At 34.9% G+C, this 288,358-nt stretch overlaps 1 protein-coding gene across 9 annotated transcripts; it reads right to left on the reverse strand.

Moving 5' to 3' along the window:
* Positions 1 to 26,411: 26,411 nt before the first annotated feature.
* On the reverse strand, positions 26,412 to 196,827 carry RBM33 (RNA binding motif protein 33). 9 transcript variants are annotated; one of them, XM_051961072.1, is made up of 20 exons: positions 196,533 to 196,827; positions 179,233 to 179,311; positions 162,695 to 162,743; positions 160,689 to 160,765; positions 158,696 to 159,008; positions 155,026 to 155,142; positions 145,594 to 145,765; positions 142,721 to 142,929; positions 138,950 to 139,259; positions 121,950 to 122,008; positions 103,728 to 103,860; positions 102,859 to 103,202; positions 101,420 to 101,854; positions 98,274 to 98,561; positions 93,826 to 94,467; positions 64,808 to 65,020; positions 59,439 to 59,627; positions 50,081 to 50,118; positions 33,844 to 33,932; positions 26,412 to 26,962 (listed from the first exon to the last, which is right to left on the reverse strand). In XM_051961072.1, exons 1-19 carry the CDS (start codon positions 196,579 to 196,581, stop codon positions 33,866 to 33,868), a joined length of 3,783 nt encoding a protein of 1,260 aa, XP_051817032.1. In that variant the 5' UTR covers positions 196,582 to 196,827; the 3' UTR covers positions 26,412 to 26,962; positions 33,844 to 33,865. The 9 variants fall into 9 exon arrangements, with proteins under 9 accessions (XP_051817032.1, XP_051817029.1, XP_051817031.1 ...); XM_051961071.1 differs by lacking the exon at positions 26,412 to 26,962 and adding an exon at positions 30,347 to 33,311 and having other exon boundaries at positions 196,533 to 196,826; XM_051961069.1 differs by lacking the exon at positions 50,081 to 50,118 and having other exon boundaries at positions 196,533 to 196,826.
* Positions 196,828 to 288,358: the final 91,531 nt, after the last annotated feature.

Raw genomic sequence — 288,358 nt, forward strand, 5'->3', positions numbered from 1 at the left:
AGTCATCCCATAGAACTATGGTGCCCCCTCCTCACTTCTTGCAGGGGCCACAAGGCTACTTCTAGTAGAAAAAGTCCCTCTTCCACCTCAGGAGACCATCTCTGTCCTGGCTGGGATTTGGTGGGAAAAGGGGCACGGTTTTCTAGCCCCACTCCCCTCCATCCCAAATAGCCAAATGGTATCAAACTGCCAAGTAGGACCTCACCCAGGAAAGGGGAACTAAGGAGGCAGCTCTAAAGATATCAATTACTAACTAGGACATTGCCAAGGAAAATGGGGAGAATTCATCACACTTCCTTCATGGGGGATGGGGGGGGAGGGAATGATATCCATTCTCATGCTTAGCGCCTGACCAAATATGAGAGAACCCAAAGACACTTTTTAATAGTAACAACAGCTAACTTCTAAGACATGTGCCCTATTCCCAAAAGGTCATCTCTAATAAATAGGTAAGAAAAATGCACAATTGCATAAATTTATGGTTAATAGTAAGGATGCATGAATAATAACTCATATTTATATGGCACATTAATCAAAGCAGATGCCTTACAGCAACAACTCAGGGAGGTAGAGGAAGTTGTTGTTGTTAATCTCATTTTATAGATGAAGAAACAACATTCTCCAGAGCACACCATTAGGAATTGGTGGAAACCTTAGAAATATTCATCCTGACTTGAAGAATTTTCTTTGCCTATGAATAATTAATGTCTCTAAGAATAGTTGACCAGCACTTATTAAGCACCTAATGTGTGCCAGGTCCTAGGGATGTAGAGGCAGGCAAGAAACAAGGATATTACAATCTAATGGGAAAGACAATGTGTAAATGTATTGGATCAAAGATTGCATATTGGGAAATAAGGTTTAAGACCATTAAAGTAGGAAGGGGCCAGGTTATAAAAGGCTTTGAATGTCAAAGAAAGGATCTTATATTTAATCCTGGAAGCATTAGGGAACCACTAGAGTTAATTGAAGGGGGAGGTGAACAGGAACATGACTTTGACAAGCTAATGGGGAAGAGACTTGAAGTAGATAAACCCACCAACAAGTGATTGCCATAATCCAGGTGAGAGGGGATGAGGGCTTGCACCAATATGGTATCTGTATCAGAGTAGGAAAGGGGGTTTATATAAGAGACTGAGAAGGTAGAAATGATAGAATTTGATAACTAATGGGATATGGAGAGTGAGAAAGAATGAGGAGTTGAGGATGACACTGGTGACAAGCCCAGACGACTGGGAGTATTATGGTGCTATCAACAATAATGCTGTAGTTAGGAAGGAGGGAGGTTTTAGGGGAAAAGATAATGAGTTCAGTTTTAGAAATGGTGAGATTAAGATGACTACAAGACATCCAGTTTGAGATATGTGAAAGGCAGTTGAAAGGTCAGGAGAGAGGTTAGGTCTGGTTACACAGAATCATCTGTATAGAGATCCTAACTGAATCCATGGGAGCCGATGAGATCGACAAGAGAAACAGTACGGAGGGAAAAGAGAAGAGGGCCCAGGACAGAGCTTTGGAGGATTATCTCCCAGGTTATAACTTGGAAGAAGATCCAATAAGAGAAGCCAAGAAGGAGGAACAGAAAAGAGAGAGATAGAGACAGAATCAGAGAGACAGACAGAAACAGAGATAGAGAAAGGGAGAGACAGATAGAGATGGAGGGAGAGGGAAAGGGAGGAGGAGGGAGAAGAAGAGGGAGAAGGACAAGCAGAGGGAAAGAAAAGAAGAGGAGAAGAAAAAGGAGAGGAGGAACAAGGAAAGGGAGAGGGAGAAAGAGATGAAGAGAAAGAGAAAGGAGATAAAGAGGGAAAAGATAGGAAAAAGGACAAGAGAGGGTGAGAAAAGAAGAGAAAAGAGAAACAGAGACAGAGAAAGGGAAGGAGAGACAGAGAGAGAGAGAGAGAGAGAGAGAGAGAGAGAGAGAGAGAGAGAGAGAGAGAACAGTGTCACAAAAACCTAAAAAGAAATATCAAAAAGAAGAGCATGTTTCAGGTCAAAGGCTTCAGAGAGTTAAGAATTTTGAAAGACCATTGGATAGATGCATAAAATACTATAGATGTATATATTTGTATAGAATTATAGATGAGAAAATCAAAATGTGGAGCTGTTAATCAGACAGACCCAGAAATAGTAAATGGAGGACCAAGATCTCTGTCTCCATTCTTGTCAACTGTCTAATCTTTTTTTCCTTAACACTATGCCACCTTTAAACGTAAACTTAAAAATAAATAAAGATAGGAACATTTAGATGGTCCAGTAGATAGAGCACCAGTCATGGAGTTCAAATACAACTTCAGACACTTAACACTTATTAGCTGTATAATCCTGGGCAAGTCGCTTAACCCCAGCTGCCTCTTAAAAAAATAAATAAATAAAAATAAACTTAAGCTTAAAAAACAAACAAAATTCTTTTAAGTAGTTAAACAATACCCTTCATGAACTAAACCCTGTGTTGGTTTTCAAAACACTTTCTTCAAAAACACAGACTTCAGCCTTTCCCAGCTGCAGATCCAAAATGAAAAATTCCAATACAATGAATTTGAAGCATGTTCTTGTGCGAAGGTACAAACTTCGGTTAAAACTAGGTCCTTGCCTTCTCTTGGACATTTTTCTTCCGAGGAGATAAGACTAAAAGTAGGTACTATATGTATATATTGTTGTTCTTCGTGGCTGTATTTAGAGTGTTCTTGGCAAAGATACTGGAGGAGTCTGCCATTTTCTTCTCTAACTCATTTTCAGATGAGAAAACTGAAGGAAACAGCATTAAAGTGACTACCCCAGGGTCACACAATTAGTAAGTGTCTGAGGACAGATTTGAACTCAGGAAAATGAGTCTTCTTGACTTCATTCCCAGGATTCTATCTACGGCTCTATCTGCCTTCAATATATGTATATATATATATATATATATATGTATGTGTATATATGGCCAAACACACATGAGTGCATCAGAAAGCAACCCAACAAAATACTATGTGAGATCAAAAGTCATTACCAAAGTGGGAGTGGGGGGTTAAGGAGGGAGAGCAAGGAAGGCTAATGATAATATTGATGGTGAAAAGTGCTCATGTAGATGGAATTAATTTATCACTGACAGGTTATAAGACCATCTTCAGGTCACACAGCAATTTGGAAGAAGGAGTTCCAAATCCCAGCCTCCCCTGCCCCCCTACTTTCCTCCTCCCAGTTCTAATTTAAGAGTAATCAGTGCAACCTCTCAGACAGTAAAATCTGAGGGACTGATTCCCTAACTGCTTCAATAAACTCTGCCAATCAACCCAAGACTTCCCCCCAGACACTAGCAGAAGCAGCTTGGGCCCCAGTGGCCCTCATCCTGCTGCCCCCTCCTCCTTTCTTTGAAGTACCAGAAGCCTATTTATAGGCAGACTTTCTGGTGTAAGTCCTTAAAGACCTAGAGCACTCACCCTCCCTCCCCCTGTCCCCCCCACCACCAAAAAAAAAAAAAAAAGTCTTTTTAGGTCAGAGGAGTGAGTTTAAAAATACTTTCATTCTGTGAGCGTGCTGGGACCCAGGGCCACAAGTTTTATCTTCTTCCATGATGTGAATGCAACTGACAAATAGATCTCCCAAATTGTGCGTGACAGTGGGCATCTTTTATGAGACAGGAGAGCTTTGAATTCTAGTTTCTTGACCCAAGATCCCAGACATGTCTCATTGACCCATTCTGACCCTGTGGCTATTCTTACATTTAGAAGAAGAAAGAGAACTTAGGGATTGCTTAGACCGACTCTCTCATTTTACAAAAAGAAAGGTCAAAAAGGACCCGTCCAAGGTCACTAAGAAGCACACCTGTGCCTTAGAAATGGATGGTAGAGGTCTCTACCTTTGTGTGTGTGTGTGTGTGTGTCCTGCACCCCTTTCCAGACAAACATAAAAATCTATGAACCTCTTCTCAGCAATTTGTTTTTAAATAATTTAAGGGAAAACTAAATTTCTGCTAGAAGTTAGTGAAAATAAAGATGTCATTCTCCCCATTAAACTTATAAACCCCATCTACCTGTCTTTCTATATGTCTACCTCTCTGTTTGTCTATCTGTCTTATCTATCTTTTTATCTACTCTCTGTCTGTCTGATTATTTTTCTAACTACCTATGTGTCTATCTTTGTTGTATCTTTCTGTCTGCCTATTTATCTACCTGTTTGTCTATCTTTTTAACTATCTGTTTATCTACCTGCTGTCTGTCTCTCTTTCTAGCTATCCAAAGACTCCTTCCCCAGCTCCCCATCCCATGGACCTCAGGTTAAGAACCTCTGATCTGACACAATCCTCTTATTAAGAGGGGACACAAGAAAAAGAGTGAGACCATTGCCTTATCTCCTTTTCCTCATTCATTTTCCCCCTGTCCTCTCCAATTCTCACTCATAGCTTATTAAGTGCCATATCTACTTGCCAAGTCTCAGTTTATAGTTCTCATAATGTCTGTTTTGCAGGGGGATTTCACAATTGGTCGTGCCTCCCTTTCCTCCAGGCCTCCCCTCTTGGGTCATGGCCAGCTGTATTCTGGCTCTCTAGAACAGGACAACTTCCACAGAGCAGGCTGGGCAAATTCTTAGGATGCCAGGGGCCAGGGCAGATTTTCCAGGAGAGGCAAACCACTGGTGCTCCCTCCTCCCCACTGCCTAAAAAATATTAAAAAGCTTGAATTATCCTCTCTAAGGGTTAGAGAGTAGGTAACTGGTAGTAGGGAAAGAACTATCTGGATTTAAAGATAGGTTTAAGAACATAAGTTGCTACAATACTCTCTTCAAACATTTAATAAATAGGTGAGCTTTACCTTCCAGCATCAGTTTCTTCATTTGTAAAATAATAATATATAATGTAAATAATAATATGTAATATAAAATAAAATAATAATAAGATCTATCTTACTGGGTTGTTGTGATTATCAAGCAAAATAAAAGAGGTAAGGTGCTTTGCAAATCTTAAAACAATCAATATTTATTAAGCACCTATTATGTGCCAGGCACTGTGCTAAGTTCTGGGAATACAAAAAAGAGGCAGAAGACAGTCCCTGCCTTCAAGAAGTTTACAATCTAAATATGCTAGCTATTATTTAGTTAGAATATGTCTTCCAAAGAAAATAAGTACCTCACACCCAATCTTCTTTAACCATATCCAAACATTGAAGAGCCTTCTCATTGTGGGCAGAACCTTCAATCCCCATGAGAGGAAATACAAGGATTTACCTTCTTGCTAAGAAATAAATGCCCCAATATCACAGCATCCCAGCATTTCTGTGCTGGAAAATACCTTCAAAATCAGGCTATTCAACCCTTTCATTTTACATATGAAGAAATTGAGACCCTGAGTATTTTATGAAAACAATTTTGGTAGAAGAAGATAGAAAAAGAAGGGAAGGGGCTATCCAAGCCTGAAAATAAGAGAGAGGATAGCACAATCAATCAAGAAGCCTTTATTAAACAATTTCCATGTATTCAGAGAGGGATCGTCCCTGATCCTTAAGAGCTTGCTGGGGGAGAAAGGAGTTAAACTTATTCAGAAATTAGTAAATGGAAGATAAATGCAGTTAGATGGATAGATAGATAGACAGATGAAAGAAAGAAAGAAAGAAAGAAAGAAAGAAAGAAAGAAAGAAAGAAAGAAAGAAAGAAAGAAAGACGGAAGGAAGGAAGGAAGGAGGAAGGAGGAAGGGAGGAAAGAGAGAGAGAGAGAGAATTATTACAAGGGTCAGAAATACAAATCGAGGGAATTTCAGGAAAGTATTCTTGAAGAGAAAGGCATATGAGTTGAGGCTTGAGAGGAGGAATTCTGAAAGATGGAAATAAAGAGGGAGAACATTTTAGGAATGGGGAACGGTGTTTGAAAAGGCAAGGTGTCAGGAGATAGAATGGGTGAGGAATGACAAGTAGACTAGGTTGCAGGGATGTAAAGTACATGATAGGGAATGGGAGTAATAATAGTGTACATTTCGCCAGTAAATATAGGCTGGGCAAAAGATATCAATAAATACAAATTTTAAGTCAATAAAAATCAATATTTTTTAAATGAAAGAAAGCTAGGCTGGAAGAGTTTTCAGTACCAAACAGAGCCAAAGGGGAGTCATGGAAGCTTCATAGCAGGAGAGCAGTGTCCAAACTGAACTTTAGGAGCCTCAGTTCTAGAGCTCTGAAAGACTAAATCCTGAGACACCAATCAGGACTGGAACATCCAGGTGAGAAGAGATGAGGGAGAGGGGAGAGAAGTCATTGAGTGATTGAGAAAATATCTCAATTTGAGGGGAAGCAGAAGGCTCAGGAGCCACCAGAAGACAACTTTCACCACTTCAGCATCTCCCCAAGCTGACCATTGTTGCTGGGTAACTTGCATATTCTGCCTTTCTCTGTATCCCACAATGCCCAGCACACAGTAGGTGCTTAATAAATGCTTATTGACTGACTAAAAGGCAGCTATGGAGTGTGGAAAACCGTCTCAGGGGCTGGAGATTCAAGTGCTACCTCTACCTCCCTCCTCAGCAGTCTTTTAACCCTGTAGGCAAGTCTGATGATCTTTCTAAATCATAATTTCTTTATCAGTAAATTAGAACTGACAACGCTTTTACTAGCTGGCCCGGGGCTTGTTGTGAGGAAGTCGCCAAAGGACTGTCAGGTAAGATTATGATTCTTTGGTCAGGGACACAGCAGCATCTAAACAAGACAGTGAATGCATTGTTCCTACCAATCTTGCCTTGGGAAAAGGGAGAGGAGGTGACCTAGAATGATGCAAACTGTGGAATAGTCTCAAATTCAGTCCATAAGCATTTATTAAACACTTACTATGTGCCAGGAAAGGCAAAAGACAGGACCTGAAGGGCCAGAAACACCAAATTGATTCTCTGAAGCCTGAGTCCCATGGCTAAAGAAATTAATACTAAATTGAAAGGCTTCAGACATCAAGATAAATTCCTACTAGGATTCCACAGAGCTGAAGCAAGTGAAAAGATGTGGTCTGGGTGCTGGGCTAAAAGACTAGATAACCAAATGACAGGGAGAAGCTACGACCCACAGAAACCATACAATTTGTGGGTAGTTCGTGGGTATGTGCCTACCTTCAGAAGCAGCTGGCAATTCCCTGGGTCTGGAGTCAGGAAATCCCAAGTTCAGATTTACTTTAAAAGTATGTGACTTGTGTATATCACTTAACTTGTTTGCCTCAGTTTCCCCATCTGCAAAATGGGAGCAATAATAGCACCTACCTCACAAGTAAGATAAGATTTGCAAAACATCTCTTAGTGGAGTGCCCGGCACATAGTGGGGCTATAAGAATACTTAGTCCTTTCCATTTATGAGTAGGTTTGCAAATTCATATCTGGAAAGGAATTTCCTCCAGTCCCTGAGTGAATTGTCCACAGTCACCCAAGCAAGGTAAAGACAGGAGTTGGAGGCCATGTCTCCTGTTGCCCAACCAGAGAACTCTAGTTTCTCTTAAATTAGCTCCAAGAAGAGTGTATCCACTTCACTCAGTCCATATTCTGGGAGGAGTGGTGGAAGGAATTAGTCTGGAAAAGGGAACACTGGTGGGAACCTGTAAGGTTTAATTATAAAAGGATTCTGGGAAGAGAAGGATTAAATTTGATCTATCTGGCCCCAGGAGGCAAAACTAGCTTTCCCCATCTGCAGAATAGGACTGATAATGCACTTATTCTCTGCCTTACATGACTTCGGTGAGAATGAATGGAGATAATATATGTAAAGTACTGTGAGGTTTCATTTAGTATCCCTTTTCAGGTGTTCTTTGTATATATTTAATTTTTATTAAATTCATAACAGAAAAGATGATTGAATCTTTTTCAGCTTATTTACCAAGTATCATTATCATTACCAATTATTTATCTACAGTTGTTGTTTAGTCATTTTTCAGTTGTGTTCAACTCTTCATGACAGATTTTGGGGATTTCTTGGCAAAAATACTGGAGTAGTTTAGCATTTTCTTCTCCAGCTCATCTTAGTTGAGGAAACTGAGATAAGCAGAGTTAAGTGACCTGCCCAGGATCACACAGCTAGTAAGAGTTTGAGTCCAGATTTGAAATTGAGAAGCAAAGGCTTCCTGACTTCAAGTGCAGCACTCTATCTACCACACCACCTGGCTGCCCACTTTACAATTACATGGCATTAATATCCCTCAGATAACCAGAAAATTGGATTAGCTAAAACACATCTATTCTCCAACTATGGTGGCTAATAGAGTGTCCTATACTTGGTGAGAAGGTACTCAGCAAGCAGCTGGTAAACACTTTGATCAAAGCCAGGGAGACAACAGGGCAAGTCTTTATCAGGATCTCAAGGAGGCTTCCAACAACTCCCCTCTGCACTGAGGAAATTCTGCGCAGACAAATGGCCAAGGAGGAAGTGAGCTTCAGGTGGCAGCAGGCCCCAAATCAAGGCATTTCTTGTACCAAGGATCTTGGAAGGTGCCCAGCATGGTGTGCCTTGCCCTTTTCGACTATGCCACAAGAAATGCTTCCATGATATTGAGTTCACTCTCTGTGTCTCTCTGTCCCTGTCTGTCTCTGTCTCTCTCTCTATCCTTCCCTCTCCCTTTCCCTCTTCCTCTCCCTCTCCATCTCCTACCTGGAAACTGAATGTAAATCCTGTCTTTTCCCCGCTCAGCCCTCAGTTTCCTTATCTGTAGCATAATAGCTGATTTACAAGTCCCTTCTAGCTGTAATATTCCATTCTTATTTCTCATATATAAAAATTTTCTCATATTAAAAAACAAATCAATGGCACAAAATTACTTGTTTCTCATATCTCAAAGAACTATGAAAATTAATTTTTAAAAATCACTCTCCCAATGTAAACTACTCATTTTTATCAGTTTTGTTTAGCTCAGATGGGAGATAGTCACATGAAGAGTAAAACAACCCAACAAGGCTCTGATAGGACACATTTCCAAATATCAGTCAAATTGGGAAGTCAGAGGAAAACTACACTCCTCCTTTCTTTCCCATCATCAAGAGAAAGACAGCTCATGCAGGTTGCTGTCAGATTGCTGCTTCTAGGTTTTCCTTCTCAACATCATTTTTAGTGGAATGACAGGCAATAGAGGAAACACTAAGATTCACATATCTCAGAGAACAAGACACAGAAGTCTGTTTGAGCCTTGGCTAGCCATTTAGAAATTATTTGATGAAAAATTTAAAAGAAAATCCAGGGTTGCTTGGACCAAATCACGGGAGAATATAGTTAGAACAATGTAGTTAGAAACAACTGCCCACTCTGTGATCTGAATGTGTCCCTCACTTCTCCCCAATCCCTTTCTTTCTTTTTTTTAATAAAGAGAAAGGATTTAATCATTACCTTCCAAAAAGTATAAACATCTAAGCAAGCATGTCACACCTAATATCTGCTGGCTACTGTTCAATAATGGTTATTAAGTTCAGTCAATTGTTGTTAACTTATGATTGCTATACTATTCATTAGTTGCTGTTAGCACATCAAATTTATGTTAGGAAAAACCTGAAATAGAGATATATTTATTATTTTGTTCCTAAGGCTATTTAGTAATTTTTAAAAACAACTTTTGATATGATAAAGGTCCATACTTGGGAAAGTTAAACAAAGAAACTATTAGATTGAGAATATATGTGTCAAAATTAACAGAATCCACCCATTTTTCTCTGAGATCTCACATAAGATTTTGTTTTATATCTCTGTATACATTCATGTAATATTAGTTTTAAAATGATTGGTAATGGTATCTTTTTTATTTATGATTTTTTAATAATAGAAAAGAATTGGACATAAGATAAATGTTCATCCCTAGGGCAATGGCAAAACAAGTTTTGAAATACCAATGTAATAAAATATTACCTATGCTATAATAAATTATGAAGTCTTTTAATATAAAGGAACATGAAAAGAACTACATGAACTTGGGCAAAATGGCATAATAAGAAACATAAAAATGTATATATATATGTGTGTGTGTGTGTGTGCGTGCATGTGTGTGTGTTTTATATAAGGGCCCTTCCTAATATAAACAGCTCATTTCAAAGGAAACTGAACTTTTCTTAAGAGATTATTATGTGCCAGGAACTTTGGGAAGTGTTTTATAGATATCAATAAGAGCTAACATTTATATAATGCCTACTGTGTGCTAATACTTTATGATATTATTAGTAAGAACTTATTTATCTAGGCCTTTACTTTACTTCATACTTTACTTTACTATATTTTAGGTACTACACTAAGTGGTTCCCAGCTATGATCTCACTGATTCTCACAATAACCTTAGAAGGTAGGTACTCTTATTGTCTATATTTTACAAATAAGGAAGGGAAGCTAGAAGGCATCATAGTACACAGAATGCTGGACCTTCCTGAGTTCAAATCCAGCCTTGGACACTTACCAGCTATACAGCCCTGGGTCAGTCACCTAACCCTGTTTGCCTCCATTTCCTTGTTTGTAAAAATGAGAGCTGGAGAGGAAATGGCAACTGCTCCTGAATCTCTTCCAAGAAAACCCCAAATGGGATCACAAAAGAGCTGGACGTGACTGAAAAATGAATGACCAACTGACCAATAACAATAAACAAGGAACTTGAGGCAGAGAGAGATGGGATGATTTGCCCAGAGTCAAACAACCAGGAAATATGGGATGGAGGAAATGATCCTCATAACAACCCAGGGAGGTCAAAAAGATAAGGAAATGGTGTTGAGGTGATTTGATCAAGATCATACTGGCAGGAAGTGGCGGATGCAGAATTCATCCTAGTGAATGATGAATTTAGAATTCACTGAGTTTAGAATCTTCATATTTCTAGACTCAACTAGGTACTGTAGGCATTTTTCCAGTTGGCTGGAACCTAGTGGTCATTATACCATTCTATCCTTTCAGGTCCCCCATCTTCAATCTCTCCTACTTCTTTTTTCCTTCTCAAGCTGGTCTGACCTCGGGCTTGTCTGCCAAGGTGGGTTTCATAATTAATATTCCCTCCTCCATCCCCATCCCCTCCCAGCCTTCCCATATGCTCTCCCTTTACTTCAGACTGGCAACCCCTTTGCATTGTTTTCTAAGAAAAGGCCACATTTGTTGCCAGCCCTGGATGGGAGAGGAGATTAAGATCCTTAGCTAAACACCAGGGTCTTTCGAATCAATTTTGCTTCTTCTCAGTGTCATCTTTCTTCCAATGGAGAGGGAAGCTAAGATGGTTTGGGTAGCTCCCTCCCTTCTTCCTTATCCAATTTGGAAGTATGAGCCCAAAGTGCTTCCTCCCTGTTAGCCCGGTAGCAAACTTGGCTCCAGAGAAGGGCTGAACTGTGGCTGTGAATTGCAAATTTTCTCCTCATTCCCACTGGGCTTGAAATCAAGAGTGAAAAAGCTCTGGGTCAGCCTTAAGGCCATCCTTACAAACTGGAGTTCAAGGCAGGACTAAATTTTCACCCCAAATCCAGAAATCACCTGTTTCCAGCTTTCAGAGGTCCTTCCTCCACTTGGTCACTGGTCACTGCATGAATTTCCTTCTTTATTCCAGAGCACCATCTGCTGGAAACTTGTAAAATCATAATTTCACTGAGTCCTCCTGAAGACAGGAAATTATCATCTCTACAGTGACAAAACCCTAGGTTTTTAGAGCTGCAAGGCCCTTCTGAATCACTTTTACAACTTATTTTTTCCCCACAGATAAAGAATCCAGTGGATCCAAAAGGGTGATTGATCCAAACAATAAGCAGGAGGGTAAGGATTCAAATCTAGATCGTCTGATCCATCTTCCAAAGCTCTAGTCCTACTCCACTGTTCCAGCGGCCTCCCGGGGAAGACAACCAAAACCCCCAGTCTTTGGTGGCTCAGTGTATGGCCAGGCCAGAAGCATGGCTCACATCATCATGGTAACTTAGGGAGTTAATCTGAAACCCAAAACTGCTAGCATAGACTTTTGAGCCCATTTCAAGGAAACTAATGTTGAGGACTGCACAGAGGAAAAAATGATGACTGGATGGACCAGGGATTGGGATAAGGTGGAGGCAGAAAGGACCCAGCAATCCCGGGAATAGAAGCCGTATGCATGCAAATATGGCAACAATTGGCAAAAGCTTGAATTAATTATTTCTAAGTTTCTAGATTTAAATATAGCCCATGGAAGGGAGGCCCAATAACCTAGGGAAAAAAAAGGAGAATAATATCATATATTAGATACTGCAAATATTTGTAGAAAATGAAACAATAAGGTAAAGTCAAAAATAAATTCTTAAGGTTTCCATGACATTATTATTAAATATTATTAATAATAATAAAATTTATATAGTATTTCAAGGTCTCCATGGTACTTGCCACCCATTATTCTTCTTTGTGGATCCAGGGGGAAATTCTGAATCCCTATTCTACCCCTTTGAATACTTGGAGAGCAAGCATGCTTCCCCTTCTCTCCACAAGAAACATCTCCATTTCTTTCAAGCGATTGGCAGGGTCCTTTACACCTCACAGGGAAAGTGCAAGTTACTCAGTCTGATATTTAGGGTTTTCTACAATCTGGCTGCACTTGTAAAGCTTTATTTCATGTTATTCTTCTTCATGCATTGCACCAACTAAACATTTCCTTCAGCTGAAATGGACAGGGCTTACTCATCGCCAGCTCTTGGAATTTGTTTTGAGGCCGGGCTCAGGCCACCTCCTCCACAAAGCCTTCCCTCATCCTCTCACTTGTAATGCTCGTGCTTTCCCCAAACTACCTGCTTGGGTATATACTGTGTCACCCAAGTAGAAAGTAAGATCTCTGCCAGATAAGCCCCAGACCTGAAGTCAAGAGGACCTGAGTTCAAATCTACCCTCAGACACTTAACACCTCCTGGCTGTGTGACCCTGGGCAAGTCATTTAACCCCAATCACCTTAGCAAAAAACAAAAACAAAAATTTCTGCAGTCAGAAATTGTTTCATTACTAGCACAATCCCTTGAACCAAATAAATACTTAATCAATGTTAAATTGAATGGTCTCAAGTCCCTTCTCTATTCTCATCACTCTCTTAGGGACAATATATCGATGATGTTGTGGTCTACCCCAGGGGTAGAGATAATGGCTAGAGGGGGAAGAGGGGGAGGAGCAATTTAACTGCCAACTATATGTCAACAACTATATTAATCATTTTATAAACATTAATTTAATTTAATCATTTAATCCTCATCACTCTTCCATGAGGGAGATGCTGCTTTCCTTCCCACTTCCCATTTAAGGAAACTGCAGCCGACAGAAGTTAAAATTGCTCAGGCTCATGTGACTAGGATGTGACTGCAAGTTGATTGGAATTCAGCTTATCTCCAGATCCAGTGTTCTATCTGCTGCTCACCCAGTTACCTGTCTCAATGACCTAACCGGCCTGACCTCCATCGGCCCAGGTGCAGGCCGGCCACTACAGCGAGCCTTGGACTCAACCACGTGGGAGCCAAGATGGATTTGGTTAGCAATGATGCTGCTCCCCTAACACCCAAGGACTTATCTCTCATTAGAAAAGAGCCTAGAGATGTTTATTTGAGCCCCCCTCTAATATGATTGGTTTCCCCTCCTTAAGTCAAGAAGAGTCAAATCCAGCCTCAGACACTACATAGCTGTGTGACTGGGCAAATCAAACCTCTGTCTAAATTTCCTCATCTGTGAAATGGGATAATAAAAGCACTTACCTTCCCGAGTTGTTGTGAAGATCAAATAAGAGAATAATTGTTAAGTGATTAGCACACTGACTGGTCCATAGTAAGTACTATATATCTGTTAACCACAGTGATGATGATGATGAGGAGGAGGAGGAGGATGATGATGATGTCTGGATAGTGTCACCTGAGTCACATCCTGCCCTTCACCCTTAACCCCAGTGGAAATATTCTCCTGCTCTATAAGTAAAATTTGTACAGGATTCAAGAGACCTTACTTTTCATGCTGGTTTTGCCACAGAGTTGAGGTACAGATGTGTCTGGGTAAATGACAGCTTTGTCAAACAACTAAGGATTGAGTCAAATGTTTATTCAAAAAGCCTGATGAAGGAGCCAGCACAGGCTAGACATGTGCCAGTGCCACCTTGGCCATCATTTCCCCTTGAGTATAGATGGAGACAGCCCTAAAGCATCAACCCAAGACTCTTGGGAATGGAATCGGCTTCCCAGACCATCGGAGCTGCTTCCTTCCAGCCCAAGAACACCACAGGCAACAGCCACTGAGCAAATGACACCCACAGCAGATGGACACAACACTCCAGCTGTCCCACCTCCAGGCCAGCCTCTGAAGCCAGCTCCTGTGGAGAAGGGCCCACCCAACGCCAACCAACTGCGATTCCTATGACAGGCAAGCCAGCCCAGCTGAAGAAGCAAGGTACCCCAGAAAAGAGACAAGAGGCAGCTTGTACCAGACAATTCACACCACCTGGTCCACATCCCTCACGTCTCATTAGAGACAGCCCAGCATCCTGGGTCCAAAAGACTTGGGAACAGCCCCGCCATCATCCTGGGAAGCAGCTCCTGTAGAGATTCCATTGGTCCTGCAAGTGTGGCCACAGGCAGTGAAGACCCCAGAAAAGAAGTTCTGGTCACCATGGTCCTTGGAGACGACTCAACACAGACATCAACAGTGGAAGAATGACAGGAAAGAAGAGGCGGGACCTTCTGCTTTTGCCCCACGGATCATGGAATCTTAGCATTTATCTCACAGCTTCCCCCTTCCATTAAAATGGGAGCTCCTGGAGAGCAGGAACTGTCTTAATTTTCTATTTGTATCCTCAGTACTCTGTACATAGTAAGTACTGAATAAATGCTTTATTCATTCCTTCATAGTACATTTTCTTCCTTAATAGGCAAAGCCATCTCCAGATTTCAAGCAGGGGACTGAAGGATTTTAGAGGAGTAAATGGGGAAATTAAGACTCTAGGAAGTTAAGTTGCTTGCCCATAGTTACATGGATAATGAATTGACAACTGGGACTAGAACTTCTGACTCCTTGAATGCATTACTTTCTCCATGTTCCCATGATTTCTCTCTAGATTGGTTTCTAAGGGAAAAGAGTCAAATTTACAATATTTGCATGGAGGAGAAGTAAATGGGGGGATAACAGAATATTCACCATGTGAATGACTAAGCTGGGGTGTATGTGGAAGCTGCAGCTGATAACTCTTAAAGGAGGTTGATACAGATTTTGGTGGTGTGTTTTGTAAACTGGAAAGATGCCTACTGTACCTAGTTGAGAGTCTAGAAAGATCAAGATTCTAAAGTCTGCACAAGATTCCCTAGGCTTTATCCAAAAGCTTGAGCTGACACCCTTGTGGCCTTGGCCATGATTCTGCCCAGGATGTGGCAGCCCACTAGTGTGCTCCCCCAACACGGATCCCATCCCCAACCCGAAGGATGCTTCTGTCCCCAGGATTTTGTACTCAAGCCCATGTTCACAGCTCCCAGTTCTCTGGGACCCACCCACCCTTGGGTCTATAATAAAAACCATTCCTGTCCTCCTTCATCCTATCTATTGGTAATGGCTGGCCTGACACTCTACCTGTATCTACCATGAGTCAATGTATTGTACAGGACTTGGAGGATGTAAATTATAACAGCCTCTATTTACAGAGAATTTATGGTGGAGTTGGCCAGTCAATAAGACTCACATTCTCCCACACATTCTGGCTCAATGATCCCTTAACTACCCCCAAGTGACTTTCTAAGATTACAAACTGCAAAACAGATACTTAACCTGCACTGATAGAATTTTCTTCCTCTGAGTTTCTTATATTCTAATTTATCCAATTTGGCTTAATTGTGCCTAATTATTTGAATGTACTCACCTCCATCAGGCTGGGAGCTCAAGGACAGGGATTGTCTTGCCAGACTTATAGTGATAAATGTTTATTGACTAGCTGTACAATTAGATCCACATCTGGCTTCACCCCCAACTCCCATGTTTGTAGTGGCAAATATTTTTAGTTAAAAAGAAAGGCAGATTCTGGAGAGCACTTTGGAACTATGCTCAAAAAGTTATCCAACTGTGCATACCCTTCGATCCAGCAGTGTTATCACTGGGCTTATATCCCAAAGAGATACTAAAGAAGGGAAAGGGATCCGTATGTGCCAAAATGTTTGTAGCAGCCCTGTTTGTAGTGGCTAGAAACTGGAAAATGAATGGATGCCCATCAATTGGAGAATGGCTGGGTAAATTGTGGTATATGAATGTTATGGAATATTATTGTTCTGTAAGAAATGACCAGCAGGATGAATACAGAGAGGACTGGCGAGACTTACATGAACTGATGCAGAGTGAAATGAGCCGAACCAGGAGATCATTATATACCTCAACAATGATACTGTTTGAGGATGTATTCTGATGGAAGTGGCCATCTTCAGCAATGAGATGAACCAAATCAGCTCCAATGGAGCAGAAATGAACTGAACCCGCTACACCAGCGAAAGAACTCTGGGAGATGACTAAGAACCATCACATTTAAGTCCCAATTCCTCTATTTTTGCCCACCTGCATTTTTTATTTCCTTCACAGGCTAATTGTACACTATTTCAGAGTCCGATTCTTTTTGTATAGCAAAATAATTGTTAGGACAGGTATTCTTATATTGTATTTAACTTATACTTTAACATATTTAACATGTATTGGCCACCCTGACATCTGGGGGAGGGGTTGGGGGGAAGGAGGAGGAAAAATTGGAGCAAAAGGTCTTGCAATTGTCAATGATGTAAATTTACCCATGCATATATCTTGTAAATAAAAAACTATTAAAAAAAAAAAAAGAAAGAAAGAAAGAAAGGCAGTGGGGCAGCTAGGTGGTGCAGTGGATAGAGCACCAGCCCTGAAGTCAGGAGGACCTGAGTTCAAATTTGGCTCAGACATTTAACACTTCCTGGCTATGTGACCCTGGGCAAGTCACTTAACTCCAATTGCCTCAGCAAAAAAAGAGAGGGAGAGAGGAAAAGAAGGAGAAGGAGAAAGAGGGAGAGAAGGAGAGGGGGAAAGAAGGAAGGGAAGGAGAAGGAAAGACAGCATCTATACTTACATAGACAAGTCAATTCCTAAAACCCATAACCAATAACACTTCCACAATTTACAAACAAATCCCATTTACTTATCTCTGCTAAGGCACTGGGAGGATCAAATGTGAAGTCTTTAAAGGAGGCTGTGAGATATAGTAGAAAGTGCACTGAATTTAAATGCAGTGGACTCAGAACAGATTGATGCATTTAAAAAAAATTTTCATTTCTTGCTTTATATTGTTTTGTTTTTGCAACATAGTATGGAAATAGATATAGATATTGGTTGCTTTCTCTATGGGTGGGGGATGGGTGGGAGAGAAAGACAGAATTTGAAACTCAAAAATCTTTAAATGAATGCTAAAAATTAATAAAGAATTTAGGAATTTTAGACCCGGGAATTGAATTCAAACTCCCAGCCTTGTTATTTAATACCTGGATGGCCTTGCATAAAAATGGAATGAATTACTATCATCCAATATCTAATAAATGCTTTTTGGACCTTATATAAACAAGGAGGGCCCAGGTCAGGAAGGGGGACTATCCTCTATGGAATTTAGAAAATAAACATTTATTAAGTGCCATCTGTATGCCAAGCACTGAAGATAAGTTCCCAAAAGTCTGTTGGGAGGAAAGGTTGCTACTTCCTTTCTCAGCAATTAATGATTTCTCAGTCATGGTCTCCCTGTCCCTACCTCCCCAAAATGGGAAACACACTTCCACCTTCCTAAAGAGGAGGATGGGAATGAGGAAGGGGATAGAACCTAACTGGGCAGAGTGGGTATGGATCGCCTTCTACCCTCATCGCCCTGGCAAGGCCCCAGGGCAGGTGCCAGGCGGGGATTCTAGATCCTCGGAGCTCCCTGCAGCCCCACCCCTCCTCCAGGACAAAGGGCCAGACAGCCCCCGGGCCTCCAGAAGCAGCCATTTCCGTCTCCGAAGCTGGGCAGGGAGGAGGAGGCCGGAGGGACGCAAGGGGAGAGCGGGGCTGGTCAGCTCTGGGAGGCAGGGAGGCCGGAGGCTCAGGAGCCCGGCCTTTGCCAAGAAGCCGGAGGCAGATGGGCTCGGCTCCAACAGCCAGGACTTTCCTCGGAGGCCCTTCATCAGCTGCATTCACCCTGTGAGGAGGTACTTCACCTCCGTGGAGTGGAGGCAATTACTTCTCACCAATTAGGCTCAATCAGGGCACTATAAACAGCTGGTGGTACGTAGCCGTGATCCTCATTTACAAGGCTGACGGCCTTTTCCCCTTTACGAGTCTGCAAGCGACTCCGAGTCCTTCCCCTCCCCCCTGCCAATCGGGAGAATCATAAAAATGTATGAGGACCTGCAGACAGGCAGGGTGGGAGCCTCTGGTGGGGACAGGAGAGGGGGCCAGGGAGGGGACCGGCTTCTCGAAGCGAGGACAAGAGAGATCTACCACCAGCTGTTCGCAGCGCCGTGATTGAGGGGCTAATTGATTGCGGGTGATTATGTCCCCACTGGGGGAAGGTGAAGTGGGCCCTCTGTCTGGGTGCCCCTGATTATGGCCTGTGGAGCCAAAGACCAAGACGGGTGACAGGTTCAATTGGATCTTAATTTTTTAATGGCTGATAGATGTGTTTTTTCAGGCTTTGAGAGCCCAGAAACATCTGGGGTGAGTGGGAACGGGAGGGGGGAGAGGGAGAGAAGGAAAAGGGAGAAAGGAGGTAAAGCGTCTGCAGGAAGAATGGGCCTGGAAGTCGGTCCGCTGGAAGGGAGATGCCCTGCTGCCCCCCTTGGGCAGAATGGTGACCCCAACGCCAAACTCCCCCTCTCCCCGGAAGCCTTTTCTGGCCTTCCCAACCCCGAATCACCATTTTCTTTCTGAACTTGCTCGACACTTCAATGCCTGACCCTCACGAGGTACTGGCTGCTTTGTGGAGTAACGGTCCCCTCTGTATATATTCCCATATATACGTGTGTGATGCTCCCAGGTACACACATCCACCTACCTACACGTATGCGCACAGACAGAGCTAGCTCTGCATCCACAAGCTGGCTCCCTGAGAACAAATCCCACTCAGGGGAACAAAGGAAAAGATGGGCAGATTTGGAAAGTTTTTCAGCCCCAGCCTCCCTTATTTTATATCATCTTCCCAGGCCGAGGCACCCCTGAGTTCATGATAAATTTATTCTATGTTTAAAAGGAACAGGATGTACATGATAGATTTGTAGTTTCATGTGCCATGATCTTTTTATTATATTGTTATGGAAATGCTTATTTTATTCCATAAAATAAAATGTTTTACAATAACAATAGCCCCTATTTACGCAGATTTTACATTTGCCAAAGCTCTTTTTTTCCCAATGGCTCTCTGTGGTAGGTAGCACAAGGGTTATTATCTCCATTTTATACAGAAGAGGAAATCAAGATTTTTGTTCTTGCCCATGGTCACACAACTCCTAAGGGTGGGAGAGAGATCCCAGTCTTGGGCTATTAACTTCACTTCCCAGGGCTCAATATTTCTCTCAATAATCCCTGCCCCCAAAGGCGCTAAATTTTTTCCACAAGAATGTTAGGAGTAATGGCCCACTCTTCTTCCAAAGGTAGAGAAAAGTCTGTAGAAAAAACAAAGTGAGGCAAGTGTATATGGTCACAGTTGTTCAGTGGAAACTGAGAGATCTCTTATTGGGCAGTTCCAAGATGTCTCCATTAAAGGTCAGCTTCCAAGTGAAACAGGTGACTTCTTAAACTGGGATTGTAGATTTTGGGGATCAGCTTCATGAAAAAGGAAGGGAGGGAGGGAGGAAGAAAGGGAGGGAAAGAGGAAAGAAAGGAGGGAGGGGGAAAGAAGAGAGAGAGGAGAGAAAAAGAGGGGGGAGAGAGAAAAAAAACACAGAAAGACAAGACAGAGAAAGGAAGGAAAGAAGAAACAATCTCCATTCTTGAAAGAAAAGCTTACATTCTAATGAGAGAAAAAACACATCATCTATAAATTTATACATATATTTAACATAAATATAATCTGAAGGGTGGGATGGAGAAGGGGGGAGATATGAACAACTAGGGTTCTCCAAGGCCCTGTCCCATGAAACAAATTTTATTATAACTCCACAGTTTCCTGCTTGGACCTCTAAGTGCCTTCCTTCTGAGTTGACCTCCAAGACTTCTGAGCCTTCTTGTATGAGGTTCTTTGCATGTTTTCTTCTCTATTGGAACATAAGCTTCTTGAGGGCCAAGACTATTGCTCCCTTTCTTTGTATTCCCAGTACACAGTTACCACTACATAATAGGCTCTTAATAAATGCTTGTTAACTTGCTGTTGACCTGCTTCTGAAATTTAAATGAACATGATAGGAGGATGGGAGTCCGGAACAAGGGACTAGAACCATTCTGTCTGGTCCCACCTGATACTGGCTCCAGAATCCGACCTTAGGATTCTCTATCCTCTCATTAAATGCCACCACTACCTGTTTCCTGAGTTTATCCTGTTTTATCCCTTTTCAAATCCTCCTCTTCCTCCAAGATCTAACTAGCTCAGGGGCCCCTTCTCTATAAATCCTTTCCTTTCCTCACAGGGCTTAGCATAATCTCTACCTTATCAGATTTGCAGAGAATTCTTTGTGGCCTTTTTCTGTTCTGGGCCTTTTTGTGTTTCTCCTTCTGCTCCCCTTCTCACCATCCCTCCCCCCACTCTTTTTTATCTTTATATTCTAATACTTTATAGAAAGTAAAATAGATTTAGAAGACTCTAATTAGTTCAAACCCCTCTTTGAGTGATAGAAAACTGGAACCCGAGGTGACTAAAAGATTTGGCCAGGTAATTGTACAGCCCGGGTATTAATCAGGAATATCCGAGTTCAAAAACCAGTAAAAAATGTAACAATAATAATTAAGGGCTTATCTATCCCAGACTGAATTTGTGTTTTGACACAATCTTTTCTGGACACACAATACCTTCTTAGTGTCCATCATAATGTCTTGCAAATAGTAGAAACTCAATAAATATTGATGAACAATTGTGATGGACTTGGCTCTTTTCAACAACATGGAAAGAGCCATCCCCATCCAAAAAGAGAACTAAGGACACCGAATGTGGATCAAAGCATAGTATTTTCACTTTTTTGTTGTTGTTTGCTTGTTTTTTTCTTGTGTTTTTTTTTTCTTTCACCTTTTGATCTGATTATTCTTGTGCAGCATGATGAATATGGGAATGTTTAGAAGAACTGCACATATTTACCTTACATTGGATTGTCTATGGGAGAGGGTAGGAGGGAAGATGGTAGAAAGATTTGGAATACGAGGTTTTGCAAAGGTGAATGTTGAAAACTATCTTTGCATGTATTTAGAAAAATAAAAAGCTATTTTAAAATATTAAATAAATATTGATTAAACCAGACACTCTGGTAAGGTGTTAGCAATGAGTGTGAAGGCAGAAAGGGAAGAATCTGCCCCCTCCCCGCAGCCAATTGGAATGTGAGCTCTTTGAGGACAAAGAACTAAGTTTCTGATTTCTTTCATTCCCAATCCTTAGCACAGGAGGCTGCCGGCACTCAATAAATGCTTTTTTGACTTGTATCACTTTGACCCCTATCTATGGAAAGTCTTTTTTATGTCAGCTACCTTTGCACTGCCTTCCATGTATATATGTAATGGTCAGACCAAACCATCCATTTTTTTGTGAGAAAGTCACAGCATATATGGGAGAGTAGAGAAAAGCACAGCAAGCTTAGAGAAGTCCATGCTTCTTACGGCCTTAAGTTGTTGAATCTCTTGGGAGGGCAGCTCCATGGCTTCATCAGGTTGCATCCCATGTTTCCCAGGTGATACATGCATCTGGCTTTCCATCACTTCTATAACTGGGGAACAGCTTTATGACTTAAGAGAATATTGCAAGGGAGCTGATAGGTGATGCAGTGGATAGAGCATCACCCTGAAGTCAGGAGGACTTGAGTTCAAATTTCACCTCAGACACTTAACACTTCCCCTAGTTGTGTGACCCTGGGCAAGTCACTTAGCCCCAATTGCCTCAGGAGGAAAAAAAAAGAAAAAAGGATTAAAAAAAAAAGAGAGAGAGAATATTGTAGGGACCTTCATTGACTGATGTGGAAGATTTTTCTAGACAAACACTATGTGGGTAGCTGCCAGTGCTATTTAAATCTAGGGTCAATCTTAATCCCTTAATCAATAAGAGGTAGGAGAGTCTTTTCTGAAAACAGTGAATCCTGCCCATCATGTTGTTCCACAGAACTGACACTGGGCCTGGCACTTGATTAATATTCAAGGCCTTTAATATACACACATTCACCCAGCATTTTTCACACACTGCTATGAATCATCCTTATTTGTGATATGCTGTTAAATTGTAAACTCCCTTCAGACAGGGACTATTAGGCCATTAAGAGAAAATCTCAAAAGTTTAGCATTTATATAACACATTACACATATCTCACTTTACTCTCAACAGCTCTGGGAGGTAGGTTTTATGATCCCCCCATTTTACAGGAGAGGAAACTGAGGCAGGTTTTTAAGTTAAATGATTTGCTTAGATTTTTTTTTTGGGGGGGGAGTAAGCATCTAAGACTGAATTTGAACTCACTTAGCATGTTGTCCTTCCCTTCAATGCTGGATGAATTTAATTAGCTGAAACTTCTCCCACTTTCCCTGCTTCCCTGCTATTCTAAGGGCAGGCCATTCATGGAATCAGCCAAAAACACAGAGGAACCATGCTTGAATCCCTTATACTCCTTTGGCTTTTTGAAAGGATTTTAAGACAGGTGATGATATATCATGGAAAAAGCAGTAGATTTGGAGTCAAAAGTAGTTGTTCAATGGTTTCAAGTCCAACTCTTTTAAGATCCCATGTGGAGTTTTCTTAGCAAAGATACTGGAATGGTTTGCCGTTTCCCTTACTGAGGAAACTTGAGGCAAATGAAATTTAAGTGACTCACCCAGGCTCACAGAACTAGTTATGTCTGAGGCTGAATCTGAACTGTTCCTGAACTCCAGGTCCAGCACTTTATTCATTAAGCCAAGTACTTGCCCTACCTGGTACTTAATAAATATTTGTTCTCTTCCTTCTGAGTTCCCTTCTAGCTTTAAATCCCATGTTTTATGAAGCCAAACTAACCATAATCTTTTTATGAACAGAGTTGAACTGTGCTGCAATATACAAATCTTGCTACAAGCCACTTTAATATTATCTTAATATTTTTTGCATCTTAACTCTAGAGTCTGAGCACGATATAGTTCTCAAATATTTGGGCCTCAGGACTCCTTTTTACTTTGAGGACCCCAAAGAATTTCCGTTTATGTGAGTGATATCTATGAATATTTAATGTATTAGAAAAGAAAACTGATAGATTTTTTAAAATATTCATTTGAAAACAATAATTATATTACATCTTAATATCAATAACACTTTAATGAAAAATACAACTATTTTCAAAACAATTGTGCTCTTATCTCTCAGGCATTGTGCTAAGCATTTTAAAAAGACTCTCTCATTTGCTTCTCATAATAACCCTGGAAGATAGGGGCTATTATGATCCCTATTTTGCAGAGGAGGAAACTGAGGAAAACAGATTAAGTCACAGTATCTGAGGTCAGCTTTGAACACAATGCAATTTTTGTGTTGAATACAGGATGACCTGTCCTATCAGAGTGAAATGGTATTTCCAAGGGCAGAGGAGTCAAACTCTCATCTCTATACTCCTGTGCATTGAGTCAGATTAAAATGTAATTGGGAAATGTTTAACAAATCAAAATACAACATAGGCAATGTTCGTTTATGGTAGTCTTAGTCAATATGCAGCCATAGAGATCTTTTCTACTTGAATTTGACATAAGTATCAAACCTTGTCTGTAATCAGTCCTGTCTTTCATTGCTGCTCTATGAAACAATCCCTAGTTACATTCTTAGGGGAAAATAAGTTTAATTAGAAGGAAGTAGTTTGCAAGAAGGCAGGATGAAGGCTAGTTGATGTCTAATAGAGTGAGAGTAAAAATCATGGAAGGCTTGGAAAATGAAGACGCATTTCTAATGAATAAATGATCAATCTGATTAATTTCCGAGTAAGATTCAATGAGATTTTTCAGTAACCCAAATTACAGTATGATCAAAGAGAAAGTACATTTCTCACACCTCACAATAAGCTAGTAGCCGGTTGTTTGAAATCTATCCTATAATTGCTACAAGGCCATTAAATCTGAGGCTCATTTCTATGACACATAGGTGAGTTGTTTCCAAAGGTTCCAGGAAGTTTCTGAAGGAATCTTTTCTTTCCTGTTTCTGTGACTCCCACTTTCTAGACCTACTGTATACTCATATGTGTACCTTATTTATTTAATATGTGAGATTGGCTAACTCACCGCGAAGTTTGGAGAAATTTCCAAAACATTCTATTTTCTCAAATCATTTTTGTCAAAATGCAACAACAAAGTCACGAACCTGACCAGAAAATTGCTGGATTTTTATCTGTTTCCAACTGTGATGAGATGGTACATACAGTCTATTTTCTTACATTTAAATGGATACATCTGAGGATTTCTTCAGAAAGGAAATATTTCTAAAATAAATAACAGATAAGTTATACCCACAAACTACAGTGCTGAAGGATAAAAATTTACAAATAAAATCCCAATCCAGATTAATTGCAATAATATTAGTCTCAGCAAAGAGAAGTTTGGTATGTGGATCCCTTTATCTTGGTAAAAGTGAAGGACTTCTGCAGGTGTGAAATAATGTCTACTGTCTGATGTAGTCACTGTTGGTTTTTTCCCTTAAAATTTTCTTTATTGCAATGAAATACAATGGAGAAGGCTATATTGGAAAATATTATGCAAAAAAAAAAATTTGTGATTGTGGGGAAAATTCAGGGCATTCACACTCTAATTAAAGTTTGAAAAAACCTTAGCAGCCAATTAGACCAACTAATAAAGGAATCTCTGATGCAGCATGCCTGATAAGATGGTTGATTCAGCTCCAGCTTGAAAACTCTAATGAAGTGGAACCCACCACTCTTCAAAGCAGCTCATTTTACTTATTAATAGCTCTAACTGTTAAAAAAAATTTCTCTTGACAACCCTAAATCTGTCTCTTTGCAATTTCTACTTATTGTTCCTGGTTCTGACCCCTAGGAATAAAGAGAAAAAAATCTAATTCTTTCCCAGCCTGACAATCCTGTAAATACTTTGAGATAGTTGGATGCTTCATCTTCCCTGCTCTTCCATCTCTGGGCCAAACATTTCCAGTGCCTTTAACCAGTTTTCATCGAGTACAGACTCAAAAGGACTTCTTCAGATTCTTCCCAGCTTATTAGCATTCTTCCTAAACTTGAAGTTGCTCAAGAAATACTCCTGATTTGGTGTGTTCTCATCAGCAGGGCATGCTGATCATTTCCCTTTGCCTGAAAAGTTTAGCTTCATTTAATGTAGATTTGTCTACCTGCTTTATCCTGCTGTTCATAATGAGTTTCTATTGTTGTTCAGTCATTTTTTGGCTGCATCCAATTCTTTATGACCCTATTTGGGGTTTTCTGAAAATATCCTTTTCCAGCTCATTTTACAGATGAAGAAACTGAGGCAAACAACAAAGAAGTGACTTGCCCAGAGTCACCCAACTGGAAGTATCAGAAACAGATTCCAATTCATCAAGTTTAGTCTTCCTTACTCTGGGCCCGGTACTCTAGTCAATGTACCCACCTGACTGCCCTGGTCTTAGTCTTTCTGCCTGCTATATCCCAATGTTTATAATAAATTTTTAAGTTCATTATAAAACCCCTATATCTTTTTCAGGAAGAAAAATCTATCTAGCCATTCTTCTTGTGAAATTAATTTCTTTTCTTTTTTGCTGAGGCAACTGGGGCTAAGTGACTTGCCCAGGGTCACACAACCAGGAAGTATTAAGTGTCTGAGGCCACATTTGAACTCAGGTCCTCCTGACTTCAGGGCTGGTACTCTATCCACTGCACCAAATAGCTGCCCCAAAGTTATTTTTTTAAATACAAGTGTATATTAAATATTCACCGTGTTAGATTTTTGCCCAATGTTCTCATCTAAGGACTAGAAAACTTTGGCCTGGGGGCCAGATTGAACCTGCTGCCCCCATTTTGTATAAGCTCATGACTAAGTAGGATTATTCTCCATTCTTAGCTATAGCCAAAGTGTGCCTCCCCCATACTCTCAACCTATCAAGACCTTTTAGTTAGCTATCCCCTTCAGCTTTTTACCATCTGCAAATATGATAATAGAGTAAGAAAATAAATCTTTAGATTTTAAAAAGAAAAAAAAAAACTGGTTTGCATACCAGTTAAGAAGATTCATTTGAATAACTTCAAGAGTCCAGAATGAATTCAGAAGTTGCCTATTAGGAAAAAATGACATGTAACCCCCATTATATACAACTGAACAAATATATAAGCAAATTATTGCATGTTGAGTGCATTCTTGGTGACAATGTAAAATGAAACAACAAAAAACCAAAATTTTCAAAGTGGAAAATGAACATTTTATTTAGATGCCCATCAAGTTACAATATATTTCATTATACATAAACATTTTTCATCATGAAATCACAAATGATACAGTTGTACATTATCGATTCTCCCACTATTACTTTTTACACGTATTCCTTGACAGAGTTGGTACAATGGCTAATGCAAAGTGGAGAATATAGTTTAACATTATTTTTCTCAAAGGAAGACATAATTTATTTCTGTAGGCTTTGGTTGGAAGAAAATATGAAATGGAGGAACCCAAAAGCAAGTCAGGGTTGTGACAAACTTGTCTCTTTATTTGTGAATTTTCAATGCACGCCCCCCAAAAAACATAAGCTTCATAGTCCATATCAGAATGATACCTCTGACGTAAATGCTCCCATCTACCCAAATACAGCATTGTACACTGTACAGACATTACAGGTTAGGAAGGATCACAGTCAGTGAAAGTAATAGAGTAAGGTCAAATAAGCCATCACATCCAGTGGCAACAATATGGCGCACTAATCCTATCCTGAACTCAACAAGAACCAGAGCTCCTACAAAAGGAGAGGAAATAAAAACAAAGAAAATGGGTGAGTAATTACATCTTCATTGTTATACCTCAGACAAGAAGGTCCTTGCTAAAGGACCAACGCACAACCCTATAGAAAAAAGGCAAAACTGCAAAATAAGAGAATTAAAATGTTACTCCCTCTACTCGGCAACCTAGAGAAATCAATTAAGAGCAGAAACCTGTCAAAGCAATAGGTTTAGATGAAAACACTTAAATACCGCACATCAAAATTAAAAGCATATTTTTTGTTCAAATAAAGGGGAGGAATACAGTGGTAGTGAAAAATTATTTTTAACTGAAAAGAAGCAAAAATTGAGGTGAATGTGAAGCAGGCAGATGAGATAGATTCAGGGTAAGAAGACAGAAAGAAGGTCCAATGAGAATGAAAAGAGCCAAAATCAAAAAGGGAATTTCAGAATGGAATGTGGGGCTAGCAGAATGAAATGATTGGCCAATTTCTGCAAAGATGCCAAGTGGGTAAAAAAAAGAAGTGTGAGGAGAGAGGCATCTTGCCAAGCTAACCCAATGAATGTTAGTGATGTAGCAAGAATGATAACAGAAAAGTCCAGAATGAAAAAAGTAAAAAACAAGTGGGAATAAATCAGAATTCTTGCATTTTCTTTGTTGTACCTGCAAATGAAGTAGGGGAGTTATAACTCTAGAAGTAAAAATCTTCAGAGGGGGAAAATTTTTTTAAAATTCTGGATCCCCACCTGTGAAAAGCAAAGCTGAATTATTAATGTAAAGTTGCTATTTTATTCCATTTAAAAAGTCAAAACAAAATTCCTAAATATCAATTACCACTATCTCCAAATTGAATTTTATATATATGTGTGTGTGTTTGTGTGTGTGTATGTGTGTGTATTCTTAAGAAATTATTAAAGTGAACTATCTGACTGAACAAATTATGTAAAGAAAGCAAAATCAGATCATAGGAATATTTCCTAAAATTAAAAATTAGATTTTTTTTAAAAAAAGTCATACTAAATGACTATATAAATAGGTTTGCTTATAGAACATATTCAATATGAAATCTACATGATGAAAACAACATCCCCTAAGGGGTGCTGAGCTGAATGAAGCCCATCACATTTTCTAAATGTTACTTTACTTTTACACAACTTGGTAAAATTTGTATCATCAAATCAAACCAAAATGACTCAATGAGCCCTTTCCATTTCATTTGGTTAAGATGTAAAAGGAAAATGTAAGCCCTCAACAGAAAGCCCTGGAGAGCAGCTGGTGTCCCTCCTCCTATGCTCAAAAGCATAAACTATATCCCATCCAAAACAAGAACATAGAAATGGAGAGTGGATACCTTAACACATCTTCTACAAAAAGCAGGATGAAACAAATGATCCTTCCCAACCATATTATACCCTAAGAAAGTGGTATACATGAGGATCCAATATGAATCAGTGTTTCTGTTTTGTTTTACACAATACCATGGGGTTTATGTGGCTAAAACGTGGTAATTATTTTTAAGATTAAAACTTAAATAGGTCACAAAATACCTTACAAAAAATCCTTAGGATTTAATACTGAATTAAGGTTAAATACCTTTGATGAATCCATATTAAAGAATGATCAAGATAACATTTCATTCATATTAAAGGGGGTGGGGGTGAGGGGAAGAGAAGAATCGAGAGATCACATTGGACACTTTATTTGTATTAGATGCAATATGGTTAGTGTCCTGTCCCTACAGAGTATCTCTGGTTCCATTTCCCCTTCCTCATGTCAACCTTCTATCCCCAGAAGATTTTTTGAACTATCTCACTTAGAGGGTTCTTTTTTTATTAAGTTTTTTGTTTTTAAGAACAAAAACACCCTCAAATATTTTATTGGAAGGGGAAAAAAATTGCTTCAATGAATAAAAGCAAGAGTTTAGGCTAATAAACTGAAACTTCTAAGAAAAAGCATAGAAAAGAAAAACTAGACTACAGGAGAAAATAATACAACTACTGTGGAGGAAATATCAGGGATAAAAAATTAAGTCACTTACTTGTTACTTTTAATACACAAAGCTCTCTTGACTCATATATTATTAACATGTAGTGGGTAGACATGGGGACAGGGATGGGGATGGGTAAAGGGTGAAGTATGGGGTCAGAAAATAGTCATAAATAAAGCTAATGCAGTTTGTAATATACTCAAAAGCATAGAAAAGAAAGCACTCAGATAAAATAAAAGCCTTTGTTTCTCCCAGTGCCACAAAGATGACGAATGTCCCATCTATGCCAACGCAGCAGTGAACATGGTGAGCTTACCTTCCAATTCAACAAAACAAAACAAACAAACAACAACAACAAAAAAAAAAAAAAAAACAAAACAAAAGTGATATGGAAAACAAACTCAGAAACCCAATCTTTGTGAAACAACCTTTTTGGGAAACAGAATAGCCCTGTGATTGAACACTCATTTATAATCCAACCTGGGCCCAAAGTATAAGTACTTTATTAAATGATTCAGTTAGAAAAACTGAAGAAGGTAAGGAGAATCCAGTTAGTCAGCTGGAGCCCTTTGGCATTCTACATAGTAAGGTGCTAATTGGGACAGAACCGAGTCACTCATTCAATTTCTGTTTGTTACCTTAAAATACCAATCCATATAGAGTTATCATTTCCTTTTGTGTTCTTAGGTATTTGTTTTCTAGAACTTATTTTATTCTAAATTTCTGATTTAGGATTTCATATTTCTGCAAATTTCTTTCTCCTGATCCCTATCCCCTCACTATAGGCATTGGAAAAGCCTTACATACTAACACTTTCTGTTCTTTTGATCAAAACTGAATGTCTTAAAAAAATTTTTTAGCACCATGACCTTTTCATAGGATGAAAGCCTATTGTGTCTCAACTCAGAACTGTGGGAAGTAGACTGAAATGACTTTCCATCTGAACTTCACAAAAAAAAATAATAATAATGAAAACCAACATAACAAGAACAACCTCCCCATTTTTGTGTCCATAAATATTTAGGTCAATCCAATAAAAGCCAGTTACCTATGAATTTCATAAATGGTTTGTGCCCCAAAGGGAAAACTTTTTAAAGTTTTTTTTCAGAAAAAAAAAAAAGAATATTCCCCCCTCCCCAACCAAAAAAACCTCAAAGGAAGACAAACCTAAGAAATTCCCAAAGCACCATGGCCAAACCAATGCTACTGGACAGGTTTGCTTATTAAAGGAACAGCACAAGACCAAAAACAAGGTAAAGCCAAAAGAAAAGGATGGGGTGGGGTGGAGGTGTGTGGACTGGCTCCACATAATCATCTCATGTATTGACTGAATGAGATATATTGGTATTAATTCCTAATTAAGTTCAAGTTTCTGGATTTTGTGAACAAATAATACACAGGTCAGGATAAAAGTATTGACTTACTACCGTCTTTATAAAAATCGAAGATACACACAAAAAACACATCCACATTTATAGAACGGTATCCATTCAACTTTGATATGACAACACAAAAACTAACAAATAGCTAAGAGGTTGCTGAATAATATCCATCTTGAATAACATTTTAATTTTAAAAGGTCCATATTTACAGAGTACAGTTAGATGCAACGACTTGCAATCTGCATCTCCCTTTAAATGCATGATAAAGAAAGAACAAAGATAATGGTTGCCACAGATCTTCCAAGAGGGGTAAGTTTAGGGGAGCTGATTTCAACTGCTAGATGGGCTCCAAGAATGGAAACTGACATCCTTTGCTAATTCGGCATCCCTTCAACTTTTCCTTTATGAGAGAAATTACAACCAGGAATTAGACCTTGATTCTGTTGCTCAAGTTGCTTTATGCCAGGAGAACTCATCTGCTTTGGCTGGGTAGCAATCCTAACAAATATCTCAATAAAAATCCATATTTATTCTATCAATTATCTTATTTGGGGGGCAGGGAGGAGGAACATCTTGTTTATGGCTATGTGCATATCACCGGCACATACAAGATAGCTCTCATCTAAAATACCCAGATAATACAAAAAATGGACTTGAAAACAACTACAAAATCTGTGGTGCATTTCCTATTAAGTTATTTTCAATGGTGACTTATAATCCACTTATAAGCTACTTACTAGACAGTGTCCAGATTATTTGCTAAATTGGAGAGAAAAATTTTTTTTTCAACTTTCAAGAGACATTAAAACTAATCAAACTATCCCTGGGGGATCACCAGGGTCCTTCAAAGTTCTGCTTCAAGTTCCCATTAAAATAAAGCTCACTAAGTTATAAGCCAATCTACTACTTAAGGTCAGTGAATTGAAAACTTTCAGGTGGCTCCTACCTAAAATGCGCCTGCTATGCCTGCTATCATCACGCTCCTTTTAATGCAGCTCTCTGAGTACAAGAATAATGTGGTAGGGCTCTCTTTAATGTCAGTGTGAGCATCCATTCTCAGGAAAAGTACACCTGAGACAGGAAGTGATAATCTCTCTCAGGTAGAGCAAAGCCATGTGCATGGTCTTTAATATGGAAAGGTATGGTGAAAGCAGCAAGCTTCCTGTCCTGTAATGAACCTTGCCACTGCTAGGATTTGGGAGTAGAGGCGTCCGATTAAACCAAATGGACCCATAATGGTTGTGGAAACAGAGAGTTATCTATTAATTTCTCTTTTGATGGAGATATTATCCATCTTGGTTAGTAAGTCCTTATGCTGAGATGCAAATTTTTGGACAAGAAGTCATCAAAAAAAGAATATACTTAAGACTACTTTCTAGTCTCAAACATCATAACATCTTGAAAGACTTAACAAGGTCTGAAATGTCATAATTCCAGGATATATAACCTTAAAAAAACTTTTTTAAAATAACTTAATTTGAAAGGTAATACAAAATCTACGCTGTGAGAAAACAGATGACAAAGGCTACGTGAATTCTGTCTCCTCTAAGAAAGAATATGAGGCATAAAGGACCACTCATGTGTGGGGAATTCCACAGTTTGACCCTTTTGCCAGATATCTAGTGAATGTATCAAAGTACATTGAGTTATTTTCCACTTCTCTCATGTGATAGGTTTATCAACATGATGAGGGAACTTTCAGTACAAAAACTAAATCAAAAGTCCAAGGATGCTGCTCTAAGTTTAGATCCCCATTGCACTATCTATCCCAAATGATAAAGATCCTTCACAAAATATGGGAGCAAAGATGGAACTAAGGCACTAAGGTTTGCCCAGAATCTACTTTAATATAGCTTGCTCCTCTGGAAAGAATAAGTTTCTTATCAAAAGAAAACAGGCCAAAATACTTACTAAAAGCAATCCGAGTGGGGGACTCACAGTTTGGGTTGTGTTTGTTATGCTTCCACAACAATTAGAGATTCATCTCTTTGTGTGGAATTACACTTCACATTAAAGTTTTCTTTGCTGCTAAATCTATCAAATGGCGGTGCATACCAAGGCCTTCCCAAAAAGACTTGATGATAATCAGAACAGTGATGACCAGTGTTATTACCCCAATGTGTTCCATCTTAGAAAAGAAGTGGCTCATACTAGTAGGGAACCAGTTTATGGACTTGCAAGTGAAGTTTTAAAATAAGCCAATGAGAAAAATCACAGTTATACCTATTTAATTCTGGGATTGAGAATTGAGGGGAGGGAAAATTTCAGCTAGGAACCAAGAAAATGTGAGGCTGGATTTCCGCTTATTTACAAGAACAAGAACCTGCCTCTTCAACTGGTACAACTCCCAACCCAATACCTTTTATCTCCAAGCCCTTTAGACTAAACAAATATCAGACTTATTCCCCAAATTTTTGATCTGTGTTTAACATACAACTTCTGAGGTCTTTCTAAGAAGATATGAATGTGTGTAAAAGGAAATAATTTTCTAGCCTATACTGAAGATAAGAGCAACCATTATCAAATATTCTTTACTAGTAAAAAAAAAAAATCTTGAGGATGGGGGACGTGTTAATGTTCTTTCCTCAATCCAAGTCACTGTGATCACACAGTCAGATTTTGAAGAACAAAGTCTACATGCATCGTAAGCACTTGAAAAAAAAAAGAAAAACAAAACAGAAACAAAACAAAAAACCAAAACTATAGTTCCTTGTGGCTACAACAGGACAGGGAGCAAGTGGACACCAAACTCCTATTTGCTTCTGGGTCCTCTAAGTTCAGCTTTTCTTGGCATCCATTGCGCTTTTGGCAGCTCCAGACCACAGTTAAGCAAGATTGTAGACTGCCAAGTTCTTGGCTCCTGATGTGACTCTGCTCCCATCGCCTCTCCTTGGGAAAATTCCACAGTAGTTTCTATAGCATAAGGGTCGGTTATTCTTAGTGGAAATCATTCAACAATCAGTGCCACATTTATGTGGGACAAATCTATCATATGCCTGTGGAAGGTTAAAGAAATGGTCAATAATCAGTCAACTCTGAGTATCACCAGTAAAGTCACGGAGGCCAAAGAAAGCAATATTTTAATGGTGGGCCCTGTGTTAAGAAAACTTGAGATACAAAACCAAAACAAAACAAAAATCCAAATGTACAAAAAAAAAACCAAAAAAACAAAAACAGATCAAGAAGTGCATTTCCATTTTTACAAAACAGATTCCAAAAGTTCATACAAAAGTTTCACTGACTGGTTTTGGTTTTTGTTTGTTTTTGTTTTAAAATAATGGGCACTCTGCCCCTGATCCCCTGCATTTAAGAAAGGATGATTCGGTGAACAACTCACTGGCCCCTGCCTCCCCAAAAAACAAATGAAAAAACAAAAACTCAAAATTGATACACAGCTTTACAAGAACACATCTATTGTGCAAAGCAAGGCAATGGATACAGAGCAGATCACATAAGGGTACGAGGTGTTCCCTCCCACCCTTAAGCCATAGTAACTTCAGAGGCTCCACTTAAGAATACGATGGCTACCTGTGGAACTTCTGTTGAAATGCTAAAGCGTGTGCTGGCTCCTTAAACTTCGCGATGGCTTTCCGTTGCTGGGGAAGCATCTGTAAACTCTACATGGGGAAGAAGAGAGAGAAAGGGAGAAAGACTGTGAGGACAACACCATTCTCATTGACAGCGTGCTGCTTTTAAGAACAACAATATCTGATGGTTTAATTTTTAAGGTTGGCAAATGCATTCTCATATATGATTTGAGCTCTGCAACAATAGGACAGGTGCTATTTGTTATTTTCATTTTACACTTGAGGAAACAGAGGCTGTCATTTACTCAGAATCCTATATGCAGTTAGTAAATGTCTAGGATAAGATCTAATTCTGTCTTCCAAGTCCAAAATGTAGCTTTCTCTCCACTGTGCCATGTTGTCTCTCTTCAATGTATTAGTAACATCTAACCAGAGAAAGTATGTGTGTATGCCTTCAGAAGATACACGATAAACCTGATGTGGGGATAACATAGCCTACCTTCTTAGGTCTACTGGGTGGGATATTTTATTTTGGGTTTTCTCCATATTTTTTGTTATTTATTTATTTTTTTGCGGAGGCAATTGGGGTTAAATGACTTGCCTAGGGTCACACACCTAAGAGGTGTTAAGTATCTGAGGCTGGATTTGAACTCAGGTACTCCTGACTTCAGGACTGGTGCTCTATCCACTGCACCGCCTAGCTGAGAGCTAGTCATGGATAAGGCTAGAAAGTTCTGACTCCTACACTTAAATGACTCTGTGACTCTGGTCAAATTCCAATTATTAACCAATTAACCAATTTTCTTCTAGAGAAGGTGTCAACCTGTATTGAGAATGAGATATTTCCTCATTCAGGAGTTCCTTCTATCCAAGATATAATATTCTTAATGATAAACCATCTTATAATAATAGTTTGTCATTATAACAGTGTTGTAGATTTCCAAATAGATTTATGTGGGAGAAGTGGAGAGAGATATACTGGGAAACAAACAAATTCTATTTCAATTCTTGTTCTATTATTGTTTAAAACCCTGAGATATAATTCTATATTATTTGCAGTAACAGTAAAGTGGAAAAACAACAAAAACTTCAACAAGTTATCTCCCTCATAACAAAAAGAGGTGAGTATGGTTAAGACCTACTTACCACCAGAAATTCTTAACAGTCACCTTTTCAACAGAGTCAACTTAATAAAAGTGAGGTAGATTTTAAAACCCCTTAAACTTGAAAAGTCCAAGCTGTAGTTCCAGTACTCTGTTACTCTGAAATATCCTTGGATTAAAAAATTTGCTGGACAATCATTTATACTGAAAATATGACTGTCTCCACTAAAGAAAAACATATTCTTGCTTTAAAAAAAAATATTAAATTATTTGTCAAGATTCCTAACTCACAAACACATAAACATATTTTTGTAAAAACTGATTTCTTACTCTGGAGCACATGGGAAACACATTGATAAATCAAAATATTGATGTGGTTTTCAGCATACAACTTGATTTTTATGAAGTATTTCAGGGAATGTCTGAATTGTTATGTTTTTCAAGTAATACTTTGATAATATTTGAATAGTTAATAGAATGATAACTGATATTTATATTGTCTTTTAAAGTTTGTAGAAAACTTTATAGACATTATTTCATTTCTTTACAACTCCATGAGCCAGGTACTTGCATATTATTATTCATTCCCATTTTACAAAAGAAACTGAGGTTAGAAGAAGTCATGGTCATAGGTAGTCCCTGTCTGAGATTTTGAAATCAGGTCCTGAAATCCTGAAATCAGATCCTGATTTCAATTTAATCCTATCAATTATGTAATGCTTTCAACAAGTAACTAGAATAATTAAGCAGAATCAGGTGTGATTTAAAGGCTTCCAATAAGCTTAAGAGTTCACATCAGGGAAATAAGCTGGAAGATGTGAAGACTAATCTTCTTAACTTTCCCCCTTTTGGAAAAATGTTCTGCTTAAGAGACCCAAATTCTTATCTACATATGGGCCAAATATGTAAGGCTAAAAAAAAGCATATGGAGCTCATGGAAAAGCATAAAGAGAAAGGATTTTGACTTCAGAAAAGCTGGGTTCTCCTTCCTCTTTCTTACTTACCAAACTGATAAAAATCACCATGAAACTCTGAGTGCAGGGCAAAAATTAAGGGAGAAAAATAAAATTCTTTGAGATGCCTGAGGATGGGCAAGAGTAGCAAGATGTGGGCATCAGAAAGTGTTATTGCCATTCAGGAACTGTGTCAAGTTCATAAGCTGTTTTATTTCAAATATTCACATTCTAACACCATTGTCCTTAAAAGAAGGCTTCTGAAGGCAGTTCTGAGGTGATCTTAGAGCCAAAAAATATAGGTTCAAGTCCTACTGCTGATACATATGGGGGTAACGAGTCCCTCAATCTCTTAAAGCTCTGGGCAATTCTTAACACTACCAGTTGCAGGGTTGATACTGAAAGACTTAGGGAGATTGTTTCTCAACAAGAACTATATCTCAAGATATAGTTACCCATATCAATGGAACCCTAAACTCAGTCCCTTTCCTAGAATCATTTTATTGTAAAAGGATGCTTTTTGATTCATTATGTCTCTCCAAGATCTGTTGTGAGCTTAGGATAATAGACTGAAAGGTGGATGGAGCCTCCAAAATCATCCTGGATTTACAAATGAGGAAGCAGAAGACTTGTGGAAAGAGGCAGCAAGAAGTGCAGGTGAGATTCACACAAAGGTCCTTTAACTACAAATCCAGCATTCTTTCCCAACTTTCAAAAATAAAACTCCTCTCACATGCCTGTGGTCAAAGTGTTCTTAGAAAAAAATCTGTATTGTATCATAGTATTCAGGTGGAAAAAAGGATGCGATTCTTTGCCCGTTTTTTTAATCTTCCTTTGGTTCCTTCTCTTGCTTGCTGGGACTGACTACTCATTCTGCACAGAGAATTGCCAACCTAGACATCTACTTCCAACCCCTCCTGAGAGCTGAAAGCACAGTTCAAAGGCCCTGAGAAATGAAATGACTCAAGTCACAAGGGCATAAAGTATTTGTTAAACATTTCCCAGTTATATTTGGAGAGGGGGTAGAGGGAGGGAGGGAGGGAGGGAGAAAGCAATTGGGGTTAAGTGACTTGCTCAGGGTCACAGAGCTACTAAGTGTCTGAAGCCATTTGAACTTGGGTTCTGGACTTCACGATTGTGCTTTATCTACTGAGCCACCTAATTACACTTTAATCTGGATGATCTCACTTAGAATGCAGCCTTTGAGTGTGATTAGCCCCAGTTTGACATCTCTGAACTAGGTGATTCTCCAACTCTATATAAATTGCAGAAAACGTACAAACCTGCATTGTTAAAGGAGGGATTTCCTTTCAGGAATTTGTCATCATAATGAAATCACAAGCCTTGTTCCAATCCCTCTTTTTAAGGTTTGCAAAATACTTAATAACCCTATGAAGCAGGTATTATTATCCCCATTTTATAAATGGAGAAACTGAGACTGAGAGTGACCTAAGGTCACAATGCTTCTAATGGTCTTCCTGACTGCAAACACTTTATTCTCCCTCGCTGCCCATCCCACCACAACAGACTTATGTCCAAGAACTTTGACTCATGAGTCTTCCATTCTGCACTGCCACCTGTTACAGCTGGTTGACTATTTCTAAATCAACCTTCCTATCAATCACCCCACTTCAAAGATCAGCATCCTCACTCAGGTCCTTATAAGCTCTTGCACAATTAGGAAAGCTCCCAAAACAACGTCCTTGCTTCAGTCTTTTACCACCCCTCATGTTGCCCCCCCTTACCTTCAGTGCCCCTACGTGCTCTCCTCTCATTTTCTTCTACATCTCACCTTTCAACTGGAACTATCCTCTCCATTTACCAGTGATCTCTTGCCAAGGTTCACGGCCTTCTCTGTAGTCTCAGACTCCAGAGTTCACCTCCACCAAGATGTTCTCTCCTCTCAAGGTTTTCATGACGCTGCTCTCCCCTGATTCTCCTCCATCTCTTTTGCTAGTCCTTCTTCATTGTCACACCCACTAATCACAGCTGTTTGATTTCTCTCTTCTTTATACACTCTCTTATTGAAGGACAACCTCAGGGAGGGGATGCCATGAAACACAAGTGAGTTGGATTTAAAGGAGGGAAAACTGGGCAAGGTGACCTGCCTCACTTTCCCCTGCACAGCTCTTTGGGTCCAGTGAGCAGATACAGATCAGGATGACTGGAGATGGCCCTTGAGGATCCCATTAACTACTAATTCATCTCTTTGTACATGATTCACCAATCCAAAGAACCAGTCTCTCCTGAGTTAGTCCCAAAGCACAGATTTGGCCCATATACATCTCAAATTCACTTTGTCCAAAATAGAGCTCATGTCCCCTACCTTCCCTACTTCCAAAGTTCTCTTATTGCTGTCAGAGTCACTACCATTTTCTCAGTTTTAACCTCATCTCCCATCAGTCCACAGATCCAATCCATTGCCACATCTCATTCTTTCTACCTTCACTATATCTCTCATCTGTCTCCTCTCCACTCACATGGTCACACCACCAATTTAGGCCCTCACATGGATGGGCAGCTTTTGAGAACCAATTACTAAATTTTCAGTATGAGATGGAAATCATCAAATGCTATACATTTGTCGATTGTCTACATGTAAGAAAATGGTAAAAGACTAATAATGTACATTAAACTTAAAGACTGTGTACTTATTTTCCCCATCAGAGAATGTTGTTAAACATTTGCAGTGAATCGCTGGCCCTTCAATACTTCTTGTCTGTATTATAATGGCCATTTAACTGGTTCCCCTGCCTTAAATCTCTCCCCACTCCAATCTATCATTTAAAAGTGATTTTTAAAAAATATTTAAGGCTAACCATGTCTCATTGCACACCCTGCTCCCAAAAGTTGTGTTGCCTCCAGGATCAAATATAAATCTTCTATTTGAGATTTAAAGCTTGTTGTCATCTGGCCCCTTCTAATTTTCTAGTCTAGTTCTTAAACCGATTCCCCTCCATTCCTGGCATTGCTACAATCCACCCATCCCAGCCTGTTAGTTACTACTCCTCCCATGTGATGTTCCATCTTGTCTCTTTGCTTTTGCAAAATCTCTGTAGCTGAAATGACTTCTCTCCTCATTTCCGCCTCTTAGCTTTCAGGGTTTCAGGATTCTACTCAAATCTCCCCCACAAATACCTTCTACTCTGAGTTTAGTGTTTATTCTGCCCAGACACTGTATGATCCTTGATGTGTGCATGCTGACTCTTCCCATAAGAATGAGTTCCCTGAGGCAAAGGGTGTTTTTGCCTTTCTTTGTTAATAATGTAGGAGTGGAGGAGGTGAGTAGATGCTGATTTTATTCAGACCCTCCTCATCTCACAAAGCCCTCTAATCATGGCAGAAAGTGTTCTCTCCTCCTAAGTTTTCACAGACTTCGTTGAACTTCTGCTTTTACCTCACTCATTGTTCTCTACCTGGTACTGCATTTATCTGTCGCTAGCTTCCCCCCATTCTTCAAGGTCAAGGACAGTTTACTTTTCCATCACAGTTTACTTTTTCCATTCTCCTTGTCCAATCCACCTTGGGAAATTAGAGATACATTTTTGCTGAATGTCAAGGAGGCTGCTAGGTGCTGCTGCTGTGCACGGTGTTGGGCCTGGAGTGAGCTGGAAAGATCTGGCATCAGGTACTTACTGGCTGTGTGACTTGACAGGTCACTCAGTCACTGTCTGCCTCAGTTCCTTCACTTGTAAACAGTATCACTTACTTCACAAGGTTGTGAGGTTTAAACGAGATATATGTAAAATGCTTAGCACAGCACCTCATATATAACAGGCACTTAATAAATACTTGTTCCCATCCCTCCCCTCAACTTCCCCTCAAGTTTTCCAAGGAGTTATTCCATTCAGCAGAGATCCTGGGATACTTGTGTTATTATTGAATAATAATGGAATTCAAATCAGTTTTTATTCTTTTATGCTTCATTCATCTAAACCACAAATTTATTTTAAGGATGTAATAACTCAATTGCTGTCAAAAGAGTAACATTTAAAAGGATGAAAACAATGTGGTAGAAAGTGTTTTGTAGTGTGAGGTCAAAGAAAAAGTGCTGATGAGGACTAAGAGGACCTGGATTGTAGTCCAGCTCCCCACGACCTATGTGATCTTGGGCAAATCACTTTATCTCAGTAAGCCCCAGGAAATGAAAGGGCTTGGCCTTTAGGACTCCAGAGCATCCTTCCATTTCCAAATTATGATTCTATCATAACATGCTTTATGTCTGATTTTGGACTCGAGCACATCATGGAATGAAAGAAATATTTTCCATAGAGAAAGAATACTTTCCATAGCTCAAAATTCTACTCTAAGTTCTAGAAGTGGGCAGGCAGCTTGCCAGAATGTTGAGGATCCAGTTGAGGATCAGCCACTTTTCAAACCTACATCGTGATCAAATCCTTTAGCCTAACCAAGCAACATAGGCAATGATGATATGATTCTTTGGAGATTTACAAACTACTTCACAAACTCAACTTGTTTTTAACAGAGCTGCCCTGATCTTCAAAAGAGAACCAAATTATTCTTATACAACAACCAGAAGCTAATTTGTGTGTAGTGTTTTTTCCCCCCCTAATGCTTCATAATTCTTTTCTGCCAGACAAAATTCTGTTTACATTTCTACTTATAGTAATAGTTATAAAGATCAGAGATTTAGTCATAAAAGTTCCACGAGGCCATCTACTCCCACTCTCCTTAATTTCTCACCTTAGGAGGGTGGCGCCACACATATAGTAAATGGTGAAGCTCAGATTCAAACTGAAGTTCTAAGGCTCTTTGGAACCTGGGAATCTCCACACTTTTTAGCCACTGAATAATGACATGGATTCTAATTGATGAATGAATGGTCTGTGCAAGCTAAAGAAAACACTTCAGAAGTTGTTCAAAAGTAGTAGTTCTGAAGGAAACATTAATTGATAGGAAACTGGGCCTTTCTGATATGACCTACAAACAAAATACTCAACTCTACAATGGAAAAATCATAGAATCTCTAATTCCTGATAAAGGAAATCTATCAAAACCACAAGTTGAGTTTTATTGTTGACAACAATAGTACTGTTCTTAAGGAATCAATGCAAGAGATCAAACTTCTCCAGAGTAAAATTCTTAAGTGCTTTTGAGATTCTGCATGATCTAAAAGCAGGATGTTTGAAGTGAAGTAGGCACTTAATGCTCATTGATGATTGGCTTCTCCACGTTGCAGCTTTCAATGAACTTTTTACAAATCAATTTTGGGTTCTAATGGGTTGCCCACCACTTTTGTTTTAAGACTTGGGGCACCATTTGGCATGACTGAAATGTATCCCTTACCAGAAGAATGTAAGTTCCCTTGTAGGCAAGGACTTTCATTTTTTTCATTGTTACCATATTACCTCCTTGTAGATAGTAGATGCTTAAATCAAATGTCTGCTGAATTGAATACAGATATGCAACCATAGATGGTATTCAAAAGATGATGAAGAATATAAGCCAATTCTAAAAGTACAAGTGTCAAAAATTGTCTCAATCAACAATACTGATAAAAAGTTTACAGCTTCTCAATGCAGAGAATGAATGATAATCATTTAAAGTATAAATTTTGGTATGTTACCAAAAAAAATTATTTTAATCACAGAATATGTGTATATGTGTGCATGTGTTCACATTCCAGTGATCCAGTGTCATATAATTTACATTTTTAATATTAAATTTCACTGCTGTTCACAAATGCTATTAATGCAAATTTCAATGACTGGCTTCATCAGCCCAGGAAGCTCTGTTCAGTTTCATAGACATCTGTATTCTCTGTCTTGTAAACAGAAACAATAAGTCCAAGTAAAAATGTGGAAGGGTTTGTACAAACAAATCCATACCCAAGACAGGAAAAATTCAAATGGCATGCCTGAGAGATAGAAGGCCAGCCACATTTATGTATAAAACCCTTTTCCCCCAAATAGCTACTCTGGACTAAGTAATTTATGGAAAGAGGGAAGCTCGACTTCAATGAAGTACAGAGTCATAGGCACTCCCCCCTCCCCCCCTCAGGTACTATGTGTCAAATGACAAGAGACTCTTTCTTGGCTTATGTTAAAAGGTGGGTTCCTAAAAAGTTGGTCATGGAACTTTTTTTTTTTTTTTTTTTTTTTTTTGGTAAATAGACTTTATTTTGAACAAATGTGAACAGCCTACTAATAAAATTTTGTGTATAGTCTTTTAAAGCAATTAATTACTAATTATTTTGTAATATCTGAAAAATTAGGATTTTCACATATCCAGTGTCCTTAGATTGATGTATATAACCGAATCATAAAGAAGATGAGGAAGGATAAATAATGTCTAAAGAATCTATCAAAATATTAATATTATATGTATGTGTACATAAACACACACACACACACACACATATTTATATAATCAATAAAGAATTTGGAGAAAAAAAAAGTTATAACACAAGTTTCCCATCTTTTTGGTGGATATGTTTTTTGGCAAAGGGTTGAATAAAGCCATGATATATGGACACAACAATGGAAATGAGACAGTCAAATGCCTTCTGACTATACTCCCCAGGTTCATCTTTACAAGCCTCAAGGAGAGGGGTAAAGAAATAAGGAACCAGTCAGTAAATGTATGTGTGAGGCTGTTTGATTCTAATCAACAGAATGAGGAATTTCAACTATAACTGCATTTGCACATATGACACCACATTCACCTAACTGGGAGGAACAAAATGAGGTGCAAAACCTATATTTTTAAAAAGATTCATTGAATTGAAGCTGTTACCAAAAAGAAAAATAAAACCAAAAAAAAAAAAAAAAAACCAACCAACGACCAAAAGAAAAAACACCCAAAGCTATTTAATAATCTCCCAGTACTGGATACAGTATTTTCTTTACTTTTTTTTTTTTTTTTTGGGGGGGGAGCGCAAATCATAACTTTGTTGCTCTTGATTTTGTAATGGAAGAAAAAAAATGACGGATAGAAATATTAACTTCATAACAAACTTTATTACCACATACTCTTGTTTAAATTTTACTGATGTAACATTAAATTTTAAAGCCTCAGCAAATGGCTTGCTGAAACAAGAAAACACAAGGTTAAAAAATGTTTGGTTCTTTGGTAACTATTATTAAAGTTCATAGTACAAAAATAAGTACATCAGGCTTTAATAACCATAGAAATCCTATCAATTACTATGACTAGAAGAGATCTAAAAGTACTAAGACATTTCCCCCAATAATGGCCATGTATAAAATTAACTTTTTCTGCTTTTATAAATCATAACATAGAAATAAAAAGTTTTAAGATTTCTAAATTAAATAGCATGGATAACAATTTGCAAATTGGTCATCATTCAAAAGTTAAATGCTTTCTAATTTTTCCAGAGTATGTTACCAATATAAAAAAAGAAGCAATACAAGTAATGAAGGCGGGGGGAAAAAAGGGCTTTTTTATTTAAAGTTCCTTCATTCATTTACTTTAAAATTAAAGTCAGTAGAACTCCACCAAGCTTTCCTTTTCTTCCTAAGTAAAGAAAAGGTTTGGGGAGGAGGAGAAGTATATATCAGAAGTCATCAGGATAGTTTACCAGTAAATTAACAGGTAAAGTAAAATCAATTGTGGTGCCTTAAATAAAAGTGTGTGCTCTCTCTGAATATCTCAGAGAAAAACTGTGCTATGGCCCTCAGGATTCTTCCATTTCCAACATAAACAGAGACAGTAGTCAAATTCTCTTTTGAGGCAACTGTCAAACTTCAAGATTACTCCTTCTTACAAATGACTTTAACTTATTTTAACCTAAGGATGCTATTCTCTCCAGCAACCACATGAGGGCAGTGGAGAATGTGAAATTGTCATTTCTCAGACAGTTTTAATGAATAATGATCAAATTCAAATCAATTTTGCCTAGTAAAACCTGCTCCTCTCCACCTGCTACTCTCATTTTCAAGTCTTTTTCTCTCATAGTTCATCTCTCTTTTTCACTTGTGTTTTAATTTTCTTTTTTTTCTTCTGGCAGAATTTTTCCAATGCCTCTGTTACTTCAGGGGCTTAGGCACATTATTGTTGCTAATGCTTATTAATTTTGGTTAAAAACTAAGTTCAAAAGAAGCAGTAGTGTTTGATAATTTATCTTAGGCAACAATATGCAAAATTCCCAATTAAGAGGCCAACGAGAAAAAAAGTATTATCTTATGATTTCCATCGAATGCTGCAGACTCACAGACTCACAAAGGGTCCTTGGAGATGCTGGTCTGCCTCCTTGGTCCATTCTCTAATAAATTAAGCTCTGTGATAGCAGGCATTAGAGAATTTTTTACTTTTTGTCTCCTCATGGTCTTGCAAATAATAGACACTAAAGGTATCTAATGGCAGCCAATTATGTGAGGAAATTGAATCCCAGAGAGAAGTGACTTGTTCAAGGTCAAGGCGCCAGACAATGGAAGAACTGGGTTCAGAACCCAGTCTTATACCCTTTACAATTATACATCACTTTTTAAATACATGGGTAATATAAAACCTGAGTTTAAACTACTGTGCTTCTCTTTCCAAGGGGGAGGGGGGGAAGAAAACAATTAGAATTCTAATCATGAATTCATTTCTCCCAGTTTAAGCTTCATGGATTATTTTACTTTCTTGGGCTGACCAAACACATACTATGAAAATGAAGGCTTGTAACATTCAATAATGACTGCTAGATGAAAAGAAGATAATTTAATTATTCATTATTTTTTAAAAGATTTAACCAATTAATTGGGGAGGGCTAAGTCAAGAGAAAAATATCATTAACCTTTTTTTAAATGGGAGGGGGAAGAGAGAGATATTCAAGTTTCATATAACTAATGAAACTGATGCCAGTAGCTTTTCTTCAGATGCTTTTTAACTGTTCTTGAGTTTCCTCCAGGATCTCTCTCTCTTCTGAATTTTTCCCCCTCCAATAAAAATTACTCTCAATTGTAAAGTATTAATGATTTTTGGTGACAAGGTCAATGTGAAAAAAAAAAAAAAACTGATTAAAACCATTTGCTTCTAATTAAAGTCATGTGACAACTGCATGATTTTTGAGGCAAATTTTAAAGTTTGTCTATTTAAACCATAACAAATATTTTAAATGGCCCACTTCAAATAATTGGGTAGATGTGGCCAACAATATCTTATAGTAAAACTAAAGTTAGGAATTAAAATACTAATAAATTCAGTTTAAAAAAAAAAGGCAACCAGGCCAGCTTAGAGGAAAAAGGATACAAAATGGCTTTGAATTTTGTCCTGATTTACATTTCATTTTTCAGACACCACCTCTCCAGATGATTTCTGAGAGTTTATTATACTAACATAAGCAGTAAAATGCTTAAAACTGAATGCCACTTTAGTTAGTAATCTTTTGAATTTATATTCAATGATCCCAATTATAATCTGCACAATCATTCACTTATATGCTAAACTTCACCACTATTAGCCATGAAAATCCTCACAATCTATAATTCTGTGTAATTTTAGGATAATTTACATGCTATTAAGAGTCTATGCTTATTCCTAATTTAGTCCCCTTTGCTGTGGAAATCCAATCTATGTTTTTAGCTTGTTTTTGAATGGCCCCAATAAAATTTAACAAAAAGCCTAAAGCAATTTTGATGTCTTGAACACCATTTCTTTTGCTAACACATCACCTCACTACCTTAAGAAAACATTACTCTTACAGGAACAAAGCTGTCTATACTGCTTAAAATTCTGTTTTAAAAATAAGTAAGCTGCATTCTAAGGCATCTAGTTTTTAGAAAACTGAAGTAAGCCTCCTTCAAAATACAGATTCTACATAGTGTCCATTTATCAGAATCTGAACAGAAGCTGCTTGGCTAGGGTTTCCTGGGACCAATGAGACAGATTTATATCATATATCTGAGAATAAAGAACATCTCTCTTCCCTACCACATTTTAGTTACCTCTGGCAACATTTAAAAGTGGTATAACCTAGAGGAAAGAAAATGAGAATCTTCGAGGAAGTAGAAAGAACAAAGTTAAAACAGATCCCACGTGCTTATTATTATTATCCCCATCATTTTGGTGTCACTTACAGAGGAAAAAGATTTTACATATCTGGGATCAGAAACTACACTAAAAGGTTTCAACTTTTTTCTCCTCAATTAATACAGAAAATTACAATTGCAATTATATACAATCAATACCTGCTTATCTAAAGTAGTTGGGAAGTAGAGTATTCTGGCTGAAAGAATTAGTATTGCTCCCGTTAAGGGATTTTAATATTTTTTTTAAATCAACATACAGTAAAAATAAACTTTGAAACTACATGAAACATAATTCAACCTTTCATTTTTTTTTTTTTAGGCTCAAAGGGCACTGTGGAATCTTACCATTATAATTGACATCAGTTATTACTGTACAATTGCATGTGTGTGTGTGTGTTTGTGTGAGAAAGAGAAAGTATGTGTGTGTGTGTGTGTGTGTGTGTGTGTGTGTGTGTGTGTGTGTGTGTATGTGGGGGTAAAAGAGGAAATGAGTCTGCTTAAATGACTTTTTGATTTTTAAATTTTGGATAAGTTGTATTCTATTTTCTGACTTGGCACTCTCACCTTATCCATGTATCGGCACTAATTTGAAGGTAGCACTGTGGAACACTTAAAAACATATTTTATTGTAACAATCACTAATTTAGAGCATTTCTCAAACTTTCCCCACCTGTATCTATTACTAAGGAAACTTTCCACACCCCACTAAACCCATCAAAATGAAAATAAATTAAAAGCCTAGGAACACCATACTCTATGCTACTCACCACCCTGGACAGAGAAGAAACCGCCATAAGCAGTTGCAGTTGCCTGAGGAAGATGCACCATTTGGGGAAAGATAGCATTTTGGCAGAAGTAGTTAGTACCAAGAGAGTAGTAGGCTCTAAGACTGAGAGTAGATGGGCCCTAATAGGCAGGAAGTCAGGCACAGCAGGCCGCAAGGAGCTGGTGTTCACAATCTCCTAGCAACTTCTTTTTGAAGGAATGATCCCCATTTGAGAGACAATGATCAAGAGGAAATAAAGGATTTCTATCAATTACATGGCATTTACCATGGCAAAATTACAAAAGTAGGCTGACTTTGCAAATTAGTCACTATTTGGCCCTCTGTGAGAAATTATTTCTAGTAGGAAAAAACAATATAAATAAAACATGTCACTGTTAAACAGCCACAAAGTCTTTGCTTGTAATCACAGGTGCAGACTTTACAGATATTCTTAAAAAAAAATTTAAACTAGAGTAAAAGGGAAAGGAGAAGAAGCTAATAATTACAAATAGGCATCTAAACAAATACATATTATTTCACTAGTTAAAAAAAAAAAAGCCTGCCCATTTTAATACTTTTTTTTTAAGTTTTTTTGGGGAAAAAATCAGAACCCTAGACCGTACCTTTGCTTTAAAAATATTGACATAGGACAGTGTGGAACTAGCTCATTTAACATTTGTTTAACATAGTCATAAATTTTGTTCTTAGAAACTGAACTTTTTTGGTATCTTAATAGTCACAAATGAAATATCATCTTGACTATTTAAAACTTAAAGAGTATCCCTCACTAAAAAAAAATACATTAAAAAATGCTAACAAGTAGTTTTATGCTTTCTTACCCTCTGTGCTTTGTTGTAATCATATAAGAGAAGCAGGTCATTTTATCATGCTTTTATTTGTAACAACCCTTTACAACAAAGAGTGCTACAAAAACCTTAGCCATTCAGAATTTTCCAACTGTTTTGGACAGAAAACTTATTTTTAAGTCAAGGGCACAAACAAATCAAATCACTGTCCAATCAGGATTTCTGAATTTCCAATTTCACTCCTAGATAGGCACCACATTTAGCCAATAAATTCAGAGTGATGTTTTGTTATGTTATCAAAATCTTTCTTGGTACTAATAAAGAAATCCCAAAGACAATGTTATGGTGTACTAAGAAAACTTTGAGCAAATTATTTTAAAAGTATCCACAAAGGACTTTGTAAGTAAGATAAATTAGACAAAGCAAATAATTTGTCCTCATGTTATAACAACATTCCTCATATTTGGCATATTTACATGAAAAAAAAAATATATATATATATATATATATTTATATACTGGTTTAGCTCACTGAGAGGATAAAACACAAAGGTTCTTTTTCTTCCAGGAAAAAAAAAAGGAAAATCTGAATTTTTGAGAGTAAATGTGGACATCAGTTATCCAATCAGCTGCACTCTGTCAGTCCTGTGCCTTTGGCTGCTCTGCTCTCCCCTTCCTGAGCCATCTTCAGCTCTTTAGCTAATAACTGATCCTCACAACAACGTTAGGGTTCTTTGTCTCAACTACCGCAGGGCACTCTCCCAATGTTTTAGGCTCCAGCCTCCTGTCACAACCAATTAGGGAAAAAAGAAGAAGAAGCTATATTTAGCCACTGAAAATCTTAATACAATGTTGATGAATGTGATTATATAGACAAATATCTCTATATTGCTTAGTCAATATAATACAAAGCAATGAACTCTGAACTAAAGTACATCCATTTGTGACTCCATCTTAATTTTTACACAAATGACTTGTCTTTATTAACAGAATAGATCATTTAAAACAATGGATAATATACTTTTTTTTTTTTTTGGGGGGGGGAAGTTTCCTGAAGCTCAACCAGAAAGGTTAAGTAGGCCAGAACTACATTGAATGTGGGGGTAAAGATTAAATTCTTGAGAATGAATGGAAAGTTAAAGCATTTCACAAGGCAGAGATGGGGAGAAAACAAAACAAGTAAGGCACATCTCTGATTCCACCATCTTAATTTTTAGGAACAGTAATTATTTGCTATTAGGGATCAAACTAAGGACAATTAATACCTCCTCAGAACAAGCCATTAAATACTGTTTGTTAATGTGGGGGAGTTTAAGAGATGATCCTAAAGACTGATAGTTCCTCTTCAGGTCACCTTCAGTCAGGAAATAATTTGGTAGAAGCCTTTAGACTTGTTCCATTCATAACTCAGAAGCACTGAGGGAGGGGAAAGGGAAGAGTTTAAGATTAGTAGACCTTAAGGGTCAAAGGTATCAGAGAAATCTGTTCAGAGCTAATTGGGGCGGTAGTGACTGAGAATTATAAAAAGCAACCATGGAAAACAAATAAACACTTAAACTTGACTATGCTTATATATTAAAAATTATAAACTATGATGGAAATCCATTTTTAGCTAACAGCATTTTATAATTAAATGGGTTTAATAAAGAATAATTCTACTGCAATATAACTTCAGCATGCCTATCACCAAATATCTCCTACTATAATGTGAACAAATGCAAATATTGGTTTGTTTGGTTTTTTTTAAGCATAATAGATTTATAAGCCCTTTTTGGTTTTAAGATCAACTATACAGAACCAATAAAAAATTGCTAAATGTATTCTGAAAACGTTTTAAACAGAAACATTTTATACATTAAATGAATATATTAACATAAAATTTAATGAAAGCCACTTGCTTTTGCTAGTAAATATTTTACAGAAATCCAAATGATAAGTCTAAATCTAACATTGCAGAAACCATTAATAATAGAGAAGAAAAATGTGTGAGCACAAAAGTTTACTTTAAAAAAGAGAACTGATATAGCCAAGGTAAATTATGTTATTTTGTATTTCTTTAAACCTGGACCAAGTTCTGCAGGCTTTCAATTCATGAAAAACTTCTAGTTAAGAATAAAAAGGGAGGGACAGGGAAGAATTAAATTACACAATATCTTTTAAAAAATGAAATACCCCAAAACATATATATGTATAAATTTATATCTTTTACATATAAACTTTTTCAACTTTTGGAAATATTTCTAACTTAGGAATTATCTAAATAGTCTGTTGCACAGTCAACTTTTGATTATGTAAGAATAATCCAGTTACAGATTATTCAGGACCTTCTTTACCCTTTTGGATGTTTGCTTTCAGATGGCTTCACTGTTCATCAGCACATGGGCAGAAGAAATAAAAAAGTGCCGAAATTCAAGTCAGAAATTTGTATCACTTGTTCAAAACTTTGATATAAACTTTTTTAATGGGAGAGAAGACTAAAAATATTGCCTGTGGCTGAAGTTTGGGGATTTTTGTCAATTTCACTTATTTATGTTCTCACCTATTCCCCATTAATTCAGATAATCAAGAGTTGGCTGTACTTTGCTCCACAGCAGTAAAAATAGCCTAAAAACTTACTTCACTAGGTTCTGTCTTTTGGATTCCAAATACAGGTGCTAGGAAAATACATATAAAATTGATTAATTCCAAGGTTACTAATAATTTGGAATTTAGAGTTTAACTTCCTATTTTCTTCCAGAAGATTTTCTTTCTATATTAATTCCACAGTAGTTACTCATTATTAGAACACATATTGACTTTCAATATTAATCTTATGTTTACAGTAAGGCACATAGTTACAAAAATTTTACTGGTTACATATTTTTCTCCAAATAATGTTAAAAACCTCACATAAAAATCAGGTAAAAGTTTTAAGGTTATTGGAATCAATTTTACTTGCTACATAAAACTTAAATATTTTTAAACATCAGTTTTCATAAAATGCACATTTTTCATTAAAACAGTTCTATTTCTAAGGCCTACCCAACATTTTAATTTTCTAATTAAACTTTTAAAAAGTAGAGTTTTATTTAATTCAGTTTCTTTTACAGAATTCAAATGACATGTGTTCAAGCCATAATAGGCACAGTTAGAAAGTGGCAATCTATGCTAGACTTCCAAGAACCCTTGGAAAGCATTGCCCTGAGCTGACTGTCAGACCTAATCTGAAGGAAAGTTTAGTTTTGGTTTGATTTGAGAAACTATTTAATGCTCTAGTTATGTTCCAATTCAAGTAGTTGGAGGGTGAGGGAAGAAAGCAAAGATAACAGCTTTGCTTACTGAATCACTGTGATTTTGGTGAGAGGGTAAGAAAAACAAATCTTTGATTTGGTTAATGCCTCTATTCAGATCAAACAGTTAACAGTGCCATAAGTTGGGATAACTTTTTCTGAGTTTGGTTTTAGTACCATTCATTCTCTGATTCCTCAAAGTGAAGAATAAACAGAAAAAGAGGCAAGATGAAACTTCTGTCACTCTGCTGTTAGTCTCTACTTTCTCCAATATGGAGTCATTTATCTCTTACTAGACTGAAGAAAATCATGTATCATCAAAATAGATTTTTGGTTTTGTTTTTTTTTAAACTATGTAGCTAAAATCAGGAGGGAAAAAGAGTTAAAGGTATATCCTTCAAAAGCTTGCCTTTCAACAATAAGGAATCTGTAGCTGTCAAAGAATAAAAGTGAATGGTCATCTGATAAGTATGATTTAGTGAACCTTAAACTTATCAATTCTTTTTCATATAAGTCTTCAAAACCAGACATTTTCCCCTCATAAAAAGGAAGAAAGTAAACTATGATGGTAGCAATCATCAAATTTAATGCTTTATAATTACAAAAGCATATTTCATTTGATAAACAATTGTAGTGTTTTAATTAACCAGTTTATAATCTAGGGGGAAAAGTATGCTTGCCTCTCAATTTCCTATTTATTGTTTTGTATGAGTAAAAACTCTTTCTCTCTTTTGGAGGAATTAAAAATATAAAACCTTCAAGTTGTATAATTTATGACCTACCTCGGGCATGGTCAAATAGAATTTGTTTGTTTTATATTATCTTTGAAAAATAGCTCATAAGCGCTTCAAAAATATTGTGGCAAAAAACCCCAAGAAAAGTATAGATATGGAAAGTTCCTAGTTCTTTTAACGCTTCTTCTGGACTATATAAAATGAGACTGGAAAATACTATTTATATAACTTAAATTTTTGGTTGGTTGATGAGAGGTAAGTGGAAAAATTTAATATTTATTTTGGAAAGGAGAGATACTAACATTTAAATGACTGACTTTTTTTTTTTTTAAAGTAATGTGGAATGATGAGTTCAATTACACAGAAGTTAGAATCTATTTTTATAAAGTCAAAGTCAAACTATAAAGTTCAGCTAATATTTTAGTATTTTCTCTGTAAGAAAATCTTTAAATACTCATCTAGTACATGGTATTAATTTTTGTACTTATTTAAGATATAATGGAACAGAATTTCAATTGCATGCTTATCAACAGATTTCCACAAGAGACAATGTGATAGAGGGAAAAGAATCTTGGAAGTAAACGACTGGGTCTTATTCTAACTCTACCACTAACTACTATAAATGCAACCTTGGGTAAATAAAAATTATTCTATCCTTTAATTTCCTCATCTGTCAAGTGATAATTAATTAGCTAAATTTTATTACTTGAAAAAGTAAACTAAGAAAACAAAGGAATCAGATAATAATTCCCCCAAAATAACTCCCAAGATTCAGTAGAACTTGGTACAAAAAATCAGTCAATGAAAACTCACCACTCTGGAACCCCCGTGAATAAAAGAACATAATATCATTCAAACTATCCCTCTGAATACAAACATACTTTCCCATAAATACAAGGAATATAAACTAACCCAGGTTCCTAAAGCAGATTTTTGTTCATTTCTCAGGTTTGGGGATTTTGTCAATTTCACTTATTTATGCTCTAAACAAACAAAGAAACTGAATCAAATTCAATCCAATATGCTACTGGAAGATTTTTTTTTTTTTTGGGGGGGGGGGGTCACATTGTTATCGGGATGAGACATGTAAAAATATTAGTTTGCATTTTAAGATCTTTTAAGGCTTCTCCGGATTGATTACACAACTGTAACTTCAGTTTTACATAAGGTAGTGGTTTTTGTCACTTGATATGTCACAGATCTCGAGATCTTAATCTATCTTCAGGATCTCGATCTTAATCTATCTTCAGGATCTCCAAATGTATTAAAACTCTGATCTACTTCAAGATCTGGTAACATGAGAGGGAATCTGGAGGGTCATATGCTATTACAGCACCAGGCTTAAAAAAACAGATAGAATTAATTGAATTCTGTCTATGATTAGGGAATATAGCTTGTTCAATTTGGGAATCACTCTCCAACACATGAAAATTTTATTTTTTTAAAGCACAGATCCTGAAAAAGCGATCTAGAGCTTGAAAGAAAAATCAGATATAAAGAAGATAGAACTACATGAGAATGGCAAGTGCTCTAGAGGATATTTAAACTAACCCAATGACATTTTACCAAATGAACCTGTCATCAGGCAGCTCAACTTTTATATGTATTGAAATCCCAAAGGTGAATGAAACTTACCAATGATTTACCAATAGAAGCAATTTTCTGATCCCTTCCTCCTCCCCACCCCCGCACAGCTTTTGTATGATTTCCCTTTTTTTTCCTGGTTAAACATCTACATTAAATTTTTTAAAAATACACATTTCTTTATTAATCATGTTGGGAGAGAAAAATCAGATCAAAAGGGAAAAACCACGATATCTCTGATCCTTTAAAATATCTATAGGACTCACAGACTATTGCTTCAAAGGCACAATTTGTATGAGAACCATGCTAATCAGCATTCAGTCATTCACTTCTTACCCAACTGGGCAGAACATAAACTGTTAAGCAAAAAAACACTAAAATATGGGGACGATAATTACATGGACAGTCTTCTCCACTAAATAGGAGAGGCAAATGAAGGGGAACAAAGAAAGATATGAGGAAAGGGGAAGGAAGGATGTTTTTTATGTTTAACAAAAGTTAAAAAAAAAAAAAAAAAAAGGTGCCAACGACTATCATGAACATTAATAGGCTGTTGTAAAGCAGACCAGTAGCTCTGAACAAAAATGAAAACTAGACAGCATATATGCATGCTGAAAGTCTACCAAAAAAAGAAAAAGGATTGTGAAAGCACAGTGATGCCTCTACTAACAAAATCCCTCGAATTAAGCTCTTTCATACAAAGTCAGCTGTTGAAAAATCAAAACAAGTCAAGCACAACAGCTGATTGCCATTTGCAGCAATATAACAAAAATATCAAAGCAGAGGGCAGAGCTTCTGTCTATTCAGCCTAGCTGACAGTTAACCAGGCTGGTCCTGGGCAAAGCAGTTTGCTTTGTTTTTTTAAGTATTAGCTTTCCCTATCTTGATCAGAGTAGAGGTATATCATCACTCACAGGCTTGATTCTATAACCAATCAATGGAAGTTTTACCAGCTCCATTCCTGACCTTAGCTGGGTTGCCTGTCTTAGGTACTCGTTTTCAGATGTTACTCTCTATCATCGCCAGGCTAATCCAGCTTAGCTAACTGTACCTCACAAATTCTGAACTCAAGTAATAAACTAGCCCCAACTTAATTAAAGCAGTGTGCTACAATGCACAGCCCAGAAGTGTTATGAGTAGAAGAGTATCTCCTATACCCAGTACCTAATCTCTTGTAAATTCTCAATGCCCCATGCCCTTATGCTCGCTTCACCTTCTATTCCCTTTTGAAATAATACTCTACCCTTCAAGGAGTTTACTAATACCTGGACAATTATTTGATGATTGACTAGATGATTGTACGGCAGCTCCTTGAGGGAAGGGATTGTCTTGCTTTTGTCCTTGTAGTTCCAGAATCTAGCACAGGTTCAGGCACATAATAAATGCTTGATGAATTAAATTTATCAAGCATCTGAATTCTAAACATTGTGAAAATGCTTTAATCTCATTTACTTTCTATTTCGATCATTTCAATTTTAGATGTAAGCAAGCAATAAGAAGGTGGTTTAGGCAGAAATCCATGTTCTCCTCTCCTCCCTTCACCTCATTAGGCCATTTAGCCAGCCCTAAAGAAAAAGTTAAATCTTTTAAAATGTAATCTGAGGGTGGTATATCAAAAATGCATTCAATAGCCACTCCTCACTTCCCAGACTCTTCCAGGACTCTGAAAATATATCTCTACATCTACTGATAGCATGCTTGCCTCTAGATACCCTTCACTCTTTTGCCCTGCTTCAATTACCTTCCTGCTGATGCTGTCCTCGATGCTGCCCCCCTGAATTCTCTATCCTCTGCCTTGATGACTATATGTATTTTCAATTTCATAGCACATTTGACATTTTTATTTAATATTTTATCATCTTAACTATCTAATGACACATATTATGAAATTTCTTTATAATACAGATATATATCTATATTATAAATATCTTTATATTAGTGGTGGTATTACTGTCTATTTCAACCACAAATGGCAATATGGTATTATAGAGAAAGCCTTTGTCTTGGTAAAGTTCATAAGATCTGGGTTTAACTTATACCTCAGATAGTAACTATGTGATCTTCAGCAAATCATGACATTTCTGTGAGTCTGTTTCTTAATCTGTTGCTGTCATTCAGTCATTTCAATGGTGTCCAACTTTATATGACTCCATTTTGGATTTTCTGGCAAAGAACTTTCTCCAGATCATTTGACAGATGAGGAAACTGAGACAGAGTTAAAGACTTGCCCAAGGTCACACTGCTAGTAAAGGTCTGAGGCTACATCTGACATCAGATCTTCCTGACTCTAGGCCCAGCACTAATCTGTCAATGAGGAACAAACTACTTCAAAACAAAACTGGGTATTAATGCTTATTATATACCAAGCATTGTTCTAAAGTATTGAAGAGACAAAGAAAGGGAAAGACAAATTCTGTCCTAAGGGAGTTTATATTCTAATAAAGGTGACTGTGTAAATAGGTAGGCATAGAAAGAGACTGTGGACAGATTATACAGAAGATCTTCTCAGGGAGGAAGGCACTGAGTGAGGGTCAGACAATGGGGTCAGAAAAAGCCTGAAGAGAGGAAGATTTGAGCTCAATCTTGAAGGGCGTGAGAGAAACTAAGAGGTGGAGGTAAGAAGGGAGATCATTCCAGATATGAAAGAAAGTTATTGAAAAGGCAAGGTGACCAGAAATGCACTGTGATAGAAGAGGAGTTACAAGTTGGTGAGTGTAACTGGATTATAAAGGGTGACAGGAGCAGCAAATGTGTAAAATGTATGATGTCTGGAAAGATAGGAAGAGACTAGGTTATGAAGAGCTTTAAATGTCAAATGGAGGACTATTCTATTCTGATGGATCAAAATAGGGAGTCACTAAAATTCATTAAACAGCTTGGGAGAAGATACCACAATCTGTGCTTTAGAAAATGTTATTCCAGATGAAGTGGAGGAAGGACTATTGCTGTGGGATGAGATTTGAGGAAGAGAGACCCATTAGCCTGGGTGAGTGTGAGTGATGACTGTGTGAGCAGAGAAAGGGCTCTGGATGACAAAACAACAGATTAGAATATGGAGTGAATGAGAGTTAGGAGTCAAAGATAACCTGGTATTGTATATCTAGGTAGTGCCTAAGTAATAACACAGAAAATAGAAAAGGCAATTTGTAAAGCCTTAAAGTGTTATATAAATATAAGGTATTGTTAATATTAAAATTAAACTGTTATTTCCAATATTATTCAGAGAAGTAAAATGTTTTATTCTCAACAATATTGGTTGTTTCTATCTACTTTAATGGAATAGTTTTTAGTTTTTCCATACAAAACAATGTAATCTACAAATTATTTAATTATTTGAGTTACTCTATTATTAAGATTTTATATTACAGTAGTATTATCTAATTATGATTAATTATTAACATGCAATTGCCCTAAGTGAACACTAGGCAGTGCCATAAGCTTAAGGAAACAAAATATTTAATAGGCACACATTTTCCTTCTTAAACAACTTAAGTCAGGAGACACTTACTGAAAAATCTGATGTTCTATGGCCTCAAGATAATCTATATTTAAATTATAATGAGTTCATATTACATGAAAAACTCAGTGCAGTATCATGATGAAGCCAAATTCTTTATCTGCTATAATAATAATGCTAAAAATTTAAATAAGCTTGTTTTTGGGGGGGAGGGAAGGAGAGAAATCAACATCCTAGTGCAATAGAGGTTATGTGTTTTGTTTTTTTTAAATCTATAAAATCCTACTTAAGTTATTTTGCTGGGTTGATTGACAAAAATATCACTCTGCTTTATTCTTAATAACTGACTTCAGAATAAGAACTAAATTCATCATTCCTCAGGGATTTTTTTGGTTTTATTTAGAACCAGTTAGGTAAACTGGAAAAGAAAACTTTTTTTGAAAATAATGTAGCAAATTTAGGTTGGTAACTGCATCAATACTTTTCTTCTTTCAGGAAGAAAGAGAAAAGGGGAGGAGGAGGGAGAGGAGAAAGAAGAGAAGAGGGAGAAAGGACAAAAAAAGAAAAAAGGGGAAAGGGAAAAGGAAAAGGAGAAAGGGGAAGAGGAAGGAAAAAAGAAAGGAAAGGAAAGAAGGGGGAAGAGGAGGAAGAGAAGGAGAAAGGGAAGAGGGAGAAGGGGGAAGCAAGGTAGAAGGGAGAAAGGCAGGGGAGTGGGGGAAAGGGCAAGGGAAGATGGAGGTATTAAATGACTAAACACTAGCAATCTTGTTATGTACTCTCAATAGCCTGGTCACATATTTTTAGAATATAGTGTTTTCTTATGCTTTTAATTCAGAGAATCGGTAGATTATGAGAGGGAAAGGGAGTTAAAAAGGAAGTGGTGATCTCAAAGGTAATTAGATTACAAATATATATTGTTCTATTTACACAAAGGTTTGGTCTTAGCACAAGCCAAGAGAAACACTAGAAAAATATTATTTTTCCTTTAAGAGTTTTCAGTATCCTAAATTTCCCAGACTGTCACCCTGGGGGTTATCTATTTATCATAGTCTAGAAGAGAGAGAAGTACCTCCTCGGAACTTACTCATTACAATATGCGTATTATTATAACTACTTCCTTCAATTATACTGAATCCTTGCCTTTGCTCAGGTTAGAAAGTAATCCATCCTTGCTTCTGTCTCTGAAAGGCTCCATATTTTCTTTCAAAACTCAGTTCAAGGCCCACCTCATTTTGACAGTAGCTTATTTTGTAAATATTTATATGTATATAGTACCCAAATTCTTGAAACAGTGTCAGGAATAGTAAATACAAGCTTGTTGGCTAATTGACAGAAATTAGCCCAGTTGAAGTCGAGGTTCAAGGACACAACATATAAAAGGCCAAACAGGGAACATTGGTACTTTATCACAATTCAAAACTTTTAAACTGTATTCCAGACCTGGCTCTGTTGTTTGTGTGTGTGTGTGTGTGTGTGTGTGTGTGTGTGTGTGTGTGTGCGCGCGCGCACATGTGTGTGCACATGCATGCACACACACATACATGCATTGGTGCATGTGTATTGCATGGACGTGTATGTAAACTTGCATGTTTGTGTGTATGTACAATACAAAAACAAGTTCTCAGTGCTCAGTTTTCTTGTTGAAAACTGCTATTATCTGACTTTGCTAGAGACAAAATTACTCTTAAGCGCACTTTCTTTGGACCATGATATTTAAGCATTGTTTTTAAAGCTACTACTAACAATCTATTCTACTAAATGAAGCTTCCAAAGGCATTCTAGTTAACCCAGTAATGTAAGAACAAGTTACTATATATGATAGAAAAATGTAACATATGAAAGTAAGAGAACATTAAGTCACACTTAATATTCCATAGGCACAATTTGGAGAAGGGCTTTCACCTATGTTTGTATCTTTGAGAAATGTTAATAGGTAGATTTTTTAAAATTGTTATAAATTAATTGCATTTTCTACTCTGAGTAAGTTTTAAATTTCATCTAAATTACCTTCCTCAGATACTTGACTTCTTAATACAACATTCATATTCCACATCCTAAATTTTATACTTACATAGCTATGTTTGTTTATATTTTATATGTATTTACATAGATATATGAATTTATTATATTTATATATAAATATGTTTATATTATAGATGCTCCTTATTAAACTGATTCCACTCTCCCAGATAAACATGAAAGTGGAATGGGGTATGTGTTGGTGGACATGAAGAAAAGGGCAGATCCAAATCTATAAAGGGTTTCTTTCAAGGAAAAATTCAATGGTTTATATGTTTGCACTCTCATTGGCATAATGGTTCCTGTAGCTGTGCCGTGGAAGAGAATTTTGATGGCTAACTTTAAGTTTTCTGTATAACAGTGCTGGAGAAATTTTTATAGTTAGCTTAAAACAATATAGAACAACAACAACAAAAAAAAAAGAGGTCTAAACTTGTTGGGAAAATTGTCATAAAAGATCAAAGTGGATTTCTATAAAGCTACAAATCTAAAAGGAATTCTCTTATGAATGCACAGGTTAGACAGTGAAATATTACTTAAGAAAAAATGTTAACAGTAAAAAAAAAATTTTTTTTATTCTTCCACTATCATTAAATATATAATAACAAACATGCTGAAGACCTTAATATAAAATTTTAGAATGGTCTTCTGTACAAAACAACTGATTTGAATTGATTTTTTAAAAAAATCTTATGTCTAAAATGTGTGCCTGAATTTATAAGTAATAAATGTTTCAACTGATTATCTAATGTCTCACAGTAAACTAAACATTTCTCTTTCCTTTCTCATAGATTATTTTAAACTAAAGTAACCAACCCTTAAAGAACATAGCATTTGATATCACAGAATTAATTTGGCTTAGGGGTATGGAAGACTTTTGGCATATAGATGATAAATTAAGGGTGACCTACCTGAATGGGTCCTACTGACATCAGCAGGTTTTTCAGTTGGACATCAGTAGTTGATGAAGAAAGCCCTTCAACTGACACAATACAAGGCTGAGGTTTGCACTCCACCACGCGCAGGTTCTGTTTATTTGGCATCAAGCGTCCCCGGCCCATCTGGCCTGCAACTCCTCTGCCTCTCCCATGCATAATGACCTGCCAACAACAAAGAGTAAGAGTGTTGTGATTTACTAAATTTGAGCTTTGGTTATTTTCAAAGATAGCAAGATATGAAAAGTAAGCAAATAGCTCAGAATTAACTGAAATACACAGCAGCTGACAAAGGCAAGTGAGTTAATTTTCTCTTTGGCAGATTCCTGTCCATGTCTGGATTCATCTTTCCAGACTATTTTACTATCTAATCATTAATGTGCAGCAATTTGGAAGTGGAAGGAGTGTAAGACATCACCTCTAGTTCAACTTACTTGTTTTGTAGAAAAAAAAAAAAATCAAGGTCCAGTGTCAGAGTTAAAATTCTTGGATCACCCAACGTGTTCTCTATTCTAACATATTGTTGCCCAAGACACATCAATACTGAAGACTAAATTTAAATTTGAGAGGTACCCTAGTTGATATAAAATGCAGGTATTTTAATAGCAGAAGTCTTACTTAAAATTCCTAAGGAACTCATGAAATCCCTGTAAATTTCAGTGCTCTCATCTGAAAATTGGGAAGAATGATAACGGCACTTTTACTGTCACACAGGGCTATTACCAAACAAGCAAAATCTCTCTCAAGCATTACATAAATATGAACTAATACAAGCTAATGAAAAGAGCTGAATACAATCTGTTCACATGGGTTATCAGGTCATTTGCTTGATAGTTAAAGCCTATAAAAGTGACTATGAACCATAAAAGTATCTCAGATGGAGTCAATATCTGTTCAACTTCTTTTTGTAAATATTTTAACTGCCATGTTGGAAACTGGACTGGGAAGGAGTCCTCAAAAACTGATAGGAAAGCAGATAGCATTCTTAAGCTTTTGGACCATAGTTCACTAAACAGAGCTCTCCTAAACTCCTATGATTAGGCTTTCCTAAGTATAATTTTTTAGATATAATTCAGTTGCTCTATTCCACTACAAAAACTATCATGAAATTTCAGTAAAGAAGACTAAAATTTATTTAGTAGATACCTGCTAAGAAAATCAGAGATGAGAGTAAAAGAAATATAGTGGGGAAAATTTTAACCTGAACTCTTGAAACCTATGTGAGTTTCAATGAGAAGTAATAATTAATTATATAAAAACACAATATTCCTTAAACTTTTAATGAAATTATTTCATTTGAATTATGCATGGGAAAATAAGGAGGTTTCAAAAGAAGTCAGAACTGTAGTTAAATAAAGGTGGTAAACAAGATTTAATGAAAATCAAATAATAATATTTTCATATGTAGGAAATTGGTTTCATTCAACAGTTATTAGCTACATGAAATCAACTATAAGATTACTTGTGAAAAACATGTGAAATTTAAAATCCTCATTGTAATATTACTAACAGAACTGTAATTTTCAAAAATTTGGAAAAAATTAGTACAAGTGTGCAAGAAATAGCTGATTGCTAAAACAAAGCTCCAAGGTCAATTTAAGGTGTATGATATTTATCACTAACATCAGAGATCCTCAAACAATAGATCAAGATCTATCATCAGAGAATGTGAGAGTTAAATGGGATGTCATTAAGTCTAAATCATTTTAAAAAAGAAGAAACTTCTACTATTGCCCCGTCAACTGTTAACAGCAGATTTCAAGTGCTCAACTGATAGATGATAAAACCTGGTACAGATGTCATATGCCTTCATTTGTCCCTCCTCACTTAACTCTGCTAAAATGTTTTTCCTTGTGGTTGAACCATCTCTTTTTCTGAATATGATAAGGTATTTTCCTACTTCCAACAATCTCAATGTTTAAGGAAATATAATTAACTTTTCAGAGAAAGATTGGAATCTGAAGCAAACACCACATAATGTGAAAAATGAGTACTTTGTTATTTAGAGAAGGCATCAAGTTGCCAACAATGTAACTTCTTCACTTGGGAGACAATACATTAGATAAATAATCCTTGTTTAATCAATTATTAGGAGAAAAGCAAGAAAAATACCACTATAAGCACAGGGAAAGTATGATCCCATTATTAGGGATTATCACTCTCCTTGAATTCATTTAAAAATTATATAACTATATCAAGGGTACCATAAAGGTATCCATGCAGCAAGAATATTACCTTAATTCTAAGGAAATGCCAATGGTTCTGCACAAAGGATCAATGTTTTCAGGATTTAGCCAAAGAAAGAAAATTTCAGCCTAAATTTGGCAAACTAGTAATAGGAACTTGAGAATTACAGAACCACAGAATTTTGAGAGTTTTGAAAGGGCTCTAAAACTATGATGATTTATAATTATTTCCAAGCTAAAGTCCAGAAAGGGAATGACTCACCATGATACAAGGGTCAGATTTAGCAAAACCAGAACTAATACATTGTTGGTGGATTTGTGAAATGATCCAACCACTCTGGAAATCAATTTGGAACTATGTCTACTACTGGGTCTGCATCCCAATAAAATCATAAAAGAGGGGAAAAAATTAACATGTACAAAAATATTTGTGCCAGCTGTTTTTGTAGTGGAAAGGAACTGGAAATTAAGTGGATGCCCATCAGATGGGAAATGGCTGAAAAAGTTATGGTATATGAATGTAATGGAATATTACTACTCTATAAGAAATGATGAGCAGGCTGATTTCAGAAAAGGCCTTATATGAACTTATATGAACTGATGCCAAGTGAAGTGAATAGAAACAGGAAAACATTGTACACAATAACAACAAGATTATGTGAGCATCAACTGTGATGGACTTGGCTTTTCTTAACAATACAGTGATTCAAGACAATTCCAACAGGCTTAGGATGGAAAATGCCAACCATATCCAGAGTGAGAGAGAGAGAGAGAGAGAGAGAGAGAGAGAGAGAGAGAGAGAGATGTGGAGACTGAATGTGGATCAAAGCATAAAACATAGTATTTTCAAACCTTTTGGCCTTTTTTTTTTTCCTTTCTCATTTTTCACCCCTTTCGTTCTGATTTTTCTTGCACAACATGACAAATATGTTAATGTGTAAAGGGACTGTACACATTTAACCTATATCAGATTGCTTGTTGTCTTGGGGATAGGGAGGCAAGGGAAGGAAAAAAGTTTGGAACACAAAGTCTTACAAAAATGAATGTTAAAAACTTATCTTTACAAGTATTTTGGAAAAATAAAACACTATTGAGAAAAAAAAAAAAAAGAAGAAGCAGCCAGAACTACAGTGAGAATCTATTGATGCCTATTGTACTTGTGCATCATTCTGACCATTACTAAACAGTGACACATTTAACTTAAGCAAAAATTCAAATAGATGAATGGTTTTTACTCTGCCAAAGGAGGAAAACATATTTTAATACCAAAGATTGTTTAGAAACAGTTCATAAGCCTTAATGGAAGAAATCATTAATTGTAGTTAGATCAATCTACAAAAGTATAAATTTCAGGTAGAGAGACTCTCAGGTGAAGAAGAGGAGGCTAAGTATAAAAAGTTCCAAATGGGGTGTTGAAGGCCAAAGTCAATGCTTCAAACTGAACATATTTTAAACTTAAAATCCATGTGAATACTAAGTTGGGTTGTCCCATCAGGAAAATGTTGAAGAAAACTTATGTATCGTCATTTTTAGGATCAAAGACTCATAGCTTTATATCTGGAAGAAATGTAAAAGACCACCAAGACCAGCCAGCCCTTGAGGAAACTGATAATGAGAGGCATTATATAACCTTCCCAGAGTCAAAGATCAAACTTATGAAGAAGGATATGAACTTGCTCTGATTTCACTGTATACCCCAGCTAGTGAGATGCACCATGGCATAGATAGTGGAAATAACACTGATCTCGTAGAAGTATAAGAAACCTAAATTTACAACATCTTTCTAACACTTAAGAGTTGTATGATCATGGCAAAGTCTGAAGCCTCAGGTTGTACACTGACTATAAAATAAGGATAATAAAACACCTACAGTAACTATCAATCAATTAACAAGCATTTATTAAACATCCACAACATAGTAGGCACAGTGCTAGAATACAAATAAAGTAAGAGGTTCATGTTCACCTGGGGGGAAGGGACAAACGTGCATGAATTGATGCTTTTAGTCTGTTGTATTAACAACTAGAGGAATGAAGAAATGCTTTTATATGGGTAGCAGTTCTTGAGCTAGGGCTTTGAAGAAGTAGAGGTAAGAAGGAAGGACCTTTCCAGAATAAGCAGCATCCTTTCCAAAAACATGGAAGAAGGAAATAAAAGGCAGTGTGTGTTGTGGGGAAGAAAATGGAGGCCTGGTGGAATGCAATGTCACGTATGTGAAAAACTACTTTATAATCAATCAGTTTAGAATGGAGCCTGACAGTGAAAAGCTTCAAACTCCAACGAGAAGTTTATTATTTTATCTTAAGTACAATGGATAATCAACAACTTATTAAATAAAAAAAAATTATAGTTAGAGGCATACATTAAAAATATCAAATTGGCAGCTATGTGAAGGATAAGCTAGAGACAGGAAACCCAGTATTGTGGTTAGACTTGGACAAGTCGGGTCCTGGCCCAGACTAAATTTGTGGCTCAGTTTCCTGCCTGCTCTGGAGGACAACAGCAGCTTTTCAGAGTCCCAGTGATTCTGACCTGTGATTGTTCAGAGACCTAACTAATAACATCCAATCAGACCCTCCTTCACACCCACTGAATAGCTTAAAGTTTCATCTATCCCACCCCACCTAGATACTACCAGGAATCTGTCTTTCACTAATTGACTGGACATTAAACACATACTTTACTTAGCATCATATTATTCTTTCTCATTATTTTTTTAAAATAACTTTTTATTGATAGAACCCATGCCAGGGTAATTTTTTTACAGCATTATCCCTTACATTCACTTCTGTTCCGTCTTACTCATTATTTTAAATCTTGGAAAAAATCAGTGTGACTCACATAGGCCTATGAATTTTACAATATATTTTTAACCAAGCTGTATTCAAATAATTCTCCAACACTATTCCTCTATCATCCACCCTTTCCACATACCCTAGGAGCAACTGTGAGGAGAACCATCTACTTTATAAGATGGTGGGGATCAAATGAGATAATGTATGCAAAAATAATTTGCAAGCCTTACCACACTGTATCAAGATCAGGTAATAGATATTTCTAAATTCCTGAATGACTAGTTTAAAAAAAAAGTCTAATGTTTATTAAATACATTCTTCACTTTGCTGAAAGGGCCAACTGATTCTAAAGAAAAAATGTTACCTTCTTTGCTGGGTGAATTCCTTGGATGTTTTTAACTCCTGGAGGAACAGTTGAGTGTATGTGAGCTGCAACTGGAGATTGCTGTTGTTGATGAAGTGTTGTTCCCTTTGTCAGTGTGACTTTGCGAACAGGATGCTGTCTTAGTTCTGGAGATTGAGGAAGTCGTTGGGGCTGACCCTCTGGGTGAAAAAAGCCAACATTCTCTCCCCCCTGCTGAAATTAACAAGGTATCATGCTGTTCAGTATCTATTCAATCAAATATCAGCTTCTGAGAAACCTACTAGGAAGTATAATTTTATTAATACATAACTGAGAACTAAAACAATTATCAAACAAATCTGACACTTCAATGTGTGGGGGAGGAACAGAAAATCCTCTGCCTAATTTTAAATAATAACAAGTAATTCAACATCTGATATAAAAACATTCGTGATACCTTTATCTTTATATGAATTTATCTATTAAACTTTGGGGAAGTCTATGATTTAAAAAATCCCCTACTTTATATTGCTGAAGTTTAAAAGAAATATGTTCAACATAGGGACACTTATGCTGCCTAACGGTTCAGTCATTGTTTGTTAAAACCTAGCAATTTACATAAATAACTGCATTCTTACCTTGTGCTCAAGCCAAATTATTATCCCATAAATATTTCAACTCATTTCACTGTCTTAAGAAAAATGGGATTCTAACTATCTAAACATAGATGGCACAGTGAATAGATTAAGGAAGACCTGAGTTCAAATCAGGCTTCAAACACTTGCTGATATGTGGCCTTAGGCAATTAAGTCATTTGATTTTTGTCTGTCTCAGCTTTCTCATCTGGAAAATGAAACTAATAGTAGCACTTATTCTTAGGATTGTCATGAAGATAAAATGAAATAGTTTTAAAGCACCTTTAAATCCTAAAAAATTAAATAAATGCTAGCTATTAATATACCTAGTAAACAGAAACACATGCTCAAATCTTAGAAATTGGTCATGTTCTTTTTTATCAGGTAGCTATGATGAAAATGAGCAGCAGCTAGATGGCTCAGTGAAAAGAAGGCTAGGCTTAGAGTCAGAAGACCTAAGTTTAAATCCTGTCTCAAACACTGATTAGCTAGGTGACCCAGGAAGTCACTTAACCTCTGCTTGCCTTAATCCACCAGAGAAGAAAATGAAAAATCATTTTAATATTTGCCAAGAAAATATTATGGAAAGCACTCGTGTCCACAGGGTCATCAAAAGTCAGATATGAATGAACAACAAAATAATGTAAATAAATGTTCTTGCAATTTATTTTTACTGAACAATTTTCCTAAGAGTAGAAGACTGACTTAGTAGTGGTGATGGCCAGCAATTATGTTGTAACATTATAACAACTGATTACCACCATCATCTCCATTCCTAAGTAGCTGCATTTCTGGGATGTGCTTATTAATTAATAAACTTAACTGACTTCATTCTTCACAATCTTTCCCTTATTCCTTGCTGAATTAGACAGACAATTGAGAAGTACATAATACCTTTCATGCACTGATACTATACAATAACTGCCTGACAAGCAACATGAAGAACACAAAATAACTTTTAGACCCTTATCCATCGACAGGTGACAAGAATTCCAAATCTGCAGAGCAATGAAAACTACACAAAACTAAGAAGAAAATCTGGGACAATGGTACCAAGGTAAACACTGTGAAAGCCAGACTGAAGAGTTTGATATGTTATCTGCAGTAAGTGCTTAATAAATGCTTTGAATTATAGAATGAAAATATCTGAAGAGCAGGGATTATCTTTTATGTGTTAAGTTCTTAGTGCCTAGATCCTGAGGTTTTGATCAATAAGTAAATAAAATTTCCCAAATGAGTACATTTAAAATCTTTCAGATAAAATACCATGTAATCACTTTGTCTCAGTTGTGACCAATAATGTAGGATTAAAAACAAACAAACCAAAACACCAATAACTAAGCAAAAGATAATTGAAAACAGAGATTCTTCAAGAAGACTACTGAACTTCAGAAAACAAGCCTTCAAAGAGTGTAAAAACTATAGCTTACACTGAAATTAAAATCAATTTATCCCTGCTAGCACCCTATGAACACTTCAAAGTTTAAACATACAAGATTCTAGGTACCAAGGTATAATCTAATGACTGTTATCTGGAACCCCCATCCCTAATGTCTTGGAAAATATAAACTCAGAAGTGAAAACTCTTGATAACTAACAAGCCCAAGTTTAATTTTCATCTACTTTGTGATCTCACCAATCATTTAAGGTTATTCTACAGAAAGTGGCAATTAAGTAGCCAGGCTATATTAACAAAAAGAGAATATGAAGAGAAAATTTAAAAAGTGGGTAACTTAAAATGATACTGAACATTTCCCAGTAGTAATTCTTAAAATTAAATATAGAAGTGATACATTTTGTGTATTATCCCTGGCTGGGTTTTCAATTATAAGTCAGTTTCCCATATCATATATGCCGAGTTAGTCCTAGTTTGTTTACCCAAGGTTATGAACCTATACCATTATTGTTCTGGTAACATTAGATGTATTTAATTGAAAGGAAGGGTACAAAAGAAGCTTAGAGGGGATTATCATCTCCCCTTCTAAAATGCAGACCTCTCAATTTTAGAGACAAAAGCAGCAGGATCTACCACCTGTAGGTGATATGGAGGGGAAGGGGTGGGATGAGAACTTAGACCACATTCATACAGAAGCAGTCAACAGTGCTTTCTTTTATCGAAAAGTCGATCAGGTAAAATTATTATTCTTTCTTTCTTTAACAGTGGCATAAGAAAACATTTTGGGAAAGTCAACATCAATACTAAAGTAATTTTATATTGTTTTTTGTTGCTCAGTTGTATCCAACTCTTCCTAACCCCATTTGGAGTTTTCTTGGCAAAGATATTGAAATGAATGGCCATTTCTTTCTTTAGTTCATTTTATAGATAAGGAAGTAAGGTTTCCTCCTAAACCTCCTAAAAAGTCAGAATCCTAATAATAATTAAAGTATTGAAATTCAACTTAAAATTGGACCAGCTCAGTAGTAGTAGTAATAGTAGAGGTAGTAGTAGTAGTAGTAGTAGTAGTAGTAGTAGTAGTAGTGGTGGTGGTGGTGGTGGTGGTGGTGGTGGTGGAGGTGGTGGTGGTAGTAGTAGTAGCAGCAGCAGCAGCAGCAGCAACAAAGAAATAAATAGCATGAGAATATAGCACTCACTTTGTGCCATATATTGTGCTAAAGCACTCTACAAATGTTACCCTATTTAATCCTCATAATAACCGTGGTAGGCAAGTGCTATTATTATCCCCATTTTACAGATGAGGAAATGGAGGTAAATACTAGTTAAATGACTTGCCCAGGGTCACAAAAAGTAGAAAGTTATTTGAGGCCTGATTAGTTCTGATGACTAAGTGACTGGCCTTTTGGTGGGAGGAGGGATGTGCTATGTAAAGATGACAAAAGGATTTATATCAGAGGTGAGGAACCTTTTTTTTTTGAAGGGCCCTTTAGATATTTATAATATTACATAACACGACATAATATATATTACATAATGTAATATAATCATCTGGAGTCCATACAAAATTATTAATGTAAAAACTCAAGCAGTGGGAGTTTGTTGTACCTAGTTTTCAGCTCATTATTGTCTGCACTTGCCTTGGTAAGGCCAGACCAAATGATTTTGCAGGCCTTATATGGCCCATGGACCAAACATTCCCCCATTCCTGGTTTACAGAAAATATTCCGCACAGATTATTCAGATATAAAAAGTTTCTATCTTTAACATGGACATCCAATTTTTACTTGTTATCAAAAGTCTTCCATTTTGCACATCTGATCCTGAATAGCCATTACTCAATTCAATCCTAATAATAAATTTCCTGATATTCAATGAATTATGTAAAATTCTACTAATAACCAGAGTATTACTGTCTTACAAATCAGCCATCCAATTCATGATGAATTCTTTAGTAAGGATAGGAGGTCTAATATATTCATAGAGGACTAGGTGAAATGGATAAAACAAAAGCTGAAGATACTCTGGAGCTACCCCAAAAAAGTATTTTCTAAACAATTGTTATATGAGTAGCACCTAAAATGTAAACCTAAAATGCCACACTCTAATCCAAAAGTATTATACTTAGTTATCACTATTAAAGTGATAAAGGGAATTAATGGAACATATTCAATTCTATGTATGTGTATTGGAAACGATGTTATGTAGAAATAACTATGAGAATGATATATAGCAAATTTGATAAGTGCATTTTTAAAAAATGATTTATGTCAATGCCTTTTTTTCTTCAGCTACTTCACATGGGTCTACATGATACACATTAGGAGAGAAGGGGAAACCTCAGGTAAATACTGTCTAACTAAAGTTACTATGAACTAATTATGTTATCACAAAATATTAGAGCAATTAATTCTAGCAGGTGGCTTTTAAATAAAAAGAGAACTGGCATGCTCAACTTCATATCTAGGCTAGACATGAAATTTGGCATAGTTGTTTATTTAGGTCACAGGTTAGCAATTCTGACAACCTCAAAGTACTCATTTTTAATTTGCCTCTGTTTTTGCATCATAAGATATACTTCTAGTTTGGGTATCAATGCATCAACTTTCTTTCTTTCACCAGGATGACGTATAATATAAAAAGAATCATTTTTTTAAATTTAGACTAGAGGTTATAAAGAGGCCCTGCAGGAAAAATTCTAATTTGTTAACTGCTATTTTTTTAGATAAAATAACACAATTATTAGCAGTTAAGAGTCTTTTTAAAAATTATGCATTCTAGAATTTATTAAAAGTGTATGGCACAATTCCCACAAAGGAAGACGGTTTGGAATTAAATTTTAATTGTGATTTAATTCCAACATGGATGGTAATTGAAAGTTACACTCATAGTCATTTTCTCAGAGAAAATTGTGGTCTTTAAAAATATATCAGCCAAGAAGCTGGAAAATGAATGGATGCCCATCAATTGGAGAATGGTTGAGAATGAATGTGGTATATGAACATTATGGAATATTATTGTTCTGTAAGACATGACCAGCAGGATGAATACAGAGAGGACTGGCGAGACTTACATGAACTGATGCTAAGTGAAATGAGCAGAACCAGGAGATCATTATATACCTCAACAACGATACTGTATGAGGATGTATTCTGATGGAAGTGGATGTCTTCGATAAAGAGAGCTAATTCAGTTTCAATCGATCAAGGATGGACAGAAGCAGCTACACCCAAAGAAAGAATACTGGGAAATGAATATAAACTGCTTGCATTTTTGTTTTTCTTCCCAGGTTATTTATACCTTCTGAATCCATTCTCCCTATGCAACAAGAGAACTGTTCGGTTCTGCACACATATATTGTATCTAGGATATACTGTAACTTATTTAACATGTAAAGGACTGCTTGCCATCTGGGGGAGGGGGTGGAGGGAGGGAGGGGAAAAATCAGAACAGAAGTGAGTGCAAGGGATAATGTTGTAAAAAATTACCCTGGCATGGGTTCTGTCAATAAAAAGTTTATATATATATATATATATATGTGTGTGTGTGTGTGTGTGTGTGTGTGTGTGTGTGTATGTGTGTGTGTGTATAGCATGGGTTCTGTCAATAAAAAGTTTGTTTATATATATATATATATATATATATATATATATATAATATATATATATATATGTAACATGGGTTCTGTCAATAAAAAGTATATGTATGTATGTATGTATGTATGTATGTGTGTGTGTATATGTATATATATATACATATATAATCAGCATGGGTTCTGTCAATAAAAAGCCAAAAACATTAATCTATCCACAGATAGCTAAAACAAAAATAAAAACCAGAATCAAACCAATATTTGAACGTCTGAATTAAGCATTTTCTGCAATTCATATTTAAAAGCAAAACATAAAGATAAACAACCTAATGTCAAACATTTCTTTAAAACAAATCACTTCAAATGCATGTTTATAGACCACTCAATGAGTAAAAGAACTAAAAGCCAGGTCTTGAGGAATTTATATTCCAAAGAAACTAATTCAATAAGCATTTATGACAAGTCTATTACATACACATAAAGAAAGGAGGGACACAGAGGGGGAAAGAGGCAAGAGAGGGAAGAAAGAAGGAAGGAAATCACATTGTGAACACAGCCACACAATTAAAACAGATAAAATATAAACAAAGATAAGTAAATATGAAGTAATTTGAGGAGAAACAGAACACTCAAAAATTGGGAGACTAGGAAAGAAGGAGGCAGACACATGAGCTGAGTCCTGAAGAAGCTTAGTAGAAGAGGAAGAGATTACATCCTGACTCACAGGGGAAAACCTGAACAAAGCAAGGAAGTCAGAGATGGGATACTGAGAATGAGCTACAGGAAAAGGTAGTCCTGTCTGGTTGAAACATAAAGAGTGCCCAAAGGTTTATTAACATGAAATAAGTCTAGAAAGAATAGGACCAAAGTGAGAAGAATATTGAGCAATGGAGTGATGTAGTTTTAAGCTTTAAGAAGATTATTTTTATAGCTATGAGAAGATGAACTGTAGAGGAAAATGCCTTTAGGATGGGAGACCAATTAGAAGGCTATTTCAAAATTGTTGATTGTCATTTCTTAAGAAGACCAATGTCATAACTTGCTTGAGAACTGATTTTAAATAAGGTAGATATGTATAAAGTCGTCAGCCTCACTCTCTCTTCCTCTCAAAATCCAATGGCAGGACATAAGTCAGGATGACTGATGATGCAATGGATGACCTTGGTTGTCTTGGATAGATGAACAAGCTCTAAGCACTCCATAGCATTTGTTTCAGCTGCTTTCAAACTGTTCTCTTCTGCCCACTCTGCTTGGAAATGCTTGAAGTAAATACCACTCTACATCATTGACAGATTTGAGGTCTATCAGTTACCCTCAACCTGGTTTAGCCCATCAACAAAGAGAGTTTACTAGGGCGTGGCCAATGTAGATGCTATAGCTTCTTGGAGAGGTTTTTGCAATAGTTCAAGTGAGAAATAAAGGCCTAAACAAGAGTGGTAAATAAAGAATAGGGCATAAGGCATGTCAACCATATAGATAGATATAGATAGATAGATAGATAGATAGATAGATAGAGAGAGATAGATAGATATATAGAAAAGAAAGATTAAGAATAATGCTAAGATTTTGAATACAGATGCCTGGAAAGATGATGATCAAATCAACACAAACAGGAATATTTTTCTGACTGGCAAATTTAGGGAGAAATATAGGAAATATAATTTCTATTTGGATATGTTTCAGAGGCTAAAATGCCAGTGAAGGATTTTCTAAAAGGCAATGGTAACATGGAACTGCTTTTAGGTGAGATATAAAAGCCAGATATCTAGATCTGGAAGGCATCTATGTAAATAACTAAACCCCATTAGAGCTGATGAGATCACTATGTTAGAGAAGAAAAAAAGGAGAACAAACCCCAGAAATCAAATCATGGTTAGAAGAGTAGGGGATACGTGATGACTGAACAAGAAAGAATGAGAACAACCTAGATGGGCAAAGAGAAGAAATAGGTAAGGACCATATCAAAAAACCAATGGAAAAAAGGGTATCCAGGAAAGGGGACTGGTCAACCTTGTCAAATCCTACAAAGAGACCAAAAATGGATTTATCAATTAAGAGAACTTTAATTTAAGAGGCCTTGAAAAGAGGACAGTTTTAGTCAAGAATCAAATAAAAAACCATATTAAAAGTGAAGAATTCTATATGTTTAACCTATAGTGGAGTGCTTGATGTCTAGGAAAGAGGGGGGAAGAGAATGAGGAACAAAAATTTGGATCGCAAGGTTTTGCAAAAATGAATGGTGAAAACCATCTTTGCATGTATTTGGAAAAATAGAAAGCTATTATAAAAAATGAATTAAGAAATTATGGGATAGTTAGATAATAAAGAGGAAGCAAGAAATATACAAATATCTTTTTTTAAAAGTTTGACCATGAAAAGGAAGAACATTTTAGAATCTACTTGAAGAGATAGCAAAAGAGTAGACAGAGGCAAGTATAGTCACAGAAAAATTCACACTAGAATTAAATCAACCAGACCATCCCTTTTAAACAAATGAGATTTTGCAGCTATATGATGCTTTTAAATTTATAATGAATGATTATGTAGATTAGTAACAAAATATCAGTTGTATTTTGCATACAACATTAAGTTGTCTAAAAGTAGAACTTCCTATCCACTTTCAAATGAAAGACCTGATTTTGGGTATCAGACTGCATTTCATTTACCACCAGGATATATATCAAGAGCATAGAGTATAATTTTCTACTTGAATTGTTCAAAACTTAAAAATGTGAATGATTAAGTATACTTTAATAGACATGCCTCAAATATGTTTGTAAATTTTCTTAAAGGTCAACAGAGAATAACCAACAAATATTGAAAGAGACCTCGAAATAGTAATCTTTTGTGATATACAATCTACATTCAAAATAAACAGCATTGTTTTGCATTCTTAATGCAGGGAAAGAAAAAAATCTCCATAAATGTGAAAAATATTTCAAGTTCACAATCCTCACAAGAGGTTGAACAAGAAAAACTGCATTTTATACAAAATGCTCTATGACTGTACCTAATTAGAGAAGCAGTTTTCCTCTTTCTCTGGGAAGAGGAATAGAGAAGTTTTTCTTTCCTTCTATTAAACAACATTTTTCTTTCAGAAACGAAGACCCTTTAATGAACTATGAAAACAACAATATATCTTGGGGGGAGGGGAAAGATAGGAGGGATGCTATTGTTTTTAAAAGGGAAACTGACTTCAGTAAACTGATAGTATTCTTTTAAGAGTTATATCATGGACAAATCTTACAAAAAGATGGTTTGTTTGCCATCAACATTAGCAGGACAAATTTATTTATAACAAATGCTTTAAATGTACAGATAAAAATGCCTATTGATAGTGTCAGCACTTCTTACAATTTGACAGATCAAATCTTATTTTCATTCTTAAACCCCATGAAGGAGTGATATCACTGACTTGCATTCAGTAGTGAGCAAATTGATTAATCCTTCTCTATAGAAATCTCAACTCTTGATTACACCTATCAGACGTTAAGCAGCATTATTCTAGAGTGACAACACTTGACAAATTCCCCAACCATTTTTCTCAGCCTTTGTGGCCCTGCTAGCTTGTATTAACCCTGATGAAAAATTAATTTTCCTTATCTTCTGCTAAACCCCAAAATCCAAATCCGCCAAACTGGCAACTCTTTCTGTAAAGGTATTATGAAAACCTCTAAAAGATTAATTGCATGTCTTCAGGTGACATTAAATTAATTTCTGTACTCATGACAGACATTTGATACTCCGTACTGAGAGGACAGATAACATTGTCAGGATACACAGAAGGACAGTGGTGTAGTGTCCCAGGGCAGCCTCTTATGAATTCTCCTTTCGATAAGGCCATATTTCACTGTCATTGGCACTGTTACTGATCTTGAAGCCCACAGACCTCACTGAACAGGTTTCTATTAACTATGACAATGCTGGTCTATCTGTATAATCTTTATAAAGCTAATTCAAAAGTTTGACAGAAATAAATTAAATGTGTGCTGTATGAAGCACAAATTATAAAAACAAATTTATACTATTTTTCTCTCCTTTTTAAAATACTATTTTAAGGAGAAAACAAAAGAAAGAAAGCCTTTTCCTGTCTATCATTTAGGTTGATTAATCCTTTAAATGTGCTGTTTCAACAAAGGATAAGGTTAGACCATCAAAGGGCTAAAAAACTGTAACTTAAAGCTTGAATAATAATCTCTGGAACACACAAATTTTCAAATATCAAATATTGAATAAAATACCTGTAACACTTTCCAAAAAAATTATAATGGCTCTATTCAAAATGAATTTAGAAAAGATATGTAAAAAGTTAAGAGCGAATGCTTCAAAATTAACTATCTGAATACAGAGTTACTCTTTTCTTCTATTCTCATAGTAAGGCTAATGGGTTATTTTTTAAGCATTACTGATCAACAGGCCATGGAATTTTTACTTATTTTATACTCAAAAATCAACAGAAAGACATCACTACCCTCTAGAAGCCTAAAATCTAAGAATGAGTACAACATGCACATATATAATTACATATACAACACAAAGAGACAAAGCACCCTTGGAAGAAAAAGCCTCTTGTAAAATGTGATATTCGAGCAATGTTTTGAAGACCAGGGATTCTCCGTCACTGATGAAAGTATTAAAGGAGTGAATTAAAGACACTGAGCAGTCAGTACCAAGGTGGAAAGTTTAAAGATGGAGAAATGTGTGTGAGGAAAAGCCAGGAAAACCAATGATTACAAAGTAGAAACACGGATGGATGAATGGGTAATTAACCTGGAAAAAGATGAAGCAAGGTTGTGAAGAGTCATAAAGAGTGATTTTTTAAAAATTTCCTTCATATCTCCAGAGATTAGCAAAATATCTGGCTATTGTTGGAGCTTAATTAATTAATGAAAGCATTAATGAATGCCTGACTGACTGCTGAATGACTACTAAACAGAGGAATTTATACTTGTTCTTCAAAGTATAAGAGATCTACTAGAGTCTGAATAGAGGAGTGAGATGGTCAGATCCGTGCTTTAGGAAAATCACTTTGGCAGTACAGTGGGGTTTAGAATGAATGAGACATACTGAAGCAGGGAAACCAATTAGATGGTTACGGCAATATTCCAGATAAAACATAATGATGTCTTGAACAAGGGTGACGGCTGGGTTGTAAAAAGAAGGAAATATAGTCAAGAAATTAGTCACATGAAGTGAGAGAAAATGAGAAACTGAATATAACTCCAAATTTGTGAACCTGGGTAAATAGAAAGATGATAGTACCTTCTGATGAAGAGAGGGCTGCTAGGAGAAAATATAATGAACTTTGTTAGGTACAGTGATAAACATACATATGCACAAGAGCATTTTCCAAAGGTCTAACTAGTTCTGAAATTCAGCAAAATCCAGATAATCTTTGGTAAAATACAAATCAATGTATTTTATGAAATTACCTATATGAAATCAAAATTACAGAATTTTTTCTTCTCTACAACACAGCTTGTGATTACAGGAAAGAGAATGACTACAAGGAAGAGTCCTATGGCTCTCTGGCTTGGGAGACTCCTAGATAGTACCTAAGGGCTGAAGCTACATACATTATAGAGCATCTCTGACACACTGAAAATACAGAGAAGCTAATTCTCAGCTAGATTTAAGATGAGAAGTATATAATCCACAGAAGCTGTTCTTATAGCAGTTAGGCTGTTCAACATGGAATGGGGTAAAAATGTAGTTCCAAGATTAGGATGCTAAGTGATGCCCACTTCATATCACCAAACAATTGATGCATCAGAGGGAATGGACAACTGTAGGCTCCACAGCTTCTATTCTTGGCAGATTATTTGAGAAAGTTGATACAAAAGACAGAATTCTTTTTTATGAGACACTCAAAAACAAATATGAATATTCTCATGCTTTTATAACCTATCTTCACCTTTATCCTTAAATAGGGAAGCTATATGCCTAATTTTAAAATCTAGAATCTTTTAAGTGCACATTAAATGTTAGTGAAATTTGATTACACTTAAATATAAAAATAATTCCTTCTTACTGATTCTGAAATCTGTATCTAATCCAAAAACCCATTATTTAGGGCCTATCTACTATTACCAATATGCCATGAGTTTCCCTTTCTGCTGCTGCCTGAATTTTGACCATTTTAACACTAGCTAGCACCTAGATGCAGCTAAATGGCACAATAGAGAACCTGGAGTTAGAAGATTCTTCTTCCTGAGTTTAAATCTGGCCCCAGACACTAACTGTGCAATTCTAGGAAAATCACTTCATCCTGTTTGCCTCAATTTCCTTATCTGTAAAATGATTTGAAGAAGGAAATGGAAGACCACTTCAGTATCTTTGTCCAGAAAACTCCAAGTGAGATCACAAAGAGTCAGACAGGGACGAGAAAAAGAAAAGGACAGGTCATTTTATTTTCTTTTTTTTCTTTTTGACTTTCAGCTCTAGGAAAGTTTGGCAGGATAAAAAGCGGAAATATCAGTTAACATGAAATCTAATACTTTTTTTTTTTTTTTAACAAAACAAAAACAAAAAAAACTTTTTCTGCCTAATTTCTCCTCTTTCATGCACTTGTCACTATCATGCCATTTCTCTATCCTGTGCTCTAGGTCTTAGCTCTGATTTGATGATTTGTCTTTCTTGGATCACAATCATTGCCATGACAAACTATATGCCCTTTAACAATTTTCTCACTTCAGAGTTGGTTGTTAAGAATCTTAAAAGTCATATACTTTCTTGCCCTGCTCCGAAAGTCCTACTGCCATCTGTTGGCTAAGCTTGTGCACTAAGATCTCATCTGTTTTGGCATCTTTCTAATGTTCTTATTAAATATTTTTCTAATTATAGTCATCTTTGTTATCTCAAACTATAGATGGCAAACTTCATGGAGGCATGGTATATTTCTCAAATTCTATGTGTCTTCCAGCACAAGGTTTTGCATGCAAAAAAAATTTTTTTTTCTTATTTGAATTTGCACTACTTTATCTGTTCTTCATAAAGTTTGTATAAGAATCTTTGTTTAGGCAAATTCAAATTGAGAAGAGTCCCAGGAATGGATTCATTTCAAGTTTTCTCCAAGATTGGCCCAAGAAAGCTAATCAATCATAAGTTTCAACTTGGAGAAAAGACAAATCCTGGTTTTAATTTTTAAAAATACTTTTAACTCCTAGGTTTACTTTTGACTGACAAAAACATTGCCATTTATGCCCAGCCTTTTCCACAGACCTTACTCATTTTGACATAGATCCCCAAAGATACCCTTGGAATTGTGGAAAAAAGGAACAGAGGCATCCTCCAGTTATTTATCAATTAAATAGCTTTCTCCAGATAATTACACAGTCATACATCTTTGCTTGAACTTCATTAAACCACAATACCATATAATTTGCTAGCAAAGATTTCTTATCCTGCGATTCTCATCATTTAAAAAAAAAAAAAATCAATTTACAATGAAATCTCCTATCATGCTGACTCCTCCCTCTGGTTCCTAACAAGAAATTCAGCTGGTTTTTTTGTTTTTTTTAAAACCTATTTAACTTCACTCTACTGCTTTTGTAACTTTTTTTTTCACATTATCCTTTCCTTATTTGTAGTATTTAGAATCTATAGAATTAGAATGGTTATTTGAATAATCATCCCCAAGTTATTTTATTTTGAAGCACTTAAAATATTAAGAAAAATCTATAAAGTAACCCAACATAGGTACCAAAAAAAAATTGTACAACAAAAATATTTTCATATGATCTATGGCAACTACTTGAACAGATTTTTCATAAACAAACTTCAATTTCAATTTTGAATCATTCATGGCCAGTAGCAGATATAAATGAACTTTATGAAAAACAAACAAAATAGTGCAAATTCAAGTAAGAAATATTTACTAATCAAATATTTACTAAACATTTATGTGCAAAACCACATATTGGAAAAAGACAAAAAATTTGGAAAATACACTATGCCTCTATGAAGTTTACCACCTTTTACAGAGTAAGATAAAAAAAAAGATAACTATGTTGTATTTTTATTTAGCTTGTTAAATATTTCCCATTTACATTTTGATCTGGTTTGGGCAGCACTGGGAAGTTGTGGAGGCTGACAGCTGCCTAGGCCCTCAAGTCTACACTTGCGATAGTAGAAAGAAAATTAGTCTCTGAGCTGATGATCCAGATTCAAATCACTACCTCTAACATAGACTGGCTATGTAACCCTGGGTAAGTCAATTCTCTTTTCAGTACTCCAAGACTAAATTCCACTATTGGCATTAGGAAGAAATTGCTGACTGGGAGTTCCCTTCGCTGACAAATCTGGTTTAAAACAAAATAAAAGTGTAAGGAGCAAAAGAAGGCATTCCATGCTGAAGGAACAACACAAACAATGAAAAATTATACCAGAGCTCTGTCCTGGGTCTTCCTTCTACGCTCCCTCAGTTGGTGACTTGATCAGTGTTCCCACTACTATAATCATCCCTACACAGATAACTCCCAAATCTAAAACATACAGCCCTGCTTTCGCTCCTGAACTCCAATCTTGCATCATAAACCAACTGCCTTTTTAATATTTCCAAATGAAAGCTTCAAAGGCATTTCAAACCCAATGTATCCAAATGACATTGTTTTCCCCTAAACTTATGCTTCTTCCAATCTTGCCTATCACTGTTAGAGAATCACCACTGTTTCTACCATCCAAATTTCCAATGTCAAAGTCATCTCCAACTCCTCTTCCTCCACACACTTTAAAGTTCCTACTTCCATTAAATGTATTTTCTATTTCTTTCTTCCCAATCACATAGCCTCAACCCTACTTCTGGGCTTCATCACCTTGCATTTGGATTATTGCAAAAGCCACCTTTCTCTTCACTGCAATCCATCTTCTTTTAACACACCTATCGAAGCAATTATCTGAAGGCACAATCTTGACTACATCATTGCATACTTAATAAACTTCAATGCTTTCCTATTCCTCCAGGATCAAAATTCTCTTATTGTCATTTAAAGCTCTTCACAATTTGGACCTACATTAATCTTTTTGGTCTCATTATACATTATTTCCTTTCATGTACTCTGGATAAATACGACTTTCCTACTATTTCTCTTTATACATGGCATTCCATTATTCCCATCTCCGTGTTTTTGAACTGGTTATTCCCCATACTTCCTCCTTCAAGAAACCTAATTTCCTTAAGGATCCACTCAAGCATTATCACCTACCCGAAGCCTTTTTTGATCCCTTCAGCAGTCTGTGGTATTCTTCCCCAATAAATCACATTGCATCCTCTTTACCTACATATATGTATGTAATCTCCCACGCTACAATATAAGGTCCTTGGAGGATCTGTTTTGTCTCTCCCGAGCACCTAAAACAGCATCTAGTAAGTGTTTAACAAATGCTTATCATCAAACACAGATGAAGACAATATATTCTACCATGTATTCCAGAACCAAGAACGGCTACAATAAAGCCCTATTCTGAGCAGTACTATGAAGCAATGCCAAGAAGGTAGAGTGGCATCAGATTATGAAAGGAACCATGAAAGCCAAACAAAAGTGTCTGAATTTTGATTAATAAGCAACAGGAAATCAATGGAGATTTTTGAGGTGACATGATGAGATCTATGCATAAAGAAGAATAAGTCTTGTCTGAAGGACACAAGAATATGAGGAGGTTGTTACAAGAGTTGGCAAGCATGGTAATGAGATCCTGTACTAATATGGTAGTAGCTAAGATTGAAAGAACAGGGCAGATGCTAGAAATATTGTGAAGGCTAAATAAGACCAATAACTAATTGGCCCTACTAAGTAGGGGATAGGAAAGAGTGAACACTGGGGGAAACTGGAAGAAAAGTTAGGTGAAGCAGGTTTGGTGAAGAGATATTTAATAACCATGGTTTGGGACACGTTGATTTTGAAATGTAGTAGAACAAACAAGAAGAGATATCCTGTAGGGAGTTGGATGGGGAGACTCTGAAGAGAAACAAAAAGTGAAGATAAAGATTTGGGCATCATCTGTTAAATGTGACAACTGAAAATATAAGAATGTAGCAGACTTCCAAGAAAAAGAGAAAAGTAACAAGGAAAGACTCTTTTGGGGTACCTCCACCTCAAGGGGAAAGCACTTAACAAGGATTATGAGGAATCTGAGGAGTTTTTGAAGAGGCTGGAGAATCAGGAGACTTACAAGAAAGATGACAAAGGGAGGGAGTAAAGAAGGAGAAAATAGAGTTAAAGAAGAGAGCAGACAGAGAGGCAGACATTAATAAATGTTGTAGAGAGTTTTTTATTGTAAGAACTGATTAATTTTATTGTCGCATGACTGTTAAAGCCAGGATTCAAAGATTGTGTAGAACAAGAGAGGTATGCAAAGGTCTGGTTAAAATATCCTGTTTTCCAACAATCAGCAAACGATAAGTGAATACATTTGTCTTCAATTGCTGGGAAAGTGCTAAAATATATTATTAAAGAGATATTATATACAAATTTGAAAAGGAAGTAGTAACTTCTAAAAGCCTGCATAGCTTAATCAAGAACAAGCTTAATCATGCCAGACAAACCTCATTTATTTTTTTGGCAGTTTTACTAGGATGATGGATCAGGAGAATGCAGTCTTCCAAGATTTCAGCAAATTATCTGTAAATTCTTCATATATATCCTTGTGTATATATGGGAGATGAACTAGACAAAAATAAAGTTAGTTGGATCTGAAATCAGTTGAATGATCCATTCTTATCTCATAGAATGCTAAAGGAATGTTCATATTCCTATGCTGTTCAACAGTTTTATTAACGACTTGGACAAAGGTGATTATGTTTATTATATTAACAAAAAACAAAGTTGAAAAGATGGCTAAGATGGTAAATAACAAAACAAAGACAGATGAGAAAAATAAACAAGATCTATTCAGATAAAATTTAAAAGACATAAACGATAAGTCCCACAATGAATCAAAAATTCAACTTTAATAATTCAAAACTGAGATGTACCTATATAAACAATACTGAGATTTTTAGCAGGACTGAAAGGTCAACGTGAGTGGAGCATGAATTGGAAATTGAAACAAAACAAAACAAACAAACAAACAAATAAAAACTAGCATATTATACTGCCTTCAAGGGCACTGTATCTAGAACATGATAAGTGATAGTCCCACTTCATTCTTCCCTGGTTCAACTGTTATGTTATGTTCAGTTTTAAACATAACATTTTAGCAGGGGACCATAGAAGGAAACACTAACAGCTACTTTCAAATTTTGAAAGGAATGGGGGATTGTGTTTTTCTTAGCCCCAAAAGGTAGTATGTCACTGGTGAACTCTGAGACTTAGTCATTTCAGTAGCATGATAGGAATTATAGCCAAATTGGAAACAGTTAAGGAATTAACAAGGAGTAAATTTGAGAAAGTGGTGGCACTGGGTACAGAAACTTTTTTCCAAAGTATGATAGTGAAGGGAAAAAGTAGATGGATAGAAAAAAGAATTAAAGAAAACTTCTTTTGGATCGTGAATATCTATTCATATTTGTAAGTTGCTGAGAAGGAGATAGTGACAAAAAAGAGAATAAAAATAAATGGGAGAGGAAAAAATAAATGAGAAAGGAAGATTGTTGTTAGGAAAAGCTCCTAAAAGAAATAGGAAAGAATGGGATCAAATAATAAAATTTAAATTTTATTATATTGTATATAACATGTTATATTATATATTATATAATTATATAATATGTATTATATAATAATATATTATAATAAACATAATAAAATTTAAAAATCAAAAAGGGATCAGCTTCAAAAATATCTCCTGTTATGACCAGAAGGAACCAGAAAAGACTGGTTTATGCTGAGTTTGGAAGAGATAAACTGTTCATTCTACTTGGTCACATATCATCACAACATATATCATTACAGATTTTCATTACAACCAACAACCCACTGAACTAATACTTTGTTAAAATCACAGAAAGATAAAATTTTAGAGCTGTTTTTCTTTTTTACTAAGGCAATTGGGGTTAAGTGACTTGCCCAGGGTCATACAGCTAAGAAGTGTTAAATGTCTTAGACCAGATTTGAACTCAGGGCTGGTGCTCTATCCACTGTGTCACCTACCTGCCCCAGAGCTGTTTTTAAAAATGAGAAAATTGACATTACTTAACATGTTCAACAGGCATACAACTCTAGTAACTGGAATAGCTTCTGATGTAGTATTCTTTCCATTGAATTACTTTTGCAATGAGTACTGATTCACAAAGGTAAAAAGCATTCCTCGCCTAGTCACATTCAAAGAATTTTCCCAAGTTTTTCTATAATTTGGTAACCGTTATTGAAAAAGGGAAGAAGCATGCCTTTGAAGAAAGCAAAGCCAATGGTGGAATAAAGACAAGAAATGTGTCATCACCACTAAGCCACTAAAAAAACCCATCTGTAAGTATATGTGAGAAGAACCCTAAGTAAATGGTCAAAAAGAGTTTAGCGGCTTGAATAGTTCAGTATTTTGGGAATGGAACTGTGAGTAAACCTTAAAGACTTGGTCAATTGTCCAAATTTTCATAAAAAATAGTGAAAGGAAAATGTAGCTAGATAGAAAGAAGGAATAAAGCAAACTTCTTTTGGATGGTGAATACCTATTCATGTTTGTAAATTGTTACATCAAGGTTGGCTTTGACAAATATAAGAAAGCTTTCTAGATTCACCCTGAAGATAACTAAAGAGCTTGAGAGAAGTTTTAAAATATCAGGGAATGGTAGTCAGAAGCCTCTGGCATCTGCTGTTGGAAGACTAATTAATAATGAGACTTCAATTCTCAAATTAGAGTTTCTGCCTATGAAGTTGAATTTTCTATGGCATGGGTGTGAAGCTGGGTTATAAGATTCTATAGGCAATTATCTGTTATTTATTTATTTTTTTGATATGGATGCTCTAAAACCACTAAGAGATTGGTATAACATAGTTCACTATAAAAGATATTCTTCTCTATGATTTATCCATATGTAATAATTAATTTTCCTCTAGTTAAATTGAGGATGTAGCAGTTATCCCCATCTCCATTCACAATAATGCTGCTTTTCAAACCACAGTTCCTTCTGGACTCACTGCCACCAGGAACAGGCATAATGTTCCCTGACTACTTATCTATCTTTTGAATAGCATCAAAAAACAAGCATAGAGGTAAAAAAGATCTTTGACCAACAGTAGTTGCTTAAGCATGAGAATAAAATTTAGTTGGAAAGAATCAGCTGCTGGTATAAACACAAGCATATAGACTACAATTTGGAGTTTGAACTCTGTAGCTGCCAAAACTGAGATTCTTAAGGCCACAAACATCAGTTTCAGTCAAGCTAATTCTTATTTTTATTACTATATAATTCCACATAAAGTGATGTCTTTATTTATGTAGAAAAAGAATTTACCAGAATCATCAAATTAATATGGATATCATAGATTCAGAAAAGTCTGTAACACCTACCAAACTCTTACTATTCATATTCAATTCAAATCCACATTTATTTATTAAGTATCTACTATGTGAAAAGTGTGGGAAACATGAAGACAAAAACAAAAATAATCCTTGACCTTAATGGAAATGAGAAAGAAACTGAATGCATAGTTCTGCAACCTTAAGAAAGTTGTCTGATTTTTTGAGAACCAACGTTTACCAACAACATAGTAAGACATTTGGCCCAGATATTCTTTAAAGCTCCTTCAAGCTCTAAAAAAACTAATAGGGTTAGCATTTTCTTGTGTTGACAATAACAAATCTTAGATACAAAAAATAATAAATCCAACTCTTCAAAAATTCTACTTCCTACACAGAATAAGAGAAATCTAAATAATTAAAATTCTATTAAAAATAAAAATACTAAAAAAAAAAATCAAACATAGAAAACTTTTGATACAACAGAAAAGGCCAATGGTCCACTAATTTTAGGCAATTTTTAATAGAACAAATCTGCAGTTCAATAAAGAATCCAAACAGTCTCACTGGAGTTGAAAGCAATAGAATTGAACATATATCAAGTAAATCTGAGGCTCACTTTTAAGTAGAAAAGGAAGGGGGAAATGAAGGAAGAGATGTCAGTAGAGGTTGTAACTTGATAACTTTCATTTAACCATCTACAAATGAACTAGTTCTCAACACTATAGTCACATAAATGTATTGGGACCTTGCACTTGCAGAGTTTTGACAGCTTTCAACATAAAACACAGCATCAAAATAGGACAGCTTGCTCTCCTGCTGGGACATTCTGTACTATTTTTTTCTCTGTAAAACTAATAGAATAAAGTAACATTTTATTTAGTTTCCTGCCAAATCATTAAAAAATTCATTACTCTGATCAAAGGAAAACAACAAAATTCAATAACAGCTTTAACTTTTAGTAAAAAAAATATAGAGAGGCATTTCAGAGGGGCAAGAAAAGGAAAAAAATTTACTGTAGCTAATTCTATCTTCAATCAAGATATAAGATATGTTTAAAAAACTCTTTAGGGCCCCTGGTTTAACACTGCAAATGATTAAAACAAATCAAGCTAAAAGCTACTAGATGCTTTACTCATGTTATATAGGTATTTAAAAGAAATCACAGAAATAAGGTCATATTTATAAAAACCAATCAATTTTATTTACGAATTATGCCTGTTATAATTTATAAAAGAACATAAAAAGTGGATAAGTTATCAAGATAGTATAAAGATTCAAGGACCTGCACCTAGTCCAACAACCTTTTTCAGTAAATCAACCTGCTTAAATATGTGGAGCGATTTGCCCATTACAATCATGATTTTATCCTGTGATAAATTCTTTCAACAATACATATGAACACTATTATATATATATATATATATATATATATATATATATATAGAGAGAGAGAGAGAGAGAGAGAGAGAGAGAGAGAGAGAGAGAGAGAGAGAGAGAGAGAGAGAGAGAGAGAGAGAGAGAGAGAGAGAGAGGGAGAGGATTAAAACTTACAGCATTGAATAGGTACTTGGCTAAATCAGCTAGATACAGATTCAGGTCTTCCTAAATCCAGCTTCAGAACTATGATTCACTATACTATGCAGTCACAACTAGGTTAAATATATAGCAGAAGTAGTTTTTGAACCCAGATCTGAAGTCTAGATTCAGTACTATTGCTTTAAACTTCTATATAATGTCCTAAATTTAATGGGAAACATTATTATTTATTTTTTAAAGCACCATGTATTAAGTTATCATGTAAGTTTATCAGGTATAAGAAAAACTAATTTAAATAAGAGATTAGGAATTGACAAAAATATTTATGAGACCTCCTCCCCTTTAAATAAAGGGCTCCATTAAATTCTTTTATTTAAAATTTATGAATTAAGTCCACACTGCCCTATCACTTGTTATCCTTCTCTTTCTTCTGTGGAGGAGTGGAAGTAGGGTGGCAAAAGATGAGGAGGTGGAACAAAGAGGGAAAGAGAAGTGGCAGGGGTGATATGAGCTCTAGGATCCAAAAGGCTACATTGCCAGTACCTAGAATTAATAAAAACTATGGAATATTTCAAAGTTTCCAAAGAACTTTATATCTGTTATCTCATTCAACTATCAACAGTGGTATGAAATAGGTACCATTATTATCACCATTTTGCAGATGAAGAAGCTAAGGCTAAAAAGAGTGAAACCATCTGCTAAACTCACATATGTAGTAAGCATCTAAGGCAGGAGTCAAGTCTTTCTAACTCAAAGACCAGTTCTAGTGATGATACCAGGGTTCCTAACCTGGAGTATGTATTACCCCAGGCAGATCTGAGAACTATTTGTAAACAACTTTGGCAAACAACTAATAGTAGTGTTAGAGACAAAAATCTGTAGACTGGAGAAGGAAGGTGAATTATAGAGCATCTGAAAAGAAAAAAATTCAGTTTAAGAAATAATTCTTAATGGCCCAAAATTCAATAAAATGAGATCAGAACATGAAAAGCTAGAAAAAGTGGCAACAATCCAGGGAATATTAGCCAAATGATCTTCAAAAATAACCAGAAATTTCTAATTCAATTCCAATCTACAAGAGGTGCAAAATCTTTGGATGTACTTCTGAAGAAAACATATCTCATTCTTATTAAAAATGTTTATACAATAATTTAAGTTTAGAAAACTTCTCTCTCTGAATCAGGATTATCAGACCTACTCTCAATCAAATCCAAAACAAAAAAAAAACCTGAAGGCTAAGCAGAATATATTGTTATTTCTTTCAAAAACCATAGAAAAAAACAAAACTGTTAGTAAACAAAAAAAAAAAAATTAAGAGACACTAATTTGTGTTCTATAATTCACTTAACTATGATATTAAAACACATTATGTATTAAAGTTTATTTTGTGAAAAATAAGTAAATTCTATTTACATGCATATGTATAGTAAGATAAACTCTAAAATTTGTTTCCTTTCATAATGAATAGGTAATAAGGAAAGGTTTACAAAAAGCCCAGAGATACAGGCATTGAAAAAGGTTGAGAACCTCTGTACTAAAATGTCACTTGACTTGTTCTTTCCTGAATATCAAAGTTATAAATTTAAAGCTTGAAGGGAACTAAAGGTACTTATTTTTATAGATAAGAGGCTAAATAACCATAATGGACAACAAACAGTAATAAAGAGATAGAAGCACCATCATCAATACACAATGCTTCATCTTCACTTAATTATCCTTTAGAGAAAACTAGTATAAAAATATAAGTCAATATTTCTATTGATATCAAATAGTAAAGAAAATTAGAATAAGGAATATAAAAATGTAAATTGATATTTCTACTGATATCTAAGTAGTAAAGAAAATTAGAAGGAATATAAAAATGTAAATCAATATTTCTATTGATATCTAAGTATTAGAGAAAATTAAAATAAGAGGAATTTTTTTCAATTTGTTTTCTATTACAGTAGTAACAGAGTCAACTCAACAGTTATTGAACATACAATGCACTGTGCTAAGCACTAGGCATTAAAAAAAGGCAGAAAAAGATCCCTGCCCTAAAGTTTACAATCTAATGAAGAAATTAACATGCACATACTATGTTCTCTCTCAAATACACACACACACACACACACACACACACACACACACACACACACAATTGTATAGAAACAAAAAAAAACAAAACAAAACAAACAAACAAAAAGTTAAGTCATTATGGAAAACCAGTGAAGAATTCCTATAGATGGGGGAATTTTTAACTAAGATTTGAAGAAGTCAAGATGCAGAGATAAGGAGGAAGAACATTTTAGGGATGAGGAAAATGCAATGTCTTTTGCAAGGAACAATAAAGATACATCGTGGGGCTGAGGAGGAATAAGGTAGAAGAATACTGGAAAAGTGGAAGAGGGGGAAAGAGAAAACAGGGAAGAAACAGATTATTAAAGGCTTTAAAAGCCAGAAAAATTTCTTTCTGATCCTAGAGATAAGAAGAAGCCATTGGAACTTCATTGAATGGGGGTGGGAGGTGGAGGGTGAGGAAAGGGCAGGGTGATGAACCACTAAAAACCTGTGCTTTAGGAAAAGTACTTTGAGGGAAGGATGACCTGGAATTAGAACAAATTTGAGGTAAGGAGAACAGCCCAAAGATTATCACAAGGCAATGAGAACCTCCACCAGAGTAATAGCAATGTCGGAGCAAGGGGGAATGAGATGTATATGACAGACAACAGATGTTGGTTTGTTTAACCAACAGGATGTGGAAACTGATCTGACTGGGAATGGAGGTGGCACAGCGGAAAAAATAAAATTTGATGCCCAGGTGATTATGGAAATAGGGAATGTTCACAAAATATAGGAAAGTTAGTGAGTGGGCAGGGTTTTGGGAGAAAAGATAATGAGCTTGTCTGGGTTGAGGGTAAAATGTCCAATAGAGATATAAGACCAAAGGTCAGGGATGGATAAGTAGAACTGAATGGAAAAAATAATTGAATCCAAAGGAGCTGATGAGGTCACCAAGACAAGTAATAGAGGGGAAAAAAAGAAGAGGACCCCAAGCCCACCTAGAGCCTTGGGAAATGTTCAAGGTTAGCAGATATAAACTGGATGAAGATACAGCAAGAGACAGAAAAGTAGGCCAAGGAGGATAGAGAAACAAGAGAAAGCAATGTCATAAAAATCTAGAGAGAAGACAATTATTAAGAAGGTGATGAAAACTAAGAGATTATTAACTTTAAAATGTCAGTTTCGCCGAATGGTGATGTTAGAAGCAATACTGAAGAGAATTAAAACAGTAAACAACGTGGAGGCTAATTCAGCTAATAGTTGCAAAAAGAAGATCTAGCAAAAGAGCTAGGAGGGACACATGTATTAAGGGGCTTAGTGAGGGGAGAATAACAAATGGGCAGGTTTGCCAATAGCAGGGAGACTGGCAAACAGGGAGTAAAAAATTTGTGAGAGAATAAGAAAGATGAAGGCAATTTGCAGAAGAAGATTAAATGGAATGCAATCATTTGTGCATGTGGAAGGGCTTGCGTTGGTACATTCTTACATGAACTCTTCATGTAAGAAAGGAATGAAGGAGGAAATGGTGGAAGAAGACGTCTTCCAAGAGATGAGCAGAAGCTGAAAAGGACCTCTCAAGAAATGGCTTAAATACCAACAAGGATATTTAATTTTAAGAGTACCATTTTAAGTGGAAATTGATATGGTTCACAACATAGTATGTTCACTCTTTTTTTGTTGTTTGCTTGTATTTCGTTTTGCTTCTCTTTTTTTCTTGTGTGGCACAATCGTATAAGTATGTATGCATATATTGAATTTAACATATATTTCTACCATGTTTAACATATATTGGACTACTTGCCATCTAGGGAAGGATGTGGAGAAAGGGGAGGAAAATTGGAATACAGGGCTTTGCAAGGGCTAATGTTGAAAAACTGTCCATCTAAATTTGAAAAATAAAAAGCTTTAATAAAAAAAAAAAAATTCCTATATTTTTTGCTTCCTAAACTCATCTCGTAAGGCCAAAATATCTGAGTATCTTCTAAGAAATAGTGTCATGGCATTTTCTTATTCAAGATTTTGTTAAAGAATAATTTGCATGTTAATAGAATAGGCACTAATTATTTTTTTATTTGTTTGTTTTTAGGGTAGATATGATTTACAGAAGAAAAAACTAAGATAAGGCAAATGTTCCTGTTTTGAGAAGAAAAAACATCATAAAAGAGTTAGGGAAGAGGAGGTAGGAAAGAAGAGAGAGAGAGGAAACGAGAAAAGAAGTGAGAGAAGAGGGAGACAGAACAAGACAGAGAAAAAGCTTCTTCACTAAGTCTTCCCTACACCAATGAAAAGATAGATAAAATAAGAGATTCAAAAACAATGTGCCTCAAGAATTATTATCTGCACTACCCCCTCAAAAGCTAAATAAAATTCAACGCTATAAATATCAACAATGAGCAGTTAAGGACAGAAAATATGGATTGTTTTGATTCATAATTGACTCATTAAATATAACTACATTCCCAGCAATTTAATTAAGTGATAAGATTTTCCCCATGTGGATGTCAGGACAAGAATTCAAAAAAATTCTGGCTCACTAAATAAGTGAAGAGTACACTTGAAATTTTTAAAAATAGTGATCATTCACCAGAGTATAATTTCTGGGCAGGTATTCTTTACTGAGAAAGTTCCAAGTTTTTCCTAGACAATGAACATTGGAATAAACAGATTTTTACATGCAAAGAACAACTCAATTATACTTATTAAGGGCAAGTTCAGGCTTTATATAAAGTGAGGAAAATAAAATTGCTTCTTCTCCTCATAATTAAGGCTCATAAATATAAAATGACTAACTCTGTTTCATGGGACTTAAAAGAGTCACAGGAAGCTAGAAGATAAATAAAAAATATAAAAGAATACTCTTATGAAACATTACTTGAAATGCCCAAATATTGTGGATCAGCAACATGATGTAATCCTTCCAAAAGTTTAGTACAGCCAGGTGTTTACTAGAGACCCATTCTAAACTTTCCAATTTGAAAGCTTCCCTAAGCTTTATAACATAAAAGATAAACTTCGGATAAGATATGCAACACATGGTTGTGGAGGTGGAAGGATGTTCAGAAATTAGCACATTTTCATTAATTACAATTAATAGTGATTCCTTAAAATAAATTCCAAAATATATGATAAGTTATGGTCATGAAGGCAATGTCAAAAGGATATAAAAGTATTCTTAATAGAAAAAATTTTTTCTTCCAACTTTGGCTCAGTCAATATTTTATCTGTTAGAAGGTATATTACAAATTGTTGCCAAGGAAAAATAAGAAAATTATATAGGTAATTTGTTATTCATAATATCTTACTGAAAATCTATTTCCATAAAGATGATTCTTTTGGATTCCATTTTGTAAATAAAATTATACAAGTTACTTTTACTATCATTCATTGTGAAAATGAACTCCAATTCTACAGTAAACAATACAGCAAATTTCGAAGACACTCAGTTTTCAATAAAGGAAAAATGAAGATCCCTTTTTAATTCCTCCAAAGCATCTGGGATAGTGCTCTGTTTAAATAACATTATGTTTAATGAGAGCTTTTGTGGGAAAAGTTGGACAAACATAGCTTTGTACTACTTCTTAAAATTATCATCTAAATAAAATAAACCAGTAATAACAATTATGGGCAATTACATGAGCAAAAAATTGTGAAGAAAAAAGACATCTTTTCTCTGGAAAACCAGAAACAATATTCTTTGGGTTTCATATTATAAAGAAATCAACCTGAAGTTACAAATTATCATCTGGTTTCATCTAGTGTTCAACTGCCAAAATGCAACAACTTTTCTTTTCCTTGATCAGAGAACTAATTCTAGTAAGGCTAATGCTATTCTTCCTGAAAATTTCTTTTCTCTTGATTTACTATGACCTTACATCATACTTGTTCTTTTATTATCTGTTCCTTCTCGTTTTAACGTCAGTAGTCCGTTTTCTTCCTTGGACATACTAAATATTGTCATCACCTAAAATTCTGTTCTTCATTCTCTCTTCTATTTCCACATTTTCTTGATGATCTGAGTGATGTCCAGACTGCCAATAAAAATAATTATCGAATCTTTTTCAAGTTCTGACCAATTTGCTCTGCTAGTTCCATACTGACAGTTGTCTGAGGAACATCTCCATCTAGATGTCCTACTAGCACTTCAAACTCAACAAATCAATTCAAATTAACTTATCATTTGTCCTTTCCCCAAACCAAGTCTTCCTCCTAACTTCCTTGATTCTGTAAAAAATATCACTCATGCTCAAATATTTGAGTCATCTATAAATGACTGTCTTTTGCCTCTTTTTGAATCCATAATGCTTAAAACAGTGCCTGGTATGCAACAGGTAATTAATAGATGTTTTATTGATTGACTGATTGCTCTTCTCAACTTATTCCTCTGTTTAGATGTCTTCCCTTTTCATTTCTCTTAAGAAATTCCACTCATCCTTCCAAGACAGCTGAAATGATGCCTCCCCTTTTTTTTTTTTTTTTTGGGGGGGGAGGAAATCACCTGAACCCATCCCTCCCAAATTTAATCTCTCTCATGCTCTGAAACACAAAACTGTCCAAGCAATTGCTGTATCTACTTTGCTTTATAATTATTTGTGGAGTGGTTGCCTCCCTACTAAATTCTTAAGTTCTTTGAGGCCTGAGACTATCTGTTTTTTTGATATAGTATCTTACACAGCGCTTTGCAATCAGCAGGTTCTCAATATTTATTCAATTTTAACTATCATATTCCTATTAGATCTCTATTCCAAAGAGATCAAAGAAAAGGGCTTATATATACAATATTGAAAGCAGATTTTTTTTTTTGGAGGAAGCAAAGAACTGGAAAATGAGGGGACGCTCATCATTTGGGGAACGGCTGAACAAGCTGTGCATGATTGTGATAGAATACTTTCTAGCTATAAGAAATGAACAGAAGGATGTTTACAGACATGGCAAAATCTATATGAACAGATGCAAACTGAAATGAGAAGAACCAGGAGATCAATGTGGACAGAAACTGCAATGCTATAATGATGATCAACTAAGAAAGATGTGGGTACTCTGATAAATACAATGATCCAAGATGAACTCTAAATGCAAACTGAGGTATAATTTTCTCCCATTATTAGAGTAAAGGAGGAGTGGAAATGTTATGCATAATTTCACACATAATTAATATGCTGCTTGCCTTCTTGTGGATGACACAAGGGTGGGAGGAAGAGAATTTGGAACTCAAAATTACAAAGAAAATAATTTTTTAAAAATATTTTAATTACAAATGCTCTAGATATTAACCGTATTTTGTCTCTAGGACCCAAAGACTGAAAATGTGATTTTTTTTTTTAAACGAACATGTATATTGTGACAAATTGTTATAATGGAATGCTACCAAAATTTTTGCAGCCAAATTCAGTGTTCTGTTTACATTTATTTAATTATGGCTCAAAACACTAGGGATTTAATTAACATTTTAAATGTTTGAATCCAGGAAGAGGAAAGAGGAAGAGATCAATCTAATTTTATTTTTACTAACTATAATGTTTTATGGCCATTTAATTTCTTCTGTCTGGAGAATTCAATTTTTACAATCAGAAAGGTAAGAAAAGCTAACAGTAATGATTATTTAATAGCTTGAGTAGTCTGGCTTACTCTCTATTTTTTTTTTTTTTTTGCATAAATAGCATGTAATCAAGTATTGTTATTTATAGAACTTGACTTATAGAGAAACGTCCCAGAGAAAGAAGTTATTTTAGAAAATATACTTAAAACTAGGTTGAAAAATGCTATTATTTCGGATCTTGGCAAAGACAATTTTTATACACAAAAGTATTTTTATAATGGGATTCTTCATATCTAAAAGGTCTTTATTTTGTGGTACCATAAATAAAGTCTCTCTAAGCTACTTTACAAGAAAATAGTGAAACTAATCACTAAATACTATTCAAAAGTCACAATGACAGATAAACAGTAATTCTGGAAAAGAGTACAATCCTCTCACTTAGACCCATGATGAAATCACCTATAAATTAAAATCAATTTAATCCACACATTCTACAGCCTAATGATTCACTTTCTGTCTGTTTTTAGGGATGTATGGGAGAAGAAAATTCAAGACAATAAGATAAACCCAAGTATACTAAAGCTTTTGCAGTTTAGAAGACGACTTGAGAAAATTTTGGGCTCACTGGATCTGAGTATATGACAAATCAATTTTTCTCTCTGGTACATCCTAAGCATATTGATATTCATTAAAACACAAAAGCAAAACAAAAGCAACCCAATGTGAACTGGGATTAATAGCAATTTTTTTTAACCAATTAAAAGTAAGCTGATTCACATGACTATAACAGAGGCAAATTGTTTCACTCAATTTTTTTATTTTCTTCAATAAAGTTCTCTGTGTGTTTTAGGATTGTGCTAAATGAAACCCCAAATCAAAGAGAAACACTCACAAAATTTGTAAACTTACCCCTCCTGACAACTTAATCACCCTGACTTTGGAGCTGACATGTGGCCCATCTCCACTACCACTGTTTGCTCGCTGCATGACAGTCCTTTTCATTCCAGGTTTCATTTCCTGGGGCTGGCCTTGTATCGATGCCACTCTAGTAGTCTGTACTGGGGCTGGCAATTCATCCATGTCAGGAGGCTTTGTTTGAAGTACTTTGTGAGATGGCTGGGCCGGAGTTTGAGGTACTGTTCTATTCTGTCTCAACTGTTTCATTGGTTTCATTGGTTGTCCTTGGTATTGCAAATTAGCACCAGCTTGTACAAAATTTGAAGTTTTGGGCTGAACATTTGTAATAGTGATGTCTTGCTTTTTTACAAGAAGTCTGTTTTTTACATTTTGCCTAACTTGTGCACCAGGATAAGGGAGCAAGGGACTCCCATTAGTGGGTGAGAGTGACGTCTGCTCCTCCTGCTGTACTGGAGGCTGTGGGGTATAAGGCTGCTGTTGCTGTTGTGCAAGTCTTTCAAGCAATTCCCTCTTTCTAGCACCAGCCTGCTGCTGCCGTCTTAGTTCCTTTTGTTTCAAGATTTCTTCTCTTAAACGTTTCTGTTCTTCTATCTTTAAACGATACAACCTGGTTTCTTCATCTTCATCAGGGAACTAAATAAGGAACATAAATTTTTGTTAATATAGTGTAATACATATGGCCAATCCAAATAACCAATCAAAACTACTAAAAATCATATCTACTCAAAACCTTCATTAATTATTATGTGTAAAACCATTCAAAATCTGTTTTAAGATTCACTTCCCCTCTTCCCCCCCCAAAGGATGTATTTCCCATTCAAATATAACTTCCTTGCCTCTGGAAGGGAAAGGAACCCTAGCTAAAGCTAATTTGGGAATCTTATCAGAATATTAAAAATGAAATCATGTAAATTTCTACTCATTTAGAAGTTTCTGAAACCAATTAAAGTATTCATTTAAGTTATCAAAATATATTTCAAATGGAAATGGCAACAATACCAAAGCAACCCGCTGTCACACACAGGTTTTATCTTGCTCTTTTCTGACAAACTAACAAAAGGTAGGGTAGTAAATGACCTGAAAGGCCCTGATTAGAACTATTGATTTTTCTTACTGAATTTTCAGGCTGATCTCAAACTCATTTGTCACACAATAATTGGTTATAATGAACAGCACAAGTCAATCTCTCTGACCTTGAACTCATGCACTCTCTTCAGAATCAAAATGTTGCCAAATGCAGTGTTGGAATATTAATGGTATATATGGAATCCTTTAATATTCTAGTCGAAGGCCTTTCTGAAATCACTTTACTGTGTGCCAAATAACCTTTGTAGAGGGCTTTACAATTTTCCAAAAAGTACTTATGAGAAAACAAAACACAAAATATTTAAAAACATTCTGGTTATATATATTCTAAAAAATTTATGTTTTCCCTTTCCCCCAGAATATTCATAACAAAATACTACCTTATCCATCCATTACTTATTTGGCAAACAATCTGAAACATGGTCAAAAACCAGGAAGTAAAATAAAAAGGTCTTTGCACAAACAAAATTAATACCCAAACCAAAAAACTCAAGCATTTTATTCATTCTCACTAAAGGTCTTTTTACTCTTACTTAAAACACAATACTGACAAGATTGGTTATTCAGCTTCTAAGTTTATAACAGACGAAAAACAGTAAATCAGGAGGAGGGAGTAAGGTAAACCTACAAAAATGAGAGAAGGACAACAGAAAAACCATTAAAAGCAGAAAAGAAAGTAGCCTGGGGCTAGGGTAAATGGTGACCAGATCTACATACCTCCAACGGCTCCTAAAAGAGCTTATTGTATTACCAGAGTATATAGTAAGTTACATTAATAAGATGATACTAAGTCATCAAGAAAAAAAGATTAAAACATGGACAATCAATGTGCTCTCTTAGGAAAGCACAGAAATCTATGATAACATTTAAAAAGGCTTCCATCAGATATGCTTATGCTCAAGGAGTAAATTCTTCAGGTATCCAGAAGAACTCAGTCCTTGTGGATTTGAAATAGTTCTGCTTACACTGCAATGAGAATTGTCAACTATCTGTTTTGTCATCAATTAGTCACAACAATATATTAGCTTCATTCTGTTTGCCATCACTATTAACCATTTGTGCAAGTTTTGGGAAGTTAAGTCAATGGCAATATTAACCTGAATAAAAAAAAAAAAAAGAGGAATATTAATTTTTTAAAATGTCAAATACAAACAATGCTGTCTGGGAGCTATTACTTTCCTTCAATAATGCATTAAAACATTTTATTAAGTTATTAAGACTGACCAAATTAGCATCTATGATCATAGTTAAATAAATAACTTCTCATTATTCATTAGGCAAATTCTAATTGGCCCTGAAAAATCTGTCTTCGATACTTTCATAAAAACTGCCTTAAAAAGCAAACTACTATTATGAAATTGGTAGAACATACATAAATATTTATTATCAAAATAAATAAACCATACCAAGAGATGAGCTGGGGAAAAAAGTCTAAAGTGATAATCATTTTTATTTATCTTAATATAATTCTTTCTTTGTAATTATACCTCAAAGTAGAAGTTTCCCAAACTAGTCTAGTTTTTTTTTAATCTTACAGGGAAATTTATCACTATATAATGAAAAGTAGTACTATGATGAAACCTTTTATAAAAGAATTATTTCTACAAAGCAAATAATCATCAATATATTTTGTTAATCCTATTACATACTTGTTTAGCTTTACAATAAGCAAAATAATGGTCACTTTCTTCCATGAAGATGTTATGAATATAAATTTGACAGCTAAAGATAAAGAGACTAACATTAAGCATAAATAAAATGTGTGTAGAACAATTTGATTCAAAGTATATTTTTGAATCTGTGATAAATGCCATAAAATTGCTAGAAGTAGTCGTCAGAGATGTTTTTAATGAAAAAAGATGATTTTCATTCACATGAACCAAATTAAAAGTCACTAGCAAAATATAAAAATCTTAGTATTTTAAGATCAACAAAGCTCTAAGTTAAGGAGAAAAAAAATAGAATTTTAGTAGTTTCCTGGAGTCTTGAATTTCAAAGATACTGAACACTGTTCACATACACACAGACAGACAGACAGACACACACACACACACACACACACACACACACACACACACACACACAACACAGCGTTCTCTAAAAGGCACTTAATGCTAGCCTTGACATATCATCACCAAAAATTTCTTTGATATAAATAAAAATTTAATTGTATCAAAGGACAGATTTCAAAAGACTTTTAGGATCTATTGGTATCATTCAGATTGCCTCGATGCTTAACTCTGGCAATACATATGAATTTTATTAAATGAAAAGTTAAAGATACATCAATTACCTTCTTCACCTAAGACATCTATGTCAGCCCTTCCAAATTAAGCAAATTCAAAAAAATTCCCCAAATCACCCTATCTTCTCCTAATGCATCTCTGTAAATAAATTGGCAAGAAAAAATAAATTCATAGGATATATCAGATTACAAAGCTTATTCATTTTATACTACATTTATTCCTTTTGTATATAAGTCATGCATTACATAGCTACATAAATATCACCAATAAATTTTTTTATCCAGTAACTAATTAGTGGCCAAAACCATATCAGGTGTGACAATACACAAAAATAAGAAATAAAGACCAACTATACAAATATATGAATCCAATGGAATATTTAGCCATAGATGAAAGGTGTGCTATCTGATTTGATCTAAAGTGATTCAAAAGAATTACAAGCTTGGAGAAGATGAAGCTAGAGAATATTTCATCAATTCACTTCCAATTATAAGAGTCAGAAAAGAAATGTAAATGAGATAAGGTTGAACTAGATTAGGTTTCTGAAGCTCCTTCCAGTCTTTCCATTTATGACTCTCTAACTTAAAAAAAAAAAAATCATGGAGCAGTTGAATAAAGGAGGGAACTGACAAAGTACATGATAGCTTTCCAAACGAGGGGTACATACTGAAAAGAGATCTATTTGTAGAAGTAAGACTTCACAGAGGAGCAGAAGAGAGAGCCTAGAGGTTTAGACCTCAGCCCAAAATGACAGGAAGCCATGGATGTCTTAGAGTGGCACAGTCAAAGCTACACAGATATTCACTTTGCTTTCACAGAACCACTCCTAGGGATATCAATGTGAAAAATGAATATGCAGTATACAGGAAAATAGTAAAGACAATAAATTAGTCCTCATGGTGATTAGTAGTAACTTCTACACCTTAATGGATAAATGGTCAAAAGATAAATAACAGGAGAGGAAAGGACTACCTCATTTTGAGAAAAGGAAAATCCAGGAAAAAGTGGCAGGATCTTTTTGTGGAAAGCAAGACAGTGAAGAACTAACATATATGAATATAAGATTTTGGTTTGACAGGTAGAAATGTATTAAAACAACAGTCTTACCTCTGGTTCTGTTTTTACTTCTACTTTAGCTTGAACCACAGGACTGACTGGTTTAACTTTCATTTCCGTCTTTCCCTGTGGGGTTCTGACACCTACAACAGATCTTGCAGGGGTTGGGGTGCTTGTAATTGGTTTCACTTGTGCTGCAGGTGTAGTAGAGCAACGGTTGTTACTCATTTCTATAACATGGGATGGTGCTATTGGTAATTCACGCAAATTGCTATTTCTTGGAGCAGTTGGTTGCATTTGCTGAATTGGCCGCTTGACAACATTCTGTGAAGCTGCACTCTGTCATAAGAAAAAAAGATAACTACTAATCAGAAGTAGATACTAAGGAAAAAATGTACATAAATAAGAAAACAGTACTACAATCAGAGTAATTCTCCTAACCCCAAGTCCCTCTGTTTATATGCAAAACTTTGAAATCTCTGACCTAATGAAGCACAGAAATATTTTGTAATTCTATGCAAGAAATTTCCAGCTATGTTTTTTAAAACTTATGCAATACCACCTGATAGCTGAAACAAAAGAGACAGTGGTAACCAGTGTCAGACCAGCCAGTAGAGACATTATCAATAATATAGGCTCATACTTCTACCCAAATTGGAAAGGCCAATTTGTCAGCATCAAACATGTGATTTAATGTTCACTTAATATGAAAAAGTGTAATGACTGCGTATTTAAAATCAGCCGGAGTCAGGAATTCAGGTTAAGGGAAAAATCTTCAATATTTATTGAAGTGAAGAGGTGAATAAAGATTGCGATAGCAAATATAGGCAAGAAAGATTGCGATAGCAAATATAGGCAGTTGCGACAGGAAGCCAGCTAAGAGAGAGCGACACGAGCCGAGCCAACCGTGGCAATGGCAATCCCAAAAGCCTCTCCTCCTCTTCCTTTTCCACTCCCCTGCCTCCACCCACCAAAATCGTCATTTCCTATACAACACATCAGGACTTGCACAAAGAGTGGGTGGGGGCCATTCTTTCTCCAAGCTTATATATTAATAGAGTATGGTCCAATTACTATTTAGCCTCATGTGCTTGGGACCTCAGTGCATCAACTCAAGCCTCAGCCCATTACAAAAAAGAAAGTAGACTATCACAAGAGATGAACCTCATTGAAGGTATCTTAATAAAAATGGCCACTGAAGGGCAAAAAACAAAAACACAAACACAAACATCCAGTAGACAAGGTAATTTTCCAAGAAGGTATGTCTCTTAGAAGAGGAAAAACATTCCAAAAGATGGGTACAGAACCCACAACACTCATAAGCATGGCCTGAAGCACATTAAAATATAATTGAGAGGGGCAGCTAGGTGGCGCAGTGGATAGAACACCAGCTCTGAAGTCTAGAGGACCTGAGTTCAAATCTCATCTTTGACACTTAACACTTTCTAGCTGTGTGACCCTGGGCAAGTCACTTAATCCCAATTGCCTTAGCAAAAAAAAAAATTAAAATATAACTGAAAAATATTTAACAATAAATTATACAGCCTGCAGGGATGCTTTTGGACAATATAGTGCCTTCCTCCCCAATTGCTATTTGAGTTTGACAGCAATACTCAAAGCAACATTTCTTTAAACTAAGAGTCTAGACTCTAAAGTTTGGCAACAGTAAAGGCATCAAATATTCCGCCAAGATTTAATTATTTATGCAAAAATAAACAAGCAATCCATCTCATTAGTATGCAAATATGCTTTTGTGTTTAATAAATGACAAAAGTATATGCATACCAAAGAATTGTTTTAAAATAAATTTCTTTAGATTTTCTTGTCAATAAATGTTTGGCTTGAATATTTATTTTATATACCTATATATACAGGGTCAAATAAAAATTTTTCAGACAAAAAAAGGTCACGAGCAGAAAAAGTTTAAGAATTCCCACACTTTTAATGACATATCTTAGAATGGAAATACACACAGACAGGATGCACACACACAAAGCCTTCCCCCATTAGAGTACAGGATATCTGAAGACAGAAAGTGGGAAAAGTCATATCTTAATGTAAGGATTATATTTTAGAGGGAGGTATTGTGTGTGCAGTGTGAGAGTCCCAGAGTCAGAATTTGAATCCCATTTTTTGTTTGATACTTGTGAGAACCTCTCAAAAATCACCACCTCCCTCAGTCTTAAGTTTCCCTCTCTGCAAAATGAAGTCCATTTACTCTCTCTATCTTTGATCTTAATAATGACAAAGGTCATAAAAATAAGAGATGTTTCCAGAAGATTCCTGAGGGAGATGGGAAACCGAAATAGCATTTTTTAACCAATAGGAACAAGAATAAAAAACTTCATTTTTTTTTTTATACTGGTATTTTCAATGCCTACTTCAGTGCAAATGCTTAAGAGCTATTGAGCTCTGAGATGATTCAGTTTGCATGTTTTACACATAGACCTTATGAAATCTCCTATCACTGTTTAAAAAAAGTTATGGAGCATAACAATCCATCTTCCCATTAGAGCCCCATAACATTCACCGAGGGGATAAAAGAATAGCTTTTCAATAGTAGTCACAGAAGCTAATTTCTTTCTGAGATAAGGATTATTAATAGTCATCTTTTTACTTATAAGAAGAGACCAAAGTGGTAGATGTTCAAAACTGTAAGCCTTAAACAAAAGTGGAGATCATCTAAAAAATATATAATATGTATTTTAACATATTTAACATGTATTGGACTACCTCCCAGCTAGAAGAAAGGGTAGAGGGAAGGAGGGGAAAATTTGGAACAAAAGGATTTGCAAGGGTCAATGATAGAAAAATTACCCATGCATATGTTTTGTAAATAAAAAGCTTTAATTAAAAAAAAAAGTAACAGTTTTCTAATACTCTACTTTTTGTACCCCTCCCTATATGTATAGCCATTCTTTTAAAAAATCTGAAGCTGAAACAAGAAAACAACTATAAAAATATTGGTTTTTCTTCAGAAAGAGTGTATGTTACATTTCAATATACATATGTAATAAGTATAAACATACATACATGCATGTGCATGCATATACACAACTGAAGTCATAAGTTTCCTAACCATTATCAATGAGAATATAGGGGAGTGTTGGGGCGAAGGAGGAGGAACTTAGGAGAAATATAATAAAAGTCTGTATAACAATGATTTAAAAACATTCAAAATATTGATTTATACTTACATGTCTTGGACCCTGTCGCTGAGGGCACTGCATTCTATTGTTATTTTGCTGGGGCTGAGAAGTCTGCATGTGAGGCCTAAATGGTGGCTGAGACATGGGCATCAGAGGTGGTGGTGGGACAGAAAGGTGGTGGTGATGCTGATGCTGAGGCTGATGCTGCTGAGGTTGATGCTGAGGCTGGTGTGGTGGTTGATGCTGAGGTTGGTGCTGGGGTTGATGTTGGGGCTGGTGTGGAGGCTGATGCTGGGGTGGAGGCTGATGTGGAGGTTGGTGAGGAGGTTGGTGTTGGGGTTGAAGCGGGGGCTGGTGTTGGGGCTGATGCTGATGATGTTGTGGTTGATGCTGGGGCTGTTGTTGTTGATGTTGGGGCTGCTGCTGCTGTTGAGGCTGAGGCTGGGGTTGATGTGGTGGTGGTAATGGCGGATGCAAGGGTCCCTTCATAATTCAATGAGAAAAGGGAAAAAAAATTAAGATACATATTTGCATTTATTTAACTCTAACATCAATTTCTTAGAAAACCCAATCTTTGGGGAACAAATTTTAGATGTTCCTAATGAAGTTTCATTTTAAAATCTTTACTGATGATTCAGTTTGCATGTTTTACACATAGAACTCATGAAATCTCTTATCACTGTTTAAAAAAAGTTATGGAACATAACAATCCATCTTCCCATTAGAGCCCCATAACATTCACCGAGGGGTTAAAAGAATAGCTTTTCAATAGTATTCTCATTTATACTAGAGTATAACCTTAAAATTTAATAATAATTATTCCTACTTTAATATTACTAAAACTTGGTTCTCTTCTAAGATAAATTCCATTCTTCAATATAAATATGCTTGTTGAATCTATAAAATGTGTTGAATTTGAACTTATAAGAAACCAAAGATATCATATCTTTGATATTTTTATGGTGAACTTGAAGGAAAAAGAGATTCTTCTGTCAAAAAAGCCCTATAAAGACAGGGCATTACATCACATTCAAGATTCATTTTTATCAGCAGAGGGCACTCAAGACTTTCAAATAGTAATATTAAGTGACCAGCATTATCAACATTTCTTATCCAGAATACATACAAATCTTTCCAGTATATCCTTTAGAAGAATAATTTTAAATAACTTCACAATCCTCCCAGAACTAACTTAAAAAATCATTTCAATGGTGAAAATACAAAAATTTCTAATTTAAGTAGCAGTAATATAAAATCTTAACATTAATTTGTTCATTTCTCAAAGAAGGTCATTGCTTTTGATTTTCAAATGCTATTGCCACAAGTTAAATTATAGGGACATAGACTATATTTATAAAGTCCAGCAAATAAGTTATTAATAAGATTATTAAGCTAATCATCATTTTCTCAATGGCTATATACAGCTCTAAATGTCAAATTTGCCTATATTTGATTTAAATGAAATCAGTTTTATTCACCTTCCATACCTGCATGTTAGGCTGTGTGTGTGTTGGAAGAAATGGCTGTCCTGGGCCAGGTAAAAATGGTTGTCTAGGAGGAATGAAAGGCCGTGTATTTGCGGAGCCCGGTTGGTTGAAGTGAAGAATCCCCACTGGACCTGGAGGTTGAATATTTGGTCTTACAGGCCTTTCTCTGGGAAATACTGGTTGCTGTCCCTGTTGATTAAATGCTGGTCCAGGTTGAGTAAAAGGCAAGGGATTCTGGGTAGGAACAGGATGACTGCTATTCAGAATCGTGGGAGGTGGTGGTGGTGGAGGGGGACTTCGTTGCTCAAACAAAGGATGGCTCGGGAACCTTGGTTCTCCTGAAACTGAATGATATTAAAAACATTATCTTCTTGATAGAGACTATGAACTTCTTAGTGTCATTTTAAGATAAAACAGAATTAGGTTAACTATTACTGACTCTATAGGGTTGAAAGTTCAACTCAGACTCAAAGAACATAAATTTTCCCCTTTCCGACCAAATCATGTCACTAGATATGTTCTTTTAAAATAATATGTATAAACCAATTAAATTCAAATATATAGCTTGACATGTTACTCTAATTACTTTTCTGTTACTTTTCTATGGTTCTATTTCTAAGGTTCTATGTTGCCTTGGGTAGTACTTCATTTTTTTCCTGATGATACATTTGAATGCTTATGATGAAAATTCATTTTTAAATAACTCATCCCTTTCTTGTTCAACATCTTTAAAAAAAGAAAGCTCACATGCCTGGTGGAACTGAATTAAAACAACATATATCTATAATTAACAAATTTAATACTATGAACATAACTAGTAGACATATTAACAAAGTTATTTGAAATCACGTAATTCCTTCTTAATATACCTCCTAAGAAGAAATGGTCTCTGTCCTGAGGAGGTGGTGGGGCTCTCCACTGGTCCTGGAGAGGAAGCCGTGGGGGCTGGCTGAAACTCGTAGGAACAGGCCCAGGAGTATGTTGTGGAAATTCTGGAGGAACCTAGTAAACAAAATATCAAAAAAACAAAACAAAATGAAATATAACCAAATTATGAAAAGGCTTGAAAATTTCTGAAATATTCACACAGAATATAAAGTTTTTCCCTGAAAATATTAATTGATTTATTAGTTATTTTTGATATTCTACATAAGTGGGCAATCAAAATGGGAAATGATACCTCTATATTAAATAGTATATCTAGAAGTGAATTCAATATTTTAATAACATACTTGTACGACACAATAACATAGTTGTATATGCCACTATATGTACCACGTGCTATTTTTCCCAAGCTTTATTGAAATCCATGCAATTATTGACCTTCTTTCCCATAAAAAAGCTAGATGTCTACTTTAGAAAATGCACCTGATATTTATCTGCTTAACTTTGCCACCTATTTGGTCAACCCTAAGCTACAGAAATGAAGCAGCTTTAGTTCAAAGGGGGGAAAAAAATCAATTTGTAGAATAATAAAATTAAAAATATTCAATAAAATCATATGGCTATTTTTGAAATTGTGTATAATTTTTAAAAACCAAATTACTCTAAATACTTAATAACCAATACAAAATGGTTTGACTGACTAACAATAACAGCTAATACAGCATACAAAGCCTTTTACATGTGTATATTATCTCAGTTGGTCCTCATAACAAATTTTTATGGCAGTTATTATTCTTATCCTCTCATTTTAAGGATAAGAAAACAGAGGTTCAGGGTGGTTAAATGACCTGCCCCATTGGTTACATATTTAGTAAGTTAAGAAAAAAAGCTCTTTTAAATAATTAAGCTATTAAGAATATTGTTTATATTCAGACTTATTAAGCAGTTAAAATTGGAAGACTTTAGAGATCTTCTAGTCACAACTGCCTCGTGTTAGTCAGCAGAGCCTGCAGGATATACCTTGTGAACAAATAAGCAAAAATATGATCATTTCAGAAGGAAGTGAATACTAAGTGGAGTAATAAGGAAGGTGCATTTTGAATAAAGCTTGGAAAACTAAGAGATAAGAGGAAAGTACATTTCAGGTAGTAGGGCCATCCCACTCATGCCAAAAAATGGAGTTAGGAGATGGAATGACAAATTTGAGGGAAAGGACATTGGACAATTTGGCTGGGAGGCAGAGTATGTAAATAATAATAATAATGAGCTAGAGACCATAATAAGGAATACATCAGAATAAGTAGGCTGAAGAAAGCTGAGGAGTCTGCATTTAATCTAGAAGAAACAGTAAATTACTGAAGATTACTGAATAGGCAAGTTATATGGTCAATCTTGTGCTTTTAAGATAGACTCCAACTCCCTTCTGAAATACCATATTTTTTAAAATAGAGAGCTCCTATGTAATTTCAGGATGGCAAATAAATCAGTAGAAATGAATATTAGCTAAAGATGAAAAGAACTTTACAAAGGAGAATATACCTTCACCTATAAACTTTTTCACCTCTAACAAACATGTTATTTAATAAAATTACTTAATACAAATTGAAGACTACAAAAACACCTTGCTTTTTTATGTAATACTTAATAAATCATAATTTTATTTTGATTAGAATACACTAGGAAAAAAAACAAGACTGCTTTATTATCTCTTGCTAAATATCTACTGGGAATTTCAAAACAAGTCCAATTTGTACTCACTTTTCTTCTGCCACTAATGAAGTCTTTATTCTACAATTGAAACTCTTCTGGTTCTTGTAATTCATCAAATGCATTTACACACACACACACACACACACACACGCATATATACAAACGTATATGTTCATATATACATATCAATAAACAATGAATAAATTCTTATTTACATAAAGAATAAATTTTGTAATTCATTTGCATGTTTATGTATAGAAAATAAACCATCATAATTTAATCATTTAAATTTATATAGTGACAATAAAGATATTACATATCAAAACTGGTATGCCAACTAAGACTCTGATTCTAAAGAAATAGGATTCTTTCCTTCATGTCATGCTGTATCTCTAAATTTCTCCCTCAGCCCATTTCCTTCCTTCAATATTAACCCTTCTCTTATTATCAAGTGACTCCCTTTTACTTTATAACACACCTTGGTCTCTTGCTCCTTAAAAAACTTTCATTTAACTCTACTCTTTTCTCAAAGCTTTAGTCACATCTCTCTCTTCCCACTTACAGTCAAAAGTCTTTAAAAAAAAAAAAAAACCAACACCAGCAACAATCTACACTTATTACCTCAAGGGCAAAAACTGCTTCTTTTTTGTGTGTCAGAAACATTTAATACAGTGTGTGTATCTCTCTTTCCCCCTGATCGCTCCATTCCCCTCTTCTCCCTCTCTTCTCTCTACAAAGCACAGTAGCTTGAGATGAGTCTTACTGAATTATACTACTTCCAAACCATGCAATTCAATTGCCATACTATCAAATGCCTATATTTGACTAAAATAAACTGGGAAGAAAACTAAGATAAAGCTCAGTAACTTCAGTGTCTTTCAAATTAACTGTATCTGTAAAATTTCAATTTGTAGATCTGAAAGGTCTAGATACAGGCATGCTAATTTATTTATTTGCTTACTTTATTTAGAGTAGAAGTTACATGTTATTGATAAATTACAACTAATGGACCTAGTTTAAAAATGTTTACTAATATTCTGATCTAAAAAAGAATGAGAAGTCTACTAATATGCCAGAGATCTGTCTTATTATCTCTTATTTTGTTTAAGTTACTTCAAAAGCCTTCAACATCATTCTCCATTAGCTACTTATTTGCTCTTTCTAGTTTGTGATGAGGTAGTCCTTCTCTTGGTTTAGTCCAACACCCCTATATGTTTCTGTTTTTGATCCCTTTTCCTCTACTATCTCTTCTAAGAGCTTGCTGTTTTGATCACTGCTTCACACCCCCCTTCAACTTTTCACTTTTTTGTCTATTTATGTCTTCCCAGATTCCTATAAATCCAAATGTCCCAATATCCTGACCATCTTTGTACAGTCCCTACCACCTTCTCAAAGTTAACACCTTAATTTTTTCTCCTCTGTTTAATATCCAATCTCCTAGAAAAGCCATTTATATTCATTGTTTTTATTTTCCCTGCTCCTCTTGACTTTGATTTCTAGTTTAACTACTAACCTGAAACTACTTTCTGTGCTTATGAATAGAGAGCAGCCTTTTTTCTTGATCTCTTTGGCATTATTTGACATTGTTGATCGTTTCCTCCCTCTTTTACTCTCTCTTCTCTGGATTTTCATTAGACTGCTCATTCCAGTTCTTCTCCTTGTCTGATTACTCCTTACTCTCCTTTGCTAGATTATCATCGATGTCTCATGTTATAATAGCAGGTGCATTCCATGCCCACTTGGGAAGGCTCAGATATGAGTATATCTGTCTCTTTAACATCTCATCTCATGAATTCAATCCAGACAAAATGGCCATCAATTTGATTCTCACATTGGGCATTCTTAACTCCATCCTTTTACCTCATGTTTTTTTTTCCTTTTTCAAAGTATCAGAAAATAATCACTGCCTCACTCAAGTCATCTGCTATTAAAATTTTAATTCCCTCAATATCCTTTGAGGACATTAAGCTTTTATGGGAATACTTTTTTCTTTTTCCCTTGTTAGAATGTTATCAAAACATGTTCATATAGTTCTGTGTAGTTGCTCAAATAAGCCTACTTTTATAAGTTTCTCTGGAGTCTTTCTCTGGTCTTTTTATCTGGAATACTCAATTATCTTCTACTACAATAACAATCTTTCTATTGCCCCTCTGGGATCATGCATAGTTTTGCATTAAATTATTCTTATTTTTAAGCTGAGATTTTTTTTTTTTTGGGGGGGGAGGCGGGAAAATGTTCTAATGTTGGTTTTTCAATGCAACTTCTAAACTATGCTGCTAATAAAGAGAATCCAACATCTCCTTTTCAAAAACAGGTTCTAGGTCTATAGATCCTGATTTATTTCCTTGTTATTTTGTTTCTTTCTGGATGCTTACAATATTTTTTTGATGGTGATGTGTTCCAGATTTTGGTTATGTTATTCCTAGTACTCTTCAACTTGTGATTCTTTCCAGAAAACTAATGAATTTTTACTATTTTATTATCTTCTAGTTTTATTATTATTATTGTTACTATCTTATTATCCTCTGATTTTAAGAGACTTGAGCAGTTTTCACTGATGATTTCTTAACATAGTATGCATTCTTTAAAAAAATAAAATCATGGATTTTAGAATCCAAAAATTATCATCACCTTTGTTTTCTATGTCCTTTTTAAAATAACAAATATCTTACATTTTCTGTTCTTACAATCTTCTGATTTTGTTCTGATAGTCTAACTGTCTTTTAAATCACTGATTTGTTTAGTCTAGTCTGATTTTCAGGGAGTGCATTTCTTGTGTGAGTTTCATTAATTTATCTTCTACACTAATAATTCTCCTTTCAATTCTTTCTTTAAAAGCTTTATTTCATTTTCCCCCCTCTTGCTTTATTTCTCCTAGATATTTATATAGTCTGATTGGAAAATCCACTTTTTCCTTAGGACTCTTTATAGTTACTGAGTCAATTTTTAAGGGATCTTTAGACTCATGATATTTTTAAAATAATGATCAGTATTTCCTCTTGATTTGTTAATGTCTCCAGTTTTATTTCTTAAATTGGGATTGAATAACTACTTTTCTGCTGATCTTTTACTCAAGTCCTTTTTCATCCTGCATATACAACCACAAGCCAAGTCTTCCCCTAATCAAAAAACTCCAACAGCTCTCTACTACCTCTAAAAGAGCCTTATTTGGGCCCTTAAAAGCCTTTCATGATCTGGCTCCAACTCATCTTTCCAAGTTTGTGTCACATTACTCCCCTTCATGCACTCTACAATGCAACCAACTTAGCTCCCTTCCTTTTCTCCCAAGGGCATGCCCTTTCACATTTGTGTCTTTGTACTATCCCTATGTCCAGAATGTATTCCCTCTACCCCTCTACTTTTAGAAATTCAGATGAATCTTATTCTCATGGGTTACCTGCTTCAGGAAACCTTTTCTAATCTCCTAAATGTTAGTAAGTTTGTGATTTTTGACTTTTAAATGTCTTCTCCTTTCCCTCCCTTCCTCTGTGAAAATGGAAGCTACCTTAGAACAGGAATTGTTTTTCATTTTGTCTTTATATATCCAGCATTTTGAACAAACTATAGATGATCCATAAATGTATGTTACATTAGCTTGTTCCTTGAATGAATGAGAGAAGTGGGAGGGATATCTAATATGATAAATCAAGATCAAGTTTCAGGACACTTGTGTCAGGTTGGAATGCTGGGGTAAAATCAATAATCGTAAATTTCACAGGAGGAAATGTAAAGTTTTATATTTAAGTATTAAAATTCAACTGTCAAAGAATAAGGCAAGCAATTCATATGTACAAAACCATGACATAAGCCACAGAATTTTTAATGTCTTGCAAAAAGCTGAAATTTTAAAGGTAATTCTTAAAGTTGCCTAGCATAAAACTCAATTTCTATAAATTCAAAGGATATAGATTTGAGTCAAATCTACTGGAATTTGAATTTGAGAATCTGGACTATTTGGATTTTTCAACCACAGTCTTTCCGCCGAATAAAGATTTACTTAGCACTGTTTAAGAAATATTAAAATGGATAATTAGGCTAAGATTTTTATGAGATAATTAAGCCTAAAGAAAAACATGAGTATTAGAGGTCTCTAAAGGTTCCATTAAGTGAGGAAAAACCTAATATATATTAAAATATGAAAAGAAGGATTTTGATGGCTTTTAAGATATAGTCAACATTCATATATATGCATACCCACACACACACATGTATATGCATATAAAAGTGCTGAATAACTCATGGATCATCAGAACATGAAAAGATGATATGGGAAGAGATCAACAAAACCAAAATTCCAAAAGATGAAATATTTATGGTCCAAAATGCATTTCAGTTCATTCATAAGAGTACTTTAAAATGTCTATAGAATTAGTAAGCATTCAAATAATCTCTCAGCAAATCCCAGCAGTCCTTAGAAACCCAAGCAGTAACATACTTTTGTACCAGTCTGAGATTTTTATTAAAAACTAATGGTGTCCCTCTCGCTCTCTCTAAAATGTCATTTGGCTACTTTAGGAACAACTAGTTTTGAGAAAAGGATGAGAAAGAAGAGATTTTCCTCAGATTTAACCTTGAAGGTAAGTTTTTTTAAAATTAGTAGGACTTTTATGTACAAAGGAGAAGAAGCCACTCAAGTTTTTCTTGTTAAATTTTACCTTATCTATAATGAGAAAGTTTATCTTTGAGGGGGAACTTGAAATAAACTCTCTAATGGAAGGAACTGAAAGCAACTATAAGAGGGGATCCTATAAAAGGTTAAGTATGAGATCTCATGTGTCCAATATAGTGAAAGCTTTTGCATTAGGGTACCTAATCACTAAAATGAAGTCAGAGAATTCATAAATAATTACAATTTTCATTAAATAACTAAAGTTAAGCCCCATTCTTTAGATAACCCGAGTTATGTGACCTCTTAGGGAATTTAGATATCAAATAAAAGATAAATGTTATACATGCACATGCACATTGAAGGGGAGACAGAAAGAGAGAAAAAGAAAGACGAAAGGAGAAAGGGAGGGCTATCCTTCAGAATGCATTTAGAAGAGAGAAAACCTGGTTCAAACTATTCCAGCAGCCATGGATGAAAACAGAAAAGCAGATGAAAGAAAACTCAACTGCCTAACTGCAGAAGAAGAGGAAAAAATTTCTATGATTTGGAATGCTAGAGAATTCAACTCTGAATTAGTTTGTCCTCTGCACCTATAAAAGGAAAAAAATGTCATAAGCTAGAAAGTTTTTAATTGGCAGTTAATCTGGAACTAAGCTGGGTATATCATACAAGAGAATTACAGAATAAAACCTAACTTCTGCAAATTTATAATATGAAATGTGAACAGAGTACAGTCAATAATATACATTTTTAAACAGAATAAAAAACTTTAAATTACATAAATTTAAACAGTATTTATAGTACAAATATTAGTAACAATAATATTAGTGTTTGCTGTCTTGTTACTTTAGCATTACATTGAATGACTACATACACAAAGAACTGCACTTTATTAAGAGTGCAGTTAGGTAACTATAAAATCAGATGGAAATCAAAACCAATAACCACTGGGATTTCAGGTCCAGGCTAGAAGGGTTAAATTAAACAGTTATATGATTAATATGGAAAGGTTTCCCAAAAGGACACAGGATTTCAACAGCTCATGACTTTATAAAGAAATGGCTTTGCAAGATAGATGGCAAAATATACAAATATATCACTCTGAAGAAAACTTAAGATAATCGTATATTATCCAGAAGGGTTTTAAGTACTCAAATGAGGAATTTGTGTTTTGGCACCCCTTTGAGAATATTATTTTGGTAGTTGTGGGGAAGACAAATTAGGAAGGGGACTATATGCAAAGAAACTAATTAAGGGACTGATTAGGTGAAAAGAGGTGAAGAGGGCCTGAATTAGGGTAGTAGTCGCATGAATAGAGAAAAAGAACTGAATTCTAGAGATCTTGTGGAGGAAGAATTAACAAGATATAGTAGGGCAAGAAAAGTAAAGAAGCATAGATGGTTCCCAAGACTGGTTTCCTGGAAGACTGGAGGTATTTTCAACAGAATCAGAGAAGTTTTGGAGAGGCATAGATTGAGGAGGGAATATAAAGTTCCTTTTAAGGGATACTATATTTGAAAAGTCCAATAGAAATCCCAGTTAAGATTTCCAATGTTGAAATTAAAATTCAGGAATATGAGATATGCATCTATAAAATCTATGATATTAACTCTTGGAAGCTGATAAAATCTTCAAGAAAAGCAAAGGAGAATGAAGAATGCCCTGGTTATATACCTAGTAAGTGACAGATACAGAATTAGGAACCATTTTTTTCCCCAACTCTGTTCAGAGCTTTTTATCCTAACATATTATTTACAAGTTTACTATGGCAAACTTGTCTTTATGTTAAAAAGTATAAGATTAGCAATCTAAAGACTAGTCAAAATGCAATCTTCATAAACTCTTCTTTTTTAATGTGTGAGGCATAACTACATAAAATTTGATATTTAATATTTGATAATTATTTCTACCAAAACTATAATGCGGTTATTTTCCACAATTCATCACAAATCCTTCCTTCAACATGACTTTTATACACTTAAGCAATCCTGTCTCCTAAGAGAACATAAGATATGGCTACTTTAATCCTTTCAAAAAATTGTATTATTTTGCATTTTATTTTTATCCCTTTAAATATCCTTCCTAGTTAAGAAATTAACATTCTCTCATATAATTCTCATACAAATTGTACTTTTACTTTTCTACATCTCTTGTTAATTACATGATTTTATCTGTAATAATCTATTCATAGGGTGCTGATAACTTTGGTTGCCAACCCCACCACCACCACCAAAAAAGACGAAAACTCTGCATAAATTGCTTGGCACAAAGTTAATCTTATAATACAAGGCATAAAGAGGATCTAAAGGCTATTATATGACTTATCAGCTTGCCTGAAAGGGTCACTCTGTACACTTTCATAAGACTAATTAAATACCTTAACAATGTCATTGAAACTTCATGAATCTTTCAATAAATTAGCCTTCCTCTACAACATGTTTTCATTTATTAATCTAACTTAAAATGCAAAGTGCTATATAAGAAACCCTTTCACAGTTAAGTAGGGCCACTCAGTTAATTCTGATTATATGGTTTAAATGCAAAGAATAATGATCCCTGTAACCTATGACACAATTAAAACTATCACAATCTTTCACAAGATGTTAATCCTCTTATTTCAACACTGACCACAGTTTTGCTTTTTTTAAAATCTTTCCCTAAAAATCTATTTTGGAAGATATTTTGCAACTCATAAGGCAAGAAGGACAGCTATACATGGGATAGTTCTAGAAACTTAAAAATAGGTATCAGCCAATCTTAGTCTTCACACTATAACTAAAATTGTTAAGTGAATTGACAGTTCATAAATGGGCACAATACTGATACCACAGGCTCCCAACTCTTATAAGGACTCCACTAAGGATTGAAATGTTTCTTGATGACAGGAAAGTACTAGCTAGCAAATACACAAAGTCATTTTTGTTTTCATTTAAGTGTTATACATATATGATTTTCAACGACAGCTTATTTCACACATGCTAAAACTGATATTCAATGCTTAAGCAATGTTATTCTAGTCACAAATTTCTAATACAATTAAGATTCAAAATATCAGATATAATCTTACTTCTAGCCATTTCACTAAAGTACAGTTTATAATTAATCCAGTCTTCAGATAGTCTTCATTAAAAATACACATTTCCATAACACCCACTACAATAAATATAAATATAAAAACTATTTGAGATTTTAGAAAATTCTACTTATTTTCAGGATTATAGAAACTAAAGGTTTTGTCATTACTAAGTAGCTTGTACATACACTGCCTATTTCAAAAAGAGAATTTGATTTGACATAGGAGGTAATGTTAAGTTCAAAATTAACTTCAATTCTAAATTACATTTTTACTAGAAGAGAGGGAAAAAAAAGTAGAGGTAGCTAGCAAAGCGGTTTGTAAAGTCAGAAAAGACTACAAGGTCCTCTTTAAATCTTCTATAAGAAAAGAAAGATCAGTCTTTAATAATCAGTCCACTTTAATTAGTGGACAGCCACTTTGTCCACTAATATAAGATCACAACTTACTACCATCTCCAACTTAGGCCCTTCTTTCCTCCGACACTGCCACCATTCAGGTACAGGCCTCATCACATCATCCCTGGATTACTGCAATAGCCTGGTTGGTGGGTCAGCCAGCCTCAAGTCTCTTCTCATTCTAATTCATCTTGAGCTACCAAAACAATGTTCTTAAAATGAAGTGCCACCCCTCTTCATCTCTGCCTTCTGGCTTCATTGGCTTCGTCTCAGCTAAAATCTACTCTTCTACAGGATGCTTTTACCAATCTTTTAAATTCTAGTTCCTCCCTTCTACTAGTTATTTCCAATTTATCTTGAATATAATTTTTTGGTACATAGTTGTTGGTATGTTGTTACTTGAAAGCAGGCACTGTCATCTGCCTTTCTCTGTATCCTTAAGCCCTTCATTCACACAGTACTGAGGCATAATACCATTAGTTATTGGGTAACCCAAAACCTACGATGTGACATCCAGTAATCTGGCAATGAACCTCTCCCAACTTCACTGGGCTAATTCTCAGGAAAGATACAAGTACATAAATCTACAGATATATTCACGCTTACTCTGACCTGCAGAACTCAGTGCTGCTTTTGAGAATTCTAGGCCATTTCCACACTACATATAGATATGAAAATTGAATTTTCATCAACATCTTCTCCTAAAAAAAATCCAAAATAATTACATATTTTGGTGCTTCACCAATTTGAGTTTTGAAGCTTATTACTTCCTTCCATAATACAAAATTAAACATCCGCTCACATAAATAGCTTTACAATAACGGTATTATGCACGTCAATTAAAGAAAGATACATATCTTTATATATCATATACAAAATATATGTATGCATGTATGTATCATATACAAAACTTCTAAATCCAATCCAGAAACTGTACCAAAAATCAACTCCCATGCATGCTCCTTCCTTACTAATTCCACTCAAGATAAGAAATCATTAATACTTCCCTATATAACCTTGAATAAAATATTGACCATAATTTTTATACAGAATGTGGCAATATTTCTAACATGAACCATCAAATTATCATATGGAGAGAAAGACAGTATGATTATTTATGGTTAAAAAATAAGAAACCACATTTATCATCAGAATTCTTGCTAATTTTTAGTTTGTGTAGTTTTTGCTTTAGCGTTATGTATGTATATTTTTGTGATAATCTGCAAATTAGCACCAACAATTTCAATGTATTTGGAAGTATATATGCAACTATTGTAACAGGTAAGCCAAATGGACAACAAGGCAAGAAAATAGGAAGTTACTGATAACTAAAAGTGTTTAATCTACTACCTGAATAACTAAACCAATACTTGAAGTAAATAAAGTCAGTTTCCCATTAAAGAAGGTATGACTTTCTAGGCCAGGATTTTTCAAAGATGACCAGGAATAAAAAACCCTACCCCAAAACAATATCCAACAACAATTACCTCAAAAACCAAACAAAGCAACCAACCACCAGAGACACTAAATGCAGCAGGACTGAGAAAAGATAAAAACACTATTACATTATTAGTTACTACGAATTTGTCTCTTATGGATACCAATTTTGAATTATGCCGGAAGAGTGACAAACTATTCGTATACATTTTATTCAACATTCCCATTATAGGGACAATACACCCCAAAGAAATCAAAAGAAAAGTGAAGTTCTATTATGTACAATATTATTAAAAAGGAGAATTCTTTGATATATTAAGCAACTGAAATAAAGTTGATGCTTATCATCTGAGGAATGGTTGAAAAGACTACTATATTAATATAATGGATTAGTATTGAGTAATAAGACATGATGATTAAGATTTCAGAAAAATGTGGGGAAAAATATATAAACTGATGTAAAAAGAAACAAGCAGAAACAAGAGATGGGGTACTGCCTGGACTTCAGGTACAACTGGTATACAGAATTTTTAAATCAGGAAACAACCTCTACTGATGAAGATGTTATTGGTAGGATACTGAATGGTTAAATGATGTACCCAAGTTGACATGGCCAGCAAGTATCAGAGATTGAACTTAAACTCAGGGCCTTCTAACTAAGACCAGATCTCTATCCATTACCCAACTTCAGGAGAAATTAAGAGAATAAATAACATGACAACGCAAATTAAAAGATCACAGTTAGAAGAAAGATACACAATAATAGTAGAAAAACCACTGGGGGTGCGAGAAAACATATAGTGAAATGTACATTCCTTCTCATAACAGAAAAATGAGAAAATTGTGTGTGTGTGTGTGTGTGATAACTTGAAGGGGTTTGCTTAATTGTTTTTCTTTGTTTCCAGAAATAGTTCAATCTGGGAGGTAGGAAGGGAGATGACTGTGATATGAAGACCAAAGACATAACTAAAAGGTATTCAATAAGCATAGTCCATTTCATGACTAGAAAATGTTTGGAAACCTCTGAACTATGTTTAGATGATTTTTTTTTTTTTGACTTTTTTTTTCTTTACTAAAGATTTGATAAGGAAAGAAGTCACATTTGGACTAAAATTAATAAACTGTCATATAATGGATGCTTTTAAGATATTCTAAATATTGCCCATTGGGTGGAAAAAGAAGAAAACCTGCTTTTGTTTAAATAAAATGAAAAGCCTTCAGCATATTTAATCAGTTGCATTTCTCTAATTATCTTTTAAATAATTATAAATAAATTGGTAACATGATTGACTGATATAAGTTGTGCATTTAATAACAATAATTACCTGGGTTAAAAATATTATGTAATTTTCTCTGTACAGTGCTGCCAGAAATTTGCTTTAAAAATCTATGAGATTTCTGATCAATACCCATATTTATACATAATTAATATGTATAATTTGATGATACTTGGATAATATTCCAGGTACTTTGGGCAGAGAGTATTTGCAATGTATTACTTGTTTTATGTAAACCTTAAATATTTTCACAGGCTATTATAAATATTTATTTAAACATAGCATTCCTACTACTTGTGGGGCATGTTATAGCGAGAATTCTTTTTGTGTGTGGATTAGAGTAAACTGACAATCAATCTTTCTAATTTCAAATTTTACAATTATGTAGTGTTAAGCTAAAGATTAAAGCTATTAATACAAAACCTTATTCTAAGAATATAATTTTAAAATCAGAACTTAGAGTTCTAATATTACTTTACAAGGAATTGGGCTAATACATTATAAAAGCATATTTATTTATTTGGGTTACTATGGAAATGAGTTGTTTTTTTTCTTGATATGAATCATGGGGCAAGGTATTCTGGTAAAACAGCAAGTAAAGTTAAAGGGTTAGTGAATTTTAGAAACCATCTTATTTAATAGCTGTTACCACAGTGTTTAGCTGCTGTGTTCTTGCTGCAGATGGGAATTCATTGATATGATTAAATTTGATGGTATGATAATATATGGTAATCGTGATTAATCAGAAACCCACTAGCAAATGGAGGATGTTGGGCATTATGTCACCTGCATTTTAAACTGCATTCCTTCCATGCCAGCCTGACAATATCTGACAGCTGGAGGGATCTCATATTACATCTGCTTACTACTACTTATACTTCAGATAGGAAAAAAACACCCATCATTCCTTCGCTGTCTTTAATACTATAATTATTGGGCTTTGCAGACAAGTAGTGAAAACACCAAATGTTCCAAAAGAAAGCATTTTTTCTCACTATAATACATCCTCAATTCACATCTGCAAAGACCATAATCTGAAAGAAATGTAATTTGATGCAGCAGTCTCATTCAAACATGATTTGCATGAAATGCTGTATAAAGCACAATCCAAAGAATGTCAATCAACACCACCTGATACCATGTACCCTACTAAATGAAAACAAAATACATTAAAAACTACCTGTGATTTGTTACTGCTACATAGTAAATAGAAAATTTCATTTAATGGTACTATTATAAATAGTAAGGCCAAAGCCAAAGAGAATAACTTAAAAATCAAATGCACAATAGTATCATTCCTATATCTAATATTTCAGTGTTTTAAACAAGCACACCATTCTGACACTTTTCAGTGGCCAAATTTTTTTTATCTTTAACTGGGCCATTGGCCAATTTTTTTATTTTCTACTGGACCACTGGCTTTCAAAGGATAATCAATGAACTGAAGAGATGTTACAAGCTGATAGCCAAGATGCTTTAAAACATCATCATTTACAATCATGAGAGATTTTACTATTTGTAAGCAATATAAAGGGAACAAGAGTTAATATAAGAACTCAAAACTTAAAATGCTACTTTGTAAACCTTTAATAAGATGAAGCTATTTCTATGATAGTTTCAAGTAGCAAGTTTTAATATAACCTTTGGTCAAAGATGTAACAATAATAGGAAAAAAGGGAACTAAGTTTAAATAAGAAAAAAAAAAGATAGTTAATAAAAGATGGAAAAATGTGAATTTATAAATTTATTATTTTGTTTAAAACAAAAAAAGCTCCTTAGAAATGAAAACAAAACTTACATAGAAATGAAAATAGATGCTTACTAATGTTAAGGCAATTCAAAATAATTAGCAAAATATAAAACAGGTCTGGGAAATGAGATTTCAAAGCCTAAGTGGTTGATATAGTACATTTTAACCCCCAGGGGTATATTCTAGCTGCCTAAGCCAATCAGCCATGTTAAGAATCTGGTTATTTAAATAACTGAAGTACATCTATGCTGTCCCAAAAAGATTCAATTCCCTGATAGTATGTTTGAAAACATTAAATGATGGACAAAAAGATAAGAGCACAAGAGGGATGCTTCTATTCTCTTAGTCCATTTTATTTTGTGGCAAAATGTTAGGTTGTCCTAAGTCCTTCTGGTCATGGTTATTTAAATATGCATCTACTCAGAATAGAAGTATGTGTATAAATAAGAAAATATTTGAGTCTCTAAATCCTTTAAATGTTACAGTCCCAGAACAGAATATGGGGAAGTCATAATAAAATTCCAGCAGAAGCACAAAGATCTGATAAAGAAAATTCCCATGATTTCTAAGCATTCATTTCTCAAATATAATTTTGTCCTTTCAGACCACTTAGAAAGCATTTCTAAAGCATATTTATTCAATCTTCTAAGTTCCTATTTCAAATTTTCATACAATTCAGTTTTATGGTCAACAGAACTAAAACAGAATCTGGTTTTAATATTCCAAATTATTTTAAATAAACTTACAATTTTAACTTCAATGGTAGCTATTCCTAAGTAAACAGCATAAACACAAGCACAAATGATAATATTGATGAAATAATAAACTCCTCCTCTAAATTTATAATAGTGATTTAGTACAAAGGTCCTTGTATAAGGGTCTGTGAACTTTCTTTGTATTTTGATAACTTATTTCAACACAATTAGTTCCCTATACAATCCAATGTATATTATTTTATCTATACATTCAAGAGCATTATTCTGATAAATCCAGAAGATTCATGAGACTATCAAATAGTTCCATGAGACAAAAAAGGCTAAGAAAGGCTTATAAAGCATTTTCCTTTTCAACCATCCTGATGAAAAATTGTGAAAATATTATCTTCATTTATAGATTTTAAAAAGTTAAGTGATTTACTCATGATCTTACAATAAGCAAATTTGTCTGTCATTCTTTGAATCCAAGTATCCTAAGTGCCAAGACCAAAAGTACATACATTATATCATAATGACTCCTCAATCTCAATTCCTTTTCTCCTTCAAATGAATATAATAATTGAATAATAAAAACTCATTCTTATTACTAGAAGTTACTGCTTATGATGTGTCCTTATAATTTCATAGTAATTATCAAAATAATGTTCCACATTATAATCTTAGGATATATCCTTTTGAAAAAAGAAAGCTACTATAATTAGATACAATGTTATTTTGTGATATTCACTTATTTTAAAATAACTGTTATTAAAACAACAAATGTTAAACATATACCTTTGTTTAAAATATAATGTATGTTAATTTTACATTTATTTGCTGCTCCTGAAAATAATAAACATATGTTTGAACACTTAAAGGATAATAATAAAAACAAAATGTTTCCTTTCAATTCAATCTGTTTACTGTTTGTTAACTATAGGCAAGATAATAGCTTTTGCATGTAAGTGTGCTATGCTTTGAATAGCTAAGTTAAAAGTAACTCCAAAATCATGTTTTTATAAGGAAAACTAGTTTTAATTGATTATAAAGACTAAATATAGGCTAACCACCTAACAATACAAAAGAACTATCCTCTGATTTCTCAGTGTATCTAATTTTTATCTTTGCATAAAAGGGCCTTTTTTTGTTTTGTGAAGTGAAACATACCCAATACTAACAACTGTGCAATATCAATTCTCTATAATTTCATTCCCAAGTGAGTTAATTTTATGTAACTAATTTCACTTTATTTGAAACTATACTTTGATTTTAAAATCTTTAAAATGTTGTGAACTAGGATTCATAATATCAATCAAATGAAGTTTAGTAGTAGTAGAAAGAAAATGAATGTAACCCAAAAAAGACAAATTGAAAAGTCCATTACAAAAAAGAGGAGTTTCATAACCATAATAAAAGTATTTTTCCTTTCACACAATATACTGAATGTCACTTTGAAAATATTTCATCTACAATATAATGAAACAGGTATCAGATATAATTACTTTTGTTTAAAAAAATGAGCAACTGAGATAAGGAGAGCCTGACTTAACCTGAAGGCTGTTTTCCATGTTTAAGAGATCAAAGTTAGAATAGGCAATACCTCCTAAATATTACTAAATATCTCCAAATAAAAGCTATAATGTATTATCACTCAATTTTCTAAATCACTGGGGAAGCACATCCTAATCCAGAAAATATTAAAAATCGTTTCTGAGAGTGCTTTTTTAGAAGAAAACAATTTTCATATTCAGAATACAATAAATTAAAGAAAAGCCAAAATGTCTCACAAAATGTAGACTATTAACTTTATTGTACTATAAAGCTGTATCTGAATTTTTTCCTCCAATTTATCATGTAAATTTATTCAAGTGCAGTTGGAAAAACTACAAATTTTCAAAACTGAAAGTGACTATTCTAATTTTATAGTTGCTATAAACACATTTTTACAAGGATATCAATTACAAAACTGACATGTTTATTCCACTTAGAATTTCTTGTTCATTTTTTATTTTAGCTTATATCATTGTTATTGCTGTCATGAGAATGAAATAAACACGAAAACTAATTCAATAATAGTTTTGATACAAACCTTAAGCTTTTTCATACAGAAATACTTGTAAAGTACTTAGAAATGCTCAAAATATTTCTGCTTTTCAATAAACAGCTTTCAAACCTATTCTTCAGAAGAAGTATAATCTGCCATTTAAATCATAGAAATATTTACTCCAGTCATATAGCCCACTAGTTGATAAAAAAAAAAAGTTAATAAATTATTTGAAGGACAAATACTTTTTTCTTTGCTTCTTTTCATTACTTGAAGCTTCATAAATTTTTTACTGTTTGGTTGATCGGTTTTAAGAATTGTCAGTATTTCACAAATATTATTATAGTAATAAAATTCTCTAAATCACCAAGAGTGATTATTTGAGTAATATTAATAAGTAAATAAAAAGAATAAATAATATAAACAATCACAAGTATTCTTAAATAGTAGCTCATATTTACACAGCATTTTATGGGTTTAAAAGTACTAGATAGTTGCATTCTTTTTTGCTATATTATACTTACAGACAATAGTAAAGTTATTTTCTTTTTCTGTGGACATTTACAATTTAAGTATTTATTTAAAAGACCAATATTTGTATTTTAGGATTTTTTTGTGTTCAACATAACCATATATCTATATATTTTTACTTGTTATAAACTCATAATTACAATTATAATAAAAGCTTTATAAAACCCTACACAACAAACTCAAGGAAATATTTTTTCCAACAAACCATTTCAGTCAACAAAGTGAAAGAATCTATGGAATAGTTCTGAAATGTATTTTTTAAGATTATTTTTTTAAATGTCATTAAATCAAGTGACTGGGCATCTTATTTTGTTGTTGTTCTGGAAAAACAATTTGTTAAGTTCCATATACATGACAACCTTTAATAATGGAAGGATCTTTGCACTTAATACAAGGAGGCAATAATAAAATAAAAATCCATATTCTTTAAACTAAAATGCGTTTGAACTTCCCACTGGTGACTCTGATCCAACAATTTTACAGTTAAACAAAATTAATTCTGCTCTCAAAAATCCATTGACCTTAAGCTTTTAACAAACATTTTCAACTGCACAGATTATTGTCAATATTTACAAATCCTTAAAATTATATTTAGCTGGAGCCACTTTTATTTGCAGTATTAATATTTCTTTGCAAATGTATGCTTATCCATATCACAGCAGAAGTACCAGCTGCTACTCACTGGGAATCTCTGGGGTCCTACAGCAGGTCTGGGCTGGCTGGGTACTGGTAACAACGGCACTAAAAGAAGAAAAACACCTTTTATTGAGAATTTGTTTTGGTTAACAATGGTAACTATCTGAATAAGGAATAATACAATTTGCTAAACAGCTAAAAAGTTGAGGCTTAAGGCCAAATTTTTGAGCTGCCCATCTCCCTCCCCCCTGTTCCCCCATATTCCTGTATTTTTTTTTTAAAGCCTACCACTATTTCAAAATACTAAGAAATTTAGATTTCACTAGTCAAATACTTATAGATTACAGAGATGAGTCATTTCATGTCTATTTTTTCAAGTAAGTAAAGATAAAAGAACCTAAAAGAATCTTCAATTCTGGTGCTCCCAGTCACCCAAAATCTAAGCACAAGTTACTTTATTAATCAGAGAGGAAAAAGGAAACCAAATTACAATAGAAATGATTTTTATATGGAAGTCTACTGATTAGAAAGTATCATATATTTTACTCCATTTAAAAATAGACTAATATAAATTGATACCAAGTGGGTTACATACTACTATATTTAAAAAAAAAATCTCTAGAGCTTAAATTTGTTAAATCTTTTTTATGAAAACAAAGCAAAATCCAATAACAAAAGAAATTTTGCAAACAAGTTCTAGTCTAAATTTCAACCAGAAAATAGTAATATTATTTGGAGACACCAGAAACTTAAGAAAAAATAAATCTAAAGAATACAATGATTAAAGGTATTAAAGGAACAAATTTAATTTTTAAATAAATGACCTCCCCACATAAATTACTTAGGGAATTCAGCACATTATACTTCTTACCTATCAAAAAAGTTCCATAGTTCAAACTTAAAAGAGCTACTAGACTACTTAAGCCTGTCTTTGAGAGTCTGACTCAAAAAATGTTTTAAAACAAGATTTGCTGCCAGAAAATAATTTTAAGTGGATAAGAGTGGCAGGAGAGTGAGAAAAGGAGGAGAGGGCAGGAGGGTCATTTCTCACAAGAAAGTAATATGCAGTACTCTGAATTTTAATGTCAGTAGGTTAACCTGGAGTATCTTTTTCTTTTCTCTTTTACCTAACTAAATAACTTTAATATGTGTGTACTCTATTTGAGGGCAGCTAAGTGGCATAGTAGACAGAGCACCCAAACCTGGAGTCAGGAAGACTCATCTTCCTAACTCAAACCTGACTTGAGAAACTTGCTAGCTGTATGATTCTGGACAAGTCACTTAAGTCTGTTTATCTTAGTATCTTTACCTGGAAAATGAGTTAGAAAAGGAAATGGCTAACCAACCACCAGTATCCTTGCCAAAAAAACTTCAATGGATCATTAAGTAGGACCTGACCTAAAAATTACTTAATAACAACACTCTATCTGAGGCATTGGATTAAGGATCAGTATAGAAAATAATGTCTATAACGAACATGAGATTTAGTTGAAGAAAGAAAACAAAGAAAGTGAAAAAAAAATGATAAAGATATCAGGAAATAAAATGACACACAAATTCATCAACATTGCTTAGATTTAGACTAAGAATCCAAAAGGTCAATTCATAAAATCAGAAATCTCAACTAAAAAGAACCTCAGAGGTCATCTGGATCATTAAGAATTCCCTCTCCAACATGCCCATGTGGTCATCTAACTTCTGCTTTAAAAATTTGTGTGGGGTATAATGAAGAGAGCCATCTGCCCCCAGAAAGAGGACTGTGGGAACTGAGTGTGAATCACAATCTAGTCTCAAACACTTACCACTTCCTAGCCCAGTGACCCTGGGCAAATCACTTAACCCCAATTGCCTCAGCAAAAACAAAAACAAAAGCAAAAATTTTTTTTGTACAAAACAATATGCTAAACACTAGGTAAGATCTAAACATCCTACTTTCAATCACAGTGGTTAAAAAAAATACAGAAATAAAGTTGATCATCTAAGTGCATGAAGAGCCACAAACAAAATGTCAATTAAGTAGAAATGAAATCATTATTGGAGGACAGAAAAATGAGAGGAGGTTTCATTAAGGAAATGGGCTTTACAGGGTAGGAATTTGGGATGAGAATGGGATACTAAACATTCCTGAAAGGAAAAGGAAAGTATGAATTATTTATGTGAAAAATCACTGTACCAAGTTAACTGTAGTGTAGTATGCATAGATAAGGTAATTTTAAAAGACTCTAAAGGTAAAGTGAAGAGGAAGAAGCAAGTTGTCTCCATAAAAATTCTTAAATTTAAGGAAAATCAGTAGATATATAGATCCATATAATCCATAAGGGTTCAACAGAGAAGAGAGCAGACCAATGAATAAAGAAAAAATGAGGTAAAACCCAGAATCAAATTCCAGGTACTAACTCTCCAAATTCAGTATTATTTCCACGTTATCATCCTTTAGGTGGCTCACCTAATCTACTGTAGTTTAGGTCCTCTCAACACAATGATTTTCTTTCTTTTTGTGCCAACCTACCTTCCTTCTGCCCCTCCCCCTCAACAATAGCTGCATTCCCTTCTAACAGATCCATACTTAAATGCATTACCATTTTGAAGGGAAAATAACAAAACTTGTTATCACAAATTATTAGAATTCAATAAAGTGATTATGAATAAAACCGCTGCTATCCAAAATACAGGAGAGCAGGTGTTGTAAACAGCTGAGAGCTAATCCTTTACATGCTAAAAATTAAACTTTTTAAAAAATGGAAATGATTCTGCAACATACAAAATATGTTCCCATAAATATCCTCTACACTTTTGCATAAATTGGCTCCATTTCCCTCTGTCTCCCTTAGTATATCCAGTGTATGAAAACTAGCTCTCTAAGTCTGAAAATCTCAAGACATCAATGTATCATTTCTGGATCTCACTCCGGTCACAAAACTAGCTCCATTTCCTTCATCAGACATAAAAATCTTCACTTTGTTTTCTACCATTTCTAGCATGTAAACTGTCATTGTTAACAAGTGGCAAATATCAGAGAAAAAGGCAGCAAAGCTCAAAGACCCAATCAATGAACAGGCAATTTATAAATGCTTACAATGAGCCAAGAACTATGCCAGACACAGGGCATCCACGAAAAAACTGAAATAATTCTTGTCATAAAAAAGTACATTTTTTGAGAGGAGACAAAATAAACATATACAATAAGTATATCTAGAATTTTAAAAATAAATAAATATAAGGTAGTTAAAGGAAGTACTAGTAATTATAGGAAATGGGGGATTAGGAAAATATAAGGTCAAGCTTCCACTGAGTCTTGAAGAAAGTAAAGGATTCTACAAGGTGAGAGAGAAGCACATTGCACACATGAAGTAAATTCAGTGGAAAGGGTGGAAAAAGGATGGCAAGATTAAGAACAGTAAGAATTCCAGCCTAACTGGATCAAAGAATGCTGGAAGGGGAATCATGTGCAATGAAGATGAAAAGGAAGGAGGGGATCAGATTATGAAGAAAACTCAGGACTTTATAGGCAATAGGGAGACATTGGAGGTTATTGAATCGGAAAGTGGCATGATCATTATTGTGTTTAAGGTAAATAACTTTAACAAATAACCAAGGCAGGAATCCCAGACCAAAAGAGAATCTATAATTCTGCTATGAATACAAAAGTATTTCCAGTTAGTTGGTAAGAGGTGGAGTCCAGCAGCACTTTACTCCTTCAACAGAGTTGGGGGAAGTTTAGAAGCAGGGGGCCAGGATCAACTACAAGATTTTGCCCTGAATCAGACCACTTTGGGGAGCACTGAAATCTTGCAGATCCCCAGTTTTTCCCTGAGATCCACAAATAACACAATATTCAAAACAAAAAAAAAAAAAAAAGTAGTAGAAAAAAGACCAACCCAAGTAGGGGTTATCTCCATCAAGATTATCTCCAAACAACAAGTTCAAACCCAGGAAGTAAGCTAGAACAAAAAAAAAAAAAAAAAAAAAAAAAAAAAAAAAAAAATAAAAAAAAAAAACTCCATCATACTGAGTGAAAAAAGTTTAAAATGTTTTTATAAACAGAATGAGAGCACTTGCCAAAAAAGAATTATAAAAGAAATAACAAACATGGAAAAATAGAAAGACTGACACAAGATGTATACAATGTTACCTAAGCAACAAACTCCTGAAAATTCAAAATGACCAAACAGAAAACAGTAATTTCATAAGGTATCAATAAATATTAACAAAATCAAAAGGCTAGAAAAAACAGAAGAATATATAAAGTATCTCATAGTAAAAACAACTGACCTGGTAAACAGTTCAAGGAAAATAATTTAAAATCATAGACTATCTGAATATCACAATCAAAAAAAAACAACCTGAACAGCATATTTCAATAAATCTTGAAAAAAAATTCCCAAATCTCTTAGAAACAGAAGGCAAAATGGAAATAGAAAGCATACACTGACCACCCCCAAATGAAAACTCCCAAGAATATCATACCTCCAAACCAGCACTTCCCAGTCAAAGAAAAAAATACTTCAAGCATCCAGAAAAAAGGAGCCATAGTCAGGATCACACATGAACGAACCATGGCAAAACAAGGAAAAACTGCTTTATACTCAAATATGGGAAGATAATGTCCCCTCTGAATCTCATTATCATCATCTCAATTCAAAGAGGTAGCCCAATTAAACCAGGCCTAGAAATGTTTCTGTTATGGTTTGATGAGCTTAAAGAAAAGACTGGAAAAAGAGGGGAAGAGAAATATGCTGTGTGTGTTTGGGGAGGAAGTGAAGAGAGTTAAAATGCTATCATGTAATCATTATACACATGGAAAAGAGGGTAGAAGGAGTTCAAGTTGACACTTGAACTTCTTTCTCACCTGAAATGGTCAAAGAAAAATATATACACACACACACACAAACTTACAGAAATACACTTAATTCAAGAAGGTAGAAGGAATTAGTGGAAGAGTGGGTTAAGGGAAACAAAACAAAGGTTAATAATACACAAAAAATATTTACATCTCTTTTTGAGGTGATAGAGAATGGGAATTCGAGAGGATATTCCCTAAGACAGGGAATAGGTGAAAAAGTTGCAACATAAATATGATAGAATATTATCACCATAATGATCAACCTGGATTCCAGGGTACTAATGAAGAAATAGGCTCCTCTCCTTATGATAGAGAAGTAAAGGATTCAGAATACAGAATGAGTCAAAAAAAATTTAGATAGAAAATTATTTTGATTAATACTTCACATTTTCGCAATTGGTTTTGTTTTTTCTGTTTTCTAAATTGGGGTTTGGGAAGAAGAAATGTGGATTAAAACAAATAAAATATTTTTTAAAAATGTCCAACAGTACTTGATAACATGAAAATGGAGCTCAGAGGAGAGACTGGGAAACACAGACCAATCGTCTATGGTATAGAGATGATAATCAAATTAAACTTACTCACCAAATGAAAAAAATGGAGAGTATCCAGGACAGAATTAGAAAACACCTCCACTATGAAAATATCATTTGGATGATAAACCACCAAAGAAAATTAACAAGTGATCACAAAGGTAATAGCCCAACAAAAAAGGAACAGTGTCACAAAACCCCAGAAAAATGTTTCCAATGAGAGAAAGATCAACAATAGCAAATGCTAGATAAAGGAATCAAGGAGGATGAAGATTGAGAAGAAACTATCAGATCTTTAAAAAGCATTCCAAAGTTCAAAGAGCAATGAATTTGGAAGCCAGATCTTGAAGGGTTGAAAAATAAGCAAGAAGAGAGAAAGTAGATACATCTATTTCAGAATTTTTTTCTCTTTCCTTTTCAGAAGAGAAAAAGCATAAAATCAGGTCATAGATATTCAAAAATGAAAGCATCTTGAGGATTGAATCAACATTACTAACCTGAGCTTAAATTAATTAACATGCTTAGGAATCATTCAAAGAAAATGGAGCTGTTATATGTAATAAAACTTACCTATATATGGTAATGAGTAGAAAGGGAACAAGGACAGTATAGAGAGTTGGACAACCAGGCAAATCTCAGCGGAAAAGGTATAATTAAATATACAATGTTGAGGATTCTGGGATTTTTTTTTTCTTATGTCCCAACAATGTTAAATATGGACATTCACAGTGCTTATACTAATATGAAATAACCTGAACACTGTTACTGAGACACAAAAAAGGAGCAACATAAAAATGAAACTGTATTTCCCTACTCATATTAGAGATTCCTTACTGACTACCAATTCTGCCTTTTCTTCCCAATTCCAAGTAGACAAGAAAAGGGAGAGGACAAATTATTAAAATCAACTATATGTGCCAAATTTTATGCTAAGTACTTTATAAATATTATCTCATTTAATCCTAACAATCTTGAGAGGAAGGTGCAAGAATCAATGGTTATATAACAATGATCTGTTTATACCCAATGTGCATCGTTCCATCATCATTTATGAGCATAATTCTTCTAAAATTAAAATATTCTAGAACTGGCAATCACTTAGTGTCACCGATGATGATCAAAGCAAACATTTATAGCAGCAAAAAGTTTGCAATTACTAAAAAATAGCATAATTTTCCAAGTGACCATGTAGCTTAATCTTTATTTCTTCCCTAATTTTAGGCTAAGCTCAATGATTCTCTGTAACATTTGTTCAAAATAAGCCCAAGGATATAAATTCAAGTGAACAGGGCACTTTTAGGTTCACATAGCTACCTTCACAAAAGTACATAAAACAAATTTTATTTTTATTTTACAGATGAAAAAATGTATGCTCCTCAATGAATTGTTCATGGTCATATAGCTAATTGAGTGTTAGAATTAGGGTTAATATAAGAAACCACTTTTTTTTTCAATCCACTTTGTTCTCACTAATGCTATAAAAACAAACTATTTTGTAACACTGGATTTTATCTTCAGTTCAGAATTAAAGTCTGTAAAAATACAGCGCAGATACCATTTTCTGCATGAAGTCTTTCCTGAGCCTCCAAATGTTAAGGCCCTTGTTCTTCAACTACTTTGTAATCAAGTCAGTAAACATTTACTAAGTACTTTACTGCGTGATCTGTACTGTGCTAAGTTCTTAAAATACAAAGAAAAGTAAAACAAACAAAAAAAAGGTCAAAAACAAAACTAGACCTTGCTCTCAAGGAATTCATAGATTAATGGAGGAGACCACATGCAAACAACTATGTAGAAACAAGATAGATATACAGTTTGAATCAAACATAATGATGGAGGGAATGAACTTATATTAAGGTGAATCAGGAAAGCCTTGTTTTAAAAAAAAAAATGGAATTTTGAGGGCAGCTAAGTGGTGCAGTGGATAGCACCAGCCCTGAAGTCAGGAAAACCTGAGTTCAAATCTGGTCTCAGACACTTAAGACTTCCTAGCTGTGTGACCCTGGGCAAGTCACTTAACCCCAATTGCCTTGGGGGAAGGGAGAGAGGGAGATGGAATTTTTATATGGAATTTGAAGGAAGCAAGAAGATATATTAGAAATTTCAAGTACAGAGAAAGGCCAATTAACATGCATCAAGTAGGGTGTTAAGAATATTGTGTTCAAGAAGTAACAAGGAGGCCTGTATCACTGGACCACAAAATATATGGGAAATAATAAAGTATATGAAGACTGAAAAGGTAGAAGATGTTAGGTTACAATAGCTTTAAAAGTGAAATAGACAATTTTATATCTGATCCTAGAGTGAATAAAGAGTTTATTATTAGAGTTCATTTATATTTAACTATCTTGTAAAAATTTCTTTTTAATACATACTCCCATTTGAATGGGAGTTGGGATTGCCGATTCTTTGTATGTGCCTGGTACTGAGTAAGCAATCTTTTATTTGGACCTCATGTATCACATATTCCACAACATTGGGCAATGTCTTTGGAGAAAAAATTAAAAAACACAAAAATGTTTCCCTGTTTGATACCATGGATTACAAGAAAATTCCCCAAAGCACTTGAATTTTCTCTAAAGTAAAGGCTGTAATAGAATTTTGCATAATTCTAATATGCATAAGAGAAGCAACTTGTATAAGGAGAGCTCTTAAAAGTTACATTTTGCTTAGTAAAATACTTGCTTAAATCAACAAATAAGAGGGATTTTTTGCATAATCAACTGTGCAGATGACCATAAAAATGTGGTCTACATATAAAGTTGGATGTGAAATCTTCACGATTGAATACAGATACTCCTCATAATGTTTTTATAGACAAGAATGAAGTATATGAGATAGTACTTGTCAATGACTCGTCAGCAGCTTTTATTTCTCTGTCCATTTTGATATATTCTGAAAACAGAAGATTTTAATCAAATAAACACAACAATCATTTATCAAGCACTTACTACGCGCAAAGGACTGTGTTAGTACTAGAGATACCACCAAAAAAAAAAAAAACAAAGGCAAAAAACAACCGCAACTCTCAAGGAAACTTACAATCTAATGGGAGAAACAACTTGCCAACATGTACAAACAAGACGTACAGTCTAAATTGGGAATAATAGAAGGGATACATTAACATTAAAGGGGACTAAGAATGGCTCCTTGCAAAAGCTGCATAATTTTAGACTTATGTCTTCTCTAGCATTTATTTCTTCCACATATATTTGGACAGGTTCAGTCTTTTCCTCTGCCTTGCTGTTGCCTTTTGAAATATATCATGTAAAAGGAAAGATAACATTTTTGTGAATGACTCAAGTTTATTTTTATGTGATATAGTATAGTTGATTATAGTTTGGAATACAGATATAGAGGCTGACCTCAGTAAGATTACACTGGATAATTAAATGGCTATTTCCAAACAATACCCCTTCTTCAAGGCGAACAAACTCCAAACTTGTGGAATGATACAATTAATTACCTGGCAATAAAATATATATCTTAAGGCTGATATGACCCTATATGTAGCATTTTAAGGGTTAATAAAGGGGTTACCAGGAACTTCACCTGTCCATAATATAGAAATGCCTATAGCATGGCACGAAGTATATAGTATGACTGAGATCTCAAATATCATCCCAACACTACAGAACTACTCTATAGTTGATATAACTTTAGAAGAAGAGAATTAAAGCAACTGATACTACTAAACAAACTCTCTACCTAAATATTTTCTTCTGACTTGTTTTTACCCTGCTTCAATCTGACTAGTTTTTCTCAATCTTCTATCCAGTAGCATCATCCACGTCTTAACCCTAATTAGATTTCAAAATGCTTTTTTCTAGGAAGGCCCTCTTGTACTCTACTCTCTCTGTGATTTCACAAGCTCCAATAGATTCAGTAACCATCTTTATGCAAATGATGTCCAGATTTAGATATCCAATTTTAGTATAATTCTTGATATTCAGTACATCACCAATTATTAGACATTTTCAAATGGATTCCTCATAGACATCTCAAAACCTTTTTTGTTCTACCTTTCTGTCATCTCTGACCCTTCATGACCCCATGGACTTCAGGTTCTTCTACCCTCCACTATGTCTGGAAGTTTGTCCAAGCTAATCTTCATTGCTTCCATGACACTATCCATCTCATCCTCTGACATCTCCTTCTCCTTTAGCCTTCAATCTTTCCTAACATCAGTCTTTTCCAATAAATTCTGTCTTTTTATTTTGCACTCAATATACTGAAGATATATCTTCTGTATTTGTACTTCCAATGAAGAGTCTGAATTAATTCCTCTAAGTATTGCCCAATTTGATTTTATTGCTGTCCAAAGGCTCTCAAGACTTCTCCAGTATCACAATTCAAAAGCGTTGATTCTGCAGTGCTCAGTTTCCTTAAAGTCCAACTCTCACAGTCATACATTACTGGAAAAACCACAACTTTTGACTATAAAAAATTTTGTTGGAAATGTTGTTTAAACCAAAACTTATTATCTTTTCCTAACATTCTTATTTCTGTTGAGGGATGCCCCTTCTTTCCAGAAATATAAGTTCTTGAGGGTTGGATCTGTTTTATTTTTATTTATTTCATTTCACCAACTTTGAGTACAATACTTGATACAGAGTATTATTTAATTAATTACTAAACTGGTTTTGGCTACTGAGGTGCAAAAAGCATTTTGCCTCCAGTTTTCAGAGAAACTCTATCTTCTGTCTCATCACCATCAACTCTTTTCTCTCCTACTATGTAGTATATGTTGCTAGCCACCCCCACCCCTGGTTATTTCTAATTTCTGTGGCACTTATTTCATTTTCTCCCTTCCCATCTCTTTTGATTTCTGGTGCTTTTACCATTCTCAGCATTATTAATTTAAAAAAAAAAAAAAGAAAGAAAAGAAAATTGGTCTTTTAGACACACTGCTCATTCACAAAGAGAACTCCTTTCCTTCCATAATGTGAATCAAAATTTTGGCTTTTTTCAGCTATGTTTTTTTTTTTTTTTAAAACAACTCAGGAGCCTCCAAAAAAGTGTGAGATTTTGTTAGCTACAGAGGGAATTGAGGAAAACAAAGATTCCTTTGTCTGGACCAGAGGTATTCTAGATACATAATATAGTACTGTGTACAGACTCAGGACAAAATAGCCTGAATGTTACAATTCAATATTAAGATGTAGAAATATTGATATATTTATTAATGCCTACTATAGATAAATCACTATGCTAGTTAAGCAATGGGACAATGCTACACTGCCCTTGAAGAGCACTGGGTCTCTCTAATAAATGCAAAGAAAAAACACAAAGTCCATATACTAATATTCTACTGCCAACAATCCCTTCATGGAACTTTTTTTATACAAAAAGATTTTGACTGATAAAATGCAAACTCCATTATTTATAAGCAAATGAGGTTATAGCCAAAATCTTACAGGTATCACTGACTTAATGTGCATCAACCATTCCTTGAAGTAACTTTAACATAAACAGTTTGTATGTTTTTCAGATAAAAACTGCCAATTATGATTGGAAAAAATCTTTTAAGAAGTCTTTAAAGTATAAGCAGAAAAATAACCTACTTTTCTTTTCAAGTGAGCATGCTCAAAGAAAGTCTGCTTATTCAAAACACACAATTGTTTTAAGGCACAACGACATATAATGCATCCAAGGTACTAAGTACCTAATCATATGCATAGCCCTGTGCTAAGTAGATAAGAATAGAAGTGAGAAAAGGCAGAGAGAAAAGTTATACAATCAAAAATCTAATTTGTTTTGATCTAGATCTATAACTTTACTGGTGTAAGGCACATTTTTAGGAGATGAAACCTTAAACTTACATATTTATTTATGTACCAATCTTGAGTTCTTTTTGCCCATGGCTCCTTAATTGCTCTTTTTTTATTTTTTTAATAATAGGTTTTTATTTTTCCAACCACATAGTTTTCAACATTCACTCTTGCAAAACCCTACATTACAAATTTTTTTCCTTACCTATATCCCTTCATCCCTCCCCTAGATAGCAAGCAATCCACTATAGGCTAAACATATGTAATTTTTCTAAATGTATTTCCACATTCATTATGCTGCTCAACAAAAATCAGATCAAATGAAGAAAAAAAAACACGAGAAAGAAAAAACCAAGCAAACAATATATCATCATTAAAAAAAAAAAAAGTGAATACACAATGCTTTGATCTACATTCAGTCTACAATTCTCTCTCTAGATGCAGATGGCTCCTACCATCCCAAATCCATTGGAAATGCCTTGAATCACCTCACTGTTGAAAAGAGTCAAGACCATCACAACTGATCATCAAATGATCTTGCTGCTATGAACAATGTTCTCTTGGTTCTACTCACTTCACTTAGTACAGTTCATATAAGTCTTTCCAGGTCTTTCTGAAATCAGCCTGCTGATCATTTCTTATGTAGAAATAATATTCCATTACATTAAGATACCATTATCAGATACTATATAAGATACCAACTTACTCAGCCATTCTTCAACTGATGGGCATCAACTCAGTTTCCAGTTCCTTGCCACTACAAACATTTTAGCACATGTGGGTACTTTTCCCTTTTTTATAATCTCATTGGGAGACAGACCCAGTAGAGACATTGCTGTATCACAAGGTAAGCACAGTTTGAATGCCCTTTGGGCATAGTTGCAAATTACTCTCCAGAATGGTTAGATCACTTCAAAACTCTACCAACAATGTATTAGTGTTCCAGTTTTTCCACTTTCCCTCCAATATTTATCATTATCTTTTCCTATCATCTTAGCAACCTGACAGGTGTGAAGTGGTATTTCAGAGTTGCCTTAATTTGCATTTCTCTAATGAATAGTGATTTAAAGTATTTTTTCATATGAGTAGAAATGGCTTTAATTTCTCTAGCTGAAAATTGCCTGTTCATATTCTTTGACCATTTATCAACTGGGTAATGGCTTATATTCTTATAAATTTGAGTCAATTTTCTATATATTTTAGAAATAACCCTTTATCAGAAACACTGGTTTTTTTCCAAGTTTTCTGATTCCAGTCTAATCTTGGCTGTACTGGTTTAATCATAAACCCATTTCGAATCTTATCTTGACATAGGGTGTTAGATGCTGATCAGTGCCTAGTTTCTATCATGAGGAATAAAAGAAAACGAAGAAACAGTGACAAAAAACATCTGACAGAAGATGAATAAAAGGGGAGGAAAGGTTAACTCATAGTAAATGACTTTAATTTTTTTCTGTAAAATATGAATCAAGGTTCTCAGTTGAGAAAGTGGGGGGAAAGGAAGAGGTCATAAGAGGTTTGAAGATGGATTATACATTTGAAAAGCAACTGTGGAGAGTGAAATAGTAAGTTAATTAGGGAGGTATAGTAGAACTGTTCCAGCAGCAGTGACAACCCAATTGAAGTTATGAACTTTAAGTAGTGGATTCAAACAGTTGCATGATTTTCTCCATCATGGTTTAGCAGCACATGTGTATGTACAGATATAATGAGTATCAAAAGTAATCCAAGACTGGGCTTGACTACATATTAATCAGTGTTATGATTAAGGGGATGGAGATACCTAGGAGTAAAAATGGTAAAAAAGAAGAATGGCTAGTGCAAAGGAGATGATCTGGAGGAAAACTGAAGAGTCAAAGGATTGAGGTCATACTGTGAATGAAGAGTAGGATTACATAGGGGAAGAGAAAGGGAGAGGTGAAAAGACAAAAATTGTGATTGGGTGATAGGATTTCAAAATTTTTGAGCATGGAATGATACATTCCTGAACAAAGAACATCATCTTTGTGTGTGGTTGAGGTGGGATGGAGGAGTAGACTATGTTGCGGAACTTAGTATTTAGAATATTTAAGGGAGAATTAAGACATATGCTGAAGTTCCCTCATATCAGAGCAGGAGCTGTACAGGAGTGAAAAACTGGAAGCCAGGTATAAAATTTAATGAGAAAGGAAAGGGAACCATTCTCCAATTGATAAATGGTCAAAGGATATGAACAGACAATTCTCAAAGAAATTGAAACTATTTATAGACATATGAAAATATGTCCCAAATCATTATTAATCAGAGAAATGCAAATTAAGACAACTCTGAGATACCACTACACACCTGTCAGATTGGCTAGAATGACAGGGAAAGATAATGTGGAATGTTGGAGGGGATGTGGGAAAACAGGGACACTGATACATTGTTGGTGGAATTGTGAACACATCCAGCCATTCTGGAGAGCAATTTGGAATTATGCTCAAAAAGTTATCAAATTGTGCATATCCTTTGATTCAGCAGTGTTTCTACTGGGCTTAAACCCCAAAGAGATACTAGAGAAAGGAAAGGGACCTGTATGTGCCAAAATGTTTGTGGCAGCCCTGTTTGTAGTGGCTAGAAGCTGGAAAATTAAAGTATGCCCATCAATTGGAGAATGGTTGAGTAAATTGTGGTATATGAATGTTATGGAATATTATTGTTCTGTAAGGAATGACCAGCAGGATGAATACAGAGAGGACTGGCGAGACTTACATGAACTGACGCTAAGTGAAACGAGCAGAACCAGGAGATCATTATATACCTCAACAATGATACTGTTTCAAGATATATTCTGATGGAAGTGGATCTCTTCAATAAAGAGAGTTAATTCAGATCAAAGATGGACAGAAGCAGCTACACCCAAAGAAAGAATACTGGGAAATGAATATAAACTGCTTGCATTTTTGTTTTTCTTCCCGGGTTATTTCTACCTTCTGAATTCAATTCTCCCTGTGCAACAAGAAAACTGTTCAGTTCTGCACACATATGTTGTATCTAGGATATACTGTAACCTATTCAACATGTAAAGGACTGCTTACCATTTAGGAGAGGGGGTGGAGGGAGGGAGGGGAAAAATCAGAACAGAAGTGAATGCAAGGGATAATGCTGTAAAAAAAAAAAATTTACCCTGGCATGGGTTCTATCAATAAAAAGTTATAAAAAAATAATAAAAAAAATTAAAAAAATAAAAATAAATAAAAAGAGAAAGGAAAGGGGCAGACCTGTACATCTGTAAGTAATAGCTACCAAAATTTTGATTGGGTGTTAGATATGAATAGCAATGACTTAAAAGGAAGAAAGATTACTGACTAATGTGAGGAAAGGAAAAAAACCTAGAAGTACCAATGGGAAGTAAAGGGTATTTCTCCCACTCAAACAGCAAGCTAAGGAGAGTGAGTGAATGAAGATGAAGCCAGTACTGAAAAGAGTGGCCAAGGAAGATGTATCTTCAAATTAGTAGACAAAAGGAGTGGGAAAGGAAAAAAATTTAAATGAAGTTAAGTTTTTGGCTATGGAATAGGCATTCTAGAGAGCATAGTGAAAGGATGATGCAGACTTAGGATCAAACTCGGTGGGGGTTGAGAACAAGGAATCAAATAATAAGGGATATTGACTGGATATGATAATCTACAGTTGGAAAGTCTCTAGGATGTCAAGGATACGAACAAAAGGTGTGAGAATGTTTATCATTGAGTAGAGGGCACCACTCCTCTTCCCTCAAAGGACAGGCACAGCAAAAAATAGGAGGAATGAAATTGAAGAAGAGGTTGTTCTTTGTACCAGAGGTTCTCTATAACCCAGCTGGGAGATTAGGCTGACAGCAAGAAGCACAAGATGCCCTGTGCTGGAATAGAGACAACTGTTTGATTTAGAACACATGGAAGAGACCTGCCCTGTCCCCTAGCACCCTTTCTTCAGGGGATATGCCACACCCAGCAGGAGATGGAGGGCTCAAAGCACTAGCATTATCTATGGTCATCTTCTCTCTACAAAAGTATCACATGTAATGAAGATATACTGGTCTTTTCCAATAATAGGAATGAAGCTATTCTCCCCTTTATTATCTGATATAGTCTTAGAAATTCTAGCAACAGGAATAAAATAAGAGAAAGAAATTAAATGCATGAAGCTAGGTAGAAGCATATCTATTTCCTAATAATATGATTTATTCAGAACATGCTAGACAACCAGCAAATATACTAACTGAAACTATTAACAAAGTTACAAGCTAAAAAATAAATCTTTAAAAATCAACAGCAAGAAGCAATAATAGAATAGAAACTCCCACTTCAAATAATTCCAAAATGTAAAGTATCAGGCAACCTCCAAAAGCACACAAAAGACTTGTATAGATTCAATTTCTTTAAAAAAAATTAAAAACACAATAAGGATATTTCATTAGTAACTCATATTCATGATTGACTGCTTTAACCTGTATTATAAAAAGATGAGAAGAGCTAGAAAATGTTTTACAAGCTGATAAAACAATTAGCTAATTTGTAAAAAAATTCTGAAATACTTATCAGAAACAAGCACTAGTTCTTGAATCATAGTGAGCTTTAAAAATCTTTTTCTCTGGTAGACTAATGTAAAAACTTGTGTCTAACCAACTGTCAGTTTACTTGCCATGCCCTCAACCACTTAGCTACTTGCTTTAAAAAAAAAAAGAAAAAGAAAAAGAAAATATATAACATTAACAGATGCAGACATAAATAAAATTAATATGACAAATTAGATTTAATGCAGTTCCACTATTATTAAAGCAAGTGAAAGCAGCATCACTTTCAACAGTCTTTTTGAGCCATCCATTTTATCTGAAACAAATATTCTTAATTTTTTTCCAAGAAGTTAAAGCAAAAATCTGCTATTTAAAAATGGTTTTATTTTTGGTCACTATCTTCCTTTTCACATTCTATTACTGGCCAGAAACTTGTCAGAATCACTTAACTTGTTTTCCCTGTGTGTCGATGCCAGTGCCACTGTGAACGATTTGCATGCCCTAAGAGCCATCACAGCTACGATATCAAATTCCTCGAATTTGATAAAAATCAAAAGGGATCAAAAATTCCTATGAAAAATAGGAAAACTTTTTTCTTATTGGAATCACATTCCACATGGCAAGAAACTAGTAATTCCTTAATGCAGAGTAAAGTGTTAACTAGCTAGTTCAATCTCACAAAAGGATCTTCTACCACAGGTTGTAGCTAAGCCTCCAAAAGAAAAGGATGTCAATTCTGACAAAGAAAACATAAAAGTCATGAATGTTTTTCATTCTTGTCAGTGAATCTTCAGTGCCTTAAACATAGTACATATTTAATAAATGCTTACTGAATTTCAGATAAAAGGCAAAAATACAAATTTTTCCTCTTTAGTTACATATAGCAACAAAATTTATTTCCCTAAGCTTTGATATCAGAATCACTTACATACAATTATTGAAAAATGAGCTTCTTTTCTAGAGAGCAGAATCAATGTGGTCTACATGGAAAACTATGTGCAAATAAAAGCATAAAATTCCTTATTAAAAGCAGAATGCTAATACTTCAAATGTGAAATTAATCAAACAAAATAAGTATGCACTTTTTTTTTAGCAATTCTCTGAAAACATAATTTAAAAATGATAGTAAAGCTACAGATAGCCATTAAAAAAGCTACCTTTTTTAAAAAATTAATCATTTTAATTTAAAAAAAAATTAAGACTTTTGCTAAAATGTCTCTATGAAGCTTAAAGAACAGAAAATCAATGGTAACCTCAGAAGGGATTTTTGTCAATTATAACTTAATGAAGTGAAAAACAATGAAAAGTCTATCAGATATAGAGTTATGTATTTACTTTATTGCTCCCTCCTCAACAAAAGATGATTACAAAAGGACTTACCTTGCACTGGGGTTACTACTGTTCCTTTGAAATGTGGATTTATATGTATGTTCTTCGGTTGTTGAGGGGTCACTGGTGGTGGGGTCATCATTATCCTAGGTGTTTCCATTTGGGGTGGCATATGCATTCCTTGAGGAGGAGAAGGATGATGTGGATGCTGTAAGGGAAGCAGAGGCTGTAGCTGTTGCTGCTGGAATAGACTTCTAATAGGTTGCTGTTGAGGAGGTGGTGGCGGAGGTGGTGGAGGTGGAGGTTGTGGTTGTGGTTGTGGTTGTGGCTGAGGTGGTGGAATTAACCTCGGTGAGTGAGTCTGAAAACCAAAGTAAGAAATAAATCCAAACAAGTCAAAAATCATTTTAGGGAAAAACTAAGGAATTCTAATTAAATGTAAAGTGTTATCACTTAGAAAATGTGCCTAATATAGCTTGGACAATTTCTAAAATCTAAATCAATTAAACCCATTCATGGTAAAGGGGTGGGATTTTTTGGTTTAACATGAAATAAACACTTAGCATGGGGATTTAAGAGAAACGTAAGGTGATTCTTATTCTGCTGAAGAAAGATTAGTCCAAAACTAATTATCAACTGACTAAATATTCCAGGCCATCCAGGACCATTCCCATCAGAATTTCCCAAAATAATAATATGTCAGCATCTAGATTCCAAGGAACCATATTCCCTCCTAATACCCCCTCAGGATTTAAATCATTATAGTCTAAGCAGTCCCAAAGGTCTTAAGTTTGCAAAGTCCTGCTCAAACCCAGGATGGGTGGTACAATAGGTTTTATCAAATACCTATCCAATTTGCTACATTTCCCCTATATCTCCTTAATATTACAGAAATTTTATTATAGACATTGCATTTTGCTTTTTAAATGTGTTCACATTCCCTTACCCTATCAAAATGATATAAGCTGAACAAGTGATATAGACAAGGAAATTGAGATAAAAAGAAATTAAAGTGTCTTTCCCAAGGTCGCATTGGCCAGTAAACCATATAATCAGCATGGTCCAAATTCCCTGTTCTCAGCTAGAGTTTTCCCCACACAATTACATGACACTTTAAAAAATATATATTAAAGAAAAATGGTGAAACTTTGTGGAGGAAAAACTGTTTCTCTGGGAATTAGGAATAGTAACAGATCGAAAAGAGATGGTCTAGCAATTTTCACATTAGAGGAGAGCAACAACAATGCAATCTTATAAACATTATTAGAAATTCTGGATATAAACATTAATCTTCCATTATCCTCAAAATAAATTCCTCATGATAATATTAATTTTTTTAATTTTTAGATTTTCAAATTATATGACTGCTAAGAATTTAGAAAAGGGGACTATATCTAAACAAACTAGAGGTCAAACTTTTATTTAACTTCAGTTCAACTTAAGCTCTTGAAGTGTCAATGACTAAAAAAATCAAAAAGCAGCACTATAATCTAAATATATTAAAAATACTTAGCTTCCATGTTTGTTTCAAAACACAGAGATAAAATTGACATTAAAATACATTTATAAATGCTAGATCTATAGGAAAAATTAAAACTATCCTCCCATACTGAATAAACAATAATAGCGCTCCATTACATTAGGGAAAAACTAAGGAATTCTGATTAAAGGTAAAGTGTTATCACCTAGAAAATGTGCCTAATGTATCTTGGACAATTTCTGAGATCTAAATCAACTAAACCAATTCATGGTAAAGGGGTGGGATTATTGGTTTAACATGAAATAAACACTCAGCATGGGAATTTAAGAGAAAGGTATGGTTCTTCTTATTCTGCTGAAGAAAGATTAGTCCAAAACTAACGTAGGATCAAATGTAAAATTCTCTGGTATTCAAAAGTCTTTTGCAACAATTCCCTTCTTATCTTTCAAGGCTTCTTATATTTTTCTTCATTTCATACATTTTATAATATAACTACAATAGCCTACTTGTTGCTCTTTATCCATGACACTCCATTTCCTAGCACTATGACTGTACTATTACACATGCATGGAATGGTTTCCATCTAGACTTCCACCTTATAGCCTGACTAGCTTCCTTCAAGACTCAGCTCAAATCTCACCTTCTGCAGACTTTTCCCAGCTACTACATCTGTCAATCCCATAGCTAGAGCTTTTCCTCTGAGATTACCTTCTATTTCTGAATTTACAATGAACAAACAAAATTATTTGCATGTTGTATTTTCTACTAGTATGTGAGTTCCTAAAGGACAGGATTAGTGTTTTTGTCTTTGTATCTTGTCCCAACACCCAAAACTTAAAGCAGTTCGGTCATCTAGTAAGTACTTAATAATTTACTGAGTGACTGATTAATAATAACAGTCTGGCCCCAGTTTACAGAAAATGAAATTAAGGCCCAAAGAAGTTAAAAGATTAACTCAAAATGAAACAGCTGCAGCATGAAAGTCAAACTAAACTCAATTTCCTGATTGAACTATTACATAAAATAGAAATGGGGGAATAAATAAATAAGTCGATGTGTACGTGTGTACAAGTGTACATGTGTATGTGTGTATGAGAGAGACATTAACAGGCTAGAGAATTATTGTTGAAAATTTGAACTAAGACTTTTAAAATATATAATACCTGACACTGTCTTCACATTCGTCTCAATTGTCCGTGCAATAGACAAAACCCTACTTTATAGCTGAAGAACTATAAAGGTTTGCTTTAGATCATGAGGTCACTTAAGAGTAGAGTCAGAACTAGAAGCCAAACTTTCTTTGGTTTTTCACTCATACCATATGGCCTTATTATCCCACACCTTTATTAACTCTGTATTATCTAAACTTCCAATTTCCTGGAATACCCAGAACAGTAGTTTGCAATAAAGTGAATACTTAATATTTTCAGTGATTGTACTTAAAATTAAATCATTATTTATGTTATGGTTTTTAATCTCAATTACTTCTATATAGTCTCCTGGTAATACATTTATAGAAACTTGGCTTACAAACTGATGAGTTAGGGAGCCTAAATTGTTCCCCAAAACAAAAAATGAAAACCCATCAAGATGACATTAAGGCATAATTAGCATAAATATATGTAAATATATAGATAATTCTTGAAAAATTAAAAACAAATCTCATTTAATGATACTTTTTATGAAAGACATAAAGAAGGCCAAATATCATCAGGAATAATTCCAATGGCTTAATAAAAGTCTTTTTCTCCAAATGTAGCTATCTGTTGTTTTTAACAGAAAAGTTTGCTTTTCATTTAAATTCTAACTTTTCTTTAAAAATAATTATTAAAATATTGCCTCCAATTTTCCTACATATAAGTGTTTTAAAACCATAAGATTATTTTGAAGTAAATCCAATATTTTGTGAAGTCATATTGCTGGGAATTATTGGTAAAAGTGTTTCAAAAACAAAAATATGCAATGATGATTAACCATTTTACATAATAAAAAATGGCTATCACAATAAAGAAATCAAGAATATTGCAAAGGCATTTACAAATACATTATTAAAAACTTAATCTTGGGGCAGCTAGATGGCGCAGTGGATAGAGCACCAGCCCTGAAATCAGGAGGACCCGAATTCAAATTTGACCTCAGACACTTAACACTTCCTAGCTTTGTGATCCTGGGCAAATCACTGAACCCCAATTGCCTCAGTAAAAAAAATAAAATAAAATAATGTCTTCTTGAATTTATGAATCTCACAAATGATAAAAAGATAACTAAATCAGATGTACAAAAATTAAATATTTTTCTTCAAGGTGTCACTCTATTAAAGACAAAAGAACCTCAAAAGTTACCACTACAGGAGGCTGTGTAGGTAGAAGACCAGGTCTGTGATCTTTTATTCTTCCTCTTTCACTGTTATCTCTTCTCTGCTCTCCCATTCCACGACACATTAAAGAACCTCCTCTTCTTCCTCCTCGCCTGGAACCATATCGTCCCTGTTTATGTTGCCGTTCCCTTTCTTCAAATTCAAGCAATGCAGCTTTGGCTTCGGCTGAAAGTTCTATATTAAAAGATGCATATATGTGAGATATGTTCTAAAAGATTTAACTGGAACTAAGAAGAGGAGAAAGGAATGAGATAAGTAATCATCAAAAGATGAAAGTTGGCTATCTCCCCAACAAATATTTTTCTGGCATTGAAAACTACCATAGGAAAAAAGATAAAATTTATTTACTTTTTAGTTATCTTCCACATGTTTATTTTCTTGTGAAAACAAACTAGGCCATCTTTCGCCTCAATTATTACCTGGCTTTAAACTAGCAAAGGGGCATTGTCTCAGACAATTGAGACTGGAAAAGACCTTAGATTTAAAAAGGCCACGCCCTCTCACTGCATTAAGGGCCAGTGACAGGCATCCTGATCTAAAATTTGCCATTGGCCTTTTATGATTCTGAAGGAGAAAGTAAAGCTCATAATTCTATACAGCTGTGCCTCACTTAAATCCAATTTACTTGCAAGTCAAGATTATCACTCTGCTAAAGTCATTGATCCTCTTCAAGAATGAAAAATGAACGACTTTTCAATGACAATGCAATTTGGTGAAAATGTTAATTAACATAACTCTTGGAATTTGTGGTGTTGTGAAAAGGGTCCTGGATTTAGGAACCAAAAAGTCCTGAGTTTAAGCCACAGATTATATAGATCTCATTTTCATCTTCTGTAAAATAAAGATAAAACTTCCACTACAACAAGATAATAGATTATGAGAAATTGCTTTATAAATGACAAACTGTGATATAAATGGGAGTTTACCCTCAATATCATCAACTTATGGGAAATTCAATTATTTCAACTTAATACTTAACAACTCAATACTTAAGCAATCTGAGCAATGTAATGACCAACTGACTACAGAATGAAGCATATCTCTCACCTCTTAAAAGGAGGAGTGAGACTGCAGGTAAAGAATAAGATACAGATTTTCAAATATGATCACCATAACAAAAATCAGGTTTATCTGATCACACTTTGGTCCCAAGAAAAAAGTACAAAGTAGAGGCAGTGAGAGCAGAGGATTAAAAAGTTGTTGTGAAAGATATCAATATAAAAAGCATCAATTACATATTTTGGAACTATAAAGAAGAATGTAAAATGAAATTCAGAAAAGGTCAGAAAGGAAAAGCATTGTTAAAAATACCATGTATAATCTGAATTTTAAAAAATAAGATAATGAGATTCACAACTTCATACACAATTCTGGTTCTCTAACCTTTTGAAATGTTGGAAGTATGGTTAATAGTTTTCTAGTTGATAATCTTACTATGTTTTTAAAAGAAATTTAACTGTTAAATCATCTCTTTTCTCAAGAGTCCAAAAAAGAAGTGAGGTTCAATTTGCTCTGTTGGAATCTTTTCTAGTCATAAAATAAATAAATTACTCTCTCATTTTAAAAAAATAAAGAATATGGGATTGACAAAATTAGGCAAATAACAAAATTCTTTTGGATAAGGCAGAAAGAGGCCTAGAATCTCAAGGGAAATTATGAAGAAAAAAATGCAAATAAAGGAGAAAACGATTATTTTTAGAATTCATACTATATTATAAAGGAGTAACCATCAAAATTATTTGGAATGGATTAAAAAACAGAAAAATAGACCAGGGGAAGAAACAGCATAATCAAGATCCAGAAAGAAACACACACATTAAAAAAACCAAGACAACAAACTTCTGCAGGAAAAATTTCAATTTCCCATTTCTGCTATTCAAAACACTTTAGGTGTAGAAAGCTTCTAACACTATATGCTACAATAAACAAAAGCAAGTAACCAAAATTTAAAGGGTTCGCTTATTAAATTAAAAAAATTTAAGGTAATAGAAAAAGGTACCTTTCAGGGCCAAAATTAGAGGGAGAATTCATAACCGAACAACACATATAGGAGATCACAGAAGAAAAACAATTGTAAATTTCAATTACATAAAATTAAACTTTCATACAAACAAAACACAATGGAACTAAAAGAAAGTAAACTGTCAAGATGGGGGAGAGGGGAGAATTCTTTAAAAGTGTTTTGGTAGAACCTCTTTATTCAAACTGCAGAAAATATATCTAGAAGGTAATTTTAATTTTTCACTTATTTTTAAAAAAACATAGATTATTATTAAAATCTTAACTACAGGATTGGTTCATATACACAGTTTATGCAGTGAATCAGCAATTATTTTTCTAGTAGCTCTAAGTGTCAAGATTAATTTTGCTATCCCTAGTAATAAAATGGTTTCAAATGACATCTTTAATCAGCAAGTAAGAATACTTTCCTCCAATTGAGACAAGCTGTCACAAAGGTCACCTAAATGTGACAGGATAGAAATTACATTTGTAACTTCAACTGAAATGTTAATTTCACTTTAAAATGTTTTCTGAACTGTGTGTCCAGATTGTAAAGTAAAGGGATATGCAAGGTTACAGTGCTATTCATTTTTTTATATGCTCCAATGTATATAAATTATATTTGCATGCAAATAATTTTCACTGAAAATTGTTTACTAAATATATAAACATGTATATATGAAATCTGTTTAGAAAAAGAAAAAAAATTGCAAATTTTGCATAACATTGCTAGGTGGTTTTCTGAAAGCTAGCAAAAGCTAGCACTAGCACTTGACACATGTTAACTTATTTAATCCCCACAACTATCTTGTAAAGAAAGTAGGCAATAAATGTTACCCAAAGTTTCTGGAATGTTTCTTCTCTCTCTAGGTACATCTGAAAGTCTAATAACTGTTCCTTCTTTCCGTTCAGTTTTGAAACGCTGTCGTCCAGATTCTTCATCATCTTCCTCCTCTTCATCAGATTCCTCTTTAATTTCCTTTTGGAGTTCCAGAGTTTCAATAGCTCCCTATATTACAAATGGAACATTAAAAAAACAATATAACTTTACATTAATAAAAGTTCATGTTAAATTATGAAGGATTCAAGCTAGAAAATACCCCATTTTTAGCCCCATGAGTTAAACATGGAATTCAGTGTAGGAAAGCAGTTTCTAAAACTTTTTTTTTTTTTTGAGAGAAACAGAGTCACCAAATAATTTGCTGTCATTAATTTTTGGTTACCAAAGGTTACACTTGGTTATACTTCTGAAAAACTGTTTCATGGTTCTCTGAAAAGTAGATACCAGAATCCAAAATATGGTCTTAATATTATCTTATGTCACCCCTACTGAAGTCCTAAACCCCATTTTAAAAAACACAAAGAATAAAATTTAATCTCAACATTATTTTTAATGACATACTATGGCAAGCTGGTAACCTGTGTCTCTCCCTTGACTAGAAGCATTCCCATAATTTTCCTGTTAAATGTTCACTCTAAAGTTCCATGATCTCTGTCACCACCCTACCTCTACCTTAATTACCAGATTGTATTGACTGAGTGAAGATTTCATGTGTGTGTATGTGCATACACAAATCCCAACAATGACAAAGGTAAAGGATGAAACTGAACCAAGGTTGTCAAAAGCTATGCCTGTGAAATTCAAGCACTGGAGGGGTTCTGCCAAGCTACAAAGGCTTCAAACATGGATATGAATTCAAATGGCACTTTGCATGCTTTCTACCTATGTGTCCATGGGCAAGACATTAAACTTCCCCAAACCTCAAGTTCCTCATCTATAAAATGAGGAATTTGAATCATAAAGTTTTTGAGGTATCTTCCAGCTCTAGTTCCCTGATCTTATGGAGTTGGTAATCAATCAAGAAGCATTTATTAAATAGTTGCCATATGCTAGATACTGTGCTAGAAATTGGGGACACAAAGCAACAGTCATGGCTCCCAAAGAACTCCTCTACAGCAGGATACAATATGCACACATAACCATATGAAAAGCATATACAAAATAAATAAACAATAACTGGGGAGAAGAACTAGCAGCTGGTAAAGAGAAAGAAAGTCAGCAATGTTCTCATGGAGAAGGCAATCTTTGAGATGTATCTTTTTTTTTTTTTTCCCCTGAGGCAATTGGGGTTAAGTGACTTGTCCAGGGTCACACAGCTAGACAGTGTCTGAGACCAGATTTGAACTCAGGTCCTCCTGACTTCAGGGCTGGTGCTCTATCCACTGCGCCACCTAGCTGCCCCCGAGATGTATCTTAAAGGATGTCTGTGCTTCTAAAAGGTTGGCGTGAGGAAGGAATAGATTCTAGGTGGGGATAAAAAATGTAAAGGCACAGAAACTAGAAATGGAATATTATAGGAAGAAGACCTTGGGAGTAAGCTTGGCTGGAATACAAAAGATATACTCTAGGTGATTTAATGGCTAGAGAACAGAGCCAGAATCAAGAACAACTGAGTTCAAATCCCATCTCAAACCCTGACAAATTGAGTGACTCTGGATAAGTGACTTAATCTTGTCTGTCTCAGTTTCCTCATAAGTAAAATAAGCTGAAGAAGGAAATGACAAACCACTCCAGTACCTTTGCCAAAAAAAAAAAAAAAAAAAAAAAAAAAAAAAAAAAAAATGGGGTAGGACTCAACTGAAATGAATGGATAACAACAGCAACAAAACCTCATTTGAGCTCACCAACAACCATGTGAGGTAGGAATTCTAAGTATTATTTTCCCCATTTTACTGATGAGAAAACTGAATGTCAGAGAGATTTAGCAACTTACCCAGGATCACACTGTTAGACAGACTTAGTTTGATAGGACCTGAACAGAGGTAATCTGTAGGTTAATGCTAGCTAGTATATGCCAGGCACTGTACTAGGTATAAGTTTACAAAGTGGGGACAGGGAAAGAGAGTAAGTTGTGTGTAAGTGTGTGTTTGTTGTACACACACAGACACATAAATATATTAATGTGTATATATAAAATAGATACATGGTAATTTTGTGGGGCAGGGTACTCAAGGAAAGATCTCTGGTAGAAAGCAATGCCTAAGCTAAGTCTCAAAGGAAACAAAGAAGTCTGAGAAGCAGCAGTGAGAAGGGAGAACATTATAGGAATTAGGCCCAGACAAAGTGCAAAGGCTTGGAGATAGCAATGCAATATACAAAGGAATATAAGAAGCCAATCTGAGTAGGTCATGAAGTCCATGAAATAGAATAAGGCTGAAAAAGTAGGAAGATTGTGAAAGCCCCCCCCCCCAAAAAAATGGCAGTTTAGGGACAGGGAGCCACTTCATTTTATCAAGCAAGGGAGGAACACATTTTGGCAATGTGTGGTTAATTTAGAGAACAGACTAGAATAGGGAGGGACCTGAAGCAGAGAAAACAATGAGAAGGCCACTGCAATAACGCAGCTGATAGGAGTCTGTTGTATCAACCATGTAAATGGAAAGATGTTTCAAAGATGAAAATAGTAAATCACTGATAAAAAGAAGAAACAGGACATGGTTGAGGAGCGATCAGGATAATCTACCAGAAAATAATTTGTTAATTACCACTACCTGAGCCCATTCACCCATTCAGTTCCAAATCTACTAATTATACGCATATCTTTAGGTATAATGGGAAGAGCTCACTGGATTTGGACTCAAGAGGACCTTGCTTTGCTTTACTACAAATTGGTATGACTATGGACAAGTCACTTAACTTTTCAGCACTTCAGTAAAAAGGAACTAAATTAGATGATTACTAAATTTATTATCTGAAGTCTCCAACCTGTTGGCTAGAAATTCTCAGGAGGCTTCTGTTTTTATTTTTCTATCCCTACTGCCTAAAACATAATAGGTGCTTAATAAAGACTTATAAAATGAATAATTTTGATGGATGCATGCTGTCTCTTAATGATTACTGCTTCCAATTCAAAATACTCTTAAACCAACTATTTAATAATGTACTTTACATTGTATTTTATAATAAAAAGGCCAGCCTAGAAAAATTCAGGAAAGTTCACTAAAAAACACCAAGTCCCTAGAAAATCATATTTTTCCAGGTACAAGAACTCATGAAGATTATTACTTTTAGTACAAAATTTGTGACCAGATCTGGGACAAAGATGCAGGGCAAACTTAGGAGGGGATCCATATACCTATGGGTTCAAGGGTGATGAGCAGTCTCCAGAGTCATAAAAGGAGTCTAACTAGAGAGGACCTAGGAGTACTTCTTTTGCTTTGATGACTTTAAACAGAGAAGAGAAACAGACCTGTAGGGGTAGGGGGAAAAAAGGATAGAGACAATTATTTCATAACTGAGATAGGCAAGCAGAAGTTTACAATAAACTGGGTGGAAGGGTGGGAAGGAGTAATAGTTGACATTTGAACCTTTCTCTCATATGAAATGACCAAAGGAAGGAAGGAAACACCCACACACAAACACACAGACACACACACACACACACACACACACACATATACCCCTAGGTACAGAAATATATGTCATTAAGAAGGACAACAGGGGAAAAAAGAAGAAAAGGAGAGAAGAGGAAGGGGGGTAAATAACAAGGATAGATTAAAGTAAAGATTAGTCCCAAGCAAAGTAATCTCTAAGGATGTGCAAAAAAATTATAATAAAATTAGCAGCTCTTTTTGTGATGGCAATCCCTGGAAAGTGGGAGGGCTACATAGAAAGTGAAGATTGGCTGAATGGATTATAGGATTAAATGTGATGTAATACTATTGTGGGGGTAAGGAATTATGGAGGGGATAGTTTTAGAGAAACATAAAAAGATTTGAACTGATACAGACTGAAGTAAGCAGAACCAAAAGAACAATTTATACAATTTATTATTAAGACAAACTTTAAAAGACTTAAAAATCTTAATCACTATAATGACTAATCACAATTCCAGACAACTTTTGATAGAATATCTTAACCTACCTTCTAATAGAAATGAAGGACTCAAGACTGCAAATTGAGGGTTTTTTTTTAATGGATATGACCAAAATGAGAATTTCTGTTGCTTGACTATACATACATACCTACACACACACACACACACACACACACACCCTTATATGTACAACATGGACTTTTTTTTCCTTTCACAATGAGAGTATATGGGGAGAGGGGAGGAAAAAGAAGAAACAAGAAGGAAGATTTTTGCTGATTGGAAAAAATTTAAGACAATAAAAACAACCATTTCTTGAATCACTGATTTCATAAAGATTTTCTCCAAAGTCCAATCTCAAAAACTGACTTTAATTGAGTTTCAGAGTTCTGATTATGTAGATTCAATTAATTACTAAATTATAAGCGATTTTAAAGTACAATCAATTTATTGTTTGAGCTTAGACTGAAATCATATTTCCTTCTACCAACAATTTCTCAAAAATATTTCTTAAATGAATCCCAATTTTATTCATTTAATTTAAACTCTTCACATATTTCATTCAATTACATTACCATGTATAACAAATACACATCTAAAACTGCCTTCTGCTTCACAATAAATTTTGCTGCATCAATACCACACAATGCATCTAAGGAATTATCACTACTGGCTAAAATATTCACAAGAATAGTACTCCTATAATTTTGTTCCATTAGTTACTAAAGCACAAATATTATGTATATATTCATTTTAATAAAACATCTAGAAACTAATCAAACTATTTTCTCTATAAGCTTTTTAATAAAGACTGCAATTGATTCTATAGCCAATTTGAAATTCTTCCTCTTAGAAAAAATTCATTTTTCATAAAATGCAGGCATAAAAGGGATAGTTCAGACATACCATTAATAGAAATCAATTCTTTTTAAACTTTTTTCCCCTATCTTATGCTTTTTCCTGTATGAAAAGGTCAATTTTCCAAACATAACCAAAAGCAGCTACAAACACTATTGTAGCTAAAGAAAAGATAGGCAAATATATATTCTATATTAAATGGAAATTTAGTCACATTAACCTCAAATATTAATGCATTTAGAAAAAAATATACTGTTCATCTCAAAGAATCGGTTTTCCTCTTACCCTGAAATTATGAAATTCATTCCCCACCAAACAAAACAAAAAAATCCCTGTACACAATCCAAAGAAATTAATTTTAAGATTAAAACTTTTGAAAAGTTCAACTCCTTATTGGTCAAACTGCTAAATAAGAGCAGGCAGGAAAGGTAGCTGTGAAAAGAATACTGAATGTGAAGTCAGAAAAGCTTTGATTCTCAACTACAAATTTTTATTAACTTCAACAAGACTCTGACCAACACAAAGTAATTCTTTCTTTTCTTCCTTCCCTATAGTCCTATATGGAAAAGGTAGTCTTCCTTTCTGCTAAAAGAACTACTCACAAGATAGTAAATAAAGTGCTGGATCTAGAATACCCACCTTCAAGTTTTGCCTCAGACACAAGCAATGCTAGTCACGTCGTAACCTCTGCTGTATCAATAATAATAGTCACTACTCTCAGAGTTACTTTGAAGATAAAATAAAATTGTAAAGCACATTTCAAACTTTAAAGTGCTATAGAAATTTTATTTAGGGGTAACAAGGTGGCAGGAAATAAGAGTTCTAGGTCTGGAGTCAAGGAAACCAGAATTCAAATATGGCTTCAAATAACTCATTGATTATGTGACCTTGAACATTGTCTTCATCTATCTGCCTCATTTATACAACAGAAGTAATAACAGCATCTATCACCCAATGTTACTATGAATATGAAATTTAGTATTGCTTGTAAAGGGCTCTGCAAACCTTAAAGTACTATATATCTTAGCTATTATTATTGTTCTTATTGTTATAACCTTTCCCTCTTCAATCTTCCCCTCGGTCTATGCACACAAACAGTTCGAACCTAAACTAATAAACCTGTCTTTGATGCTGCCATGTCTTCAGGCTACTTCCTATTCACCATGAAAACCATAAAGTCAATATGCAATACTGTCAATGGCTAATTATCCATTCTTTGTATTCAGTATTACCTATCGGTGGGCACTTAAAATCATTGTGAAGCAATATCTGGCAAGATTCTCCTCCATGCCCAGGGAGCATAATGTCACAATCTCAGTAGACAGATATGAGATGGCTACAGTGTCAGAAGCCTTACATGGGTGTCATGTTCCATACGTGTGCCATCCATTTACACATGTTCCCATGGTAGTTGGTCACAGATTCTGAACTAGAACCCAGGGATCCACTGACTCCTGAGTCAAAAGCTGCCAACTATTTTTTTAAGAATCACGCTTCTTTAAACCTTAGTCACATGAACACTAAAAGAAATAAAGTACCAGAGTAAATGTGAATGCCTAGATTTAAAACAGCCAAACTTTGCTGTAGCAAAAAAGCATTTAGACATTAACTGCTCTTTAGACAAGACTATATAAAAATTTGTTAAAAGTCCTCACTAAGACAAAGAAGAATTTGGTTTCAACTAAGTAGGGAAATATCTTGGGAAAGTTAAGAGATGGTGAACTAGAATTATATTTTGAAAAAGGAAAATAAGCTTTATGAAGAGAATATAGTTTTTAAATCTCATTTCTAATAATATAAATTCCTTGGAGTATGGGAACTTTTTCATTTTGGCAGCTGTATCCCCAGAACCCAGCACAGTATATATAGCACATAGTAGGAACTTATTAATAAATGTTTACTAGTTTGATTTATTAGAAAATTCATTGAAAAAGATGTTAAACAACCAAGGTATCTTAAAAATATTTTAACTGTAAGTTCTAAATATGATATTTGAAATTGTTTAGATGATGACCCTAACAAGGTTAAGAAATGCTGCTTTAACCATGGAAGCTAAGTCTGAAAGGAAAGAGAACTCACCTAAATCTGACAAACCATTCTATTTTTCAAGTTTATGCAATCTGCAATACTAAAGTAAACAAATTATGTAAGTTATCTTCTACACTTCAGAAAAATATTAAGAAGAGTATCAATAACTGGTAAAAACTATTTAAAGAAACCACGGTCACTAGTTTAGATAGAACATGAAAGATGAATTATCAGTGCTACATGACAGACATTTGGGTACATAAACAAAAGAACTGTAGACAAGTGAATACAAGTGAAAGACAGAGCATTAAGACTACACAGTTACATATACAAAGGTTCCTTAAAAGATGAGTCAACGCTTTACAAAGTCCAAAGTAAACCACCACCCTAAACTACAACCAAATACACAAAAAAAAAAAACTATAAAAAGCACTTTATGTTTCTATTCTGTTTCCCAAAGTACCTAGAATAATTGCAAATTCACTAATTCACTTTAAATGGATAAAGTTATCTATTACATGCAAAAGCACTGTTCTAAACATTAAAGTACTATGAATCAATGATAGATATGGAAAAGTAGAATGAGCTTCACTGAATTCTCATCTAGCAAACAGCCTTGCACACTATAGGCATTTAATGGTTGCTAAACTGTAATGGAATTGGCAATGTAGTTGGATGATCCACAATTGTAATCATAACTATATTGGATGAAAAGTACTTGAGATAGAAAATGAAGGACAGAAAGCACTGCTAGGGACTGCTCTCAAAAAAGAGAAAGACAATTAAGAAAATGGTAGAGCTGGGAAGCTCTCAAGGAGTAAGGGAAGGCTTCCAGAAAGGGGAACCAGTTGAGCTCAGTTTATTAAAAAGTATATATGGAACTTTACTTGTAGGTAGTCTCCCACCTCTCTACTCAATGTTCATTATCTGCTGCTCAAAATAAAAGGATGAAAATAAATTACACAGTAAACCATCAACATTTTTCTGTATTTGTCCTTTTCCAATCATAAGACAAATACAAATATTATCTTTCTCTTAAGTTGATCATAATCTTTTTATAATTCTATTCTTTACACCTTCTCACTGAAAGGTTTATCAAAACCACAGAGCTTCATAAGAAAGCATCTAGCTCCGGCGTGGGTTTGTGAATACAATGCCATAAAAGCTATGACATCCTGCTGTATTATAACACAACTTTTCCACTATATTATATATTGTAATGCAATACCACTCAAACTGTTGACACCAATAATTACCATAATGCCAACATTTCATTCCCATCTTATTTCAGCATAAATAGAAAATAAAAACACCATGCTTTCAAGGGCACTGATGGTGGCTACTTAGCTCTAGAAAGTAAAGCCTCAATTTTTGTTGGTAGTTCATCGTCTCCAGGTGATGAAACATATTTCCATTCTTTCAGTCCAAAGATGGGGAATTATGTATAAGGTATACTGCACATGCTTTTATACTTCCTTGTCTTGGCTAGTTTTGCTCAACTGTATTTCCTTGTTATAAGAAAAGGTTCAATTTTGGGGACTAGGTTAATCAGGTAGGGTTAATATGGATAAATAAAATGCAGTATGAAAAACAAAAGGCATCCATCTTAAATAAAAGCAAATTGTACACTAGAAGTACCACAGCATAATAGACAGGGCTAACCCTATAGTCACAAAGACATGGATTCAAGTGCTCACTCTAACACAGAAGCTATATGATCACGCTGAGTAACTTAATTCCTTCAGTATTTTCAAATGATTCTCTAAAACTACAGGAGAGAAAGAAAAAAGAAAGACACACATTCAGGCCCTACTTTGTATGTATGATACCTGAACTTAAAGGGGGGTAGTCCAAAGTCTTTGCAGAATAAATCACCTAAGATGTAGAAATGTAGAACATTTAATGCACCTGCCTGAATTAAACCACTAGTATCTATCTAAAAATAAAGAAAGAGCATGGTGACAAATGAATATGCTGAATATGCAATCAACGGACATTTTTGCTTGGCTTTGGTCAAAAAAGATTTTTGGCCTTAGTAAGCTAAATATAACAAGTAAGTTATCTATGATCCTATGATCATATGAGGCTACTAAATAATGTTGTGGCTTTTCTCCTCTATAAATAAAAAATTCCAGGGATACTGAAGAGGTTGGTAGCCATTTAGCCAACATTTCACATTACCTACTTCTACAGGATCACTATTAACATAATGATGACCCTGAGTAATCAATAAAAGATTAAATGATGCTTAGTATAGTTTAAGAAGGCAGTGAACTTATCTGGCAAGTTTTAAAAGTTGAATAAAATACTTGGGCACTAAAAGTTAACTCAATTTTCAAAAGGTCAGCCATCAGAACTTATTTCTGGAAGGCTCCAAAGGCAAATAAGACTTTTTTTTTTAAATTGCTATGTTGTTATTTTTTCTTCCAACTAATCCTAAATAGAGGATTTTACTCAAAATCTGAACAATGAGCAACTCTCTGACCTTCTTAAAAGATGAATAAAATACCTCTTCAGATTCAGGAGCGGCTTGGGAATCAGCCATCTCCTCTAATTCATCTTCAGCCACATAGTCTTGCTCTTGCATTCCTTGCGGCCCACCATAAGACTGCATGTATTCTTCATCCTAATAGCCATTAAAGAGAAAAGTTTTTCTCACGCATCTTTTTGGTTTTTTAAAAACATGTTATCATCATGAATCATGCTGTCATTCCAGTAAACTTTTCTGGGAATAATGTACCTAAAGCCAGGTTCAAACAATATAAAGGCGACGTCAAATAGGTAGTAAATGAGAATTATATCATGCCATGCTGCCTAAATACTGAGTTTTGAAATAATGATATAGAGTACCCTATTTAACAACACATATTTAACCATGTCCAAAGCTAAGGGAAAGAGTCAGTTCTTTATGTTCAAATGGAAACTATGTGAGTACTGTCAGACAGAAATGAATAAAACATTAAGTCAACTAAAAGTCAACTTTCAATTGCCTGTATAAATATAATCCAAGTCTACAAATTCATTTCTGTTCAGTCTACAAATTCAATTCTGTTCAACAAGCATTCATTAAAAGCCTACTATGTGGTGCAAGGCTTTATTACTATTTTAGTCATTAGTTTCAATTCATGTTCTGCGGCGGCAAATCTTTTTGGTGTCCCTAGCCACTCTTCAGCGAAGAGTAAAATGACATAAAGATAGATAACATGAGAGGAAAAGTAAACAAGCTAAACAATATATTACCTAGACAATCAGTTCTTGAATAACTGAGAATTAGTTGTATCTTCTACCTGTCAGTCATAATCTAGTTCTTCAACATCAAAAATAAATGTGACTTATATACCAAAATTCCTCCTTGTATATCCCAAGACTGCTTCACAGTTTTTCCCTTTCTAGAAAATACTAAAACTGATCCAATTAATCACACTCCATACCATTAGATATTATTCATAATAAGTACTATTTCAGGACCTCTGAACAATGTAAAATTATATTTTTAGCCAAGATATAAAGGAATATAGTTCAATTATCTTGGTACTCCATAAATACAATAAAAATCTAATACTCTCTACATCTAAAATTTCATACAAAATTCACTTTTTCTGAAATGTCACGCTAATATCAATAGAGGTCCTAAATAAAATTTTACATGCAAAAGATCAGAAAACCTAATGATCATGCCCAGTTAATAATAAATGTAATTATACAGTTACCCCAACCTAGAAACCTAAATTATAGTCACAATTTCACTGAATAATAAATTCACAAATTCAGGCTGATATCCAAACTTTTGCAAATTTTGATGGTCTTGTACCTCCATCTTGTCCTAAATATTTAGTGCCAAGCAATTCCTCCTGATTTTATGCAAATACCAGCACTTGGTAAATAGGCAAGTATGTAAAATGAATAATAATTCAGTAGCAGAACTGATGCTGCTTTTGCCATGCAGACCCTTGATCATTTAATTTTTAAAAATCTATTATTAATTTTCTTCACTATTACTAGACAGCATTTTATATATACCCTTACCCAACCAAGATATTTTCACTGTTAAGCAAACACTGAACATATTTCACTCCTAAGTTTTGTGTACTGCCTTAAATTCCTATGTTTAAAAAAAAACAGGGACTAGCAAGGGACTAGCAAATATCAGAAAATCCGTTTTTTTTTTTTTTAATTACATCATCCATAAAATTAAAATTAAAATGTTAAGGGTGCTCTGAGGCTGGTGAAAGAATCGGCTAAACTGTTTAAAGCTTATTTTACATAGGAATTTATGACAATTTTATTGCCAAGACTACAAATGTTAGACCAAAAGTCAATAAAGTTAAATTCAATTTGAGAATCCTGTCTTTTCCTAAAGAGAATTATAGAATTTGAAAATGGACCTTAAACATCATCTATAGGGGTTCTTAAGCTAGGATATATGGAAAGATTTTTGAGGAAAAAAGGGAAATCAGTGTATTTGTTTAGGGAAAAAACTGCATTTTTATTTTCACTAATTGACATTTAGCTTTCCCTCCAATTTTGAATGTAGGCAACAAACAATATTCTGAGAAGAGATCACCAGACTTAATTAGACCAAAAAAAAAAAAAAAGTTATGGTTAAAGAACCATTGGTCTAATATAACTCCCTCATTTTACAAAGAAACTGAGTCAAACAGTCTCTAAATCAAAATAATTTAGCACATTTAAAAGATCTCAAGAGTTAAAATCATAGATCTCTTCCCTCTTCCCTCTCGCCTTTAAGAAAACAATTAAAAAGGACATACTTTCACTTTGTACACTCCTACCAGAGTTTCTAAACTTCAATCCAGGAGATATGATTATAGGATCAGGAAAAAATTCAAGGCTAGCTTCCTTCAGATACTCGGGGAAGGGAAAAGATGTCTTGATAACAGCAGGAACTAGATAACCAATGAGGGAAGACGAATAAATCATATGGAAAAGTGACCAGTCAGAATGAGTTTTGAAGCAAGGATTGGAGGGCCAAGAAGAGAACCAATTACCACAAAACCAAAAAGAGCTCCAAATGCCCAGAAAATGCTACTACAGACCCATCATCCCTCTCGCCCCCAAACAGCAATATATTTCCTCTCCATCTGCCCATCATCCCTCATTCATTCACAAGCTCTTAATCATTCCCTGAACCAACCAATTTCAATATCCCCACCACTACTGTTTCATCATCTTTTCCCATTCACACAATTTTCTTCCCTTCCTCAATGCACACCTAGCTAAAATTTTGGAGTTTCATCATTAAAACAACCCTGTTTAAAGACAGAGAGACCTTAATATATGCAGATGTTCACATTAGGAGTCAAATATTAAACACAATTATTTAAAATATATAGGCTATGTCATCTTTATCTGACAAAATAACCATAACTTCTTTTAAAACTCAAGTTACACCTAAACAATTCCACTTCAATACTATCTGAAGACAGAGGAATGGACTAAATGACCACTGTTGCAGTACTTGAAAGAAGTAAAATTTTATTACTAATATGATCCCTGTTTTTGATGTTAAACTTCATATATTATTTAGACATTTCTATGTAACCTCAAAACATGTGAAAATAACAACTTTATTGATGTTAACAAGAAAAACCACAAGTATTTCTTTTTCCAAAATTAAAATCAACACAATCTCTGCCACCTTGATGAGAGATAGCAAATTATGTGTGGGACATTTTCTAAACTAACCTCCAATCTCTTTATTCTGTTTTAGACAGTTCTCAGCTACAAAAAGATGAATGAGCAGGACATCAATCACTTTGGAATATTAGCACCTTAAAGATGTCTTTAGCAGGTCAATAATCTTTTCACCTTGGAAGGACTTTATCAGATCTTGTCTAAAGCCGGGATAAAAGCTTCTGCATTAAGTACTTTTAACAATTGGCAGTGTATCTCTACCACACAAAGCTGTTTTCTTCCTTATGGACACAATCCTCAAGGTCATGAGTCTCAGCAGCTTTCCAGTATGACAAAGAAGCATTACCTACCGCCAAACAAGCTGTCAACACAAACTTTGTCATAGCCTAGATAAAGAAACTGGCAGACAGTGATAATAGGTCTAATTTCCCTCTCTCCCAAGGGAAGTAAATAGATTTCAAATCAGTCTAAAAACCTATGCAAGGAAAGAAATGTTATCTTTGGAGGTACAAAAGAAAAAGACTCACTGGAAATTCATCTAGAGGTTCATTGATTTCAATGTCTAGCACTTCATCATTGTCAATTTCTTCCTCCCCTTGTTCTTCCACATATTCTATTTGGTCTTCTGTCAACTCAGCATCATGGCCTTCATACTGTTCTTCTTCAGTATAGTCTTGTGGGTACAACTCAGATCCATCGGATTTGTGATAAATCATTTCATCCTCTCCTTGTTCATATTCCGATTCATGTTCTACAGACTGATCATTAGCATTGTCGGAGAGTTCAAATGATGTAACCATGCCAGATGTAGTATTAAGACTAATTGTGACACCCTGAGAACTAGAGTGGACAAACACAAAATGAACCATACAATTAGACTTTAACACAAGAAATTTATCAATTATTTGCTACAAAGACTTAAACCGTATCTAGTAAGACTTTAATACAATAGGCAAATGATTAATATTTTCTTAAGCAATGACCTAAAATGAAATTTCACATAGTGTATGATTCATTTCCATAAACTCATCCCTCTCTCCCCGCTCTCCTCTCATCAGCTGCAGGCTATTTGATCAAGATAATCAACTCAACCAGATGGTCTAACTGATACATATGGCAAAAATCTATCCTGGTAGCTGGAAAGATTAAACCCAATTTCAACTTTTCAAAATAAAAAGTAAAGAAAATTGCTAAAACTAAATTTCTTTTCAAATATTTTGAATCAAAAACTAAATACAGTATACTATTAAAAGAAATATTTTTATTTTAAGTACTTCTAAGCATAATATTTTAAATGTAGGATTTACATAATAACTAATTCCCTATATCATTACAAACTTTCAAGCATTTTAAAACTTACTTGTAATAAAACCTATTTCTGAGCACGTCCAAGATTAAAAATATTGATAATTTTCAGCCCAGAAAATCAGTTCATTGCACTCAACATTGTAATAACAGAATTATTACAAGCACAAAATAATCATTTTACACAAAGAATCATAAAAGATAAAACAGAAAAAAGTCAAATGTCAAATTTTTAAAATCCTATAATACTTTAAAAATATGAATAACTTTTATTCCACATGATGTTTTAATATATCATATAAACAATGAAAAATCTGAAATCAAAGAATTCAGAAAAAAGTAACTTGGTTTGAAAAAAACAACATATTGTTGATATTCAAGCAAAAAGTTAAATAACAAATATCTATTGAACTATAACAGTTAAATATGGTTTAAAATACATTCAAGATAACAAAAATACACAGCACCAACCATAACAAAATACAAGATTTACTTTTCCATACTAATAACTGAGTGTTAAATTCTTTCCCAAAGACTTTTCCCTTAAAAACGTAACAAAAAATTAGTAAATAATCAATTACTTATTTTTCTAAAACATACTAATAATTCAATTTCTCATAGATACCTACAAAGTAGTTCAACAAATAAAAAAAAAAGACTACAAGGTAACAATGACCATAATAAAACATATTATGAATATGAAGGCACATTTCCAAAATGTTCATCCTTAACAAAACTAAAATAGTAAAGAAATGTATTAAGAGAGAACCATCACAGGTCATTAGCTACAATTTATATTAAATGGTTATGATAACAGTATCATATATATTTTCAAAATTTTCATAAATTTATTTATCCTCACTCAATATCCCAATAAAGCAATTCAATTTGAAATTTTCCTTAATTTTTTAAAATAATCTGTTTAGATATACCATATAAATATAAATATACAGACTACATATTTATAAATTAGAGAATACATAAAGAGATTTTAAAATATTCATTTGGACACAATCATCAGAACAAACTTTTTAAGCATAGTTTTAAGTGTATTACTCTGTCATGGAGTTTTTAGATATTATATATATATATATATATATATATATATATATATATATATATATATATATATATATATATATATATATATTCATTCACACAAACTTCTTTACTCAAATGAAATGAAAATGTAAAAACCTGAATTTAATAAATTACCTGAAATTTAGTTCATCTTCATTATCACTCTGCAAAAGATCATCATTCAGTTCTTCATCTGACAAATCTGACTGATTCTGGTTGAAAAAACAATTATTAATATTTGTCCTCATAAAGAAATTACAAAAATGACTAGTTTATAATAATTGTATTTATCTTAATCTTTTGCAATTAAACATGTCATCTAAATATAAAAATCATGGGACCAATGATTTAGAATTGATTTCATCAAGTCCAACCCCTTCATTTTAAGGATGAAGAAATGAGACCCTCATTTCCACTTAATTAACTTTTCCAAGATCCCTAAGTGGCGCTGCCTGAATATGTAAACTTAGGACCTTGGATATCAGATCCAACACACTTTCCACAATACTACAACACAATTATTGAGTATGCCAGCTAATTGACTAAACAAATTTCTAGATTCAAAAAGAAGCCAAACATTGACAAATAAAATTGGAGCTCAACAATTATACTAAGTTTAAGAAACTACTAAGACTAAGACAAAATGAAAACAGTCCTTGCCCTCATTAAGTTTTAATTTTTATTTAAGTGAATAAGCACATGCACAAATATATGTGAACAATCTGATTTGAATGGGGGGAGGGGAGAGTTTGGAAAGGGAAGAAAAAAATTGCAAGATTTGGGAAATACTACAAAATCAGACAAAAGCTAGTTGAAGCCAGATTTGAAGTCACTTAAATAATCTGCTTGAATTGTTTCTTTTTTGTCCTAAAAAGGCAGTAATGGGACAGTCAGATATGTCCATAACAAAAGTATTTTGGTAGTATTGTGGAAGATGGATTACGGATGGGAAAAACTTGAAACAGAAAAATCAATTAGGAACTATTAAAATAGGCCAGTCAGTGATAAAGGCCTGAACTAGAATAGCAACTATATGACTTGAGAGGGTTCCAAAGATGTTATTCAAATATAAAATTTAACAAATAGCTGTTACAAGGTAATGACTCAATTGTTTTGGAACATCTCTAACATTTAGGAATTTTTCTTTCCTTCATTATCTCTTGCCTTCTTCCATTTCTAATTAAATGATTTCCTGTCAATTTTTAAAGAATATATTACTGCATATATGCATAGTGCATACTTAGAAAAGAAGACAATGTTCCCTCAAAGCTAGCATGGATTTCTCAGTGATAAATCATGCAAGATTATGCTAATTTCATTTTTGCCAAGGTTACTACGCTGATACTGAAGAACACCAATGCATTTAACAACATGTAGAGGGTGAAGAAGAAAACAGACAAAGGTAATAAGGAATTTAAGTTATGAATGTAACTGGGAAGATGACAATATCCTCAAAAGAAATAAGCTAAATTTCAGGGAGGTAAGAAATACTTATTTCAGGAGCTCAAACACTGAATTTAGGATGCTAATGAAACCTACAATAAAGCTCTAGATGTAGGAATAGGATAGGATGCACAAGAAGGATCAAGGGTTCAATTGAGAGTCAAATGTGCAGAAATGGATATTTTATAATTCCTTGTTCACCCATTTCCAATGCTATCATATATAAAATAAATATATCTATTTTGCTCAAAAGTATAGTATGGAAAAAAGTTGCTGTGAAATGCTTTCCTGGAGTTTTTCTATATCTAAAGAATATCCTTAATCATTCTAGTAACCTTGTCAGAAATGAAATTAGTTAATACTCCAAATTTAGTTTTACACATAACTTTTCAAATATGACTTCAGGATTTTGGTCTTGTATGGAGGAAAGGAAGTCCAGATCTGTGATTTCATCATGATAGGGAACTAAACTCCCGTTTACAAATTTGAATAGCAGAACAATTATTTAACCTAAGTATTAAGTTGTCTATGACAGAGATGAGATCAATGACTTACCCAGAGTTACATAACTAGGATGGAGCTGAGATACCTTCCTGAATCCAAAGGACGACCCTTTATCCTTATGGCACATTAATTCTCACTATTTAAAATAAATTAAACTTCAAGGACTCACTTTCAAAAAGAATCTTGTTTCTTACCTTTTTGCCAGACAGCAAATCTTCTCCAAGCAAATCATCTTCAAGTTCACTAGGAAAAAAGTGGTAAGTCAGTATTTCTATTACAAAACATCTCAAGACACTATAATTTCCTATATAAAAACAGCACTATATAATAAGACTTAACCAGTAGCTCTATAGGTTACACAAAGTTTCTGATTTTACAATGTTAATTTGGATAGATTTCCTTCCCTTGCCTTTCAAATATCTTCCAATAAGGTACAGACAGATGGAATGACAATAGACTGTGACAGGAGTTCACAAAAATAGAAATGGTGCATTTGTGATCATATGAAGTGAGTAAACTGAGAAAATGTGAGATTATAATGTTTGAAAGAATACCAAATATGTATATCAAAGCCCTCTAATATGACAGAAATTAAGAAAAAGAGAAAGTCTGAAGCAAGCATTGAACTCAACGGCAAGAGCCCCTGAGGACACAGAATTAGCAGAAAACAACTATGAGGATTCTGACTTGGATGGTAGATATAGAGTGAACCAACATATCTGAGGTCTTATTTTTAGTGCTTTAAGGGTTTTTGGTTTTTTTTTTTTTGTTGGTAGGTTTTTTTTTTTTTTTTAGTTTAAATACCAAATAAATATGCATACAGAACTTGAGTTATTCATCCATTAACACCCCACGAATAGCACACCTCTTTTTGTAATCATACAAATATTCATAAGTTCTTTTTAGAGAAAAAGTAAGATAGTAGCAGATTAAGGATAGCTTTGAGTGTGACCTTTATTGGCAGATGATAGGAAATCAATGAAAAATTTGAATAGCGATATGATCATATCAATGATTAAGAAAGAAAAGGATCTAGATGGAATGGAAGGAAAAGAAACCAGAAAACATACTGAGATCACTTTTTGTTATAGCAAAGAACCAGAAACAAAGTAGATGCCTACTGACTGGAACTAAATAATTTATATAACATGAATAAAACAGAATGTCATTTCAAAATAAGACACAATAAATATGAAGAATATAGGGAAGTCTGAGAAGACATAAAATGAAACAAAGTAAAAATTAACAGGAAAACAGCATACTAGTACATAATTTTTTTTAAAAAAACCTAAACTGAAGAGTATAAAATATATTGTCTAGAATAGCACCAATGGAGAAGGCCTAAGAATTTACTTTCCTCCATTATCTTCAGAAATAGAACATAGCATGTACTACTGGACTTGGCTGAGAAATGGCTGATTTTAGTAAACTGATTTTTTTCTCTTTTTTTTTTTTTTTTTTTTTACTTATTGTAGGGATTCTAGGTGGAAGGAAAATGAGGAACATATTAAGAAATGAAAGAAATGTAACAACAGTAAGTATCCATAAAAACTTAGGAATATAGAGGAAATGACATAGTCCAAAATAGTGGATATAGCAATAGTAATATGAATAAAAAAGATGAATTGTGGGCAATAGTACAGATGTAGAAGTGATAGAATTTGGTGGGTAATTAGACATGATAGGAAAGTATAGGAAGAATTAATAGCAGATTCAAGATTTTAAAAACAGAAGTATGAGTAAAAAAAGAATAGTAAAGGTATTCAATCAAGTTCTAGGAAAAGATAGTAAAGCTAGTTTCAAATATATTAAATCTGAAATGCGAGAAACCCAAGTGAAAATGCCCTACTGGCATTTGTAGAATGAAGGTCTCAACATTTAAAAAAAAAAAAAAAAAAGATCTCAAATATATCATTAGCATAAATTTGAGTTTAAATTATAGAAGTTAACAAGAACATAAAAAGGGGAACAAGAAAATAGGAAAACAATACCCAAGTGTGTGATGGTTTAAAAGTAAAGAAGGAAAAAGGACTATCTCAGAAAGAATCAATAAGAGAAAAAGATCATCCAGGGACTTACAAAAGAGGAGGAGGGAAAGAATTTGAACAAAAAGGTTTGGATTAGATTAGTTCATAAAAGGAAAGGAACTACTTTTGACAAGATGGTGAAGTAAGTAGCAAAGATTAATCCCAATTCTCCTGTACTACCTCAAAAGAATGACAAATAACCCAAACCAAAAAACGATGTCAACAATGAACAAAAAAATGGGGGAGGTATGGGGGGGAGAGGGAGGGGGACAGATATGCCAAGTAAATTGAACAAAACTGATAAATTACAAGCAAGAGATGTCCAATTAAATGAATACATGTAATAAAAAGAGAGATGAAATTCCTACAAAGCAAAATCAAGGCTGGCATAACCATATACCCTCGAGAACAAATAATCAATGTCACAAGAAACGGCAAAGTAATTCTAAACAAGAATATAAATAACATTGACAGAAGAGGAATAAGATTAGCAATAAAGAATTAAGATAAATCTGTGAATTGAGAAACTATAAAAGATAGTGGAAAAATTAAATGGTTATCTCTGAGGAAGAGGCAAAAATAAAGTGTGCAGAGACAGAATAACAAACAGGACCAAAAACAAAAAACAAACAAACAAACAAACAAACAAAAAAAAAAAAAAAACCACAGAGACAGAAGGCATCATTAGAATTTTAGAAAACAAAAGGAAGAAATCTAGAGGACAGAATTCAATAAAACAATTGTTGAGTACCAAAACAAAAACAAACCCCAGAAACAAACCACTCAAAAAAAAAAAAAAAAAAAAAAACCTACATTCTATATTCTAAGAATCTTACCTAAAAAAGTCATTCTAAATATTGCTAACAGAGAAAATAATAGAAATTATTTGGTTCATAGATTATCAGCAAAGAAGGATCCTAATTTTAAAACATCAGGCTATAAAGTTACCAAAATCCAGTTTCTCAGAAAAAGGGATGCTTAAACCAATTAGTAGGATATAAAATACATCAATTAAAACTACAAGAAAACTCAATAAGGGTTAAAAATGAAAGCTAAAATGAAATATACCTCAACATTAATTAAAATGGCCACTACTCCAAGATTATCTATCCCAAAGAACCAAATACAATCCATCAAAGAAAAATCTGGATCTTCAATAAAATTATTTCTTTTCTGATAAGAAATTCAATTTCAGGCAAAACTTTTGACATATAAAACTTAACAGATGAAATTTTAACAAGGAAATTTAATCCAATTAAAGAATAAAAGATTATTCAAGATTATTTTCCTCGAAGAAAGATATAAGCTTACTGCAGCTTTTTAGTCCTGGTATAAGATAAAATCTAGCATAAGGATCATTTTTTAAAAGGCTAGCAACTAAGAGAAGCAACCAGGAGAACACTGTACAAAGTAATAGCAAGTTTATGTGACGATCAACTATGGACCTAGCTCTTTTCAGCAATGTGGTTCCAATAGACTTGGAATGGTAAATATCATCTGCATTCAAAGAGAGAACTATGGAGACTGAATGTGGTTCAAAGCATAAAATTTTCAACTTTTTTTGTTTGTTCTTTTTCTTGCTTGTATTTTTTTCTGTTTTGGTCTGATTTTTCTTGTACAACATGATAAATATGGAAATATCTTTAAAAGGACTGTACATGTATCAATTGTATCAGATTGCTTGCTATCTTGGGGAAGGGGGGAGGTAAAAGAGGAAGGGAGAAAAAAATTGGAACAAAATAATACAAAAATGAATGTTGAAAACTATCTTTATATGTATTTGGAAAATAAAATACTATTGAAAATTCTTTAAAAAGTCCAAAGGGAGGGTGGAGGGGGGAAGACTTTTAAGTTACAAAGTTATATGCCAACATATAATTGGTATAGGCAGTTTCAGAACCCAGAACATTTCTGATATCAACATAGTCACAGATCTAGACCAAAATACAATCTTACTTCCTCACTCCTCAAAAAAGATAAATTAGTTTATATCAATCAAGTTCTTAAAAGAACTTAAAAGAAAATGAGAAAAGGGAATACAGGTAGAGGGATTAACCTTAGTAAAGTGTGGTTTGGCAGATAGAATCAAGTATTTCATACTAAAAGTAATTTTAAATGGAATTCCTCTTTCTAGTTCTCTGTTGGTTTTTATTGGCAACATATAGGTGCGTTTATTTCATAAGCTAAAATTCTGCTGATGTTAACTGTTTCAATTAGTTTTTCAATTGATTCTCCAGGGTTATCTAAGTAAGCCATTGTATTGGCTGTAAAAGTGATAGTTTTGTTTCCTTTTTGTCTATGTGAATTCCACATAGCCAATCTGTTTCTTGTTTTACTGCATGCAGCTAGCATTTCTAATACAATGTTAAATAGTAATGGTGATATCATTGCTTCACCTCTGAAAGGCTGCTAGTTTATCCCCATTACTGATAATAATTGCTCTTAGTTTTAGACAGATAACCTTTTCTTTTAACGAAAGTTCCATATTATTGATCTATAAGAAACAATCAGCAGGATGATTTCAGAAAGACCTGGAGAGACTTATATGAAACGATGCTACATGCAGTGAGTTGAACCAAAAGTTCATTGTACATAGCAGCAGGATTTTACAATTATCAATCTACAATTTTACTCTAATCAATCTGGGACATGGTTCTTTTCAACAATGAAGTGATGGCCTTGAGAGAGCTATCTGCATCCAAAGAGAAGACTGGAGACTACATGTGGATCGCAACATAGTAGTGTCTTTTTTTTTTTTTTGGGGGGGGGGGAGGAGGGCCTGTTGTTTGCTTTTGTTTTGTTTTCTTTATCAATTTTTGTCTGATTTTTCTTGTGCAGCCTGATAATTGCGAAACCGTGTAGAAGAACTGCACATGTTTTAACTACATTGCATTAGTTCAGAGAAATGCAAATTAAGACAACTCTGAGATACCACTACACACCTGTCATACTGGCTACAATGACAGGAAAGATAATGCAGAATGTTGGAGGGGATGTGGGAAACCAGGGACACTAGTACATTGCTGGTGGAATTGTGAATACATCCAACCATTCTGGAGAGCAATTTGGAACTATACTCAAAAAGTTATCAACTGTGCATACCCTTTAATCCAGCAGTGTTTCTACTGGGCTTATATCCCAAAGAAATCTTAAAGAAGAGAAAAGGACCTGTATGTGCCAAAATGTTTGTGGCAGCCCTCTTTTGAGTGGCCAGAAACTGGAAACTAAGTAGATGCCCATCAATTGGAGAATGGCTGAATAAATTGTGGTATATGAATATTATGGAATATTATTGTTCAGTAAGAAATGACCAACAGGATGATTTCAGAAAGGCCCAGAGAGACTTACACAAACTGATGCTGAGTGAAACAAGCAGGGCCAGGAGATCGTTATATACTTCAACAACAATATTATATGATGATCAATTCTGATGGACCTGGCCCTCTTCAGCAGTGAGATGAACCAAATCAGTTCCAATGGAGCAGTAATGAACTGAACCAGCTACGCCCAGAGAAATAACTCTGGGAGATAACTAAGAATCATTACATTGAATTCCCAATCCCTATATTTTTGCCTGCCTGCATTTTGGATTTCCTTCACAGGCTAATTGTACAATATTTCAGAGTCCGATTCTTTTTGTACAGCAAAATAACGGTATGGTCATGTATACTTATTGTATGTCTAAATTATACTTTAATATATTTAACATCTACTGGTCATCCTGCCATCTAGGGGAGGAGGTGGGGGGAAGGAAGGGAAAAATTGGAACAAAAGGTTTGGCAATTATCAATGCTGTAAAATTACCCATATATATAACTTATAAATAAAAAGCTATTAAAAAATAAAATAAAATAAAATGAAATGAACTGGACAAGGGAAAAAATATATATATATTGGATTAGTTGCTAGGGAAGGGGAGGGAAAAGGGAGGAAAAATTTTGCAATACAAAGTTTTGCAAGGGTCAATTTGCAAGTTTTTAAAAATTATGTATATGTTTTGAAAATAAAATATTTTAAAATAAAAAAAAGAATCAAGTCCATAATTGTATCATAAAAGTAATTTGATAGTATCATTCATTTTCTTATTTTTCTTCAAAAAATTATATAATATTCAAATTAAATTTACTTTAATAAAAATCTACCTTCAAATTTAAAAAAATTAAGTTAGTTCCATTTATTCCTATGCTTTCTAATGCTTTTCATAGAAATGAGTATTGTATTTTGTCAAGTTTTTTCCTGCATCTATTAAAATGTTACTTTTTGTTGATTTTTCTATGTTAACTATGTTTTTTGCCCTGTAAATATGCTTCTAATTTTCCTAACACTGAACTACTCCTACCTTCCTGTTATAAATCCAGTCTGGTCATAATACATGATCTATATATTACTACAATTTCCTTGACAACATTTTATTTAAATTTTTTGCATCTATATTTATTAGGAAAAACGATGCATAGATTTCTTTGTGTTTGTTTTTTTTTTTTTTAAGTCTCTGTAGTTTCAGTTTCAAGACCACATTTGTCACAGAAGCAATTTCATGGGTCTTCTTTATTTTTTTCAAACAGTTCACCTAGCATTGTAATTAAAAATTACTTAAATGTTTGGTAAATTAAACTTATAAATCCATCTGATCCTGAAGTATTTTTTTTTCTTGGGGAATTTATTCATGATTTGTTCCATTTCTTTTTTTTAAGAAAGGGTTATTTAAATATTCTGTTTGCCATTCTGTTAATCTAGGCAATGTATATTTTTGTAAATAACTATCCATTTATTGGCACATAGTTGGGAATTTGTTTTGCTGTGCTGTGTATATTTATAGAAAGTGTTTCAGGGCAGCTAGTTGGTGCAGTGGAGCACCAGCCCTGAAGACAGGGGGACCCGAGTTCAAATCTGATCTCAGGCACTTAACAATTCTTAGCTGTGTGACTAAGTCAGTTAATCCCAAGTGCCCCAGCAAACCCAGGGAGAGAGAGGATTTTATTTTTTGCTTATTTTGTTAAGTTATAATGTTGTTATTTGGTTTTCTGGAGGCCTTTGAGCAGCCTTTGTTTCAGTAGATTAATCACCATAAGAACAGCCAGATGTTAAAGTTCAAATCCTTTATTATCTCCTTCACAGTCTAGTTTCCTTGCCTGGAACCCAGCTAGCTTTCTGGAGAGCCTTTCAGACCAGCCTTGGTCTCAGTTGGGGAAGTGCAGGAAGCCAGGCCAGTCACAGTGGTGATGAAAATGGAATTGAATCTGGCTCCTTGGCTCCAAGAACTTGGGCTCCTGCCTCCAGTCCTCTTGTCTTCTCTGGCTCTCTCTCCAAGCCTCTCGGTCCCCCAAGAGAGCCACCAAGAACCTGACCGAAGATGGAATGAATCTTGTCCAGTCCATGCTGGCTGTTATGTATTCCATTATCATAGGTGTGAATCTTGTGGAACTATATTAAATACTAAGTACATGAACTGAACTAGAGAACTATTAAGCACCATGCTAAACTAGATAACCATTGTTCTTTATCAATTCCACTGACTTAACACCTTGTAAGAATCCTTGTGTCAGAGTTCTGGCCCATTACATTAAGTGAAGGGAAATTGAGGACAGCAGACAGGAGAGGCAATTATAAAGAAAAAAATGTTTTTCATGTCTAATATATGGTTGATGGTATGAGTCTGAAGCTTAAGAGAGATAAAGCTAAAACCTGCATAGAAGTGATAATCAAACCTGTGTGTAAAGAATTTACTGAGAGAGAATGTATATGCAAAGAGAAGATTGGCTTAGGAAAAAGGCAAAATTAGGGGAGCTAATATGAATAATAAGCCAGAAAAGAAAGAAGTAGTCAAGCAGAAGAGCAGCAATACACTAACACATATAGAGAAGAGAGTATTTAGGAGGGTGGTAGAAATGTCAAATGCTATAAAGAGTACAAAAAGAATGAGGAGAGGGGGGAAAAAAAACACAGGATTTCATAATATGCCATTTGGAACTTTGAAAAGAGTTGAATGAAGAATTGAAAAGTCAGACTGTAAAGGATTGAGAAGTGAAAGAAGAAGAAGAAGACAGTAATATGTGTAAACATTGGAGTTTAGTTGAGAAATGAGAGGCAGGATGATAGTGTAAAGGGATAGAAGAATTTAGTGAGGGCTTTTAAAATATAGAGGATATGAACTGATACAAAGTGAAGTGAGCAGAACCAGGACAACAATATCTACATAGTAATAGTAATATTTTAAGGATGATCGACCATGAAAGACTTAGCTACTCTAATCAAGATAATTCCAACAGATTAATTAAAAAACCCTCCCATGTCCAGAGAGAAAACTGATGAAGTCTTGAATACAAATTAAAGCATTTTTTAAATTTTATTTTTCTCGTATGAGTATTTTCTTTTGCAACAATTCTAACATGGAAATGTTTTGCATGGGTTCGCATGCATAGTCTATATCACACTGCTTGCCTTCTCTTTTTTAAATTTTATCATTATAGCTTCTTTTGCAAACATATGCATGGGTAATTTTTCAACACTGACCCTTGCAAAACCTTCTGTTTCAACTGTTCCCCTCATTCCTCCCACGCCCTCCCCTAAATGGCAGGTAGTCCAATACATTTTAAATACATTAAAGTATATGTTAAATCCAATATATATGTATATATATTTATACAGTTATCTTGCTGCATAAGAAAAATCGGATCTAGAAAGAAAGAAAACTGAGAAGGAAAACAAAAATGCAAGCAAACAATAACAGAAAGAATGGAAATGCTATGTTGTGGTCCACACTCATTTCCCATAGTTCTTTCTCTGGGTGTAACTGATTCTCTTCTTTACTGAACAATTGTAACTTATCTGAATCATGTCATTGTTGAAAAGAGCCACATCCATCAGAGTTGATCATCTTATAATCTTGTTGTTGCCATGTATAATGATCTCCCAGTTCTGCTTATTTCACTTAGCATCAATTCATATAAGTCTCTCCAGGACTCTCTGAAATCATCCCGTTGGTCATTTCTTACATAACAATAATATTCCATTACAGCACCCATACAGCATAATTTATTCAGCCATTCTCCAATTGATGGGCATCCATTTAATTTCCAGTTTCTAACCATTACAAAAAAGGGCTGCCACAAACATTTTTGCACATGTGGGTCCCTTTCCCTTCTTTAAGATCTCTTTGGAATATAAGCTCAGTAGTAACACTGCTGGATCAAAGGGTACACTGCTTGCCTTCTCAAAGGACAGGGGAGAAGAGGCAGAGAAAAAATTTGGAACTCATTTAAAAAGAAAAATTCTAAAAATTGCCCATGTAATTTGAAAATATTTACAAAAGAAAATTATAGTAAAAAAATGGAGGAGACAGGTATGTTTATAGGAAAGAAAAAACAGCAAAAGTGAAGAGAGATAAAAGGGAATTATGAGGGCGATTTGCCCTCATAAGGGAAGTATGTGAAGATACATGTATAGGAACATGTCTTGGTAAAGAGTTCTTCATGACACTGAATTAAAGCAGAGGATAGGGATATGTGAAGGGGTTTTGAGATGTAGAAGGAAAAAAAAGGACCTCAACACTGATAGCTTTTATTTTTTCAGTCCCAGATAGTAGAAATCTATAAAGCAAAGTGGCTAACTGAAAAAGATGAAGGGAAGGCATGGGTTATTTGAAGAGAGCAAAAACAATATGAAATAGCCCTCTTGGGAAGTATGACAGAGAATCAATTAAGAAAATAGGATTGCTTGGCTGTAGGGATTGAGATTAACAAAACTGAAGATTAGAAGGTTTAGAAAGATAGAGAGTATGGTGGGAACAAGGGATTCCTGATAAGTGGCTAATGTTTCATTGTAGTGAAAGACATCATGGTCAAAAGCTCATTGTAAAGAAGCAAATGTCTCATACCTGGGGAGTAGCTAAACAAGCTGTGGCACATGCATGCAATGGAATATTACTGTATGACATGAAACAAGGTATAAGAATTCAGGAACATGGGAATTTTTTAAGAAAAAGCTGTACATGGGGAAAAATAAACTCCCAAACAAAAACTGTGGCATTATAATAAATAAATACATCCTTGAAAGATTTTTTTTTTAAATACACTTACCTCTCTTCACTGGTCAAATGAGTCAATTACTCAACAAGTATTTATTAAAAACTTACTGTGACACATGCTATGCTAACATAGTCCCTGTACATGGAATAGGTTAGATTCAAAGGTGTTTGACAAACCCAAAGACACCAGTTTCTGGGATAAGAATGCATTATTTGACAAAAATTGCTGGGAAAATTGGAAATCAGTATGGCAGAAACTAGGCATTGACCCTCACTTAACACCGTACACCAAGATAAGATCAAAATGGGTTCATGACCTAGGCATAAAGAATGAGTTTATAAATAAATTGGAAGAGCATAGAATAGTTTACCTCGCAGACCTGTGGAAGAGGGAGGAATTTATGACCAAAGAAGAACTAGAGATCACTATTGACCACAACATAGAAAATTTTGATTATATCAAATTGAAAAGTTTTTGTACAAACAAAACAAATGCAAACAAGATTAGAAGGGAAACAATAAACTGGGAAAACATTTTTACAATCAAAGGTTCTGATAAAGGCCTCATTTCCAAAATATATAGAGAATTGACTCTAATTTATAAGAAATCAAACCATTCTCCAATTGATAAATGGTCAAAGGATATGAACAGACAATTCTCAGACGAAGAAATTGAAACTATTTATAGACATATGAAAATATGCTCCAAATCATTATTAATCAGAGAAATGCAAATTAAAACAACTCTGAGATACCACTACACACCTATCAGATTGGCTAGAATGACAGGGAAAGATAATGCGGAATGTTGGAGGGGATGTGGGAAAAAATACATTGTTGGTGGAATTGTGAACACATCCAGCCATTCTGGAGAGCAATTTGGAACTATGCTCAAAAAGTTATCAAACTGTGCATACCCTTTGATTCAGCAGTGTTTTTACTGGGCTTATACCCCAAAGAGATACTAAAGAAAGGAAAGGGACCTGTATGTGCCAAAATGTTTGTGGCAGCCCTGTTTGTAGTGGCTAGAAGCTGGAAAATGAAAGTATGTCCATCAATTGGAGAATGGTTGAGTAAATTGTGGTATATGAATGTTATGGAATATTATTGTTCTGTAAGGAATGACCAGCAGGATGAATACAGAGAGGCTTGGAGAGACTTACATGAACTGATGCTGAGTGAAATGAGCAGGACCAGGAGATCATTATATACCTCAACAACGATACTGTTTGAGGATGTATTCTGATGGAAGTGGATCTCTTCGATAAAGAGAACCTTAATTGATCAAAGATGGACAGAAGCAGCTACACCCAAAGAAAGAACACTGGGAAATGAATATAAACTGCTTGCATTTTTGTTTTTCTTCCCGGGTTATTTATATCTTCTGAATTCAAATCTCCCTGTGCAACAAGAAAACTGTTCGGTTCTGCACACATATATTGTATCCAGGATATACTGTAACCTATTCAACATGTAAAGGACTGCTTGCCATCTGGGGGAAGGGGTGGAGGGAGGGAGGGGAAAAATTGGAACAGAAGTGAATGCAAGGGATAATGCTGTAAAAAATTACCTTGGCATGCATTCTATCAATAAAAAGATATTAAAAAAAAAAAAAACCATAGTCCCTGTACTCAGAAAACTCAGTCTAAAAGGGAGAAAACATGCAAGTAATTATATGCCTACAAAATATACATAGTATAAATTCAAGGAAGGCACTAGAAATGCCAGGAACAATCTCTTACAGAAGATAGAATTTAAGTTCAGTCTGATAGAGGTAGCTGGAGGTTAGAAGAAAGAATATTCCAAGCATAGGAGATAATCCTAAGTAAATAAGCACTGAATCAGGAAATAGAATGCCAAGTATATAAGGAATAAGTTGGTCAGTGATCACACAATATGTGAATAGAGTAAAAGTTGAGACAGAAAAATAGAAAGGGGCCAGGGTATGAAGAGCATTAAATGTCGGGGGGATTTTGTATTTGATCCTAAAAAAATTCATCAGAATTGAAGTAGGAGTGATGATCTGTACTTTAGGAAAATCTTCCAATTAGAAAAAACGAAGTGGATAGAGACACAGAGAAACCAAGCAAAAAATTAATAGTCCAAGCACAAGATATCAAAGAGCCTATTTGAGAGTGCTAGTTCTGGGAGTAGAAAAGGATTATTGTGAAGACAGAAATGACAACAGTTGACAATCAATGAGATATATAGGATGGGTACAAATGAAGAGTAGAATATGATACCCAAGTTGCAAACTTAGATGAGTGGGAGACTGGTGGTACTCTAAGAGTACTCTAAGTTGTGAAGTAGAGAGCTTTTCTTGAGAAAGATAATGAATTCAAATCTGAATGTGTTGAGATTAAGATGTCTATTGGACAACCATGATGAAATGTTCAAAAGAAACAGATAATGGGAGACCAGAAGTCAATAGAGATTGTGAAGATATCATCTACCTAAGGATGATAAATGAAATCATAGGAACTAATCAGATCACCAAGAGAAATAGAATAAATGTTCTCAACACAGAGAGTTGAGATAAACCCAGAATAACCTGGACAGAAGTATTCAGCAAAGAAGACTAGGAAAGAACAATTAGAAAAATAGGAGAACCAGTATACAGTAATGTCATGGAAACCTAGAGAGGGGAGAGAGTATCAATGAGCAAAAAGTAATTAACAGTGACAACAGCTTTAAAGAGGTCAACAGGGATAAGAATTGAGAAATGTTGTTTAACTTGCCATTTTCCTCTTTGAAAGTCCTGTACCTAACACAGTACCTCACACACAGAAGGTATTTAATAAATGACTGTTAAATTGAGAAAAAACAATAATTAAGGATATTTAAGAATCTAGAAGTATAACAGCCTTCTATTTTATTAGGATGTCTTCCAGTTCAAATGTAAAATTCCATGACTATATAAAGTAGTGCTTTCCAAACTAGAATTTATTCCTGACAGGTAAAAATGTCTCAATTTTCAATCCCTAAACATTACAGTCTCCAAAGCAAGCAAGTAAAGGGACTTCTGGTCAAAAAAGGCATAAAGCAAGTTCAAATTTTTGCCTTTTTCTCTAACTAATAAAAACCAAGGGTGTAGACCCTTAGAAGTTTGTAAGACTAGAGTTCCATCATTTGCAGTAAAAATTTTAAATGTTATAAAATACAAGGAAGTAGGTGGTGCAACGAATAAAGCAACAGCCCTGGAGTCAGAAAAACCTGAGTTCAAATTTGACCTCAGATACTTTCTAGCTATTGATACCTGGGCAAGCCACTTAACGTTTCTGTTCCCCTCTTCCACAAAAAAAAAAAAAAAAAAATACACATACACACATACACACACGAAATAAAACTGATTAAGTGTTTGAATAAATTATATTTAACATTTATTTTAATGTCAACATGATGACTGAGTAAATTAAGTATACAAATCTCCATTGCTCAAGAAGGTAACTTCATACTTAAAAGAGCTATGATCTCTTCAGTGTGACATTTTTTCAAAGCAAAAAAGTAATTTAGGTTAGGATTATGGTGTTTTTCTTCTTTAATATATAATGGTTCTCTCTGTGGGAGCAGGTTTCTTGGGGAGGTTTTCTGGAGGCAGCTTTAGTTTCAGTTAAAAGTAATAATTACTCCAAACGCAGCCAGGTGATAAAAGTTCAAACGTTTATTTTTTATCTCTTTCCTTGGGCCCGGTTTGCTTAGAGGCCTATCTCTCTGCTTGGTTCCAAGAGCTCTTGCAGTTGTCGTTTGCCTCTGCTTTCTTCAGCCTCTAGCCAGCAGAAAGATGGAAGATGGAATGAATCTCTCTTGCCTCCGAGAGAGGGCTTCTGGCTCTCAATTTCCCAGAGTGCTGAATGTGATTTCACCTCCTGCGTCTCCTTAACTGAACTGACTCTCCCCTCTCAATCTTTTCAGTTAAACTCCCAACTGAGCCTCTGTTCTCTTTTTATATATGATCTCCCAAAGGTTGACTCCTCCCCTCCGAGGGAAGGATTAAGGGAGATGTGAATTCACAAAGTTACAAAGTTAACTTTTGTGAATCTCCCATCTTTGTGAACTCCAATGAGTACTTAAATACTTCTTGTTTATATGAGCTCCCAAAAGGTGTGAACACAAGCATTGTTTCCATTAGTTCCACTTAGTACCTTGTTTCTTCTGGCCCATAACATCTCCTTGTTCTTAGTGAACCATGCTAAATTAGATAACTATTGTCTCTATCAACCCTAATGACTTTACACTTTGTAAGGATTCCAACATAGGATATTACATCCTAACAAAGAGAGCTAACCAAAACTATTATAGGATTCTTTGGAAAATATAGTATTTTCATAAACATGAAATCTCTCTATCACTATGCTGTGGCAGAACTGGCTTTATGAATAATAGCTGAAAACATTCACTACCTGATGGCCAACTTTTAGTGATTAAAACCTTTCCAAACCTAAGTAGCCAAGTCCTCTCCTGAGAAAATCTACACCAAACACATATATGGAAAAATTTCAGACATAATGGGGTCTTCTAGAGCTTATCCACAAATAAGTTTTCAAAAATCCAAGATCATCATCATATCAAAATAAGACATCAGTGTAAGATATTAATATAGATAAGTGATTTTAGATATAGTCAACAATTATTAACATATACTTTCAATTTCCCCTAGATTTTCAAGTTCAAATACTGTATCTAACCCTCCTAGAAGTGAGGCAGGAGGACAAACTACAGTCCCTTCCCCTGATGATATCACAATTTAGGGAAATCTTATTCCTTTATTGTTCTCTCTTTCTGCCATCTTCTCTTATAAATGTATTTTGGTCTTTCCTCCACAACAACATAAAAAGGAAGTCTAATACACAATATGAAATAGAAAGTTATGGCTGTGATTTGATAGCTAAAAGGTGGCCAGCTCCTGTCTAGGAATCAAGAAAGCAAGAGTGAAAAGTAAACAAGAGCAGTTTATATGTCCACTGAGGTACAAACATTCTATACAGAATTTAGTGTGATCTCTCAATATTCAATGGAAATAATACTTTAGTTAAAAAATAAAGAAAATAATGCTTTCAGTATAAAATATTACTTTTTTATAAGTAAAATTCCTTCACAGATATATGAAAGAAATCAAACTTATTCTTCCCGTCCCCAAAAGGAAGAAAAAGGCACAAAGGCCAGAAGTTACAAAAATGTAAATTTAGACTGGATACAACATCCTAATAATGAGAATGACCAAACTAGAATAGACTTCTTTCAGAAATACCAGGTTCTCCCTTATTGAAGGTCTTCAGACAAAAGCTGGATAACCACATGTTGGTATAACGATAAATGATAGAGAGCTATTGATATCTTCAATCTTTAGTAGACTTCAAAGTCTACTAAAAATAGGAATAAAAGTTGTACTCAGGAATGATCAACCAAAAAGAATCAATTTTACAAAAAAGTATAAAATACGTTATTTTTTATCAAATATGTCTTTTCAAAATCTAGTGATAATTATGTAAGATGTATTGGAAAATTTATATATTTTTTTCTAATTTATATTATGTCATTAGCTATTCAATAGAGTTATAAAACTTATATAAAAGTTATATAACAGAAAATTACATTAATTTCTTGGAAAAAAAGTTAATTTATCAAGGAAGATTAAGCACATTATTATTAAGCTGCAGATTTTACACAGATTTAAGCCCAGACCTACAATAAGATAAACTTCCAGTTTTCAAACTTCTTCCACCAATGCATATTAATAACTCTTGTATCTCAGTCTTAAAGAATTAACTGGCACTAAGAAGTTAAATATCTTTTCTATAGTTACAGAATAAGAACATCACAAAGGTAGGAATTTAACCAGGACTTCCTGACATCAAAGTCCTTGAATCACTATGATATGCTGCCTTCTATTTTAAAATTACTACAAAAATATGCATTGTTTTCAACAATAAGATACACACACAAACACTCACAAACATATATACAAGTATCATATGTAATGATATATATGTGTGAGACACACTCACATATCCTAACTAAAAACAGTTGCTTAGGAATAATGCTAAAGATGACCAACTCCTGATTACAAAACCAAATGATCTAGTCAACAGTTTAAACATCTTCAATAATGTTTCCCTAATAAGTACATCTTAATAAAATGTGATATTATGTAATTTGTGACATACTATGAACTGTTTATTTTGTAAATAAGATATTAAGTCATTTTCCTTAAGCAAAGATCTAACAACTCTGTGACGTCCCATCTCAATCAATGTCAGGAGTTTCCTATTGCTTCTAGAACAAAATATAAACTCGCCTTTTAAAGTTTTTAAACCCCCTACTATACAACCCAGTCCCAATTTTTTCAGATTAAGCACCATCTTCTGCATGAAGCATTTGTAAATTCCAATCCATTAGTGTCCTCTCTCAAACTACTTTGTATTTAACTATTTATATATATTTATTCACTGTATATTTTTGCAATGTGTGTACCCACACAAAGACACACAATTTTATAGATACACACACATATATATGTTAAATGTCATTTTTGTCCCTTAAAATAGTTTTTATATACACAAAGAACTACAGAGAACCCGTTAATATGTATCTAACCTTCTATTAACATTAGAGTACAAATTGCTAGTCCAGGGGCCATAAAATTAATATATAGCATCTGAATATAAAAAATTTTAAGTACCTGTCCCAGTCATCATCCCCAGTTCTTCTTCTCCATGACCGTTCTGCACCAGGTTTATCAAACTGATCAAAGTCATCATCTGTAAAGAAAACTTAATTAAAAATAGTTCTTACCAGAATAAAACATGTATAATGCAAAAAAAATCTAAAGCAAGTAATAAAGAATTTTGGAAATCTATATAAAAGTTTATTATGAACTCTATATTTTTCAGTCTAATATAAAAGTTTGAAAAAGCTAATCAGCAATAATTAAGGTACTATTAGAGGAATACAATTCTTTATTTGGCACCATTGAGTGTAAGAAAATATCACTAAGTATAGGCACTGACTAGAGAAAATTGTGGCTTTGTAAGAAAAAATTTAGGGGAAAAAAAAAACCAAGGAAAATAACACAATGAAAAGAACATCATATTTAAGATCATAAGATCCAGATTTAAGTCCTAGTTTATCAGTTATGTGACCTATTTCTCCCCTCTGAACCTCAATTTCCTCATCTGTATAACACAGATAACAAGTTATTAGGAGGATCAAATAAGAATATATAGAAAGCACTTTGTAAACTCTAAAATGCTATACAAAATCTAAACTATTTCTTATTTTCTAAAAAATGAATAAAATGGACATACTCTCTATGAGAGGGAATTTCAACTGTATCCTGCTTGGAAAATAAAACAAAGTATGTAAATTTTATGGAGGAGATTAGCAGCAAACATTCTTCCCCAAAGGGGCTGCAGGTTTATGATAGCTAAGATAGAAGTCTGACCAAAGAATATGGAAAAAAATATCTTGGGCTTGTTAATAACATAAGGTGAAACTGAGACAACATACAATCAAGTTCTATACTTTCTTATTTCATAACACCAAAGAGATTAAGAAAGGAAGAAAAGAAGCATTTATTAAATGCCTATTATGTGCCAGGTACTTTACAAATATTATATCATTTGATCCTTACAACAAGTCTGGGAAGATGGTGCTTTTATCATCATTTTTTTACAATGAAGAAAGTGAATCAAACTGAAGTTAAATGATTTGCCCAAAGTCACACAGCTAGTAAGGATCTGAGGCCAGACTTGAATTTGTGTCTTCCTGATTCCAGGTCCAGCATTCATTACACTCCACCAGCTGGATAAAGTAATTGGAATCCATGGTGAAAAGCGCTCAAGAACAGCAAATTTTAGTTTGGACTAAACAGAATGAGAAAAACTGAGAAGTAACAGCCACAGAATAATAATGACAATAATATCTATAAATTTATTCTTAAGTGACTCTTTACTTTCAATATGCACTTAAACCAAAATTTTGCTTACTAAATTTCAAACTTTTCCTAATTTCTTTTCCCTCTGCTGCTTATAGACAGACCAAATAAGAAGCAAAATCAAAAGTGGAATCCACTTCGCGCCTCTGATTCAAAATTGGGGGCTTCACTCATCATACCATACTGGCTCATTTCACTTATATTCCAAATGCAACTTCTTCATCTTCGAGATATAAGACTGGCCACAAAAGACAAATGTGTTCTAGAATTCTTTCTACTTCCACTCTATTCTCCAAAACGGAAATGCAAACACACACACACACACACACACACACACACACACACACACACAACACACACACACACACACACACACACACTGACATTCATTCATAAGACCCGACTACTATTTGCTCTTTTTCTACTAAAAAACAAAACAATAAATTACATACCCTGAAAAGATAAAAAGACTTGAGTTTATTCTACAATGCCACCAGGTTTTTGTTGTTCAAGTGTCACATAAACTGGATTTTTAAAAAATAGCCAAATTTCTCTTCCAGTCATTTTGACAAAGAAACTTTCTCAACATTAAAAAAAATCTATTTTAATATTTTCAAAATGCCTTTGAAGGCAGCATGGAAACAAGAGTAAATGTGAGGTTCTGCCATATTAAAAATGGTGATCATTCAATCCACTGGAGCCTTACTTCTTGATAGTAATCCTTTGACCATAATTGAAGAACTCAAAAAGAACAGAAAGGAAGGTCTTTCAAAAGGCTTTGAAAAATTCTCCTAGTACAACCTGCTTACTTAGAGGGTATAGATTCATACTAAGAAGGTGAATGAATATGCTTGGATTTCAAAAAAAAGAGATATAAAAGAATTCCTAAATCTGGTCCAACCCCATCTTCTCATACAACATAGCTCTTTCTATTTGGTTGGCCTATTTCAGCAATACAAAACCATACATCTAAATAGGGCATTTAAACCCCTTCAGTGAATAAAATTCAAAAATCCAGTTCTACTATATTTTTTTCTACAATAAGTATCATCTAAAGTATCTGGGGGAAAAAAAAAAAAGCTAATGTCGAAGTATCTACAGAAACACTCGCTTAGAAGCAAACAACTTATGACACTTTTCCACTCCAAATCATATGCATACTTCCTTCTATTTTAATCCCTGTTCATTTCCCACCAGTCCCTTCTTTTTCCTCTGCTTTTTAGATCTGTCATAGATTTTCCAGTAGTGCACAAGGACACTGCTTAACCACACTGGCAATCAAAATTACAGAGATGCTGACCTCTGAACTAAATGGAGGTTCTAAGGATGAAAGAGCTGACTTTGAGGAGAGGGAAAATAGAAAAGAAAACCACCAAGATTTGCAATCAATATAACTGCCAAGACAAAGGTCATAGCAAAGGATCCAAACAGCAACTGCATGTGACTAAATTAAAGATGAACTGGTTTTTTTTTTCATTTTTAGAAAAAGAAAAGGGGGACCAGGAAGGGAGTTTAGATTCTGAAGGGTTTAGATTCTGAAAGAAACATTAAAATTCCCAAAATGTTGCAAAAATTGTTTGAAAACACAAAAGCATAAAAAGAATGATTGACAACTATTGTTCAATTTAGCTTTATTGACAAAAGTGTGAGTTAGATAAAATAACTTCTAAAAACAAAGTAGCATGTAACTTTAAAAAAAGCTAAAGTATAGGTTTTCATGTTATATTATCAAGCATTCACCATATATTTTATATAACCTTCACATACACACACACAGAGAAGATGATCTGTCAAACACCTCACTGAATTAATGATATAAAGCACACATTTTAAAGGATTTCAAGGAGGATTTAAGTACCATAAACAGACTATATTTAATAATTTTATCTAGATACCCATTATTTAGAACTCGTAATCCCAAATAGTAAACCAACTTTAAAAAAATCTTCAGGGGCAGCTAGGTAGCTAGGTAGTGCAGTGGATAGAGCATCAGCCCCGAAGTCAGAAGGACGCAAGTTCAAATCTGATCTCAGACACTTAAAACTTCCTAGCTATGTGACCCTCCCCTAGGCAAGTCACTTAACCCCAATTGCCTCAGAGAAAAAAAATATAATAATAAAAATAATCTTTAAAAAAGGTTTTAAATAAATTGACAGACAAGAGAAAAAGGGGGCAGAACTATGATTTCATAGGTTTGGGGAACTCCTGGTATAATTAATGGAATTTGGAAATATTTGGTATATGCCAAACAAGGTGGCTCTGCTTCTAACCACAGTCATCTCTGAGGGGGAGCAATCCTTATAAATAAGGGGCCAACCATTAATGCTATCACCATACTCTGAACCCTGCTAATTAGGGAAGCCCATGATCTCTGTGGACAATAGTGCCTCTGAGACCACCAATCCTTCTAGCCCAGATCCTGAAGCCATCAGCCATCATCTTGGTGAGCAACCTTTGTGAAGAAAATATAACCTGGTACTTAAATTTTGTTTTCTTTCTTATTTTTTTAATCTGATTTTTCTTGTGCAGCAAAATAATTGTATAAATATGTATGTTTATTTTGGATTTAACATACATGTTTAATGTGTTTAACATATATTGGATTACATGCCATCTAGAAGAGAGGGTGAGGGGAGGGGGGAAATTGGAATACAAGGTTTTTCAAGGTCAATCCTTGCATGTTTTGAAAATAAAAAATTTCAATTAAAAAAAAAAGCAACCTGGAAACTGCATCCCTCTTTCCCTGAATAATCAAAACTACAGAAGAGCCAGAAAACAAAGTCTTCACCAACAAAGTCCTTTCCTAGGCAATATTAAATGATACAACATCAAAAACTGATAAGATTGTTTCACTGGATATGACAATAAAAGAGATGCATTACTTTTTGCTGCTGCATACTGAGATCATGGGACCTTTCTATCTGACTTGCAGTTGAAACCTTCTCTAAGTATTATCTCCCCCATTAGAATATTAACTCCTTGGGAAAACAATGTTTTGCTTTTTTCTATTTGTATCTCCAGTACTTAGTACTAATTTGCATGTACTACATGCTTAACCTAGAGCATGTTTTTTCATTCATTCCCATACAAAATGTTTCCTAGTAACACTGTATAACTCAATTTAACAAATATTTCAGCTAATCAATGGTGTTATTTCAATCTCTTTCATCAGTATGCTATAGTGGAAAGAAAACTGAACTTGGAGTCAGTTCTGGAGTCAGGACTGGGATATATGTTCAAATCTCAACTCTACTTTTCTTCTTCTAGTTAACTGTGGCCCTGGACTGGTCACTTAAGCTCTCTGGGTTTTAGTTCCCTCATTTATAAAATAACAATATTGACTCAGACAATCTGAGTCTTCTGAACCAAGAAAAAATTTGAAGGATCCTTTTATCATGTAACTTAAAAAGAGACTTTAATTCTCCTGTCAGCAGTTTCCAGAAGCACTTTCAAACATATTAGTGAGTGAGTGACTGGATGAAATCTACCTTAAATATGTATGTATGTATGTGTGTGTGTGTGTGTGTGTGTGTGTGTGTGTGTATTTTTTCCCCAGAATGTTAGCTTGTTAATTTGATGAGTTCTTAACATCTTAACATAAATTATTAATAAAGACACTTTTCCTAAAGATCCTAGGTGCTCATTTAAAAAATTTCTTACAGATGGGTTTGTTCATTCAACAATTAAGTGCCTACCATGTCACACTAAGGATCCTGGTCCCAAAGGAAACACTCCCTATTTTTAAGTAGTTTAAAACTCAATTTCAACATATTAAAAACAATATATACAAAGTGATTTGGATGATAGAACAATCAGAGACAAGCTACAGGTAAGAGGTACTTGAACTGAGATCCATTTTTGGAGATTCCAAGAACCAGAGGTGAGAAGGGGAAAAAAATCTGATGACAAAAGGCAGCTTATAAAAAGATACAAACACAGGAGATAAAATATGAATGAGAGACAGCAAGTAATTTGGCTGAAACATAGAGCCTATGAATTGAAATAATGTGTAGTAAGTGTAAAAAGAGGTAGATTGGTTAAAGATTCCAAACAAGAGAGTCACTAGAGCATTTGTATGGTTAATGGATTAGAGAAGGAACACACTTGAAGCAGGCAGAAGATTTGTAGTTCCTGCAAGAATCTAGGTACAAAGTTAAAAGAAACTTATTAGGGAAGTGGTTACAAATAAAGAAAAGTAAGCAAACTCACTTTTGAAGTTTAAAGGAAGCAAGTAAGGATTACAGAAAGAAAGAATTATTTGTGTACATATTGCAACACCCCCAGTATAATATAAAACTCCATAAATGCAGAAACAATTTCCCATTTTGTCTATATCACCAGCATTCAGCACAATGTTTTAAACAAAGGAGGCAATATATAAATGTTTGTTAAATTGAATTGTCAGTTTAGCTACCATAAGTATTTTTATTTTTTTTCTTTTTTTTTTTTAATTTTATTTTATTTAATAATAACTTTGTATTGACAGAATCCATGCCAGGATAATTTTTACACAGCATTATCCCTTGCAATCACTTATGTTTCGTTTTTTCCCCTCCCTCCCCCCCCCCCCCCCCCCCCCCAGGATGGCAAGCAGTCCTATATATGTTAAATATGTTGCAGTATATCCTAGAAGTATTTTTATTTCTAAAAACATAAGTATACTTAACTAACCCAGGTCCTGATTACTGGCTAATTTGTGGGTGTTCACAATATAGTTTGTAACTTCCCCTAAATTGTTTTGCTAATAAGAGTGTATTAGAGGTTTCTTAGTCTAAAGCTTACATGCAAACAAATTCCAAGGTGTGTTATCTCCAAAATGAAGGCTTCAAGCAGAGTATGAAATTAGATCATAACTGAGACTCCTTCAAACACTAGGATTATGTGATTCAACTATACAACTGCAACTGAGCAGGGAATCATTCTTGAAAAAATCCAAGCAGAGCCAAGATAAAAAGATAAAGCATGTCGCAAACAATAATGACCCATATCATCACTCTCATTCCTCCTCATTTTCTAGGAACAGGACACACCTGTCTATAGGCTACAACCCTCAGCCATCAAGTCAATTTATATAGCTGCCAATTGTAATACATGATTTAAAATGTGGGGGGAAAAGAATCCTCATTATGACTCCCTATTGGCAAAATAAAAGGCGTGTCACTCACCCCAGCTCTGCCCACAAATGAAGTTTCAATAACAAAAATATCTGACCAGTTCTTCTCAACAGAGGTACAATGCACAACTTGGAAAACAACAAAGATTTACAAATCTTTACTAATACACATGAGAGAAAAAAGCAGGAAAAGAAGATCAAAGTATTATAGTTTACAATGAAGAAGAAAAATCCTTGAACTTTTAAAGGTATAGATTCTACTTCTGCTCTGGAATCTCTAATAGCCATAACTCCTATGTTTCAGTTCCAAAACCTTTAAGAAAAGATGTAATGTTATGCTTTCAAGTGCTGATCAAAAAGCCTATTATCTCTTGAAACCCTCTGAAAATTCAAATTTAAACACAGAGATTAGGAATGCAGTCAAATCTAATACAAAGTTTTCAACTTTGTTACTTCAGTGGATCTGATTGATATGAATATTGCCTTCCTGGCAGGTGAATATTGTCACCTGTGTGACTTTTTTCTATGATGTATAAGATCCTTCCAAAACTTTCTCCTTAATCTTTTTACCTTAAGGAAATATATTGAGGAATATGAGCTGTCCACTGATTACTACTCCTTCATATAGGATAGGACCACTTCCTTTCTCTGGTCATAAAGTCCTCCAATGATATACTTATGCCACTTATGCTATTCTTTGCTTAAGACAGAGCAACCTATTTAATCTATGTGCCTCTCCCCTGCACAAAGGGTAAGCCACAATTTTAATTCTTAAGAAATTGTAGTATTACATAAATCACAACTATACAGTCTCAACAAAAAATAAAAATAAAAATAGTGAATTTTGAAAAAAACAGATCCTTGTTTCAGGGGAAATTTTTAGGTCAATAAAAACACATTATTTAAAAAGTAATCCCACTTTTCCCAGGTTCAATTCTGGACCTAGTTCAGTTCACTATCTATTTGGGTTATCTGTAGAATATACTTATTGGGCTTATTCTTTGTCCACTTGGTTTTACCTGTGAAGATAGTTAAGCAAAACTTCTGACTGATAAGGGATTTGATTTAGGAAATTCTGCACCGTTCCAAGGTTTGATGTAATCAGCATGATTGGGATGTTTGGCGACAGTAACCACCAATACGGAATCCTACTTTAATTTGGACTCTCCATTGGACACCCTCCATGATCACAGAAAACATCTTGGACAAATAAATGTTTCTCTGTTTAATGCTTTACTTAAGGATCAAAGTTCTCTCTTATGTTCTATTTTTAAGGAATCTAGCATGACTTTAGCATATAAATGGGAGACAACCCATAGGATAAAAGACTTTTAAGGAAATAGTAACCAAAAAAAAATTTTCCCAAATAGGTCAAACAATGGTAAGGACAGTGGAATCTTATATGTTTTATATATTTCAATTAATTGCATAACTATTAAAATGTGATTTGTTGTAGAATATTAATCATTTTCTTTTCAAACTTTTATCAATACACTTCAGAAATTTCTCAACTTTTTGTAGATCTAGAATAATGGGCATATTGTTATAAGAGTTATTTTTATTTTCTCAGGCATTTTTCTCTGGTAATGATAAAGTCTCTGATTTTCCCCCCCAATTTTTCAAAATAATAAAACAGGCAGTAAATGCAAAACAAAACAAAACTAAACTAAACTAAACTAATAAGAAAGTACTTAACTGCCCTGGTTGAAATTTAAGCCAACTGGTCCAGATGAACTATATCTTCAGGTGCTGCCAGGTGTTACTGCTAAGCAATGTCAATAATATTTGAAAAACTATGGAAAGTAAGGTATACCACAAGAATGGAGAAAAGAAAATATATGAATTTAAAAAGAAAGAAAGAAAGAAAGAAAAGAACAAGTTTTTAATTATAAGCCACTAAGTATGTAACTTCAATATCTGGGGAAATGTTATATTAAATATGTCAAACATCTAAAAAGGGAAGCAGTGATGATAAAGAGACAGCAAGGCTTCATCAAGAATAGGCCAAGTTATTAGTAGATGAGAGGAAAGCCATCAACATGCATTACCTAGATTTTAACAAAGTTTTTGAAAAAATATCTTGCAGACATATATTTGGGGACATGGGCAATGAGAAATTCTTTTTACTTAACTATAACTATTTGTTACAAGAATTTGTTTTTTTTTTCCAATGGGGAGAGGAGAGAGCAAAAAAATGCTTACTTAAAAATAAGTTTTGGGGCAGCTAGGTGATGCAATGGATAGGGCATCAGCCCTGAAGTCAGGAGGACATGAGTTCAAATCTATCTCAGACATTTAACACTTCCTAGCTGAGTGACCCTGGGCAAGTCACTAAAACCCAAATGCCTTAGGAAAAAAAAAAGTTTTAAAACACCCAAAAAAATCATTGTGGAGAAAACAGAAAGAAAAGAATTAGACAGTAATATGAATAGATGTATTCAGAATTGCTTGGACAGCCAGACTCAAAGAATATTTGAATGGGTCAATGTCAACATGGCACTAGGTCTCCAGTGGAGTACCCCCAAAGATCTGTGATCTGCCTTATATTATATTAAAAATTTTATCAATGATTTTAATAGATATAGGAGATGATCATCAAATATGCAAAGGACACAAAACTAGAAAAGATAGTTCATATGCTCATGATAAAGTTAAGAACACCAAAATGGATCTTGACAGTCTAGAGAAGAGGGTCAGCAAACTAAAGTCTGCAGCCAATGAGGACAAGCTGGCTTTTAAGCAGGATGCTGGCCAAGAGCTAAGAATATTTTCTGCATTTTTAAATAAAATTTTATTGCACTTTAAAATGTAAAAAAAACTAATTAGCTCTTGGCTAGATTTGGGCTTCAGGCCAATGGTATGCCTAGGCTACAACATTATATTTAATATAGTAAGAAGAAATTCAATAATGGTAAATGTACAGGTTTATACTTCAAAAAAATATCAACTGCATAAGCATGAGATGCAGGAAAGATGGTTAGAAAGCATTTTTTCTATAAAATATCTCAGTTGTGGCATCTTTTAAGGAATCTTATGTAATTTTTGACATACATGACACCTTTTTAGTATATAACTTCAAAGGTCATATTCTACTCTATTGAATAAAATATTTTTAAAAACCATTAACAAGCAATAATTATAGTAGGATTTTTTTTATATATTCCCTACATCTTTCAGTCAATCATATGTTGATAAAGGGCTCTGCACAGTTAAAGTGAATATTCACACTGAAGACATCATAAATCCATGAGTATTTATATTACATTTATATAAGGATTCAATTAAATTCAACATTTATGAAAACCCAATAGGCTTTGGTAACAAGTGGAAGGGAGAGAAGAAAAGACAAAAACTTCTGACCTCAGGCTTACCTTCATCTTCTACTGAGGATTATAATAAGACTACAGATACATAAAAAGAAAATTTGGAAAAAAGAAAATGAGCACTGGTGACTTGGGAGAAGGCAGGTCAGAAAAGTTTTGCTGACAAATGAGTGACACCTGAGCCATTAAAGAAGATAAGGATTCGGGAAGGCAAAAATGAGGAGGTGACAAAATAGATAAGATTATTAGACTAGGATTCAGGAAGATCTAAACTGAAATATAGCCTCAGGCACTTAGTAGCAGTATGAAGCTGAGCAAGTCACATAACTATCTCCTCAATTTCCTCACTCCTAAAATAACGATAATAATAGCACCTACATCCAAAAGTTGTTTGCAAACCTTTATTAAAGTTATATACAGATGCTAATTGATATTATTAGGAAGACAAGGAAAGTGAAGGAAAAGAGAGAAAAAAGATAGTGATAGAAAGGTAAACCCATCCATAAAGGTCAAATAGCAGGAAGAACCACCATTGGGAACATTATTCTAACCTCCCTTAGTCTAAGTTGCTTTACTACTCACAGTGCTTAAATGAAAGTCAACTCTATTACTTCTAAAGAAATGAAAGATGACCAAGATTACTATCCACACTACCACCACCTCCTAAATCCTCCAGGCCTTCTGTCTTTGCTATTTTTATGAATGCTCTTTCATTTTAATTTCTTAAGTAAACTATGGGCCTCTGATGCCATGCAATTCACTACCATAAGCTTAAAATTTTCAGACCTTTCCGTCATACAGTACCTGTAGTGTTCTTTTCTAAAATATGATCGTGCTCTGGGAGCAGGTTTCTTGGGGGGCTTCTGGAAGCAGCCTTAGGTTCGGTTCAAAGTAATAATCACCTTAAATGCAGCCAAGTGTTAAAGTCCAGTAAGCTTTCCTTGGTTCTGAGAGCTCTTATTGCTAGTCCTTTGCCTCTGCCAGCTTCAGCCTCTAGCTCTCTCTGAATCCTGGCTCTCAATCTCGTGACTGAGGTTCATCCTTTTGAGGTGTAAACTCAAAGGTTGACTCCTCCTCTGAGAGAGAGGGATTGTGGGTTCCTGACTTGTGAACTCTAAAGTGTGCACTTTGAAAAGTGTAAACTTAAGTACATAAGTATTGTTTCTATCAATTCCAGTGAGTTAACACTTTGTAAGGATTCTAACAAGTAGCTAAACATTCTTTTATGCACTAATTCCTAGAGTAGGAGTTACTTGAGATCAGCGCACTTAACATAGTGCTTGGCATATGATAAGCATTTAACAAAAGCTTCCACATTCATTTCTTCATTCATTCATTCATTCATATTTACATAAAACGTGTTATGAATGAAATGTTTTTGTCATTTGGTTTAGGAAACTGCCATTGCTGCCCTATATTCATTCCTCAAGTGAAAAAATACATGCAAAGCACTATGCAACAAACCTTAAGGCATCAAATAATATTAGCTATTATCAGGAGTCCCATCACATCCCAAGACAATATAAACCTAATTTTTTAAAAACTCCAAACAGCTAGAAAACAATCACTTCTAAATTAGGAACTATTTGTACAAAGGACAGCTATTTAACTGGATTAAAAATGATTCTTTCCTAAGTATTTTCCTATTCCTAATTCTTCATATTTAAGTAAAACCAGATGAAAACTGAGTAGTGCATTTTCATATTAGTATTAATATATTAACATTACACTAAATCATTTTAATACTTGTCACCATCTAAAACAATTGTTGCTTTTAAATTTTTCTACAACATATACCATCCCTAAGAGTTACACTCTGACAAGTTTAGCCCTCTCCCCCATATCTCTGAACCCTAACAACTTAATAATTATGTTGCTAAACAAAACATCCTTACCAATAGTTTTAAATGAGAGCTATGTTAACAGATCAAGGGCTATGGGGAAAAAAAACCTTTTGAACATCAAGTTCCACCTCCTCAAAAAAAAAAAAAAAACCAGATAAGGATAATAGGAAAATATTACATACTCCAATATTATATTCTCATTCTGAGGGTACAACTTTGAAATAATTGTGTTTTTCTGAAGAAAACTATTGATTGCTTTAATGGAAATGAAAAGATAAACATGTAAATGAATCAAAACTTGGTTTTTGTGCCACCTTTGTCAAAAAATGTTTATAGCAACCAATGATATAGCCATGGTTAAAGTATGGAAGCTTCATCTTTAAAAACAATCCAAAACTAGATCAGTATTGGGTTTAAGTAAATAGCAAATGAAGAACACAAAAAAACCTCAAGAACATTAAAAAGACTACTAGCAGTATAGAGCAAGAGAAAAATTTTGATTAAAGAGAAGAACTAACTTTGAATACTGGCTTACCTAGTTACTAGCTACGTAACTTTGGATAACAACCACTATCACCATTTATTATAAATACCTTCTGTGTGTAAGGGCTGGAGATGACATTAAGTTTGGATAAGACAATTTCTGTCCTCATGAACCATACAGTATAAAAGAAGATATATGTATACATAGCATAAATACACACTATTACATGAAACACTTAAGAGGGATTGGAAAAAGGATATTGGGAAGCCAGGGATAAAAACCAAGGAAAGCATCAACCCAATCTATAGACACTTAATAGCCAATACATTCCAAATACTGTATTGTACTGAGGATGTAAACACAAAGAATGAAATGATTTCTATTCTGAAGGAACTGAAGGACTACATCTGTATATAAAAAAACTATTACCTGAATAATCTTAAGCAAATCACAACTTCTCTTTACTCATAATGAAATGAACATATTAGATTAAATGATGTCTCATATGATTTCCAGCACTGAATCTAAGAGTCTATGATCCTACATGTATGAAAACTTGGAGGAAAGTGGCAATGGCAAAAGCTGGTAAAGAGTTATTTCAAAACTAGTGTTTAGAAAATATTCAATAATACAATATTCAAAAATAAGGTGAAAATAAGGTGTTGACAAAAATTAATACAAAAATTTGAAAATGGTTCCTCAGAAATTAGGTTTGGATCAACACCTCACACTAAATATCACAATAAGCCTAAAATGGATAAACAACTTAAATATAAAAGATAGACATTTATTTTAAAAATTAGATCAGATCACGCACTTTTCATAGCTATGGCAAGAAGGAAAGTTCTTAACCAAATAGGAAACAAAGGTAATTCAAAAAAGATAAAAGAGATAATTTTGATTATACGAAATCAAAAAGACTTTTTTATTGTTCAGTTGTTTTCAGTTATCCTATTCTTCATAACTCCATTTGGGGTTTTCTTAGAGATACTAAAGTGGTTTGCCATTTCCTTCTCTAACAAGTTGAGGGAAACAGGGTTAAGTGATTTGATGATATTTACAGAGCTAGGAAATCACCTAAGGTCAAACTTGAACTCAGGAAGATGTCTTCCTGACTCCAAATGCTCTATCCACTGCGCCACCTAGCTGCATCAGTAAAGTTTCATATATAGTGTAAAAAAATTTTATGCTAACTAAATCCGTACAACTAAAAAGGAAGCTGTCAAACAGAAACAAAATCTTTGCATTAAATAAATCCGACAAGAGTTTGAAATCCAATCTATAGAACTCAAATATATAAGACCAAAAGCTATTCACAAATGGATAAATGGTCAAAGATAGGAACTGTTTACAAAATAAGAATTACAAATTTCACAAACACAAAATTGCTAATCCAAGTCACTAATAAGAAAAATGTAGATCTAAACTACCACAAGATTTTTCCTTTCCCAAGAAAATGAAGATAACATAATTTGAAAATAGTCAATATTGGTAGAGTTGTAGAAAGACATGAATCCAGGGCTGGAAGAACTGTGGGTTGGTTTTATGATTCTAGAATTTTATTTGAAAATTACTAAAATGACCACACTTCTTGTTCCAGAGAGCTCATTGTTGGCCATTTAGGCCTCCAAGGACTTCAAAGAAAAGTTCCCTATATATACCAAAATATTACTTTTTGTGGTAGCAAGGAGCTGGAAACAAGGTGGGGAATAGCTAAACAAAGTGGGATAAACAAACATAGGGGAATATTACTGCACATCATGTTAAGAAATAACGAATAAGAAAAATCCAAAGGCATAGATTTATATGAAACAATGCCAAGTGAAATAAGAGCAAAGAAAGTAATATACACAATTATACAAATATGAAAGAATCCCCCTTTCCTCCACAAAATTGGCAACTGCAAATTTTATTGAGCAGCTTGATGAGAAAATATTCACTTTTCTTCCTCCAATTGTTTTTTACAAATCTTTCTTTTTCATTCTTTGTTAGAAAGGATAGTTCATTAAGTGGGGAAGAAGAGAAGGATCAAAGCATGAAAAGAATATAAAATAAACATAAAGATATCAATATGAAAAAGAATTTTAAAGAAGCCACTGCATTAGCCTACAACAGAGGAGAAATGAGAAAAGAAGAATATAAGAGTCATCTATAAAATGAGGGAAGCATCTTTTCTATTTATGTGATCCTTTGTTAAATGATCTTTATTTAAAAATCTTTGACATTATCTTTACATAGCTCATAAAATACAAACAAAACTTAGTTACTAATTTTTAAGAGCAGTTCATACTTTTCTAAGTCAAATTATCTGTTCTTCCAAGTTATTATCTGTGATTTTGTCAAAACTAAATATTATTTCATACAACTATAGTTAGAAATAGTTCTTAGCTTACATTTATGTTTAGCATAACATAATATTTGAGAATTTAAGAATAAAATCAAAAGTAGATTAAAAATCAAAATTCAGTGTTAGGTTTTAAGAGTACAGAACTATGGACATTACTAAATGCTCTTTTAACCCTATTATTAAGCAAGTACAGTGTTACTGTCCTCATTAAGTACTCACCAGACGATCAAAAGAGGAAAATTTTACTCCTGTGTACTCTATGAAATCAAAATTATGAAATTTTGGAGAACTACAAAATCACTCTATGAAATTCAAAGATGTTTTTTACTCCACTATATTAAAGATATAGGAATTCATTGTGACATTCCTTCCACAAACCGAGACAAGCAACCTTTTCTATCTCAGTAGAACATCTTCAGGAATTATGATAGTCAAAAAACTCATTATCCAGAAACTATCCTGATAAAGAACTTCTCTGATTTTATTCCACAATAATAACCTGAGGGAACTGTAGGATTTTTTGTCCCAAACGTGATCTTCCCAATCAACCAAGAACTTAGAAAGCAAGGAAAGAAGTTTGTTAATAACACTGTGACTAAAATAAAAACACAGCTTTAGAGAATAGTCACATCTCTTGATGAGCTACACTGAAGGGCTTTAGAAGAGTATGGGGGTAACAAAGATTGGGGATATGTATAAGATTTGACTTGTAATTTTAAGAGTTATCCATAAAGACCTTTATGAACTCATACAAAGGAACGTATGCATTAGCAGAACATTTTACACAGTAAAAGCAATATTGTAAGGATGATCAACTGTGAAAAACTTACTCTTTTTTCCTTAATTACTCTGATCAATACAAATATTCATGACAATTCCAAAGGATCCATGATGAAAAATGTGATCTACCTCCAGAGAGAGAACTGATATACTCTGAATGCAGACTGAAGAATACTTAGTTTAACTTTTTATCTTGCTTTTTTTGTCTGTGTTGTCTTTTGCAGCTTGGCTAATATGGAAATATGTTTTGAATGACTTTACATGTATAGTCAAAATCAAATTGTTTGGCTTCTCAAAGAGTGGGGATAGAAAGAAAAAAATTGGAACTCAACATTTTTTTAATTGGTTGTTATATTTCTTTACATATGATTGGGAAATATTTAATGAAAGGTATACATAAAGAATTGTCCATATTTTTATTTTTACAAAAGAGTTGTCCATAAGAGAATGGTGAACTTCATACTGAATAAAAATATTTAAGAAGTACCCTTAAGAGGAAAATGAATGAGCTTCGTGAAACCTATTTTGATTGCTAAAAGGCCTTTTTTTGTCTCCTTATAATACAGGATCATAGGTCAAGAACTGAAAGAAACCTATGAGGTTGGATAATCTAAGCCCTTATTAGAGATAAAAGAAATTTAAAGGAAGATTATACAAGTCTTGCAAAAGAAATAAAAGATGTATGATTTGAATACAATTCCTCTTTAAAACTACACTGCCTAATTCAAGTTGCTGAAAAAGTCCTGGATACTTGAGTTCACTAGGTCCATTAACTCTCATTAAACCAAATAAACTATTATTGAAATATAGGAATTTCTATAATTTACAACTCTTTCAATAGAAGCACCCAATAGACAGACATCCACAGAAAATACAGAAAGAAACAAAATCAACTGCCCAAATATCAATGTCTTATTTTTCCACTTTAAAAGGGGGAAAGGAATGTTTAGAATGTAGAAGTCACATCTATTTTCAAGACCTACTATCTTCAAATTAAATCTTGAATCGTATGATTTCATTAAAAAGAAAAGAAAATGAGCATATCAAAAAGATCTAAAATGCTACCATTTATTTCTAGTTACCTTTTTAAAAAAAATTCCAAATTGCAACATAAATTTTATTATAGATTAAACTGACCCAAAAATGTCTAAGACTAGTAAGACGTAAATTAATGAGACTACTGTTAATTGATGCGTGAACTCCAAAGGAACTTTCTTCAATCCTTCCTCCCCAAACTGCTTTTGTTTAATGTACTGTGTCCTATTTCTCAAGTTCTTTTTGAAAAATCATTTTCAAAGACATTAATTTTCCACATGGAATTGGGGAGGGAGAATTTCAGCCAAAATGTTTTAAAGTTCATTTATTTTTAGATTTATGCTATATGAGAAAGTATCTTGTGAAGAGAACCTAAGAGATAAACTGACAACATCCTAATCAAAATAATGCCATCCCGCCCCCCAGTGAGAAGGCACAGATAACTAAACATAAGGGGAAAATCAAGTTTCCATTCAAGAATTTGACATGGGTAAAGAGACAAAAGGGAACCGCACTTTTAAAAGACTTCTCGCTTTTTCAAAAGCATTAATACAACATCCTCAACATTCCTCAAGACTAATCCATGTTGTTGCCTGTGGAACTGGGGGCTGTCCGTTTTTAGTAAAGTTACAAGTTTCTCCTGTATGTGCAAGGCTTCTCAACACTGTCCATTAAAACGACCCCCGACCTATCTTGCATCTGCCAAGCACCTAATGAGTACACTGCCCAAAGTGACATTTCAGGCCTACAGAAGCTGGGGGCGGGGTAGGGGTCCGAGGGTTTTTTACTAGCGACCCCGACACAGACCCAGCAGCTCATTCCTCCCTAACCCCCGCCCCTCCTCATCGTAATGACAAGTCAGAAGCAAAAGTTCCGGGCCAAATCAGCAGCGGGGGGAGGGGGGCTTGCATGGCGGGAGGAGCAGGAGCCGCTTCTCCTCCCCCCAAGTGACAATAGGGGATGGGGATGGATGGGGGCCCGGAGAGGTTAGACAGAGGGAAGACACCAAAGGAGTCAGCTCGGCCCCCGAATTCTTCGGTTCCCTGCTGCCCCTGTCTACCAGCGTCTAGCCGCCATTCCCCGGCTTCTCCCGGGTCCCGAGCGGGGCGACCTGACTCACCTCCGGCTCCGGTTCCCGCTCCTCCGCCCGCACCCAGGGCGGCCGCCATGGTGACTCCCGAGCTCGGCTCTCGGCCTCACCCCCACCAAACCAGCTGGCGGGGAGAACAGGCCTGATCCTGGGCCGAAGGGAGGGTGAAAGGTGGGGAAGGGACGACCCGAGGACCGGGGCAGGGTGGGAGGGGGAGGAGAGAGGAGAGGCCGGGGCGGTTCGTTGTCCACACCGGCCCCTTCTCCTCCGCAGGAAGAAAACAACAAACTATCCCAACATGGCCGCCGACTGCGCTCCCTCCGCCGCCGCGGTGCACTCCGGGATGGTGGCGGACTGCAGGAGCCTGTCCCCGGGTTGGCTCCCGTGAGCACGTGCTTCCGAGCGTGAGACGAGAACTGCAGCCGACTCAATACGCACGCGCGAGGGGCAATGAAAGCTGCGCGCGCCGGTCTGGCCTGCCGGCAAAAACCGGATTTCTCTGGGAAAGAGAATAGGTTTGAAAGTATTGGGAAGGCTTAGGAATTCCCTCTTAGAGCCTAGACTGTCCGAATTCCCGGAGGCACCCCCGAAAGCCGAAAAACCAGGACTAAAGCCCCAGCCCCACCCCCACCCCCATCCCCAGTGTAGAAGAGTCTATCGTAAACTGCTTTGCGGCTTTCCGTTTTGTGATTTACGGCGGGCACATCGCCAATGGTGATAGAGAGTTGCAGAGGGGGTGAGGAAGGGAAGGCGGCCTTGTCCCTTGTCCTTGAGTTGTACTTTGAGCAGGGAAACCGAGGGGTCTGCTGTCTCTTTCTCGGTTCTTCACAGAGCCTCGAGGGTCGTGCACTGGTTGCTCAGGTTGAGCTTTAAAAAGAGGTGCCTCCTGCCCTCTGGTAGCTTCCAGTCTTAACTCTCGGAGAACTCGTGGTCGAGTGTGGAAACCCTGCTTCGGTCGTTTTACCGAATTGTACTGGGACTTTCTGAACTTAGAACTGGGAATCTCCCAGCGACTATGAAGTGTTGAAACAGCGTATCAGTACAGTATTCTTTTTTTAAAGACCAGAAGTAATCGTTACAGAACGCTGGAGCAAGAGCCAAATTAATAATACTAACAGTTCCTTCCATAGCGCCTACTCTGTGCCATGCACGGTTCTTAGTGCTTTACAGTTAATTCATTTGATCCTCACAACAACCTTGGGTGATAGCTGCTAGTATTATCCCCATTTTACTGATGAAAAAACTGAGGCAAGTAGGTCACGTGACCCGCCCAAAACTCACACTGTCAGTTTGTCAGACCATATTCAGCATAACCTTAGTAAGTATTTATTAAGTGGCTACTATATGCTAGGTCTTGTGCTAAATTAATGAAAAATATTTATTTTAACATAGACCTTATTTACTTTTTGAGTTGCCCGGCAATAAAACCTACTGATCTTCCAAAATTTAGCTGCCTCTCTTGGATAGGGCCTGCCCAAGTTTACCACGGTACTAGGATCACCTCTATAGCACGATAAGACCTCAGAATTCAGTCTTAGTGGAGCTTTGAGTAACAAAATCAACGTTAGGGAAAGGATTTGAGCTAAATTGAAAAGGTCGTTATAGTTAGAAGAGTAGGAAGAAAGGCAAACTACAGTTGATTAAATGATGATGGTCTCTGAAATTAGACTAGTAAAGTCACTAACCTGTAAATACCTTTTGATCCAACAATTCTATATCTAGACATATAAACCCAAGAAGTACAAGAATAAAAAAGGTCCCTATATACATAAAAGTCCTTACTCGTTACTTTTTTGGGAGTAGCTAACAATTGAAAGTAGGTGTCCAGGTACAGCTGTGGATAAAGCACCAGCTCTGAATTCAGGAGTTCAAATCTGATCTCAGACCTTAACACTTCCTAGCTGTGTGACCCTGGGCAAAACATCAATTGCCTCAACCAAAAAAAAAAAAAAAAATTTTTTTTTAAAGAAAGTAAGTGTACATCTATTCTCAAGTAGCCAACTTTATTCTCAACTTTATAAAAAAAAAAATGGAATAGTATTGCACAGAAAAAAAAATATAAGCATTTATAAAAAATAAAGAATTCAGGGAAATTTGAGAGGACTTACATGACTTGAAGCAAAGTAAAGTGAGTAAAAGCAGGAGGTTAAATCAAAGAAAAATAACCCTGTTAGGCATCCGAATTCCACATTCAGCTCTTGAGAAGAAGGACCATGGGGGCACAAATATTAAGCATTTAGTATATGTCAAGCTCTGCACCAAGCCCTTTTGATTCTCCCACAACAATCCTGGGAGATTGGTGCTGTTATTATCCTCATTTAACAAAAGAGGAAACACAAAAAGAGGTAATGGTGTCTTACCCAGGGACACAGTCTGAGGCAGAATTTGAACTCAGGACTTACAGAATACAGGGACCGCTCACTCTTATCCACTGTAACATATTGTTAACTTTGCTTGAATTCCTCTGAACTGCTAAGCAGTTTTCTACCTTGCTACTATACAGCTCTCCCTTTCCCTTATCTCCTTTTGCTCATCTTGCTCTGAGAACTACATTCGAACCAGTACTTTGATTATCCTGCTCTTTTCTCACCTGAACTATAACTTAACTACATAAACACAATTCGGTAATACCTTTCCTACGTGTGTTAGAATGTAAGCACTTTATAGGCAAAGAATGTATCACCTTTATATTTGTATGTGCAACAATTGACACATAGTTAACATTTAATGTTTTTTTTTTTTTTCAAAATTCATTAAGCAAGCCCTAATACATTCACATCAATCAGACATCAATGAATAACTCTTGGTGAAGAGTTGGTATATTATAGGTTCAAAATGTGATATACCTCTTAGACATGTGTTGATTTGTTTTGCTTTTTTATGCTTATTTGAAAGAGTGACATCAAGAAGTAACTATTTTGCATAATTTTAAACATTGACATAAAAAAGATAAACTAAGTACTTTTTAAAGGATAGAGGATAGTTCTGGGGTTAAGAATGGAAAAATTATTTCAATCCAAAATTGGCCCAAAAAAAAAAAAATAGGGATAGGGAGAAATAGAGGGAAGGATCAAGAAGATAGGAAGATGTGATATGGACCACCAGCAGACAGGTACCTTCTATGTGCCATGCATCATATTAAGCAAAATTCTATTTCTGACTTATATGTGAATTTATTTCCCTTTGCTTGTTTCCATGTTTACAAAATTGGTTTTATGTTCTCTGTTTTTTTTAGAGGGAATATATTAAAAATCTTTTATATTTCTCTTTTAAAAACCCAACTTAAGTTGTTTTTACTCTTATTGTCATTCATTAATTTTTTTTTCCTATAAGCTTGATAGTCCTCAGGAAAACAGTAATCACTTCTGCATGATGTTTCTTAAAACAGGAATAACATATTTGCAATTCCAATACTATATCTAAGGAGCAACATGTAGAATATATTATAGGAGGATGGTGGATGCTTTGGAGGATTCAAATAGGCCACCAAAGAGTTGATAACAGCAATCTAGTCTGGAAATTATTAGATTTTCAAATTCATCAACAAACTAATCTCCCAACAAGCATCCTTAAAATCTTTGCCTATGATTCTACCTGGATTTTTCATCAAAACAATTATCTTCTAACTAAAGATCATTATTGATTACAAAATAGAAAATTTTGATTATATCAAATTAAAAGGCTTTTGTACAAACAAAACTAATGCAGACAAGATCAGAAGGGAAGCAATAAATTGGGAATAGATTTTCACAGTTAAAGGTTCTGATAAAGTCCTCATTTCCAAAATATAGAGAGAATTGACTCTAATTTATAAGAAATCAAGCCATTCTCCAATTGATAAATGGTCAAAGGATATGAATAGACAATTTTCAGATGAAGAAATAGAAACTATTTCTAGCCATATGAAAAGATGCTCCAAATCATTATTAATCAGAGAAATGCAAATTAAGACAACTCTGAAATACCACTACATACCTCTCAGACTGGCTAGGATGACAGGAAAAGATAATGCTTAATGTTGAAGGGGATGTGGGAAAACTGGAACACTGATACATTGTTGGTGGAATTGTGAATGCATCCAACCATTCTGGAGAGCAATCTGGAACTACTCAAAAAGTTATCAAACTGTGCATACCCTTTGATCCAGCAGTGTTACTACTGGGCTTATATCCCAAAGAGATCTTAAAGAAGGGAAAGGGTCTTGTATGTGCAAAAAGGCAGCCCTTTTTATAGTGGCTAGAAACTGGAGATGAATCAAATCAGTTCCATTTGTTCAATAATGAAATGAACCAGCTACCCAACAAAAGAACTATGGGAAATGAGTGTGAACCACAACATAGCATTTCCACTCCTTCTATTTTTGTCCACTTGCATTTTTGATTTCCTTCTCAGGTTATTTTTATCTTATTTCTAAGTCTGATTTTTCTTATGCAGTAAAATAACTGTATGGATATGTATACATATAATGTATTTAACATATACTTTAACATATTTAATATGTATTTCTCTACCTGCCATCTAGGGGAGGGGGTGGGGGGAAGGAGGGGAAAAGTTTGAACAGAAGGGTCATTGCAAAGGTCAAAGCTGAGAAATTACCATGCATATATCTTGTAAATAAAAAGCTATAATAAAAAAGAAAGAAAGAAAGAAAGAAAAACCAATTATTTTCTTCTCCTAAAAATAATTCTATAACCCATGAAAGGGCCCAAGAGGCCCTCAGCCCTGTTTGGAATAATAAATTGGAGTATAACCATATCTATCAATACAATCTGAAGTATAAGACATCTAACCCAAAATAACTTTTATTAAAAAATCTTTTTTTTAAGTTTTTCTTGGGAGATGGGAATTCATTTGTGAGGACATTCTGAATATGTTTTCTTCAGGCAGAAGTTTGTGGACTCTTGCTAAGATGAAATAACAGATGGTTAATATAGCTAGGATGGACAAAGGTGGAATTAGTAAGGGTGCAACCATTGAGAAATTATCCTGGTTGAGATGAAGAATCAGGATTCAGAGATTAAGCAAACCAAAGCATTCTACTAAGAGGACAAAATAGATTGCTCACAACCAAGTCAGTCTTGTTTACATCAGGCAAGAAAGAAACACAGTATTACAAGGGAAACTAAAGGCAAAGTCCAGAGTACAGATCAGCCAGTTTTGTTCATGATGGTGATGAGCAGCCAAGTGGTAAAGCCTGAAGTTCAGAGAGAACTCTATCCTAGGAATTTTACTTCCTATCTTCTACTTTTCCATTTTAACCTATGAAAACAATCCAGAAAAAGTATGATTGTAAGCAGTGTAGGAAATGAAGTTTGGATAACCTCTTATCTGCCTTTCCACAATCTCCCTTCCTCCCTCCCTCCCACTTTGCCTCCTCTGGCCCACACACACAATCTCACACTAAGGAAAAGTCATCAAAAAAAAAAAAAAATGCTCTGGAGGTTTGCCTGACGTGGTCTATCCTAGAGTGGGAGTAGTAAGCAGCTATGCTATGGAGATATGAGTAGTAACAAGAAAACAGGAATACCTTCCCCTGACTCAGAAGGAACAGAAGACCAAGAATGGTCTTGAGGGTAGGAATGAGGAAGGAAAACCTGTATCTATCAGAGTAACCTTTGATGTTGAAGCTGTAAGAAATTAAGGTTTTGCATCATATATATGAAACGAATGTTGGCTTGTTCTTTTAATAAAAATTTTTTGGTGACATTCTAAACTACATGCTTTCAAATATGTATGGAATATGAAGACAATGTAGATGTGTGCTCTTTGTCTAATGTCCATCATCACTAAATATATCCTAAGATTCTTGAATGAACACAAAAGACAAAGAGTTTGTAGCTAAAGATACTTATCAAGGCCAAAAAGGGAATTTTTAAAAAGGTACATTAAAAATCAACAAAAGTGCTTGTGCCAAAGGCAACAAGATTCTTATTAACTAAGAAAAATACCAGAAAAATATTTGCAGCAGATAGGCTAACATTAATAATAAAAAATGAAGAAATAGAGAAATTCTGTAAAGATTTGATTTAAAGAATTTAATGGTCTCTGGGGAGAATAAAGAAAAATATTTTGGGAAGTACATTTCAGGAGGAAGAACTATAGAGTTAAAGATTTACATTTTGCTACACCAAAGGCTGCTGTCCACAAGAAGACAATTGGAGAGATTGGAACTAGACTATTTCAAGCAAAACTAACTGCAGATATTTAGTGCTTTGTTTATATATAGGTTTGTATGTACACATGTAGGGGTGTGTGTGTATGTATGTGTGTGTGTGTATGTGTGTGTATAAATAGATGGTGGCAGAAAATGATGAGTTGAAATGTCACTTGAACTTGAAAGAATGTTATAAAATAGATTAGAAAATAAAATTTGACAATTCACTGTACAAAAGAAAAACCAAACAGATTCAACAAGTTGAAATGAGGGGATGAATTTGTTGTGCTTCAGCTGAATCTAAAAGAGAAGTGATAATCATTATTTCAGGATAAAAAACAATAAGAAAAGCTTGCTATCAAGAGAAACAAACAAGGAAAAAATATTTCTGCCAAAAGGTAACATAATAAAAATATCAAATACAAATAAACTCAATAGCACAGCATCTAAGTTCTCTCTCTCTCTCTCTCTCTGTCTCTCTCTCTCTCTCTCTCTCTCTCTCTCTCTCTCTCTCTCTTTTTAAAGCAAATTAAATTGCAAAAAAAAAAACTAAGCAGTAAGACAAGTTTGATTTCATTCAATGTCCCTCTGTCTGGGGCAGCTAGGCGGTGCAGTGGATAGATCACCAGCCATGAAATCAGAAGGAACTGAGTTCAAATCTGGCCTCAGACACTTCACACTTACTAGCTGTGTGACCTTGGGCAAGTCACTTAACTCAATTACCTCAAGCAGAAAAAGAAAAAAAAAGAAAAGCTCCAATGTCCCTCTGTCTGATCTAACAGCAAAAGATTTAAAAGTATTATGGCTCTTAACAAAATGTTAATATAGCAATCCTATAACATTGCACACAGGGAGATATGATTCCTCATTAGAAAGATTTCTAGGAAAAAAGCAAAAAAGAAGAAAAGGGTTAGAGTTGGAATGGCAAATGGGAAGCCTGTGGGCCCACTGGCACATATTTCTCTATGCTTCTTTCCCATAACTTTCTCTTAATAGAAGTCTCATGTCCCTACATGCATACTGTTTCACGGAGCCATTCTTAAGATGATCACGGAGCCTGTTGCACTATATGGTAAAAATAATGCCATAGACCTTTCAAGATCATTGAAAAGTAGTCAAAGAATATACCTTTTTAAAAAATATAAAAATTGATCACAATTTGTGGTATCAAGAACTTTTATTTTAAAAAGGTAGAAATTCTAAATATATCCTTTACAGATTACAAGGTAAAAATATTGTTTAATAAAGGAAATATGAAGTAGATACACAGACTAAAATATTATATTAAGTAATAAGTGGGTCAAAGAACAAGACAGGAAAACTATGTTAAAATGATAATAAGCTATTTCCTAGTTGTGTGACCCTGGGCAAGTCACTTAACCCCAATTGCCTTAGCAAATAATAATAATAATAAGTTACTTATTGTACTTACTATGTGGTAAACATTATAATGCATGCTAGGGATAAGTCTCTGCCTTTGAGAAATTTGTATTCTCTTAGGAGAAGATAAAATGGACTTCTATAAAGTTATCTAAAATATAATCAAAATAGATGAGATAGTTTTGAGAGGGAAACCATCAGCGTCTTAGGAAACTAAAACCTTTCAGAAAGGGATGCTTTAGATAGGCCTTGAATGAAATAATTAATTTTAAGTTGGAGGTCAAAAAAAAATTTGTGCATTCCAAACATGATGGATGTCAGTGCAAAATTGTGGAGATGGAAGGTGGGATATCACATAAGGAACAGCAAGGTCAGGTTGACTAGGCCTCAGAGGTCAAAATGGAGAGTAATACAGCTAAAAAGATAGGGTAAAGATGTTTTCAAAGGCTTTAAATGCCAGATAAATTTTAATTTTATCTTAGGTGCAATAAGGAACCATTGATATATATTGAGCAGGAAGAATGATAGGATCAGATCTGAGGTTAAGGAAAATCACTTTGGAAACTATGTGAAAGATGAAGTGGAAGGGAAAGAAGGCTATAGCAATGAAAAAACAGAAATGTAATTTAATCATAGTAAAAATACTAACATTATTTCAAGGAGTTCATTAAAAATGTAGGTAGTCATTCTTCCAATAAACTTGGGTTGGAAAATGCCATTTGCATCCAGAGAAAGAACTATGGAGACTGAATGTGGATCAAAGCATCCTATTTTCACCTTTTTTTAAATTTTGTTTTTCTCATGGTTTTGCCCTTTTGTTCTGATTTTTCTTTCCCAATAGGACTTATATGGAAATATGTTTAAAATGATTGTTCATGTATGACCTATTCAGATTGCTTGCTATCTTGGGAAGGGGAAGGCAAGGGAGGGAGGGAGAAAAAAATTTAGAACTTAAAATTCTTACAAAAAAATGAATGTTGAAAACTATTTCTACATGTAATTGGAAAAATGAAATACTATGAAAATGGGGGGTGGGGTGGAGAAGTGTAGGTAGTCATCAGACTGCTAAAATTAACACACAACAAGAAAAAAAAAAGAGGAAAATTAGCAACTGGGAAAATAGGTATCTTAATTCATTGTCAGTAGAATTGTAAACTAATCCAGCCATTCTGGAAAGCAATTCGGAACTATTCTCAAGAGCAGCTATTAAAAAATAAATAGCTATTAAACTGTGCATACTCTTGACTTAGCAATACTATTATTAGTTTACTTTTAAAGAGATTAAAAAGGAAAAGAACTCATGTATACAGAAATACAGCAGCTTTTTCTGTGGTGGCAAAGAATTAGCAATGGAAGTGATCCATAAATTGGGAAAAGGCTAAATGAGCTATGATATAAATGGAATATTGTTGTTCTGTAAGAATGATGAAAGAAATTGTTTCAGAGAAACCTAGAAAGGCATATATATAAACTGATGCAAAGTGAAATGAGCAGAACCAGGGGAACAATATACCAAACTACAATTCTATAGGACTCATGATGAATCATACTACCCACATCCAGAGAGAAAACCAATGAAATCAAAGTATAAATTGAAGCTTAAAAAAAAAAAAAAAAAAGGCCATTGCAAAAATTTGTTTTGTTTGACTATACTAGTTTATAATGAGTTTTGTTTTTCTTATTCTCTCAATGGAAAGGGTGAAAAAGAAGAGAGTAATGAAAGAGAGAGAGACAGAGAAAAAAAGAGGAGTGACAAAGAACATAGATTTGAAAATAAAGATTGATTGTTTTAAAAAGATAGGTACCATGGGGTAGCTAAGTGGATAGAGCACTAACCCTGAAGTCAGGAGAACCTGAATTCAAATATGATCTCAGACACTTAACACTTCCTGGCTGTGTGACCCTGGGCAAGTAACTTAATCTTGATTGCCTCAGGGGAAAAAAAAAAAAAAAAGATAGGTACTATTCCATAGATTAAAATTTTACAGAGGAAGTCATGTCAAGAAGTTCAGAAGTTCTCAAAAATGAAATTCTGAATCCATAAATCTGATGAAGGCGGTATAAACAGTTTAGGGAGTTTACTCATGTAATTCCAATTTTTTTTCTTAGACTAATTCACAAATCTGCCTCTGTCCATTGATCTGTTTTTCCATAAGCCCTCTAACATTAACTATTTCCATGATCCTTTATTTTTGCAGAATTTTCAGTACACATCTGTCATTGGAGACATATGTTGCTCTTTATTTATATTGCATATTTCAGATGTTCATATAATTTCCTCCACAACTAGATGTATTATAATACAGTTAATAAATCCTATAACTCAAGAAAGATGTTTATTAAGTGTCAGGTGTTATTTTTTAATGACATAGATAGGTGGATAGAATTATGTACTCTTGGAGAGTATATCACTCCAGCTTTTCTTTTAGCATATCTGTTGAGCAAGCATATCTGATATAAACTTTATCTTTTGCCAACCCTAACACAACTGTCTCCTATTCTGGAGCAGGAAGAGATGAGTTGACCCTTGTAGGGGAAAACTATATAGGATCTGGCATCAAAAGTCTGAATTTGAATCCTGGCTCTGTAACTTGCTCCTTGGATGATCTTATGGAAGTCACTTAACCTCTTCAAGCCCTTATTTCTCCATCTGTATAAAGAAAGGGTTAAACTAGGTGACATCTTAATCAATAAATCTTTTGGTAACAAGCAGAGGTTGTCCATGAAGAAAATAGGCTAGCTCATGGTGATTTAGCTTAAAAATCCACAGATACTCTTACATAACAGAACAACAAATCACCATACGACTTTTTCTATTCCTAGAAATTCCTCCTCTTGACCCATCTCATTTCTTGTCTTAGTCATCTTTACAATTTTAAGTTCTGTTTGTCCCTCTTTATCCTTGTGTTACTCAATTTTCTGATCTTTTGATACATTGTACAGAAATGACTTTTTGCCTCCTTAATTTCAGACTTTTAGTTGATTGTTTGCCAATATCTTTGCTATAGACAAATCCCTAGTTCCTTTCCCTTTCCCCAACCAATTGGGGTTGGGACAACATATGTCAAATATTTTGTAAATTATAAAGGGCTATAGTAAGACATATTACAAAATATAAAAATATTATAAAATACACTTATGTATTTTGCAGTATGGGTGCTGAGAATTTGGGCCCTACTTATTTGGGATGTGACAAATCATGAGAAATGGGAAAGAAATGAGAAGGCACCATAGACATCAATCTATTTCAGAATTGAGCTTGTTGACCTAAAGAGAGAAAGTAACCTCTCATCTTTCTCTTTTTTATGTTTACTTGCAGTATTTCAATAAAGAATCCATATGGAACCCTTACAAAATACATTTTTTCTTTATTAATCATATTCAGAAGGCAACATATGATTTTAGTTCTAACTTCTCCAGCAATTTTTTTTCATTTTTATTTTTCCTTCTTCTTGTCTTTGTTTTAGATTTATTTGCCCAACTCAGAGAGAAATTAAAATTTCTTGGTATAAATGAGTTAATATGCATATATATCTTTTTGCAATTGGGTTTATTTTCCTTTTTGAATTTAAATGCTAGAGTGCTTTGAGCACATAAAATTTATATTAATATTGATTTGTTGATTCATAACGTAAATTCCTTGTGTAGCTTGTTTTATATTGTGAGGCAGGAGTTCGAGCCAGTATGACCTTGGAGCCAGGATTGCAAGTGGGGGATGGTATAGCCAGACTATCTAGTATGAAAGCCATGAGAAGCCAGTATGTCTGGGACTCAAGCCAGTTAGTTTTGTACTTGAAACAGGTATTGTGCTGTATAGGAACCAAACTAAGCTATGAATCTAATATTTTGTTCCCTCTCCAGAGACTGAAGTGGAGGTGAGATAGGGACAAGAATTATGCTTCCCATCAGTGGGGGAATGGGGAAATTTGTATATTTATTATCATACCTTTAAAAATAAATATTTGTATGGAAAAGTTAATTTGATGGCTAGTGACTAAATGGAACCAGAGTGCAGGGAAACATCTCTTACTATTGAGGAAACACCACATTCTAATATATTTCTGCCAAAGAATCATTTTATTCACCTCTTACCAATTTTTCATTACAACTTCCTGTTAAGATTCTTACAAAGTGATAAATCAGTTGTGCTTAGCAGTTCTCTAGTTCAGAGTTCACACCTTTCACATCTTTAAGAGTTCACACATTAGTTCACACATTAGCGTTCAAGATTCATAAGTCAGGATTTAGTGGAGGAGATTCACAAGTCACAGCTCCCACAATCCCACTCTCAGAGGAGGAGTCAACCTTTGAATTCACACCTGTAAAAGAGCTTATAAAAGAATGAATCAGTTGAGGAGATTGAGAAAGCAGGATTCATTTGGGCAGAACAAAGGATTTGGAAGAAGAGAGGATGAATCTGGCAGAGGCAAAAGAACTAGCAACAGGAGCTCTTGGAACCAAGGAGGGAGATAAGCCTCTAGGAAAACTAACCGGGCTATTTTGGAAGAGACAATAAAGGATTTGAACTTTTAACAGCTGGCTGCCTATAAGGTGATTATTACTCTGAACTGAAACTAAGGCTGCCTACAGAAGCTCCCCAAGAAACCTGCTCCCAGAGAATGATCATATTTTAGAAAAGAAGAACACTACAACTTCCCCTAATACAACTCCATCACCAATACAACAATCACCTTCAGTAGTGACTCACTATCCATAAGAAGACTCAAGTGATCTAGTGTGAACTCTAGCCTCTCACTCTTTCCACACTTTAAGACCTCCCTATATTTTCTGCCTCTTTTCCCCCTTTTCTCTATTTTCAAAACTAACTTCTCCTGCATCCTTAATCTTATCCATACCTGCCATCTCCAAGACTGTAATTCATCAATCAACAATATGATACCATTGAAATAATATTGCAATTGGAGTCAGAAGACATAGATTCAAATCCCAGATTTTCTGATTATTATCTATATGAATTTAGATAGGCTATTTAACTTTTTTAGACCTCAGTTTCCTCATCTATTTATAGCTGATCGGCTCCACTCTCCTGAATCTGTCCCAGGGCCACGGCATGCTTTCTAGCCAAATTCCATCTTAGAAACTCCATCAATATTTCTTTTGCCAGACCAACCAGAATTCATACTCGTTCAAAATCAAAAACACTTAATAAAGCGGCATAGAAAGATACTAACAAGGAAAATGCCCTTTTCCATACACATAGGGCTACAATATCCTATAGATTCCCACAATCAAGAGAAAAGTAAACGCATGTAGAAAACATCCAGGATCAGGAAACATGCAGAGAATATATACATATAGGGAACCTACATGGAGAGACCCTCACAAAAGAAGAATACATGAGGTCCAGGAATATATATAATCTGAACAATTCATTATCTAGGTCTGCATTTCCAAAGATACTATTCTTTGCCTGAGGCTTCTGCTCTCTTTGCCACAGAACCACCTATGTCATCTGCTTTTGTCTTCAAGTCATGGCTTTGCTAAGCTGCTCTACTGTCTCTGCTGCCACCTTCTGGTAATATTCAGAACTGCAATTTCTATGTACAGCCTTTTCTCCAAGGGTGAAATGTCATAGGTCTTTAGCTGGTAGCCCCATGGGCTACCTCAGCTCTTACAGTTCAGACCTACAGTCAGCCCGAAAAGTCTTAAAGCATTACATTTATTCTTACTGACTTCTTTTTCTGCTTCAGCTACTACTCCCTGTATTGTCTACTCTTTGAACTAGGTGAAAAAGATTGACCATGACAATCACATTTGGGGGCTTCATTTTCCAATACTAAAAATGGGTGCATGGGGTTGATAATCTTCTTTCTGTTTTATTATCTTCTTCCCTACATGCAAAATGAGGGGCATTAAATTAGATGATTTCTAAAGCACCTGTAGTTTTAAATGCTCTCTCTCTCTCTCTCTTTTCTCTTTCTCTGTTTCTCTTTCTCTGTGTGTGTGTGTCGTCATTTATTTGTCATAATACCATTTATATATTAGCATAGTACTCTATCCTGTTGCTTATAATAATTAGGGTCTATGTTTTAATTATATCTTCTTTTAAAGGCACTATTACTTCTCTCCATTAAAGCCAAAACAGATTGCATCTATCTTCTAAATTCTTCTGTTGACATGCTTCCTACAGTATATTCTTAAAACAAAATAAACAAAGTAATTGTAAATATCACTGAAGGATTTTCTACTTGTCACACTTAAGTTTTATCCAGCCTTACCCAGGCAAGGACCTTAACCTTTAGTTATTTTAGCCTCTTGGCTAGTAAAACACCATGGGGCTAGAGTTGCAGCCAAAAATATAATACCCAGCAAAATCAAGCATAATCCTGAGTGAAAAAAATAATGAACATTCAATGAATGATAGGACTTTGTTGCAAAAAGACCTGAACTTAATAGAAAATATGACATATAAAATCCAACAGAAATAGCAAATAAACATCAAAATTCATTTCAAGGGATTCAGTAAGGACAAACATTATGCTTTATACTGGGAAATGTAAACCACATATCTGATTGTCAGTAGTAATTCAAAAAAAAGATTGAGGTAGAGCTAAATATGATCTGGTCCTAGAAAGCAAAATCATGTAGGAAAAGGTAAAAAGAGTAATTCGTTTATATAAATGAGGTGTGAGAGCAAAAACTGACACAGAGGACTTGGATGAGAGAAGAGGGATGGAAATTCTGGAATCTTACATCAAGAATGAGTTAAAGAGGAAACAATATATATGGGATAAAAGTCTTCTTTTAGGAGGGGAGGTGGTATAGAAGGGTATATAGATCAATGAAAATGGGAAAAGATGTGTAGATTAATGGGACTGGGCTAAATAGGGAGGGAAAGAATGGAAGGAAAAAAGGGAGAGGATAAGGGAGAGAGGAAAGGAGTAGGGGAGAGGATAAGGGAGGGATCTATGGAAGGTGGGGTAAGTTAATAGCAAAGCAATGTAGTGGATAGAAATAAAGTAGAGTCAACAGGAATAGGAAACAAGATACACTCAAATATAACGATCAGGAGCAGAATTTATTAGAAAAAAAAGCAAGAGTAAAAAAAAGCAGGGGTAATCATTGATCTCAAACAAAGTTAAAGTTAAATAGATTTATTCAAAGAGAAAAATAGGGAAACTATACTATATGTCAGCCATTTTAAGCAATATTGTTTTAGACTATTTAAAGCAACTAGAGAATTCTAAGGTTGGAATATTGTTGTAGTGTAAAAAATGAGTTGGTAGATTTAGAAAAATGTAGAAAGATGGATTTAAGAATGATATTATCCACCTTCAGAGAAAGAGGACAAACAAGCATAATACAACCTTACATATATATGTGTGTGTGTGTGTGTTTACATACATGATTATAGATATCTACATTTATGTTTGTGTATTATATATCTGTATATATGTGTGTCTGTAAATACATACATATATGTATAAATACATATAGCTATATCTGTGCTTAACTCTAGCCTGCTTGGAGGAGATTAGGAAGGTAGATAGAGGGGAGGAAAGGGGGAAAAAATAAAATAAAAAGTGCATAACAGAGAACAAAAGAAAATCTACAAAGAAAAAGATGGACAGTTCTGAAGTTCTAAATATATGTAGTGTTATTTTATACATTTTCTTGAAATGGACATTTATTGTTTCATATTTTGAATCCTCTCATGCCCTGCTGTGCACATGATTTGTTTTTTTCTATTTTCTATTTAAGTTTTAAATAAATACATGTATAAAAAAAAGAAAAATCATGCAGGGAAAATAGTATTTTCTTTTTTTTTTGTTAAAGCTTTTTATTTTCAAAACATATACTTGGATAAATTTCAACATCCAACTTTGTGTTCCAAATTTTTTCCCTCCTTACCCCTCCCCCATCTCCTAGACAGCAAGTAATCCAATATATGTTAAACATGTGCAATTCTTCTATACGTATTTCCACAAATACCATGTTGCACAAGAAAAATCAGATCAAAAAGGAGAAAATGAAAAAAATGCAAGCAAAACAAACAATAAAGATGAAAATACTATGTTGTGATCCACACTCAGTTCCCACAGGCCTCTCTCTGGGTATAGATGACTCTCTTCATCACTGAACAATTAGAACTGGTTTGAATCATCTCATTGCTGAAGAGAGCCACGCCCATCAGAATTGAATATCACATAATATTGCTGTTGCTGCGTATAATGATCTCCTGGTTCTGCTCATTTCATTTAGCATCAGTTCATATAAGTCTTTCCAGGCTTCTCTGAAATCATCCTGCTGGTTGTTTCTTACAGAACAATAACATTCATATACCATAACTTATTCAGCCATTCGCCAATTGATGGCCATCCACTCAGTTTCCAGTTTCTTGCTGCTACAAAAAGGGCTGCCACAAGCATTTTTGCACATATAGGTCCCTTTTCCTCCTTTAAGATCTCTTTAGGATATAAGCCCAGCAGAATCACTGCTAGATCAAAGGGTATGCACAGTTTGATATCCTTTTAGGCTGAGTTCCAATTGCTCTTCAGAATGGTTGGATCAGTTCACAACTCTATCAATAATGTATTAGTGTCCCGATTTTCCTATATCCCCTCCAACATTCATCATTATAAAAAAATGGTACTTTCAAATGTTAATTAATTATAGATATGAATAAAATTCACAATCATCATACTTGCTATAGCTTAATCATATTTGGAGGAGTTGAAATTGACCCCAATCATTGTAAGATAGAACAACAATTTTGGGTTGTATAATAGCTGAAGTATATTCTTAGTAGCCTCAATCTCCTCTTTCACTGTATTTTTATTCTCTCCATAGCACTTCAAGTTCCTTACCTCATACCTTCATCAAAGCACCATTTTAGGAAAGTATCTGCTAATTATCTGCCAATCATACTAAGTAAAAAACAATTGATAGTGCTAAATGTTGTTATTTCTCCAAGGAGTATTAGATTTTAACCTTATGAATAGATTGTTTTAAAAATTAATTTATAAATAAGCTGATTGGATTTCAGTATTCATTATCTATAATGTAGTAATAACAAATGTAAATCATGGTTAGATAGTCAGATCAACTCCAAAGTCTTTTTTTAACTCATGCAAACAAAATGCTGTACAATATAGAAGAATTGTACATGTTTAACATATATTGGATTACTTGCTGTCTAGGGGAAAGAGTGGGGGCAGGGGAGGGAGAAAAATTTGGAACATAAGGTTTTGCAAGGGTAAATGTTGAAAATTATCCAGGCATAGGTTTTGAAAATAAAAAGCTATTATTTTTTTAAGTGCTATACAATAAAATAGGAATATAAAACTCATTTTGGATAGTTATTTTCCAAATTTCTAAAAGTTTCTTTTAGCTTTAAAGCACCGCATCTTAAAGATTTAAGAATTTTGGATGAGATTCACCCTAAAATGCATTATATAATTCTTTGTCTTCTTCAATAGAATATATTAAATTAAACTTTTTAAGGATTATAGTTCATAACCAATGCAATAATGTTTGTAGGTCCTATGGAGTGGCATAGGATCAATTGCCTCTATATTAAATAACCCCAACTACATAGTGCTTTTTAAGGTTTTATGTCTCTTTATAGTTTTTCTGAGTCTTTTATTATTGTCAATTGTCATTTCTTGCTTTTATCAGTGTACCTTCCTCTGATTACATCTCTCTTCCTTCTAATTTGATGCTTCAAATTTTCTGTGAGCTTGGAAACCAATCCCCTTTCCTAAATACTAAGACTATATGAAAAATTTTAATTTTTCTTAGGGAGGACCTGATGATCTCTCCTATGAATGAACTATATATTCCTTCTATTTTGTATACAGAAGTCTTTTTTGTTAGTTTAGTAGTTAATATTTCTATAGCTCTGCAAAAGTTTGCATTTATTATCTCATGTGACCATTCTAGCTGTTTTCTATTCAACAGGGATTGCCTGATATTGAAGTTCTCAATAAATGAGCTATTTCTGTAGACCAGGCTTTCTTAAACTTTTTTCCACTTATGACCCCTTTTCACCCAAGAAGTTTTTACACGACTCCGGATATATAGGTATATAAAATAAGTATACAAATCAAACATTTACTGATAACAAATTATAAAGAATTAAAAAAATACTTTAGTATCTATATAATTTTATAATTTGTTAAAGACCAAAGCAAATTTACATCCTAATTAGATGGATGTGCTTATTTATTTTTACACAAAGAATTTACATAAAGAATTTCTTATGTAAAAAAATTAAATCTTGGCAGAATATTTGATACTATAGGATGTAGAGCATCTTCATCTTTTTCAGAGTTGATTGATAATTTGCTTTGCGATCCACAGTTTAAGAAGTTTTTCTATATAAAGCCATCATTTGCATTTTTCTGGGAAAATGCATTCCATGTTTTGACTATAGATGCCACCTTCATTACTGTCAACTCCTCTAGTCACCATATGAGAAAGCAGAGGCTTTATTTGGTGATTTGGTAGATTTACTTTTCTAAGAGAAGGTATCTCTCTAGATCCAGAATTCTACTGCTACACCATAAGGTAGAAGTCTTAAACTTAGCTCTCTCTGCCTCATTTGAACAAATTGTTACTAAGTGCAATCCTTTACTTCTAGGTAAAGGTCTGTCTTGATGATTTTGAAATTTCAGGGAATCAAGGAGCTTGAATGAAGGAGTATTTTAGGGATCCTGAGCCTTTCCAGGTCACCCAACAATCTATTATGTTTTAGATATGAAAAAGAATATAGTGATCATCTAATCTAACCCCCTAATTTTACAGATGAGGAAAGAGAAAGATAAAATATTGTGCCTTTATTTACATAGCTAGTAAATAGCAGAATTAGGATCAGAACTCAGTTTCCTCACACCTGATCTGCTTCTATAACACCCCACTGCTTCTGAGGCAACCCCACAGATATAGAGACAAAAGTGAAAAAATTGGAAGAGAAAAAAACTTGGAAAGAAAGAATAGAGGTTTTCATTTTGGTAGGCTGAGTTTGAGGTCATTTAGCTACACATGTTCTGAAGAGAAGGAGAAATTCAAAACTATAGACCAAAGGATTTGGCTCTAAGTAAAGGTGGTAATTAAAGCTGTGTAAGTGAGCTCCTTCAAGGAGAGAATACAGAGAAGAAAGAATAGAAGTGAGGCTAGATCCTTGAGGGAGAAATATGAATAATGGGCCTATGCATAAACTATATCTTGCCAAAAGAAAATATTTTAACAAAGCAATACTTTTAAATTTAAATAGCACCATTCTCTCACCCTTACGGAGGTGTAGGGAACCAATTTTGCCAACATGTCCTCATTTGTCTACACATGATTATCTATGAGATAGGAAAATCTATTAGTCTCAGTTAACAATGTAAGAAGCTGGGGCTCAGAGAGGGTAATAAGTTGTTTGATAGAACTCTATGCTATCATTCAGGCTCCATTACAACTTGAGCAATTGATACAGTTCTCAATTCCTTTGGTCTCTATGGGTCTCCTAAGATACAGAGGTAGGGCAAAGAGGAAGACACAACTTTCCTTTCTCAAAGCTTTTCCTTAGATCATAGAGCTGATCCACAGAGATCTCAACCCACTGTAGTGAGATGGAGCAGAAATTTAAACCATGACAAGCAAATTTTAGATTCAGAAGCCTTATATTAATTCTAGATTTAAGAGGACTTCTAACCCCTAATCTAAAAAAGAAATAAACTTCACATCATCTTACTTTGTACTTTGTAGTTGACAGAATCACTTTCAGTCATAACTAGTTGTCTTATCTCCATGTATATCCTTAGCCTATTTTTAGTTATTAAAGAAAGAGCTTATTTCTTATGTGCTTATATCATGCATACTAATAAGAGTGAAAAATGATTAATACAAATTATTTTTAGAACTTGAGATTTTATTTTAATTATGTATTTAATAATGGAAAGTATGCACAGAGGTGTCACATATCTTAACCATCTAGTGAATAAATGCTTATTGCATCAGATTGGAATTTAGGCTACCCTACAGCATCATACAGATCCAAGTTCACTTGAATTTCAACCGAATTTAAAGACTCAACTAGTAGAATTTAACAAATCTTTATTAAGCAACTAGGCATTATAACACTTTAAACCCTAATATAGTCGGGAGTAGATCACTGTCATCCTCAAAAAGTACCAGTAACTCCCTATTGCCTCCAGAATAAAATATAAACTCTTCCATTTGGCATTTAAAGCTCCAACCAATCTTTTAAAGCTAAACTCATATTAACTGCCTCTCACATACTCTATGCTTCAGCCAAACTGGCTTATTTGCTATTCCCCACACCCTACATTCCATTTCCCAACTTTTTGTTTTCTCAGGCTGTCTACCCATGACTGGAATGCTTCCTTACTTGCTGTTTCTACCTTCCTTCAAGGGTTACCTCCTATATTAAGCTTTTCTTCATCTTCTCAGTTATAGTTACTGGTGTTTCTGTCCAAATTATTTGTTTTGTATTTACTCATATGGAAACACATGAATTCCTCCATTAGAACATAAGCTCCTTGAAGGTTGGAATTGTATCATTTTTGTCTCTATCCCTCCTACCTAGCATTACAGATATATCATTATTAAATGAATGAGGTGGATTGTAAGAAAATGGTCATTATCCTTCTGTTTCAAGCAAAAAGTTAATGTTACTAATCATAGCAAATTATATTACCAAATTATCAATATAATCTTAGATTATGTATATATATATGAAACATATATTTGCTAATGATACCATATCATACTACCATGATGAATTCTGAAATTAAAATTCATTCCCTTTGAATCAATGACATTTGATTATTTAATGTACAAAAGTTCTGTGGTATTTATGCTGGTTAAGATAGTGTTTCTAATCAAGTCTCAGACATATGTTTGTAAACTGTTCATCTATGAGTCAAAACTTGCCAGGAACACAGATGGTGTGCCTGTTGGCTCTTTCAAACTTGTGGCCCTCTTTTTTGTTTGTTTGTTTCGTAAAAGAAAAACAGTGAGAGGAACCATAGAGAAACTAAGGGGAGTTTAAGGAGAAAACTCACAGATAAAAAATACTCCTATGCAATGTTCAGTCTGCCTGTGGGATATCTCTCTTATGATGTTTAGTATTGTCAATAACTGTCAAAAGGCTCCAGGTAATGTTATGAATAACATTAAATTTTTTAGTAAAAATAGCATCAGCCTTGGGAGTTTTCTGAAGAAAGTACAATGATGCACCTGAATGTTAAAAGCTCCAGAATTTTATGAACTATAACTAATCTTTTTATCTGCTTAACTTTCCATAAGCTGCCCAAAGCACTTAGCATCTGTCTTCGGGTATTTTCTCTAAGTAACTTGTTTGCTTCTAAATATAACTAGGAATAATAAATGTAAACCTTACCCTCACCCCAATCTTCTAATGTGGGATACCTCCTAAGAAACTGGGCTTGTGTATTCTGGCTCCATGGGGAGAAATATATATATATTCTAGATTAGTACTGAAGAATTTAGCACTTTGGAATGATGCAAAAACCCCTTTTTGATCCCTGTGGAAGTAAGCTTTGAAATGGCATCCAATTCCTTATTGGTTCCCGTGGTTCCTGACACTGTGGGCTCTGCTAACTGGTAAGTAAGCCAGGAAGAATTACCAACTTGTTGGTATTAAAAGATGAAACCAAAATTTTCAATCTTCTCTTTCCCTCTTTCAGATATGAGGCTTATTCTCTGATAGCTTTCCCTTAGGTTTCTTAGGGGGTTGGAAGAGGTCCGGCTCTCTCCAGGATTAAATCTGATCTTGGATTTGGAGGTTAATCTCCTTGTCTCTCTCCCCACCCCCCCCAAACCATGGGTGACACAAAAATAACTTGAATCTCAGTTCTAGCCTGTGATGCCCTACGTTGGGAACCAGCAGTAAAGACCATTGGATAGAACGGTTCACATCCTTACATCTGTACTAGCTTTTTATTGTTCAGTCATATTTGACTTATTGTGACCCTGTGGAACATAGCACACCAATACCATGGAGTTTTCTTGGCAAAATATTAGAAGAGTTTGCCTTTCCTTCTCCAGTGGTTTAGGGCAAATAAAGATTAAATGACTTGCCTAGGAGCACACGTCTCATAAGTGCCCGAGTGCTCAGTGCTCTCTGTCCATTGAGTCATCAGCTGCCTCCTACTAAATAACAGATATTATATAAATGCTGGCTATTCTTATTTTAAAATGACAAAAGAAAGTGTTGTACAGCTGAGTACAAACAGAGTGGTAATAATCTTCATGAGGAATTTTTAAAAAGTAAGCTAGAGATCAAGAAACTGTCAGCATTTATCCATCACTGTCAAAAGAAAAAAAAAAAAAGATAGTGTGTTTGGTAGAAATCAGTGGCACAGGAAATTCATACTCTATTATGGAAATAGGAACAAGGCCTATGATTTCATGGATAAAAGGAGCTCCTGGATGATGAAATGGCCCCATATCAGTGCTGGTCAGCACTTCCTCTAAGACTGAGAATTTTTACTCATACAGTTGATAGTCAGTTTATGTCAGAGGCAGGACTTGAGCTCACATCTTCTGACCTCGAAGCCAGCTCTCCATCCATTAGGCCATGCTGTCTCTCACTTTCCTCAGAAATGGTAACATTCTGTGGCTCACAACTCTATAGACTCGCTGGGAAAAGTGCTACTGCTAAAAAAGAGGTCCTTTTGTTTCAGGAAGAAGCTTGGATGCAAAAAGTGCATTTGCCATTTTCTAAGTCACTTAGCTTCCCTTTCAGCTTCCCTTTCCTCTGTTCAATTTGGGGCCTATGTCAGAGTTGTTCAGACTTAGTGATAGCCATCATTTGGATTCTTCTCAGAAGTGGCCACTCCCCTTCCTTGCCAGAGATTATTGAGTCAAGATAACCTTGAAGCTCCGGCCACTTTACATATCATTGTATCATAAAAACTCCAGGTGCCTTAGCTCAATGCTTGCTGGGAAGCAATTCTTGCTTCCCCCTCCTTTTGAGTATTGCCCCTCACCTCGATGTCTTCTGCCCTTGACCTTCTTATCTTGACCTTTATCCTGTCAGGATTAAGTTATGAGCCTTTTCTGGAATTATGGCTTGTCCATTCACCCAGTGTCCTTGCCCCACTTTGTTTCCCTTAGAAGATTGTATACTCAGGTAATATATCTGTTTGCAAACCCTAGTTAGCTATATAAGTCCCTGCCTCAGTTCCTCGGGGCAGAATGATTTTTTAACATGAGTTCCATTTGGCTGGCTAGCCTAAAACTCTCCACATTTAAAAGATTAAAAACCAATCTCTGTCTTGCCTCAGTTTCTCTAGCATTACAAGGAAACTGAGGCAAACAGAGGTTACATGAAAGAAGTGAAGTCAGCACTTCCTGACTCCAGATCCAGCTCTCTATCTCTACCAGCTGAACTTTTGAAAGTACAAAGATGAGTCACCCACGATGGGCAGGCAAGGATGAGTTAAGATATAGATCATTGGAAAGAAAAGCTGCCTTGAGATCATGGATCCATTGCAAAATTGGAGAATTTTAAATTAAAAGAAACTCAGCTGTTTAAAGTTGGTATTGACGTAAAATAGGTGGAATTGGCGAGAAAAACTGAAGTTCTGACAAGATTTATTCCCGAGGTAAGCAGGAAATGACACTTATGGGGATCAGTTCAACCTTATAGTCACACCTTCTGTGGAAATCTCCCACTTGGCTATGTGCAGCCAGAAATCCAAATAATCCTCAGTTAAATTTTCCCTATACACCTGTCCATGGTCCACAACATCTTTGTTGAACCCCTTTGGATTAAGCCTACCATTTTGCTTTGTGGAGTCTTTACCCTCCCTGTTCTCCCATAGTGTCTTTCTTCTTCTTATAACTAACTCTTTTAGGTCCTAAACTCCTCTGTGGATGTAGCCTGCCAACTAAGGGCATACTGCCACCTCATAGCATATTCCCTTTCTCCTGGTTATTTATGAGTTCCACTAAGGAACTTGTCTTTTCCATTGTTAATTGTTATAGATTTTCCCAACTCTATTCATATTTACCACCCCTGGTATCTTTTGTACCTCTTCATTTTGTCTGTCACTCTTCTCCTAAATAAACTTACCTTTTACCAGAGAGAATAGTCATTGTGAATTCTTCATGTAACTGAATCCCAACATTTGGTGCTGAACCCCCAACATATCATTTGGAACTAGGAATTGCTACGTGAACACATCATGCCTATGGCCCATGCTGAATGAATTGTGAAAACTATCTCACAAGATGGAGACAATGTTCTAAAAATTGAATGAAGGTCGATTGTGCCCCAGGCCCAAGTTTCTTTCTCCAGAAATCACAGTGGTCCCAAAGAACCCTTCTCTTTGTGAGATTAAGTTAGGGCCACCGTGGCATTAAAATTTCCATAAAAGGTAATTTAGTAATCCTAAAGATAAATTTTTCCTCATTTATGACTTACAATGTGAAGTCATTTGTCCTGACTGATCAGGAAAAAATCCAGACCATAGGGAGTGTTAACCCAGACCCATATATAATCCTTGTCTATTAAGTGGGACTGGCTTTTCCTTGTCTAACTGCTTGTGGGGAGGGAGATGCCCTTTCTTGTGAGATTGTAATAAAATTCCTTTCTGCTTTTACTTTGAAAAATCTTCTTGATTTACTTGAGCCGGTGGTCTTTGTCCCACACAATTCCATCTTTGCTGAACCCCCTTTGGGTTAGCTCTCCATGATGGCATTCTGCTTCATCCTGTCTTTCTCCTCACCCATCCTCCATGCCTCTTGGTATTTTTCCTCTTCTCCCCCTACCATATTTCTTTCTATTTCTAATAGTTTACTAACTCTTTTAGGGCGCTAAACCTCCTTTAGGATTATAGCCTGCCAGTCAATGGTATACTCCCACCTCATGTATTTCTTTTCTCCTAGTTAATTGTGAGTTCCATTATATCTGTTCCATTGTTAATTATTAAAAACTCCTTCCTTCAGAAGCTATATGCTCTCCCAACTCTATTTCGTATTTATCACTCCTGGTGTCTATTGTATCTCTTCATTTTATCTGTAACCTCTTCTCCTAAATGAACCTGCCTTTTGCCAAAGGCAATGGCCATTATGAATTCTTCACATGACTGAGCCCCAATATTTGGTGCCTGAATACCAATGTTATCATTTGGTGCTAAACCTCAAATAATGATATTGCTTAATCACATTAAAAATTCTGACTCATAATTGTTGTATGTTAACATGAAAATCTAGTTTATAAATTTATCTAATTTATCTCTATAAATTTATTCTACTTTCTGAAATGTTCTATGAGAAGACTCTTCTATACTTTTTTCATCATGCTTCTCTCTTCTAGGCTTCCTTCTCTTCCTTTTATCTTTGCCTCCTCTGGAAACCCTTCCATGAGTTTTCTACATCTTACTGAACACTCTTCCTGAGCTCCTTGTTTGAACTGATAAACTGAATATGAGATTTTTGTAGTGGTGTTGGTGGGAAGGTCTAATGTTAAAATTATAGATGATTAGAAAGATAATTGTTGAGATAAATCAAGCTAATACCTTGAAAAGGCCTTGGTAAAAGTTGCTTTTTAATTGGTTTTATGACCAAAGACAACATGGAGATTGTTACATCAAGTGTTTTGGTGAACAGGGGTCTAGCAGAGACCTGGAAATCCTGCATGTTACGCAGTATATCCATGATCAAGTTCCTCTCCTATATTCCCCTCTTGCTGCCTTTCTTTTGTTATTCAAGTCAAGTACTTAGGTAATAAAACCACCTCATTTTGTATTCAAAGTCCTTTGGACACTAAGGTGAGTTTTATATTTTTACAACTACCTCTGCCTATAAGGAAATTCATTAGTGCTTCTATAATGTGGAAACAACAATCCTCAAATCAGATGATAGATGAATTGTAGAGAAGATTCCTACATCAAGCCAGGAGTTACTTCACACGACAGAGAACTGAAAGTTAAAAGAAATTGAGGGAGAGAAACACCTTGAGCTCATCAACAAGTGAGATGAGAACAATGGAACTCATTAAATAATTTGATTTCATCTTGTGTGCATATCAGCTAAATAAAATAATCTCCATTCCCCAGCAAGGACAGAGAGTTTATTGGATAAGGAATCAAAGTGAAGTATCTGAAAATCAGAGACAAAATCAAATAAGGAATCTAGAACTCACCCAGTATGGCCTGTTCTTTCTCCCTAAATTACCTGTTACTCCCTCTGGACCACTCCCCCAACCACACGCCTAATGGGTAGAGCCTCCAGAAGGTAATTGCTGCCTCAGTTTCCAAAGGTAACTGTAGAATTGTATTCTTAAAAGTATTATAGGCAGTTTTCCCCTCCCCACCTTCCCAATTACTTCCCATTAATTATCAGCCAGTAGACTCTGCTCTTAGTAAGGGCATTCACTTAGTTGGTATAGAAGGAAGAATAATTATAAAACATTTCCCTCCTTAAACTGGAATTCACTCTCCCACAAATAAATACACGATGTCAACTGGAAAAAAAGGCTCACCTTTGGAGAAGAATATTTGTAAGACACATATGTAGTATATACATGTGGTAAAGGCATTTCATAACTCTTAGTCTTATAGAGTCTGGAAGTCTTTTCTTTGTTAAGTCCTCATGTAACTGTCCTTCAGACTGCGGCCAGGAGATATACTACTAGAAGCTGTTTCCTTCATTGAATGTCTGCTTTTCTTAATCTATATCTTTTTGGCACATATGTCTCTGCTCCCTGCTAGATGAAATGTCTCCTGTTGGGTAGGGGTGGGGAACGGAAGAGAAATTCTCCTCTTCCCTGCAGAGGTCTCCTCACCAGGCAGCTCCTAGCTTTCAATCTCTCTTACTCTAGAGCTACTGAAATTCATCCGGTGCTTCCCTTCTTGATCCAGAGAGATGTTTAATAAACACTTGTTGATTGATTTGTTGTAAATAATAGTTTGTCACATTAATTAACCATAAGGTTTATCTAAGAAGGCTACTAAAAGGAAGGTAAAGGACTATGAATCTTGATTCAAGCAAATATGGAAAGGAGAATTTTGCAGTGACCTGAAAAGAGTGATCTATATTTGTGTTTCTATTTGTACTATGAAGTACTTATACAAGTAAAGGGATCTGGAAAGGTTTACTGCAGAAGGTGGGATTTGACCTAAGTTTTTTAGGAAACAAGGGAAGCCAGTAGACAAATTAAGGAAGGAGAGTATTCCAAGAACGGGATATTAAGCAAAAAAACATTGAATCCAGAAATGGAGCATCAGGTACAAGAAACAGCAAAATAGAACAGTGTCATTGGACTGTAATTGTTACGCCTCAGTTTCCGTGCTTCAGTTTCCTTGAATTGTTCTGCCTCAGTTTCCCTGATGGCAAACCCCTCCCCCCCTTCCTAGCCATTAGGACTGAGATAATTAGGGTTGTGGAGCTCTGGCCACTCTGGCATTCCAAAGAGTCATAAAACTCCAGATGGCTTATCTCAAATGCTTGGGCATCTCCTGGGCCCAGACTTCCTGTCTCCTAGCTTCTTCACTCCCAACTTATCAGAATTTATGATCCTTCTTTTTTCACCCCGAACCTGTAAGAATTAAAAAGTTATGGTCCTTCCTGGAATTTCCACTCTACCAGTGCTCTGTTCCCACTTTGCCTTTGTTTCCCTAATCACTGGAGCCCTATATAAGTCTCTGGAATTACTCGCTCATCCCTGGATGTTTTGAGACAAGAATCCCATCAAGCCAGCTGGCTAATGTCGTTTTGCCAGTCCAACTTCTCCATTGTTGAAATATTAAAAACTTTCATCTCTGTCTTGCCTCAGTTACTCCGGCATTACATAATGAAATATAAAGGATAGATTTTAAGAAGTTTTGGAAAGAAACCATGTTGTGAAGGACTTTAAATGGCAAACAGTGTTTGTTTTTGTCTTCATGGTTTTTTTTTCCCCTTTTATTATGTCGCTTCTGGTTTGATTTTTCTTGTACAACATGACAAACATGGAAATATGTGCTTTAAAAATTGCACACAGGCTATCTTTGACAAAGAGAAGATCCAATTCAGTTCCAATTGATTAACGATGGATAGAATCAGCTACACCCAAAGAAGGAACACTAGGAAGTGAATATGGGCTACTTGCATTTTTGTTTTTCTTCCCAGGTTATTTTTACCTTCTGAATCCAATTCTTCCTGTGCAACAAGAGAACTGTTCGGTTCTGCACACATATATTGTATCTAGGATATACTATAACATATTTAACATGTATTAGACTGCTTGCCATCTGGGGAAGGGGAAGAAGGAAGGGAAGGGAAAAGTTGGAACAGAAGTGAGTGCAAAGGGATAATGTGGTAAAAATTACCCATGCATATGTACTGTCAATAAAAAGATATAATTTTTTAAAATTTCACACAACCTATTTCAGATTGTTTGCTGGATTGGGGAAAGGGAAGTCAGGGAGGGAGGGAGAAAAAATTTGAAACACAAAGTCTTAAAAACGAATGTTGAAAACTATCTTTACATGTATTTAAAAAAATAAAGTACTATTGAAAAATTTTAAAAATGGTAAACAGGATTTTATATTTGATCATGTAGGTAACAGGTAATGACTGAAGTTTGTTGAATAGGGTGGTAACATGTTCAAGCCTGTGCTTTTGGAAGGATCACTACAACATGGGTAGGAGTGGAGAAAGATTTGAGACAGGAAGCCAACTAGCAAGCAATTACAATGGCCTGGGCATGAGGTTATAACAGCCTGTTCCAGTGTGGTGACTGTGTTGGTAGGGAAAAGGAAAAGTAAATGAGAGATGTTGTGAAGATAGAAATGACAAGACGTGTCAATAAAAGGGTATCTGCAGTAAATGTAAGAGAGAAGTAGAAAATGACCCTGTTGTTGTGGACCTGAGTTCCTGAGACAATGTTGATGCCCTTCATAGTAATAGGTAAGCTTGGAAGAGGGGCTTGGAGAAAAGATAATGAGTTGAACACATTAATTTTAAAATACTTATACGGTATGCAGTTCAAGAAGTCTAAAAAGCAATTGGTGATAAGAGATTTTCAGGAAAGAGGTGTATATGTGTGTATGTATATTTATATATATATATCTAGATATATAGATATATCTGGGAACTATCAGTATAGATATAATAATTGAACTCATGGGAGCTGATGAGATCTCCAACCATCATAAGGTAGAGGAAGAAGAAAAGAAAGCCCAGGGCAGAGCCTTGGGAAATAGACATAGTTATCCATGAATAAAGAACCTGCAAAGGAGCCCAAAGCATAATTAGACAAAGAAGAACAGTGTCACAAAAACCTAGAAAAGGTGAAAGTATCTAGAAGAGAGTGATTGACTGTGGTGAAGGTTTCAGAGAAGCCAAGAGAAAAAAAAGTCCATTAGTTTTAGCAATTAAGAGATCATTGGTGACTTGGAAAGGGCAGTTTCAATTTAATGATGAAGTTGAAAGCCTGGTTACAAAAAAATTTAGAAAAGAGTGAGAGAAAGTAGAGACAGAGAATATAGATGCCTTTCCCTAGGTGTTTAGGGGAGAAGAGGAGAAATATATAGTGACAGCTAGCTTGTCAGTTAGTTGCTAGAATCAGTGATGAATTAGGAGCTTATTACATAGAAATGTAGTGTATATTTATGTCTTTGGAATAAAAAGTTCTGCTTAAATACATTTCCCTTATTTATTTACTCATCTTGCACCCCTAGGTATTAGTACTCCTCTCTGTGCTGTTTTACACTTCTATCAATGATTTGAATACAAGCCTACATGGCACAATTATCAAAATTTTCCAAAAACACAAAGTTTCAGGGAAAAACTAAAATGTTGGAAAACAGAATCAAGCTCCAAACAAATCTCAACAGGTTACAAAGTTGAACCAAATCTAACAAAATTAAATTTAATAGAGGTAAATATAACCTCTAAAGAGATAGTTGTGGAATTGCAATTGTAGAGAGCATTTACTCACCAGCATTTATCTTTACCAGTGAAATCATAGGTCTCTTGCAAATGTGTTAGCATTGTGCCAGACCTTAGGACACAAAGACAAAAATGAAAACAATCCCTGGAGTCTAAAAGGCTGCATTCTCTATATTACCTATGTGACCATGGGCAAGTGATGTAACCTTTTAGTGCCTTATGATTATGTAATTTTAACAAGTTGCCCATCTACTTGATTGTGGGAGTTACTGCACTGAAAGTTCATTATACTGTAAAATAAAAGTGCATTATACTGTAACTGGACCTTTGTCTCCCACCTACTATACAAAAGTATTTATGTTCAAAAAAGTCAATTTTAAAAGTATAAAATGGGGGAGGTATGACTAGACAAAATAGAAGTTTGTCTGGAAAAAATCTAAATGTCTTAATAGGCAATAAAGCTTGATGTGCATTAGTGGTATGATATGGAGTTTAGAAAGCTAATGGATATAATAAAAGAGGCACAGAAACCAGGAAGAAAGCAATGACAGCTGTTGATGAAGTGATATATTGATTCAACCATTCTCTAGAGGAATTTGAAATGATGTCCTAAGGACCATAACACCATGCATATTGTTTGACCTGGAAATACTACTACTAGGTCTGTATCCTAAAGAGACAAAAAACAAAAAACAAGGAAAAAGGCCCATATATACAAAAACATTTATAGCAATTCTTTTTGAAGTGGTAAAAATTGGAAATTGAGGGGATGTCCACCCAAGGGAGAATGGCTAAATAAGTTATTATATGTGGTTGCAAGGGAATACTATAATACTATAAGAAATGACAAGCAGGAGGGCTCAGAAAAACCTGGATAAGACTTACATGAACTGATGCAGAGTAAAATGAGCAGAACCAGGAGAACGCTGTATACAATAACAGAAATATTGTATGATGATCAACTGTGAATCAGTTAGCTATTCTGAGCAATACAAAAATCCAAGACAATTTTGAAGAATTTTTGATGAAAAATACTATCTGTTGCCAGAGAAAGAACTAATGGAATCTGAATGCAGATTGAAGCATACTATTTCTTTATGTTTATTGGGTGTCTTTTGTCTGTATTTTCTTTCACAACATGACCAAAGGAAATATGTTTTGCATTGCTGCACATAGATAACCTATATTAAATTGTTTGTGTTGTCAATGTGTGTGTATGTTTGTGTGTGTATGAGAGAGAGAGCAAGAGAGAAATAGCCAGAGAGAGAGAGAGAGACAGAGATGGAGAGAGACAGAGAGATAGGGGTTGGATAGAGAATCTAGAACTCAAAAATTTTTAGAAAAAAATGTTAAAAATTGTGTTTACATGTAATTGGGAGGGAAATTTTTTAAAAGAAGGCAGTGATAGGCTTGCTGTACCCTGCTCTAATATTCCACGTTGGAATATTGTGTTCTACTCGGGCAGCCCACCTTAGGAAAGATTATCTGGAGAGTGTCCAGGACAGGCCAAATGGATAATGAAGGGATTCATACTTATGCAATATGTAGATTGATTGAAAGAAATGGAGTTGTTTAGTTTAGAGATGAGAAGACTTAGGGGGAACAAGATAGCCTTCTTCAAGTTTTTGGGCTGTCATAAGATAGAATTAGACTTACTCCACTTGACACCAAGTTGTAGAACTTAGAACAATGGGAAAAAGTTGAATATTTAGATTTGATGTCAGGAAAACTTCTTGTTACTACCCAAAACCAGAATGGGTTGCTTTTGGAAATCGTGAGTCACCCTTCATTGCAAGTCTTTAAGCAAAGGCTTATGATCTTTTGTCAGGTAGATTATAGAGGAGCTTTTTTTCCTTGGTCTATATTTTGACCTCATCAGCTCCCATGGATTCAGTTATTATATCTATACTATGATTCACAGATCTATATATACAGTCCTAAATAATCTCTTTCCTGAACTTCAATAATACATAAGATATATAGAAAGTAATATCAAAGGGAAGGTGAGAGATTTTGTAAATGGATGGAGGAAGCAACTAGGAGAGGCCTTCCATAAAAATTGCAAAGTGAACTGAATCTTGAAGGAGGCTAAAGAAAAAAAGAAAAAACTAAAAATTGTAGATGAGAAGGAAAACATGGCAGACAACACAAAAGCCCTGAATTGGAAAGGGGAATTCATGTCAGAGAAGTTGCAAATAAGAAGGGATTCTGGGAAGATGGGCCCAGGTACACAGATGCTATGACTGTGGCTATGGGCAAGGAGGGGCAAGCACAAGCTGATAGGGCTGTTGCATAGGGGCTCTGCTGGCTATGATCACTCACAGGAAAATGGAATCCCTGGTTTTGGTTCTAGGGCAGAGGCGCTTACAGCCACTGGAAGGACAGGAGGGAGTAAGAGTCTTTATAGTAACAGTGCTGCCTAGAGACCTGATAGGGACTCGGGGAGGAGAGAAGTTTCTGAGGTCATGCTCCTAGATAAAGCTTAAAAAAGAATAGCACAAAAAACCTGAAGCCTAAGACATTATCTCCCACACCTCAGGATATGAGCCTGATTCTAACACAGAGATAACAGTCAAGAATTAGGCTGCTAAAAAAATGAGTAAGCAAAAGAGAATTGTGTCAGTTTATTAGCTACACACAATTAGCTACTTTGAAGGTAGAGAAAATCAAGGTTCAAACTCAGAAGAAGACAGTGAAATCAAAATAGCTACTTCTAAAGCTTCAAAGAAAAAATGTTAAAGGGTCACAAGCTCAAAAAAAGAATTCTTAGAAGAGCTTAAAAAGGATTTTAAAATCAAATGAGAAAATTTAAGGGAAAAGAGTAGTGTAAGAAAATCAAGAAAATTAGGAAAAGAGACTCAATCAAGGAAAAGAGAATTAAAAACTTGTGGAAGAAAACCCCAGACAATTAGAATTGGGCAGGGCAGCTAGATGGTGCAGTGGGTTAGTCCTGAAGTCAAGAAGATCTGAGTTCAAATCTGACCTCAACTTAACATTTACTAGCTATGTGATCCTGGGCAAAGTCACTTACCTCCAATTGCCTTGCAAAAAAAAAAAAAAAAAAGAATTGGGCAAGGGAAAGCTAATGAATTCAAAAGACACCAAGAAACAATAAAGCAAAATCAAAAGAATGAAAAAAAATAAAGGAGAATATAAAATATCTCATTATAAAAACAACTGACTTGAAAAAACAGATTTAGGAGAAACAATATAAAAATTGTTGGACTATCTGAAAGTTGTTTTTAAAAAGAGTCTAGACATCATACTTCAAGGAATCATTAAAGGAAATTTGCTAAAACTTTAGAACTAAAGAGTAAAATAGAAATGGAAAAAAAAAATCCATTGCTCACCAACTGATAGAAATCCCAAGATAAAAACTCATAGAAATATTACAACTAAGTTTTGGAGCTCCCAGGTCAAGGAGTCAATACTACATGCAACTAGAAAGAAGCAACTTAAATACTGTGGAACTGCAGTCAGAATAACACAAGCTTTAGCAGCTTCTATGGTGAAAAACTGAAAGACATGGATTTTTCAAAAAGCAAAGGAAATAGGTTTGCAAGCAAGAATAATTTGTCTAGCAAACCTAAATCCTGAAAGGAAAAAAAAAAAAAGATAGTTAATTAAAGGACTTTCAGATATCTTTAAGGAAAAGACCAAAACTGAATAAAAAAATTTTACCTACAATAATTAGGAGAAACATAAGAAAATATACATGAAAGACTAATAATATGAGATTTAATAAAGTCAAACTCTGTACTTTTTGTATAAGATAAATTCCAAAACTCTTAAGAATATTATTACTATTAGAGTAGTTTGAAAGTGTATAGATAGAAGACATGAGGTTGAGTTAATTATCATGAGATGATTCTAAAAAATAAAATTAAGTAGGGAAAAGCAAAATGTAGCAATTATCTCATATGAATGAGTCATGAATGGAAGAACTGTTACAATAGAGGGCAAGAGAAAGTGGAGGGCTGGTAGTGCTAGAACTTTATTTTCATCAGAACTGGATTAAAGAAGGAATGATATACTTCTAGAAGTGTATAAAATTCTTCTTAACATTCAGAGAAATAAGAAATATAGGAGATACAATAAGGGAGGGACTCTTAGAAGGAGTCTGGATCAGGGAAATAGTGATAAGTAAATTAGATGTCTGAGAAGGAGAGAAGGATAAAGAGTAAGGAAAAATAGAATGGAGGAAAATAGTAATTATTATTTGGAATGTAAATGGGATAGAGTCCCCCATAAAACAGAAAAGGGTAGCAGAATGGATCAAAAACCAGAATCCAACAATGTAGTTTATAAGAAAAATATTTGAAAATGAGACACACACACACACACACACACACACACACACAAATGAGAGACACACATAAAGTAAAAATAAAAAGTTAGCATAGAATTGATTATGGTTCAACTGAAGCAAAAAAAAAAAAAAACAGAGGTAGCAATTATGAGTTCAGGCAAAGTTAAACCTAAAATAGATTTAATTAAAAGAGATAAATAAAGAAACTACATTATGTTAAAAGGTAACAGATAATAAAGTAGTATTGATACCAAACCTATAAGTACAGAATGCTATAGCATCCCAATTTTTTTTAATTATAGCTTTTTATTTTCAAAATATATGCAAAGATAGTTTTCAGCATTCACCCTGCAAAACTTTGTGTTCCAAATTTTTCTCCTTCCCTTGTGCCATCCCTCTCCCCTAGACAGCAAGCAATCCTATATAAGTTAAACATGTAAAATTCTTCTAAACATATCTCCACATTTAACATGCTGCAGATCAAAAAGAAAAAAATTAGATTTTTAAAAAGCAAGCAAACAACAAAAATGGTGGAAATACTATGTTGTTATCAATATTCAGTCCCCATGTTCCACTTTCTGGATGCATATGGCTCTCTCCATCACAAGTCTATTGGAACTGACCTGAATCACCTCTTTGTTGACAAGAGCCAAGTTCATCAGAGTTGATAATTATGTAATTTTATTATTAGCATCCAAATTTTAAAGGAAAAACTTATTAAGTTACAGATGAAAATAAATAGCAAAACTATAATTGTTGGGGACTTCAACTCTCCCCTCTCAGAACTAGATTAATCTGGCCAAAAAATTAATGTCAGGAAGATGGATGGAATCTTAGATAAGTTAGATGTAATAGCTATCTGGAAATAATTGAATGGGAATAGAAGTAAATATAACTTTTCCTCTGTAGTACATGATACCTTTGCAAAAATAGGCCAAATATTAAAGCATAAAAACTTAAAAAAAAAAACTCCTTTTATGAAACAAATATTATACTGATACCTGAACTAGGAAGGGCAAAACAGAGAAAAAAATTACAGACCATTCTATAAATATAAAAAATATAGACCTTTAAGGATTTTAAATTAAAATTTCACTAATGAATATGAATACAAAAATCCTAAATAAAATACTAGCTAGGACTAATTTATACAAGGAATGCGGAGATGGTTTACTATAAGGAAAACTATTAACATAATTTATTATATCAATAGCAAAAGTAACAAAAACAATGTGATTATATTAATAGATTCAGGAAAAGATTTTGACAAAAGACAATATTCATTTCTATTTAAAAGATAAAGCATAGGTAGAAATGGATTTTTCCTTAAAATGATAAGAAACATTTATCTGAAACTACCAGCAAGCATTATTTGTAATGAGGATAAGCTAGAAGCTTTTCCAGTGAGATCAGAAGTGAAACAAGTATACTCATCATTTCTGGTATTGAATATCGTGTTAGAAATGCTAGCAATTAAATAATTTTAGCAAAGTTTCAGGAAGCACAATAAGCTCACATAAATCATCAGTGTTTCTATGTATCATCAACAAAACCCTGCAAGAAGAGATAGCAAGAGATACCCCATTTAAAATAATATCATAAAATACCTAGGAGTATATTTGTCCACAAATCTAGGAACTACATATCATAATTATAGAATACTTTTGATATAAATAAAGTCAGATTTACATGGTTGAGAAACTATTAATTTTTCAATGGGTAGGCAGAGCAATAAATAAAAATGATAACTCTAGCTAAACTAATCAGCTTAACTAATCAACTCAATTGACAAAAAATTATATTGAACCAGAAAAATCAATAGTCCTAGCTCAGCGGCCCTGTGGCTCAAAAGGCTAGCTGTGAGACCTTTAATCCCAGAGTTGAAGGCAAATTGTGAGCGCCGGAATCCCTGTAAAACAGGCCAGGCCAATTCAGGGCAGTGGGAAAGCTGCCAGCACTTCTGGCCCCAGCATGGTAAACCAGTGAGAGGCTCCTGTCCTCCTGCAAAAGAGATAATGTCCTCTGAGCCCTAGGAGCAGAGCTCAACTTTTTAAAATGAGCAAAAAAGCAAAAGGAACCTTGACCATAGAAATTTTCTATGGCAACAGAGAAGATTAGAATACAAACTAAAAAGAGGACAGCAGTGGCAAAATGCTTACATGTAAAGCCTTAAAGAGAAATATGAATTGGTCTCAAGTTCAAAAAGTTCTCTTGGAAGAATTTTAAAGGGATTATTTAAGTCAGGTAAGAAGAACAAAAGAAAAATTAGGAAAAGAAATGAGAATTATGATAAAAACAGCTTGGAAAAGGAAGCACAAAAATATATATTGAAGAAAACAACTCCTTAAAAATATTTGGCAAAATGAAAAATAAATATACTGAAGAAAACAACTTCTTAAAAATGTATTTGGCAAAATGGAAAAGATGTATACTGAAGAAAATAACTCCTTTAAAAGAAGAACTGACCAAATGGAAAGAACTGAAAAAAATAATTCATTAAAAGTTAGAATTGGACAAGTGGAAGCAAATGACTCAGTGAGACATCAAGAATAAATAAATTAGAAGAATGTGGAATATATTGACAATAAGACTTAGGGATAGGAGAACATCTTAGGGAGAAAATTAATCTTAGGGATAGGAATATAAGGGTTTTATGAACAAAGGGTATTATGAGATATAAATGGATATTTTTATAAATATCCATCCATTTCATTTGTTGGAATATTATCGAGCAGAATAGTTTTTAATAGTGTTCTTTATTACCTTTCCCCATAGATTAACTCCCATACAATTGACATATATCTTCTGGTTTTTGTTAATTGCATGTTGTCTCCCTGTGAGCTTCTTGAGGGGGATATTTTCACCCTTGTATCTCAAGCACTTAGCACAGTGCCTCGCACATAGTAGGTGTTTAATAAATGTTTGTTGAGTGACTGAATTGACCCTAATTATCTCTTTTAATCATTTAAATTTATGTATTTATTTGTTTTATTGTTGCCTTGTCAAAAATCACTTTGCTTTTTAAAATTTGCTTAAAGCATAATTTTTTCAACCTTTTAATTCTCTCTGAATCTTTGTTTCAAGTGTATCTTGCAAGCAGTATTAGTCAGATTCTGTTTCCTAATTCATTCTTCTACCCTCTTTAGTTTTATGGGTGAATTCAGGCTATTCACATTCATGACTATGACTATTTTTCTTTATCAAGGTCTTTTATTTTTTTTTAAAATCTCTTTACATTGAAGTAAAGAAACCAAATTTTATCCAGAGATCTATTCAGCAGAACATGTAATTGCAAAACAAAAATAGTAGCAGCACAAAAGATTTTCTCCCCAGTTAATATACAATTAAGAGTGAGTGAATTGATCAGAGAAATGCAAATTAAGATAACTCTGAGGTACCACTGTACTACACATCTAGCAGATTGGCTAAGATGTCAGGAAAAAATAATGACGAATGTTGGAGAAGATGTGGAAAACTGGGCCACTAATACATTGTTGGTGGAGTTGTAAAATGATTCAACCATTCTGAAGAGCAATTTGGAACTATGCCCAAAGGGCTATCAAACTGTGCGTATCCCCTGATCCAGCAGTGTCTCCACTGAGCCTATATCCCAAAGAGATCATAAAGGAGGGAAAAGGACCCACATGTGCAAAAATGTTTGTGACAGCCCTTTTTGTACTGGCAAAAAACTCGAAACTGAATGGATGCCTATCAGTTGGAGAATGACTGAATAAATTATGGTATATTAATGTTATGGAATATTTTGTTCTATAAGAATTGATCAGCAGGATGATTTCAGAGAAGCCTAAAGAGGCTTACATGAACTGAGTAAAACCAGGAAATCATTGTACAAAGCAACAGCAATATTTTTTTAATGAAAGCTTTTGATTTTCCAAACATATGCATGGATCATTTTTCAACATTAACCCTTGCAAAACCTTGTGTTCCAGTTTTCCCTCCTCTTCCCCTACCCTTTCCCCTAGATGTTAATTAATCCAATATATGTTAAACATGGTAGAAATATGTGCTAAATCCAATATATACATACATATTTATAAAATTATCTTGCTGCACAAGAAAAATCAAATCAAATAGGAAAAAAATGAAAAAGAAGATAAAATGCAAGCAAACAATAAAAAGAGTGAAAACACTATGTTGTGATCTACACTCAGCTCCCATAGTCCTCTCTCTGGGTACAGATGACTCTTTTCATCACAAGATCATTGGAAATGGTTTGAATCATCTCATTGTTAAAGAGAGTCAGGTCCATCAGAATTGATCATTGTATAATCTGTTTGAGCAACAGCACTGATGATCAATTCTGATGAATGTGGCTCTCTTCAACAATGAGATGAGATAATTCAGGCCATTTCCAATGGTCTTGTGATGGAGAGAGCCACCTGTGTCCAAAGAGAGGACTGTGGGAACTGAATGTGGATTACAGCATATTATTTTCACTCTTTTAGTTATTTGCTTGCATTTTATTTTCTTTCTCAATTTTTTCATGTTTTGATCTGATTTTTCTTGTATAGCATAATTGTGAAAATAAGTATAGAAGAATTGCACATGTTTAACATATATTGAATTACCACATAGGGGAGAGGGTAGGATGAAGGGAGGGGAAAAGTTTGGAATACAGTGTTTTGCAAGAGTGAATGTTAAAACTTAGCTATACACGTATTTTGAAAATAAAAAGCTTTAATTTAAAAAAATGAGCAAAAAACAGAATTTAAAGATTAAGACATCTGGTTTCCTGTTGGTTCAGGGGATAAGGAGACAGATGAAGACTAGAAGTGTAATCTTGTGATTGGGTAATAGTAAGCAGGGACAGTAAACTTGTGTAATCTCTAAAATCAATTGACTTACATGAAGATGAAACAACTTTTACAAAATGGTGGATTAAAAAATGGAATTACATAATTTTTAATGTAACATTCCCCATCCTCCTCTTTATAAAGAGAGAAAAGAAAATTAATCAATACCAATATTTTATAATAGAAAAGCTCTGTTTCTACTTCTTTGTCCTTTCTCTATTCTTTAAACTTAGAGCTGACCTCTCATTATTAGACTTCCTTCCTTCCTTCCAATCTCCATGTCACCTCTTAACCATATATGTAATGTGAGAGAATAGGAAACAGGTTGAATAACTTCGACTTTATCTCTCTTGTGGAAGATTTGAATGGAGTGAGGGACACAGTTTGTAGATGGGATATGTCAAAAACAACATCTTTTTTCCTTTTGGGATGATATCTGTTATCTAGAATAATCTGATGAGGTTTTTTTGCCGCATCATTCTTTCTCATTAAATAATTGCCTACAGGTTTGATTCTTCTCTGATTCTTTTTCTTTAGCTGTATCATATATATTTTTACCCTGTCAGCTTATGTTTAGCATGCAGATAATATTGTTAGATGGTAAATAATTCCCAGTGTAAGGTTTTGCCATTTACATATTTATGTTTCCAACAATGGAGTAAATCCTCTGTGAATAAATCTTATTATTATCTTTGAATCTCTCCTTACAGGATGATAGAACCAGAAAGTTATTAAGCAGTTTCAGGTATGCCCTCACTTTTAACAATGATCTGGACACACATTTTCAAAAGTTCCATGCTGTTAACAGAGTATTCAACCCTCAGGCTCAGTGCCCTACTTAAATATGAAAATGTACAGGAAAAATGAAGTCTTCATAATGAAGGTTGAAGAGAGATAGTTTCTGGAATTTTAATAAACATTTTAAATAAAAATCTAATAAGCAGTGAGAGGGAAAGAAGAAAGGGAGGGGGGAATGTGGAAAGGCATTCCCTAGACCAAGTCTAAGTTGCCATAGTGCAGTTCCTGGGAGAGAGCAACATAAACATAGTCAATGATGCTTTTGGCATCATTACACACATTTTTGTGGAAGAGGAAGAGGGGGAATAACTCCTTTCCTCTCCCACTCCCCCATCATTCCCAGGGCCTGAGTACACTGTGCAGGAGGTACTATTGCCCTAGGCTGCATCCCCAAAAGTGGATGTTGCCTTGAGGGGCGGAAAAGAAAAAGGGGTCATAGAAGCATATCCTTCCACCCCCCAAACGTAGCATGGGACATGTTTGTAAATAGAAGAATGGAACTCCTACCCCTTAGGGCAATGTTTGCCATCTTTGTAAGAAAATCTTTTCATCTTCGGTCTTCCATATCTATCTTTCATTGTTGGAAACCATCCATTCCTCAAAAAAAGGTGAGTGTTTTTATTTCAGTCTGTGGGGTTTTTTATGTAGTGTCCAATTACAATTCTGTCTAGGGGCCTCAGCATTTTCCTATTCAGCTGCTCTCGTTCCCCAACAGGTTTGACATTGAGTATAGTTAGAAATAGGTATTGATGGGCTTTTTTCCAGAGTTACAACACGCACCACAAAACATACACAGAAAGATGTCTTTATGTCAATATTTTTTAATTAATTAAGTTGAGGAGGAGGAGTGGGAAGACCTCAGACCATAAGACAAAAGGTTTCTTGATGAGCGGGGTGGGGGGAGGAACCATCTGACATTGACCTATGATTTCTGTCCCTTGGGCAGAAAATCATAAGATTGTTGATGGAGAGGCTGCTGTTAGGAGAGAGAACAAGGCAGGTGGCCTGAGAAAGCCCTCACTAGGGGTGCCATTGTCAAGAAGAATGGGATGATTTCTATTTTTGCTAATTAGTCTGGCTAACTAGATGCTAAGCTCAGTTATTTCTACCTAATAAAAAAGTATAAAGGTTTTTAACTGTCCTCTAAATTTTGGCAGCCTGACAAAAAGTCCAAGTTATTCTACTCTAGTTATGACTTTGTTCTTTCTCCTAAGACTCTACAGCTGGAAACTAGCAGGTGATTAATGAGCCTGGCTGACTCAGAAATTATCAGAGAAGGATAGGCATTTTTAATTCTTTTCTTGACACTGGGGAAAGTGCAGAACAAGGGAACCCCTACCTCCATCGCGTGGCAGCTGAGGACATGGGATGGGGTCAGTGTTGGGAATGCCTAAACCCCATTTTTAAAAAAATTCATTTATTTTTTATTTACAAAGCATATGCATGGGTAATTTTTCCAATATTGACCCTTGCAAAACCTTTTGTTCCTAATTTTCCCCTCCTTCTCCTCATCCCACCCCCAGCTGGCAGATAATCCAATACATGTTAAATATGTTAAAATATATGTTAAATCCAATATGTGTATACACAATTTATACAGTTATCTTGCTGCATAAGAAAAATCAGATCAAGAAGGAAGGAAAAGAAAAACTGAGAAAGAAAAAAAAATGCAAGCAAATAAGTGAGAATGCTATGTTGTGGTCCACACTTTGTTCCCATGCTTCTCTCTCTGGGTGTAGATGGCTTTCTTTATCACTAAACAAGTGGAACTGGTTTGAATCATTTCATTGTTGAGGAGAGCCACGTCCATGAGAATTGAACCATCATATAGTCTTGTTGTTGCCGTGTTAATAATGATCTCCTGGTTCTGCTCATTTCACTTAACATCAGTTCATGTAGGTCTCTCCAAGCCTTTCCGTATTCATCCTGCTGATCATTTCTTACAGAACAATAATATTCCATAACATTTCTGTATCACAATTTATTCAGCCATTCTCCAATTGATGGGCATCCATTCAATTTCCAGCTTCTAGCCACTACAAAGAGGGCTGCCACAAACATTTTTACATATAATGGTCCTTTTGCCTACTTTAAGATCTCCCTGAGATACAAGCCCAGTAGTAGCACTGTTGGGTCAAAGGGTTTGAACAATTTGATAACTTTTTGAACACGGTTCCAAATTGGTCTCCAGAATGGCTGGGTCCATTCACAGTTCCACCAACAATGTATCAGTGGCCCAGCTAAACCCTATCTTCTAGATACAAGAGAAAGCAGGGAAGAGTAGTTCTGAAATCCAGCTTTCTGGTGAGAGAATGGGAGTTCCTGAACAACCCCTCACTCCTGGAGAAGTCCCCAAAGCTAAAAGAATCTCAGTTGAGTCCGAGTTCAGACAAGCAAGAACAAAAAGATCCTACCCTGCCTTTGCCACGATTGTGAAATGATTAAATTCTGAAGGTGTGAGGGGAAGGGATTTACCTTTCTCTAGCAATATTTAGGCTATTTTTCTAGTCCAGAAGACATTCAAATCCTCAGGACAGAACCATAAAGCTGATGGCTTGTATGGATTTTTGGGCTGAAAGGAGACTTGCCAGAATGGCAGGGGGTTGCTTTCTAGAAACACTAAGTTCTTTTCCTTGATGTAAGTCCAAACTACAGGGACTACAGTCCTAGAAGATTGTAGGGCCCTAAGGAAAGTTGCAATCAATGGAATGGCATTATAATTATATTGATTATTTGCAATTAACTTCTATGAATCATTAAAATTGCATGATCAAATTAGCTGTGTGTCCTTGAGCAAGTTATCTGTCCCATCCAAGCCACAGTTTCTTCATCTGCATAAAGAGAAAGTAAGACTAGATCTTTTGGGTCTCTTCTACTCCAATTTTCTAATTCTGGAACCCTCTATCAAAGCTTTCATTTTGAGTTATTTTTCTAGTCCTTAAGTTACTGATAATTTTCTTTAAAAGCTTGTTATTTATTTATTTTCTTTTAAAATTTTGAGTTCCAAATCCTCTCCCTCCCTCCTACCCTCGTCCCCATTCACTGAGAAGGCAAGCAATGTGATATCAATCAATTATACATGTGAAATCATGCAAAACATATTTTCACATTAGTCATATTTCAGAAAAAGCACGAAAAATACTTTTTTATTAATATCTGAGCTAGAACTAGAATTGAGGTCTCCCCACTTCCAGTCCAAAGTTTTTCGTTATTATGTTTCATAGCCTTACATTATCCTTTGATGTATTGAAAACATCTCCATCAAAATTAAGCTATATTATTAAATATTCAAGAACCAAAGATGGAGAGATTAGAGCAAATAACCATCACACATGTGATAACGATTTTCAAATGTTTATTACTCAACAGACTGTTTCATAGATTTTGTGAAAGTAATTGCTTTGTGTCAGGCATTGTGCTAAGTGCTAGAGATATAAAAAGAGACAAAAGTCAGTGCCTTCCCTCAAGAAATTTATAATCTACTAGGAGAGACTACAAACAAGCAAATATATACAGAGCAAGCTATATATTGGATAAATATGAAATAATTAAGAGGAGGAAGGCACTAAAACTGAGAAGACTTAGGGAAGGCTTCCTGTAGAAGATGGGATTTTAATTAGGAATTAAAGGAACTAAGAAAGCCAATAAAGATAAGGAGGGAGAACATTCCAGATATGGGAAACAACCAGAGAAAATGCCCAGGGCTAAGAGATGGAGTGTCTCCTTTGTAGAACAGCCAGGAGGGCAATATCACTGGATTTAAGAGGAGTCAGGGAGTAAGGAATAAGAAAAGGTACAAGGGAATTAGAGTGTGAAGGGGGTTAAATACCAAGCAGAGGATTATATTTAAAATATAAATGTAATTATGGAGTTTACTGAATTGACTTTAGGAAAGTCACTCCAGTAGCTGAATGGAGAATGGATTGGAGTGGGGAGAGACTTGAGGCATGCAGTCTCACTATCAATCTGTTTCTACAATCTAGGGATGAGATGATGAGGGTCTGTACCAGTGTTGTAGCACTGTCAGTATATTTGAGAGAGATTGCAAAGGTAAAATTGAGAGGTTTGAACTTGCTCTTACAATCCCATATGAATCTACAGATTCTTAGTCACATGATTACATGATTACACATGATTACAATGATTGGTCATTGCTGACAAGTTAATATGTAATATCTGTCGACAGGAGCATAGTCCTTCGACTGGAGTCAGGAAGATGTGGGATCAGTTCCACCTTTGCCACAACTGGCATTGTGATCCTGAATAAGTCCCTTAATTTCTCAGTGCCCCAGGCAACTTTACAAGCCTGTGAGTTACTCATCTGCATTGGTAGGCGAATTCCTTATGTCTATGAAATCACAGGTCCAAAACCTAGGACCTCCCCACCCTCCAATTAAAAAACAAAAAACCAAAAAAACTAAATAAGTATTTACCGCTATGCAAAAGATATACTATTAAATTTATGGTTCATATTGCATGTTGCCTTATGAGATAATTGAATCAATTATGATCACGCCCCTATACTAGGACATTAAGGAAAAAGCAGTCTTTTCCCCTTTCCCTCACCCTCCCGAGACTATAGTTACAGTATTTCATAAAATGCTGGCGAAAGAACAAAGGGGACATATTTTGTGAATAATTTCCTTAAATTCTATCTCCTTGCCCCTGCAATAAAAAGTTAAAACAGGATAATTTAATGAATCTGGTTCATTAGTTGAAATTGAGCTCTAGATCTCATTATTTCAAAATCTCTGCTTGGGAAACAGCAAAATCAGGAAGTGATGTGGGTTCAATATTCAGGGACTGGCAGAGTAGCTTTCTCTAACCTTATCTCTTTGTCATCATTCTCAGCTGCCTCTTCCTTATCCGATAGGTTGAAAGCATAGAAGAAGGCAAAGAGTCTGGGACTGGGAATTAGGAGACCTGGATTCTGTCCAGATCTGGCTTTGTAACTAATTATGGGATCCTAATCAAGTTAAGATTCTGAGGGCCTTCAGTTTCCTGATCTCTAAAATGGATATAATAATTCCTTTTCTTAATACTTTTCAAGATTGTTATATCAAATGAAATGAGATCTTTTTAAAAAAATAGTTTGACAAAATCATTTTATCATTCCTAAATGATCCCCACCACTCCAATAAAGCCCTCTCTTGTACAGAAGAAATGTAATCTCAGAGTAGCATGGCAGCACAGTGGACAGCACATTGGCCTTGGAGTCAGGAAGACCCGAGTTCAATTTCAGCACTTTTTTGGTTGCAGTGAGTTCAGAGTAAACTAGATATTTGTCAGTTGGGAAATGGTTGAACAAACAGTAATAGATGGATGTGATATAATATTATTGTACCAGGAGAAAAGACTAATAAAATCAGATAAGTTTTGGAAGACTTGCATGAAGTGATACCGAGTCAAGTAAGTAGAATTAGGAGAATGCTTTAATAAGTAAATAAAGAAAACAAGATTGAAAGTCGTCAGAACTCTGATCAATATAATCTTAAGTTCAGGAGATCGATGGAGGAGAGGTGATGGAAAATAGGCATTCCATTGCCAATACATTAATTAATTTTACATTATAGATCAGCTGGGTGGTGCAGTAAATAGAGCATCAGCCCTGAAGACAGGAGGACCTAGGTTCAAATTTGGCCTCAGATACTTCACACTTCCTGGTTATGTGACCCTGAGCAAGTCACTCAACCCATTTGTCTCAGCCAAAAAAAAAAAAAAATTACATTACCACATTTCTTTTTGGAGACATTCAGGATTAAGTTCCATATTTAGGATCATACTGATAGTAAAAAGAAAAAAAAAGGCTGAGATTGGAATTGAACTTAGATCCTCCTGACTGAGGGAGTAGTGTGCTATCCACTGTGCTACCTTGCTGCCCTATGGCTACATTTTTAACCTATAAATTAGACCTTTCCTTTTATCTTTTTTTCCCCTGAAGCTTGGGAGGGAAGAAAGGGGCAGTATACCTCCCATAAGTAGTATCACGGAATCAAAGATTATTTAGAGTTTAGTAAATTTTTTAATAGTATGGGGTTTCAAATAATTTTATACTGTGGTGGTAGCAATTACCAATACGTATTACTAATAAAAGTCAAAATGCTATACAAATATAATGATGTATTGTTATTAATCATATAGAAGAGGGAGGGCACATTGCTTAGGAGAGAGAAAGAGCAATACATGGACAGTGCTGTCAATTTGATGTCTTTACCAACAAAGGGAAAAAATGTATTTCCATCAATCTTTGAGTCATCTCTTGATTGTTTAAATAAAGGGAAACAAAGTTCTTTGACCTTTGAATTTTTCAATTACAATGCCAAGTTTCTGAGACAAATAAGACATAAATCTTGTTTGGATAGCATCTTGTTCTCAAACCCATGATTGATGCCCTAGCAGAAAACATGATAGTGGCGTCTGGAAGGAACAAATCTCTCTCCCGAGAACTGGAGGATAGTGGGTAATACACTAGAAAGAATACTGGATTGGAAATGAGAGGATCTGAGTTCAAATGCCAGTTCTACTATTTAAGCTATATTTCTAGACCAGGATTTCCATCATTTATAAAATGAAAGATTTGGACCAAATGAATTTTAAGGCCCATTTCAGCTCTGAGTATCCTTTGATGAAATTAAACACCTTAATTTTAAAATATAGAATTCAGTTTGATTGTTTGCATAGAGGGAATGAGACATTTATCAGAAGAGGAAGAATATTGTCTTTCACTTTAAGTATTCTGGAAAATGTCATTACAATAACTTCCCAAACCCCTTTTCTTAAAATTTGACTTTAATTCCTGTCCTGGTCATTGTTCTGTTTATAATTTTGGTGATGACACCTGCTGGTAATAGGAAGTACTACATTTTATACTTAAGTTGCTAAGGGGAAGGTGGGTCATTTTCTGAGTCTGGAAGAAGAGAAGGTAGAGAAGAGTTGAAACTGAGGAATTAAATGTGTTGCTTCTTACTTCTGGGTGATACAGGGATAATCTTAATTTTATAAACAATTAAATTAATGTCATGACATGACAAATCCACTTTTTACCCTAAAGTAAAAAAAAATAAATTCCATTTTCCACATTTCGCTTGTCTCCATTACTTCTTAACAGAGAGATAAGTAGTTTATACTCTCTAGAACTTAATATCAAACACAGTGCACTTTCTTCGAGTCCCCATTTATTCATAGATTTATAAATATGGAAGAAACCTTAAAAACAATCCAGTCCAGCTACTCTTAAACCTTTTAGTCTTAACACTATTATATATATATATATATATATATATATATAATATATATATATATATATATATATATATATATATATATATATATATAATAGTCTTTAACACTATTAAAAATTAAAATGTCTGAATTATTGTAAAAATAATTTTGACTTTACAGATGATCTGAAAGGGTCTCAGAGAGATCCAGGAGTGCTCATTCAGACTATACTTGGAGAACTGTGGATCTAGTTCAATCCCTTTACTTTAAAGATGAAGCCTAAAGAGGTGAATGAGTTGACATAGCTGGTGGGAAGCTAGGAGCCAAATAGTCTCTTGATCTTTAGTAATAATAAATGGAGAACAGGGATGGGGAAGAACAGGTCAAGTCATTCTGTAAGGTAGACTACTTAGCAAAATACATCTGCTCAAGATCCAGTTACCCGAATTCCCTGGGGCTAAGAATTAGGAAGATTTGAGTTCTGTCTAGGATTGGCTTTGCAGCTAATTAATTATATGATCCTAATCAAATTAAGATTCTGAGGTATTTCCATTTGTATTAAAAATGATTCTTTACTTTAAAAAAAAGATTCATTGTGTGTCTTCTTAAAGAGCAGCTTCTTTAGTTCACTTAAAACGTGACTCAATTTACAACTCTTTCAGGATCCCCTCTATGTGTAAAGCCGAGGATATTAAAGCTACTTTGAAATCTCAGATAAAAGGAGTGACAGTATATTACTGTGAAATATCATAGTCCTCTACCTTCCTTTTATGCTTTCTGAATATTTTTAACATGGGTTAACCTCCTTAAGAAAAGGAGGGATAGAAGAAACCCTCACCCTGCAATTCACTTCCTATCTGAAACATGACTCATCAACATTCATACTTTATAATTTGTGCAAGATACACATTTTTCTTTTGCCCTCTAGTCAGAATGGTTTTTCAGTACATATCCTGCTGTGAGAGTATTAGGGCTGATCTCCAGGAGCAGAACAAACCCCTTTAAACCATTTTAACAATTCAATATGCATGGCACAGCTAAAGTCTGTGAACTAGCTAATGTTCTTCAAGGATCAGCAAATTAGAAGATTGTGCCTGTATTGACAGGTAAGGTCTCACCCTCATTGTTTATATCATGGAGGATGACTGTCTCTTTGGAGATGCTACACCTCCCAGAGGTATTAAAAATGTGGACACAATCACTCCCAAATTACCTTGGAAACAAAAAGAACAGACACGAGCAAAATGTATCACTTCACTAGCTTCATTATACAGTTTCACCTGTTTTTGACCAATGAAGAATTCCAAAATGAGGGCTTCCGCCAACAAATAACTAAGCCAGATGATAGACCGAAGAAAGAGATACTAGACAAGGTGTAATCTAATTTATTGATAGTGATGGGCATTAGGATACTGCACAGTTGTGAAGCAAGTGCAGAAATTGACTCCCCTATTAGAACATTGATTGATAACTATTTCTGTGATTGTTACTCGCTTGTGTCTAAATGAAATTGAATTTCTTAAACAATCAAATGTAGAAATTTTGTGTTAACGAGATTCCAGAAATAGTTATGGGGCAGATACAAATATTATATCTCTGTGTTTAGAAGAGGACTTTCATTTAGGGCTTGGGCATCTCTAAGTGGAAAAAAAAAACCTTGTTTATCATTTTGGTAACATCCTGGCTAATCAAAAACAAACTAACCCAAAACCTGAGATTTTCAAAACACATTTAAAGAAAACATGTGTTTTACAGAACTGCTAGTCTCGATCATCTTTGCCTAGTTGAAGCAGTGAAAGGAACGATTTATTCCTTCTTGAAAGGGAATTGTAGAATATTATACTGCAAAGTAAAGTGCTTTTGAAATACTTCTCTTTCAAAAACAAATCATGTTTGTGATTGAAAGGCAAGTAGCCTCCTCTAAGGTCGTGTTCCCCATTATACCTAAATGCTCTTTGAAGGATATGCTAGTAGAAAATAAGTCAAATCCTAACAAGCTAGATAAGTTTTGACTATTTCTAGCAATTAATTGTATGCTTGATGTCTGAGGATGAGTATGTGTTTAGAATAGTTCTCGTTAACCACTATGTGGTGAATTATTTTGGCATGAAACGTTCTACTAAGGCAAGAAGAGGTTGAGTTTACTTTGGAGGCACTGGGACATAGAGTATTGAATTTGGAGTATGGAGCACCTGAGTTTGAATCTTACTTTTGGGATTTATTAGATGACCCATAGGCAAGTCTCAGTTTCCTCATCTATAATATGGAGATAACCAATAATAACCATTTTACCAGGTTGTTATGAGGCTGAATTTAGACAATGTATGTAAAATACTTTATAATAACAATAGCTACCACTTCTATAGCCCCTGTAAGGTTTGCAAAGTCATTTGTAAGTATTGCCTCATTTGTTTCTCACAACAACCAGGAGGTAGGGGCTGTTATTCTCGTCCCCATTTTTAGAGATGAAGAAACAGATGAAAGTTAAGAGACTTACCCAGTGTCACATAGTTATGGCCATATTTGAACTCAGATCTTCCTGTTTCCACATCATTGCACACCATCTCTCTCTTCCCTCTGACTTTGTGTGTGTGTGTGTGTGTGTGTGTGTGTATCTTTCTGTCTCTCTTGGTCTCTCTTCCTCTCTTCTTTTATTAGAGAATTACATACAGTTTACCTACTTGATAGGGTTTCTCCTGCTATTCTTATGAAAAAGATGAAGAAATGTGGACTAGAGAATAGTATAATTATGTGAATCTGAAACTGGTTGAATTATCACACCTAAAGAGTGAATGTTAAAGGTTCAATATCAGCTGTGAAGGAGGTTTTCAGTGCTAAGACTCACTGATCATTGTGTGTAGTCTTGTGTAATTTAATATTTTTGTTAATTACTTGAGTCAAAAAATAGATAATATACTTTTTAAAATCGTGTTTTATTTTTTCCAATTACATGTCAAGATAAATTTTAATATTCATTTACAAATTTGAGTTCCAAATTTTCTTCTTCTCTCCCCTCACCTTCCCCTTCCCTAAAATAGCAAGAATTTTTTTATTATAGGTTTTTATTGACAAAACATATGCATGGGTAATTTTTCCTTTTTTATTATTATAGCTTTTTATTTACAAGATATATGCATGGGTAATTTTTCATCATCGATCCTTGCAAAACCTTTTGTTCCAACTTTTTCCCTCTCCCCACCCCCTCCCCCAAATGGCAGGCAGACTAATACATGTTAAATATGTTAAAGTATATGTTAAATACAATGTATATATACATATTTATACAATTATCTTGCTGCACAAGAAAAATCGGATTTAGAAAGAAGGTAAAAATAACCTGGAAAGAAAAATAAAAATGTAAGGGGACAAAAACAGAAGGAGTGGAAATGCTATGTTGTGATCCACACTCATTTCCCAATGTTCTTTCGCTGAGTGTAGATGATTCTGTTCATTATTGATCAATTGGAACTGATTTGGATCCTCTCATTGACAAAGAGAGCCATTTCCATCAGATTTGATTGTCATATAGTATTGTTGTTGAAGTATATTATGATATCCTGGTTCTGCTCATTTCACTTATCATCAGTTCATATAACTCTCCCCAGGCCTTTCTGAAATCATCCTGCTGGTCATTTCTTATAGAACAATTATATTCCATAACATTCATATATCACAATTTACTCAACCATTCTCCAACTGATGGGCATCCATTCATTTTCCAGTTTCTTGCCACTACAAAGAGGGCTGCCACAAACATTTTGGCACATACAGGTCCCTTTCCCTTCTTTAAGATCTCTTTGGAAGATAAGATCTCTTTGGGAGATAAGCCCAGTAGTAACAACACTGCTGGATCAAAGGGTATGCATACCCTTTGACTGTTTGTTAAGTATTTTCAAGAAAGGATTCTTGTCCAAACTTGAATTAGACTACATGGCCTTTTCAACTCTGAGAGCCTGTGATTTTGTGAAACTGTATATTTATTAGTTTCTGGAAACTTCATATACCACATCTACTTTCACAAGTCACAAATGAATTTTCCCCCAAAACAGACATTTCTTTCATTTGTTCCTGAATAACATATTTTTACATACAGTTAATAGCTAGGATATTTGTTGTATGAATTCCATCCTAGAACAGTGGCCTTGTCCAGAGCAGAAATTCAATAAACATTTGTTAAATTCAATTAAATTACATAAAAAGAATGCTTGATTAAAATAGTCTGATGAGGAGAAACAGATTTTTATAAATGGTAACTTCCTTTCAATGACATACATTGTGTGAAAATGTATTGTTAAAATCATAATTTGTTGTCCAATTCTGATATAAAATATATCAAAGGGAACAAAGATTGATTAAAATATGCAAATTGGTGCAAAGACTTTCTGAAAAACTAAGTGCTTTTCATAACTAGGTACACCTGACAATAACACATAAACAAAGTTCAGACATCTGAGCCCCAGCCCTCTAGGGAATAGGGTAATCACCAAATGATTAGGTGAAGTAGATAGTGGGAAGGAAATCCAGCTGAAACAGATTCACAGACACATCTCCAAGTAGATAGAGGCAAATATAAAATTTTCAAGCAACAGAGTTGTAAGCTCAGATATAAGGGTGTATATTGTGGATAGAGGTGGGATCTAGTCATATGGACAAGGCACCAAGCAAAGAAAAGCTTCTATTTCCAAAGTTGGTTTCTTTATTTAAAAAAAAAAAAAAAAGGTGTTTTTTAAAATCATCTTCATTTCTAAATAAGGCATTCTTTAAAATAAAAACCTAAGTAGAAAAAAAAAATTAAACTAAACCAACCAAAGTATCAACTTAGTCTTATATAAAATGTTATATTTTCTAAATTATTTTCTTGAAACCAAATTTGACTCTAATTTTTAGTTTATTTATTGCATTTTATTTTCACTTAGTGAATATTGGAAAAAAAAAACACCCAAATAACATTTCCAAATACAAATGAAAAACGCATGCTGGGCCCATGTAAGCTATGTTTCCTCATATGGATTGCCTAATTAAAGGAGGTATTAACAGAGGCTACCTGAAAGTTGGACTGCCCATGCAGAGAGGAAGAGAGCCAACATGATGGCGGAAGAGAGCCAACATGATGGCTGCAGAGAGAGTCAAGTAAACCGTTAGGCTGAATGTTCCTTCTTCTATGGGCATCAGAATGGAATTATTTCTTTATGTTTCTCTTAATATTACTAGGTAAGGGATATAGTAGGTTAAAAACAAAAATCATCCACTGACCGTTATTACTTACAGGGAAGAAAGTTACTCCATATTTGAAGATTCAACTTTTTCTCTGTTTACACAAAAAATCATCACAAATAATGAATAATAGGGGAGAGGGAATAGGATAAGATGGGATATAGAAAGATGTTTAGGTTAATAGAAGTGGGATAAGGTGAGTAGATTAATGGGAATGGGATAAAGAAGGAGGGAAAAAGTGGGGGGAGAGGATAAAGGAGGAGTTCGTGGGGAGGGAGAGGCAGGGAGACTAAGTAATAGCAAGGCAAGTTAATGAGTGGAAGTAAACTAGAAGAGTTATCAGGAATAGGAAATAAGAGATATACACAACCATAATAATAATGATTAAGAGTAGAATTTATTAGAAAAAAAAGTTGAGGTAATAATCACTGATTTCAGAAAAAACCAAACTTAAAGATTCAAAGAGAGAAATTTACATTAATTTACATTACATTATCAGCAATATTACTATTGTTTTAGATATATGTTTAAAGATACATGTTTAGATATATTCCTTTTTCTCCTTCTTTGACACTATTTAAAGTATAGGCCTATTAATGGTATCACTTAGTCAAAAACTATATTAAGACTTTGGGGTCACTCTGTATTTTAACCACTTATTTGCATATGTTACATATGCATTTGCTACAAAAATTTTTCCTATTTATCACTTTTCTTTCTAATTTTAACTGTAATGATTTTGTTGGTGCACAAACTTTTAAAGTTTTCTGCAATCAAAATTGTTCATTTTACCTTCTGTGATCCTCTCTAATCTTTTTTTGTTCATGAACTCTTCCCCTGTATATAGCTACAAAAGATTTTCTTCCTTAATCCTATAATTTGGTTTTATTATGATAATAACCTTTCATATCTAGGTCATATGTCTATTTGGAATTTATTATTATATAGCTCTTTGTCTAAACTTTTTCTGCCAGTCTGTTTTCCAAATTGTGAGTTCCCACCATAGTAGTTGAGGTCTTTCATTTATTGAATATGATGTTACTATTACTATATATCTTGATCTGTTGCATTGATTGTTCCACTGTTTCTAATCAAATTATCAAATCTTTTTAAAAAATGATTAGTGTCACATAATATAGCTTGAATTTAGTATTGTATTATTGTTTTTAATATTTACAGTATTTATATTTTTTCATAGTTCTCTGATTCATTCAGCTTCTGTTTATAGAAGTCTTTCTATGCTTTTTTGAATTCTTTATATTTATTATTTCTTACAGGATAATAATATTCCATCACAACTTTTAAAAATATGTTTATTTAAAATTTAAATACAATTTTTTTAAAAAGAAAAAAACCACTGTTGTGCATAGCAGAACTTAAGAGAAGATTCAAAATATGTAACTATAAATTTCCAGTTCAAGGAAGTATATATTGTAAGAGAATGCATTGTATTCAGAACTGTCCATCTTTTTTTTTGCTTCTTTTGTTTTCTGCTATGCACTTTTTACTATATTCTTTTTTTCACTTTCCTCTTCTCTTCACCTTCCCAGGTACGGTACAGTTAAGCACAGATATATTTATGTATACATATACACATATATAATACATATGTATGGACATATGCATAATACATAGATACCTCTAATCTTATACACATATATACATTTATTTGTACTCTGTTTCTCTGAAGATGGGCAATATTATCCTTCTTAAATTCTAATTTTTCCATATTTTTCTAAAGTAATCAACCAATTTTCTATGCCACAGCAATATTCCAATGAAGTATTTTATATTTTCATTTTTTAAATTTTTTGACTGATTCTTGATGTCTTATTGAATCACTTCCAATTGTCCAATTCTAATTTTTAGTGAATTATTTTCTTCAGTTAGTTTTTTTACTTCCATTTGCAATTGGCCAATTGAACTTTTAAAGGAGTTGTTTTTGTTTGGTGGATTTTTTTTTTCTATTTTGACAATTCTATTTTTTAAGAAGTTGTTTTCTTTTTCCATTTTGCTAATTCTCATAACAGTATTTCAACCTTATATTATTTAGTATGTATTGAATAGTCTTTAACAATATTAATATGGCTAACATATAACATAGATTTCTCTTTTTTGATCAAATCTTTTTTTAAACTTTGACTTGTCTAAAATCATTGATTACCACACCTACTTTTCTTTTTGATTCCTGATCATTATGATTATGATTGTATTTATCTTCTGTTTCCTATCATTGTTAATTCTTATACTTTACTTCTATTCCTAGTTTACCTTGCTATTATTTAATCTCTCTCCCACCTCCAAGGACCTTTCCCTTATCTTCTTCCTCTACTCTTTCCTTTCCTCTTCATCCATTCCCATTAATTTATACACCTTATACCACTCCTATTAATCTACATACCTTTTTATATCCCAACTTATTCTATCCCTTACCCCTCTTGTTTTTTAAAATAAATTCTGGAGAGTTTTATACCCAGATAACTAGATTTACACATACACATATTGAACCTTCTTTAACATATTTCCTATGTGATTACTATCACTCTTCCTCCCCCATCTAATTACTCTGTATCAGGGTTTGCTCTTGCACCTTATTCATTTATTACTGTTTTTATCTTTTCCTACTCTGTTTTGCTTCTTAGAATCACATCATACTCGTTTTATCCCAATCTTTTTTTTGAACTACCCAATTACTAATGAAAATCTTAGACATATAGTTTACATTTCTACGTATAAAACCTAAACAGTTTGTCCTTGTTGAGTGCCTTGAAATTAGTCTTTGATGCTTACTTAATATTTCCCTTGGTTCTAGGAGCAGCTAGGTGGTGCAGTGGATAGAGCACTAGCCCTGAAGCCAGGAGGACAAATCTGGCCTCAGACACTTAACACTTCCTACCTGTGTGACTCTGGGCAAGTCACTTAACCCCAATTGCCTCAACAACAACAAAAAAAATTATATATATATATGTTTCTCTTGGTCTTATACATCAAATTCTCTATTAAGTTCAAAATCTTGACAATCTGGTAATTTGCTGAATATTCTTTTTTTTTTTTTCATTCAGGATAATGCTTAATTTTGTTGGACATATTATTTCTAGCCATAACCCTAGTTCTTTTGATCTGCATTATATAGTATTCTAAGAATTATGGTCTTTTATTGTAGCTATTGTAGATAAGTCTTGTATGATTCTAATTGTGGATCAAGTATATTTGAATTGTTTTGTTGTTATTGCCACTGGTAAAATTTTCTTTTTGTTCTGGGGGTTTCAAAATTTAACAATAATCTCCTGTAGCTTTTCCTTGCAAGATCCCTTTCAGGTTGTGATCAGTGTAATTTTTCTATGTCTACCTTGCATAAGTTGTTCTAATACTTATGGACAAGTTTCTTTTAACTATTTCTTATATTACTGCATCATGATAGCTTTTAGATAGTCCAATTATTCTTATGACTTTTCTTCTTGATCTATTCTCTAGATTTGTTGTTTTTTCTTATAGGAATCACATTCTTTTCTACTTTTTCACTTTTTATATTTTGTTTTATTATTTCTTGGTTCCTTCCAACTTCACTGGCTTCCCCTTGCTCAATTCTCATTTTCAAAGAGTCATTTTCTTCCTCAAGGCTCTGGATTTTCTTTTCTAACTGGTTGACTTTTTTTCATAATCTTGTTTTTCTTGGATTCTTGGTCAAGGATACCTCTTATTTTTTTTCTTTTATTTTTTCCTCAATTTCGCTCATTTGATTTTTTATTTTATTTTAAAGCTTTTTGTTTTCAAAACATATGCATAGATATTTTTCAGCATTCACCCTTGCAAAATCTTGCATTCCAAAACTTTTTTCTCCCTCCCTTCTCCCCACCCTCTTAAGGCAAGTAATCCAATATATGTTAAACATATGCAATTCTTCTGTACATATTTCCATAATTATCATGCTGCACAAGAAAAACAGATCAAAAAGGAAAAAAATGAAAAAGTAAACAAAATGCAAGCAAATAACAACAACAAAAAAGTTAAAACACTATGTTGTGATCCACACTCAGTCTCCACAGGCCTCTCTCTGGGTGCAGAAGGCTCTCTCCATCACAAGACCATAGGAACTGGCTGAATCACCCAGAAAAGAGCCACATCCATCAAAATTTTCATTTCATTTTTAAAGTCCTTTTTTTTTTTTGTTTTATAAATTCTTTTTGGGTGGGTAACATTTAATGTTACTCTTTGGGGTCAAGATGAATCCGGGTCTTCTCTATTCCCACCGTAACTTTCTATGGTTGAGTTCTTTGCCCTTTGCTCATTTTTAAAAGTAAGACCTTGTTAGCGTAATTACCTTTAGTCCTATGGTGGGGGGTGAGTGGAGAGTGGTGCCTCTGGGATTCTCCTTCAGTTGTGCCCTCTGGCCTGGACCTCAAAACCAAGAACTCCACCCTCTTGTCAGTGTCTGCCGCCAGCAGCTTTCCTATCCCTCTGCTTTTGCACTTACCTGATGAATGTTGGTTGTTTCTGGATCATAGCAGGGTCTCAGCAGTACAGTTGGGCCCGGTGTTCTTATCAGCAGAGGTCCACTCAGTCTTTGACTCTCATCTGACTCCCGACATTGTCTGGGATGTGAAAATTTCTGTGACTGAGACCAAGGATACATCCCAAGGCTCATTGCTTGTTGTTTCGGGAACTAGCCTGAAGGTATTAAAATTTCATTGAGGTCAAACTTCTGGCCTGATATTTTTCTTCAGATCTTCTCCTTGGAATTTTCTAGCCTACTGTGCCATCATCTCAGAATCCTTTCTATGTGTACTTTGCTTGTAGTTCTTCAAAACTACAAAAATTACTTCTATCAAGCTTTCTGTTTTTTTTTTTTTTTTAACTCTCTGGTGTCGTTGTACATATTTCTCTGGCGATGCTTTGTTTGTCTAGCAGTGAGGTCTAAGTCAAAAAGGATGGACATCGTTTTTTAAACATAATTTCAAAACTTCCAAAAAGGGTTCGATCATTTCACAGTTCCACCAATAGCATTTTGATATTCCCGTCTTTCCATAATCCTCCAATATTAATTATTTCCATCTTCAAAAGTTAAATTCTGAACCAATTTTTGTCGCTTGGAAGACCATTCCCCTAGAAACATAGAAGCATAGATACCAGTGTAGCTATTGATCTCTTAATTGACTATGATATGCAAAGTAGTCTACCAGGTGGCAGTGGAAATAGTAGATGCAGAGCTGGTCTCAGGCAGGAAGACAGAGATTCAAGTCCTACCAAAGATCCACAACAAGTTGGGGGACCTTGGGTAAATCACTTAATTTCTCAGTGTCCCTGGAGACTATAAATTGCAGAATTTGTATTAACAATGAAATCACAAATCTGGTCCAAAAACCAAACACAAAGATATAAAATATGACTGGTGCTGGGAACACCAAATCAAAATAACCTGCTCTCAAGAAGATTAAGTTCTACATTCTATGCTACCAAAAATGGGAATTCCACTCCCTCATCCTCCAGTACTTGAAATCAGAGAATGTTCTCTTCCAGTATGGGTGAGCCTAAGCTCTCACAGCAAAAGATATTCCTAGAATAGCTATTCATGAGATAGGAGTTGGCATTTGAGAAATTGCCTATGCTAGATTGGAGATAATTTGAAAGTTAAATTGGCTGACAATTGCTCACAGTTCCATTTTAGCCTCTTTTTCCAAGGAATAATGGGGAATACTTCAGGAAGGAAAGAAGTGGGACAGAAATTCAATCTACTTAACCATCAATCATTCCAAGCAGGAAAAGAGCCAACACTTGGTAGGAGATACAAGTAAAATCCTTATTTTCCTCCTCTATATGGAGGACATATTGGGGACAGAAACCCATCCTGTTTAGATGCCATCATTTGAAGCTGTCCTACTACTTGTAAGCTTGTGGGGCTGTGCAGAAGATGCAGTGAATGTAGAGTACTTCACAAGTTTCATCTCTGGTGGAACTGAGTGTCTGCATATCTGAGGAGCCATGAATTGACTTTCATCCCTATCTTAATAGTTTTCACTGAGGATCAATTGAAAACTCAGATAACTAACTTTGACTAATAAACACCAACTTAGCATTAATCATATACTGGTGTACAAATACCTGTCTTGGCTCACTTTATTGATTTTTTTTAAATAAAAGCTTTTTATTTTCAAAATATATACAAAGATAGTTTTCAACATTCATCCCTGCAAAATCTTCCAAATTTTTCTTCCTCTCTTCCTCTGTACTCCCTGCCCTACACAGCATCATTTGTTTTAATTTTGACTCTCTTAGTTGATTACAAGTTTTCTGAAAGCCAGGAATGCACTTTACACTTTTTCTTATATCTTTATTTTGATGTTCCCTAAAGTAAATATATATATATATATATACTTGTCTGGAAATAAAATTGCATTGAAGAAAAACAACACTGTGATTAAGACTCAAATCTGATAGAAACAATTTCCATTTATGACATATGTGATTTCTAGCTTGAAGAAAGAGATGTCATGCTAGAAAGAGATGTCTAAACTAGTGTAATCCTTCATGCCTTTCTACATGACTCTCTGCTCCAAAAAGATTTCAGGTAACAAAAATAGAAATATTGAATAAGGAAATGGTAATAATATGCTATAAATGTACTCTGGGTTTAACATTCCATAATAGTCATCATTCTGTTCTTTCCTAGTTCACTCCCACTTAAAAGCTCCTTTCTGTGATCAATACCTTAAGTTTGAATTTCAAAATAGAACAGACACTAAACAGATTTTAGCACTAATTTCTTCAGGTGGTGGGAGACAACCATACCATATAAACAAGAAACAAGTTTGCTTATCACTCTTATTTGATTTTAAAGCAAGGCCCTAGGCTTTGGTTTTTCTACTTTTCTAAGGGAAAAGTCTGCAAATCTGGAAAGATTTAGGCTGGAGAGATAGTATTTCTTAACATTTCTAGAGAAACTAAAAAAAGGAAATTTTTAAAAATATGCTTCTATAACTGTAAGACTTAAAGTGATTAAGGAACAACTAAATTCTAAACTGTATTAGCAAGAAATGGAAGAAAGATCACAGAAAAAAAAGAGCTCAGGGGACTAAAATCCCCAAATTGGAAGTAACAGTTATCAAATTAACCAATTAGGGGTCACTGTTGACACTTCTATAGACCACTTTAAAAACTGTGCTTTAAATTTCAATTTGTAAGCATCATCATCTTATGCTTAAGAGTTAAAATGTTTGAATCTCATAATGTAAATGATATAAACTTCAGAAAATATATTTAAACATTTTAATAGAAGCTTGAGGTTGAACATCAAACTGTCAACAAGCATTTAAAGTTCTAGAGCTTAGATAAGGGTCAGGGATTCAAAGACAAAAAAAAAATAACCTCTGATTCAAGAAACTTACATTCTATATTAACTAATTAAGCTTGCTCAGTAACTATGTTTAAATTAATTCATTTCAACACAAAGTGTCATCATTCCGTTTCCCCAGTTATTCTAAGTTCTCATCAGAATCTTTTTTTTTTGTCTATTTATTCACATTCATTTATCCTCTGTGCACTATCCTTACTTCTGGCTCTATTTCACTGTTTCTTTATATTAGTTAATAAAAATCTTTCTAGATTTGATTTTATTCCTCATTCATTGGTCTTAATACAACATTATAGTATTGTTACATTAATGCAATATGATTTATTTAATTAATCCCTTAACATTGGCATTTAGGTCATGAAATATATACATTTTATATTTATTAATAAGAGACCCACTTCATTGAATACTTTTATATAATGATGCCTAAGGCCTGGCTCTAAGCAAAATTCTAAAATAGAGAAGTTTATTTTTGGCCCCCAATTAGGTCTAAATATATATATATACATATATATATGTTATTAAAATTTATATAATGCTTGAGCCAGATTGAGATTACTAATTCACTAGGTGACCAAATCAACATCCTCCAAGATTTTTTTTTTAATTTTTATTATAGCTTTTTCTTTACAAGATATTTGCATGGGTAATTTTTCAACATTGACCCTTACAAAACCCTCTGTTCTAACTTTTCCCCTCCTTCCCCCCACCCCCTCCCCCAGATGGCAGGTAGTCTAATACATGTTAAATATGTTAAAGTTAAATACAATATATGTATACATATTTATACAGTTATCTTGCTACACAAGGAAAATCTAATCTAGAAAGAAAGAAAAAAACCTGAGAAGGAAAACAAAATGCAAGCAAACAACAGAAAGAGTGAGAATGCTATGTGGTGAATCACACTCAGTTCCCACCATCCTCTCTCTGGGTGTAGGTGGCTCTCTTCATCATAAGATCATTGGAACTAGCCTCAATCATCTCATTGTTGAAAAGAGACATGTCTATCAGAATTGATCATTGTATAGTCTTGTTGTCATGTATAATCTCCTGGTCCTGCTCATTTCACTCAGCATCAGTTCATGTAAATCTTTCTGAAATCATCCTGTTGGTCATTTCTTACTGAACAATAACATTCCATAATATTCATATACCACAGTTTATTCAGCCATTCTCCAATTGATGAGCATCCACTAAGTTTCCAATTTCTGGCCATTACAACAAGGGCTGCCACAAACATTTTTGCACGTACAGGACCCTTTCCCTCCCTTAAGGGATATAAGCCCTCTCTGGGATATAAGGCCAGTAGTAACACTGCTGGGTATGCACAATTTGATAAATTTTTGAACATACTTCCCAATTGCTCTCCAGAATGGATCCATTCACAATTCCACTAACAAGGCATCAGTGTCCCAGTTTTCCCACATCCCCTCCAACATTTGTCATTATCTTTTCCTGTCATCCTAGCCCATCTGAGAGTGTGTTAGTGGTACCTCAGAATTGCTTTAATTTGCATTTCTCTGATCAATAATGATTATCCTCCAAGATTTTAACAGATTAGAAAGACGAATGAAATCTACTAAGATGAAAATTAACAGGGTTGGAACCAGCAGAGATGCTGAAGTGGGAAGCTGAGGTGGATAGAGCTAAGTGACTTGCCCAGGTTCTCAGAGTAGGCGTCTAAGGCTGGGTTTGAATTTAAGAAGAGAAGCTTCCAGGCCCTGCACTCTATGCACTGTGCCTTCTAGCTGCCCATTCAGTCATTAACCCTGTTAACAAAGGAGACTCTTAGGAGAGCCCACAACAGGTTCAATGACAACCTTAGTCTGCTTTGTACTATCTGATTTTAACCTTTCAGCCCGCCAATAAAAACAACTATTTCATCACCACTCCCAATTTCCAGTACCTTTGGGTCACACGCCTGCGTTTTAAAGCAGTTTCCTGGGATTCTCTCCTTGTTTCTAAAGCCTCCATGTGCAACTTTCTAAGCAGGGAGATTTCATTAGAGAGTGAAAGATGGAGGGAGAGGAGAATGAAGAGAAGAAGTGGGAAGGAAAAGGGGAAAGTGGCTAAAGGGACGAAGGGGAGGGTTTGACAGGAAAAGCAAGGATTCTCCGTGCCGGCCCAGAAGCAGGATTTTAAATAGCTTCTCCTTGCCAGGAGACACCGGATTCCCTATTGTTGAACAGATCAGCACTATCTCTATGCTACCAACCAAAAGGGCTGCCTTCCCTTTCGGAGACCATGCGGTCTCAAACTCGGGAGCAGCTAGGTGGCAAAATGTAGAGTGCCAGGCCCAGCGTGAGGGCGTTCTGGGAGCCCTAGACAATGGAGATAGCTGAAGTTGCTCTACTTTGGGTATACTTTTTTGGGGAAGAGCTTTGAGAAATTGTTCCAATAAAAAAAAAGTAATATTCCATCTTATTGGCTATATGATCCAAAGAGGTAATAGCTTCCCAAATTCAAGCTGCCTCAGATACTGACTAACTGAAGGGGACTGACGGGATGAAGTTTTCTCAGGTTTATTAGACTAGGCCTAAGGCACATGATCCCCATACCCAGAGTGGGAAGAGGAGGTTTCAGGAAATCATATGATCCTTATTCCCAGGCTTCAAGCCTAGGTTGCAGGGAGTCACTTGGTCGCTAAAGTCAGGCCCACAGGAAGCAGACAACATTGGTGACCATTGGTCAAGGAGGGTCACTTCTTTTTAGTCTATCCAATGAAAAGTTTGAGACTTTTGTTATTTAAACCTGAGAAGACCAAAACTGGCCAGGTTCCAGCAGCACATGGGGGAGCTGGGATGGCTCCCAGGTGTGTGTCTGATCCTCTCCCCGCAGGGACTAAGTAAATGCTTTCTCTTTGTCCCTGAAGATGTCTCTGGTCAGTTAATTTGGGGAAGGGGCCTAGCACCCGCCCACACATAACTGTGAAACCCCGGACAAGTCCCTTAACCTTGTTTGCCTCCGTTTTTCATTTGTAAAATGAACAGGGGAAGGAAATGGTAAAACATTCCTGTAGCTTTACCGAGAAAACCCTGAATGGGATCATGAAGAGGTGGACATGACCGAAAAACAAGGAAACGACAACATGGAGCCAAGTTACGGGGACTGTGGGGACGACCTGGCCCGGGCTAGTGCCTTCCCACCCAGCCCTGGAGGCAGCGCCCCTACAAACCCAGATGTGGAACTAGATTAGGAAAGTGGGAGGCTCAGACAAGCTGGGCCGGAGAAGTCAGTCTCTTTTCCCATTTGTAAAGGGAGCTGAGAGTAACCTAGAATCATCCAGAGTGACTTGGTGAGGAGGAGGAGGATGCCTAAGTAGCACAGAAATCTTGCTGCCTTCTGGACATATTCAGCCCCTTCATGAATTACCCCCAGAGAACATTCCTTTTATCTCAGGTTTCATGGTACTGAGATAGACAGCTCAGACCAGATTATTTAATTTAAAGCATCCTTTAATAGCTGGCGGGTCAGGACTGACCTCCGCTAGACAGGCTAGAAGAGACCAGCTCTGAACTTTTAGCAAGGGACACTTTTAAATGTGTTTGCCACATCCTGGTCCAGCCTTGCAGTTACAGATTTCGGAAAGCACTGATAACAGTTTCTCATTTACAATGGGGATATGTCTGGATGGGAGTGAGCACGCAATCTGTTGACATGTTTTGCAATGTTGTCTAGGGTCTCATGAACTAGGGGATGGGGCCCAGTCTGAACATAACACTTCCTTAATTTAGTTTGAGCAAAGTCTGCCTATAAGCCTGAGGCCCCTTGACCCAGGGATGAGGGGGCCAGACTTTTGTCCATTTCAGTACAGGGAGGGTTAATGCTACATGTGGCTGACACCCTGACAGAATGAACTTAGTGAAGACTCCAGTATCAATCTGTATATTGTATATAATTAAAATTTTATTTTTAAGCTAAAAATAAATAGAATTTCTGATATTTTTGTTCCATACATCTACCCCTATGGATCATTCTTTGATCCTGTATATGTCCTGGGATGCATTTTGAAGACTATTGATTTAGAATAAGTATAAATATACATTATATATTGAATATCATGTATGATATTAGAGAGAGACAGAGACACACAGAGAGAATATGTATCTATATCAGAACCAGAAACAAAGGGGAAAGTTGCAGAGTAGCATATTTTGTATAATATAAGGAAAAAGTTTCTCTAAATTAGAGGTACCCACTTGGGGAATTGCCTGTCACTTATATTTTCAAGAAGGCTAAACAATCCCTTTTCAGGGATGATGCGAAGGGGGCAGGTCTTCTTGTTTTGCAATTCTCTGACTCCACTGAAATTCAAGTTTTCTGTCCCTTTCTCTCAGTGTCCAATGGTCTGCTTTGCAAGCTAATAACTTAGAATGTTAATAATTGAAAGTATGAGAAGGTACTGTCCTACATCAAAAGGAGTTTGCATTTTAATATGATTTAAACTTTTGCTCTGAGTATATTTTATGCCATGTTGTATTTCCACTATTCCTCTGACATTTGTCATGGCTAGCACTAAAGAGTTTGACATGTCCCTCCAACTACACTGAAGGCTCATTGAGGGAGCCTATGATGCCCTTCATACAGTATGGCTACAATCCATTTTTGTTGCATTGACTCGAACTGAGGCCTGCTAAAGGTGGTTTTTGGTTTTTATTATTATTGTTATTGTTTTTCCAGAACATCCAGTGTGGTGTTAGACCTTCAGAAGGCTTTTTTAAAAAAATTAATTCACCTTGATTAATTTGCTCCCCTGTTTATGGACATTAGGCCATATTTAAAGTCCAAGAGCTTGGTGGGGTGTTTGGAGTATTCAGGTAGGTACAAGCACCTGTACAAACATCTTTACTGTCATTTGAATATCAAATTGTTTGGGCTTCCCCATTAACCTCATCAAGGAAAGTAAGAGGCCTATTCTTTTGTTGTTACTAAATTCACTCCATTTCTCTGTGCTAATTGCAACTAATTGGTTGATTGGCTGACTCTTTTCCAACCACAAATGAAGGTACTTGGTATTCCTTTGCCAGATTGTTCATAAAATAATAATAGAATTAAGATTTGCAAAGGCTTTTATCTTTGCTATTTTACTTAATCTTCATAAACCATGAGTTAGGTGCTATTATTATCACTATTTTACAGATGAGGAAACTGAGGCTGAAAGACATTAAATGAAACAGACGGGAAGCATCTGAGGCGGGATCGGATCTCAGGTCTTCTTGGCCCCAGATCTTGACACTGTCTCTCTTAACTGCCCCAGTTCCAGACCAAAGAATCAGGAAGTTTAATCCAGAAGAAAATCTTCCTTTCAGCATAGATAGGAAACTCCTACATTTTTGAGTGGGATGGGAATTTACTAGCTCTTTGAGGAACAGAGTATAGAGGAGATTAGATCCGGGTATGATCTCAACTTGGAACTTCCTGTCTAATTTCTGTGCTGGAATTGCAGCTCTGGAGACATGAATGAAGTAAATAGAAAAGAGGAAAGTGTCCCGAGATGTCTGCAGTTTGGTTTAACTTTGGGAACCAACATATTGAAGGTCTAATCTATTATTAGTCCCAACATTAAAAAAATTTGATTCATTTCATGATGGACCTCAAAGCTTTAATTGTAGGCAGTCCAAATCTTTGGTCACAGTAGCAGCGAGAGTGGAACTGCTTGGCTGGGGTTTTATTTCTGAAGCCCTAGTTAGGTGGAACAGAAACAGAACTAATTCTGTTATGTCTCCAGGCTAAGGCTTGCTGCCACCTGCCTTGTGACTTCAGCTTGCAAACTCAGAGCCTTTATGCAAAGCAGCCTCTTTTTAAAATGACTGAAATTAAACTGCAGTTGGTAGAGTGTGGGAAATGACCTGGGAACATCCTCTTTATTTAGTTTTTAATGATATTAACAGCTTTCTGTTTAAAGTAGCTGTATGTATAAGAACAACAAGTGACCTGCTGAGAGGTGCCTTTGAAGTGCTGGTGTTTTCAGCCCTCATACAAATATGTGTGTATGTATCTATGTAGATCTATATGTATACATCTCTAATTAAAATAGAAGCATAGATCAGTCTGTAAAAATTCAATCAAAGGGAGAGTAGGTTCCTTAAAGATGAACATTTGCAAAGGTCTTGTTGTATTAAGAGAAAGATTTTGAATGTGGAATTTGCAATTTTATTCCTGGCCTAGATATAACAGAAGTTATATCTTTAAATATGATATATGAATCTGGTTTCTTTTTCTGCTTGATTGGCCCCTTGAACTCTATTCCATTAAAAATAGTACATTTAGTCAAAATGGAACTAATAATGATTTTACCTTTATTTCTACCCCATGACTAGTATGACCTTAGTCTATTATTAATTTCTGTGGCATTCTAAGGGGGAAGGGAGAGAAAATGGGAATATATTGAAAACTTCAGCATATATTGAAATATCTTTGTTTTGAATAGCCTCCTATCTTTCTCCTATCCATTCTTTTTCCTATCCAACCCTTCTTCCTCACAGCTGCCAAAATCTTCTTTCTAAAGCATCTATCTGGCCATGGCTTCTTATACCTTATTCCCAGACATGTACTTTTTGACCCAGTGACACTGACCTACTGGCTGTTCCACAAATAAGAATAGCCTTAAACTCTGGACATCCTCTCTAGCAATTATCCCGCATGCCTGAAATGCTTTCCTTTGTCTGCTCTGACTACTGACCTCCCTGCCTTCCCTGAAGCCCTAGATAAAACCCTACCTTCTTTTTTTTTTTTTTTGTTTGTTTTAATAACTTTTTTTAAAAAAAAATAACTTTTTATTGACAGAACTCATGCCAGGGTAATTTTTTACAGCATTATCCCTTGCATTCACTTCTGTTCCGATTTTTCCCCTCCCTCCCTCCCTCCACCCTCTTCCCCAGATGGCATGCAGTCCTTTACATGTTGAATAGGTTACAGTATATCCTGGATACAACATACGTGTGCAGAACCGAACAGTTTTCTTGTTGCACAGGGAGAATTGGATTCAGAAGGTAAAAATAACCCGGGAAGAAAAACAAAAATGGAAGCAATTTATATTCATTTCCCAGGGTTCTTTCTTTGGGTGTAGCTGCTTCTGCCCATCTTTGATCAATTGAAACTGAATTAACTCTCTTTATCGAAGAGATCCACTTCCATCAGAATACATCCTCATACAGTATCGTTGTTAAAGTGTATAATGATCTCCTGGTTCTGCTCATTTCACTTAGCATCAGTTCATGTAAGTCTCGCCAGTCCTCTCTGTATTCATCCTGCTGGTCATTCCTTACAGAACAATAATATTCCATAACATTCATATACCACAATTTACTCAACCATTCTCCAATTGATGGACATCCATTCATTTTCCAGCTTCTAGCCACTACAAACAGGGCTGCCACAAACATTTTGGCACATACAGGTCCCTTTCCCTTCTTTAGTATCTCTTTGGAGTATAAGCCCAGTAGAAACACTGCTGGATCAAAGGGTATGCACAGTTTGATAACTTTTTGAGCATAGTTCCAAATTGCTCTCCAGAATGGCTGGATGTGTTCACAATTCCACCAACAATGTATCAGTGTCCCTGTAAAACCCTACTTTCTATAGAAAACTCTTCCCAATCTCTAACTTCTACTATCCTCCTTCTCTTAATTATGTTCTATTTGTCCTGTAAATAGTTGCTTTATATATATTCATTTGCATGTTGTTTCTTCCATTAGATGACAAGCTTTTTTAGTTCAGGAACAATTTTTTGCCTTTTATTTATTTATTTATTTTAAAAATATATATATTATTTATTTTTTGTATCACCGGTGCTTAGCACAATGCCTAACAGTTGTGGGCACTTAATAAGTGTTTATTGATTGATTGATGTCACTCTCTAGCTCAAGAAATTACAGTAGTTCTCTATTCTAGGATGGAATTCTGAACATTTTTGTGTGCTGTAGACCCTTGTGGCAGTCTAAGAAAGCTAATGAAGCCCTTCTCAGAAAAATGCTTTTAAAGGCATAAAATAAGATATGTGGACTTACAATGGAAAATCACATTGAAACACAATTATCAAAATATTAAAAGTTCCACTTTCATAAAACCCCTGAAAGATGCCTCCAAGTCCCTTGGGAGCCTATGGATCCAGGATTAAGAAACTCTTGTCTAAACTCCTCTTCAGAGAGAGGGCATTTAAGCCTTTACAATCTGACTTCAACCTACTTCTGTACTCGAATCACATTATTCTCCCTCACCGAGTTTATATTTTTGTCTGACTGGGCTGTTTCCCCAGGGCAAGGGTAGGAGCTGGGGTACTGACATTTTATCACCCAAGTCTATTCATTTTTATAATGACTCTTCTCTTATTCTTTATCTCATAAGTGCCTCAAATATTATTGTCTACTTAAAGCCTTTCCCATTCTCCCCAAGTTCCTTTTGCATTTATTATGCAATAATGAGGATAATAATAGCTGCTGTTCATATAGCACCATTATGTGCCAGATACCAAGCTAAGTGACTTACAAATATTATATCATATCCTCACAACAATCCTGGGAAGTAGGTATTATAATTAATCCTATTTGTCCATAGTTTGTATTTACTTATTCCTTTTTTTGCCTTTACCCCCACCTTCTTAGTAGAATGTGAGGTCCTTGAAGGGCAGGAGTTTTCTGTCATCATATTCCCAATGTCTAGGTACACAGTTGAAGCTTTTAATAAAAGCTTATTGAGGCTGGGAGAGACTTGCATGAACTGATGCTAAGTGAAGTGAGTAGAACCAAGAGAACATTGTACATGGCAACAAGAAGATTATGCGATGATCAGTTCTGATGGGTGTGGCTCTCTTTAGTAGTGAGGTGATTCCAACCAATTCCAATGGACTTGTGATGGAGAGAGCCATCTACACCCAGAGAGAGAACTATGGGGACTGAATGTAGAACACAACATAGTATTTTCATCTTTTTTGTTATTTGCTTATTTTTTGTTGTTCTCATATTTTTTCCTTTTTTGATCTGATTTTTCTTGTGCAACACAATAATTGTGGAACTATGTATAGAAGAAATATACGTTTAATATATATTGGATAACTTGCCTTGAGAGGAGTGGGGAGAAGGGAGAGAGAAAAAAATTTGGAACACAAGGTTTTGCAAGGGTGAATGTTAAAAACTATCTATGCATATATTTTGAAAATAAAAAGCTTTTAAAAAATAAAATAAAATAAAAGTTTACTGAATTGGAGTGAATTTGTGAAGAAAATGGCAGGGAAATACACAAATACAGAGATGTTTACGGTATATTTGAACCTCCTGTCCCCAGAGCCAATTCTTTTTAAACATAGCCCATTGTGCCCCAGGCAGCAAAGCACATATGGTTTTAAAGTCATATTGCAACTGAGATCAGAATTGGGGTCTGATCTGATCATTGCCCTGCTTCTGGGGAAGTTTAATGATAGTTAGCAATGTTTAGTGGTTAATTTATTTTGTCAGAATTGAAATTCCTGAGGCTATAAATACTGCCGAGTGGCAACATGCAGGGTATCACATGGGTTTGATGGAGGATGGAATGCCAAGGCTGCTAACAGAGTGATTTAAAGAGCTCTCTCCACTTAAGCTTGTTGTCAATGACTTTTATTGTTCTTGTTAAATGAGAGTGGGGCAGGGATGATGTGATATGTAGGAAGATAAGAATGATACTGTGGCTGAAATGTGAGGAGTGAAAGGAGTATATCCTTATTGGATATGGAAAAAAGATACACTAAGAGTGATGGTAGACAGCAAATTTTCATGTTTTCTGAGTTCATTGTATTAAAAGTGTTGTGTTGTTATGAAAAGCATCATATTTTCAGAGAAATCAAAAGATCTATTGTATTTGATTAGAAAGGGGACTAGAAGGAAGCATCTAGATTTAGAATTTCATTGGCGAAAGGATTTTCTGGTGTGGAAATTCCATTCACTGGAACAAATTTGCAATGTTTTATTTTAGAGACTCACTGGGGACATTTAGACATTAAGTAATTTGCTCATGATTGTACAGATAGTATGCTTCACAGACAGGAGCCAAAGTCTCCTTCCATCCCTTATATCACACTGCCTTTCTTCACTGTGCTCGATCAGAGTAAGACAAATCTTCTAATGTTGAAGGAACATAAGAACATGATCTAGTGACTAGAGCTCTTGTCTTGAATTAGAAAGACCTGGATTCAAATCACACTTGAACACTTTCTAGCTGTAACTAGAATCTTGGCAAATAAACTCTCACTGATTCAGTTTGATTTGTACAATTAAATGGGGATAAACTAAATGACCTCTAAAGTCCCTCTCAGTTCTAATTCTATGATCCCATGAGGTATTTGTGAAGCCCTTAGGCACAGTACCAGGCACATAGTTGGAGTTTAATAAATGCTTATTCTTTCTATGATCATGCAGAGTCCCTCTACATAACCTTGGGCAAAATACTCAAACTCAGTTTCATCATTTATAAAATGAAAATTACATTGACCTCACAAAGTTGTTTGAGGATCACGTGACTACTTGTTAAATATATTTTAGAAATGCTTACCTGGATGCAGGCTGGTGGACCAGATGGCTTCTAGGGTAATTTTGCTTTTATTTTTCCCCCTGTGGCAATTGGGGTTAAGTGACTTGCCCAGGGTCACACAGCTAGGAAGTGTTAAGTGTCTGAGGCTGGATTTGAACTTAGGTCCTCCTGCCTTGTTCAACCTAGCTACCCCATCTAGGGTAATTCTGAATGCTGAGATCCTGGGATTGTTTGAAAAGGTTTGACTTTCAATGTCAGATGTCACGGCATTCCATAGTCATAGTCTCCCTTAGGGAACAAAGCTATGAATGAAAATATGCAACCTTTTCTGTATTTTTCCTTTTGAGTTGCAGGTACACAGCCATGAAACAGTAGACTACTCTCACATTTCTGAGGCTAATCCATTTTTTCCCTTCCTGACTCACTGGCTGCTAAAAAGTGAAACATTCCCCCATTTCCTTCAGCTGAAAATTTCGATGTCTTATACAAAAGGGGGTACGTGATGACCTCACACGACGAGTGGCGTCCAAAATACCTTCTAATGGTAGGGGAGGGAGAAGAAAAGCATAGATCAGTGTGACTATGGCAGATAGAAGAGAAAAAAATGGGAACTGATTCCAGAGTTAGGACCTAGGACAGTGACTCGAGAACATACTGTGGATATAGAGAAAGCACAGAATAGTGGGAAGGGTTGTCTTTGAAGCCAGGAGACTTAGACTTGGACTTGGAATGACAGCTTGGATACTTGAAATGCCCTTTGCAAACTGGACAAGTTACTGCACCTCTCTGACCTTGGGGTTTTTGGTCTTTAAACATGCCAGTGAATTCGGATCCATCGCCTCATTAATAAGGTTATTCCCTCCAATTTTGCAGGTTGCAACCTATCGGTGTCTTCTCATAAATTCACCATAGGGCACTACCTAACATGCTGGAGACCTTCCTCAATTTCTGCTGATATGAGAAGACTACTGGAACCAATGGCCTATTCTTTGGTTATCTGTAATTAGTAATTTCTTTGTGCGACCAGCCCATATTCTTTTTTCTCTAATATGTTTCCTTGATGACAATATTTATAGAGTTCTTTACTGCCATTCTTCTATAAAATGAAGATGATAATTCTTGTCCTACTATTTTATTATGGACACGATGGATAGAAAACTGGCCATGGAATTAGGATGATTTAGGTTCATAGTGAGTGATTTGGGGCAAATAAGTCATATAACCTATGGATGCTTCCAGGCAATTGTCCAAGACCATTAAGTTGCAAATGACTTACTGATCTACATTAGTAGAGTAAGTTTTTGCACTGGGAGTTCTCATCATCAATAAACTGATAAGTCTGGACCCTCTTCATATTCCCTCATATTCCCATAAATAGTTATGAGGAAAACATTTTACAAACCTTACAGCATGATAAAAATGCAAGTTATTAATAATGATTTTCATCTCAATATACACAGTGACATATATGCCTGAGCAGAATGTGTCCCTCCACATTTGCTCTCTCCATTTCCCAAGATACATTTATTTAAAACATTTCATTGTTAGTTAAGCTTCAGGGGTGGAAGGGTCACATGGGCCTTGCCCAGGAGGTTTCCAATCTAAGTAAAAGACAGAACAATTCCTAGCAAAAGACTCCCCCTCTCCACCCCCAACCCAACAAATGAGATGAAGGGTTAAACCTCAGAGGGAGTAAGGTTATTGGATTTTTTTCTCTATTCATTTTTCTTTACCTTTAGGGGTAACTTTTCAGTGTTGGACTGCCATAAGAGGCCTTTAAATATGAAATGCTAGTAGAAACAGCAAGGGATTTAGAACCTTCTGACCTGGGTTGGAGTCCTTGTTAGTTATTTGCTAGCTGGATGATCATGGACAAGAAATTGAACCATTCTGAGAATTAATTTCCTTATCTGGAAAATGGGTATGCTCCTATTTAGATTATTTGCCTCAGGGTTATTATGTGGAAAGTGTTTTATAAATCTTAAAGAAATATAGAAAGGAATATGATGTAGGTGGATTAATTTTAAATATTTTTTTCTTGAAGAAGCTGTGTTAATATTATCTTTCACAGTTCAGTCAAACTGGTCTTCTTACTATTTCTTTCACACAACACTTCATTTCTGATTTCCTTTCCTTTATACTGGCTGTCTCCCCTTCCCAGAATATATGCCCACCTCACTGCTGCCTCTGAAAATCCTTAGTCTCTTTCTACACTCAGCTCATGGGGCATCTTCTACATGGGTATTTTCTAATCTGTCTCACTCCCTATAGCTGCTAGTGTCCTACCTCCAAAAACCTCATATTTAATTTGCACATACAATATATGTATAAATTATTTGTTTCATAGAATATAAGCCATGTGAGAGCAGAGATTATTTCATTTTTTGTCTTTGTATCTCCAAAACTTAGTGCAGTATTGATAGATAATTGGTGCTCAGTAAATGTTTGTTGATTGACTGATTGATTCCAATCCTCTTTGACTTACAAATTTTGGGAGTATTTCTATGATTTCAAATTCCTAGGTTGATTGTCAGCACCACCGTATCCATAAATGGTCTGGCAGATTACTGTACCAATATTTTAATACAACATAATCTGGATTAAGAGCATTTATTACCAATGGCTGAAGCCCTATAAAGTGTCAAAGGAGAAAAGAGCCCCCAGGATTTTAAACCTTAAGAATAATTTTAAATTTGTTTTTTGATACAGTACACTAGGAGTCAAAGGGGTGGGATAGGAAGGGTTATGGACAAGGCCTCTGACTCAGAAAGAAGAAAGAAGAGTAGACAAGATGGTGAATGTAGGGAACAAATTTCCCTCTGAGTCTTAGCTATTTCACTAATCTATACCCTCATTCCATGAGTATAAGCCTAGTCATGATGAGAAGTAACAGATTCCTGCCCATTACAGGAGAGAAAGGATAAGCCATCAGTTGTACTTCTCTTCTTTGAATGCTTTTGCTATGATTCTCAGGTTCCAAATGACTGAGTTTTTATCTAAAGTTTTATCCCACTAAATGAGGCTAACATTGAGGGCCATCTTATATTATGTATATTCCTTTGCCAACTCCCAATGACATTTGAATTTGGGGCAAAGCTTGAAGTAGGGGGAAGATAACAAATTGAATTGCAGGGAAGTTGCTCCTTTATAATAGGTCATTTGTCTATGGCTCAGTGACATATATCAAGTTTAGGGAACAGGTGAAGGTTTACAATAGAATGGGAGCTCAAAACTAATCATATCCCCTAAATAGTTAAGCCCTCCAGAGAGAGTCAAAGTGGAGAAAGGGGAAGAAGGGAAGACAAAAAGGTAATTTACTCTCCAAATACCATAGGTTAATGTTGGAATCCTTACTAACTGCTAACTAATTAGAGTTGATCTAATCTTACAAGAAGATTTTGGCCAGAACCTGAAACAAGGTACTAAGTAGAACTAATTAATACAAGGCTTGTGTTCACACCTTTACTCATTGGAGTTCACAAGTATGCTAGCTTCACAAAGTACACTTTCTAACTTCAAGGGAGTCCACACCTCCCTTAAAGCTCTTTGGGCACGAGAGCACTATGGGAGAAAACCCATAATCCCATTCTCTCAGAAGATTCACATATAAGGAGAGAGAGCTATTCGAGAATACATTTTTTCCTCTTGGCTGGCTGGTGGCAGAAGAAGAGTCTTCAAAGGATAAAGCTACGAGTGAGAGTTCAGTGGACAACCAGATTCATCTTCATCTCACACCACTGTAGTTGGTGGCTGGGCTCCCCAGAAGGAGAAAAGAGAGACATTCCATCTCTGTGTTGGTTGGAGGCTGAAGAAAGCAGAGGCAGAGGCTGAAGGACAGAACCTTTGGATTTGGAGATATTCGGAGGGCCCTAAGCTAAACTGGCCGTATTTTGAGAACAAGAACTCCAACATTTGAACTCAACAGGTTAAGGAAACAAATATTTGTTAAACCTCTACTAAGTGTTTAATATATAACAATAATTATATAACATAACCACTGCACTAAATGGCTCTACAGGTGTTATGTCATTTGATCTTCACAACAATCCTGGGAGGTGCATGCCATTATGATCTCCATTTTACAATCCAGGAAAGTAGGGCAGCTGAGGTTAAGTGACATACTTAGGATCACAGAGCTAATAAGTGTGTAAAGGCTGGATTTGAACTCAGTTCTTTTTATTTCAAGTTCAGTGCTCTATCCATTGTACCATCTAGCTAGTAATTCTTCAACACTTCTCAGAAGGGTAAAGCACCATATAAAGCACCATACTCACTAAGGGTCAGAACTTCAGATACTATTACTGGATAGGATTAGGTTTGAGCCTAAAAGCAACTTCTGATGGTTAAATTATTGTATTAAGTAGAGATAGCAGAAAGAGTGAGACATTGGGAGATATTTCAAGTTGGACTTGAAATCAAGAAAAACTATTCCTTTGATGCTTACTAGCATGTAAGCTTTTTTAACCTCTCAGACCCTACAGGATTTTCACACTGATGAAATTACAAATACTTGATGCATTGATGTAAGCAGATATAGACTAAGATTTTTTAATGTTTAATAACTTTTTCTTGTAATTATTAAGTATAATCACAGTATATTGAAAAGCAACTCATCTGCCAAGAGTTCACTAATCTAGCACCCTTCATTTAGTATTTAATAAGGATATATAGACCAAAGATACAGGGATCGGCTGAAATGGATCAACATATCTGGAACGGATAGCTCATTCCTGTTCCAAATCAATTATCACTATTATATTCAAGAGCTTCTAAAAATCTAATCATGCTGATTGATGCCTGGGAGTTTTTAATTCCAACTGGGTAGTTGGATTGAAAGAGCAGTTTTTTCCAACTGTTTTTAGGCAATAATGTCTGTCTTTGAGATAAGTCTGGCTTTAGGCCTTTTCCCCCCTTTTTCTTCCGTTTTTTTTTTTTAATTGACAGACTAGGTTGAGTGAAGGACATATTTCCATTTGTCATGATCCTTTTTATTCTGTGAATCTACTCATGGCAGAATGTTGGCAAGTACTAACCTGGCAGGAGCACAGATGGTGTATGTGGTCCTTCCTGTACAAGCAGGGCTGGCCTGACTAGGCAAAGCTACTTGTAGGGTGAGGATTTTAAGGGTGTGAGAAAGCCCTGATGCTCTCTCCTCAACTCTCCTCTGCGACATCCTCTGCTTCCTGCTGCAGATGCCTGACAGTCTACTATAAAATGAAGGGGTTGGACTAGTAATTTCCATGTTCTCTTCCAGGTCTCTTTTTCTGATTTCTAAGAGAGAGAGTTAGGAATTCACAAAAAGAACAATTTGCAATGTTTTTATCATTTCTTCCCCAACTCCTACAAAAGGGATGCCCATAGGAGAAATGAAGATGCAGAAAGGAGAAAACATAATGAGCTGGAAGATTACCAAGAGGAGGACTTAACATACTCCTCAAAATGTCCTTGCAGCTTGAAGTCTGGGGAAGTATTATTCTGCTAACCAAGTACATCTGTCTATGTGGTCACATATGAATACATATATATGTGTATGTGTACTATATACACATATACATATATTATATATAATTTTTCTAATTACATGAAAACAATTTTTTACATTTGTTTTTAAAACTTTGAGTTCCAGATTCTCTTCCTTCCTCCCTCCTAAGTTATACAAAACAGTTACATAAAAGTCATGTTGTGAAAGAAAACAGATCTTTTACACACACACATATTTTGCTTAAGAAAAATAAAGGTTTTTTTTTAAATATCCTTCAATCTGTATTTAGTTTTTCCTCTGGGAATGGATAGCATTTTTTCATCCTTCAGCATGGCCTTGGATCATTGTATTGCTGAGAATAGCAAAGTCATTCACAGCTGATCATCCTACAACACTACTATTACTTAATACATAATATATTTCATTTTGTGTGAGCTTATGGAAGACTTTCCAGGTTTTTCTGAGAGCATCCTGCTCACCTTTTCTTATAGAACAATAGTATTCCATCATAATCACATACTACAATTTGTTCAGTCATTCCCCAATTGATGGATATCCCCTCAATTTCCAATTTTTTGTCCTGAGCTGGTATAAATATCTTTGTACATATAGGCCTTTCCCTTTTTTAAAAAAATCTCTTTTGGAATTCATGCCTAAGAGTGACATTATTAGGTCAAAGGATTTTATAGCCCTTTGAAATAGTTCATATCTTTTGATTATTTGCCAATTGTGGAATGGCTCTTATTTTTTTTAATTAAAGCTTTTTATTTTCAAAATATATACATGGATAATTTTCAACATTCACCCTTACAAAACCTTGTGTTTTAAATCTTTTCCCTCCCTTTTCCCCACCCCCTCTCCTAGATGGCAAGTATCTAATATATATTAAACATATACAGTTCTTCTATACATATTTCCATAATTATCATGCTGCACAAGAAAAATCAGATTAAAAAGGAAAAAATTAGAAAGAAAACAAAATGCAAGCAAACAACAACTAAAAAATGAAAATACTATGTTGTCATCTATACTCATTTCCCACAGTCCTCTCTTTGGGTTCAGATGATTCTCTTCATCACAAGATCTTTGGAACTGGCCCAAATCCTCTCATTGTTGAAGAGAGCCACATCCATCAGAATTGATCATCATATAGTATTGTTGTTGCCATGTACAATGATCTCCTGGTTCTGCTCATTTCACTCAGCTTCAGTTCATACAAGTCTCTCCAGGCCTTTCTGAAATCATCCTGCTGGTCATTTCTTACAGAACAATAATATTCCATAACATTCATACACCATAACTTATTCAACCATTCTCCAACTGATGAGCATCCACTCAGTTTCCAGTTTCTTGCGGTTACAAAAAGGGCTGCCACAAACATTTTGGGTCCCTTTCCCTCCTTTAAGATTTCTTTGGGATATAAGCAGTGTTTCTACACACTGCTAGATCAAAAGGTAGGCACAGTTTGATAGCCTTTTGAGCATAGTCCCAGTTTGCTCTCCGGAATAGTTGGATCAGTTCACAACTCCACCAACAATGTATCAGTGTCCCAGTTTTCCTATATCCCCTCCAACAGTCATTATTATCTTTTCCTGCCATTTTAAATTCTCTCCTTATGCTTCTCCTAAGTCCTGTATTTGAAAATCAAATTTTCTATTCAGCTCTGGTCCTTTTTATCATGAATTACTCTATTTCATTGAATGGCTACCTTTTCCCCTAAAGAATTTTACTCAGTTTTGCTGGGTAAGTGATTCTTGGTTGTGGTCCTAGTTCTATTGCTCTCAGGAATATCATATTCCAAATTCCATCTTTCTGTAGGTTATGATGCTCTAAAATTTCTGTAGAGTCATTTGAAGGGCTTTGGGGGAAAGCTTGGGCAAGCCCCTGATTTTATTCCAGTATTTTGGTTCTACATCACATATGAGTCTTGAAGGACCTAGTTTTAGAGTGTTGTATGGTCAGTTAAAAGCAGCTAGGTGAATAGAGTACCCACCCTGGGAAAAACAACTCATCTTCTGGGTTCAAATCTGGTCTCAGTCACTAGCTGTGTGACCCTGGACAAGATACTTCACCTTGTTTACCTTGGTTTCCTCATCTGTAAAATAAGCTAGAGAAGGAAATGGCAAACTGCTCCAGTATCTATGCTAAGAAAACCCCAAATGGGTTGAGCAACTTAAGACATGATTGAAAAATAACTGAATAACAAATGTACAACTAAATTCCACTACTAGCAGGAAAGCAGATGTCTTTAGGACCAATGTAACGTCTTTTGAGCAGATTTTTGCAGGCAGATCTTGTATTTCTAGATATAACTTTAAAGTATTTCTGAAGAAGGGATTTGGAAGATCTCTGTGCTTAAAGGGCTTTTTCACTAGTTGGGAAGATAAAACACAGAGGAGGAAACTTTGATAGTTTACAGGGTAACTCAATTAGTAAAAATGGTTTGATCTGTAAGGTAAAATGCTGAGCTAAGAAAGAATAGAATAATTGGAGTTAAAAAGGGGTTGATTACCAAAAAAGTATTCTGTAAACAGAGAGTAGTAAGTAAGGTGGAGAGTGCCCTGGTTTGATATTCTAGGGACCTACTTGAACTTAGATAAGTAATTTCATCTGGGTGTACTTCAGTATCTTCATCTCTAAAATGAGAAATTGGTTTAGATGTTCTCTTAGTTCCCCAACAGCTGTAACATTCTTTCAGCTGAGTTGCTCTTTTGAAGGAAAGGTAAGGGGAGACCTTTTAGGATGAAAAAATTATCTATTCAAAGTTTTGCAATCAGTCTTATTTTGAACGATTTGAAGATATCTGATCTTTATGAAAGGGGAATGAAGAGTTATGCCTTGAGAGTTATATGTTTTTCCATCATTGAAACAATTTAAATAAGAGACTACATGACCATTTGAGACACTATAGGGGGAAATCTTGTTCAAGTACTCATTGAAAGCTAGTCTTTGAAATTCCTTCCAATTTTGAAAGTCAATAATTTCTGACATGTATAATTTGATCTGAGCAGGACCTTAGTCAGGTCAATCTCCTGGTAATTTATTGACTATTTAAATGGAAAGATACCTCATTCAGAAAGTAATAAAAAAAGATTTACTTAGCTATAGCAATAGTAGTATATTCAATAAAGATATGCATTGAGGATACGTTAGAGTTGATTCAGCTGAATGAAATTCCCTTTCCTGAGTTTCCTTTTGAGATTTGTCAAGCATCCTTGGAGCATCCCAGGAGTTTCTAGTGGCTATTTTGTTCTCAAGCAACCAGGAATGCAGTGTCAACAGCTTATGCCTTTAGTTTTTGAGCTAATCAAGTCTGAAGGATGATCTCAATAGCTTTTAAGAACAGCAAGTCTAAACTACACAGGAATAGGGCTGAAGTTATTGTTCCCACCACAAACCAACAGTTTAGCACCTCAAACTGTGGATTTATATAGGCTGCTCCAAAATCACATTTTTTTTGTCTTTAAAAATTCATTTTGATACCTTTTGTTTTCTCATCAACTAAATATGCTTCTATATTCTTCTGCCTATTCCATCCTAGTAAACCATCTCATAGAACAAGAAATATTTTTAATGAAAAAAATGAAATCAATTATCAAAAAAAATCTGGAAATAGATTTACTATTCTACCCCTGAGGATCTCTCACTTTGCAAAATAAGGGAGAGAGTTGTTCTCCTATTTCTTTTTTGAGGCCATACTTGGATCTTGTAATTTTGCAAAGTTCGCTATTATCTGTGGGATGAGTCATTATTTTCATGCTTATTTTGGTGTATGTTGTTTTCTTGGTTCTGCTTGGCTCAATTCTTCCCATTCCTCTTATTCATCATTTTCATTATTCCTCACAGCATGGTAATATGCTATTACATTCATGAACCACAATTTAGTTAGCTATTCCCCCATCCAATACACATCCACTTCATTTCTAGTTCTTTGCTACCATAATGAGTAAATAAGTATTTTGATATTAATGGACTCTTTCTTTTTCTCCATGACCTCTTTGGGATATATCTCTAGTAGTATAATCTATGGTGCAAAGGATGTGGATGTTTTAATCATTTTATTTGCATTAGTCCATACTGCTTTCCAAAATGATCATACTGATTTACAACTGTATCGAAGATACATGAGTATCCCTTTAATCCCAAATTCCCCCAATATTGACCATTTCCATTCTTGTTTATCTTGACCAATTTTCAGGTGTGAAGTAAGACTTTGGTATTGCTTTTATTTACATTTCTTTGATTCTTAGTAATCAAAATCACATTTTTTTGATTCATTTTACTTCTACCTAGCTTTCATTAGGAACCTCAGAATAAGGCTTGTTGCTAGATGATCACAACTTCTGTATGAGCGCTCAATGTAGCAAATATTCTATGCAAGAAAGTCTTTATTTCACCCCAAATCAAGTACAAAATAATACAAAGGAGGCCATAAATAAATTAATAAGTCTTCTTCTTGTCATGACCCCAGTCTCTGACAGTCTCCACTCCATTTGGTATTCCTCTTTGATAGTCGAACCTTTTGCCTTATCTTGCTGGGAAATGGGTTTCTATGCATGTTCTATAGTCTCCTCAGCACATCCTCACATGGATAGTATTCCAGCACTCTTTTGTTTATTGTCTTCCCCAGTTAAATGTCTTTCCTGACTTCCTTCCTTACTGCTTTTCTTTCTTCTTTCTTTCCTTCCCTTTCTTTCCCTCTTTCTTTCTCTCCTCTCCCTCTGTCCACAAAGGGAATCATATCCATGGGTGCTCTGCTCAACAGAAAATAAACTTTGATTACTGAAACTTCACAAGATATCTTGAGGTTTGTGAGTTAGATTTTTTTTCTTCCCTACTTATTTATTTTACCCTTAAAAAATAATCTGGGATAATTAACTCTTTTACGATTTCTTGAAATACAGCTTTGCAGCAGTCACCAAAACCATTTGGTATTGGCTAAGAAATAGATTAGTTGATCAGTGGAAAAGGTTAGGTTCACAAGACAGAATAGTCAACTATAGCAATCTAGTGTTTGACAAACCCAAAGATCCTAACTTTTGGGATAAGATTTCATTATTTGATAAAAACTGCTGGGATAACTGGAAATTAGTATGGCAGAAATTAGGCAAGGACCCACACTTAACACCATATACCAAGATAAGATCAAAATGGGTCCATGACCTAGGCATAAAGAACGAGATTATAAATAAATTAGAGGAACATAGGATAGCTTATCTCTCAGACTTGTGGAGGAGAAAGAAATTTGTGACCAAAGATGAACTAGAAACCATTACTGATCACAAAATAGAAAATTTTGATTATATCAAATTAAAAAGCCTTTGTACAAACAGAACGAATGCAAACAAGATTAGTAGGGAAGCTACAAACTGGGAAAACATCTTTACAATTAAAGGTTCTGATAAAGGCCTCATTTCCAAAATATATAGAGAACTGACTCAAATTTATAAAAAATCAAGCCATTCTCCAATTGATAAATGGTCAAAGGATATGAACAGACAATTTTCAGATGATGAAATTGAAACCATTACCACTCACATGAAAGAGTGTTCCAAATCACTATTGATCAGAGAAATGCAAATTAAGACAACTCTGAGATATCACTACACACCTGTCAGATTGGCTAAGATGACAGGAAAAAATAATGATGAATGTTGGAGGGGATGCGGGAAAACTGGGACACTGATGCATTGTTGGTGGAGTTGTGAACGAATCCAACCATTCTGGAGAGCAATCTGGAATTATGCCCAAAAAGTTAGCAAACTGTGCATACCCTTTGATCCAGCAGCGTTTCTATTGGGCTTATAACCCAAAGAGATACTAAAAAAGGGAAAGGGACCTGTATGTGCCAAAATGTTTGTGGCAGCCCTGTTTGTAGTGGCTAGAAACTGGAAAATGAATGGATACCCATCAATTGGAGAATGGCTGGGTAAATTGTGGTATATGAATGTTATGGAATATTATTGCTCTGTAAGGAATGACCAGCAGGATGAATACAGAGAAGCTTGGAGAGACCTACACGGACTGATGCTAAGTGAGATGAGCAGAACCAGGAGATCATTATACACTTCGACAACGATATTGTATGAGGATGTATTCTGAGGGAAGTGGATTTCTATGACAAAGAGACCTAAATGAGTTTCAATGGATAAATGATGGACAGAAACAGCTACACCCAAAGAAGGAATACTGGGAAACGAATGTGAACTATTTGTATTTTTGATTTTCTTCCCGAGTTATTTTTACCTTCTGAATCCAATTCTCCCTGTGCAACAGGAGAACTGTTCGGTTCTGCAAATATGTATTGTATCTAGGATATACTGCAACATATTTAACATGTAAAGGACTGCTTGCCATCTTGGGGGGGGGGGTGGAGGGAGGGAGGGGAAAAAATGAAACATAAGCGCGTGCAAGGGATAATGTTGTAAAAAATTACCCTGGCATGGATTCTGTCAATACAAAGTTATTATTAACTAAAATAAAATTTAAATAAAAAAAAATACAGCTTTGGAAACCCAGGCTTTGATAATGCTACTGGGATTCAAATGGAACTACTTGACCAAGCTTCAACCCCAAATCACTCAGATTGTCACTGTTTGGTCAGTAATTGATCCCCTCCCAAGCCTCACTTGGTCAGCCTTTGGGTTGTGTGATAGTTGAGAGTAAGTGTAAATAGCAATTTACAGAAACCCTGGGGATCTTCCCCTTCAAGATTGGGTTTTTTTTAGATTGGGTAAAAGAGGCCCTTTCCCCTTATTTTTTGGGAGAACAGGGGAGGAGGGATTATTTCTTGCCTATCCTTATTCACTAAATAGACATTGTCTTCAATAAACTGAGACCTGGGAAAGATCTTAGCTTAAAAGGGGCAAGGTCTCCCACCACATCTGGGGCCATCTTCAGTCGTCCTCATCTATATCTGACTATAGGACCTAGATGGCTCCAGAGAGGAGAGTGAAGTTGGTGACTTTGCACAGCCCTCCCTCACTTAAATCCAATTCACTTGCATGACATCACCTTCACAAATAAAGGACCAACAATAATCCCCTATTAGAATAGCTCTTAAGGGTGGGAATCTATCCTGTTTGCATTTGTATTTCCATCACTTATTACAAAGTAAATGCTTAAAAAAATCTCTTTCTCTCTCTCGCTCTCTCTCTCTCTCTCTCTCTCTCTCTCTCTGTTTATTTCTCTCTCTCTCTTTCTCTCTGTTTATTTCTCTCTCTCTCTCTCTCTGTTTCTCTATTTCTGTCTCTCTCTGTCTCTGTCTCTATCTCTGTTTCTCTATTTCTGTCTCTGTCTCTGTCTCTTTCTCTGTCTCTCTCTGTCTCTCTCTGTCTCTGTCCCTCCCTTCCTCCCTCCCTCCCTCTCCCTCTCTCTCTCTCTGTCTCTGTCTCTCTCTGTCTCTGAATCTCTGTCTCTGTCTCTGTTTCTCTGTCTCTTTCTGTCTCTGTCCCTTCCTCCCTCTCTCTTTCTCTCTGTCTTTCTGTCTCTGTCTCTGTCTGTCTCCCTGTCTCTCTGTCTCTGTCTCTGTCTCTCTGTCTCTGTCTCTCTCTGTCTCTGCCTCTCTGTCTCTGTGTTTCTCTCTGTCTCTGTCTCTCTCTGTCTCTGCCTCTCTGTCTCTGTGTTTCTCTCTGTCTCTGTCTCTCTCTGTCTCTGAGTCTCTGTCTCTGTCTCTGTCTCTCTGTCTCTGTCTCTCTCTGTCTCTGCCTCTCTGTCTCTGTGTTTCTCTCTGTCTCTGTCTCTCTCTCTGTCTCTCTTTATTTCAGTACTTCAGGGGATCCCAAAATGTGGTCATTTCTGAGACTCTTTCAGGGGATTCATGAAGTCAAAACTATGTCAGTAACAATGCTAAGTTGTTATTTGTCTCTTTCATTCTCATTCTCTCATGAGCATATAGTGGAATTTTTGAGAGGCAACATGACCTGTGAATTAAAGATTTAGCTGCAAACATGAAGACTAATTTATATCTCATTTATGGAACTGTACTTTTTGCCTTACAAATGGATAAATCAACAAATGTAGTTGGATTTGCTGTTTTGCTTATATTCATAAGGTTATCATCTTGAACTAATCTTTAAAGATCTTTTATGTAAATACTTTGCAAAAAAATACAACTGGTACTGAAATATTCAAGATGTTGAATCACTTCTTTGAATCTCCAGGTTTATTCTGGAACAGCTATGTTGACATTTGCCCTGAGGGTACAAAAGCAATTTGCAATTTATACTCAATATATTTTGTTTTGGAAAATATAGTTACTTTTCATAAAATATGTTATTTATGTTAATATTTCATAGGTTATTATTTTTACATGAATTAATAAATATTTTATTTGTTATGATTTCTATTATGGTAAAGATTGATATATAGTTCTCCATAAATTTTAAGAGATTAAAGAATCCTAAGATGAAAAAATTTGATAACCATCGCTTTTCTCTCCAGTGAGTCTGGAACGAGGCTCCAGAGAGATGACATTCTTTACATTCCAGTGACTTCCTCCTTCACCCCAGGGACCTGAGTATATTTTCAGCAGTATAGTACTACCCTAAGTGTTTGTATTTCCTTGGAAAGGGAAACAAACTTGGGATTTCTAGAGAGGCAGCTGTCTTCCTATTGGAACTGCACTGTTCATCTGACTTATAGAGAACAGAGAAAAGTTGAGAACTTGGCTCCTCTTATATCATGATTCAGTGCTCGGTTGCTCTTCTGTCTTCAGGGATACACGCTCAGTTCTTAGTTCAATTTCCCATCAGTTTTAAAAGAAACTCCTGATATCCTTCATCTTGGATCCTTCCTAAGGCCTAGATTCAGAGGAAATGTGACATTAGAAAATACATCACTTTTTACTACCTTAATCAATTAAAAAAAAAGAAAAGCAATTGACAGTTTAAAGTATCTCATGTGCTTCCTTCACCTGCTTCTCCCCAAAAGCTTTAACATTACCCTACCCCCACCCCCCGCCATCCCCGCCCCAATCTTATTTCTCTTTTGGACCTGCTGGTATTAGATTATAAGCCCAGGAATCAGGCAAGACTTCCAGTAGAATTTATGATTTTCTTTACAACTATCCCCTCTGAGACTGAAGTAAGGAGTGTTAATTATTGGAGGAAGAGTATTTCATAGAGGGGTAGTTGTTGTTCATCCTTCATTTTCAAAAAGGACCAATGATATCACTAATTCTCCCTGAATCCTCCTATACACAGAGGGGAAGTAAAGTTATGCACAATATACAGATTTCCTTCTTGAGGAACCAAAGCTTGTTCCCAGATCTTGGCTCTTTCTGAAGGATTGTTCCATTTTGGAGGCCCAGTTCAGAGGCTGTCCCCTTTCCCACTCCATCTACAAATAGTCCTAGTCAATCAAATGCTCCTCAGACAGTAACTGAGATTTAACTACTCACCCTTAATGAGGCATAACTGACAGACATCCCGGTCCTGGATATGTCCTTAATCCGCTCCATGAGTGAATGTGGCTATGTGGACATCCCCCACAGGGAGATAAAATCACAGTCCAGAGTGAAAGTTCAGTTCCATTGAATTATGTGATTGATGGGGATGGTCATGCCTTGTCAAGTTCCTAATAAAGCCTGGTTCTATGTTTCCAAGGATCCATTTGACCTAAATCTGGAGATCATTGACTCAATCAACTGGAGGCAGGATCATAGGATTTAGAGCTAGATGGATCCTAGAAATTATCTAGTCCAATACACACACAGACTCTCTCTAGACTTTAGACTTAGAGTCTAGACTCTGTCTCTCTCTATTTCTCTTTCTTTCCTTCCTCCTCTCTCCCTCTCTCTCTCCCCTTCTCCTTCCCCCTCTCTCCTTGCCTTTCTCTCTCTCCCATCTCTCCTTTTCTTCCCCCTCTCTCCATCTCCTATTTCTACATCTCCTTCTCTCTCTCTGTCTCTGTCTCTGTCTGTCTCTGTCTGTCTCTCTCTTTCTCTTTCTCTTTCTCTCTCTTCCTCTCCTTCTCTATCTGTCCCCCTCTCTCAGTCTCTCTCTTTCTCTCTGTCTCTGTCTTTCTCCCCTGCCCCCTTCAAGAGAAGTGGTGACTTGTTAAAGTTACATAGGTAGGAAGTAGCAGAATAAAAATTTGAACTCAGATCTTCAGACTTCGAATGTAGTGCTATTTCGATGCCGCACTGTTTTCCTATAGTTCTGACTCATCGGCTTATGCTTTTGTGTGCTAGATTATATTAACAGACAATCTTGATTAGACTATCCTCTGGTTCTGATCTCAATTCCTTGCTCAGTATCTCTGAGCTGAACCAACTTTCCTTCATCTTTCCTCCTTATTTGTCATTTTTTCGTCTCTAAGTTTCAATTTCCTCTGGGTTTAAGAAGTTGGTAAAATGGAGATAATAATAGTACTTACCTCACAAGGCTCTTCTAGGGATCAAGTGAGATAATGACTTTGGGAATTTTAAAGTACCATACAGTTATTGAAAGTGTTGGACTTGAAATCAGGAAAAATTTGGTTGAAATCTTGGGTTTAATATTTGCTGTGGCCATGGCCAAATCACAAACTCTGAACTTCAGTTTTTTCATCTTTGAAATGGGGAAATATAATACTTGAATAAACTACTATTTCACAAAGTTACATTGAGGTACAAATGCTAATTTATATAAAGCCACTCTACAGTATTTATTAAGAGGTAGCCATGTGCCAATCACTGTGCTAAGCTCTTTACAAACTCTTACCTTCACTTTATATAATCTACATTAAGTGTCAATTATTATCAGCACCCGAAGGATGTGTATTTCTTTTTTCTCTCCAGTTCTTGCCCTTATGTCTTTTTAAGGACTCTAGCTCTTGCATTTTAAATCATCTCATTCTAAACCCTAAATCTACTCCCTCTTTCATCTCATCTTTGTATTGAAAAGCTCATTCCTTCATACATTTACGCTCTAAAGTCAGTAGCAGCACAGTGAAATTGTCACATTCTCCCAGAAGTGGAGGGGAGTTAACTCAGTCAGTTTTGAAATTCCCTTCCTGGGGTTGAGCTCTTTGGATTGATGAATGATTGATTCCAAAATCATCTACCTCAATTCTAGCTGGCCCCAGACCACATGATGCTTCCCATACTGTCTAGCTGTCACTCTGTCCATCTTGCCACTATGAACTGCCCCTTCCCCTTCTTATCTCTTGTCCTGGGAACAATGACCCAATCAATATTATAATTGGTTATGAAAAGGATATGTCAACTGCTGACCTTTTAGATCACTTCCCATCTTAAAATTCTCCAGATTTCTCTATATTATGATATCTGTTTTTTAGTATATATGCTTCTTAAGGGCAAGGGACTGCCACACTTTTGTGTTTATATCCCCAGTGCTTAACAATGCTTAGTGCACTGTAAATATTTAATTTATGGTCATTCATTCTTTTATTCAGGAGGATCCATTTGTCACAAAGCCATTGCATCCTATCATCAGTGAGCTTCTGGTTTTCCATATTGACTTCCACATGCCAAAAGTTATCTGTACTAACCACTTGCCTCATAAAGTAATTCTTATTTTACAAGGTTGTTTTAAGACAAAGCTATCATAAACCTTAAACTCCAAATAAATGTGAACTATTACCTCATCCCCTTTGTTTTCAGTACTTCCTAATCTATCTAAGGTGATAACTAGCTGATTTATAGAATACACAGACTCTTAGACCTGGAAGGGATCTTAGAGGTCATCTATCTAGGTCCAGTTCCTCATTTAATAGAAAAGAAAACTTATCTCAGAAAGATGAAATAGCTTGTCCAAGTCCTATAACCTATCAAGGAAGTACCAAATGGTATGTTCTTCTACCACAATGGGTTTTGCCATTTTGCGTGCTAGAGGAGAAAGCCGACCTTTTTCTTTTCTCCATCACTTTTAATTAGAGCTTTAATTCTGACTCCTGTCCCAAGGGAATGTGCATGCATGTTAAAAGGAACCTTCCAGAGGAATGGTTCCTACTGGGAACCCTATAGGCATTTTGGTAAAATCTGTGGCTCCTTTTCATAGTAATGTTTTTTTTTAATCATAATAAAGGAAAATGCTAAACTTCAGTTATAATTAATGAAAATAAAGATGTAACTCTTTTTATCTAAGTTCATGGAGATTCTATGCAATCTATCCACACGACTCTTGGGAGTTCAGTGACCCCATTCAAGAGACAAGCTCTTTATTATCATTATCATTATTACCATTACTATTATTATTATTATTATTATGCATTCCAGAAGAATGGATCTAATTCTGGGAATTTCAGGCTCATAGGAACCATAATTCCATGGTTGGTCAGTGGTAGAAATATTTTGGAGTAGATGGGTTTTGTTGCATCTCAAACCAAAGAGCACTGACTTTCCTAAAAGATACTTAGACAAGAGTTCAACATGAGCTAACTCACAGATTTATTTAGCCATAGCACAGAAAAAAAATACTTAACAAGGCTATCATAAAACTTAGCTTTAGAGGACCAAGGCTCAGCCCCACCTATGCACAGAAATAAGTCTGTTCAGCAGAAGAGGACACCTGCCAGCTGCCAGATTGGAAAGGCCGGTTCTCCACTCACAGAAGCAGACTTTATGTGTTCAAGTGACCAGGTAACCGCATCAATAAGGCCACAAGAAGCTAGTCCAAGAAAGATGGATTGAGCCTTGGTCTCCTGGATCAGTCAAGTCTCAAGGACAGATTTTTTGAGCATTCAGGAAAGAACTAGCTCATAAAATGAGGGAGAAATGCTTGCCAGAGCCAGAAAGTCCAGGAGTCATGGACCTGTAGCTATGATGGATTCATGCTCAGGAATGAATCTGGGAAGCTGCTGTGGTCCTATTGTCCCCTTTCCCCCCTCTACTTTCAGGGGTTTACAGGTGAGCCAACAGGTGCAGCTGTGCAGAAAGCATGTGGCCCTGGCCCCCAGAGGCCTACTAGGGATGGAGTAGGTGGCAGCTGTGTCTCCTAGGTAATGCACACGCCCACGGGGCTGGTCAGGGACCAGGAGTCCTTTGCATGCTATTTCCATCTCCATTTTCAGTGGATTTCAACCTGGGCTTGGCCAGTCCAGGGCTTCTCAAATCTGGGCACACAGTGGCCAGTCTGAGAGGTGAAAACTGCTGATTCCTTCATATCTCTGACTGGCTTTGTGGCTCTCAGCTCAGAGTAGGCCATGAGGTTAGAGTTGCTTCCTTGCGGGTGGTTGTTGCTGCTCATTTTTATTTCCCCTGCTCCAGTTAAAGCTAAAAGAGACCGAGATTTGTTTTGTGGAGGTAAGTGCCTTTTGGGATTACCAATGAAAAGGGAAAGGAAGTTTGTTTCTGCTCTTACAATCTCTTATTAGCTTGGTTTGTAGCACATTAACAGACCAACTCAATAAGAATAGCACTTATTTTCACAAAGTTTACATATACATTAGATCATTTGAGTCTCACCAAAACTGGAAGGTTAAGTGCTATTTTCCTTGATAGATGAGGAAACTGAGACAAGTTAACTGATGACTTGCCTTAATTCACACAGATAGTAAATGTCTGTGGAAAGATTTGTAATCAGATCTTCTTGACTATAAGTTGAACATTTGACAAATTTTATTTTTTCAATTAATAAACATTAATTCCTCTTCTTGCTCCTTCTCCCATTACCCACATTAAAACTAAAAACTAAAAAATATCTTTTTTACAAATATGCATAATCTTACAAAACAAATTCCTCTATTGGCCATGTTCATATATAAATGTTTCATTCTTCATTTTGACTTCATCATCTCTCTGTCAGTAAATAGGTTGCGTATATCATAATCACTCATTTATTGCATTGAGTTTTTAAGTCTTTCAAAGTTTTCTGTCTTTATGGTATTCAACAACTATTTATTAATCACCTACTATATACCAAGCATTGTGCTACCAAGCTCTTCTCAAATTCACTACACTCAACTGTCAGGATAGCAGATGGTAGAAATATCAGCCATTTGGGTGTGGCATTCTTAGCTAAGGACAGCTCAGTGCTACATCTCCCTCCCTCCCCATCTCTCTTAGTTGGGTTGCTTTATTTTCAAGAAAGCCTGAGTGGGTTTAATGTTTCCTTCTCTCTAGTGTAATTAAGTGAAAATCTCCTTCCTAATTTCCATCTGAAATCTTCATGGAGCTCCTGGAAATATAATCCCATTGAAGAGAATGGGATGACCAAAGTTATTGCCTTTAGTGACTCCTGGATGATCTGCCTTCCAATGCCTGTAGTTCAAGAAAAGAGACTCATTAGGATGTAACACTGGACTTTATAACTTAATTGGGTACTTTCAATTATATTTATTAATTACTGGGCCTTTTGGGGAAATACCGAAGTTTGGAATTTTTGTATAAACTTATATGCACATTCATATACTTTATCAACATAAATAAGTTGCATAGGTATTCTTTGTTAATGTATTCATACCCCACGAGCAAAGGGTTACACAGGCATTGTTTTAGCCAAATATATTATAGAAGGTTCAGAGTTAAAGGAGCCTAAAAGAAAGAATATGGACAGATGAGACTGTTAACTTGAGAATGAGACTTCTTCAGATTGCCTGAGCTCACTACTCTCAAATGCACATCAGGACATTTTTCAAGCTTGAAAAGAACTGAGAAAACTTTATTTTTTGTTTTTTGCTTTTTTCTCAGTAGTATTTTATTTTTCTATTACATGTAAAGATAGTTTTCAACATTCATTTTTGTAAGAGTTTGAATTCCAGGAGCAGCTAGGTGGCGTGGTAGATAGAGCACCAGTCCTGAAGTCAAGAGGACTTGAGTTCAAATTTTACCTCAGATATTTAATACTTCCTAGCTGTGTGATCTGGGCAAGTCACTTAACCCCAATTGCCTCAGCAAAAAAAAATAAAATAAATAAAATAAAATAAAATAAAAAAATATATATATATACATATATATATATACACACACATATATACATATATATTTGTATGTATGTATGTATATATATGTATGTATGTATGTATATGTATGTATATATAGGTTAATCTATAGCATATAATCTGCCTCGAAGAAAAACCAAATCACCAGAGGACTAACATCAAAGTGCTTAAAGTGTAAGAGAATCAGCATGATGTAGTAGGATAGAGACCTTGGATCCAGGAAGACCTGGGTGAGAGTCACATCTCTGTCTCTGTGAGCTGGGGCAAGCTATGTAGCCTTTCAATGCTCTGGGCCATTCTCTAGTACTAAAAGTTGTAGAGCACGATTAAATCTTCATTGGAAGAGTCTCCTCATCTGAAAGTCTCTTCTACCAATTAACTCATAGGCTAGTCCCCATGCTTAAAGCATGAGATTATATTCACAAATGTCCATCTTTTTTTACTTCCTTGTAAATTGTTTTCTTGTTCTCTGATACATATTTTTTTTATTTTATTCTTCCCCCCCTTTTCATCCTCCCCATTACCTCCATGAAGCTATAATTAAGAAAGGATATATTTATATTTTTTATATATAATTTTAGTTTTTCCACAATATCTCTCATTTTATTTTTAATTCTTTTTTTTTTTTTTTTTTTGGAGTTCAGTTCTCTCTGGGCAGGAACCATTTCACGTTACTCTTTGGGGTAGAAGCTTTTTTTCTCTTTTTCACTAAAGTATCTTCTGAAGATGAATCCTTGTCTTCTCTATTCCCATATGTTTCAATGATGGGGTTCTTTCTTCTTTGCGGATTCCTTTTTTTTTTAAAATAAGTTATCTGTGTAAGCACCTCTAATTGTGGGAGTGGAGAATGATGCCTCAAGATTTCCTTCAGCTCTCCACTCTGTCCAGGAACCTTAAACCAAGAGCTCCACCCTCCTGCAATTGCCCACAGCCAGCAGCATTCCTGCCCCACTGCCTCTCAGAGTTGTTTTAATTTGCATTTTTCTAGTCAATAGTGTTTTGGAGTATTTTTTCATATGACTATAAATGGTTTTAATTTCTTTATTTGAAAATTGTTCATATGCTTTGACCATTTGTCAACTATTCTTATAAATTTCTCTACATATTTTAGAAATGAGGCCTTTGTCAGAAACATTGGCTATAGAAATTGTTTCCTAGCTTTCTGCTTCCCTTTTAATTTTGACTGCATTGGTTTTGTTTGTGCAAAATCGATTTAGTTTAATTTAATCACAATTATCCATTTTGCATTTCATAATGTTCACTGACTTTGTGACTTTGTGACAAAACTTTGTGACAAAAGTATGTGGGGCTTTGAACTATGGAACTTTTATGTGAGTGGCTCCTAAATTACGGCTCAATCATCCAGCAAGAGAGTTCCTGCACCTTCTTCTAGAGAGAAGAGGCCTGGACATATTCCTAGTGACCCATGAAGGTCCTATAAAGGGGAAGAATCCTGAGCCAAAGAGCAGTAAAAGACAGAACCACAACTAGGAGGAATAGATCCAGATTTCTAATAAGTATTTGTCCTTGATTTTAATGATGAGAGGGCTGTGGATCAAAGTGTTCACTTTTAAGGAATGATGTTTGATGGTGACACCAATCAATCAACAATAAAAATAACAGCAGCTACATGCTACAGTAACTAGAGCACTTGCACTGGAGTCAGGAAATCCTGAGTCCAAATCTCCCCTCAGACATCTACTAGTTGTGTGCCCCTATGTGAGCCACTCAACTGTTTTCTGACTCAGTTCCCTCATCTGTAAAAAGGAAGAGTAATAATATCTAACTCCCTAAATTATGAGAATAAAATTTGTAAAGAGCTTTGCAAACCCTAATTTATATTTAAATTTGTGTTAGCTATTGTTATTACTCTG

This window comes from Antechinus flavipes, chromosome 5 (genome assembly GCF_016432865.1).
Source record: "Antechinus flavipes isolate AdamAnt ecotype Samford, QLD, Australia chromosome 5, AdamAnt_v2, whole genome shotgun sequence".
Taxonomy (NCBI): domain Eukaryota; kingdom Metazoa; phylum Chordata; class Mammalia; order Dasyuromorphia; family Dasyuridae; genus Antechinus; species Antechinus flavipes.

Coding starts and splice junctions, on each gene's coding strand:
- RBM33 (XM_051961066.1), bottom strand. CDS start 196,581: ATGGCGGCCGCCCTGGGTGCGGGCGGAGGAGCGGGAACCGGAGCCGGA. Junction 160,766..162,694: donor ATTTGCTGTCTGGCAAAAAG/GTAAGAAACAAG, acceptor TTTTTCAACCAG/AATCAGTCAGATTTGTCAGA. Junction 94,468..98,273: donor AAGTAAAAACAGAACCAGAG/GTAAGACTGTTG, acceptor TTCCTTATTTAG/TTCCCTGATGAAGATGAAGA.